The 287,068-nt window shown below is 44.2% G+C and overlaps 8 protein-coding genes, 1 long non-coding RNA gene and 1 pseudogene across 33 annotated transcripts; 5 read left to right on the top strand and 5 right to left on the bottom strand.

Annotated features, from left to right (window-relative positions):
• The first annotated feature begins 2,525 nt into the window (after positions 1–2,525).
• Positions 2,526–16,352, top strand: CHRNB4 (cholinergic receptor nicotinic beta 4 subunit). Its single transcript, XM_081021564.1, has 6 exons — positions 2,526–2,799; positions 5,492–5,637; positions 9,098–9,142; positions 10,124–10,233; positions 11,487–12,462; positions 13,983–16,352. Exons 1-6 carry the CDS (start codon positions 2,745–2,747, stop codon positions 14,121–14,123), a joined length of 1,473 nt encoding a protein of 490 aa, XP_080877690.1. The 5' UTR covers positions 2,526–2,744; the 3' UTR covers positions 14,124–16,352.
• Positions 16,353–25,354: 9,002 nt separating this feature from the next.
• CHRNA3 (cholinergic receptor nicotinic alpha 3 subunit) lies at positions 25,355–41,638 on the top strand. Of its 2 annotated transcripts, none has more exons than XM_081021425.1 (6): positions 25,355–25,665; positions 29,413–29,552; positions 30,721–30,765; positions 33,561–33,670; positions 36,128–37,142; positions 38,324–41,638. In XM_081021425.1, exons 1-6 carry the CDS (start codon positions 25,620–25,622, stop codon positions 38,450–38,452), a joined length of 1,485 nt encoding a protein of 494 aa, XP_080877551.1. In that variant the 5' UTR covers positions 25,355–25,619; the 3' UTR covers positions 38,453–41,638. The 2 variants fall into 2 exon arrangements, with proteins under 2 accessions (XP_080877551.1, XP_080877552.1); XM_081021426.1 differs by having other exon boundaries at positions 29,413–29,549.
• A 3,102-nt stretch (positions 41,639–44,740) lies between these two features.
• On the bottom strand, positions 44,741–63,204 carry CHRNA5 (cholinergic receptor nicotinic alpha 5 subunit). Of its 4 annotated transcripts, none has more exons than XM_081021568.1 (6): positions 63,104–63,204; positions 55,748–55,899; positions 54,399–54,443; positions 54,018–54,127; positions 47,309–48,131; positions 44,741–46,788 (listed from the first exon to the last, which is right to left on the bottom strand). In XM_081021568.1, exons 1-6 carry the CDS (start codon positions 63,174–63,176, stop codon positions 46,627–46,629), a joined length of 1,365 nt encoding a protein of 454 aa, XP_080877694.1. In that variant the 5' UTR covers positions 63,177–63,204; the 3' UTR covers positions 44,741–46,626. The 4 variants fall into 4 exon arrangements, with proteins under 4 accessions (XP_080877694.1, XP_080877693.1, XP_080877696.1 ...); XM_081021567.1 differs by having other exon boundaries at positions 47,300–48,131; XM_081021570.1 differs by lacking the exon at positions 63,104–63,204 and adding an exon at positions 62,656–62,894 and having other exon boundaries at positions 47,300–48,131.
• Positions 63,205–74,802: 11,598 nt separating this feature from the next.
• PSMA4 (proteasome 20S subunit alpha 4) lies at positions 74,803–89,370 on the bottom strand. Of its 6 annotated transcripts, none has more exons than XM_081021606.1 (9): positions 89,227–89,370; positions 85,860–85,884; positions 84,309–84,351; positions 83,036–83,198; positions 81,467–81,544; positions 78,399–78,487; positions 77,117–77,247; positions 76,814–76,937; positions 74,803–75,164 (listed from the first exon to the last, which is right to left on the bottom strand). In XM_081021606.1, the coding sequence occupies exons 1-9, from the start codon at positions 89,367–89,369 to the stop codon at positions 75,010–75,012; spliced, it is 951 nt and encodes a 316-aa protein (XP_080877732.1). In that variant the 5' UTR covers position 89,370; the 3' UTR covers positions 74,803–75,009. The 6 variants fall into 6 exon arrangements, with proteins under 6 accessions (XP_080877732.1, XP_080877731.1, XP_080877730.1 ...); XM_081021605.1 differs by having other exon boundaries at positions 89,224–89,370; XM_081021604.1 differs by having other exon boundaries at positions 89,221–89,370.
• Positions 89,371–93,747: 4,377 nt separating this feature from the next.
• HYKK (hydroxylysine kinase) lies at positions 93,748–102,392 on the bottom strand. 2 transcript variants are annotated; one of them, XM_081021577.1, is made up of 5 exons: positions 101,818–102,392; positions 97,162–97,511; positions 96,377–96,519; positions 95,710–95,893; positions 93,748–94,336 (listed from the first exon to the last, which is right to left on the bottom strand). In XM_081021577.1, the coding sequence occupies exons 1-5, from the start codon at positions 101,838–101,840 to the stop codon at positions 93,876–93,878; spliced, it is 1,161 nt and encodes a 386-aa protein (XP_080877703.1). In that variant the 5' UTR covers positions 101,841–102,392; the 3' UTR covers positions 93,748–93,875. The 2 variants fall into 2 exon arrangements, with proteins under 2 accessions (XP_080877703.1, XP_080877704.1); XM_081021578.1 differs by lacking the exon at positions 101,818–102,392 and adding an exon at positions 99,327–99,619.
• A 4,679-nt stretch (positions 102,393–107,071) lies between these two features.
• On the top strand, positions 107,072–108,658 carry LOC308485582 (repressor of RNA polymerase III transcription MAF1 homolog pseudogene; annotated as a pseudogene). Its single transcript has one exon. The product of its transcript is annotated as a repressor of RNA polymerase III transcription MAF1 homolog pseudogene (transcript).
• Positions 108,659–113,205: 4,547 nt separating this feature from the next.
• Positions 113,206–156,713, bottom strand: SH3TC1 (SH3 domain and tetratricopeptide repeats 1). Of its 7 annotated transcripts, none has more exons than XM_081021515.1 (17): positions 155,726–156,713; positions 144,381–144,633; positions 142,563–142,690; positions 140,168–140,273; positions 138,425–138,565; positions 137,035–137,197; positions 135,911–135,984; positions 132,652–132,856; positions 131,466–131,596; positions 130,709–130,750; positions 128,128–129,819; positions 126,841–127,021; positions 125,334–125,484; positions 124,039–124,161; positions 117,639–117,789; positions 115,007–115,203; positions 113,206–113,802 (listed from the first exon to the last, which is right to left on the bottom strand). In XM_081021515.1, exons 2-17 carry the CDS (start codon positions 144,610–144,612, stop codon positions 113,548–113,550), a joined length of 3,972 nt encoding a protein of 1,323 aa, XP_080877641.1. In that variant the 5' UTR covers positions 144,613–144,633; positions 155,726–156,713; the 3' UTR covers positions 113,206–113,547. The 7 variants fall into 7 exon arrangements, 6 of the variants coding, with proteins under 6 accessions (XP_080877641.1, XP_080877642.1, XP_080877640.1 ...); XM_081021516.1 differs by lacking the exon at positions 155,726–156,713 and adding an exon at positions 153,135–153,155; XM_081021514.1 differs by lacking the exon at positions 155,726–156,713 and adding an exon at positions 153,026–153,116.
• A 5,607-nt stretch (positions 156,714–162,320) lies between these two features.
• Positions 162,321–227,749, top strand: ABLIM2 (actin binding LIM protein family member 2). 8 transcript variants are annotated; one of them, XR_013990660.1, is made up of 21 exons: positions 162,321–162,470; positions 168,694–168,837; positions 173,772–173,955; positions 177,572–177,681; positions 179,575–179,701; positions 182,262–182,355; positions 183,146–183,233; positions 184,096–184,154; positions 186,127–186,210; positions 186,747–186,893; positions 188,002–188,122; positions 189,784–189,882; positions 197,334–197,435; positions 198,908–198,961; positions 204,390–204,442; positions 206,578–206,722; positions 214,890–214,948; positions 217,154–217,208; positions 219,132–219,197; positions 219,339–219,419; positions 220,076–220,710. XR_013990660.1 is itself a non-coding variant. In XM_081021553.1 (21 exons), exons 1-21 carry the CDS (start codon positions 162,455–162,457, stop codon positions 220,187–220,189), a joined length of 1,944 nt encoding a protein of 647 aa, XP_080877679.1. In that variant the 5' UTR covers positions 162,321–162,454; the 3' UTR covers positions 220,190–220,710. The 8 variants fall into 8 exon arrangements, 2 of the variants coding, with proteins under 2 accessions (XP_080877679.1, XP_080877678.1); XM_081021553.1 differs by having other exon boundaries at positions 219,132–219,139; XR_013990661.1 differs by lacking the exon at positions 198,908–198,961.
• Positions 223,236–239,698, bottom strand: LOC308485645 (solute carrier family 2, facilitated glucose transporter member 3-like). Its single transcript, XM_081021534.1, has 10 exons — positions 239,183–239,698; positions 236,278–236,373; positions 233,294–233,454; positions 232,553–232,793; positions 231,481–231,643; positions 229,854–230,041; positions 229,059–229,163; positions 227,807–227,908; positions 226,944–227,147; positions 223,236–226,227 (listed from the first exon to the last, which is right to left on the bottom strand). Exons 1-10 carry the CDS (start codon positions 239,681–239,683, stop codon positions 226,000–226,002), a joined length of 1,989 nt encoding a protein of 662 aa, XP_080877660.1. The 5' UTR covers positions 239,684–239,698; the 3' UTR covers positions 223,236–225,999.
• A 6,992-nt stretch (positions 239,699–246,690) lies between these two features.
• Positions 246,691–249,147, top strand: LOC308485694. Its single transcript, XR_013990680.1, has 3 exons — positions 246,691–246,838; positions 248,276–248,748; positions 248,918–249,147. It is a non-coding gene; the product is annotated as an uncharacterized lncRNA (long non-coding RNA).
• Positions 249,148–287,068: the final 37,921 nt, after the last annotated feature.

Genomic DNA, 287,068 nt, shown 5'->3' on the forward strand with positions numbered 1-287,068 from the left:
TGTTTCGTTTTAATTTTTTTATTAAATTAACTTATAAACAACGCAAACAAAAAAGAATATATATATATCCTTTGTTTCCCACTCTAATATCAGATTATATAATTTAGATTTTTTTTTCTTGTATTAAATATTTATCAATTTTAGATATTTCTTTTTCAAATGCTATATTTTTATCTTTCGCTAATCTATACTTAATTTGAATATATTGGAGCCAATCACTAATATGAGCTTTAATTTCTGTATAATCCTTTAATTCCAATTCTCCATTTTCTTCCTTTAATACAGTTTTATAAGTAGCCCAATTTTTTTTCATATTTTATTTTTTCACTGCGACAATTTCTGCCGGTGATGCCCACCATGGAGTTTTTGGCTCTAGTAGTCTTTTATATTTCTCCCATATTTTATATATAGACTTTCTGACTATATGCCCTAGGAAGCCTTTATGTACTTTGACTTTCTCATCTATTAGATAGGCATGCCATCCAAATCTCGTCTCTACCCCCTTTAAATCCAATACATCCGAATCGTCTAATTTAATCCATTCTTTTAGCCAGGTCAGACCCACCGCATCATGGTATAACTCCATGTCAGGGAGGCCAAATCCTCCTCTTTCCTTCTTTTCATTATTTTATGTTTTATTCTTGGTTTTTCCCCTGACCACACGAATTTGGCCAAATCTCTTTTCCAATTATTAAAACATTTCTCTCCTCCTAGTATTGGGATACTTTGAAGTAAAAACATCATCCTTGGTAGTATGTTCATCTTTATTACCAATATTTTCCCTATCTGCAGATTTTTAACAGTTTTTTTGGGGGGGGAAATTATGGTTCCCTTGAGTATTTTTGCTTTCTAATGGTTTGGTGGGTTTTAGCTGTGTTTTTGTGTGTTTATTTGTATTTTTGTAAATAATTTAGTCCTTGGTTTTCAAATATTTAACAGAGGTAACATATACTTTACCATATGGCTTTAGCTTATTTTATTGATCATTTTGTTATAAACTCTCTACTTAGAAAGCTTATAAATCTGTCTAAATAAATTAATAAAGCCCTCTTAAAAAGCAAAACAAAACGAGGGCTACCAACAGCTGAGCAGCAACAGCACACCCACCCACCCCCAGAGAGAGAGAGAGAGAGAGAGAGAGAGAGAGAGAGAGAGAGAGAGAGAGAGAGATTTCCACCCATCTTGCAAATTGCCCAGATTTGCTGTGAGATAATACTGGATGGTGGTGATGACTCTTGCCAGGGAAAATGCCCCCCCCCCCCCCGCCGCTTTGGATGGCGCCTGGCTCTCCAAAGCATTTGCAGTCTGCTGCTGACAGAGGGAAGAATAAGATCCTGTCCCAGGGACACAAGGCTGAGTTAGCTCCTCCTGCCACCAGAAACTTTGATTTGTAAGCCAGAAGCTTGCAGGAAGCCTGAGTCAGACAATGCACAAAGGAACTTAACAAAGACACACCGCGAGAGAAAGTGCAAAGTAGCGTAAGATGCAGAGAGAAGGAAGGGGAAGCAGGAGGAAATATGGACCATAGAAAGGGTCAAGGGGGTAGCAGAGCAAGGGATGGAGAAGACATTCAATTCATTTAAAGATTTGGCATTTAAAGCCAAATCTACCAAATTCACACTTTCCAAAACAATATGCAAACCAGAACCCTGCTCTTCTTTGAAATCTGCCCCCTCTGATATTTCTCTGACTGCTCCTCTATGAACCTCATTTCTTGGTAGTGGCTCAGCTGTTCCCCTGGCAAACAGAGAGGCCACATGATGGCAATATGAGAAGGGGAGAAGCACTTTGCACATGGTCAAAGGCACCCTTCTGTCCAGCTTACATGTAGGAGACTGAAGTTGGTGGAGCACAGGAAGCCTCCTGGATCAAACCATTGGCCATGTGCCCCAGCCCTCCCTGCACCAAGGGTGGGGAATCTGTGGCCCTCCAGGTGTTGCTGGATGAGAACTCTACTGGCCCCAGTTGATGGCAGTCAGGCGTCCAAGGGCATCTGCAGGGGCACAGGGGTCCCATTCCTGGTCTGCACTGATGGGCAGCAAACTAGCCAGGGTTTCAGGCAGGGGGTTCTAACAGAAACATAAGAAAAGGCTGCTGGATCAGCCAATGACCTGGCTAGTCAGACATCCTGCACAAAAGCAGCGCTCCGGTATTCCGCTGTAGAGGCACAGCCTAGCCATCATGGCCAGGAGCCATCCCTACCCAGAGGGGCCAGGGATTGAACCCAGGACCTTCTGGATGCCAAGCATGTGCCCCACCCCTGAACCATGAGGCCGCTCTCTCTGCTTTCCTTTCAGCTGAGAGGGTGTGGGTGAGCTGGGGGGGAGGACTGATGCCCACATTTATCCTGCAGTGGTGCTGGGGGCAAGTGCTGCCTGGACACGCACTGCTTTGGCCCACAGTTCTGTCTCCCTCCCCCCCGCTCTATTGCATCTAGCTAATGAACCACCCCTGTAAAGCAAGCTGGTCACATGGCCCATTTGCTCGTCCAGGGCAAGGGCCCGTCGACGTGGCTTCCCCCTTCTTCTCCCCACAAGCGCACATCATGATGCCTCCTGCACATCTCCTGCTCTGGAAGCAGCTGCGGAGAGGGAGGGATCTCGGCTCCCCTGCTGGGTCCTACAGCCTCCCTGCTCGGGGCGCCTCGGGAGCTCCGCGGTGCTTTGCTTTCCCCCCCTGCCTGTCCTGCCCTGACGGCTGAGCCCCCCCTCAGAACAGGGCTCCCCTCCTTTCTTACAACTGCCATGAGGAAGATCAACTGGCTCTCTCTCTTTGCTGGGCTTTCTTTTTATGTCAACGGTGAGTTGCCTTTTCTTTCCAATGCAGCTCCTGCAAAGGGACGGGAGCTTTGGAGCTATTCTTGAAGGCGGGGAGGGGGAGGGAAGCCATTCTTTGGGAAACGAAGGTTCTTCTCTAACTTTCAAGCAGGATTGCTTCTTTGAGGGGGGGGGGCACGAAAGTTGAAGCACAATTTACGCGGAACAGGATTTCGATGGGATCAGGAAGACCGGCATGTAGTACAAACCTGCTTAACTGAGCCGGTGCCAAAGCAGAACGACAAACAAATGTGCCTCGGCTGGGCATTGAGTCGAGGGGAGATGTCAGGAGGGAGTTTCCTGTCACTTTATGGAATTACAGAAGCAAGACGCTCGAGGTCTTGCAACCCTTTTATTTGAGCAAGCGAGAAGCAATTGATCGTTGCGAAAGTGGTAAAAACAAGCCCCCGGCTGAAAATCCGAGCATAGGTGTTTTCCTCCCGCATTGAGATGTCTCCGTAGCATCTCAGTGCAGAGCGGCGTTTAATAGGGTATTACTTTAGCCATGTTGTTCGATAACCCCATCCCAGCCTCCCTCTTTGTTCTACCAGATTCCAAGGGAGCAAACTGCCTCGAATTCACATGCTCTGACTTAACTAGGCGATGGATCTTGCTGTCCTTCCAAAAAAGGAAGGCGTTGTTTCGTTACCCAAGTTGTGCTTCGTTTACTGAATTTATGCACAGGGACTTTTTGTCGATAAAACATCGCATGTGTCTGGAGGGGAGAGTTAAGGCTGAAACAAAAAGAGAAAAAGAACGCTGACTTTTGACCTAAACAAATATCTCTCTGTGTGTTCTGTTTTCGTTTTTTAAAAAATGACTTAGGTTTTTAAAGTGAGGATCCATTAGATCTTACTTGCCTCGGACACGATGCTGACATGATTTTGCTAGAGTGCAGTAGGCAACATTTAGGCAACATGAATAAATCATGTTCTAATAGAGCATCCTGAGAAGCAATAACAATGGCATTCAATAAAGACCTTGAGGCATCTTAAAATTTACATTTCCTCCCTGTTCTTTCCTGACATAGAGAAGGAGAAAGAAAATCTGGAATTACGTAAAGTCTAGCAAAGGATCCTTGCTTGTTGCAAATAGGAATCCTGATCATATAAACATTTGGATTAAGTGAGGGAGAGTGGCATTAGCCAGTCTAAAGTAGAAGACAGAGAAAAGAAGTTGCATGTAGTTTTTGCAATGTTGCAGAGCCTGTAAATGCATTTGCCAACTTCACAAGAAAGAAATTGATTCTGTTTCCAAGGTGGGCATGTGGTTGCTGTATTGACTGAGGTCTAGTGACTCACTTTGAATCCTTAGATAAGTGTATTCTGTGGAACAGAAACTGCTGCATAATTAAACCAGCTGTAGGGGAAACGTATCAGTTAGTTAAGTATCAGTTAGTGATTTTAATTCAGATTTTTAAATGACTGAATTGCTGTGTTTTTAAAATAATTTTTATAGGCCGCTTGAACAGGGTTGGCCCCCCTGGTGACAATGTTAATTGGTTGAATGAAAAGTTGCTAGCCTGTTGTGGTGCAAGGAAACCACCAATCACACATATTGGTTGGTGGTGGTGGGAATAACCAGAGGTTTAGCCATAATTTGTAATCTGACACAGTGATGGCGATAATTTGGGTTATTTTGCTTTCAGAATATAATGTGCCCAGGACTTAATTTATGTCATAGTAGTAGTAGTAGTAGTAATAAGGGGAAGGACCTTAACACTGATTGAAGGAACAACATGAATTTTGGGCACCATTGAGGCGCCAACATAAAAATATATATTCCAAAGCAACCTGCTGCTGACATCTAGTGGCATCTCCCTATTTGCCACAAAATGAGGAGAAAATAGCATTTGGCGGTGGAATAGGATCGGTAGTTTATAAAGAGTCTGGCTCTTAGATTATATTCTCACATGGACCTTGCCTGGATTAGTGCAGTTGGAGTGGGGAAGAGGGCTGAGCAGGTGCTGGTACATTTGAAAGAGAAGAAATTGGCAGGGAAAGGGTAAAGCAGCTGGGGGGGGCAGGCAGGGAGAGGCTTCAGTGGTTGGGGGTATTTTAACAGCAAAGAAGTAGACAGGAAGAGGGCTAAGCAAGTGGGGAAGGATTTGGAATGGAAGACATGAGCGCCCCTTCCCTGGCTGCTTCCAGACTCTAAAGCTCTCTCCCAAGCCTGCGATTCCCATCAAGCTTTCGTTACACGAATTTTCATACAAAATGTTGTTCCACTACCTCAAGGTTATGTTGCTGGGTGTGTGTGTGTGTGTGTGTGTGTGTGTGTGTGTGTGTATCTGTGATGGGGGCGTGTTTTATAGTTTCTTCCCCCATGGTTAAATTTTCTACTCAAAGGCTGTGAAGGAATGAAACTGCCCACCCATTTGATGTGCTTGCTCTTAATTTTAAAATGGTTGCTTTCTGCTTAGAGTCATTCTGCTTTTGAGGCTGTTCTTCCTAGAGGGTTCAAAAAGTCATAGAATAGACCTATAATGAGTCCACCGAGAAACTGAATCCTATTTAGCATGTGGGGGAAGAAACCTAGTTACTATGGGATCTAGAAACGTCACGTAAATCTCCTACCCAATGTGTTTCCAGTCCAATCCTCTCTGAAGTCAAGCAAGAGGAATGGCGGCACAGTGCTGCCATTTTGTGACCTGGTTGCCATTTCCTCTTTTATAGGAAGTGACACAGCTGATGCTGAGGAGAGGCTGATGAACCACCTCCTGAACACATCTCGCTACAACAACTTAATCCGCCCTGCCTTCAACTCCTCACAGCTGGTCGTTATAGAATTGCAGGTTATCCTGGCCCAGCTCATCAATGTGGTGAGTCTGAGCATCCCTTCCATTGCTACTTCCTAGCAAAATCTATGACTGTGTGGGTAACATCATGAGCTTTGGGACTGGACCAGTGCGTGGGAACTCTTCCATGAAGGCCGGCCATGCAGGGTTTGCACACACTGACACTGTTGCCTCCACAACCCTGGAGACGGAGGGTGGGATGGGGTAGGGGGTTCAGTGAAGTCTGGCCACGGTTGGGCTTATTCTCAGAGACCTGTCTGAAGAAGAGAGTTCTTCGCTGACAGTGACGTAGCACCTGAGGTGTCTGCTATTACAGAGATGGGTCTTTCCTTTAACAGACCACTAGGCCCATTCCCATAATCCAGACCCCCTTTTCCTAAACCACTGGGACCCTCCTCCAGATAAGACTCCACTTGGGTCTCATTCCCCGTCCCACTAGCACCATCCCTTGGGTCAGCCTCTTCTGTGAGCACCTCTCACTCGTCTTCCACACTGGACTATCCTCTCCATGGCGTATCCATGGGATTCATGACACCAGTGACCCCAAAAGGTTGGGGACAACATCAGGAGAGCCTGCTGGATCCGGCCCATGGCCCATCTAGCCCAGCATCCTGTTCTCATAGTGTCTGAACAGTTGCCTTTGGGAAACCAGCCAGCAGGATCCGAGCACAAGAGCCTTCTCCCTTCCTGTGGCTTCCAGCAACATGGCTGCCTCCAGCTGTGGACACCTAGGCAGAGGCATCCTGATTGGCAGCTATCAATAACCCCCTCCACCATGAATTCATCTAATTATTATTATTATTTATTGAATTTATATACCACCCTATAGAAGGGAGTCTCAGGGAGGTTCACAGAATAAAATCAAGTTATAAAAACAAACAAAAAATACATAATAAAATTAAAAACAACAACCCAATAGCGCCCCCCCCCCAAGTTTTAAAAGGGCGTAGGATCTGAACCAAAGGCCTGGTTAAAAAGGAACATTTTTATTCCACTTTTAAAGCCATCTAAGATGGTGGCCATCCTCGTTCTGTAGTTTAACTATGTGCTGTGTAAAGAAGAACATCCTTTGATGTGTCCTGACTTAAGCCTTCTTGTGGTTGAGTAGCCGTGTGATAAGAAGCTTGAGTCCCTGGAGATCTGCTGTGAACCAGAGGAGACAATGCCATCCTGAACACAGTAACCTGGGAGTCACTAGCACAGCTGGGGGGGGGGGCGAACTGGGCAACCACTTACCACAGGGGCAGCACTTACCCCGGGGGGTCTGCCGCGTGCCCAAGCCACATGTCTCTCCTGCTGCGCCGCTGCCGGGAATGAGTCTCATTGAATTCTCAGGAAGCTTCCTGCAGCCCTCTGGTATTGTCTGCATATGAAGGCAGGCTGTGCCTGCTAACTTTGCAGCTGATCTCTCCTTTTCTTGGTACAATGACTTGGACTGACAAGAGCACATCCTACTTTGCGGAGTAAAGGCGGCAGCTATGCAGTTTTCCTACCCCCCCCCTTTAGTCACCCACTTTAGTGCTGGATCCCACCCCCAAGAACCCCCCTTTGTCTCTGTGCTCTATGGCTGCCTGGGCTCATGTTGCAAATTGGGGTTCTAGGGGGGCCCCAGCTCTTGACCAGTTGAATGGCAGTGCTGCGTGGAAAGAGATCAGTTCCTCGGTGTGTTAAATGTATAAATTCATCTTGAAAACATTTTATTGGAAGTGAGTGACAGAAAGGAGAGAGACTTTAATCAACTTTAGTGAAATGGCCCATCTGCTTGAACGTCAAGTCCTGCAGCATCTAGGACCCTGAATACTCCCTAAATAAATATTAGAAGGTTCAGGACAGACAAACATCTTCCTGCAGCATGTAGGAAAACTATGGCTTTTGCTCCCACAAGATGCAGTGGTGGACACCAAGTTGTATGGCTTTAAAAGATGGATTGGACAAATTCATGGCAGACTGGGCTATTAATGGCTGCTAACCCATGGCTGGGACGCGGGTGGCGCTGTGGGTTAAACCACAGAGCCTAGGACTTGCCGATCAGAAGGTCGGCGGTTCGAATCCCCGTGACAAGGTGAGCTCCCATTGCTCGGTCCCAGCTCCTGCCAACCTAGCAGTTCGAAAGCACGTCAAAGTGCAAGTAGATCAATACTTCCAGTGGGAAGGTAAACGGCGTTTCCGTGCGCTGCTCTGGTTCGCCAGAAGCGGCTTAGTCATGCTGGCCACATGACCCAGAAGCTGTACGCCGGCTCCCTCGGCCAGTAAAGCGAGATGAGCGCCACAACCCCAGAGTCGGCCACAACTGGACCTAATGGTCAGGGGTCCCTTTACCTAACCCCATGGCTATGTTTTCCTTCTGTTGCTAGTGTGCCTCCTCTGAATACAGGTTGCTGCAGATCACAAGTGGGGAGAGCTCTGCTGCGTTCAGGTCCTGCTTGGATTTCCCTTGGGGGCATCTGACTGGCAAGAAAGAGGATGCTGAACTAGATGGGCTTTGGCGCTTGAGGGTTTTCTTTTCTTCAGAAGAGCCTCAGCTCAGCTGTAGAGCAGAAGGCTCAACCTCCAATGGCATCTCCAGTATTCTGAAACCCTGGAGAGGCCCTGCCCTCAGCAGAGGCAATACTGAGCTCGATGGAGCCCTGAGTCTGATTCAGAATAAAGCAGCTTCATGTGTTCCTGTTCTGTAGGACTCTTCTTGTGCTCCTAGGTTCCCACCCTAGCAGACTCCATCCAGTCCTCCTTCCTTTCCTCCTGGATTTCCCTTCCCCTCTTGTCCCAGGAGAGGTACAAGAGTAGCACAGCAGCACAGCAACTGCCAAAGCCATTCCCTTTTAGGTTGCAACTTGTCCATTAATTTTCCAATTTCTGTGTTGCCATGGGCCTTGTTCTCATTTAAGAAATCTGCCTAGCAAAAGAGCCTGGAGCCTGGTTCATCAGAAAGCTCTCTAATCCAATTTCTCCTCTGTGGTTTATTTCCACCTCCAGCCACTTAGCCTCTTCCAGATGTGCCAAGGCTTACTGCCACATTTATTTTGTAATAATCTGAATAAACTCCACATAGAATCATGTCTGCTTCTAGAAGATTTAATGTCGCCTGGGCCACCCTGGTGCCTTACAGATGTTTTGGACTATGATGCCCATCAATCCCAGAGGTTTAGTTCACAACATCTGGGCCAACATGACAGGCTATGAAGGCCTGCCTTAAAAGGAAACCTTTATTTTAGCATTAACTTTCATGGACGGGATGCAAAAATGCAATTCTGCCTCAGATGAAGTGGCCAGAGTGGTCCATCAAAGCTTGTGCTACAATGCAGGCTGGCCTTCTGAAGTCCCCAAGGGAACTGGAAGACTGACTGCCTTGCTGCTTTCTACCTGAGTGCCCTTCTAGGTTCAGGAGAGAGGATGGAGGGAAGGGTATTCAAGCCTAATGAATGGATCCAATTAAGATACTGTTCGTTACCACATAGATTTTCTGTGTCTTTCTCTTTCTCTTCAGAATGAGCGTGAACAGATCATGACTACCAACGTCTGGCTCAATCAAGTAAGCATCCCGTGGATACATAATTTCTGCTCTATTAATTTACAACCCCATCCTCTCATTATATTGGTATCTGAGAATTTGGAAGGTTGCTATGACGTCCAGCTTGGTTTATTTTTGAAGGCTGCAGTCCTATAACCATTTACCTATAGCCATTTATCATACACACTGTAATTACTCCAGCTCAACTGAGTGCACTTTGAATAGTTGTGAATGGGACGGTGCTCTGAGGAATCACAGTGAATCCTGCAATTATAGATTTACAGGGCTGGGAAGCTGTTTATCTGTCACATTTTGGCACAGATTTCAAGGGTCACAGCATCTGTTCAGCTCCCATCGCATTGTTGTAGATAACTGTTTTTTCTCTCTATTTAAACTAGATAAATGTACAGAGCACTTTTTCCTTCACAGCATATTTGTACGTTTTGGAGGAGAGTGAGTGACTTACTGGTATGTTCTTATAAGTCTTATGTACTGGTACTTATATGCCTACGCAGCCACTTACACCTGTGGAACTGGCCCCACATTTGTAAGAAATCAGTATTTTCGTGTGGCAGCACTGAAAACTCCCTGCATCTTGACATTAGGCAGGTGCCTCCCCCGTACGCCTTCTAAAAATGGGTGGGGGGAGCCTATTGAGACATGTTGAACACTGGCAGGCTTTTTACTTATGTGTTGAATATTTTAAAAAGTTGTAAACAGATTTTAATAAAAATGGTATTTTATTGTTTTATTCTTTTGTAAACTGGTTTTATTACAATCCAGTGCTATATAAATCTTGTAAAATTAACTAAATAAATGATGTTGTTGCAGTAGCAGCTGGAGTGTGTGTGTGTGTGTGTGTGTGTGTGTGCGTGTGTGCGTGCGTGTGTGTGATTCTAATTGTATTTTGTACAAAAAGGCTGCCAAACAATTAACCGTGCAAGTCTGTTGTGCAATGGGAACAGCGACTCAAAGTGTGGGTTGTGTCCTTCTGGCTTCTAGGAATGGACGGACTACCGCTTAGCTTGGGAGCCCTCGGAGTACGAAGGCATCAATAAGCTGAGAATACCAGCTAAGAAAGTCTGGCTCCCCGACATTGTTCTATACAACAAGTAAGTTTGTACGACTCGGCGCTATGAAGGAAATGTCTGACTTAGGACCAGATTCCATCCCTTTTTTAAAAAGAAGCTTTCCTGCCATGGTGGATAGAAAGCCTGAGCCTCCTCTGACACCCCCCCCCCCCCGCAATTCAGGTGGGACCGTGGCGGCCTGGGGGAGGGCCAGGCTCTGCCTCCACTGGCATCTCCCCTGCCTGGAATCCCGGAGAGCCTTTGCTGCCAGTCAGTGTCAACAGTACTGAACTAGATGGACCAATGGTCTGACTCAGTAGAAGTTGCATGTTCAGCTAAGTCGGGTGGGGGGGAGGCTCCTGCCTGCAGGCCGGAGAGCCAGTGTGGTGTAGTGGTGGGAGTGCCACTTCAGGTGCCCTGGAACTACTCTTGAAGGAAGCTTGTTGAGTTGGTCGTCCCACCCACTGGCTGCTGGGCCTAAAATATGTCCCACCCCTGAGCTAAGCCCAATACCTCAAGGACTGCCCCCCCCAGCCCAGCCCTGACCCTCCAGTTGCCACCAGAGGCCCTTCTCCATGCTCCCCCTCCCAGGAGGTCCTGAGGCAACAGCATGAGAACAAGGCCCTTTATGGTGGCTCCCCACTTACAGAATGCTCTCCCCAGGGAAACTTGCCTGGCACCATTGTTACATACCTTTAGGTGCCAGGCAAGACATCTATCCATGGATTTATTTATTTTTTGCATGACAGGTGGAATGTTTTAATCTAGTTTTGAAAAGAAGAAAAAATTGTCTTTTAAATTTTTCCTTTAATGTTGGTTTTAATCTACGTTCGTGTTTGTTTTCTACTTAAAATATTGTAAGTCACTTTGCATTGATAGCTAATTATTATTATTAGTGGCTTTCTTCCTTGACTGTAGAAGCATTGGGATAGCATTGTAATATATTGGTACTGAATCTGGATAAGCAGAAACACCAACTATTTATGGGCACTTTCATGGTCTTTCATTGTCAAAAAGCCCCAATATTTTATTATCAGAATTAGTTTTGAATCATAGACTCATAGAATTGTAGAGTTGGAAGGTACCCTGAGGATCATCTAGTCCAACCCCCGAGATACAGGAATATGCAGCTGGCCCTTACTGGGATCGAACCTTCAACCTTGGGGTTATCAGCACCATGCTCTAACCAACTGAGCTGTCCAGGCTGGTTCAGGTCACAAAAACTGGCTGGCCTTTGCAGCGCTTTGAAACCCACAAGTCCTTTTCTATTGTTACATTTTTCTTGACTCCTTTAGTGCTGATGGAACATATGAAGTCTCTGTTTACACCAACGTAATCGTGAAGAATAACGGGAGCATGTTGTGGCTGCCTCCAGCCATCTACAAGAGCGCCTGCAAAATCGAAGTGAAGCATTTCCCCTTTGACCAACAAAACTGCACCTTGAAGTTCCGGTCATGGACTTACGATCACACCGAAATCGACATGATCCTTAAAACCGGCTCGGCCAGCATGGATGACTTCACACCCAGTGGTGAATGGGACATTGTGGCGCTCCCGGGGCGGCGAACTGAGAACCCCTTGGACCCAAACTACGTGGATGTGACATACGACTTCATCATTAAACGGAAGCCTCTTTTTTACACCATCAACCTCATCATCCCTTGTGTGCTCATAACATCCTTGGCCATCCTCGTCTTCTACCTGCCGTCAGACTGCGGAGAAAAGATGACGCTGTGCATCTCTGTCTTGCTCGCTTTGACTGTGTTCTTGCTCCTGATCTCCAAAATCGTCCCCCCAACATCGCTGGACGTCCCGTTGATTGGGAAGTACCTGATGTTCACAATGGTCCTGGTGACGTTCTCCATTGTGACCAGTGTCTGCGTGCTGAATGTGCACCACAGGTCTCCCAGCACCCATGCGATGCCTCCATGGGTGAAGGTGGTCTTCCTCAAGAGGCTGCCCAACTTCCTGTTCATGAAGCGCCCAGAGAATAACTCCATGAGGCAAAGGCTGTCCGGCAGCAAGAGGAGCAAAGCAGACACGTTTGGCAGCAACCCGTCGGACCTGTATAAGGGCTCCTCCACTTACTTTGTGAACACAGCCTCTGCCAAAAAATACGACCTGAAACTGACGGAAAACCCTGATCACATTGGCAGCCATCAGGATGTCAGGCTACGGTCATCGGCAAAGTTTTCTCCTGAGGTCCAGGAAGCTATTGAGGGAGTCAGTTTCATAGCAGACCACATGAGAAGTGAGGACAACAATGAGACTGTAAGTAGCACAAGGAACCTTCCATTTCCCCACCGCACTTGATCCCACAGTCTCTAGAAATCTCAGGCAATTTGAGGGCCTCTGTCTTATTGGGTGTTCATGATGGTTTGTGTTCATGGCGGTCCTCTTGCCTCTTGGTGCCCCCATAGGTAATCCCACTCCCCTTTGACAGATTCAGGACACACAGCACAGAGTTAAACTATGGAACTCCCTCCTTCAGGAGGGCACCAATTTAGATGGCTTTAAAAGGGGATTAGACCAATTCATGGGGCAGAGGGCTGTAGATGGTTACTGGCCACAAAGCCTATGCTCTGCTTCCACAGTTGGAGACACTAAATGCTTCTGAGTGCCAGACGCTGGAAAGCACAGGACGGGAGAGGACTCTTGTGCTTGGATCCTGCTTGCAGGCTTCCCACTGGAGCATCTGATTGGCTACTGTGAGAACAGGATGCTGGATTAGATGGGCCATGGGCCTGATCCTGCAGGCTTTTCTTATGTTCTCCTAGCAAGGAGCGGCTCTTGCTTTCTCCAGCAGGGGGGCCTCCAGGCTCTTCTTTGGGACCCAGTGGGCTAGAGCTAGAATTAAAAACTTTCATTTTGTTAAGTAAAAAAACATACCTCATCTAGCATGCTGCATTGCAATGGCTACAACAGGCAGAAAAAAATATGTTGGAAGTCATAGATGGACTCACAAGCAATTTGCAAGTGGTCCATGATGGGGTAAAAGTTTGGCCCCAATGGCTTTATTGACCAAATTCAACAAAGCTTTTTTATTGGTTTTGTGGAACTGCCCATTTTAAACAAAGATGGTTGTAGCCATAGGAGCCAACTCCTAGGGGCCATGGGGGCTTCAGCCCCCAAAATGAAATATTTGCCCCCCCCCAAGTTATAGGGTATTCCCATTCGAATGGTGTGGGTGCACTGTGTCATGTGATCGATTATGTGGGGCAGGGCTTACCTGGGCCCCCACAATATTTTATTCAAGTTGGCACCCCTGGTTGTAGCATAAGGATTAGGCCAGCATTCTTCACTGTTGCATCCCCAGATGTTCTTGGATTACAACTCCCATCACCGCCCCTCTTAGCCAAAGGCCAGGAATGATGGGGCCTGTCATCCAACAATGGAGGGTAAAAACAGCCTCCCACCGGAGGGGGCACCTGGAGGAGGAGGAACCACCAGCCATTGAAGCCGTGCAGCGGCCGTATTCAGTCCCACCCCCAGCTCCTCCCAATGTCCTGATGTCACACACATGACATTGCCCCCCCCCCATCACCCTTGTAAGGTGGTCTTCTGGGCTTGAGGCTGAATTAAGCAGTGTGCCTTTCTGAACCTCATATCTTCTGAAGCCTCAGACTGATTCCCAGATTACTTCTTAGCTGGTATTTAAAATTCATCAGTATGAAATGATTGAATGTAAGTTCCATAAACACCATGCAGGGGAGGCACAGTGGGACAGGCACTTGGGCAGTTTATGCAATGGATAAGTCATTAAATTATTTAATTGAGTTTTTCTCTTCTAGGTCATTGAAGACTGGAAATATGTTGCCATGGTAGTGGACAGACTGTTTCTCTGGATATTTGTCTTTGTTTGCGTGGTGGGGACTGTTGGATTATTCCTGCAGCCGCTGTTTCAAAACCACTCTATTGGCGTGAGCCCTTAAACTGGGTAAATCCGAGACCTAGGATTGCTTATTCACTGACCGGGCTGGACTCTCTTTTGAGTTCCACAAGTGTAATGTCAAAGTCCAGTCATTTGAGCAGGATTTATTTATTTATTTTTACTAGGGTGGGGATAACATAAAATCATTATTTGATTTAATCAACTTCTTTAAGGTGGGCTTATATCCCACGTGACACTTTAGCCTGGGTGTTGGCGCTGAGTGAGGTGTTGACGAAAACTGGCAAAAACAATTAGGAAACCATTGTACATTTAACCCCAGTCCCCAAATGCCTGCCCTTACATGGCTTCCAAAATACAATCCAGCCAGGGCTCTGGTAGGCCTCCAGGTCATGAGAGTCCCATGTGTGCTCAGCAGGTAGGGAGAGATCACCCCTCTAGGCATCCTTTAAAGTTGGAACAGTTTCATTTCTTCGGACTTTTCACCAAAATACCCCATCTTCAGTGTTACCTCTTTATTAACTTCATTTAAACAGAGGTTGGGTGCCCATCTGTTAAGGACTCTTTAGCTGTGATTCCTGCATTGTTGAGGGTTGAACTAGATGACCATTGGGATCCCTTTCAACACTATAATTCTGTAAAAACACTTGTTTTCAGCTCACATACATTTATATCTTTTTTCAGCACAATTTCTCTCCCCCACAGTAGGAGCCTAGGAACATGCACAGCCTGTCAAGAACAGGCTTGGTCTGTGTCGTTTGGCAACCTTCTTCAGTAGGAAGTTTGCACTGGGGGCACACACAATGCTAAAGCAAAGCTTATTGTTGCAAAAATGAGTCTAGGCAAGTCTTAGCCTCGTGTGATGCCCTTCCTCTCAGGGTTGAGAGGAGACGATTGGAAGCGCTGGCTTCCGTTTCAGATTCACTACAGCTTGCCATGTTGTCTGAACCTGGCAGAATGCCGCTGGTGCTTTGCAGAAGCAAGCTGGCTTCAAACCATAGTTTAAGAAGCTATCTTGTTTGCACGAATTGAAATTAAGCTCAGTTTAGAGATCAGATGTCCCATTGTGGCTGGGCTGGAGGAGTGGGGAATGGGGAGCACGAGAACTGAAGGCTCACTGCACATCATGGGTCAGCAAACTAAGGCCGATGGGCCGGATCAGGTCCAATTGCCTTCTAAATCCAGCCCTCAGACAGTCCGGGAATCACTGCATGGATTGCTAGCATGCATGTTCTTTCCATCTCCCTCCATCTCCCTCACACGGTGGCGGCGGTGCCTCCTCCCTCCCTCCTCCTGGCTTCTCCCTGCCCTGCCTAGAGGAAGAAGAGGGCTGGGCTTTGCTGGTGCCAGCCCCCCTCTGGAGCCCTTTCGTGCACCACTCACCATCCCTTGCTCACCCCCCCCCAAATATAGTCCGGTCCCCCGCAAGGTCTGAGGGACAGTGGACCAGCCCCCTGCTGAAAAAGTTTGGGGACCCCTGCTGCAGATCATCCTTGTTCTCACCCATACCATTAGGCTGAGTGGGGGGTTTGCCACAGGCAGCAGATGAGATACTGAGGGTAAGAGGTTGGAGGGGGGCTGTATGCAGCCTGCCCTGCGACCCTCATGCTGCCCGCTCACCTGTGCAGAAGCAAGATTCAACTGCTGGTCCAGCTGACTTCAGATGGCAGAATGTGCTCTTGTCCTTCACGTCAGGCAGCAAAATGCCAGGCTGGCACTGACCACAGTTAGCACAGGGCTGGCTAACTGGCACCCCCCGAGATGTCATTGGATTCTAACGCCCATCAGTCTACGCCAGCATAGCCAATGGCCAGAGATGATGGGAGTTGCAGTCCATCAGCTCCTGCAGGCCCAGATTTCCAGATTTCCCTGGTTTACGTCATGTGCAGGTTGAACCAAAGTCTCTTTCAGACCCCAGGGGACGTGGGTGTGTGAATAAATGCCTGAATGCTCCTAGGCTAAAGTCTTAAGGCACTGGGGGTGTCAGCGTAGTCCATAGCATGGAGGGAAATGAGGAAAAAGTGGAAGGCAGGGACAGAAAGTCAGACAGGTGCAGGCATATGTAGTCAAAATAATAAAATAAATAAATCAAGTGGCCGCCATGCAACAGGCTGCAGTTAAAGGTGGGATCCAGGTCTGGAAAAACTGAATTGAATGCAAAATACTTTATTTTGGTCTTTTACAGAAATGGGAGGAGGTATGTTTGGAACTTGCAGATTTTTCTCTGAAGGCACAAAGACAGTCTATTAAAATAGTATTTTACTTAAAACGCTTTCAGAGTGGGAGTCCTCTTTATTTCACAGGGTGCTCTGTTGCTCTGGTGCTTGTTTCCACAAAATGCACCACACCTGACTTATAGTCCTTTCCGGTTTCAGCCAAAACACTGATTGTTCGAAGGCAACAGACTAACACAAAGGAATACCCAAACATGTTGTTATGGGTTTCCTAACTGATTTCTACAGGTGTGGGCTGCCCGAGGCAATACCTGTCCCAGTAATATGTCTCCACCCTTTATGAGAGCTAAGAGCTAGTTGATGGTCTGAGGAGATGACCCATCAGGATTGGTTGGGGGAAACACAAGAAGAACAATAGATTGCAGTAGCAGTGAAACTGATACCGGGCACTTCCAGATGGTGACTGTTTTGCAGGAGTGAAAATTTTAGGCTTGGATTAGGATTGAAGAGTTCTGTTGTCCATGTGTAACAAATTCACTTAAAAAACAGCTGGCATTTTGCAGTTTGGAAAGTGACAGGGGAAATGCATAGAAAAGGATGGGATGAACAAGTGTTTAAGGGGAACATGTGTAAACACCCCAAGAGCAAATGAGGATGAATGCAAGATGAGTGCACATTATTGTATAACCAACCTGCAAACAAACTGGAATGACTGTTCAAAGCTCAGAAGCACAGCAGCCTACTTTCCATGTCATGGTAAAGTACACAAACACACCTTTCTGAGTTGCTGTGGGCAAAGGAAACAAGCCACAGTTCCTGGCTTAGCCAACGAGGGATCCTGGTTTGTTTCACACCAACAAACCATACAAAGCCTTGGCTACAGAACATGGTTCATTGGGAGCAAAGCAAACTGAAAGCCTTGGCTTATGGTTTGTTTCCTCCCAGTAAGAGTGGGAAGAATCAAAGCCGCCAGAGTTGGCACCTTCACCGTAACTGTTAGCTATGTAACCTGCTGTGCCAATGAGGCCAGAGGAACAGAGATCCGAGTTTGGCTTCCGTGAGCATCTTAGGCGCTGGCTTTCTCCACAGATCTGAAGTGAGAGCAATGAGCTTTGGGTGCCGGCTATTTAAGCTATGTGCCTCCATTTACATTCGGACATTACAAAACACCAAATCAGCCTCTGAGCAGTCAGAAAAGTAGGGTGAGCTACTCTGGATAGAAAAGTATTATGTTTGGTTTAATTGATTATTTGGTGAAGGACATATGCCTAAGATCTTGTTTCATTATATCCTTTATTTGTTACGGTGTTTTACGTTTACATTTACATTCCCCACCCATGTATACTGGATACAGCAATATGAGAAAAATGAATGAGATGTTTATGAAATGAGAAGTGGGGTGAAAGTAACAATATTCATAGATATCACACAGACATCATCCTGGTACTGCTCCTGACTTATCGAAGTGGAGAAACATTTCAGAGGCAGCACTACTAGCCACATCACAAAGCTGCATCCTGTTGAGCACAACGGGAGAGAAAGGGGCCCGGGAGGAGCTCCTCAGATGATCTCAGATGATGTGCAGAAGAGGGACTGGTCAGGGTCCTGAAAGCAGCACCAGTTCCTCCATAATCAACACCATCTCATTGGAGCCTCACAAGGCTGTTTCTTGCCAGCAAATTCAGACATCTGTCTCTTTTGCTGACTACATTCCAACTCTCAAATTGTTTCTCAGCATCCCACCGGAGCAGCTAGCTAGTAGCCACCAACCATCAGTGTTCCCTTGAAACATCCTCTAGACAACCCCCATTAAAGAGACATCTCTGGCTATTAGACAAAATGTAACCATCTACAATAGGGATGAGGAATCTGAGGCCTTCCATATGCTGTTAGACTGTAACTCCCACCATCTCTAACCATTGGAACCATCCTTCCAGTAGCACCTTTAAGACCAACTAAGTTAGTTCTTGGTATGAGCTTTCGTGTGCAAGCACACTTCTTCAGTGTATCTGAAGAAGTGTGCTTGCACACGAAAGCTCATACCAAGAACTAACTTAGTTGGTCTTAAAGGTGCTACTGGAAGGATTTTTTTTATTTTGACTATGGCAGACCAACACGGCTACCTATCTGTAACTGGAACCATTGGAACCATCTCCACAAACTCGTGGCAGTGCTGAATGGCACTGAGGGGAGTTTGAATCCAAAAGCCTTGATAGAACAAGAAGTCTTGCTCAGTAAGAATCAGCCTGGGTTCTACAAGTTCTGTCTCACTAAGGTTTTAGACCTTTTTGAAAGTGGCAACAAGCATGTAGACAAGGGCGAACTGGTAGACATTGTGCATTTGGATTAAACAAACAAATGAACACAAAATGTGTATACCAGTCAAACTCATATACCTAATCATAAAAAAACCTCTAAGTGGTTTACATAAAGTGTTTTTCAAAAAGCTTTTGATAAAATCTCACCAAAGGTGTCTGAGCAAGCTTAGCACTAATGGGTTGAAAGTCCTATTATGGACCTTGAGCTTGTCTGGAGGTTCTAGCAGGGGAGTGCAGCTATCGTATACCCTTGACCGAAGAACGGTACACTCCTTCTATCTGGGATGGTTGTCCTCTTCCACCGAGCGTGCAGCTTCGGGAGGGATGCACATGGAGCGGTGAGGGAGGAAGGGGACACCCGCCTAGCCAGCCAGATCAGCCGAATCAACCCTGGCGATCAGTGGGGTGACAGATGTCACAGCGAGATCGCCCTCACATCCCTACTAGCAAAAATAGCAGCGGTAAAAATGAATGTTTTGCCAAAAATGCTCTTCCTTTTTCAGACAGTCCCAGTAATGGTGAAAGATGATTGCCTCAAAAGATGGCAGAAGGAAATTTCCAAGTTTATTGGGGGGGGGGGAGGACAAGAATTAAACATAAGAGAGCCAGCGTGGTGTAGTGATTAAGAGCGGTAGACTCGTTATCTGGGCAACCAGGTTTGCGTCTCCACTCCGCCACATGCAGCTGCTGGGTGACCTTGGGCCAGTCACACTTCTTTGAAGTCTCTCAGCCCCACTCACCTCACAGAGTGTTTGTTGTGGGGGAGGAAGGGAAAGGAGAATGTTAGCCGCTCTGAGACTCCTTCGGGTAGTGATAAAGCAGGATATCAAATCCAAACTCCTCCTCCTCCTCCTCCTCCTCTTCTTCTTCTTCTTCATAAGATACTTACAGATACAAAAGAAAGAGACGGTTTTGCCCTCCCAGACCTTAAATTGTATTATGAGGCTGCATGTTTGGTATGGATCAGGGACTGGATAAAACTGGAAAAGGAAGAAGCATTGGACTTAGAAGGCCACGATAACAGATTTGGATGGCATGCATATTTATGGTATAGGAAAGGAAAAGTACATAAAGGATTTTACAATCATATAATTAGGAAATCATTAATGAGGGTCTGGGAGAGATATAAAGATTTAATAGAACAAAAGACACCTTGGTGGCGCTCACCAATTGAAGCTTTGCTGCTCAAACCACTTGGGGGAAAAGGGAAGTGGCTTACATACAGTGATTTATTAAAAGATGAAGAAGGAAAATGGAAATTAAAAGAGTATGAGGAAATAAAAGATCATTTTCAGAGTTGGTTACATTACAGGCAATTACATGAGATATACAAATAAGATAGCAAGAAAGGATTTAGTTATACCACTTCTAGATTTCAAAAGGAAGTTATAGAAGGAAAAGTGAAGTTGCTGAAGGGTGCATATAGTAAGTATCCTGTCAGAATGGGAAACAAAAGACAAGGAAGTAAAACCGGTCATGATCAAATGGGCACAAGATATAGGACACAACATACAATTTGAGGATTGGGAAAAACTGTGGAAAACAGATTTAAAATTTACAGACTGTTCTCTTCTGAAAGAAAACTATATGAAAATGATGTATATAATACCAGTACAGATAGCAAAAATGTACTAAACCCTGGTGAAACATATGCTGGAAATGTAAAGAAAAGGAAGGGACCTTCTATCATATGTGGTGGGAATGTAGAGAAGTTTAAAATTTTTGGGAAATGATATATAATGAATTGAAGAAAATGTTTAGAATGACATTTGCAAAAAACCAGAAGCATTTTTATTAGGGATTGTAGGACAAGACCTGCCAAAGAAAACAAAGAATCTATTTATGTATGCCACAACAGCGGCAAGAGTCTTGATAGCACAAGGATGGAAGAATGAGGAAACCCTGACAAAAGAACAGTGGCAAGAGAAATTGATGAACTATGCAGAACTGGCTAAATTGACATACAAACTGCGAAATAAGGACAACTGTGACTTCAAAGAAGAATGGGAACTTTTTACAAATTACTTAAAAAAACAACAAAATGAATTGGACTCCATGGCAGGTTTTGAATAAACATGCACAAATGTATTGATGGTTAACATAGTAGACAGATAATGTAAGCATTTATACAATTTTACAGTATGCAGAGAACAATATGTGTTGAGAAATCAGAGAGAGGAGCTGAGAGAAGTCATGGGGGAAGGGAGGGTTTGATGGGGAGGTGGGGGGAAAGGAGGGAAAATAATGAATATGATATGTTTTGATATTTTTATATATTGAAATTGTTAATTATTTTTTTTAAAAAAGGTCCTATTTTGGATCCAAAACAGGAAGCAGAGAGTAGGGAAAATGGAGAGTTCTCAAGATTGGGGATGTATGGTGAAGCACTGGCACCCAAAAGCCAGTGCTTTTTAATTTGTTCAAGAATGAGCAGTGAATTGGCCAATCTTGTTGACAACAATTATTCAAATGTAAAAAAGGATATCGTCAAACAGGCTAACTGGACATTGAAATGGCAGGTGCCGTTCACTGTAAGGAAGTGTAAGTTGATGCAAATTGGGGCAAAAAGGTCTTAACTTCCCATGTATGAGCTGATGGGGTCTGAGCTGGCAGCAACCGACCAGAAATGAGACCCAGGACACAGCAGCTTTGAAAGAGGCAAATTTCGTGCTAGGAATCATTTAGGGAAGGGATTGAGAATAAAACTGCCAGTATCATAACGCCATAGTTCAACTGGGAGGAAAGCACCTTTGTTCATGGAGTGGATTGATAGCAGCAGGTGACAGGCCTTCTAACTGCTGTTCTGCTTCTGAAAGAAGCAAACTTCCATAGCTGGGCTGGTGATGTTGATCACCATGATATGATTGCCCCGTCCTCCCTCCAAGGTCAGCGAAGACTGTGGTGCCTCGAAGATGCATGGTCTTCTTGCTGCAACCTAAGCAGAGGATGGAGGTGCTCACAGCATTAACACCCCAAAATTGTTGCACACCATTCCAATCTTCCAGGGGTTCCAGGCATTTACCCATGGCTTGGGTTCCTTGGAATGAGGGTCAGTAGAGACGGTGGTGAGGGGACGCGGGTGGCGCTGTGGGTAAAACCTCAGTGCCTAGGACTTGCCGATTGCATGGTCGGCGGTTCAAATCCCCGCGGCGGGGTGAGCTCCCGTCGTTCGGTCCCAGCTCCTGCCCACCTAGCAGTTCGAAAGCACCCCTAAGTGCAAGTAGATAAATAGGTACCGCTTTCTAGCGGGAAGGTAAACGGCGTTTCCGTGTGCTGCGCTGGTGCTGGCTCACCAGAGCAGCTTCGTCACGCTGGCCACGTGACCCGGAAGTGTCTGCGGACAGCGCTGGCTCCCGGCCTCTTAAGTGAGATGGGCGCACAACCCTAGAGTCGAACACAACTGGCCCGTACGGGCAGGGGTACCTTTACCTTTACCTTTTTAGAGACGGTGGTGTCCTTAGGATATGTGATTTATTTAAATACTTCTCCCATGGTCCCAGCTTTGTCATCCAGCATGGCTCTGTCTCTCTGGCTTTGTGTGCTCACCCCCCCCCCCCATTCTAAGTACCAGCCAGGGGAAGGGGAGGAGACACACCAGCGCCACGCATTGACCCTCTGGCAAGGAATCTTTAATTAGGCTAAGCATGGTGCTCTGCTATTCTATTCACAACCATTGCCTAGACCAGGCTTCCTCAGCCTCGGCCCTCCAGATGTTTGGAGACTACAATTCCCATCATCCCTGACCACTGGTCCTGCTAGCTAGGGATCATGGGAGTTGTAGGCCAAAAACATCTGGAGGGCCGAGGTTGAGGAAGCCTGGCCTAAACAAAGGGGTGTTGATGGAGTCATTTCAGTTGCAAGCTACAGCCTTTATCTTACAATCGTCCAGCCAGTCCTTTATCAGTACCCTCTGCTCAATAGCTTTTTGCTTTATATTTCTATTTTTATTCTGTATAATTTTCAGAAGTTGTTCTACAACATGGTGTTTTGATACTGTCTTTTTTATTCGTAATAATAATAATAATAATAATAATAATAATAATAATAAATTATTTACAAAAAACCTCCAGTTGCTCAGTTAGCAATGTAATCTTCCACCAGCTTTTAACTCTTACTGGATAGAGGACCCCGAGAACCAGAAAGAGGCTCAGGGATCACACAGGGTTTCCCCACCCGCAAACCTACATCATTATCTTGCCTTGACAGCTTTGGATCCAGCACAGAACAAGTCAAGCCTCTGTCCCCAGCTCTCCCAGCCTCTCTGCCCTTCCAGCTCCCTGAAAAGCCCACCCCAGGCTTTGGTCTTGTTGCTGCTGCTTCACTTTCCTGCGGTTAACTGCAACCCAGCACATCCCTTTGAAGCAAATCAGAGCCCTGAAGTGGTCCCTTGGCCTTTGTCTCCCAAGAACTCGCATGAGTGAGTCTCCTACCTCCCCCAAACTCATAATAGTACTATGGTCACACACACATCTAATGCAGCAGACTCACTCCATTTAATGGAAACGGCCATCAAGTGGGGGGCCCAGACCCTTCGAATATTTTATGGGGAGGGCGAAGGGACCTCAGACCCTAGAAGCCATGACTCCCACCCTACCAAGAATCTTGGGAACCATAGTTTGCCCCTCACAGAGCTACATTTCCCAGCACCATTATTCTTGGGGGAAGCCATGTGCTTTAAATGTATAGTAGGGCCTTAATTGCCCTAATACGTAAGTGGATGAATGAGCCAGTTGTAAATTCTGCTTAAATTCTGCTATGGGTTTTTGTCGACCAGACATTTGCTTTGTAATAAGTGGTTGGCTGGAGATCAGCTGCATGAACTGCATGGCTGGTGTGAGACTGTGTGAGAGTGACACGGGTGTAGCCAAGGGGAGGGGGGGTGTCTGTCCCCCAGTCAAGTAAATAAATATACAGTGGTGCCTCGCAAGACGAAATTAATCCGTTCCGCGAGTCTCTTCGTCTTGCGGTTTTTTCGTCTTGCGGTTTAGCGGCTTAGCGGCTATTAACGGCTTAGCGGCTTTAAGAAAAAGGAAACAAACTCACAAGAACTCGCAAGACGTTTCGTCTTGCGAAGCAAGCCCATAGGGAAATTCGTCTTGCGGAACGACTCAAAAAACGCAAAACCCTTTCATGTAGCGAGTTTTTCGTCTTGCGAGGCATTCGTCTTGCGGGGCACCACTGTACTTAACTAAAAATAGACACTGCAGAAAGATTTTGACAGATTTTTCTGAGCTCTTGGGGTCAAAAGAAACTAATTTAAAACAACTGTTGTTGAGACATTTCATTCCAAATCTGCTAGACAGAGCCAGACAGAGGACGGCGAGAGGTGGGTGTCCTGCCCCCCCCATAGATCCTGGCTGCACCCCTGGAAAATGAGACTTATATCCTGAAGATGTACTTGGGAGAGGGTATGAGGGGAGATGGATATCAGTGCAGCTTCTTTTTTGTTTTTGTTTTTTTGGGTCAGTTGTAAATTATGCTGTTTTGTGGGGTTTTGTTGTATTTTTGCACCTGATTTTTTCTATAATGTATTTGTATGTTTAAGAGAATATTTGTTTTCCTATTCATCATGTTTATTTAAATGCACTTTGTATTTGACCTTCCTCTGTAATGTTTCATTTTGATATTTTGTGATTTTTTTTATTTGATGCTTTAAATTTATCTGTAAACCGATTTGAGGTTATTATTTTCTAAAATATTAAGCATTATGGAAACAATTTAAATAAATTAGTTACATAGTCCATGGAGTTTTCTTGGCAAAGCCATGGTTTTCCCAGTAGTGGTGTATGGAAGTGAGACCTGGACCATAAAGAAGGCTGATCGCCAAAGAATTGATTCTTTTGAATTCTGGTGCTGGAGGAGACTCTTGAGAGTCCCATGGACTGCAAGAAGATCAAATGTATCCATTCTTCAGGAAATCAGCCCTGAGTGCTCACTGGAAGGACAGATCCTGAAGCTGAGGCTCCAATACTTTGGCCACCTCATGAGAAGAGAAGACTCCCTGGAAAAGACCCTGATGTTGGGAAAGATGGAGGGCACAAGAAGAAGGGGACGACGGAGGACGAAATGGTTGGACAGTGTTCTCGAAGCTACCAGCATGACTCTGACCAAACTGCGGGAGGCAGTGGAAGACAGGAGTGCCTCTGGTCCAGGGGGTCACAAAGAGTCGGACACGACTAAACGACTAAACAACAACAGTTACATAGTAACAAAATGGGTCCTGCAGCACATCTAGGAATAACTGTGACTCCTGAGGAGTGTACGGACCATAATTTTAAAGAACATTCAAAGCACTTTCTTCCCCTCAGAGAATTCTGGGCACTGTAGTTTACCCCTTACAGAGTTCAAATTCGCAGCCATCCTTAACAAACTACAGTGCCCAGAATTCTTTGCAGGAAAAAAGTGCTTTGAATGTACATTAAAGCCATAGCGTACAAGCACAGAGCCTAAATTCCTCTCTCTCATACACCTCCTCCGTTTCTGTCGCGGTCATTAAGAAAAATCCATAAACATCTAAGAACTGTGTTAGCTAATTCATTAATGGTGCCTGACTACCAGCTCAGCTCCAAAGTGCTGCTTTTAATGACATGCAAACTCAAGACTTGTCAATATCCGTTCCATGCACAAATTCAATTATCCCATTTTCATTAACTTGGACTTGTCTGAAATAGCGTGGCATGAAATTTGGAGTAAGGTTCCGATCTTCCCTGCATGGCCAAGTGCAAAAGCTCTTAACTATGGTTATCAGGTTATCAGCTTTGCTTATGCATGAGCACATCAGCGGATGAGGAGGTTTTCATGCTTGCTGTAGCTGCACCTATTTGACTTGACAATTCCCCTATCTTGGTGTGGGCAGCCAGGAAAGGGGCAGGGCTGTGGTTATAGAGCGAGCTTCCAAGCACGGAACGGTAGGTTCAGGGCCCTGCTGGCAACCCACTGCTCCTGGCTGCATCTGTCAGAATCCAGGCTGTCTTATTTTGCAAGGCGTCTGTGCAAAGCTGCCCAGCTGCTTCTGTCTCCGGCAGGCTCTGTTGCCGAGTGGAGAGGATGCTGGAGCTGCTCCTGCCGGTGGCTCTTTTCCCTTTCCTTAAAGGTGAGTGACTGTGGACGGCTAGGGGAACGGATTGAGGGTGGGGTAATTGCAAAGGGTAGAATACACTTATGGATTTCAATAGAACCTGAAGTTGGGTTTGGGAATCCGTAATGTAAGATTCTTTTTCATTCTGGAGGGTTGTGCAGCTGGATTATTCTTTTTTTATCTCTCCTTTGAAGAAGCAAAATGGTTGATTGGGAAGGCCATACATTTCTTGTAATTTCCCAGGGGAATGCGTTGTGTGTGTTCCAGTTTGACAATGTGGTAAGGCCAGAAATGGTGACATCCTCACCCTGCAGAATATATGGGAGAGAAGTGACTTAACCTCTGACAAACTCAGCCTTTAAGCTTGTTTTGGTAGCAGGGAGGGTGGGGTCATCTTTATCAGAGTGGTGGGTGCTGGAAAGAGGGAAAACTCAAGAGGAGAACAAGCCAACTAGGAGAGGCGGGAGGCGAGAGAACAAAAGAAGCCATATGAAAACTTCATATTTATGCCAATGAAATCGTACATGAAAATAAGGGCTGGGGTTTTTTTTAATAAACAATCTAAAATGCTAATGTTCCAGGTTGTCTCACTTAAGAGGTTATCTCTGAAGGACTTAAAGTTATATATAAATTAACTCAGAATTAGTAATTTCCCTCTTTTTGTAAGGAAATATCACTTTCCCAAGCAAACCAATGAAATATTTTAAACCTTGTACAGCCTGAACGTTTGGAGCACTGAATGTTACATGTCTGCAATATGTAAAATGTACCTGAGGATAAAAATTCATGCTGTTTTTATTGACCAGTTGGGAGCATGTCTGTTTTCCTTTCTCCTGGAATATATACAAGGAGTGAAACTCTCCAAACAAATGTAGTATGAGCTTTCAAATTTCTGTTCTGCTGTTGAGTAGCTGTTGATTGAGGGGATATGTGGCAGATTTTCACAAAGGCGAGATTTTGAAGCAAAACATTAGATGTGCAAAAATAGATGGCTTTCAAAGTAGATTATAGGCAACCCACCCATTCCTAGGATGGCCTGTTAAATCCACAGGTCTGTCCAACCATAAATAAATTGTGCTTTGTTACTTGGTTGACTGAACATAGAATCACAACCAAACTGCACGTGCTCAGAGGAGCACAACCACCTTTGCAAATGGGAGTCCAGAGTCTGCATTGCATTTTGAGCAGCCCCTAAATTGTGTTGGTTTGAAGAGAGAGCAAAACAAAGCGTGCCCCTGTTTTTCTCTAATCCAAGATGGTAGCAAACATTGTTGTACCTCTGTAAGTCTGCTTTGATCTACCGTCTTTGCACAGCATATTATGTTCCTCTGCATTTCTGCTCATGTTTCAAATGTGGGGAATTTGTTTTAAGAGGTTCTGTTGCCATGTCTATCAATGGTGCGCCCTTGGCTAGAAACGTTTCAAAATATTTTTAACAAATCATAGCAAGCAATACGAAATGGTTAGAACACATCGCAGAAATTTTAACAGTGGTGTGAAGATAATACAAAATCCATGACCCCCCCATGCACTTTGGAACAGCAGTTCATGGGGCAAAGGGGCTGTCGCAGAGGAAAACCAGCCACATCCCTGTGCTCAGAAGAATCTGTGCATGCTCACGCACAGCCCCCGGCCACAAAACAGTGTTGATCAGTTCTACCATCAGAACATGATTTACACATGCCACGAGCATTTTGATCAATCTTTTGTTTTAGCCTTAATAGAAAATATTCAGTATAGAGCGTTTGAACTCCGGGGGGGGGGGGGAGTATATATATATTTCTTTTGAGGGGGTGATGCTGCAGATATTTCTTTAGCTTCCTCCATGAATTGCTTTCATTTATGACTGTAAACCCCAGGATACTAACATGATCTTAGCTCACTCACACTTTTTTTTTGTAGGAAGGAGTCTCCTCTACTAAAATAAATAAGCCAGTGCCCATATGCACAGGTGCATGGTTTTAACTGCAGAGATTTTAGAAAAAAAATTAAAACAGTAGCAGTAGTTCTGAGTTTTTAAATAGTTAGTGGCTGAGAATATGTATCTAGAATTAATTTTGGTAGTAGAGCATCTTCAGTATTGACAAGCAACCACTGTATTTTTATAATCTTAGAATTGTAGTTGGAAGAGACCCTGCAGGAATACGCAGATGCACTTTGTTCATGCTGTATGAATTAATGCAGTTCGTTGTGGTTAATTATAATGGATTTCTGTGAATTGTGTCAAATGTTAATTTGATATGGCATACTCTAACATGCTTTAATCACTTTATAAAATAAAAATACCCCCCCCCCAAGAAACATCAAGTCTTGGACAAACACGGGCTGTGTCCAATGATTCTCATTACATCCCCACTAAAAGGCACATTTTAGCTTACAGAATGCAATTCAGCAAAGTTGCTTTTGTGAGGTCAGTAGCTGTTGACAATATTCGGAACAAGTAAATCAACAGCACTTTCCATGATTTAATTTAGGAAAGGAAAGGAAAGGAAAGGAAAGGAAAGGAAAGGGGAAACTCTACAAACTCAGCTTTAATGTTTCCAAACTCATTGCATCCCCACTGCTGGCTAGATATACGCATTATACTGCTTAAACCCACCACATCCAATGCCATTCTTCTGTAACTGCATGGGACCAAGTAAATTAAATTGGGTATCTCTCCATCTAAATAATAAATCCCAGGCTACTTTCTCTGGTTAGCTGCCTGTCTTCTGTGTCCATGGAGTTTGTTGGTGGAGGAGGAGGCACACTAATGAGGGCAGTTGCAGAAGGGTCATGGCTTGTTATTTAATTTTTCACCGGAAATCATAGAATTGTGGAGTTGGAAGGTGACGCCAAGGGTCATCTAGTCCAACCCCCTGCAATGCAGAAATTCGAGCTAGAGAATCCCTGGCAGACAGACACCCAACCTCTGTTTAAAAACCTTCAATGCAAGAGAGCTCAGCACCTTCAGAGGTAGACTGTTCCACCACGGACCATTTCCTCCACAACCAAGCCTTTGGGCTTTCACTATCTGGGACCTTTGAGAAGTGGGTCGGAAGTTTTCAATGTATTTCTTTTTCCCCTTGGTTTTATATCTATGGAGGTTGCCTGTGTGGTTAGTCGCTTGCAATTTGCCCCGGGCAAGATACAGAGACTAGCAAATTCAATGAATAATGATGGTGATGATGTCAGTTCTGTCCCTTTGTTCTGTCCCCTTCTTGGACAGAGGAAGGGACAGGGGTAAAGGAAGCCCTTTGCATCCAGAATGTTCCAGCTCCAATCCCCAGCACTTTCAGTTGCAAGGATGCTCTGTCCTGCCACCAAATGCGTTTCTGGAAGCTGCAGGAGAGTGAGGGCTCTTGCTCCTGATTTCTGCTTGGAATCTGGCTGGCCACCATGAGGACAGGGTGCTGGACTGGAGAGGGTCCCATGGCTCTTCACAGGTTCTTATATTCTTAAGGTTCTGTAGTAGATTATGGGAAGGACTCTGCTAGGGTTGCCATATTTCAAAAATTGAAAAGTTTTGAAGCTATTTTTTTAGGAAATTTGCCCCAAAATCAACACTTCCAATATGGGCTGCCATATACCTGGGTTTCCCTGGACATTTTTAACCGACTTTTGAAAATTCCGCCCAGATGCCATTTTCGATGGGTGAATCCCAGCTCTGTCCCAGCAATTCCAGACGTATGGCAGCCCTACTCTGACCAAGCCAAGAATGTTTCAGAAATCCAGGCCAAATGTCATGAGGTTTGTATGTGCTCCAACCCTGCCCTCTTTTAGGTTGCCATTGTTTTGAAGCTGAACACCGACTCTACAATGAGCTATTTGCCAATTACAACAACATCATCAGGCCTGTGGAGAATGTGTCTGACCCGGTCATGATTTCGTTCGAGGTGTCCCTATCGCAACTCGTAAAGGTGGTGAGTAGGCTGCGAGAGAAGCCTTGATGCCTTCCGGTTGTTTTCAGACTTTTACAGCTGACGGGCAGACTGGGAGCCAGTGTGGTATAGTGGTTAGAGTCCTGGAACCTGGAAGACCCGGGTCCAAATCCCATCTTGGCCATGAAGCTCACCGGGTGACTTTGGGCCAGTCACCGTATCTCAGTCTCACCTACTTCACAGGGATGTTGTGGGGTGAAATGGGAAGAGGCAGTAACCAATTAAATAAATAAACCACCCAGAGGGCGCTGGGTTGGCAAAAGCTGGACCAGAGACTGTATTTTTTGTCCCAGTTCAGTTGCTGAAATAATCCGTTTGTGTCAGGTTGCCATTCAACACTGGAAGTCGAAAATTCTGGTGAATGGATGGGATGTGAACTGCAAACGGGTTCAGGGGAGAGCCCAGCCACTTTCCACTGGCCCAGCATTCTTTTTTTTTGGGGGGGGGGTAGTACAGAAGCTGTGAACAGGGGCAGGAGGGGGAAGACTTGGCTGGGGTTCTACTCAGATCATATGATATAACCTATTTTGAAACAACTGCACTGGATGCCAGTTCATTTTCGAGCCCTTTTCAAGGTACTCACTCTGGTGCTCAAACCCCTAAGCAACTCAGGCCCCAAATACCTGGAAGCCTCTTCCTTCCCTTTAAACCCTCAGGTACTGGGGTCAGCAGAGGGGGCCCTCCTGGTAGTTCCTTCCCCCTCAGGGTTATTTTGGGGAGTGGAGGGTCTTCTCCGTGGTGGCCCCTAAGCTGTGTATGCCCCACAGAGGGTCGTCTGGTGCCTTCCCTTGCTTTTGACACTTGAGGTCTGTGTTTTTAGGATCCACCTTATTTTTATGGCTGTAAGTTTTTTTAAAAAAAAATGTTTTTAATGTTGCGTTTTAATGTTTCAACCTGCCTTGGAGTGAAGAGCGGATTATTATTAATAATGGTCATAGTAATAACTGACCTGAAAGTGAAGGAACCCATCTGTGCCATTCCCCCCCGAGTTGCAGAGCAACCCTCCAGCCAGCTCAAGAAAAACGGCTGAGCCCCTCTCCATCCCCAGAGACTTCCAGGCGGACGACAAAACCAAAGCATTGTTGAATTACACCGGGAATGTAACTTGGATGAGGGGTTTCAAACGCAGCTATGACTTTTCTTTTCCCAGGACGAAGTGAACCAGATTATGGAGACTAATTTATGGCTGAGACATGTAAGTAACACCTCCCCCCCCCCAAAAAAAACCCCCGCCCCTACCACAGAAGGAACGCTTTAGGATTTTTGTAAAAAAAAAACCAAAAAGCATTGGAAGTATTTTCAGTTATATATGTAGATTGCACACATACCATTGAAAGCACATAGCTTCCCCCAAAGAAACCTGGGAACTGTAGTGTTAAGGGTGCGGAAAATTGTAGTTTAGTGTCCTATATTGGGGGGATAGCTGGGGAAGGGGAAGAGATAGGAAGTGCAGTACATACAGACATACATACATACATACATACATACATACATACATGATGATGATACACCTGTGTGTTCAAGGAACCCATTGAAGAAGGAAACCCCGAAGGCTACAGCCAGAGTCAGAAACAGGAAACACCTTTTATGCTCTGCTGCCACCTAGTGGTTGTCTGTCTTGTTGGCATTAAATAAATCATAACAGCATCCTGGGGAATGAAGAAATCCCACAGAAATGGTGTGAGGAATTCAGAGATCTATCTCATTGGGTGCCCTCCCCTTTGAGAAAACAGAAAATGGAGAGCAAATCCTAAACTATAGACCCCCCCCCCGTTTTATAACATCATCTAGGGGTGCCATATTTCAAAAAGTGAAAATCCAGACACAAGACATTGAGCTTTTTCCCCCATCCCAAGATCTACTTTTAAGGAAATTCACCAAAATCTACACTTCTGACATGGGTTGCATCCAGATTTTCCCAGACATTTAAGCGATTTCCGTTTCTGACAGCCAAATCCTGGCAATGTCCAGGAAATTCCGGACATATGGCAACCCTACATTATGAGGCAGATTTAGCCAGCCACTGGAAAATGTGGGGCTTTTGATCGCTCAAGGTGACCCATCATTCCTTGCATTTCTGATGTTTACCCTGCAAACGCTTTTCTTAGGCAGCCAAAACAGCATCACCCTTGCAGAAGGGGGAATTAAGAGGGGAATGAGGGGGGGGGCGTGTTGTGAGGTTTGCAGATGTACAAAAAGACAATTCCCACAGCTTATCAGGGATAGAATGTGGGGTGTGTTTGTGCAGAAGGAAGAGAAAGCTCACATTGGAAAGCATTGTTTAATGTTTGGATAAGATATAAGGATTTATTGGAAAACAAAACCCCAAGGTGGCTGTCACCGATGGAAGCGAAAGCACTGAAAAAGCTCAATATGGAGGTCAAATGGCCGAAATATTGGGAAATTCTGGAACAAGAGGGAGATAGACTGAAACTGCAGAGTTTTGAGAAATTAAAAAACAAAGTGCAAGACTGGCTTCATTATTATCAGATAATGGAGGCATATAATTTGGATAAGAAAATTGGCTTCCAGGTGGAAAAATCAAAATTAGAAACAGAACTATTAGAACCCAAAAGTAAGATTTTGTCTAAGATGTATAACTTGCTGTTGAAATGGAATACTCAGGATGAAACGGTGAAATCTGCTATGATTAAATGGGCACAAGATGTTGGACATAACATAATGATGGCTGACTGGGAACAGCTATGGACCACAGGTATGAAGTTCACGGCATGCAATGCCTTAAGAGAGAATATTATGAAAATGATATACAGGTGGTACATGACACCAGTCAAGCTTGCAAAAATCTATCATTTGCCCGATAACAAATGTTGGAAATGTAAAGAAACTGAAGGTACATTCTTTCACCACTGGTGGACATGCCCAAGGATTAAGGCTTTCTGGGAGATGATATATAATGAATTGAAAAAGGTATTTAAATATATCTTCTTGAAGAAACCAGAGGCCTTTCTCCTGGGCATAGTCGGCCAACTGGTGTTAAAGAAGGATAGAACTTTCTTTATGTATGCTACAACAGCAGCAAGAATACTTATTGCAAAGTATTGGAAGACACAAGACCTACCCACTCTGGAAGAATGGCAGATGAAGGTGATGGATTACATGGAATTGACGGAAATGACTGGCAGAATCCGAGACCAGGGAGAAGAGTCGGTGGAAGAAGATTGGAAGAAATTTAAAGACTATTTACAGAAATATTGCAAAATTAATGAATGTTAGAATGATGTTGGAATGAAGCTAGGTGGTTTAAGCAGTAATGCCATAAAGGTGTATGTGAAAAAGGATTGATAACAGATGAAAATTTAAAGTTACAGTATATTAAATTAAAGGATTATGAGGAAACAAAGAGGGAAAGAAATTGCTGACTTAACTAATTGAACTGGAATACAAAAAAGGGAGGTATGAGGAGGTCAGGGAAACAAGGATATGAATCTAAGCTAAGGAAAGATTGATCTATTTTTCTTTTTTTTTCCTTTTTAAGTGTCTTTTATTCTTTTATTCTGTATTTTGTACTTTTTTTGTATTTTTACTTCTTGTTTTTGTGTAATTCTTTTTTCTGAAATTTCAATAAATATCATATAAAAAAAAGAGAGAGAGAAAGCTCACATCCACACCACATTTAAAGAACATGGCTTCCCCCAAAGCATCCTGAGAACTGTAGTTTGATAAGGGTGTTGGGAATCATAGCTCTGCAAGGAATAAACTATGGTTCCCAGCATCGTAGACAGACAGACAGACAGACAGACAGATAGATGGATGAGCACTTTGGGTCTAATTTTAGTGTTGTTTTTACATTTGATTTTCCCATTTCTTTCTTTTCCTTCTGGTTTTATTTTGTAAGTTGTACTGAGACACATAAACACACTAAATGAATGAATGAATAAAATGAATGAATGAATGAATAAGCTATAATAGGAAGTTGTGGGAAAATTCTAAAATACCACTTGATTTCTCTTCTTCTTCATTGATTAGATGTGGAACGATTACAAGCTGAAATGGAATCCAGAGAAGTATGGAGGTGTTCAGTTTATTCGAGTGCCATCGCAGAAGATCTGGAAGCCAGATATTGTGCTATATAACAAGTAAGATTATACAGTCTGGTCTATTCTTAAAAGATTACTTTATGTTTTAGCATCTTTCCCTTTCCAAAGGTGTAGTAAAATCCATGGTATGGAAGCTGTGTCCCACCAGCATGGCCACTGGGTGGATGAAGTTGTAGTCCATCATCATCTAGAGCAGGCATAGGCAAACTCCAGCCCTCCAGATATTTTTTGAGACTACAATTCCCATCATCCCTGACCACTGGTCCTGTTAGCTAGGATCATGGGAGTTGTAGTTCCAAAACATCTGAAGGGCCAGAGTTTGCCGATGCCTGATCTAGAGAACCACAGATTCCCAGTCTCTGGTTTACACTGAACATCTGGCACTGGTTTAGACTGAGTAACATCATTGGTCTCTTGTCCAGCCCAGTACTCTGACTAGGAGTGGCTCGTTACCTAAGACCCACATAACTAGAGACCCAAGAGCATCCACAAGCAAAACACGGGTTCTTATCCCAAGGCACAGCACTCTCCCTGTTAAATGCCCATTTGGACAGGAAGGAATCCCCATATAACCTGCTCATGCTATTTCTCAAAAGAGTAAATGCATCCTTAAACATAGAACCATAGAGTTGGAAGGGACCCCAAGAGTCATTTAGTTCAACCGCTTGCAGTACAGGAATCTCAACTCAAGCATCCAGGACAGATGGCCATGTGACCTCTGCTTATACACCTCCAAGGAAGGAGAGCCCACCACCTTCCAAGGGAATTTGCTCCACTGTGGAACAGCCCTCAACCTCCCAAAGTTCTTCCTAATGTTTAGCTGGAGTCTCTTGTCAGTTGAATCAATTGGTCTGGTTCCTAACCTCCAGAGCAGCAGAAAACAAGCTTGCTCCCTCTTCTATGCAACAGCCTTTTAGATGTTTGAAGATGGCTATCATATCCCTCTCATTCTCATCTTCTCCAGGCTAAACGTTCCCAACTCTCTCAACCATTCCTCATCAGGCAAGGTTTCCAGACCAAGCCTTGGTATTACCTTTTCTCCTTCATGAAGTAATTTTGTGCACCACCACCCCTTTTGCAATTTCTTGCCATTTCACAAATCTCAGGGATCATCAGACTTTCCAGGGACCATAGCACAGGATATCTGACTCAACTAAGTCGCAATCACACAAGGGCCACTAGAAGGGCTTCACTACAAGCTGCTTGCAAAAGTCAAAATCAGAAGCAGCAAAGTGATCATCTGAATCCACTCCCTTGCTAGCCTTTTCTTCTTATATTGGACAAATCCAACCCACATCAGACTTTCTTGTCTCAGTAGTGTGTCTGTGTTATGGACTGGCACAACCTAAGCAGTCCAGACATAGAGAGGTTGGATGGTCGTCTGTCATGGTTGCTTTAGTTTGTAACTCCAGCATTGCAGGGGGCTTGACTGCATGACTATTGGGATCCCTTCCAACTCTAGGATTCCTGTAGATGAATCTCAATGCCCCCCTTTCCCTTCCATTGTTTCTCTAACATGGTGTCTTCTACTGAACTGAAGAAATGAAATGTGTAATGAACTTGGAACAGAGTATGGCAGAGGTAGCATTACATTTCTAATCTGGTAGCTTCCAATAACAGTAAAGAACAATACAGCCGACGCTCAGGTTGCGAACGTGATCCATGTGGGATGCACGTTTACAACCCGCAGTGGCGCGTCTGCGCACATGCAGGTTGCAATTCTGCGCATGCGCAAAGCGCGATTTAGCGCTTCTGCGCATGCGCAACCACCGAAACCCGGAAGTAACCCATTCCGGTACTTCCGGGTTTCGGCGGTCCGCAACCTGAAACATCTGTAACCCGAGGTATGACTGTAATTGCTACATTGGGGCACTAATTGAATCCCATCAATATACATTAGGAGGCATCAAGAAAGAGGCTGTGCGTACCCTGAGCAGAACAGCCATCCCTCCAGGGCAGCGTTTCCCAAACATCTGATACATCTGATGCTAATTATGTTCAAGCGATTCACTGTATTGTGTTTTTAAAAGGTAAATTGCTGCAGGATCAAGGATGCTGCCTGCAGGGAGGCAGCCTTTGGCCCCCTGCTTCAGTTCCAACAGGAGTCTGAAGACACTGCATGCAACGGGAGGAACACAGTTCCAGAGGGTGGGGGATAAATGCAATGCAGTTTAATAATTTCTGAAACAAGGTGAGAGCTGAAACACAGCCAACCTTCAGCATTAAAAATTATCCAAATTTTGCAATATAGTTCTCCAGCCAAATGAGAGGTGCAAAAATGCACATGCTGGGGTGAAGTGTGTGTTAAAATGCATTAGTGAATATAACACTCAACAATGCATTATATTAGGGGAAATTTGCTTTGCAAATTAGGAGAAATTCACACTAAAATGCTGCTGAATTTTCTTGAGGGCATTTAAAAAAAAGGAATTCACAAAGTGACGTGACAATGAGGAGAACACAACTTTTGGGTCTGTTGTTTCCCCCACTCCCTAGTGCTGTTGGAGACTTCCAGGTGGACGACAAAACCAAAGCATTGTTGAATTATACCGGGAATGTGACTTGGATGCCACCAGCTATTTTTAAGAGCTCGTGTAAAATAGACGTGACATACTTTCCATTTGACTACCAGAACTGCACCATGAAGTTTGGCTCCTGGTCCTACGACAAAGCCGAGATTGACTTAGTTCTCGTTGGCTCCACTATGAACCTCAAGGACTATTGGGAGAGCGGAGAGTGGGCCATCATTAAGGCACCAGGCTACAAACATGACATCAAGTACAACTGCTGTGAAGCCGTGTACACAGATATCACCTATTCCCTTTATATCAGGCGGCTGCCCTTATTTTACACCATCAATATGATCATCCCATGCCTCTTGATCTCCTTCTTAACCGTGTTGGTGTTTTATCTGCCTTCCGACTGTGGTGAGAAAGTGACGCTGTGCATCTCGGTCCTTTTGTCCTTGACTGTTTTCCTACTGGTGATAACAGAGACCATTCCTTCAACCTCTCTAGTGATTCCACTGATTGGGGAGTACCTCCTCTTCACCATGATATTTGTCACTCTCTCCATAGTCATCACGGTGTTTGTGCTCAATGTACACTACAGGACACCAAGGACGCACACCATGCCTGAGTGGGTGAAAACCATCTTCCTGAACTTTCTCCCCAGGATCATGTTCATGACCAGGCCCACCGGTGAATCAGATGATGGTGGCCAGGACTCAAAGCCGTCTTACAACACGGAGCTCTCTCCCTTGGACTGCTTTGGCGGCACAGAGACCAGGTGCTACAAAGACAGCCTTCCGTGCCAAGAAACAACCTGTGTTTGCTACCAACACCAACATATAAAATATGTCAAGGTGAACAGCAACCTGACCCAGAGCTCCAGTTCTGAATCTGTAGATGCTCTGCTTTCGTCTTTGGTAGTATCGCCAGAAATGAGAGATGCGATCGAGAGCATTAAATACATTGCAGAAAATATGAGAATGCAAAATGAAGCCAAGGAGGTATGGGCAAACTTTATTAATTATTCAAGCTACATGCACCACACTTTAAATCGGGGCTAGGGAACCTTTGACCCTCCATATCAGCCTTTCTCAACCTTGGGTCCTCAGATGTTGTTGGACTACAACCGCCATCATCCCTAGCTAGCAGGACCAGTGGTCAGGGATGATGGGAGTCATAGTCCATTAGCATCTGTCAGGTGAAAGGTTCCCAAGTCATGGTGCAGAGCAGGGCAATAAGCCTGTGTACCCAGGGAACAAAACATCAGACTGCAGGGGTGAGGAACCACAGGAAGCTATCTTGTACCAGGTCAAACTATTCGTTCACCTAGCCCAGTACTATTTCCTCCGTCCTCACCATTTCAGAGTCTGGGCTCCCTTATCACTTGCAACTCAGTCCACCACACACATGGAGTTCACTGTCACAAGATGTACTGACTTGGATGACACACTACTTACTACTTACTCGTTGTAGTAGTAGTAATACTACTTACTGTGTATTACGTACAGTAAGAACATAGGAAGAGCTTGCTGGATCAAGCCCATCAAGCCCACTATCCTGTTCTCACAGTGGCTGACCAGACGCTGCTGGAAACCTGCAAGCAGGACCCAGGCCCAAAAGCCCTCTCCCCTCCTGTGGGTTCCAGCAACTGGGATCCAGAACAGGCAGAGCACAGCCATCCTGGCTAGCAGCCATCCATAGCCCTCTCCCCCATGAATTTGTCCAATCTTCCTTTAAAGCCTTCACTGCCTCTTGTGGGAGCAGAAGTTCATAGTTGAACTTCTTCTCTGTCCTGAATCTTCCAACATTCAGCTTTGTTAGATGTCAGGTTCGAGTGTTGTGAGGGAGAGACATTTCCTGCCCCCTTCCTCCATGTCACACATACTTGAAACACTTCTATCATGTTGCCTCTTGCTCAGCTTTTCCTCCCAGTGCCCCACGCTGCCTTTTCCCATAAGGCGGCTGCTCCAGCCTCTCGATGCTTTTGGCTGCTCTTTTCTGAACCTTTTCAGGCTGATGGTCCTGGTGAGGAAACACTGCAATACCAGTCCAGCCGTGGAGCAAATTCACATGGTGGATTTTGTTATATCAAATCACAAATACTGTATTGAACTTTCATACTACCACAATAGGTTTATAAAAGTTGTACCTGAATTGATAAAAAAATATTTTTATTTTCCAGACTCAAGATGACTGGAAATACGTCGCCATGGTCATTGATCGCATTTTCCTGTGGGTATTTATTCTTGTGTGCATTCTGGGGACAGCAGGACTATTCTTGCAACCGCTAATGGTTGGAGATGAAGTATAGGTGATATTCCCTTGTAAAAAAATCTATTTCCTGTTTGCTGTCCAAACGTCTTACCTGCTCTCTCTTTATGTTAAAGTAATTATTCCTATGTCTTTCAGTAGTGGAGTAAAGATACTTAAACATTAGGCTAGATTCAGCCACCTTCCATTTAAAGTCTGAAAAAGTTTGTTCTACTGCCCTAAGCCAACCAAAGATATTGCAATAGCTTTAACAATGTGGATCACTGCCACAACTCTAGCCATATCACTGATGGTGTGTCAAGAGTGAAGTCCTCCTCTCTAAATACACTAGGACACTGGGTCACTATGAAATCAATTCCTCAACTCAAAAAGGAAGGATTTCTTCACACACACACACACAGCTAATTTATGGAAGTCCTGGCCATAGGATGTGATACATAAATCTATAGGGAAGCCAATAAAAATAGCAAAACACCCGGCAGCTGCCTTTCTTCACTGCATCTCTCGCGGCAGGAGAAACCAGAACTTGAAGCACAGGACATGAGGTCCTACAAGGCTGAAGTTATTCGCTAACTAAGATATAGTCCTCATGGCTTCTGAGCTCGCCAGCAAATGAGGAAAAGCAAGTATCTTGTTTGTTTCTTTTTAAACCTACCGAAACTCCTTTCATTTCCCAAGTCAGGCATTCACAACTTCAGGTCATTTGACCAGTTGGAACATGGCAAGCCATGAATGACACACGACTTAGGCAACCCACTTTCGCTTGGGCCTAGAAACAAGCTCATTAGCCATTGAAGTGTCAAGGAAAGGAAGTTATTCTCTTCCTTAGAGGGACTCATCAGAAAAGAGGTCATTATAAATGAGAAACAGAACCAAACCTATGTGCACTTTCAGTCGGACTTGCTTTTCTTACTCCCACACTGTTGAGTTCAGGCATTGCAAAATGAAAAGAGCCATATCAAGCAAACTGAGGACACTCAGAAGAGCTGTTGGCCATTGATAAAATGAGGGTCTTACTATTCAGGGGCAGCATCCCTTTGCTGACCAGAACGGGGGGCAGCCATCTCCATGATGCCTTGCCTGTGATCTTCGCGGGGAAGCCTAGCTGTACAAGATGGAACAAGGCAATTCACCTCTTCTTGGCTGTTGCTGTTTTTACATTCATCTGGCAAATAACTGCACACGAGTCCTGCTACGTAGCATAAGATGTGCGCAAAGAGGGATTATTGTTTAGGCAAGATGGTGGATGAGTCAGCTAGCACCTGAAAGGCTTTTCCGTTACCAGACCTAAAACATTGCAGACACAGCAAGACCTCTTCCACATCTCTGTTTGCCTTGCTTTTCCCTGGGAAAACATTTATGCTTTACTGCTGAACTGGAAAAAAAGAAGATACAGTGGTACCTCGGTTTAAGAACAGCCCTGTTTATGAACTATTCGGTTTACGAACTCCGCAAAACCAGAAGTAGTGTCCCGGTTTGCGAACTTTACCTCAGTCTAAGAATGGAAGCCGAACGGTGGTAGGGCACCGGTGGCGGGAGGCCTCATTAGGGAAAGTGCACCTCGGTTTAAGAACGGTTTCGGTTTAAGAACGGACTTCCGGAACAGATGAAGTTCATAAACCGAGGTACCACTGTAGTTTGGTTTTCCACAAATTTCCGTTTGTCCCAATTCAGCGGGAAACGGTGGGGTTTCCCAGGGGAAAGCAGCGGGGCAAATGCTAAACTGCTTGAGCGCATGCTTTCTGGACACAAGACAAGTGGAAGTGTGCACAAGTCCCAAGTACAGTAGTGGCTAGTATTAGAGGGAACAGATCTGCAGTTTGCAGGTAGGATTTGGACTATCTGCACAGAGCAGAGAACTGTTTTGATGGATTTTGGCAAAAAGTAACTATAGATGTCATCCCAACTGCAAACGACATTCTGATCCAAGCCACCTTTGGAAATCACCAGTGGAACCAAGACTGGGTCTGTGTCCCCCTGGCTTGCTTTGGAGCGCCTCTAACAAAATGTAATTTGGTTATGTATCTACTGAATAGAGTGCTGTAAAGAGAACAGAAGGAATAGACTCATTGCATGTACATTTTACTTCATATACTATAAAATAAACTTCATTCACCAATAATGAAAGTACTCAGGGTCTTTCAAAGCCATTTTTTTGAAATCCCAGATTTTGGCTTTATGCTGTATTAGCCCCATTTTGTGGGAGTGGCATAGAATGAATGGCGGGGGGGGGCTTTGCCACAGTGGAAGAGTCACGAGCTTATTGGCTCCCTTAAGGAATATGAGGAATTGCATTCATCAGCACTGAAGGAGCGGTCCAGTCTTTACAAATCCACAATAAAGAGCTTAGACTAAGAAGCTGAACAAAATTAAAAATACAACAGTTATTCTTAATTTCTAACTGGCCTCATAATTTTCAATGATTAAAACCAGGAATTTGGGGGGGGGGGATCTTGTTTTAAGAATATTAAAAGGAAGATGATTAGGCATGGGTTAGTGACACTGGGACCCACTGAAGCAAATAAATAAAAATCATACAATTACTGCAATATAAACTGATAATCTAGAGAAGCCCAAAAGGCAAAAGGAAAACAACAGGAGCATATCAAATGGGACCTACTGTTATAATAATGAAAATGCCTTGGGACACAGGTGGTCTTTTCATCACTCCTTCCTGCTGAATGTCGTGGCCCAAGAATGGAGAGGAAAATACTGGCGGTATACCGCTGACTGCACAGGTGGTAGCGTCAAGAAAGGTTTGGCTTCTTAGACCATGGTCTCCATTTCCTTGAGGAGGGACTTGTGGCAAGAGATGGGCTGCACCTCACAGTGGTTGGCAGGAATGTGTCTCACAAACCTCATCGGGGAGACCATACAGGCGCCCCCCAGTTACACACAATCAACCCGTGCACAATTGCGCATGTATGGCACCAGGAAATAAGTAAGTACCGTATTTTTCGCCCTATAGGGCACACGGTCCCATATGGCGCACCTAGTTTGGGGGGGGGGAGTAAAGAAAAAAAAATATTTCCCCCCCAGGTGCGGGGCTGGGGCGGGGGAAGCCCGAGCTACCCCCGACCCCAGCCCCCAGAACAGGCTGCTATCCACAAGCCTTGGGAGCCCGGCGGGAACTCCCGCGGGCTCCCAAGGCTTGCGGATAGCTGCCCGAAGCCCAGGGTGCGCCCCGCTGCGCTCCCCAGGTTTCGGGCTGCAGGCTGCTGTCCGCAAGCCTTGGGAGCCTGGCGGGAACTCCCGCGGGCTCCCAAGGCTTGCAGATAGCTTCCTGAAGCATGGAGAGCAAGAGGGGTCAGAGGGGAGACCTCTCTCGCACTCCAGGCTTCAGCGAAAGCCTGCATTCGCCCCATAGGGCACACACACATTTCCCCTTCATTTTTTGGAGGGGAAAAAGTGCGTCCTAAAGGGCGAAAAATACGGTAATTTGATTCAAACCCAGAAATGGTGGGAATGAGCTGGCGAATCCTCATGACTCTCAAAGAGACACTTCCTGGTGCCCGAAGAGGACATCAGTGAGGGAGGAGGAAGCCCCAAAGAGACAGGAGGCACAGCAGGGCTTTGTTTATGCTGCTCAGCCTCCCCACCTAACAGCTGGTGTGTGGGGTAGCACAGCAGCAGCAGCCTCTTTCTCTCCAGTCCTCCAGCCTCCTACCAGCCCAAGAGCTTCAATTCTAGTTGTGAATATGTTTGGATACAGTGTTTTTGATATGGATTGGAGATAGAGCGGCAGAGAGGGCATTTAAAGGGTGCTCCCCACTTGAGTGATTTTTGTTTATGTGCACGGGGGCCAGGAACACCCCTGCGTAAGGGGGGGACGACGACGCCTGTATTACAGATGACGGGGGTATACCTGGTACTGGGGATAATGGCATCATTGATGCAAAGGGAACTTGGTGATGCTCCAGAAACCTGCTAAGGGGCAGGAAACTACAAGATGGAAGCAGCTGGAGGGAATGACTCATGGTTTCAGTTGACTCTATATTAATGAACAGAGTATGAGAAACAAGACAAATCTGAGTTCTTAATGAAGGATGGCAAATATGACCTAATAGGCTTTACTGAAACCTGGTGGGATGAGATTCATGACTGGAATGTAGAAGTTGAGGGATATAACCTGTTCAAAAGGAATAGACCAAACAGGAAGGGAGGAGTAGCATTATATGTAAAGGATGTGTGCACTTGTGAAGAAATTCATGCCCTGGGGCATGGAAGGCAGATTGAGAGTATACGGGTAAAAATCATAGGAGAGAAACTACAGTGATGTTACTGTGGATGTCTGTGACAGATCTCTAAGACTTGGGTGCCTTCTGGAACAGATTACCAAACATTCAAAATGAGAGATAGAGTTGTCAACTTCCCCAATATCTGTTGAAACTCAAACTCTGCCCAGAATGTAAGATCCCACAAATTCCTCCTTTGCCTCACTGACAATTTCATTTCTCAGAAGGTTGAAAAAGCAACAAGGGGATCATCTGTCTTGGACCAACAGGGAGGAACTGATTGAAGAAATGGAAGTACTGGGAATCTTGGAAGGAAGTGATCATGTCCTCTTGGGTGTCATGATACAGAGGCAGGGAAAGCTGAGTGTAGTCAGACATGTACTCTAGACTTTAAGAAGGTCCATTTCAAAAAGCTCAAGGAGATACTGGGTGTGATCCCATGGTCAGAAATACTCAAGGAGAAGGGAGTCCAAGATGGACGGGAGTTTCTGAAAGGTGAAATACTGAAGGCCAAAAGGCAGACAATTCCAACAAGAAAGAAAAGTGGGAGGCATCTAATGAAACCAGTGTGGCTCAGCTTACAGATGAGATGAGAAGGGGAAGTATAAGAAATGGAAGAAAGGGGAAATTGTGAAGGAAGATCTTGCAGCGAGAAGGTCAGGTGGACTAAAGCTTAGAACAGGCATCCCCAAACTCAGTCCTCCAGATGTTTTGGGACTACAATTCCCATCATCCCTGACCACTGGTCCTGTTAGCTAGGGATGATGGGAGTTGTAGCTCCAAAACATCTGCAGGGCCAAGTTTGGGGATGCCTGGCTTAGAATGAGCTCAGGCTTGCAAGTTAAAAATAATTTGGAAAGGTTTCTTCGGCTACATTCAAAGCAAGAGGAACAAGCAAGCGGTAGGCCCTCTGCATGGAGAAGATGGATAAATGCTACTGGGTCATAGAGAGAAGGTGGAACTGCTCAATATCCACTTTGTCTCTGTCTTCACCCAAAAGGAAATCAGTGCCCAACCTGTTGATAACAGAATAAACAATATGAAAGCTGGGTGCAGCTTTGAACTTCCTGACTCAAAGAGGCTGAGCATGAAATGAAAAGGAATATGAAATGGTAAAATAGGTAAAAGATAAGGACCCCTGGACAGTTAAGTCCAGTCAAAGGTGACAATGGGGTGCGGCGCTCATCTCGCTTCAGGCAGAGGGAGATGGTGTCATGTGGCCAGCATGACTAAACCACTTTTGGCGCAATGGGACACCGTGACTGAAGCCAGAGCGCACGGAAACGCTGTTTATCTTCCCACCACAGCAGCTCCCATTTATCTACTTGCACTGGTATGCTTTTGAACCGCTAGGTTGGCAGGAGCTGGGACAGAGCAATGGGAGCTCACCCCGTCGCAGGGATTCAAACCGCTGACCTTCCGATTAGCAAGCCCAAGAGGCTCAGCGGTTTAGACCACAGCACCACCTGTGTCCCTCTGCAACATGAAATGAACTCCCTGCTAAGAACAAATAATATCAACTGTTTACATAAAAAGCAAACAAATTACTATGAGAGAAGCAAAGGGTGACAAAGGAATGAGTGTGTATAAAAGCATACGCTGTGTAGGGTTCTTAATAAATTAAGAATGCTTAATTAACCCTTCATTGCATAGTAAAAATGCATTATACAACAGAGATTTTAAGTCAGATATAAACATGTTTCAGATGTTACTAAAGGTAAAGGACCCCTGGCCGTTGAAGTCCAGTTGCGAACGACTCTGGGGTTGCAACGCTCATCTCGCTTTACTGACCAAGGGAGCCAGTGTTTGTCCGCAGACAGTTTTTCCAGGTCACGTGGCCAGCATGACTATGCAGCTTTTGGAAAAACCAGAGCAGAGCACAGAAACGCCGTTTACCTTCACACCAGAGCACTACATATTTATCTACTTGCAGTTTTACGTGCTTTCAAACTGCTAGGTTGGCAGGAGCAGGGACCGAACAACTGGAGCTCACCCCGTTGCAGGGATTCGAACTGCCAACCTTCTGATCAGCAAGCCCAAGATGCTCAGTGGTTTGGACCACAGCGTCACCCATGTCCTCCGATGTCAATGAGTACCAAATGCAATATTTAGTTTATTATCATTAGTATAAGATTTCTCCCAAAATGCATTAGCGAAGCTGGCAAACTTGGAAATTCTCTTTAAAAACACTTTAAAAACTGGACTCATCCAGATACTTTAATAACCCTCCTCTGCTCAGAAGACAAAACCATCAAGGACCACTATCTTATGCCAAACACAAATATGAATTTTTAACAGACTGCAGCCCATGGTTGATATGGTTTTCCTACTTTATACTGTATCTCTAAAGTGATTTTAAACAGCATTACAGTCTTCTTTTTTTGACATAACATGCAAATGTTCAGAGACTTTTTAATTTCAGTATTTGATATTTGTTAGTATGTTAAATTTAAGACCCATTTACACAACATGTTTTTCTCCATAAGAACAGTGGAGTGAACCCGTGCATGTAGGAAAATAACTTGTTAGCCACCATATCACAGTTATGTCTTTAGCTAAGATTCCTGCATTGCAGGGGTTGGACTAGATGACCCATGGGGTCCCTTCCAACTTTACAACTTATGATTCTAAGTCACCTTCTGTAATAAAAAACACCTCATGATTGCAGAAATAGCTGCTGATCCATTAGCTCTTATATTCATTTTCCACATCCAAGTCTACAGCCGCCGCCCCCCCCCCCCAAAGTATTAAAAATTGAGACCAAGGGGAGAAATGCATTTTGTTAGGTAGCCCAACATTTCCCAGTCTTCTAAGGCAATCTACCGATGAAACATTAACTTGTTTATACTTGAACATTTCCATGTGTGTTGTAGAACTGAAAATAACAGAAGCCTCACGCTAAATCAGACTGAGACCTTGTGGCTCTCAGGCGCTTCATTCTCTTTTCCACCCATCCCGTCCCAAATACTTACACAAAAGTAAATATATGCTAGCATCCCCCCCACCCAATTTCATATTCAGAATCTGTTGCAAAATAAATTCCTTTGGCTCTTCAGGGGATGAAGGTTTCCTAGGCCTACATCTTGGGACCCTGCCGTGTTGTGCTATGTGTCCAAACAAGCAGTGGACATTAGAAGAGACTCTAAAGAATATTAGCTGTGGTGGAGACCTGGCAGATAAAGGATCATAGGCCAACAGAAGCACTGCAGAAAGGTATGTTGGAGCTAGGTGAAAGCACGAAACCACAATACAGAGCTACGAACAGGCCAGTTTCAGATCACAAACTCGCTAGATTACTTTAAGCCACCCACTCTCAGCCCCCGTTTGAGGATTATAATAGTGTCCTGTCTTACCGAAGCCTTGTACGGGATTACTAAGGCTTAAAATGTTTTGCATTATTCATATATCCTGCCTCTCTCAATGTGGCTTACAAAACACAATACAGGAGCGGAAGAGAACATGGCACCCATATGGGGTGGGATCAGGATTGTTCAGAGAGAACTTCCTCTCCTTGTCCTTGTTCCTCCCTGGTGATACACCTGGCAGCAGCTCCCTCCCAACTCTTCTCTGGCAAGGGGGAAGGGATGAGCAGTTGGATCTCGTTCCACTTGATGAAGTAGCCTTCCAATGCTGGCAGATGGCAGGTAGCAGGTCTTAAAAGTGATTGTTATTAGTATTTACATTTGGAGTGTCCTTTACTCTACATTGCCCCTCACTTATTCCACAGGTGGTTTTAGGGCACATCAAGGCAGCAATGGCATACCAGTGAGCTCTAATAGGAAAGCAATGAACTAACACTTAAGGGGGAAAAATGCATATGTCCTAAGAGGTCTATGCTTAAACATAAGCATGAACTCCAACCCACACCTTCCAAGATTTCAGAACTGTAGATTAAAATGTGCCAGATAATTTCACTACTATTTACCTCTAAGATTAATATTTCTAGAAAGACTGGTACAATTTTGTCCTCATCACACACTTATTTGTTGGTGCTTCCAATATGGACTGGGACTATTATGTTTGCCCACTTGTGGATTACAGGAATAAATAGAGCCAGCGATCCAATAATTGAAACCAGAAGGAACGTCCATAAGAACACACGATCAAGCACCTGAGCTATAAATTTCCAGTCTTCAACAACCTAGAGAGAGAAGAAAGAAAATCAGTACCTTTTCTGAAATACACTCCAGAATATTTGTATACACACTACAACTAAAGAGTAATAATAATGGCACAAACCCTACTGTCTCTCTTATCGGGCTAGGTGCAAAATTAAATTGCCCCAAACATAACTTATTGTGGCTCCCTTTATATCATAATGAAATGGTTGTTCCTAAGGAGTAGCCCATATGATTTAAAATGGGGCAGGGAGCCTATTTGTTGCACCACAAAGGCATAACATTTTAAATAAGGATTTCTGCATTATCTCTGAAAGTGTCCATTTTCACCTTTGAAATTATTCTCATGCAAAAGTTGCCTAGTTACTTCTATTAGAGATCATGCTGTCTGAAAATATGAGATATCTACAGTGCAGGATATATTTGACATGAGCAGGCAAGGATTTTACTTATGATTAACTCCACAACTGCACATGCTGCTGTTCCAGACTGCCAGCCTCAAGAGTTGACTGCAACGTTAACTAATACACACACCTCACGTACTTCGTTCTCCTTGACAATGTGCCTTGTAATATATCGGATAGAATTTAGGGCGGCTTCCAGGGTAATCCGAGATGCCTCAGCACCATCCGCATTGTTGGCATCCCCCTCCTGAGTGAAATACCTGTCGACGTGGCTTCTCATACAAAGCAGTTTTGGAAGTTTGTGAAGGAATATCCTGCGGACCCAAGGTGCCATTGCATCGTGCGTAGACGAGGACCGATGGTGAACGTTAATAGCAAAGACAGTTATTACAATGGATAATGTAACAAATATCATCGTGAATACCAAGTACTCGCCGATAAGAGGTATAACTTTGGAAGATGACGGTATGATCTCTTCAATGACAAGCAGAAAGACCGTTAAGGAAACCAGAACTGATGTGCACAAAGAAATTTTCTCACCTTCATAAGACGGAAGGTAAAAGACAAGGACGGTTAAGAAGGACAACCCTATGCAGGGAATAATAAGGAACAGTGTGTAAAAGAGAGGCAAGCGTCTAATTATAAATGAGTAGGTAATAAATGGATACCAGCAACACCCATCAGTTCTGTTCCCTCTGATTCCTGTTGCCATTACTATTTCCCATTCTCCATTATCAAAGAAATCTCTCTTGTCTACTTCATCATCCACTAGAATTATGTCAACTTGTGAGCCATCATACGTCCAGGATCCAAACTTCATGGAGCAGTTCTGGCGGTCAAATGGAAAGTAAGTGACATCTATGGTACAGGAACTTTTGTAATTTGCTGGAGGAGTCCAAGCAATTGTGCCATCATGTTTCACTACTGTTTTTGTAGATGTTCCTTCAAAACGACCATCTGCACTGAAAAAATGTTCAATGAAAAGTTATTTAAAAATGTAACATGCTGAAGTTATTTTCCTCAAACATTTTACTTGGTTATTTTCAGATGTTTATGTGACGCTCTTAACAGTGGCACCCAGTACAGAATGAGGTCAAAATAAATGGTTTTTTGTATTTTGTTTGAAAACAACAAACAATGCACACTAACAATCCAGCAAGACTATCGTTACCTTGAAGCCGGGAAGACAACTGTGCTGGGAAGAGAACTGACGGGAAAGGCAGGAGAAATACCCTTTGATGTGGGCAAACGGGGAATGGAGACAGGGAGTCACTCAAAACTCTAGCTCAAGAACCCATACACATTCAGAGACTGCAAAGAAGGAATGGTTCTTATATTTGGTTTGAAATCAACAAGCAAGGCATTTGCTGTATTAAAAGTGGTCTGCTAAATGGGCTTTCTGCAAGCTAGAGATTTGTTTGAAGAACGATTTCACCCATTCTTTGTTTGTAATATATTTAATTGATTTATACCAAGTTATGCTGAAGGTTATGGATGTCAAGATCCATAATAAAGGTCTTTTATTCTTTCCTGCAAATTCATGTAAGAGTTAGTTCTAGGACTCTAAGCGGCCTGATCAGTCCTGAGACTACTTTGGAGGGCCCCATATGCTATGGCTGCTAAGGTCGCACGCAAAGCTCTGCACTTTATATGTGGCAGCATTTCCAGCACACAGAGGAAAGCTGAGCTCCAAAACTTTCTGAAGACACCTATTTCAAGGAGTGACTCCTCCTTCAGCTTAAACCTGTAGTAAGTGCCTGAGGGCCCTGCTCCTGCCATTCACCACCTGGCCCAGGGCGGGGCCTGACAGGCCTCACAAGGACCCTTGCTGCTACTGCTGCTGCTGTCCAGGAGGACTCGGAGGGGTGCAGAGTTCTTTTTTAAATGTTTTAAAATTTTCTTTTTCCTTTTTGAATTTTTTGTATGTGGGGGTGGGGGGGATGGATGTTTGGTTGGGCTTGGGAATTTGTTTGATTTTGATGTATTTGTAATTTTTACAGTTTTTTGTTTGTATTGTTTTATTGTGGTTTGTTTGGGGTTTTTTAAGGTTTTTTTTTTGTTCTTAAGGGGAGGGGTCAGGGCTGCCAGGGAGTGGGTCCCATGGGGGGGGGTGCACTGGGACAACCGATCTGCACTGGGTTGAGGCAGGTGATTAGCTGTGGGAGGAGCTTATCAGAGCTTGCAGGGCAGCAGTTGAAGAAGGAGCAAAAAGGGTTTTCTTGTGTGTGTGTGTGTGTTTCTTTGTGGCTGATTGGCTGCTCTCCCTGTGCAAAGGTCAGACGGGGCAGGGTTTCTGTTGAGGAAGGTGATTAGCTGTGGGAGGAGCTTCTCAGAGCTTGCAGGGCAGTGGCGCGTGCCTAGCAGCGCTCGCAGTTTGATCCATCTTTTAGATTTAGGGGAGCTAGTCTCAAACGTTTGTTGGGGGAGACCTAGGTTTTTTTTTGGCGGGGGAGTTATTTGTCCTGTCTTCACGCTTTTTATGATGGAGGACCGCTGTAGCCACCCCCAACGACACGTTCTCAAGATGGAGGGGGAGGGAACAGCTGCAGTCGCCTGCGGTTCCTGCGCAATGTTTGCCATCTTGCCAAAGGTTGCAGGCAGCTTTACCTGCAGCAATTGCATGTTGATTGCCCTCTTAAAAGACAAAGTCCAGCAACTGGAGGAACGTGTAGCTACGCTCCAAAGAATTAGAGACCTGGAGCTCTTCTTGGAAGCAACAGAGCACACCGTCTCCACCAAGGAGGAGACAGGGGACTCCCCTGAGAAGGACGCTAGTTCACCAACACAGGAGCCAGATATATGGAGAAATGTGACTCAAAGAAGTAGGAGGCCCAGGGTTCGCTCTGATTGTTTAGAAATACACAATCGCTTTGAGGTCCTCTCCCCTAGCATGGAAGACGAAGAGCAGACTCCATTTGAGGATCTCTCCCTCATTACAGTCGATACAGGTATATGAAGACGAGCAGCAAAGTCAGTCCTCAGGGAATGTGCAGGCGACCTTGGAACGGACAGCTCACGGAAGAACCCCGACCAAACCTAAGAGGAGGCGTGTAGTGGTGATAGGGGATTCCCTACTGAGGGGAACAGAAGCAGTGATCTGTGGGCCTGACAAGATGTCTCGGGAAGTGTGCTGTCTCCCCGGGGCTAAGATCCAAGATGTAACTGAATGACTGCAAGGAATCATAAAACCCACTGACAAATACCCCTTCCTCTTGGTTCATGTGGGAACCAGTGACACTGCAAGCAATAGCCTCCAGAAGATCAAAAGAGACTACGAGGCTCTGGGCAGGAAATTGAAGCAATTAAATGCACAAATTGGTTAGGCATTGGAATGTGTTGTTGGTGTATGGAAGGGCAAGGTGTGGCCATCGCCTACCCCTTCACTTATGGGTATTCCATTAAAGGAATCTGGCAGTCGTGGATCCTGTCTGATGCCCTGTGTGGCGGGGGGCCATGGCACGACCCCCAGTGACATCAGGGGAGAGCTTATAGTTGTATTTGCATCAACAGGCTCCCCCTACTGGTGGTTAACCCCTCATCAGACTCACCCCTCTCCAAGTGGGTGGAGTCAAATTTGGTGTTGTCCAATGCCTAAGCCAATACCTTCTCACATGCTGTAATCAATAAAGTTGTGGCCTTTTCTAGCCCATTAACCTAATATACTGTGTCCACGTGTCTTTATTATTCCCAAGCGGGGGACAGGTTCTCGAATCACAAAGTAACAGATTAAGCTTTGAATACCTTCATTTGAGTCACTTTCTGAAAGCCAACCTTTAATTGTAATTTTGTGTGAAGGACTCCTTTAAAAAGAGTCTTCAATTTCAGAAGGACCAAGATATAAGCTTGAAATGTAAAACATGACCTAGATTGATCTATTTCTCATACCCACTTCTCTAGCTAATGTGTCCTGACCGGCAGAGTCCCCCTCTCATAGCCTTCATCTGAAGCTGGTAAGCCACTGTGTGTTTCTCAGGTTTCCAGAATATGTGCTGCCAGAATGTGATCTACCACTGAGCCACACCCCTTCTCCAAGAAGCAAATGGGCAGCTCCCAGTCACTGCAGAAAGTGGCAGACAACAGAAGTCAGGCATAATTTCTCAGAAACTTTCAGGGGGCAGGCATGGCCTTCCCAGAGCTGTAATACTTGGCTGCAACTGGACTTCTCCGCAACCCTTCCCCTCTGCAGGGAGGTGGGACAGATTCGGATTGTCTGCCCCCGCCACTTAATGGATCCAAATGGTTTCCAGGGAGTGGTAGGGGATGTTTTATCCCATGTTGATGGCCTTTCAGCTGATTCCCTGGTGGCCCGCTGGAATGTGGAGTTAACCAGGGCTATTGATTGTTTGGTCTGAAGTGCCCTCTCCAATTGCATGGCGTCCGGACAGCCCCGTGGTTTTCCACAGATCTGAGCGCAATGAAACAATCGTTGAGATGGCTAGAGTGCCGGTGGCAGATAACTGATTCTGAAGCTGACCAGACACGGGTTAGAGCTCAATGTCGAGCCTACCAAGTGGCGATAGCGACGGCGAAGAAGACTTTCTTCACCGCCTCTATTGCATCTGCAGAAAACAGCAGCAGGAGACTTTTTCAGGTGGTTTGCAATTTAGCGGAACCACCTGCTACATCAGGGCCCAGTACGGGCCACATGATCTCCTGCAAGTTTTTTGCAGATAAAGTCGCTCAGATTCGGGAAGAGGTAGACTCCACCGTGGGAGCAGGGCCGGGGCGGGAGAGTGCTAGAGTCCTGTCTAGTCAAGTTGTGTTGGATCAATTCCAATCTGTTACCTCCAAGGATGTAGACAGGCTGCTTGGACGAGCGAAACCAACCACCTGTCTCCTTGATCCTTGCCCATCCTGGCTTATAAAAGCTAGCCGAGAAGGGCTGGGTGATGGGCTTCGCGGGGTGGTGAATGCTTCTCTCTGTAAGGGAGCCTTCCTAGACCTGCTGAAAGAGGCGGTTATCAAACCGCTTTTTAAAAAACCATCTTTAGATGCTGCCAATATGGCCAACTATTGCCCAGTCTCAAATCTTCCATTCTTGGGCAAGGTGATTGAGCGAGTGGTTGCTGAACAACTCCAGGCACGCCTGGAAGAAGCGGACCATTTGGATCCCTTCCAGTCGGGGTTCAGGCCTCATCATGGGACTGAAACTGCCTTGGTTGCACTGGTCGATGATCTCCGGCGGGCTAGGGACAAAGGTGAGAGCTGTTTCCTAGTTCGGCTGGATCTCTCAGCAGCTTTTGACACCATTAACCATAACATCCTTCTGGACTGGGAGCTGGGGGCACTGTTATACGGTGGTTCCGCTCCTTCCTCTTGGGCTGTGTTCAGAAAGTGGTGGGGGGGATGAGTGTTCAGACCCCTGGGCTCTCACTTGTGGGGTGCCTCAGGGTTCTGTCCTCTCCCCCATATTTTTCAACATCTACATGCAGCCGCTGGGAGAGATCATCAGGGGGTTTGGGCTGGGTATTCATCAGTATATGCGGATGATACCCAGCTCTACCTCTCTTTCAAATCGGAACCAGTGAAGGAGGTGAAGGTCCTGTGTGAGTGTCTGGAGGCAGTTGAAGGATGGATGGCGGCTAACAGATTGAGGTTGAATCCTGACAAGACAGAAGTACTGTTTTTGGGGGAAGGAGGCGGGCAGGTGTGGAAGACTCCCTGGTCCTGAATGGGGTAACTGTGTCCCTGAAGGACCAGGTGAGCAGCCTGGGAGTCACTCTAGACTCACAGCTGTCCATGGAGGCACAGGTCAATTCTGTGTCCAGGGCGGCTGCCTACCAGCTCCACCTGGTACGCAGGCTGAGACCCTACCTGCCCGTGGACTGTCTCGCCAGAGTGGTGCATGCTCTGGTTATCTCTCGCTTGGACTACTGCAATGTGCTCTATGTGGGGCTACCTTTGAAGGTGACCCGGAAAGTACAACTAATCCAGAATGCGGCAGCTAGACTGGTGACTGGGAGCAGCCGCCGAGACCATATAACACCAGTCTTGAAAGACCTACACTGGCTCGCAGTACACATCCAAGCACAATTCAAAGTGTTGGTGCTGACCTTGAAAGCCCTCGGTCCTCGGTCCAGTATACCTGAAGGAGCATCTCCACCTCCATCGTTCTGCCCGGACACTGAGGTCCAGCGCCGAGGGCCTTCTGGCGGTTCCCTCACTGCAAGAAGCCAAGTTACAGGGAACCAGGCAGAGGGCCTTCTTGGCAGTGGCACCCGCCCTGTGGAACGCCCTCCCACCAGTTGTCAAAGAGAAAAATAACTATCAAACTTTTAGAAGACATCTAAAGGCAGCCCTCTTTAGGGAAGCTTTTAATGTTTAATAGGTTATATTGTATTTTAGTGTTTTGTTGGAAGCCGCCCAAAGTGGCTGGGGGACCCAGCCAGATGGGTGGGGTATAAATAATAAATTATTATTATTATTATAACTACTGTTCTGCTTGCATTTCACTATCTCTTATAACACTCCGCTTTTGCTCTTACAAAATGAATGGCTAAAGGGTCCCTTTTACTTTTTACTTCTTTTATCTAACAAAGACCATGAGGCTGCCATTTAGTGAGATGCAAATCACTCAGGTAGTGTTCTGTGGAATGTCTCTTTCACCACACAGCACACATAACTGAAGAAAATACATCTCTCCAGCAAACATAATATATTTCATGGTTTGAAACTATTACTCTCATTTGAAAATTCTGCATGAATGCCATGCTATCGTGCCAAATATATCATTTCAGAAAAAAAGATGCTCTCAACTCTAGCAATTTCAAAATACAACTTATTCAAATTATTTCTCTCTTTAATTTTTGCAACGGTAATAATTGTGTTAAAAAACATTAAATACTTACTTGTCATACAAAACAATATCTGGGATCCATATAGAATCTGAAGGGACACGGATAGATGTTATTCCAGCATAATCTTTAGGGTCCCACTTCAGTTTTACATCAATCCATTCCTACAAAGAGAGTAAAGATAGTATTAATTGATAAACTAATTTATTTACTTTACAGTGCAATTATATACAGGTCTATTCAGAAATAAGCACCACTGAATTCAACGGGATTTATTCCCAGAATAGTGTGCATAGGATTTCATCACCGCTGTAGCAACCTGGTTATTTGAGTTTTCACTGAATAATACACCTCAGTTGCAACCAAACGGTATAAATCAACATCCCTCCCAACATCATGGTTACAGTCCAAACTTTTTCCTAATATACTACTCACCTGCTTCAACCAAACATTTGTTGTCATCAGTTGATTTTTCTCATCCTATTGAAAGAAAAAAGCATTTTATATGAATGACAGTACACTTCTCTCACTTCCAGACAGCGGTCAATTAATATATGGCATATATTCTACAGGTCTCACCAGGGCAGGCTCCAGGCTGACACCTGAATTTCCCAAAATGCCCCAGACTAACGCTGTGTTGTGGTTGCTCTGGGGCATTGGAGGAACTTTAATCTATTTATTATTGGCTGGAAAGTTTTTCTTTCCTTTTCAAAAACTTTTTTAAATTTTTCAACACAAGAGTGTGGAAAGTCATCAGAGAAATACTTACATAATAATTACAATTCTACATAGGTTCATTAAACTAACATATTATTTAGGACAGGAATTTTTTTTTAGGTGCAGGTAAGAAGTCGTGCAGGTCAAACATAAGATAAAAGTCCCAATTGTTCTACTGGTTCTTACCCTTGCATCACATGAATCTCGTGGGCTATCTTTTCAGCAGTTGTGAGGTTCAGTAAGTTTTTATACCACAACTCGAGAGACATATCATTTAAGTTATTCCATTTTTGTGCAAAAGAAAGTCTGGCAGCTACAAGAAATCAAGTTAGCAGTTCCTTTGAAGATAATTGTTTGAGAATCATCTCATACAGTGCTATTTTTCTTTTTAAAAAAGAGGTGCCGGAACTCTCCCACTTCTGTCTACACACAGAGGCCTCAGATACATGACAGAAGAAGCAAGCTCCTCTTCAACCAGGGCTGGATTGTGACCATGCCTCTCACTTGCAGACAGGCTCCTGCACAGCTTCTCCTCTCCTGCGCAGCTCAAAGAAGCCATGCTATTGCTTGACATGTCTTCCAAGCCCAGGCTTACCAAGCGGTAAGTCAGAAATAACCTGAGAATGAATGCTGGTTTATTTGTAGCTTACAGCTCATTGTTTATTTGAAACAAATAAACAATTGACTGGATTTAGACAACACAACAAGGCATAGTATGGCTTGTATGAGCTACAAGAGGACACAATAAGCAAAAGGCATATTCATGATTAAACTATGCTTTAAAGCAAACTCTGGCTTTTTATAACATGCAAACCAGGCCTGTGTGAACAGATAGCATATGAATGCATGGTTCCTTCCTCCTATCCTCTCAACAGCAAGTGACCAATAACACACGTACAACTTTTGCAACCCCAACACCCTGTGTGGAGTTATGGCATCCTCTTTATGAGGAGAAGAGGCTGTGTGAAAAAGCCAGGGATGCTGTTCAGACGATGCGCTTCTGACAAGCAACTACTTTACGCTGCTATGCCTATTTAAAGAGCAAACAGTAGAAGTTTCCAACGTACCACATCCACTAACTGGGAAATTGCAAGGCCAAACTTCACTTTGATTGTGTCGTTCAGACGCTCTACTGGGCGAACCCATCTTTCATAATCTTCAAATAAGTATTTAAACAGACGGTCTTCACTTTTAGCAATAAAGGAAGGTTCAGACATACCTGTACAGATGGAAAAGAGGTAACACAAACATTACAATTCTCCTACTTTGTATACAGATGGCAACCATTTTGCACGTGCTCGATTGGCACGTGACCACGGACGTGCACGCCGTTTTTGGCCCTGGAAAGGGGTGGAACGGGGTAGGCTTACACCCGCTCCACTGACACACACGATGACATGGAACACAACCCGTGTAAACGGGGAATTGCCTGTATAGGAGGAAAGAAGAAGCAACAATTTATGCTTTTTCAAATTTGACTTATGACTTAATACAAGTAAGGTAAAAATCTGCATGATAGTCATGTCGGTTTGCATTTCTTGGTGCAGAAAGTATTGATCTAATGTGTAGAGATCTTTCCTACTCAAATTCATTCAACAGGTTTCTGGAAGCTTCTCTGTGTGAAAGTAGTTTCATGATGTTTGGGTTATACCTTCAGAGAAGCTAAGTACAGCTGACTTAAACTGGTTCTCTTATCTCTTTCTGTTAAGGTCTTTCTTACTTTCTATCTCTCTTCCTTCTGGTGTGGTGCTCTGTACATAGCATGCTTAGCGTTATGGTTTAGTCTTGTTAGTTTTTGTAAGGGCTGCAACTGGATTGTTTATGGAATGTGCCAATCCTGAATGTATTGGATTTGTGACCATTATGCTCATCTGCCTTCAGTAGCAGTAAAGATCTGCTGGGTGAAATACAATTGCCTCTGGTCTATTTTTTGGGAACTCTGCATCGTGTTTAAGTTTTTCCTTCTCCAGAGAAGGCGCAACAATTCAGTGGATGAGAAGGGCAAGTACAGGCAATCTCCCATTTACGTGGGAGTTCCGTAATAAGGGTATTTACAGCTTGGGAAGTGTATTGCATTTGTGGCCACAGATTATGACCCCACATACCCTGTTAACCATCCTGTGGGCTGTTTCATTCTCCTCCATGTAAATCACACTGCAAGGAAAAGTAACACTTTGCTAACTATAGTTTGGAGGTGTGGGTTGACACCTCCCAGTTTGCATGGACATTCGCTCTCTCTTTCGGTTTTGGATGTAGCTATGGTCTGCCTTATGGAGGCAGTAGTGTTTTTGCTAACCACAGTTAGCGCCAAAGAAAAATTCGCAACCATAGTTAGAAGTGGACTTGATACAGCTGACTTTGATTAATGCTAACATTGGTTCAAGTGTAATGCGGACCAGTTACCCCTGTAAATAACAGCTGTTCTGTCATGAAAATATTTTACTCTCACTTCAACCATTTGAATTTCACACATTATCAATTTTTGTCTATGATACTCCATAGTCTGTACTACACACCATTTATTGAAATACACCTGGAAAAACTGAGAGAAAACAGAGAAATCCACACTATTGTTTGTATAGTCGTACCTTGGATCCCAAACGCCTTGGTACTCAGACGTATTATCTCCCGAAAGCTGCAAACCCAGAAGTGAGTGTTCTGGTTTGCGAACATTCTTTGGAACCCGAACGTCTGACGTGGCTTCCGCTCGGCTGCAGGAGCTTTGGTTTTTGAACGTTTTCGAAGTCGAATGGACTTCCGGAACGGATTCCGTTCAACTTTCAAGGTAACACTGTATATAAATCTGATAGTTTCCATGAAATATTAGCTTCTTCACCACTGCCACCACCCCGGCTGAAAAATCACGTTATGCAACCTGGAGCAATTTGAGAAAGCCAACAGCAGTAGTAGATGCAGAAAATGTGAGTGCTGACACCACAATATTCTGCTAAATTTGGCTCAAATCCTAAATTTACCACAGTGTTCAAAAAGCTATAAAACTTTGATGCTGAAAACAGAATTTATAGGTAAACATCAGCAGAGGCTACCTCAGATGCCAAGGAGATAAAGAATTACACAACTTTTAGAAGACATCTGAATGCAGCCCTAGATTGGGAATTTTTTTATGCTGATGTTTTATTGTGTTTCTATATGCATTAGAAGCCTTCCAGAGTAGCTGGGGTGGCCCAACCAGATGGGCAGGGTATAAATGATAAAATAACAACATCATCATCTTGCAAGCTTAGCAATGAACCAGTGGGAAATATAAATTGTACCTGGTTGTTACAAGGAATGCAACTGGGTTGTATATTTATGCCTTTTTTTAAATTAAAAAATCTTATTAATTTCTCTCTCTCTCTCTCCCTCTCTCTCTCTCTCTCTCTCTCACACACACACACACACACAAAATCTTAACATGTTTTAACTTAAAATGTAAATTGTTTCTCTGGTGACTTCCCCTCCTCCCTTTCCATGGTTTCCATATTTACCCTGACACGCTGCATCTTTCATCCATAGTCCTCCTATATTATTCAATACGCTTTCCTTCCCCTCTGTGCAGTGGCAATCTCAGATTAAGAGCTTAACAGAGCAGAGAAATGTTCCCTTCTGAATTATTTGGAAAGCAGTTGGCATTTTGTAGACATTAATGTAAGGACAATTATTCAAGTTGTGGCCTTGCAAGCTGTCTGGCAATAGCAATAATGCTGCGGTCGGCTGTCATACAGGCAAGCTTTCACCAGCCATCTGTTAAGAGGTGCTGAAATCATGCCTAAATTTTAGTAAACACACTGATCCAGTGCATGCTGACTCAGATGTATTCATAGGGAATTCATAGGGAATTCAGTGCATGGGATTAAACCCCAAAATGACATACATACATACATATGAACATTTTTATACCAAGCTGTTTTAATCAGTGCGCCCAGAAGGCAATTGTTATGGGGGGAAAGGGGTCAAAGGACACAATATGAAAAAAGAAAGAAGGATGCAAAGGAAGATGGCTGTAAGGTATTCCTATTATAGCCACACATAGTTTGTCTATTTTGTGAAGTTTATGAATGCAAATTGACATTTTATGTAAATGCATATGCAAATTAGGGACAGCCTTGAGGCTCCTAGAGAGTTGCAAAATCAAGTCTCCAATGCAGCAAGGCCTGCGTGCAGGTACATAATCTGTTATAGCCACACTGTACTGTAAACTACTATTTTCCAGGCCAGTTACACAGAATTGTATTGCCAGCTCCACTGGCTTTCACAGTGATCATTGCCAACATATCCATATTAGCATTCTCATTTGGGGAGTTACATAAGCACTCCTATTGCTCTAATTTCTCTGTAGCCTACTGGAAAATTTGCATTATTAGAAGTAGAGCGTAAGACAATCAAAGGAAAACCACAGGAGAAAAGCTTTCATATTTGAAACTAGCAGCTGCATCTCCTTTCTCAAAAACATTTAATACTCTTGCTTGAGGATAAACATCTGTAGAGAACCATAATCACTTATGGTTTAATCAAAGACTTTGTAAACCGCATTTCAGAGCCAGTTATATAGGAAGCAGTTCTGCAGTCTTGTAACAAGGATTATGTGCACATTACTTTTTAATCTTAACTGGCACACACACCAATCCGATGCCAGTTTAAAGCAATTCCTTACAAATGGAATTTCCAGCAGAGTTCTCTGTGATGTTCTAGTACAGTGGTACCTTGGTTCTCAAACACCTTGGTACTCAAACAACTTGGAACCCAAACACTGCAAACCCAGAAGTTAGTGTTTTGCGGACTTTTTTTGGAAGCCAAAGGTGCTCCGTTTTGAGTGTCGGGCTTCCGATTTGAGTGCCACACTGAGGTCTGTTTTTGCTATTTTGTATTTTTGCGGCTTTTTTGTTTTGTTTTTGTGACTGTGTGAACCCAGTTCAGCTACTGATTGATTGTGTGACTACAGTACATTGTTTATTGCTTTTATTTTATGGATCAATGGTCTCGTAAAAGACCATGTTAAATTCATGCTAAATTGCTGTTTTAGGGGTTGTTTTTAAAAGTCTGGAACAGATTAATCCATTTTGCATTACTTTCTATGGGAAAGCACGCCTTGGTTTTGGAACGGACTTCCGGAATGGATTAAGTTTGAGAACCAATGTACAACTGTATGTTCTACTGAGTTCATCTGGGCTTATGCTGAGATTGCAACCTCATTTTAACAGCCTTCCTGTCCCCAAATGTGATAAATCACTTTTATCGAGTGGAAAACACCATGCAAACTAGTTCATTATCCAATGCACTGTGGGACTGAGTTTGACAATACCTATGGCTGAGGTTGTACTCATGGTTAACAGGGATTGGGGCCTAAATCCAGTATTCAGGCCATAGGAGCTCAGCACCTCTCAGCTCAGCAAGAAGCAGAAAACTCCCACCTGTTGCCTCATAGCTACAGAATTAGGTTGAAATCCTATACACAGGTATTGCTGAGAAAGTCCCATCTGCTGGTCTTAACACCCAAGAGGGTCACGTCTCTATGGAAAGGCGTGTTTTTTCAAATATTAAGTCATTTAGGGCGGCTTCATTTTGGGCCAACGGAAGTTTCTAGGTTCTCTTCAAGAGCAGCCCATATACAGCACACTAGTAAATTTCAGATTGGATTACTGCAGAGTATGAATATAGTGGCCAGGTCATCTCTATCAAAAGGGGGGGGCATTACTGGCAAGCCAGACAAAGCTTGAAATGGGCCCGCCCAGCCTCTAACAATGATGAATCCAGAAGCAACCCCAGTCCATGGACCTGCTCCTTCCAGGGGAGCAAAACCAGCCAGAACAGGCAGTCTCCCCACTTCCTAGACTCAAGAGTCTTTTCAGGATTCAGCTTCCGTTACTGGTGCACATCCAGCCCATCTGCATCTCCCAGCACCAGTCTAGCTCAACTGTCTCTCGCGATTCATATGGAACAGAAGGACAAAGGCAAACAACCAGATTTATACTATTGTTGTAACTGATGTCATGAAACAGAAGTTTGACTAGAAGCATCACTGCATTTCTTCCATTGCAATATTCAGTCTCCCATCTTTGCATTTTTTAAATTAAAATGTTAAAATGCTCAACTTGATGTTCTCAATATTTTTCTTCTTCACATCACACCAAGCATTAAAACTGAACAAAAGTTTTGAGACAGTATTTTCATACCACCTCACACAGAAAGGAAGCTTAAATACTGCATTTCCGCAAATTAGCTATTATGACTCAAAATGCATACTTCATTTTTCTTTTTATTTATTAAATGCCTTTCCCATCTACTTGGCAAGAATACAAGGCAGTTCAAATACATTCAATAAAAAGAAAATTTTTACCAAGCTGGAGTCTACAGGATTCTGTAGCCAGTCTTTCCACTGTAATCCTAATGCTCTCAGTTTTTGGATACATTTTTGTTTTGCTTTATTGTGCATTTCTAAACTAACTTCTGTTCTACTTATCTCTGGAAGAGTAGTTATTTAGAGATCCATTCTGTGTACCTCCTGAAGAAGATTCCCACGCCCCACATAAATGTATAGGAAGCAGCAAAATGTGTATAAGGAAGCAAGAAAATATGGCAACTCTACCATTATGATTGTGTAAGATGGGCAAAAAGCAATATGCTTATAAGAACAAATTTGCTTGATTGTGTTTAACAAGGTAAAGGAAGGGACACAAATATGTACCAGAGCAGAGAATGTTCAATATATAAACATACATTAATAAAATAGGTAAGAGGGATTATGTATGAATAAAAACCAGAATGAAGTGTAGTCACAGCATCATCAGTTTTTTCTGCAGAACAGAATTGCAAATCTGCTTCCACATTGTCTCCCTAGGATTACAATGCCAATGTTCAAAGCCCTCAATTGTCCTTCAAATAAGCCTTAAATCATCAGAAATCTCTCCAAAGCTAGGAAACATTCAGCATATAACATGTCACAAGCCTGTATCCACTTAAATGCCTGCAGGATTCTCATCCCCAACCAAAACAACCACCTTCAACTATTAGTTTTAAATTCCAGTATCCAACATCATCCCTTTGTAAAGACAAAAAACAGACTTCTGCATCTTTTCTGGACAGCCCACTGTAAAAGTTAGCCTAGAAAAGTCAGATTGACAAGTCTTTGCAGGGCAACTGCCCTGCCCAAAATGGGGGTGGGGTAGTTATGGATAGGGAAAAGTCAAATGTTGTTGTTGTTTAGTCGTGTCCGACTCTTTGTGACCCCATGGACCAGAGCACGCCAGGCACTCCTGCCTTCCACTGCTTCCCGCAGTTTGGTCAAACTCATGTTGGTAGCTTCGAGAACACTGTCCAACCATCTCGTCCTCTGTCGTCCCCTTCTCCTTGTGCCCTCCATCTTTCCCAACATCAGGGTCTTTTCCAGGGAGTCTTCTCTTCTCATGAGGTGGCCAAAGTCCTGGAGTCTCAGCTTCAGGATCTGTCCTTCCAGTGAGCACTCAGGGCTGATTTCCTGAAGAATGGATACATTTGATCTTCTTGCAGTCCATGGGACTCTCAAGAGTCTCCTCCAGCACCAGAATTCAAAAGCATCAATTCTTCGGCGATCAGCCTTCTTTATGATCCAGCTCTCACTTCCATACATCACTACTGGGAAAACCACGGCTTTAACTATACGGACCTTTGTCAAATACTCCCCTGCTAAAATCCTACTTTATCATAATTCAGAGCAAAATGACCCATGAGGATTGCTTGAATTATATGAAACTGTACAAAATGCTCTTCCTTCCCTCTCACAAGTTAGCAACCAATTTACGGCAGTTATGTGCATATTGACCCAGAAGCCTTTTAAAAATATAATTGGACCAACAAAGATCTCTGCATTTTTGTCCTAATTCCAAGGGATATGAATGTTGCCAATCCATTGCTTACTCTAGCCACTTACTTGGGAGCAAGGAGCATTTGATCTCAACGCGGTTTTCTTCTGAGTAGACATAAAGAGAAATACCCTTACCTGGGATTCAATCCTTTGGAAAGCCAGGATGGCTTCCTTCCCAGCGGACAAATATAGGATGAGGCTATTCAGCCCCGATTACGGTGCCCACTTATTCCAGTACCATCCCGCAAAACAGAAACACGCATTTACATAAAAGTTACTTTATCCGTTTTTATCATTACCACGGGCTCTGAACTCACCCCCCCCCGCGAGGGCACGACTGGGCACCACTATATCCCGGGGGGGGGGCGCGGAAAGCGGTCTGCACCCGAAAGAGCCCCGGGTCCGGCGGCACCTGGGAGGCGGCAGGGATTCCCCGGTCCCGCCCGTCCGGTGGATGGATCGCTCTGCGAGGAAGATGGCCAAGCCGAGGTCCGGCGGACTGAGCCCAGCCCCGGCCGGCCCCCGGCCCCCCGCCTCCCCGCCCGCCAGCCTCCCTCCGCCGGCCCGCCGGGGCCCCGCTTACCCGCGCCGCCCGGCCCCGCCAGCAGCTGCAGGAGCAGCAGCAGCAGGAGGCTTCTCCGCCCGGAGCCCGCCATGCCTCGCCCAGGACGGAGCGGCGGCGGCCGAGGAAGAGGAGGAGGAGGAGCAGGAGGAGGAGGCGCCGCCCCGAGTGGCCGCGGCGCGCTGCGCAAAGATCTGCGGGCGAAAAGACCTCCTGCAAGAAGCGCCAGACGCCCCCCAAACAAGCACACTTAGCACACGCACCCCCTATCAATAATGACTTGCGCTTTTCTTTCTTTCTATCTTAGGTATTTTTATTGGGTTTGACACCCCGAAAGTTCTTGAGCTTTTTAAAGGAACACCCCTCCCCCCAAAAAACCCGATTCTTACATTGACTTCTCCAAAGCGCTCCCCAGAAATCCCGGTAATGACCTGGAAAATCCGGGCATATGGCAGCCCTGAATATACATGAACGAAGAGAAGGCAAGGGAGCCCCAAGGGTCATCTAGTCCCACCCGCTATAATGGAGGGAATACCAATAAAACAGTGAACAGAGGGGTGGTGATACAATGACTACTGCAATCTACACAAGATAATATCACCAAGGCAACTGCCTGTAAACAAAATAAACATCCATAAAAATGGAAAAAGTTTCTTTCCCAAATCAATTTTATCTTAACAGCAAACACAGTAAATAAAGAGTTCACTTGCAATATGTTGGTGGTTCAGTGCTCATTTCTTCTCTTTCCCAAATTAGATTTTATCTTAAACAATTGCAAGCGCAGTAATAAATAGTCCACTTTTGATATTGAGGCTTGTATTTTAAAATGAGCTTAAAAGATATATTTGCAGATGCTTGTGTGTTTCACGCCAGGCAGAAACCAGCTGGCTAAGTACTTTGGCAGATGTTTATCTTCCTAAACAGGGCCCCTCTGATTTATAGCAGTACAGTGGTGCCTCGCAAGACGAAAACAATTCGTTCTGCGAGTCTTTTCGTCTTGCGATGTTTTTCATCTTGCGAAGCACGGTCCGTCGCAACTTCGCCTCTTCAAGCGGCTTTAAGAAAAAAGCGCAAGACGTTTTCGTCTTGCGAAGTAAGCCCATAGGGAAATTCGTCTAGCGAAGGAACGCAAAACCGAAAAACCCTTTCGTCTAGCGAGTTTTTCGTCTTGCGAGGCATTCATCTTGCGGGGCACCACTTGTCGGAGCCATTCGTTACAAATGGCGCAGTTTAGCATAAAATAAAGACACAGAGAGCCAGCAATATTTTCAGGATGGTATGAGCAGCTCCTTTCGAACTTCCCTCTCCTCCAGTAACTTTTTTATTATCCTTTGTCTCTCTCCAGCCGCATGGCTGTTTGCCAATGTCTCACGTTACCTCATCCGGTCAAGGCTTTAACCCACCCACAAACCATATAAGGTCATCACTGCCCAGAGGAAATACAACTCAATTTAAGGTCAATACAGTCCAATACATTGTAAAGCTCAGAGTGCTGGTCAGCCGAGGTCAGGGGGCACCCTGCAATATTACAAGCCTTTGCCGTGGCTTTATGACTCCCACAGCCTTATGCACTCCACGTACCAAAAACCTCAGACCCGATGGTTGTGGTGGATATGTGGAGAATGGGCATACAAGCAACTCCCTTCCAAATGGAGTGGGACTTGTTTCCTGGGATGGGTATTACCACCAATGTGGATTATGCCCACTAGTTCGGCCAAGCGTACACGAAGAAACGCTGATATTTCTCATATAGCAGGAGGAAGTACCCAAAGTTGGAGCAATACTGATGATTGGCCACCAGAGCGCATTACTGCCTATTATGATCCTGCCTCCTGGAATCCTGATGAGCTCATACAAGGGGCACGGGATCCTGTTTATAATCTAAACAGAATAATTCGATTGCAAGCAGTAGTGGAACTTGTAACCAATGCAACGGCCCAGAGTTTGAGACTTATTGCACAACAGTTGGATGAAAGTAGAGCCGCCATTTTGCAGCTGAAAATGGGAATGGATTATGTACTTGCCAGGCAGGGAGGCCTATGTGGAGTCTTGAACTTGACAGGGAATGCCTGTTGCTTTAACATTTCTGATAATGGTGAGGCAATCCGTGTGTTGGCCACAAAGATGGAGAGTATAGCACATGTCCCAGTACAAATATGGGAAGGATGGAATATGGGATGGCTCACCAATTGGTTACCTAATGTTGCGGGACTCAAAGGGATACTATTGTCTTGCTTGTTTTTCTTGACGGTAGTAGTAATGGTTTTATGTATGGTGCCATGTATCATTTCATGTTTTAGAAGTACAATTAGCAAGATGATTTCAAATGAAACTCTACCTCATATCATGGCCCTATACAGAGCTTTACCTCAGGAATATGATGAAGGTCAAGCTATCAAGGACACTTGGGATGAAGGTCCTTGAGCTTGAAAGGGGGGAATGAGGCATCTGATCAAGGCTTGTATTTTAAAATGAGCTTAAAAGATATATTTGCAGATGCTTGTGTGTTTCATGCCAGGCAGAAACCAGCTGGCTAAGTACTTTGGCAGATGTTTATCTTCCTAAACAGGGCCCCTCTGATTTATAGCAGTACCTCAAAGTTGTAAAAGGAAATTACAGGCTGGGAGCAAAGGTTACAGTGACCCTACATATTACAGAATACAATCAAGCTGCAAAAACACTAATTAAGAGTTGGTAAATAGTGAGATTTATTGTTTAACAGAAAATAATACTAGTGCCTCCCATTAGACTTGAGCCATATTTTCATAAGGTTAAAGGGCAAGAGCTAATAGGAACAGCAGCTGGCTGGGGAAAGGGGGGTTGTAAACCGAAGAGGCTTCTCTCTGAAGCTGTTTCCTTTTTACTAAGTTCCTTTTCTTCTAAAAAGCTATGTTAATGTATGAAATTTATTGGCTAAATGTAATTATGCAAAGGATTTCGAAAGTAAGAAATGTTAGATTCTTATGTTAGATTCTTATTTCATTGATGGTGTGTGAGAAGGTGAACCCAAGATCTCTGTTACCATGAGCCATCTGTTTTAGCCATCTGTTTTGGAGTGAATAGGGCAATAGGGCAATAGGGCAAAGATGATCTGGTAATTAAGGTGCCTTGTCGAGGCAAATGTAAGATATATGGCTACTTGTCTGCCATTTATGGATAGAAGGAAATATAGCTCTTTGTCTCCCATAAAAGGTAATAGGAAATGGGTGTATCTTTTATGATTGGTTCTAGCAAACAGCCAATAGGATTTTCAACCAGGCTGATTGGACAGAGGCAACCAAAGGAGGAGCAAAGGGGCTGGGCTGAGGAAATATAAGTGCTGGCCATCAGGGCTGGAGTGGGCAGAGCTTTGGTATCCATATACCACTGTGTCTCTCATTTATTTGTCTGACAAATTATTATTTTAATTTCTCTATTGCTGCGTTGAATATTTCATTCCAGCTAAGCGTTAACCACAAGCAGGGTGCTACAATATAGCAGTGGTTGGGTGCTCAGACGTTGTTCCAGTAATCCAACGTTTCGGTGCTAAAGAGCTGAGTCATCAAGCTGCCAAAATCTATTGTAACAGAATGGCAATTAATTAACAAGTAGAATAAGGAGAATTAAAATTAAAAATACGTTGAGAATATGTAATTAAGGTATACCTTTGTAGTAAATGATACACAAGAGAAGACAGTGTGTAAACAGCTTAAAGCAGGGGCATATCTACAAGAAATAAGTGAGACAATAACTCATCTATTTGCACATACAGTGGTACCTCAGGTTACATATGCTTCAGGTTACAGACTCCGCTAACCCAGAAATAGTGCTTCAGGTTAAGAACTTTGCTTCAGGATAAGAACAGAAATCGTGCTCTGGCAGTGCGGCAGTAGCAGGAGGCCCCATTGGCTAAAGTGGTGCTTCAGGTTAAGAACAGTTTCAGGTTAAGAACGGACCTCAGGAACGAATTAAGTACTTAACCTGAGGTACCACTGTACAGTCATACCTTGGGTTAAATATGCTTCAGGTTTAGTGTTTTCAGGTTATGCTCCGCGGTGACCCAGAAGTAACGGAATGCGTTACTGCCGGGTTTCGCTGCTCGCGCATGTGCAAACACTCAAAATGACGTCGCGCACATGCGCGGAAGCGTCAAATCGCGACCCGCACAGACGCACAGTCGCAGGTTGCGCTCTACTCAGGATACGAATGGGGCTCTGGAATGGATCCCGTTTGCATCCAGAGGTATCACTGTACCTAGTTAATACCCCCAGTCACTAAAGAGAACAATGTCCTTCCGTTTGTCAAACCTCCTTAGGAAACGTGGGCAGAGCTCACAAATTTAAAGACATAACGGCAGAAAGTCCACAAACAGCTGCATGTAATTACTTGAATCCTGTGAACTAATGTTGAATTTAGTCCACATGGAACTAGTGTGTTGAGTTTATAGCAGTCTTAACAGGGCGGGTGGTGGCACTAATGTATATCAACTGACAAGGGCAATCAATTAATTAAATCACGTTTCTGGTGCCACAGCTAGTGAATCCATTCGATTTCAGAATCATGGAGCTGTTAGGGACATGGTAAGAGACACTTTCAATAGCCTGGTTGCAACAGTCTCCACACTTAAAGTGTTCCAGTGGTAGACGAGAAGTTTTCTGTGGTCTTTTAAAAGACCACCTGCCCTGTTAAGACTCATATTTCAGAACACCGATCCCACATTAGAGGCAACATCAGAAAGGCTCCGCTGGTTGAACAGTTCATTGAACAAAACCACACTTGTGATGACTGTCGCTTATTTGTTGTAAAGCACCTATCTTCAACTCTCTCCGCTGGTTTTAATGTGTCCAGATTACATTCCCAGATGGAGTCCTAATATATTTATAAACCCAATAAAAATACCTAAGAAGGAAACAAACAAACAAACAAACAAACAAACGCATAAGTAATTACTTTGAGGGCATGCTATGGTTTAAGATAAAACTGATTTGGGAAAGAAACTACTTTTGCCACTTTTTATGGAAGTTTATTGTTTATAGACAGTTGCCTCGGTAATGGAGGGACGGCAGCTACAGAATCCGTGGCAGGTGGCAGATGCCTGGACACCATTCTGCCCCTTCCGAGACAAATAAACATCCCCTGAATACAGCGCAAAGATAAATAGGGTGGGAGAGATTCAAATGCATTATTTGGGTTGTGTGAAAACGTGCATTTGTAGGTGGTCAAAGCGCTGAGCTCACTGCAAATGATTGAGGTGTAACTTCTCCAGATCCTCTCGTGGGAAGGAGAGAAAGAAGCCATGACGCAACAGCAATTCCGCACATGTTGACCAATAAGTGTATGAATAATAGTATGTAAATACAGATAGATATTATGCACCAAGGACCACTGTGCCAGGCTGTTCCACAGTAGTTCAGCCTCACCTTGGGACATTGACAGCTTCCTTTTTCCCTTGGATGTAAACTCTGCTTCCCATAAAATAGATGCAAGTCCAGAGCCTCTGACTACCAGAACAGGATGCAAATATCTGGCTTGTATGCGACGCGAATCATGAATCCTGTTGAGAGTCAAGTCACCAAAATATGGGCAGGACTTAAGTAGATTTGAATAGTAAAAGAAGAATCAACAGCACAAGGCCTATTTGCTTCTTCTCAGGTAACTGCAATAGGACTGTAGTGAAATCTTCTGCCTTATAGAAGTATTTAACAATATAATGGTTTCATATACATAAATATGGCTTTTATATGTAATTAGTGTTATTCATAATTAGACCAACAGTTTTCAAACACATCATTCCATAAAATTAATAACCTTTGATCTTTTTTAAAAAAATGGCATTCAGGTTGTGTGAGTGAGTGGATATAATGCAGGAATCTGCTTATATAGTACTTTCCTCTCCATCTATCATGCACTGGCTTGAGATATTGATTAGAAAGCTCTGCAATAAACCCCTGGCACTTGATTTATTTGACGGTTTTCTTCATTGCAGGGTCCCTGCTTCATATACACCAAAATCCTATATTGCACACAGGCAATTTGCAAAGAATATTACATGCCTTTGTCTTTCGTTTTACAATGTGTGCTCAACACAAAGAATTAGATGAAGCAATGTATTTTCTTCCAACAGCAAAAAAATGTGTTATAGTGCTGCCCATCAAATTGCATTCAGCAATCAAGCTTTATTTGTGGAGCCAACCATTTCCTGAATCGGCTGTGTTGTTCCAGATTTATGGCACTATTTTTTTATCACCAAGTGGATCTAATGGCCTGCTGCAATCTTAATTGGCATAAATTAGCATATCCATTGAAAGTTTTTTCAGCTCTATTCTTTACCATTACTGTAATTTATTAGGTCAAACGCCTAGAACTTTCCCTTTGTGCACAACTTGGAGATTCTTGACCCTTGGTTTCCTTTTTCTAGGTGTTATGACAAATGATTATATATTTTCATGAAACCAGCTGCATTATACTAGGCCACACTATTGGTCTGCCTAGAGGATCACATGATTAGCACCCCCATCTCTTGCAGGTCAAGAGGGGCTGGTGTGCGTCTTGGGGGCAGGGCACCCAGCGTGGGCGGGGAGGCAGCTGTGATGGCACCCTACTGGGATCGCGCTGCCGGGGGCGGTGCGCTCCCCCCACACTCCTCTTCCTCCACCAGTGGGTGAAGCCACCCACCTGCCAATCATATAACATTGGGGTGGGGCTTGGGAGCACGATTTAGCCCATTATTCTGAATAAAGTATTAATCTCCTGCCCAGTGGCGGACTTTGGTAATATGGTGTCCTGAATGAGGGCAAAATCTGGAACCCCCAAGCTTTGAGTAGACACCTCCATAAATATACCCTTTAGGTAGTATTATGTTGTTGTTGTTGTTATGAGTCCCCTTGGCTCGGAAGTCCTGCACCACCTTAAATCTGACCCTGCCCTGCCATGTACCTTCAGTGGATTTGTGCTGATGTGGGTTGCTCTGAAACAAGTGTCCTTACCCACTCTTCACGTCTGTGGCTTTCCCGCCTAGGGAAACACACCTTGCCTTACTCCCTTAGTGAATTATTAACAGCTTTATGCCTTTAGTTGGAAGCATTTTGTCCTGTCTCCCATGTCCTTCTAATTCCACAAAGATGCCGCTGCCCTAAATAGCAGTACATCACAGCAACACGTAGCTGGATCCTTCTGAAAATCAATAATCACAGCCAATGTTTTTTTCTGGGGGGATGCATACCCCTCAACACTTTGTGACGCTTTGTACTTTTGTTCATTTACTATATTTATTTCCCCTCGATTTGAACTATAAACTGGTGATTTTCTTGAGTAAAAAGGAGAGTACCCCTCAACATTTTTTAAGAAAAAAAGCACTGATCATAGCTAAACATCTTTTTGTCAGGTCACCTTTTGTACCCAAGAACCTCAAACACGGCCTCCATTTTGCTGCAGTTTCCTTTGGTACGTACTGGACAGTGAAATTGACTTAATTTTTTGAGGTTTGTTTTGTTTTTTGGTCTGTCTTTTCTACATATACCGTAGATGAATTTTAATTACAGCAAAGATGGTGCAAAACATTTAAACTACTTCACACTGTGAAGAATTTATTTTCTGTCACTCCAAAGGGTAGGACCCAAATCAGTAGGCTCAAATTACAATAAAAAGGATTTAAACTGAATATTAGGAAGAATTTCCAGATGGTCCACTTGGTTGACAGTAGAACAGACCCCCTGGAAGGTGGGGGCTTTCCTTCATTATAGGTTTTAAGCAGAGGCTGGGGGGCCACCCGTGAGGGATATTGTAGTGTGGATTCCCTGCACTGACAGGGGCTGCACACTTGAGGTCCCTCCCTCCCAAATCTATGATTCTCAGTTTATAAATACTCAAGCCAAAAAATGTGATCCAGTGATATCATATTCATGCCTACTAAAAAATAAATCCCACCAAGTTCAGTGGGGCTCATTCCCAGGGAACTGAGGATAGGATTATTATAGAGTTGGAAGAGGCCCCCAGGGCCATATAGTCCAACCCCCTGCAATGCAGCAATCTCAGCTGAAGAAGAATCCCTGAGAGGTGGCCATGCAATCTCTACTTAGAAACCTCCAAGGAAGGAAAGTCCACCACCTTCCATGGGAGTCCATTCCACCTTTGAACAACTCTTACCATGTTTAGTCAGAATCTCCTTTCTTGTCATTTGAATCCGTTGAATCCCACCCTCTGAGCAACAGAAAGCAAGCTTGGACATTTTTGAGGTGACAGCCCTTCAAGTATTTGAAGATGACCATCATATCACTGCTCATCCTTCTCTTCTCCAAGCAAAGCATATCCAACACCCTCAACCATTCCTCACACGGCTGAGAGCCAGTGTGGTGTAGTGGTTAAGAGCGGTAGACTCGTAATCTGGGGAACCGGGTTCGCGTCTCCGCTCCTCCACATGCAGCTGCTGGGTGACCTTGGGTCAGTCACACTTCTCTGAAGTCTCTCAGCCCCACTGTTTGTTGTGGGGGAGGAAGGGAAAGGAGAATGTTAGCCGCTTTGAGACTCCTGAAGGGGAGTGATAAAGCGGGATATCAAATCCAAACTCCTCCTCCTCTTCTTCTTCTTCTTCTTCTTCTTCTTCTTCTTCTTGCAACTTTCAATATTACTAAAAAACAAAATATAAAAATATCCCTGATCAATGAAGCCAGGGTCCATCTAGAACACAAAAGTATGCACAGCTATCTTGATGTTGGGCTCCCACAGCTCCAGCCAGCATGATAAGTAAGGGTGATGGAAACTGTAGTCTAACAAGAGTGGGAGGGCCACTTTTTCCCTATCCTTGCATTGCAGTCTCCAGTGTCCCACTGTAGATCGCCAAACTGTTCTGGGAACTGCAGAAGCGGGGTGTGAAGGTAGCAGCTCAGGCTGTTGTCTTTACTTTTTAAACAAAGTGATGTTTTACTGATTAAAAAACCCCAGGATGATTGTTCTTTTGATCTAGCAAAAGTCTCCCCCCCCCCCCGCAAACTCTTGTGAAGTTGGTTTAACCTTTTTAACAGATTAAATGCAAGGAACTTGAAATTACCATTTAGTCATAAGACTCCAGTTAATTCTTTTCCAGGAAGGACAAACTATTTAAGGGCACTAAAGCAATTAAAACTTGAAAGAATAACCACTGAAAAGTTTTAATGGATATTTATGGCTGAAATCCTGTACAGTTATCTGGGAGTCTGATAGAACTTACTTCTGAGGGGTCATGCATAGGACGGTTTTGTGCCTGATCAAAAAAATTGATTCAGCTCAGTTGATTAGGGAATTGGCCTGAATGGACAAAAAAGAATTTATGCTATTTAGATTCATGTGCTTTCAGGTTACAAGGGTACATTTCCAGGAGTGCTCCAGATGTCACCCCACGACTAAAAATAGGAACATGGCAAGATACTTGTCAATAACCCGGAAAGACTTTCAATGCCAATCTTTCTTTAAACTTCTGCAAATAGAAAAATAAAATATTTAAAATATTGAACTGGAAAATAGACTCTACATTAGGGAAGGGGAATTTACCAGAAGTTAACTTTTGCCCTTGGCCCTGCCTCCCCCTGGCAAGTTTGTGATCAACTATCCTGAAGAGTTATTAACTTGGTCAGAGAAAGGGCACATTCACTCTGCGATCGTGCCCTTCCCCTGACCAAGTTAATAACTCTTCAGGATGGTTCACCTGATGTAACCAGCAATGCGATTACCTGGGGAGCGGAGCTGCAACTGAGATACAATTGGTTCGGGCGGAAGTGCATTTTGTGTGCATTAGTGCTTCCATGTGCAGATGCTTCCCACACTGGTAGCGGGTGCAACTATGGCATGCACCCACATGCTAAGCTAGTGAGATCTATTAACATGGAGGTGCAAAGAAAGTTAAGGTTCTTCAAACTAACTTTTTCTATATATACATGGAGATTCTTAGCCGAATGAAAAATTCTATAGACAGTTCTGTACTTGCAGCCACTATTCACACAACCCTTATAGGAATGGCAGAAGTGAAATTGTATCATTACGTTTTGTAGCAGTATTCAAATATGCTGCATGTACTTTCAGGAACTTGGACCACTCATTTAGAAGTATAGCTAATCTTAATCACCAGAATAGGCTTTGTTTATGTTCTCAGGACGCCGATTGCATGAAGCATATCCTACTGCATTGTGGGCAGTATGAGCAAGCAAGGGATCAACTGATCAAACCCTTACTAGCAAATTTGCCGGGAAAATCTGAAGCCTCCCATATTAGACCTTCTGGAGGATAGGTCAAATGACATTACACTGGCCGTGGCGAAGTTTCTTTCGGAGGTCACAAGAAACAAAGACCATCATGTTCTAGACATAACAAAATGACCACCTCGGTCTCTTTCACCTGTTTGGCTGTTTTAACTGTATCTTATTTTGAAACTGTTTTGTGGGTCTATGGACCGCAATAAAGATATTTGATTTGAATCTTAATCATAGGATCTCATGGACTGGCTGGACGAAGAGGAGTGATGGGAAGCACCAGTCGGGGAACCAGCTAGGGAGGCGCCCTGGGGAAGGCGACTCAGAGCCAGGGACTGGTGGTGGGAAGACGAGAGTGGTCAGAGGGAGCAGCAGACTGGGAGGGGGTGCCAGAAGCAGAAGAGGTGAAAGGGTTTAGTGAGCCGCAAGAGGCCAGGGAGTCTCCCCCTCCTGCTGCAACCAGCTCCTCTCCCTCCCAGAGAAATGAAACAGGCAGAGCAGAGGGAGGTTGTGTGCAGACTGCATGGGAAAGACCCTGGAGAGGAGTCCTAGTGGGCACTGGGGAAGCAGGGACCTTCAGGCCTCACAACTGCTTCATCTGAGCAGGACCTCCTGGAAATTGCTGCTGAGACTACCAGGCCGAAGCTGTGGTTTGTTTCCTTGAATGAAGAGGTAACTTCACTGGCCTCAACTGATTTGATTGTTTGCCTTTACGATCTATTGTTCATGTCTAAAAGCGATCCAGGGAAAGCTTACATCACAATTCCTCACAAGGGGAGGCAAAAATGTTATTTGCAAGAATCTTTGGACAAATCACCAATTTGCTGGACAGAGTACTGTGGACAACATGAGCCAACATCTGTAGTAGTAAGCAATTACCATTTCAAATGCATTTTGCTTCTAGTTAAGTGCTAAAGAGGTTGAGGTGGCAACCCTATATACACTTACCTGGGAGTAACTCCATTCAACTCAATGGGACTTAATTCTGAGTAAATATGTAAAAGGATTGCACTCTTAGCCATTTTTGACCAAATGTCATTTTACCTGCTGACAAACTCAGAACCAAACCATGCATCCAGGAGACACATTTCTAAAATATTTAAGCATCCATTATTTATTGTTTTGTTTTTCCTAGTTAGCAGACTCATCCTAAAAATAACCAGGAGCTATGCATTATACAAAACATCATTCATTGCTCATTTATTGCGTTCTGGGATTTCTAAATCACTTCATAGAGTAATTTAAGAGAATACAAAAGATTATTGCCTTGGCAAGACGTGCATTAAATGTGATTTTGGGTAGTAAGGAGCTTATTTTTCTTCTGTGCTTTAGCCATCTGTGAAGGATAAGAGATCTAACAAATGTATTTCAGAGACCTCATTTTTCTTCCTCCCCATCATGACTACAAATAAGAGGCAAAATATCTTATGGGTCCTATTGACTTCAATTCCAAGCTGCCATATTTTTCAAACCAAGATGTTTGCTTCAACGAGTGGTATATTAGACGTAACAGAGATGCAATCAAACTTTAACAGTATTGTTTTATTAAGTAATAAAAAACAAAGATGAGTAGAACCAAGAAATTATAATTCTCTGAAGAAGTGGGCAACGCGTTTTACTGGTACAAAAGGACCCGATTCAATAAACAGCATTACTAGCTTCTTCACTCCACCAGTAAGACCTGTATTTGTGTATCGAAAAACGCCCATTTTCCCCACTTCAAAGTGCTTATTTATCTTTTTCTTTCTGCTCTTTGTCTTTCTTTTCACGCTCTGCTTTGGCTTCTTCCTCTTCATGCTTCTTTATTAACACTTCCACTTCTTTTTGCTTTAAAACTCTTATTACTGTCTTTCCATTCTCTCTTGTCAGGGTTGCAATCTCAACTGAAACATGAAAAATATAAATGATACATTTGAATATCCAAGGCTTCTTTTGAATTGAGTCAGCCAAAGGAAGAAGGTACAAGTCGCCCCTACAAAAAATATTGTCAATTTGTATGACTGACATATGAAAGGGACTGCCTTAAATTATTAAACTGGCAATTAGTCAACATCCGTTCTCTGCTTTAAAAATTCACCAAACTAGAGCAAATGTCTTAACTGTGGCTTCTCTCCAGTGCCAACAGAAAACACTGAAGTACAAGATAAAGATAGAAGGTTTTATGACACTTCAGCAGATAATGGAAGTTCCTCGTCTTTATTTTTATGAAATTTGTATACCGCCATTCATCCAAACATCACAGGGCTGTTCACAACATAAAATTTCCGCTAACAAAATACTGAGCATGTCAGAATCCTTGCAATCCTGAATTTTCTTTAAAGATCTGTTTTCCCCATAGGAAAACTGCGGAGTGTTTTGGGGAAGGCTCAGGCTCATGGCTCCGGGGCAGAGCATCTGCTTGGCATGCAGAAGGTCGCAGACTCCATCCCCAGCATCTCCAGGTTGGGCTGGGAAACTCCTGCCTGCAACCCAGTCAATGCAGAGAGGGCTGAGTTAGATGAACCAGCAGCTCGACTCTGTGTAAGGAAGCTTTCTACGTCTCCTATGTAACTATTTAAGCAGGCTTTATTATATTTTGTACATCATCTTGGGACATACCGTATTTTTCGCTCTATAGGACGCACCGGACCATAGGAGGGGGAGAACAGGGAAATTTTTTTTCCCTTGTTCTCACCCTCTAAAACAAGGTGCGTTCAAGGTGCATTCACCCGAGCTTGTGGGGCTAGCGGTGGGGGGAAGCGCTGCTTTCCCCCACCGCCAGCCTCAAAGATCCCTGAAGCCTTTGGAGCGCAGTGCCCCGCTGCCCTGCAGAGGCTTTGCGCGCAGCCATCCCCAAGCTAGAAGAGCAGGACGGATGGCTCCATCTCGGTGTTCTGGCTTGGGAACAGCTTTCCTTTGCGCGCAGCCACCCCCAAGCTAGAAGAGCGAGACGGAGCCCTCTGTCTCGCTGTTCTGGCTTGGGAACAGCCTTCCTTTGCGCACAGCCACCCCCAAGTTAGAAGAGCAGGACGGATGGCTCCGTCTTGCTGTTCTGGCTTGGGAACAGCCTTGCTAGCCTCCGCAGGACAGCGGGGTGAAGGCACCCCGCTGCCCTGCAGAGGCTTTGCGCGCAGCCACCCCCAAGCTAGAATAGCGAGACGGAGCGCTCCGCAGCTCTCCGTTTCCCTGTTCTGGCTTTGGGCTTAGCCACGCAGCCTGCATTCGCTCTATAGGACGCACACACATTTCCCTTTAATTTTTGGAGGGGGAAAAGTGTGTCCTATAGAGTGAAAAATACGGTATGTGGAAGGAAATACAACCACCGCCACCACCAGCTATTAGGCACTGTCATGCTACTCATATTAAGACAGGGAAAAATCATTATGGATGATGCTGACAGATTAAATTATTTAATATGTCAAACATACAGAGCATTAGAAAACACTGCCAACTGTAGCATTTATTAAACAGATACACACTTCCCAGAGGGAAGGCCAAAACCTCTTGTGATGGCATCTTAATGCCTCACAAGAAAAGACGCATTACGGCTCACCTTTCTCTGCAGAGAGTTTACTGACATCCATGGTTTTGTTCAGGACTTTGACAGCCAAGGCAAGGGCGGATTTCAAGGTCATTTCTCCCTCTTTGTAGTCTTGCTTTAACATTGACACAGCTGCCTGTTAAAGAACATAAAAGATGACACTGCAGTTCTGCTGTGCCTTTATGTAAGACGGGAAGCGTCAAAGCCTGCTAGCGGATACTCAGCATAGACCTTACTGCTGGATGCTCTATTTGCAAAAAAGTTATGTTCAAGATTACGAAAGAAGGAATTTAGCATGAAAGATGACAAACTTACAGCACTGTTGTTTCCAATGCAGGTGGCTTTCCATCCCCCGTAGTTCCCACTAGGATCACTCTGATAGAGCTGGAATCCATAATGCTTATCCCAGCCAATGTACAGCAGTGAAACTCCAAAAGGACGCTTTCCTGTTAAAACACAAGGTTATGAGTGATTTAAATTAAGAAGCACAATTTGCCAAGAGTCCCACTTCAAAAGGGGAAAAGCCAAGACGAATGCAAAATCCTTTTTCTATGAACTAGGATTTAGTAGCTTGTTCAGAACTTCTGCTGCTTAAGATAAGCTCCAATACTGCCTCAGCCCCACAGTTTCTTTCCAAGATGTGTGTAAGAACAAGGATGCCAGAGACCTATTTTTGTCAGCCTGCCCTCATGCAGTTTCCCCCTTATGTTTCTTTGAAAGAGTCAACACACAAGCATAAGTAACTGCAAAACATATACAGAGTGATTAAGGACTGATTCCCCCACCCCACCCCAAAAAAACTTGTTTTATTTTGAAGTAAATATTTATTTAAGACAAAAACCTGAAATGCATTTTGGAAAATCAGACACAACAAACAACTCCGTTCAAGCCTTGCAATAGTCAATAGGCAGATTTCTTAATTAAAAAGCAGAGGCAAATTAATAATAAAAGATCCATGTCATCTATACCCCCAAAGAGAGAATTCAGAGGACCAAAATACAATTTGTTCTGCTGGTTAATTAACTACCCCAGACTGACCTGCCATCTCAAGTGATTCAAGCACCACTGGAGCGATTCACCACTTAAAGAAGCCTCCCACCAAACACAGGGATGGTGAGTGCACCTTTCCAAGGAGCTCTGCCTCAAAGTCAATTTTTCAGTCTGACTCTGGGCTCAATCTATGCCAGCAGAATTAGAGCCAGCTGCTTACAGCCCAGCAGCAATAATTAAATCAGCAAACTTTTTCAGCAGGGGGCCGGTCCACTGTCCCTCAGACCTTGTGGGGGGGCCGGACTATATTTTGAAGAAGAAAAAAGAACAAATTCCTATGCCCCACAAATAACCCAGAGATGCACTTTAAATAAAAGGACACATTCTACTCATGTAAAAACACACTGATTCCCGGACCGTCCACGGGCTGGATTGAGAAGGTGATTGGGCTGGAACCGGCCCCTGGGCCTTAGTTTGCCTACCCATGAATTAAATTATTGGTGTTGGAAGTGGTGATTTCCTGTACTTGACTAGGAATCTAACTTTTAGGGCAGAGCTCTGTATTCCTAGTTACTTTTATTTGCCACTTTAAAGGTAAAAATGTTACCTCCAAATTGTGTATAAGCTTGCTTGATATCACACAGGGCTGTTACCAACTGCTCACAAGGAATTGGTTCTTGATACTGCAACAGATACCTAGAACAATTGGCACAATATTTACAAGCATGTTATTAAATTCCTAAACCACACTACATCTGAGGATCATAGAGCAGTTTACAATAGAAAAACACAAAAATACATAACATAGTAACAAACCAAAACAATCCCACACCCCACCTTAAAAGGCCACATATTATTTAATTAGCCAAAGGCCAGGGAGAAGAGGAATGTTTTTACCTGGTGCCTAAAGATACGTAACAAAGGCACCAGCAAGTCTCCCTGGGGAGAGCATTCCACAAACAGGGAGTCACCATGATAAGGACCTCTTGAATGTGCTAATGCACCAGGTGCAATGATTAATGGTTTCCCGTCTACTTCTGAAGCTACCTGGAACAACTCTTACAGCATCAGGGTAAAATATTATCAAATATATATATATATTTTTAAAAATCCCTATAGAAATTGCACAAATCAGCTACAAATAAGCACCATGTTTATGTTTTACTTTCAGACCCCAACAGATTGACATGCTTGAAAACAAAAATTCCAACACCCCCCGCCCCCCCGATGACTGGAGAGACTGGTCTTCTCTGTCTTGTTTTGATCCCTTTCCCCTTTCCTTCAAGCATCTGCCATAGGGACTGCTTCACTACAGCCTGGAGGAGCTACATCAAGCTGCACTGGGACTGTTAAACAGTACGGGGGGGGGGGGGACTGCGGCACACAAAAACCCGGCTTAGGAAAGACACAGTGCTAAATCTACAATTTCAAAGCTCCTATAAGACTCATTAGAATAGGGGTGAGGAGCCTCAGGGGCCAAAAGCAGTCCTCTGGGGCTCTCTATCTGGCCCCCAGAACTCTTCTTGGTTTTGTACTATGAATGGCTTTGCCTGGCTGGATTGCATCCTCAATCTGTTGTACATTCATTCCCCTGCCCACCACTGGCCCGTGGCCCTCAAAAGGTTGCCCAGAAAATGAAAAAATGCCTTTATATCATTACTTTTAATGATATAAATTAAAAGGATTGAAGAAAATCCAAATATTTGTAGGCAGGCAGGATTGTTATGCTACTTAAAATAACTTAATTCAAAAGCCAAGTCAGCATTCTGTAGCTGATCCACTGGGACCCTAAACTGGGTCACTGAGCAGTTGAAGTAGGGTTGCAAATAAGAGTACGGCCACTCTTATCTTTTGTCTTTTTTATTTAATGGAAGCTGAAACAAAGAAAAATTGGGGAGCACAGAAAGAAGGAAAAAAAGGGAATCAAGCCACTTTCATTGTCCAATTTCAAAGTGGATACATATCTTGCTGTCTTAGCAAAAAAAAAAAAGTCACTGAGAGGACAAGATTGTTCTGCTCTGTCTGAGGTGTGACTAGATACTCTTTGACTATTCTATTTTTAAAGATTTCTAACAAGGCATGCAATTGACCCTTGCTTTAAGGGCAGCTCAGTCCCTCCCAAAATCAAGCAGCTTTTCCTGGGATTTTGGTCAATGGTCATGATCAAGTCAAAGCAAAAAACTCATCCCACTGGTTTTACGAAGCAATTTAAACATGTTTAAGTGTCTGGAATACAACTGAATCTCACCTGCAATACCCATCTGCAAGCAGAACAGACTTCTGATGGCACAAGGGGACTTTCCCCTTCCTCTCCTCCCTCCTGCATGTCTCTCAAATCTGCTCTAGAGCGCAGCGGTACACCCTAGAGCAGATCTGCAAGGTGGTACCTCCTAGGGTGGGACGCGGGTGGCACTGTGGTCTAAACCACTGAGCCTCCTGGGCTTGCCAATCTGAAGGTTGGCGGTTTGAATCCCTGCAATGGGGTGAGCTCCCGTTGCTCGGTCCCTGCTCCTGCCAACCTAGTTCAAAAGAATGCCAAAAATGCAAGTAGATGAATAGGTAGCGCTCTGGCGGGAAGGCAAACGGTGTTTCTGTGTGCTGCTCTGGTTTCGCCAGAAGCTGCTTAGTCATGCTGGCCACATGACCTGGAAAAACTGTCTGCGGACAAACGTTGGCTCCCTTGGCCAGTAAAGTGAGATGAGCGCCGCGACCCCAGAGTCATTCGCAACTGGACTTAACTGTCAGGGGTCCTTTACCTTTACATTATTACATCCTAGAGCAGGCAAAAGGAGAGGAAGGGGGAAGTCCCTGTGAACAACACTGGATATCACCTCATATGCTTTAAACTTTAAAGTAAGGCACCATCAACAGATTGCTTAATCTCTGCAGACTACGGCTAAAGATGAAAGACTAACAGGAAGGAAATCTCACTAAATACAGTAAGATTTACTTATGATAGGTTTGATTAGGATCTAACTACAGAACATTGGGGGTTTTTTTGTACATTCTGAACTAGCCTTTCTCAATCTTGGGTTCCTAGAGGCTGTTGGACTACAACTCCCATCCGTCCCATCCAGCATAGCCAGTGATCAGGGATGAAGGGAGTTGTAGTCCAACGACATCTAGGAACCCAAGATCGAAAAAGGCTGGTCTAAACAATTGGCTCCTTTGAACATGGAAATATTTCCATTTAATTTTAGACAGCAAGTCTGAAATCTAAAGTCACACATTGTCTTTATTTCAGAATTTACATATTAGTAACATCTTTTGATACAAGAAGAAAACAAGTATGTCTGGTGACTTTGTCATACTGCTGGACTTTAGGTTCCAAGCCTAACATCAGTTGTCATGAATTTGTCTCTTAAAGATTCCAACCATTCTTGTGATTTTACTATTCTCTCCTGCCTGCACTGTCATTTAAAGGTAAAGGTACCCCTGCCCGTACGGGCCAGTCTTGACAGACTCTAGGGTTGTGCGCCCATCTCACTTAAGAGCCCGGGGGCCAGCGCTGTCCGGAGACACTTCCAGGTCACGTGGCCAGCGTGACAAAGCCGCATCTGGCGAGCCAGCGCAGCACACGGAAACGCCGTTTACCTTCCCGCTGGCAGCCCTGGGCAGGTGGAAGGGCAGGGCAGAAGAATGCAAACACACAAACAAACAAACAAACAAACATACCTTTGTGCAATCAGCCTCAGTTCATTCGTTAGCACATTGGCATCTGAAGTTATGCCAGCCACACTGCAAGCCATATCCCTGGAATATAGAAGATCACTGTGTTTGACTGTGAGCTTCACGTACCATTTTATAAAGCAGAGGCACTATTTCATAACACCATAGCACACTTAGCTCCAACCGAGCCTATATCTTCACTGCACATAGTCATTACTTGAAACAGTTTGCTGATTATATGGGTTTATCAAACGACTTGTATTAACACAGTGCGTGTGCTTCTATGTCATCAAAACTAATCCACAAATTATCATAATGAAACACACAGCTGGACTTTTGAAAACAAGTAGATAAACAATTTTCTCTCCTCTGGTCACATCAAATATTTTTCAACAATACTGACACCGCTCACAAACGTTTGTAAGAAGATAACAAAAAATCGTACACTTGGGAAGTCCAGATATGGATCATCCCAAAGTAAGGGCACCTGCCCAGCCAGAGATGCATGAAACAATGGATGGGGAGGCATAGGAATTGGGTGGGTGCTCTTACTGGATAACAACAAAAATAGGTGGATGTATAGATACGAAAGATTCAGCATCCGATAGGGTGCACAGGAGGGTACACTTGAGAAGATGCACTGCAAACAAGCCAGAAGTACCAGACAGAAACGCTTCACCTGCCAAAATTTCAACACAGAAACAAAGGCAGAAAGGGTAAACTGGAAGGTAGGAAAGGAGAGCACTGTCCTAGAAAATTAACTGTAAACAGCTGCTAGAGGTATTAAAAAAAGTTTTGCTGTATCTGCTTTCTTGACAAAAAGTACTTTGTGTCTCAATAGTTCTAACCTGTTTTTACTAAATGCTTTTCTTGCTGAATTTAAGAGGGTTACATGATAGCTATTGTTTCAGCAGAAGGAAAACAAAGTAAGTAATTTAAGGATTGGATTTAGGAAAAGAAAGGGTAGCCTAAATTGGTATGGAGCCTAAACCAAATAAACATTAAGTTAATTTGTTGATATGGTAAAATATTCCTTAACAGTCCAGGGGAGAGTTATGGCTCCTACTACTGCTGCCTAGAAGAGGAATGGCAAGAACTATAGAGAAATCAAATACAGAATATTTTGTTGCTGAAATATAGGAATGCTATTGAATGTTTCTGAATGCATAGAAATTGATGGCAAAGTTATACATCAACTCACTACAGAAAAGGAATGTTAGCACAGTATTATTTCTGCTAGGAGAAAAATGTTGCTATGGCAGCAGCCCTGAAAGAGACACCTGTAAATGGAAGTTGAAAAAGGCAGGGATCAAAGACGTCAATACCTCATAACCTGAACTTGCAGAAAAATAGGGAGCTGCCTTATATGGAGTCACATCACTGGTCCATCTAGCTCAGTATTTTCTACATTAACTGACAGTAGCCTCCAAATTTCAGACGGGTCTCTTCTTAGCCCTACTTGAAGATGTGAGAGATTGAATTTGGGGCACTGAGCTGAGACTTTTCCTCAAAACATTTATAATCGTACCACCTTTAAACAAAAAAATATATAAAACATAGGGGCATACAACTTACTCATTGAGTTTGTATATTTTCTCTGAAAAAAATACTTCATCCAGAAGTTTGTGGATGTTGCGCCTTTCTGCTGCCAGCAAGACTCCATCATTTGCTAAAATCCCCAGGCAGGTGCCTGCGTGTCCAATGGCCTCCATGGCATATTCAACCTGATACAGGCGACCTGAGGAGGTAATAGTGGCAGCTGAGTCACTGATTTAAACTCTAGGCCAGAGTCACACAAGCATCAAATTTCCTTCATTTGTGTCCTAGCCAGGGATTCTTTTGGTCCAGAACAAAATATATAGCATGCAACCCAGACTTCCCACAAGGAGAGTTCTACTCGGACGCTCTGCTGGGCAAAAGAGTGATTCAGCAATTTCTGCCCCTTCCTCCTCCACTCTGCAGACCCCAGTGCCACCTCTCACGAGGATACCCGGACCCTGCAGGGCAGCTTTCTGGAAAATGTGGGAGATGCAGGGGAATGGGCAGAAATCACTGACTTACCCTTTCTCCTGTGGGAGCCTGGGCTGGACTGGGGTCTCCTCTGCAAACAGAAGGAATCCTTCCATTTGCAGAAAGCTATTTCTGGTTCCAATCCACTTTGACCAAGTCCACATAGAATAATAAATAAAGACTGCCACTTTTAGAAATAATGTTAGTGTAAAATAACAGCATATGGTTGTAACTAAGGGTGCCCTTCATTCTGATGGAAGACTCTTTAATTCCGTGCAGAATTTTGCCAGTGGAATGAGGGTGTTTTTGTTGTAGTTCTTTTACCAACTTCCTATCCCCTCTGCAACTATAACATTCAAAACCTGCTCCAGAGAACTGGGAGGTGGCCTGGAAGAATGGGTAAATATAGCTTCATTCCACTAATGGAAGGGTCCACTGGATGAAAGAGCTTTCTGTCAGTACATCTGGTTACAACCCATAAAACTGATAGTTAAGATAATTAATATTCACATGCATTATGCTCACAGTGCTACCCTACGCATGTTTATCGGGAAACAAGTTCCACTGTTTTCAATGAGATGTACTTCAAGGTAAGTGTGCACAGGAGTTTATCCTCAGGTGAACTTCAGTTGCTGCTTATGGCAACCCAGGAGATCAAATCCTTATGCTCCAGTACACAGCCAACCTCTCAAGGCAGATTACAGCAATGTAAAAATGAAATATTACAACCAATGAACCATTCACAAAGCTCCGTAACTGCCACCTTGGAAACAGCATCATTTCATTTTTATCAGAGCAGCTGATGAAGACAGAAATTGAAATGTTGCAATGCAATTACCTTCTGGGGAAAATATTGTCGTTCGTGAATCATATCTTCGAGACTGCAAAGATGATTATTTAATTTACAAACCATTCAAATGATAAACTGCAACATCCATAGTACTTGGAAAAATAAGAACTTGGGGAAAAACATCTGGGTAGGTAGCTGCTAAACTTATCCACTGCTAGTTTTATCCTTCTGAACTGTGTCACAAAAGACAGTCTATTTGAAACCCAACGGGGGTCCTTAACTCTACTTTGGGTTCCATGTCAATGCATGTCAGAGGCACAAATTTCTGTTTCTGATCTATATACTGTCCTATACCCCAAGATCACAGGATGGCTTACAATAAAAAACACAAAAATATATAGCATAACAGCAACAACAACAACAAAACCCTCAAGTTTTAAGGACCATAGATTGTTTAATAAGCCAAAGGCCTGGGAGAAGAGGGATGTTTTTGCCTGATACCAAAGATAAGTAGCAAAGGAGCCAGGCAAGCCTTCCTGGGGAGAGCATTCCAAAAGTGGGGAACCACTGCAGAGAAGGCCCATTTTTGTGTTGCTACCCTCCAGACCTCTCATGAAGAATGGCCTTTGATGATGATGGCAGGGTCCAGGTACTCCTTGAGGTATGGGAGTCCAGAGCTGTTTAAGGTTTTATAGGTCAAAACCAGCACTTTGAATTAGGTCCTGAAACTAACTGGCAACCAGTGCAGTCAGGCCAGGATCGGTGCAATATGCTCAAACCGTCTTGCCTCAGTGATCAACCTGACTGCCAAATTCTACACCAGCTGAAGTTTCTGAACAGTCTTCAGAGGCAGCCCTATGTATGGCAGTAATCTAGCCTAGAGGTTATCAGAGCATAGAGAGCAGTAGTTAAGACTGTCCCTGCCTAGATAGGGGTGTAGTCAGGCCACCAACCAAAACTGATGGAAGACACACTGCGCCACCAAGGCCACCTAAGCCTCAAGCGACAGAAGTGCCCACAAGCTGTGTACCTGCTCCTTCAGAGGAAATGCAACCTCATCAAGAGCAGGCAACCACCCATCCATCGAGTGCTGGGAGATAAGCAGTTGTCAAAAAGGAAGGGGCAGTCACTCTTGGCACATAGGTCTATTGTTTTTCATGTTCTAAGTGCATGGAAATCCCATAAATGAGCCCACACTTCTGATTTTCATAAAAACCTCATTTTTTATATTCTGAACAGTGAAAAAAATTTTTTTCTGCATATATCTGTGGACCTGTCAACATAGCCCCTCCCCCCATTTCATTAACCTTGTTTTCATACAGCTTGAGCCTCAATCTACTACTGGCTATCTTCTACGGCCAAAGTGCTTCTCAACACGAGTTGTTGAAAACTGCAGGAGTGGAAAGTGCTGTTGCACTCACGCCCTACTGGCAGGCTTTGCATAGTCATCTGGTTGGCTACTGTCAAAACAGGATACTAGACTAGGTAGGCCACGGGTGTGATTCCGCAGCCTGTTCTTACATTATGTAATCTGAAAACTGCTCCCACCCTCATTGCTAAAATATACCCATCTTCCACAGAAACAGGACAGAAACTCACCATGGTGCTTGTAGACTGTAGTATGCTGCAAAAGAAAACAAATGGGTGTTAGATGGATCACACACAGGATTGCCAACGTTTTCCTGAATGTTCTGCAAAGCCCTTAACAGCAAGCCTGTCTCATGGAAATTCCTACCATTCATCCATGGCAAGAAAAGCTTCATCTGCTACTTTTCTGAGAGAAAGACTGCCAGGACCAGTAAGAAAACTGGCAGCTTTAATTGCATATACCAGTGACATCCCACGCTTACCAAACACTGTTTTAGAAACAGATGAATCATAGAATCAAAGAATTGTAGAGTTGGAAGGGACCACAAGGATCATCTAGTCCAACCCCCTGCCATGCAGGAATCTACTTACTTCGCCAAACCTTTAATAGACATTACAAATACCGGTATAAGGGACCCCTGACCGTTAAGTCCAGTTGCGGACGACTTTGGGATTGCTGTGCTCATCTCGCTTTACTGGCAGATAGAGCCGGCGTTTGTCCACGGACAGCTTCCAGGTCATGTGGCCAGCATGACTAAGCCACTTCTGGCGAACCAGAGCAACGCACAGAAATGCTATTTACTTTTCCGCCGGAGCGGTACCTATTTATCTACTTGCACTTGACATGCTTTCGAACTGCAGGAGCTGGGACTGCAGGTGGGCAGGAGCTGGGACTGAGCAACGGGATCTCACCCTGTTGCGGGGATTCAAACCGCCGACCTTCTGATCAGCAAGTCCTAGGCTCTGTGGTTTAACCCACAGCACCACCCGCGTCCCTTATTACAAGTATAGGCCATCATAAAACTTCCATATATACAATTTTACCTAACGTGGGGCTTGAACCCACAATCCTGAGATTAAGAGTCTCATTCTCTACCAACTGAGCTATCCTGACTACAGTAAACCAAGTTAAAAGTCCTTGCACAAGCTGGTATTTAGATTTTGTAGCATCAAAGGTATTTGTGACATCTTAAATATTAACAGATTTATAATGGCACAAGCTTTTATATATGAGTAGAGAAGGGAATATTGTCCAGCTACATTCAGTAATTATTTTCTAGGGGAAGAAATGCTCAGCCTACCATGACCTGGAAACTCTTCCCTTAATCCCTGGTATACGGAAGTTCTGCTTTTACAGTGGTACCTTGGTACTCAAAAGGCTTGGCTCCCGAATGCCGCAAACCCAAAAGTAAGTGTTCCAGTTTGTGAACATTTTTTGGAAGCCCAACATCAGCTTCCACTTGAGTGCAGGAAGCTCCTGCAGCCAATCGGAAACCGCACCTTGGTTTTCGAATGGTCTCCCGGAACGGACTAAGTTCAAGAACCAAGCTACCACTGTACTATGAATTACCCGCCCCCGCCCCCAAGCAGCTACAGAATTAGAGAGTATCTTCTTCTTTCTTCTCTGGTGATCGCGTAAGATTGTTTTTCATGAACACCGTTTTAACATTGAGTCGGTGACTGAGGAGGCCAATTCTGGATCCACGCTCCTTCCACAGTGGGGACATAGGTTTCTGGGCGGGAGCTGATCACGGTGAGGGTTTGCCAAGCGTGCCTTCCTCTTAGTACGTTTCTCCCTTTCGTCCCGAGTTCGAGCATCTTCAAAGTCCACAACACCTTTGGTAAAGGCTTTGCAGCGCTCGCAGGCCAATGTTTCCCAGTTGTCAGTTTAATACTACATTGTTTTAGATTTGCCTTGAGGGAGTCTTTAAACCTCTTTTATTGACTACCAGCATTACGCTTTTCATTTTTAAGTTCGGAATAGAGTAGTTGCTTTGGAAGACGATAATCAGGCATCCACACAACATGACCAGTTGAACAAAGCTGCTGTTGAAGAATCATTGCTTTGACACTGGTGATATTTGCTTCTTCCAGTACACTGGCATTAGTTTGCCTGTCTTCCCAAGTGTGTAAAAATGTTCGGAGACACCGCTGATGGAATCTTTTGAGGAGTTGGAGATGGTGTTTATAAGTGGCCCATGTTTCACAAGCATACAGTAAGGCTGGTAGTACAATAGCTTCGTAAACAAGCATTATGATTTACAGTGTTGAAGGCCTTAGTCAGGTCAATAAACGCTATATACAGGAGTTGGTTTCCTCTCCGCATTTTCCTTGAAGCTGTCAAGTGGTGAAAATCATGTCCACTGTCCCCTAGAACAGGTACCCCCAAACTCGGCCCTCCAGATGTTTTAGGACTACAATTCCCATCATCCCTCCTGTTAGCTAGGGATGATGGCAGTTGTAGTCCCAAAAACATCTGGAGGGCCGAGTTTGGGGATGCCTGCCCTAGAATGCCTAAAACCATTTTGGGATTCAGGAAGGGTAGCCTCAGATATTGTTAAGAGATGGTTTGCTAATATCCTTGCAAAAAATTTTGCCGGCTGCAGTTAATAAAGAGATGCCTCGATAGTTTCCACGATCCATTCTATCACCTTTTTTTAAAGAGATTGATAATTTTGGCATTCCTGTCGTCTGCTGGGATCTTCTCTCCCAGATTTCTTCGATGAGCTTGTGAAGTTGTTGTATAAGTTCAATTCAAGCGTTAATATGTCAATTAAAAAAAAAAAAACCCTAAGCATTTTCCTAAGCAACATCCCTTTCTTCCCACACTTTTAAAACATTTTCTTAACATTGGCACAAGACCACTTCAAGCTTTAGGTGTATGAAATGTTATTCTCGGCAAAGTTAACGTCCAAATGTGTGTACATAATCATAAACGATCTCACAGAGAAACACAGGGGGTTACAAAGGAAAAGGATGGTGTTCTAAACTGAAACACCCCTAGAAGAGAAACAGGATAGAGATCCTTCTCCCCTTCAAAAACAAACATTAAGGAAAACTGGCAAAATGCTCCTACTAATTTTTTTTTTTGGGGGGGAGCGGGTGTTATTCCCCGACCTCCACAAAACTGCACTGTTTCAAATAACAACAAATGGATCTAGAGAACAGACAAAGAAACAGCAGCAGCACTGCCTCTCCACCCGGCTCCCTCGCAGGGCAGGCCGCCCAAACGTGAGGAGGAATGGCGGGGTCGCTCGCTGCGCGGCAGCTCCATCTGCTGAGCTCCAGTCTGCCAGAAAGCTACTCCTGGCATGAGAGGCGAGCTGGAAGGGACCCCGGGGGGTCATCTAGCCCAACCCATCCCTGCCTGCCCGCCCCCGAGCTGCCCCGGTCGGGCTGCGGCCCAGCCAGAGGAACCTGCCGAGTCATCCCGGGAAGGAGCGGCGGCCTCTCTCTTTGAGGAGCCTGCGGCCCAAGGCCCCTCGCCCCCCCGGACCCCCGCCCCGCCACCAGGGGCCGCGAGGACCCGCCGCCGCCGCCCGGAGCCGCCCGAGGCCCCTCGGCCCCCGCCAGCCTCACTCACCGCCGCCGCCGCCGCCGCCGCCGCTGCTTCTTTCCGAAAGCGAGAAAGATGGCGGGCGCCGCGCGCCTGCGCACTGCTGAGCAAGAGGGGCGGGCATAGAGACGAAGGGCCAGACCGCCCGCCTGGGTCTTCTCCGCGCTTCGCGACTCGGATCCCATTGTCCCCGTGGGTGGACTACAACTCCCATCATGCCCGAAGCGTCGCCTGCGTGAGGGGACGCTCGGGGGCCAGGAGGCGGGTCGGAGGGGAGCGAAGGGCCAGATGATTCCTAGGATGGGAGGGGCCGCTGCCCCCCCCTTTGGATTTTGTCAATTAATACGAAATGCGAAACATTTTATATTGCTTTTAATTCTACATTTAAGGGTGTATTTAAGAGTGTTTTTAATGTACTATATTGTATCTTATAGGCCCTGTTATTGACCCAAATGGTGATGATGATGATGATATTGAAGGAAGGTGAGGACAGGTGACCTCACCGAGGCCCGAAGTCACCCCCCCCCCCCAAGCAGGCTCAAAGCTTCTCTTTTTTTTTTTAAATGATATTTATTGAAAAAAGAATTTTTTAAAATTACAAAGAAAAAAGACAAAAACAGAAAAAGAAAAAGAAAAAATACAACCATCATTCTCAAATTCTCCACTTTCATTACCTTCTTTCCATGACCTCCTCCTCCTCCCATCTCTTGTATCTTGATTAATAATTGTCACAGCAAATCCTTTCCATGATTCATAATATTCTGTCTTTACATTACCTTACTCTATTTTCATCTTATCTTTAAAAAACCTTAACGCTTAAGACTTAAATCTTATTTTTACCAACTTCTCATAACCATTACCTTTTTACTTAATTCTTTAAACATTTTTACAAGAGCCAAGTAATTTCATTTCAACATTTTTCCAACGTTCATCAATTTTATAAAATATTCCTAATGATAGAAAAAAGAAATAAAAACAATCCAATCTTCTTCCAGCGTCCCCTCCCCCCGGTCCCGGGATTGTCAGTCCTTTTTATCCCAATAGTCTGGCACATTAACCTGGTGATCTTATATCCGAGGCCTTCAAATCTCTTCCATGCCCCTTCCGCAGCTCTTCTTCATATTTTCCTTTCACTCGTGGGAACTCCAGCTTGGTAGTGTTTTTGACCCTTTTCAACAAATCAGCCCCTTTCCCATAGTCCAGACTAGACTCCATGTGGTATTTTAAGACATGTTTCAAATTCCCTCCAAAATTGGAAGCCCCAACAGCTCCAAACCTCTGACGGCCCATTGCCAGACTCGGAAAGTCCAAACATCCCTGCATAGGGGGGTCAGTCCAACCCACCATTTCCAAATCAGTCCAAACTTTGTCTTTCCAAATCTGGTTTTTTCCAAGTTCATTTGTCAGATCCAAAGGCTCATTTTCCTGCTGGACCAGAAGACCCTCCCTTTCTGGCGCCCAAGATTCAACAACATCCTCTTCTCTCAACTGTTCTGTCATGGCACACTCCTGTTTAAGTTCCTGGGTGGGCTCCGTATAGTTTCCCACTATCTGTTCAAATGTTCTGGCCGCATTAGTCATCAAATCCGTCTTCTGACTTAACTGATCCAATAGGGCATTTATTTTACAGAAAGCACCCAACAGTGCTTCTGAAAACATTGTCCTGCAAGGTCACAAGTCCTTTCCCACGGTTGTAATCTGTGGCAGCTGCAAGCTCCCTAGAATTGGTTACAGTTTCACAGTCCCCCTCTAGGGGGAAAACTTCTGGTTGTTCTTTCTTTTAAAAACAATAGCAACCAAGTTTCTTTTTTAAGATATTTTGTCAATATTTGTTCCTTTAAAATGCGAAAGGAAACAGTGGAATCACAATGTTACTCTTCTTTTAACTATCTGTCAAAAACATTTGTCTCTGGTCAATGAGCTTCAAAACGTCAATTCTGACACCCCGCTCCAGGGTCAGGACGGTGGAAAGTTACTTTACTTTAAACTCACTTCTGCAGGTTTAAACAGTCCAAAAAAGATCCCCCTTCTTCTCCTGCTACCGAAGGGGGGTTCAACGATCTTAAATGGTGAAAACCGATCCTTTAAAAGTGATTTTCTAAGCTCTAGTGTACGTTATCTTTGCTTTCTTCTGGCTACAAAGAAACAGAAGGCTGACTTCCTGTTTAGACCTTCCCGTTTCAGTACCAAATTAGGATAAATTCTTAAGTCCAATTCCTTTCTAATCACCAGTTCTTATTTGAAGTCCAATTGTTCGATGTTTGAGTACTTACGGGTGATTATTTTAGATGCCAAATTGTCCCAGGAAAAAGGCAGCGCTCTCCGGCAATGGCTATGCGGCTTCGCTCCACGGAAAAAGTGGTTGACTCACAGCACCGCGCCACTTCCCCCTCTTCGCCTCGGAGCCCGTTAGTGGGTTCCTTTGCGGGTTGGGAGGGGCACTAAGGGTGCCCGCCGAGTCCCACGGTCACAGGCTTCATCCGCCTGTGATTTCTGAAAGGGTCCCCGCTTCGCCACAGCGGAAAGGACCCGTTTCACGCGGAGCTGGTCCCTCCGGTTCAGAGGGAGTCCGCCATTGCCGATGGCGCCACCCCGGAAGTCCCCAAGCAGGCTCAAAGCTTCTCAAAATCATTTTCTCAGCAGCTAAGCATCAGAAACATTCCGCTTGCTGTAACTAAAAAGATTGCAACAAGGTAGAGAACAGAGCCCATTGTCTTCTCAGGCCTTTCTCAGAACCACATTGCAACTTGCTTTCTCTCCGGGAACCATGCCAAAGCACAAGAATGAAACAACGGGAACACTCTGAAAACCCCCTCACCCCCTTTCCTGCCAAGATTCCAATAGTCCCAAGACAGCTTTCTGTTCATGCTCAGAGGACTCCTGAGGGAGGAGAAAGGAGGAGGGAACTGGAAGGGGTATATAGGCTTGTGCACATGATTGTGAACTCGTGCATGCTTTTTGTGACTTATCACACTTGCTCCTTCTACCAGTTCATGGATGGTAGAAATAAAAGCCTTTTCTCCGAAACTATTCCTTGAGTGTCTGTTGACTCCCACTTCCCTTTCCCAGGCGCAATATTTTCCCCACCCGAGGGCAAAGCCTCATAAGGCTACAATATAACTTTATTATTTATACCCCACCCACGTGACTGTGTTTCCCCAGCCACTCTGGATGGCTTCCAGCACATATAAAAGCATAATAAAACACCAAACATTAAAAACTTCCCTTCTGATGTCTTCGAAAATACAAATTCCTTTTCCTTGGTTGTCCCAGTGTGTCCCATCTGCAGTGTGGCTCATATTTGGACTTTTTGGGGGGAAGCAGCAGAGTCTGGGGTAAGAGTTGGGCTGCTTCCTTGTCCCAGCCCCCAAAGGAAAGGTATCTTGGAAAACAAAAAAACTCAAATGTGCACAAAATGTGCATATGTTAATTTCTGCATATAGATGCAACCTTTGGTGAAAATCCCTCTCCTTGAAGGCTGAGATGCGGGGAAGCCTGAGAGCAGACAGCGCTCTGCCCTCCGTCCGTCTGCAGCGCCAGAACTCCTGGGCGCCCTTCCTGGAAGCAGGGCAGGGAGGGCAGGGGGGCTGCCCAGCCCTTGGGGCAGACTGCCAGGCAAGGACCTGCACCCACCGGGCAGCCTTGGGCCAGTCACTGCCTCGCAGCCTAACCTCCCTCACAGGGTCATTGTGAGAATAAAACAGAGCAGCAGAGAAGTATGTGCACCACTTGGAGCTATTTGGCAAAAAAATGGGAAATGAATGTAACACTGTAATAATAATAATGCCACCATGTTTCAAACAACCCTTCACTGTACTCTAATCATATTAATAAATTGTTTTATCTTGTTTTAAATTGTTGTACTTGAGCTTTTTAATGGGAAGGCTGGTATAAATATTGTTATAACTTATTTTTCTTATTATTATTGACACATGGAGGATAAATAATAAATAATAATAATAATATATTCATTATATGCCACCCATCTGACTGGGTTGCCCCAGCTACTCTGGGCAGCTATACCGGGAAGGGAATTCGGGTGGGGACCACTACTCAGCTTCAATATTAATAATAACAATAATAATTTATTATTTCTACCCCACTGATCTGGTTGTGTTTCCCCAGCTGCTCTGCCCAGCAAACGGAAGCAAAGACCTTGGGTTAGTCAGGAGTTCTCGGGGCTACAAAGTACCTTCAGATATTTGAAGGAAAGGTCCAGCAATAGAATAATAAGCTTTCCCAAAAATATTTATTTAAAGTGATTTTCATCCCACTCTTCAGATGAAAATAGGCTTCCAAAGCAGCTTACAGCAATCAGTAAAAATCTGGTCCCTGCCTACAGGTTTACAATCAAGGGCACAAAAGGCAAGGGGGTTGTGGGGGGAGGAGGAAAAAAGCAAACACAGGCATTAGTTTTTGTCAGACGTTCCAGAGGCCTCTGTGTGTGGGCTCTGCCCAATGGAATAAATCTGAAATTCTTTGAAAAACTAGATTTTGGAAGCAGGATGAAATTATGCAAAGGATAAATACCAGACACCCTGTACTGTGAGCGTTTAGGGGAAGTATTGGCATAATTCATTCAGGTAGCAGTATTCTAGATTCCCTGATCATAACATCTGGAACTTTAATCTGGGCAGAGCCCCATTTTAAAACTGTAAATCTGAGCGGCCCATAACCATGTAACCCAACATTTAGGAAGGCCCCTTTTTGGCATACGCTTCTGCTGTGTTAAACCAGATCATCTCCACAGCCTTTTGGCCCATCTCAAAGAGCAGCAGCAAGCGCTTCCATCCTGTCTTGGATGTGGTCATCAAGTACTCTTCATTCTCGGGCTGCAGGAGGGTGGTGTGGGCAGCCATCACGAGAGACTGAGCAAACCTCCCACTCACTAGGAGAAACAGGGCATCTCGCTCCTCCTCCGTCAGCGGGACGATGCTTTCATATCCCGCGAGAATGTGGCCTCCCACGCTGAGGGGTTCCTTGCTTTCAATCATCATGTACATGATGAGTATCGCTACTTCAAACACGTAGCAGCCATAGCTCATGTCGCTAAAGTCCAAAATACCAGACACCCTGTACTGTGAGCGTTTAGGGGAAGTAAAATCGGTATCTACTAGAATATTGTGGTCATTGAGATCTCCATGAATGATACCTGAAAGTGGAGAACGAAGAAAAACTGATATAATTCAAGTGGGACCTGTAACAGAATGTTGCAGTGCTGAATGCTTCTGTTCAGGATTCCAGCCACTCCATGTCGTTATCCTGTTTCCCCTCCCCAACTGTCAGGCCAATGAGGATACTCAGTCCTCACTGGGGTGTCTTTTGGGGCTGAGCTCCCCTTCCCCTTAGAACTTCCCCTCTAGATTACTTTTTGCACTTCTGTAACCCTTGGAGTTTCCCCCAAGCCTGCCAATGCCTCCCACTTGGGCATGGAATTATGGAACCCCCTCCCACAGGAGGCAGGGGCGACCACCAATCTGGATGGCTTCCAAAGAGGATTACACACATTCATGGACAAGAGGGCTGTGGGCAGCTGCCAGCCAGGATGCCCTGTGCTCTGCCTCCACAGCTACCTGCAAGTGCAGGAGGGGAGGCGACTGCTGTTGTGTTCAAATTCTGCTTGCAGACTTCCCACAATGGGCATCTGGTTGGCCACTGTGAGAATAGGATGTTGGCCTAGATGGGCCACTGGCCTGATCCAGCAGGGTCTTCTTATTGTGATGTTGTTTTGACTGGGAAAGTATTGGCCTGAACATTGGAAAGGGAGGCAACAATCTGTTTAGAATAATATACAGTAGGCCCTGCCTTACAATGCAATTTGATACATGTCTCTGCAGAAATCAGTTATCCAGAGTTCAGTGGTACTTTAAGGCTCACTATTTTAATCTAATTTGGGGCCTAATATACAACTGAGCACTACCGCGTCACAGGGAAGTTAGAGCTCCCACATGCATGAAGCATCTCTCTCCCCACCCCACCTCCCTCAGGCACATAAAAAACACTTAGCAAAATTAAAATCAAATAGTCAGAGGCACACCTAGGGACGGTGAAACCAGCCCCCCCCCCGGACACAAGCCATGCCCCCCCCCGCATAAATTACCTATCAGACTATGGAATGCATGACCAATATATGTGTGTGCAGACAATGCCGGTGTCGCAGCGAGATCAACTGCAAGAGGAGCTTCCCATCCTTCTCGCACCTTCTCGTAAAGTGGGCTTTTTCTGGGGGGGGGGGGCGGTGCTGGTACCGCTCCTTGCCAAGGTATGCCTCTGCAAATAACAACAACTACAGTGGAACCTCGGGTTACAAACGTGATCTGTGCGGGAAGTACGTTCACAACCCACAGCACTGCGACTGTGCATGACGCAATTCAGCGCTTCTGCGCATGCGCCGAAACCCGGAAGTAACCTGTTCCGGTACTTCTGGGTTCAGTGTTTCCATAACCCAAAAACGTGCAACTTGCAGTGATCGCAACCTGAAGTATGACTGTGTATTACTGTGCATTTCTTTAAAAAGATACTTACAGGGCCGAAAGGAGTGTAGGTTTGGGACTATTTTACGCCTGAACTGATCAATGGCCCATTTCACTGCGTCCAGATATTCGCTCCGGCCCAGCGCATGAATGTATTGCTCCAGGAGAGGGACATTAGCCAGATTCCAGATGAAGCCACCTCGGTGGAGACTTCTCGCCAATGGATGCTGGAATTTCTTTTGGGTGGCGGAGGGGGGGGGGACAGGAATACATTGTTTCAATTAAAAACAAAACAAAATTGCTGAGTGCATATATGGGCAGTGTTGCTGTGATGGCTTCTATCTTCCCAGATCAGTGGCTGTCCAGAGTTTCAGGCAGAGGCCTTACCCCTTCCAACCTGGAAATACTGGGGGGCACTGAACCCCAGACCTTCTGCATCTTCCCCTCCCCCCACCCCCATGTGAGCATATTCAGCTTTCTCCATTACCCAAACATTGGAGCCAAATATCTCACATTGCCTAATGGTTACAGATTGGCACCAGCAGACGCACATAAAAGCGATATAAAGTCAACAAAAAATGTTTAGCCCACCCAAATCCCAGGTTGACCCCCCGGCACCCAAACTGCTGGCTTACTCCATGGCGTTGCTGGAAATTAAAATAGCAGCTAGTCTTAGTTACGGGGCTCACCTAAAACTAAGGCATATTCCAAAATCTCACCTCTGTGAGTGTTTTGTCCATCCTGGCTGCCATCCGCCCAAGTTCATACAGAAGAGGAGGACTCGTGTGGATCGTGGCCACCGTTTTGCCTGGGAGGTAGCTCAACAGCCGCACTATATATGCTCTTTTGGCAGAGCTAGTATCTAAGAAGCAAAGAGATTCAATTTTATTCAGCAACATTCACATACAGAAGAGCTCTAAGTTGTTTACACAAAAGGATATCACAGCAATAAAAAAACTGACTTTAAAAACAGTAATAATAAAATTATCAAAATAGAAATAAGAGTTTCAAAAAATAAATGCAATACAATCACACTCCTATTTTCCAGGGACAGTTCTGGGTTTACAGAACCCACCCAGTTTCTGATTTGATCCTGGAATGTCCTGCTTTTTGTTACAACGTCCCTATTTTAATTGGAGAAATGTTGGCATCAAGAAAATAAGTAACTGTACAACCTTTAGAAGACATCTGAAGGCAGCCCTCTATAGGGAGATTTTATAACGTTTAATGTTTTATAATGTTTTCATACATGTTGGAAGCTTCTCAGAGTGGCTGGAGCAACCCAGCCAGATGGGCAAGGTATAAATATTAAAATTCTTGTTGTATAGGACACCCCTATTTTCATCAGAGAAATGTTGGAGGGTATGGGATCACAAGCAGGGAGACTGCAGCTGCCCTCCTGTTCTGCTTGTGAGCTGCTCAAAGGCAGCTGGTCTCCTGCTGGACTAGATGGGATCTGGCACCAGCAGAATAGCAATGTTGGATGCATGTTCCACCCCCTCACCTACGGATTCCAGAAACATTATTCCACCCTCTTTCGTGGAATGAGGAGTTTGCACGGGAAAGCCCTCGCCATTCAGGAATATCATGACCTGGGTCTGCACCTCAATGAGTTCAGTGTTCTGGCTGTCTTCACAATTGATTATTTTGAGGACAAAATTCTGGGCGCTCTCTGCTTTCCCTTCAAGTGCAGCCGAAGCACACACATAGAAATTCTGATCATCATAGCTCGGCAACGGTTTGAGCTCCAAGACCGTTAATCCGAATATCTTTTGGACCAATTCAGTGGCTTGCTTTTTGCTGAATGCTGGCTTCTTAAGAGGCTGTTGCTTATTTTCAGCCGACATTGTGCATCTGTAAGAGGATAGTAATAACAAGAATCAACAATGACAAAGAACAGAACATTTAGATTGAGTTTTGCAGGTAAGCTACTGTGCATGCATCGCCTTAAATCAGAATTCTGGATGTAGTCCTCTAGGAGTTTGTCAGCTGAATGATAAAAGTTGGCAGCAAACAAGAGTTTTATTATTTTCTTCTCAGGGAGATCCTATTTTGATAACAGGTCCCACTTGAAAATTCTACTGCAAAACTCTCCAACAGAGACCCTTGGACTCTGTTAAACAAAGTGAGAAGCTTCCTAACCTTTGTACATTAAAAAAAACCCTTACATGTAGCAACAGCGAGGTACAACAATCCTTCTTCACATTGCACATAACTTATGGAATTTGCAGCAATGGTGACTGGGGGTGGTCGAACAGACAAATTTATTTTAGGGCTTTAAAAGGTGGCTGGCGCTGTGGGTTAAACCACAGAGCCTAGGGCTTGTTGATCAGAAGGTCGGCAGTTCGAATCCCCGTGACGGGGTGAGCTCCCGTTGCTCGGTCCCTGCCCCTGCCAACCTAGCAGTTCGAAAGCACGTCCAAGTGCAAGTAGATAAATAGGTACTACTCTGGCGGGAAGGTAAACGGCGTTTCCGTGCGCTGCTCTGGTTCGCCAGAAGCGGCTTAGTCTTGCTGGCCACATGACCCGGAAGCTGTACGCCGGCTCCCTCGGCCAATAAAGCGAGATGAGCGCCGCAACCCCAGAGTCGGCCATGACTGGACCTAACGGTCAGGGGTCCCTTTACCTTTAAAGTCCCACCACCAGATCAGGGATTCTCACCTCGGGGTGTGAAGTCATAGCGCTGTGTGAGTGGTGCCAAAATGACCTCTCCCCCGGGGCACAAGCCTGGGCCGTGTGCATGGAGGTCCTGGGCTGCCCAGATGAGAAGACCCCCCTCTTGGCCTCACGGATGGGGTCCAAAGGAAAGCAGAGCACCAGCTTGGCTGCAGGTGTTGCTGGAAGGAGGCATATAGGAGACATCCAACCCTCTTAGGGACTTGACTCCAGATTTGTGTAGGCTTTACTCCTTACTCTATCTCCTGAAGATGTCCCACAAGGCACCAGAGTTTGCCTTCTCCTAGGTGGACTCCCTTGAGCCCCATCTGCCCCTCGCTTTCCTCTACAGAAATTGCCTTCTTGATTGTTGGACCCACTCTGGGTCTCGTCTGCTCAGTCTGCCCGACTCTGTCTCTGCATGCAGAGGAAGTCCCTGACTCACTGAGGATTTGAGACCAGTTGGAGGCCTTGATCAGATAGCCAGTCAAAGTCATTCCTGGGAATGTGGCCGCTGTCACCTGCCAACAGCTTCTAGGAACCACAGGGGAGAGTTGAGTGCAGGGTGGGGTCCAAAAGGTGGACAAACTACCCCAGAAGGAGCACAATGTGTCCCCCACCAGAGGTGCTACCCCATACACCACAGAGATCATTCACATGCACAAATGAGTAAGTACAGTGGTAACTCGGGTTAAGTACTTAATTCGTTCCGGAGGTCCATTCTTAACCTGAAACTGTTCTTAACCTGAAGCACTACTTTAACTAATGAGGCCTCCTGCTGCCGCCACGCAGCCAGAGCATGATTTCTGTTCTCATCCTGAAGAAGGTTCTTAACCCGATGTAATATTTCTGGGTTAGCGGAGTCTGTAACCTGAAGCATATGTAACCCGAGGTACCACTGTACTTGCTAGCACAAACAATCTGGCATGGGTAACCCAATTCACACACGAAGCATGATCAAATTCACTGTGCTATTTCAATCCACAAGTATTTTCCCAATGAAAGTTCTCTTACCAGGACAACCAGGAATGCTTTCCTTCTTTCCTGCTTCTTTTTTTAGTAAGTGGGCTGCACGCTGAGCTGCCAGCTGAGAAAAGATGTCTCTCACCTAAGTTTTTGAGCGTGGCGCACAAGCAGGCCAGGCCCAGCAGGAGGCGCTGGAGCTCCTCCCGGGAAAGGCTCTGCCGGCCGGAAGCTGCGCCTTGAAAGGAGAAGATCTGCTGCGAACGGGGCCGAGGTTTCGCTCCTGCGGAAGAGCTCTGCCCGGGGCTCCTTCCTGCGCTTCTCGGAGCACCAAATGCAAAGCTCTTTTTTTAACTGGCTGGGAAAGCTTAGAAGGAAGCTTCTGATTGGCTGCAAACAAGCAGCCCCCCCTCCCCCCCATTCATTTCCCCTCTGCGTGTGTCCGCCCACTCCGAAAGGGAAAGTAGGACCATGTTTTCATTAGGCCAACTCACAAAGACACGAAGATTGCAACTTGCCAAATTCAGTATTTTTCTCCCTTTTTTTTTGGCAGGGGGTGGTGATTGTTGCTTAACAACCTGCGTGAGGAGGCACCAGCAGTTGAACAGGAAAGATTTGCCAGCTAATTAGCTAATAAGCTAATTATTTGCTATCCAGTGGACAAGCAACCGTGTGTACTTATCAAGGGAGGAGCAGCAGACTTGTCCTTCTGAGTTGGGAGGGACCCCCAGGGTCCTCTAGTCCAACCCCTTGCAGTGCAGGGATCCTGCCCACAGCTGTCCCTGGGGGGGCTCAAACCCCCAGCCTTCAGCTTAACAGACACACTGAACTATTGCACCACAGAGATTTAAAGGTGTATTCTGCCCTTGGTCAGAAGATCTCTGGACAGTTCACAGCATAAAAAGACAAGTCATAGAGTCATAGAGTTGGAAGAGACCACAAGGGCCATCGAGTCCAACCCCCTGCCAAGTTATACTCGCAATCCCATCAGAGAGCTGCAGGGGGCGAGGCTTTTTGCTGCCCATCAGCCGTAATCCTATTACAAAAGTCTGCAATTTCTCAAGTACTTGAGGAAACTGGGTGGACACACCTGGCTGGCAGCAGGGTAGCATGAGAACATAAGAATCATAGAAGTGTAGAGTTGGAAGGGACCCTGAGGATCATATAGTCCAACCCCTGCAATGCAGGAATATACGGCCGTCCCATACGGGGACCGAACCTGCCACCTTGGCGTTATCAGCACTGTGCTCTAACCAACTGGGTTAAGCTGTTGAAGAGCTTCTTGGATCAGAGCAATGGACCAAGTACTCCAGCATCCTGGAGCGGTTAGAGCACAGTGCTGATAACGCCAAGGTTCTCACAGCGGCCAACCAAATGCCTGAGGGAAAACCACAAGCAGGATTCGAACGCAGGAGCCCTAAGGCATTTTTCAGAAGTCTGTAACTGTTATAACAAAACAGATCGCCCATAGAAATGGCAGTAAGCATCTCTTTTTATTTACAGCCATAAGTTTCACACAACTTCCTCTTGATAGTCGCAGACTTAAAATGTCCTATTAATGTTTGTTTTAATTTTATGGGAATACAAGATATATGGAAGCATGGATACGACAAGTTTACTGTGCAGCATTTGCAGATGATTAATGAAAGTGAATCACATATGGAAAGTGGGAATGGGAAAGATGTTTATCAGCAGCCTTCACTTCTAGAAAAGAATTATAAAACTTTATATTTATATAACTGGGTTATATAACAGAAGGAGGAACTGCTAATTCTCAGATCTAAGGAATAAAGGGTGGTCTAAAAATTTAAAAGGAAGAAAATGGTTTTTAACAGGGCAGTCTGTTAACCTGCTGTGAAAAGGTAAATACAATCAATTTATTTGTTAAGGGGAAAGGGTACATACAGATATGCTTTCTTTATTACAGTTATACCTTGGTTGTTGAATTTAATCTGTCCTGGGAGTCTGTTTGACTCCTGGAACCGTTCAAAAACCAAGGCGCAGCTTCTGATTGGCTGCAGGAGCTTCCAGCCCTCAAGCGGAAGCTGCGTCGGATGTTTGGCTTCCCAAAAACGTTCGAAAACTGAAACACTCATTTCTGGGTTTTTGACGTTTGGGAGCTGAAACATCCGGCAACTAAGCCATTCAACATCCAAGGTACAACTGCATATGTAATTTTTCATGTGTTTTTATCCTTGTTGTAAGTGGTCCAAGAACCTGGTTATATAAATATTTAAAATACAGTAATGAAAAGGAAAGGTCAGTAGGAAAGCATCTGCTTGCATACGGAAACTCCCAGGTTCAGCCCCTGACCTCTCCAGGTGGGAGAGAATCCTGCCTAGAACCATGGAAAGGGGCTGCCGACCAGTGCAGACAATACTGACCTGGATGGACCAATGGTCTGACTCGGTACAAGGCAGCTCCTCGTGTTCCTATCGTGAGAACAGCTGCTTCCTTTTCTCGCAATGTCTCGCCATGTGCTTCTGTTCTGCATTTAAAAACTGCATGACACAACTGCTCAAGGGGGGCATTGTCACTTTACCCTCCGTGCTTGTGGCAAACCATTCATGTGTCTGAGCTGCAGTCCTGTTAGGCTCACTGAAGTTAGCCTGGTGTGCTGTGTTGGTTGCCCAGAGTGCAGCATGCTGAGCAAACTGCAGAAAAAGATGGGTTCCGGCTTTGGCTTGAGTTGGTCACTCTTCTGTACTCAGTGTGCAGGAAGTCTTGTACGCCCTGATCTAAGAACAAAGTAATTTATTGGGGTTATCAATCTCTTAGACAAATTACCCACACTTTCATAAATCAATGGGACTTAGCTTCCGGTCTCTGGAAGGTTCTCGGAGCATGCCAATGCCTGACCTCCAGGCCTGAGGGGCCAGAGGCCGCTTGGGGGTGAATTCGTGGCCTCCAGGCTGCAGCAGCTGAAGGCCCCATACCCGTCACCCCACCCACTTGACACTTGCTCCCCGAAAGCCGCCTGAGGTGGTGGAGAAGCCCCCTGGCTGCCCTCTGGGGCTCTTTCATGTCTCCCTTGAGGTGCCCAAATGGGAGGCTTCTGAGGGGATGAGTTTGCTTCTAGATTCCGTTGTCAGGGATTATTTCACACACCTTTGATGCAACTGGGTACTACTGTTTAAACTTTCCCTTTTTCCTTTGTATTGTAGAAACAGACTTGTTTTATTCCCCCCCCCCCAAAGTGCTATTATTAAAACAAGATGTCTGAGTCCCTATTGGTTTTGGCTGTTTTTTTGTTAAATTTCTTTTTCTTTTCTTTTTTAAAAAAACATTTATTTCCATACATACAAACAAAAACACACTAAATCTACATACCAAGAAAAAATAATAGACACATTGAAGAACAACCTACTTAAACATACAAAACATTAAAATTTCCTACACCCATGTGACTTCCTCTGGGTTTTTTCCTATAGAGATTTTGAGCATCTTTTAAAATTCCTCATGAATGCAACCCCCCCAAATTTTTAACTCTTCCGCAGCCCCACCATGAGTGCATCACAGTACCCTCCACCTCCTTACATTTCCAACAAAGATTGAATTTTGACTTGTATATTTTGGCAAGCTTTGTGAAATTTATTTCCTTCACCACACGGTCTGAGGGGAGGTTACAACAATATAAAAATGCAACCTTGAAATAAGTTAGAACAATTTACAGTCAGAAGAACAGGGCAGGTCTTAAAATAGGTAGCATCCGGTTCCTCCAGCCTATCAGGAGAGGGACGTTCACCTGCAAAGAGGGACACCTGCTCTTGAAGGCAGAGGGCCTCTTGTTCTGGCTGCCCTGCTGGCATCAAGGAGCCATTCTGGGGGGTTGCCAGGGTTGGAAGGCAAAAGGCTTTGGTTCCACCAGTAGGCACAGAAAGCCTTGGAGCTGGTGGGCTGGTTTTGCTTCCCTTTGGAAGGAATGGGGCTTCTTGCTGAGATAGCTGCCCCCCCCCCTTACTGTACTTTCACATCCAGGGAAGAAAGGATTTAAAAGGGGTGGAGCAAATTGACATTTCAGCCAATGAACCAGTGAAGGCCGAGGAAGAGAAAGCAGTGGAGTGCTGTCCCCAAATGCCCCCAAATCTATGAGGGAATCAGTGGAGTTGGAGAAAGCACACAGTGACCGAATCCTGAGTCTATGCAGCTAACGGAAGATGGATCCCAAACTCCTGCCCAATTCATCATCTCCCATGGACCAGGTGAGTGTCACGCTGGGGAAATGGCCTTGTGGGCCAAAGTTAAACAGACCGCCTGGGAGGTTGACTTTGACCCACAAATTGGAGGGTCCCCGTTTGGTTGCCTGGGATTTGCAGCCATGTGTGTCACAATGGCCGGGTTCCAGTGTCCCTGGAGACGCCAGAGAACTCCAAGGCAGTTGCAGACTCTCCTCTGCGGGCACCAGTGCTCCTTCCCAGGACCCCGCCCATCCCTCCCTGCCCCCCTCAGATCTTCCCTGAAGACATCCCCCTCCCTCCTCCCCCGTGTCCCCCCCAGACCTTGTCCCCCTCCTTTGCCCCCTCCCCCCCATCCCTCCCGCAAAAGATCCTTCCCTATGTCCCCTCCCCCCCAAGAGACCCTTTATTGCCCCCTCCCAGCTCCGCCCTGGCCCTGGTACCCTCCTATTCACCCCCGTCCTTTAATCTGCCCCCTCCCCCCCTCCATCCCTCGCTGAAGGGGCTGCCTCCTTTCTCTGGTCGTGCTTCCTGCTTGCTCCCTCCCTCCTCAGCCCAGTCTCACCCATCCTTCTTTCAGACATTGTGATATATTGCTATATTGCGATGGTTAGCTGGTGATAGTAAGAAAAGATGGTAAGAAAAGGTTGGAAAATCTTTTTTCCAAAAAGGTAGGAAAGATCTTGTCTCTGTTATACTCAACTCAGGTCTGGTCAGTCTTACTCATTGAAACATTTTTCATATCCTAGACTGCGCATTTTCACCCCAGACTAGCTTTCATTTTCTGATTGAAGGTAGTGCTGAATAATAATAATAATAATAATAATAATAATAATTCTGCAGAGTAGAGTCCTGCAGGAAAATATCTGGGTTGCCAAAACAAGTAGCAGCAGTGCTTTGATGAGCTTTCTTGAAAATAGCAGCATTTATTTCCAATTACATCTTTTATTTTGTGGTATAGAGATTAATAAGGAACACCTGCAGGATGGTAATAAAAGGTTGGTAAATATTCTAAAATGGGCTTCCCAAAGAACGTTCACAAACCAGAACAGTCACTTCAGGTTTGCAGCATTCGGGAGCCAAAACATTTAGGAACTAAGCTATTCCAAAACTAGGTACGACTAGATTTTATTTTGAACAACTGCAATTGCAGTAATAAAGAGTCCACTCGTGATTAAAATTAAAGAAAAATTAATTTTAATTTTCCTTATTCCACTTGTTAATTCAGTGCAATTCTATTACAACTGATTTTGACACCTCAATGACTAAGCTGTAGCAATAAACATCTGATTACGAGAACGTAATCAGTCTATCTCATATATTAGTTTCACCTTTTAAGTTGAATTACTGAAATAAATGAACTTTTCCATGATATTCTAATTAGCTCAGCAGGCTTCCTTTCATGCACTTTACTTACAGTCCGCATCTTGGGTTCACAGTTCCCTTCTGAAGGCAGTACTGCAGCGGCAGTCGGAGAGCCCGGTCATTGCGCCCACGCTTTGCTAGACTTACCCAGAGCTACAAGATGTCTCTCAAGGAAAAGCTGATTGAAAATGTTCACAAAGTATGTCCCCTACCCCCCTTGAAGAGACCCTTTTTGCCCCCACCCCACCCCAGCTCTGCCCTTGCCCTCTCCCTCCTACACCCCTGAACACTGGCATGAGTACGACTAATCAAAATTTCCTGGATGGTCCTCTGCTCGAAGCCCGGAGAGCCAAGTTGGTCGCTGTGGCGTTCGTATGGAGCCCCCGGTCGCCTCATGGACTATTGACCCGTACACCACTAATCCGCTGCCACCAACCAGGTCCTGCCTGGTAAAATCACTTCAGTCTCAGTCAGATTCTCAATTAATAAAGAAGAGTGTATTTTATTTCAGACACAAACAAAACTTTTATAGCATTCCAAACGTTGTTGCTCTTTACTTTCTTAGTCTTATTTTCCTCTCTCTGTCTCTTCTACCTCCCCACACTCAAGAACCCACTGCCCTAACTGTCTCTCTATTACCAACTGCCTTTCCCAGGGGCCCTTCTACCGTATTTTTCGCCCTATAGGATGCACTTTTTCCCCTCCAAAAATGAAGGGGAAATGTGTGTGCGTCCTATGGGGCGAATGCAGGCTTTCGCTGAAGCCTGGAGAGCGAGAGTGCGCACCGACCCCTCTCGCTCTCCAGGCTTCAGAAAGCTATCCGCAAGCCGTGGGAGAGCTGCGCGACTTCATGCAGCTCTCCCACGGCTTGCAGACAGCTGCCTGCACCCCGACGCCTGGGCGCGCTGAGCTCAGCACGCCCCAGGCTTTGGGCTTCGCGCAGCTCACCCACGGCTTGCGGATAGCAGCCTGTTCTGGGGGCTGGGGTCGGGGGAAGCTCGGGCTTCCCCCGCCCCAGCCCCGCACCTGGGGGGAAAAAATTTCTTTATTTCCCCCCCAAAAAACTAGGTGTGTCCTATGGGCCGGTGCGCCCTATGGGGCGAAAAATACGGTACTTTACATCTCAGCAATAATTCAAATGGGCTAAACCCGGTACTTTCTTGGGGTACATCCCTATAGGCATAAAGTAGTGGTTGTATCGTGTCATCCCAATCATTGGGATTTTCTGCAGTATAGGCTTTAATCATTCTCTCTCTCTCTTTTTTTTTTATAAGATATTTATTAAAATTTTCAAAGTGTTACCAAATAAAATAAAAGCAGTAGAAAATACAAAATAAAAATAGTTAACAAAGTAGAAAAAGAAAAAAAACAACAAACCCCTTCCAACCACATGAATACAAATTCAAAAATAAGAAAAGGTGACAGAAAAAAAAAATACAAAAATACATCACAAACAATTAAAAACATTTAAAAACAAATTCATTATTCTCAAATCCTCAACTGTCATTACCTTCTTTCTTTGACCTCCTCCTCCCTTTCTTTGTATCCTAGTTATTAATTATCCCAGCAAATCCTTTCCATATTTCATAATATTCTGTCATTACATTACCCTAAACTGTTTTAATCTTATCTTTCTATAATAAAATAAATCTTAAAGCTTAAAACTTAAATCTTATCCTTACCAACTTCTCATAACCATAGTATTCTTTCATAATTCTTTAAACATCTTTACTAAAGCCAAGTAATTTCATTCCAACATTTTTCTAATATTCATCAATTTTATAAAACAGTTCTAATGGTAAAAAAAAGAGATGCAAACAGATCCAATCTTCATCCAACGTCCCTTCCTCCTGGTTCCGGGTTTTGTCAGTCCTTATTATCCCGTCGATCTAGCCCATTAACCTGGCAGCCTTATATCCGAGGCCCTCAAGTCTCTTCCATGTCCCTTCCGCAGCTCTTTTTCATATTTGTAACAGTATTTTCCCTTGTCTCCTGCTCGTGGTAACTCCAGCTTGGCAATATTTTTAACCCTTCTCGACAGATCAGCCCCTTTTCCATATTCAACACTGAATTCCATATGGTATTTGAAAGCATGTTTCAAGGACCCTCCAAAATTAAGAGCCCCCACAATCCCAAACATTTCACGGCCCATTGCCAGATTTGAAAAGTCCAAACATCCCAGCATAGGGGGGTCAATCCAGCCCCCCATTTCCAAACCAAACCAAACTTTTTCTTTCCAAACTTTTTCTTTCCAAAATGAAGCTGTTGGAAAACTCAAGTCTGGAAGCCCTAAACTCCCAGTTGAGGGTGGAAACAAACGGGAGATGCACCCATCCTTGGCAGGATTGAGAGCTCCTCTTGCAAGATGGCCGCTGACGACAAGCACCTCTTCAAGCCATTCTGCCAGGAAGGGCAGCCCCACGTGCTTGAGGCCCTGTCCCCACCTCAAAGCCCAGCAGGCTCAGCAAGAGCCACAGTGGCGAGGAGGAGGGCCCCCTTAGCGACAAAGGCAGTCACAAGACCCTCTTCTACCTGAGAGCCACCCTCAAGGAGTCCTTCCGTCAAGAGCCACGAATTCAGCCGAAGGATTTCCGTGCCCTGAAGCCCCACCTGTGGGACGCTGTGGAGCAGGAGATCTGCCCCTCGGAGTATGACATTGACAGCTACAACCCAGACCTGGACTCGGACCCCTTCGGAGAAGAGGGCAGCCTGTGGTCCTTCAACTCCTCCTTCTACAACAAGTGGTTGAAGCGGATCATCTTTTTCACCTGCCGTTCCATCCGTGGCTCCACATACCCTCACCCTGAAGCGGGAGATGAGCTGCACATGGATCTGAGCGAAGAGGAGGAGGAGGCAGCAGCAGGCCCCTGCGACGAGGACGGGGCCACCATTGAGGAGGAGAGGAGACAAGTGACTTCTGCATGTGTCTTCTGGGGCTCTTTTGCACCCCCTCTGAAGAAAGCTCCTCCAGCGTTCTCCCCCAGACTAGCGTCGTCGTGTTGCTCTGCCTCTTGGCCCTGTGGATGCTGCCTGACCAGCTGGTGCCTCCAGACTCCCAAGGATGCTGCCAGCCAGTCCCTTGGCCTACCTGCAGGCTTGGGCACCCCTGCAGCACTGGAAACTTGGTCCGGCCCCTGAGATGCACTTGCCTGTTCCAAGTGGCATCAGGGGAAATGCCCTCCATTCATCTGCAGCAGCAGCAGCCATGGTGGGGAGGCTGCCCCTGTCTGGGTTTGGGGCTGTGCCTCTCTTTCCTCAGGACACTGAACCCTCTCAGACTGACCCTCCCTGGAGATTTGTCCGCCAGTTTCCAGCATCTGGGGGCCCCTTTTTGCCCCAGAGTTGGCCTCTACTGACTTCCAGATGCTACAACCTGCTAAAGACTGCAGAAGCTGGATTTCCTGAGGGTGGCATCTCCCCCTCCCTTGTTTTAGACCGCAAAAGACATTGGTGCCAAGTGTCCTGGACTGGCAGAAGTCAGGGTTTGGGCACCTTGGTGGTTTGGCTGCTTTGCAAACAAACACACTTCTCTTTTGCCCGGCAAAAACCCACTATTGACAGCTGAATCAGGGCAAACAGCATTCCAGGGAAAACCCAAATTGCTATTTGCTCTGATTGAGTGGTAAAGATCAGGTTTTCCTGGGGGAAGCGCCAGGGAAGAAAAAATGCGCTCAGAAACAGACCAGAAAAGCGCAGGGCAAACGGTAAGAGCTACACTTGCAAAACATTTCTGAGCATTGCATGCAGAGCTCTCCAAAGCTCTCTAAATGAAATATTACTGAAACAGTACAATATTATCTTGTATGAAAAATCTCAAATTATTAAACTGAGACACTGTTGCTATCTTTTTTTTATATGATATTTATTAAAGTTTCAAAGAAAAGATTACATAAATAAAAAGAGAAAAAGAAAAAAGAAAAAAATAAGAAAGGGAAAAAAATACAAAATACAGAAAAAAGATAATAAACATTTAAAAAACACATCAATCTTTCCGTACCTTACATTTCATTTCCTTGCTTCCCTGACCTCCTCACACCTCCCTTTTTTGTATTCCAGTTCTATTAATTAATTCAGCAATTCCTTTCCCTCTTTGTTTTTATCTTAATCTTTTAACTTAATAAATCATAACTTTGAATTTTCACCAGTTAACAATCCATTTTTACATACACCTTAATAACATTGCTGCTAAAACCACTTAACTTCATTCAGACATCATTCTAACATTCATTAATTTTGCAATATTTCTGTAAATAGTCTTTAAATTTCTTCCAATCTTCTTCCACCGACTCTTCTCCCTGGTCTCGGATTCTGCCAGTCATTTCCGCCAATTCCATATAGTCCATCACCTTCATCTGCCATTCTTCCAGAGTGGGTAAATCTTGTGTCTTCCAATACTTTGCAATAAGTATTCTTGCTGCTGTTGTGGCATACATAAAGAAAGTTCTGTCCTTCTTTGGCACCAATTGGCCGACCATACCCAGGAGAAAGGCCTCTGGTTTCTTCAGAAAGGTATATTTAAATACCTTTTTCCTTTCCTTATAGATCATCTCCCAGAAAGCCTTAATCCATGGGCATGTCCACCAAAGGTGAAAGAACGTACCTTCAGTTTCTTTACATTTCCAACATTTATTATCGGGCAAATGATAGATTTTTGCAAGCTTGACTGGTGTCATGTACCACCTGTATATCATTTTCATAATATTCTCTCTTAAGGCATTACATGCCGTAAACTTCATACCTGTGGTCCATAACTGTTCCCAGTCAGCCATCATTATGTTATGTCCAACATCTTGTGCCCATTTAATCATAGCAGATTTCACCATTTCATCCTGAGTATTCCATTTCAACAGCAAGTTATACATTTTTGACAAAATCTTAGTTTTGGGTTCTAGCAGTTCTGTTTCTAATTTTGATTTTTCCACCTGGAAGCCAATTTTCTTGTCCAAATTATATGCCTCCATTGTCTGATAATAATGAAGCCAGTCTTGCACTTTATTTTTTAGTTTCTCAAAACTCTGCAGTTTCAGTCTATCTCCCTCTTGTTCCAGAATTTCCCAATATTTCGGCCATTTGACCTCCATATTGAGCTTTTTCTGAGCTTTCGCTTCCATCGGTGACAGCCACCTTGGGGTTTTGTTTTCCAATAAATCCTTATATCTTATCCAGACATTAAACAATGCTTTCCTGACAATATGATTTTTAAATGCTTTATGTGCTTTGACCTTATCATACCACAAATATGCATGCCATCCAAATACATTATTAAAACCTTCTAAATCCAGAATGTCTGTGTTTTCAAGAAGCAGCCATTCTTTCAGCCAGCAAAAAGCTGCTGATTCATAATAAAGTTTAAGGTCTGGCAGGGCAAATCCACCTCTTTCCTTTGCGTCCGTTAGTATTTTAAATTTTATTCTAGGCTTCTTGCCCTGCCAGACAAATCTAGAGATATCTCTCTGCCACTTCTTGAAGCAATCCATTTTGTCCAAAATTTGCAATGTTTGAAACAGAAACAGCATTCTAGGCAATACATTCATTTTTACTGACACTGTTGCTATCTGCTCCTTTCTCTTTCAACTATTGCCCTCTAGCTGTCTCTTTCTTTCTCTTTTTCAGCTGTCCCTTTCTTTCTCTTTTTTTCCTCACTCTCATAATTTTCCTTCATTCCTCTTCTTCTTCATTCTCGGTAGTTGCGCCCACCCTGTGAAACACCCTCCTGTCAAATGTCAAGGAAATAAACAACTATCTGACTTTTAGACGACATCTGAAGGGAGCTTTTTAATGTTTGATGTTGCCCAGAGTGGCTGGGAGAACCCAGTCAGATGAGCGATATATTAATAATAATAGAAGGGGAAGAAATGGAGGCAGTGAGAGATTTTACTTTCCTGGGCTCCATGATCACTGCAGATGGTAACAACAGTCACGAAATTAAAAAACTCCTGCTTCTTGGGAGAAAAGCAATGACAAACCTAGACAGCATGTTAAAAAGCGGAGACATCACCTTGCCAACAAAGGTCCGTATAGTTAAAGCTATGGTTTTCCCAGTAGTGATGTATGGAAGTGAGAGCTGGACTATAAAGAAGGCTGATCGCTGAAGAATGGATGCTTTTGAATTCTGGTGCTGGAGGAGACTCTTGAGAGTCCCATGGACTGCAAGAAGATCAAACGTATCCATTCTTCAGGAAATCAGCCCTGAGTGCTCCCTGGAAGGACAGATCGTGAAGCTGAGGCTCCAATACTTTGGCCACCTCACGAGAAGAGAAGACTCCCTGGAAAAGACCCTGATGTTGGGAAAGATGGAGGGCGCAAGAAGGGGACAACAGAGGACGAGATGGTGGGACAGTGTTCTCGAAGCTACCAGCATGAGTTTGACCAAACTGCGGGAGGCAGTGGAAGACAGGAGTGCCTGGCGTGCTCTGGTCCATGGGGTCACGAAGAGTCAGACACGACTAAACAACAACAATTAATAACAATTTAACAGCATTACATTATTGCTCTTGTCCACTCCATCCACTGGAGCCTGTCTTCACATGCAGGGGAAGTCCATAACTAACCAAGAATTTGAGACGCATCAGCTACCCTCTCTTGGTTTAGCCAGCTAGTCGAAGCTGTTCCCAGGGTGTGGCTGCTGTCGCATGATGACAGCCTCTAGGAGCCAAAGGGTTAGGGCTAGGGGTAGGGTTTGTGTCAGGGTTAGGGCCGAAGGTGGACAAACTACCCGAAAAAGAACCACTTGTTGCCCCACTAGAGGTCCTACCCCTGCCCTAATGCCCTGTGAAGGATGGTCTCTTTCATTTTGTTGACAAACAAATATTTGGGGTGCTTTCTGGGCAGGTCAGAGTCCTGTGTGTGCTTCTTGTGTCTTTTTAAAACATTTTATTTTCGTTTTTTTAACAATGTTTTTATACATTTAAATAATTTTCAATTTTTACACATCTGAGATTAAATCTCCTGTCTTCCCCCAATCTTCCCTTGGTTTCCAATTTTTCTATTCATTCTATTGCATCTAATTACATTTTTCTAATTCATTTTATATCCTTTTTAAACTGTGTTAAACCACAGAGCCTAGGACTTGCCGATCAGAAGGTCGGCGGTTCGAATCCCCACGACGGGGTGAGCTCCCGTTGCTTGGTCCCTGCTCCTGCCAACCTAGTAGTTCGAAAGCACATCAAAGTGCAAGTAGATAAATAGGTACCACTCTGGCGGGAAGGTAAACGGCGTTTCCGTGCGCTGCTCTGGTTCGCCAGAAGCAGCTTAATCATGCTGGCCACATGACCCGGAAGCTGTACGCCGGCTCCCTTGGCCAATAAAGCGAGATGAGCGCCGCAACCCCAGAGTCGGTCACGACTGGACCTAATGGTCAGGGGTCCCTTTACCTTTAAACTTAAATCATATTACATTATAAGTGTTATAATCCCGCTAGCATTTTTAGATGTCTACAGTGGTCTTTAAGATACTCTATAATTTTTCCCACTCTTGTGAGTGCTTCTTTGTCATCTATCATGTAGAGTGTGAAGCTTGATTGTCTTCCTTGTGCAATTTAATCTGCCCAAATCTTTGTGCCACAGCTCTCCTTGTTCTGTGTACTCAGGCTTCCTAGCCACATGGAACCTTGTTCTTGCACTGGCACCTACGATAGGTTATTTTGTGCTCCTACTCCTACAAAACACACACACACACACACACACACACACACACACACACTATTGCCCTGATTTTTCTTTCTTCTTTATGACACACAGCTGCATTTCGTGGAAGATAGACTGGTTATTTGAAGCGGCTCTTCCTAAGCCCAGTTTTATCAAGCGTATTTAACACATTTAATGTTATGCGCAAACTTTCTTTTTGCTCTTGCATTCAGCAGCCTGTCTTAAAGACACAGAGTGCCCTCTCGCGGGCAGAGAAGTTATAAACCTTTTTAGCTAAATGTGTACAACTCTGTGTATGTACTTGGGCTGGCTTGGGGAGAGCGGGGCTCTGCGTTGCACACTGCAGCTGCCTCCCAACTGGTATTCTTTGGTAAGTGAAGTTTTGCCGCAGACTGGAAAATGTAGGTTGTGCAATTAAAGTAGATTTGGTGCTGCTGTGCAACAAACCCACTTCCAGTAAACAAACAAACAAACAAACAAACAAACGGTGGTGGCACCTCCTCTCTGGGCAGTGGAGAGAGCCACTGCACCAGCTCAAAATTTGCCTTGCTCCTTCACTTACTCCTTCATTATTCTGTCATTTTACATTTGTCTCATGTCAACTTGTCTTCAGCTCACTCAGACACTAGCTCAGGTATAGGTGGGAATGGGATATATTACAACTTTTTATTCCTGAGCCCCATTTGGAAACAAATAGTTCACAATCACATCCCAGAACATTCATAGTAATTAATTACAGATGGAGTCAGCCAGTATATTTATTATTTCAGTTAATCGTATTTTAAGATTCTTCTGTTTCCAACAGTGAGTATGTGAACAATTCGGTCCAAAATCTGCTTGTAAGCTGGATTGTTGCCAAAGCTCTCCAGTAACCTTTTGCTCTCGTTTCACTGGAGCCCATACAGCTGCTCATTTGGGGACAGAAGACACATTTGCAAACACATTTCTGTATGCAAGAGCAGGAGCTCAAGTACCGGCATTCAGGTCAGGAGCCCTATGCACCGTGTACCATTTCACAAGGAATGTTACAATTTGCTAAGAGAGAATCAAAATCTCCTCAGCACAAAGTCCCCTCATGCCCCGTCCTCACTTGGCATTTTTCAACGGTTCCCTTGATGCCCTCAGACGTTGATCGGGGGCTAGATTTATTCTGCGAATATTAAGCTCTGTGGCGAAGGCTCTTGCCTTTTGGTAGAAGTAGAGAGACTTCTCTCGGTCCACCAGGAAGTTGTGGTAAATTATCGCAAGTCTTGTGTAAATCTTCAGTTGAGCCTTTTTGTTGCCCAAGTCCATGGCAGCTGCAAGGGCCAAGTTATAGTATCCAGCAGCATCAAAAGGGTCCTGAAACAGGGCAGCAAGATATGAGCCTCATACAAACAACCATTTACAAATATTCTATATAATACCTAAGAATAACCATCACACCTTGCAGGCAGCAAAATTGCTACTTGTTGTGAAGTGTGACAATTATTTTTGCCATTTATAACTCTAGTCACTCCAATTCATAGAGGGTGAGTTGTTGTGCCTATTTTTGTTTTGCTTTATGGCCTCGTCATCCAAGTAGCAGCCTGTAATTTATCTCACTAAATTTGGATTTTCTCCAATAAAGGAAGCAATATAGTATTTTTCTAAAGGTTCTCCAGAACAGGTAAACAAATACCCAGGTTCATGCCCACAATGGACCTCAGAATCAAAATAGATTTTGGAGCCATAAAAATGACTACATTCATGTGGTCATAAAGGCACATGAACGTGCACACAGAAACTGCAACCCATGCACACACTGATGCCCTAGTGGACACAAAGACTTCCAGACACTTTAAACTTCATGCCTCTCCCTGTTATATTTCCTGCTGTATTTAGTGACAGGGCGGTATCTGACTAAGTCATACTTGGTGTTGAATCTGATCTGCTCCATAAAATTATGGAACAGCTCAGAAACTCAACATTATGAAAACATTGTCTTTTATCTTAAGCAAAACCCAGCAATATGACTAAAACCAAGGCCACCCCACTCTCCTCTCTCATCCCGATTCATCATCTTTGAGAGCAAGACAGCACCCCAATCCTCAACAACCAAAACAAAGTGGCTACAAACAAAATCCCCAAACTGCTTGTTTCCCTTTTTAAAATGTGTTTCTACAAATTTGAACTTGGGGCAGAACATCATTGGACTGAAAGGTACAACTTGCCCACTTTGTTCCAGAAGCTTCCTCGTGGGACTCAATCAATATGCCCAAGGTCTTGGAAAAAAGTGACAAATGTTTGGAAGACAGAAACAGAAGCCAGCGGTGGGAGCGTACACTAACCTTTCACCCACCAATCATCTGAACAGGGAATTAAATAGTCCAATTCATTTCACACCAGCAAGCAAACTGACAAACCATTACTAAGGCAGCACCTCGTAAGACATTTTTGACTTGGAATACTGGAATCCAACCCACCTAGTCATGGCAAGGCTGTATAATCTCGGTCCTGTTACTTAATCCAGAGCATGCAAAAATATTTTCCATATTCATATATCAATTCCATCCAAGTGTCTCACCTTTAAGTCATAGAATGTAATGTCTCCAAGAACAAGGTACACTTTTACATAGTATAGGGCTTCCTCATCAAACTCAAGAGGTGAGGAGCAGAGAGACAAGGCTTTTAAGAAGAAGTGCTCAGTGAGTTCAACTTGCCCTAGATGATGGTAGATAACAGCCAGCCGGTGATAGGCTATCCTTTCATTTAACAGATTCCCTAATGAGGTAAGCAAAAGAATCAGTACAGTGTGGAAATCGAAAGAGGAGTTAAAACAAACAAGCACAGCACTGTATGCATCGATGAATGACTTGGGTCAGATTCACACATACATGCTCCACATGTGCATGTGTGAAGGGGCCATTACAGGTAGAACTTAAATATCGTATTAACACACAAGTTTTTCAGTGGACTGGCATTCAAACATCCAAGGTCAAACTGTGGCCTGTTGATCCCTTCTCTGTCATCTTCATAAAAGAGTGTTTTGAGTCTTAGATGAGAAGAGGCTGGTTAACTATTTTCCTGCTAACCATTTTCAGCTTTCCCCAGCCACCAGTACATACATCTTTTTCCCCTTGCAGGGTTCAAAGTCTGCATTTGTGAAGTAAACCTGCACCATCTGTTTGCCCCCTTTTGGGTGCATTTAGGACAGAAGAAGGGAATCTTTTTAATCTGTCCAGCTGTGCACACTAAGAGAGAGATGCACCAATATCACATATAGGCATGTGTTCCTTGTACACCTATAAGTTCCCCTTTCACTACTAGTTTGATTAAAAGACACACGTAATCCCAAGATGGAAACTGCTACTGGGAATCAAAAGAGAAGGTCATTCTTGCTTCCTGGGCTAATTCCACTTGCTACATGAAGCCCCTTTGAAATGAGGCAAGCAATATCTTTCTCCTTTATAAATACAATAACAGCCTGAGACGGCCCCAAAACAAGGATTGGGAACCTGAAGTTTGGGGGCCAAATGATGCCTCCCAACTCCCCCCAGGCCAGACCCCTCACTGGCCCTGCCTATGGGCGTTCCCATTCCTGTCTGCAACGTGTCCTTGGATTCTGTTAATGTGTCTTGCTTGGCTAGATGGAGACATGCATGTGTGTACAGACAGCTCTGAATGTGCAGCCAGCTCCATTCCAGCCATTAAAAGGGCAAGAGTCATATCCATAGGAACCAACGGGGCCGGGGTCCCTTGGGCCCCTCCAATTATTTTATTCTGGGGGAACAGGCCCCTCAATATTCTCTCCCCCACCCACTTTCCTGCTCCCTTGCTCCTTGCACGGAGCAGCCCAGCTGAGGTGCATATTCTGTTATAGGGTAGTCCACAAACATTGTAGCTAAAGATTAATATCCAACTATGCAAAACTGGGTAAACACTAAATTAAAAGCACAAGGTCACTTGAGGATTGCTCAGTTTTCCTTGTAGACCTCAAGTTCTTTAACCCTGTTGTAGCAAGAGGAGGAACATCTGTTCTAGTGTAAAGGAATAAAGATAGCACACAGATTGTGTTCACATCATGGGACATAGAAACCTTTCAGAGAAATATAAGGGCTGGTTTACACATGCAGTCACAAAGTGATGAATATGCAACCTCGTTTATTGATTTGCATGTTTTGAATTTAATATATTCCAACTTTCATATGCTGAGTCCCATAGACTGCAAGAAGATCAAACCTCTCCATCCTTAAGGAAATCAGCCCTGAGTGCTCACTGGAAGGACAGATCCTGAAGCTGAGGCTCCAGGACTCTGGCCACCTCATAAGAGAAAACTCCCTGGAAAAGACCCTGATGTTGGGAAAGATGGAGATGTTGGGAAAGATGGACAGTGTTCTCGAAGCTATCAGCATGAGTTTGACCAAACTGCGGGAGGCAGTGGAAGACAGGAGTGCCTGGCGTGCTCTGGTCCATGGGGTCACGACTAAACGACTAAACAACAACAAATATTCCAACTGACCTATTGTAATTGGGTGGTAAACCAACCAAGTAGATCCATTAGCGCAATGACTTCTGGTGGCACAACACAGCTTCCCCTCCCTGTCTCTCACATGCCTCCAAATCTTTTCTGGATTTTCCCTCAACCCTCTAGAGCAGATCTGGGGAGATGAAGTTTTGTTGCATGCACAGAAATCCTTGCATGAAACTACTTTGCTGGATAATGCCCATTAACTTCAAGGTAGCATACAACAAATTTAGAAGCACAATTAGTTGAAAGCCTATCACAGAAACAACAACCAGCAGTGGTATAACAGCCGGACCACCACAAAAATGTCTGACTCCTAGAGTTCAGGAGGAAGAAGTGCACACTTTCCTTCTGGAAATCCTTCCATGACATCATGGCAGCTGCAGAGAAGGCCTTACTGCTTGCTGCAAATGCTCCAATGTCATGAGCTTACAGAACATGAATTACAGTCCTCAAAGATGAGCTCAGCTGATGGGTGGACTCATATGGGGGAGAGGCAGTCTCTAAATGGGTCATCATCCACAAATAGAAGATTAGTACCCCTTCAACATGCTTTTCAACAGCTAGTTCATACATTGTTGAATTGTCAATTTTTAAGCAATGCGGAAGGCAGCGGTGTATATGTATGTCTGAATAGGCCCCAAGTGACTTTTAAAAGACTTCTATAGAGTTTTCCATATATTCTCCTTACCTAAATTGACACTGAGCATTAATGCTGTTTGTGCATACCCCAGACATTCATCGTACACCTTTAGAGTTAACAGCAATCCCACCAGTTTGTTGAAGAGTCGGAGCTCAGCGTTGCTGTTCTTCATCTTAATAGCAAGTGGTAGAGCCTTGTCCTAAAAGGAGTACAAAAAAACACACCAAAAACTGTTTAAAGAGTTACTGGAAAATGTGTTTTCACAAAGCATTATCACATATCACACAGCATTATCTCATATGGGTCACAACCGCAGCCTCGTCCCTCTGACCAGGAGCAGAGTTAGAAAGATTGAGAACAGAAGACTTCCGGAGGCGGCGCCATCGGCAATGGCAGATTCCCTCTAGTCTCGAGAGAATAGCTCCGCGGAAATCGGGTCTTGCCGCTACGGCGAAGCGGGGACCCCTTCGAAAATCACAGGCGGGTGAAGCCTGTGACCGTGGGACTCAGCGGGCACCCTTAGCGCCCCCCCCCAATTTGCGAGGGAACCCTGGAAAGAGTTCCGGAGCGGAGCGGGGAGTCTGGCGCGGTGCTGAGAGTCAACTGCTTCTTCCGTGGAGTGAAGCCGCACAGCTGTTGCCGGAGAGCGCCGACCTTTTTCCTGTGACAATTCGGCTAAGAAACAACTACCCGTGAGTAGGTTAAGTCCGAAGATCGGGGAACTTAGGGGAAAAAGGGCTAATTTGGCACCGAAGCGGGAAGGTGTAAACAGGAAGTCCGCCTTCCTTTTATGTAAATAGATCAAAGCAAAGACTGTCAAAGCAAAGAGCTTGAAACTGCGTTGAAAAAGACTTAAATCCCGCATCAATAAAAAGAGAACTCCCTCCCTGCGGTGCGGGGAGAGGGGAGGGAGAAGGGGAAGTATTTGTTGCCCGCAAAAGAAGAGAGACAGTGAACTAAGACCATCACTTAATGCCCAGGAACGGACTGTCAAGGGACATTGAAATTGCCGTATTGGGAAACGCGCTGTCAAAAGATAATGCAACTTTTTGACAGTTAGCTCTGCAAGAGGGATAATTTGATTCTGAAAAGCTTCACTGGATTTGAAACTGTTGCCTTTTTCGACTAAAGGGGGGGATCTTTGAGAGTTGGAATAGCTATTTTATTGCTATAATTTGGAACTGCTACTGTGTCCCCCTAGAGGAATTTGAAATTGCTACAACTGGCCAGGGAATTTTCCACTTTAAATTGGCTATACTAAAGGGGAATTTTCCACCATAAACAAGCTCGTGGGACCGACCTTGATTCTTAGATAAAGTGTTATGGCAGACTCGACTCAGGAAAAAACAACAAGATCTGGTAAAATTAGACAGCAGCAGTGTAGACCGTCAGCACCCAGCCTTCCTGCCCCACCAGGGGAAGACTCAGCCCAGGTGGCCCCTAAAGGAATGGCAGCTGAAGGGGGCTTATCTTCAGCCTTAGATAAAATTTTTGAATCTTTGGAAAAGTTGAGTAAACAAGTGGCTGAAGCGACAACTAAAATTGATCAAAATACAACAAGCATCAACAACTTGGGGCAGAAGGTGAACTCAAATACAGAATCTATTGAGAAACTGCTGCAGGAATCGAAAAACAGCTGAAGAGGCCAAGCAAAAAGCATTGGCTGTAGAGGAAAAGATAGAGGAAAAGATTCCACCGATATGTAGGCAGCTGGAGGATCATAAGTCATCGCTGTCTATGATCGAATTGAAAGAAAAACAGACAAATCTAAGGATCAGGGCTGTACCTGAACTTGAGAAAGATAACCTGAGTGACTTTCTTACGCAGGAATTTGCTGACTTTTGGGACCTAGAGCCAGACAAGTTAGACTTCAAGATACTAAGTGCCTTTAGACTTGGAAGAGGGGGGAGAAAGAACAGGGTGAGAGACTGTTTGATTACCCTCCGATCAAGAGAGAAGAGAGACAGAATATTGAGCTTGCACTTCCAGAAGACCTTGGAAATAAAGGAATCAAAAGTGGAGATATTTAAGGACATCCCTAAACATCTTTTGGATCTCAGGTCTAACTACGGAGACTTGGTGGCCCTGCTAAGAGCAAACAGAATCATCTTCAGGTGGGAATTCCCTCAAGGCCTATCTTTTACTTTTAAAGGGAAAAAGTTTAAAATAAGATCAGTGGAACATAAAGAAACATTTCTGAAAGATTACAAAGAAGATCTGCAAAAAGAAACTGAAAAAGAGCCAAGAGCTTTAAAACCAGGAATACAGGACATAGTATCACTGCCTTTGGGACTGGACAAGTTAGAGAAGGTGATACCACCAACAGAACAAGAACAATTACTTGGTGCAGTTGGAGGAAAAGTAAAATAAATAACACCATGTCCCTGCAACTATTAAGTTGGCATATTCATGGACTTAACTCCCCGGAGAAAAGGAAAAAAATCTTTCATTTATTGAAAAAGGAACAATTGGACTTGATTTGTTTGCAGGAAACACATGTGATACGGCTCCATAGGAAAGTATTGATTAATAAAAGATTGGGCCAGGAGTTTATTTCATCGGATAAAGAGAGGAGTTGTAATTTACGTGAAAGAGAGCCTATCACCCAAATTTATTTTTAAAGATGATCAAGGAAGATATGTGGCAATTGAAATTCAAACACAAGGAGAAAAATTTCTGATAATAGGAGTATATGCTCCAAATGAGGGGAAATCTGAATTTTTTAAGAAGTTGCATGAGACATTGCTGGACTATATGGATTACAACATTATAATGATGGGAGACATGAATAGAGTGGTATCCACAAACATGGACAAGTCGCAGAGATAGCAGACTACCAAAAACCTTTTTAGAGATGACTGACAATATGGACTTGATTGACATTTGGAGAATAAAGAACCCCCTGGCTAGGGAGGGAACCTTTTTCTCTGAAGCCAAAATGACATGGACAAGAATTGACCAAATTTGGATTGCTAGAGGACTGGCACCTAAAACTCGAAAAGTGGAAATTTGCCCTAAAACCTGCTCCGACCATAATGCTGTGAAAATGGAGATGAAATTAACACCTATCGGCTCCTTCAGATGGAGGATGAATGACACCCTGTTTAGAGATCAAGAAGTTACCAAGAAGGCCCAAAAAACCTTGAGAGACTATTTTGAGATAAATATGAACACTACCATTGAAAAAAGAGTAATCTGGGACGCAAGTAAGGCAGTTATGAGAGGGTTTCTAATTCAACAGAATGCAATAAAGAAGAGAATCCAAAATGAGAAAAAAGACAAAATTTTGGAAAAAAATAAAAGAGGGGGAGAAGAAACTGAGAGTGAAACCAAAATCACAAGAGATTCTGAGAGAAATAAAGTTATACCAAGTTCAATATATGAAGATGATGAATCAGGAAATAGAATGGAAAATTAAACAGATGAAACAAAGGACATTTGAATCGGCTAATAAATGTGGAAAACTGCTAGCTTGGCAAATGAAAAAAAGGCAAAAACTTAACACCATTACCAACTTGGAAGTGGAAGCAAAGAACATCCAGAATCCAGTGGAAATTAGAAAATGCTTCCAGAGGTACTTTAAACAGCTATACACACAAGGGCCACAGAAAGAGTGCGATTTAGACAAATTTTTAAAAACAAATGGACTTCAAAAAATCTCCCAAGAAAATAAGTTAATGTTGAACTATAAAATAACAGAACAGGAGGTGGAAGGTGCCATCCAGAACATGCAGTTGGGCAAATCTCCAGGGCCAGATGGTTTAACCTCCAAATACTATAGATCTTTGAAGGACTGGATAATTCAACCACTAAAGGAGGTTTGTAATGAAATCCTGGAGGGGAAAAAAGCGCCAGAGTCGTGGAAAGAAGCTTATATTACACTAATACCGAAAAATGAGACTGAAAAGACGCAACTTAAGAACTACCGCCCCATATCCCTGCTCAATGTGGATTATAAAATTTTTGCAGATATTTTGGCTAAAAGGTTAAAAAAAGTATTAGTAGAAGAGATCCATAAAGACCAAGCTGGCTTTCTCCCAGGTAGACACTTGTCTGACAACACGAGGAATATAATTGACATCTTGGAGATGTTGCAAGTGAATATCAATACCAAAGCCGTTTTAATTTTTGTTGATGCGGAGAAAGCCTTTGATAATATTTCTTGGAGTTTCATGAAGAAAAATCTTCAGGGGATGGGGGTCGGTCAAGGGTTTGAAAATGGTATAAGTGCAATATATTCAGAACAAAAAGCTAAGCTAATAGTTAATAATGTGGTAACAGAGGAATTTAAGATAGAGAAAGGGACACGACAAGGCTGCCCAATTTCCCCATTGCTTTTCATTTCGGTCCTGGAGGTTTTGCTAAATATGATTAGAAGGGACCGCTTGATTACAGCTATACAGGTCGGAGCTAAACAGTACAAACTGAAAGCTTTTGCAGATGATTTAGTATTGACGTTACAGGAGCCAGAATCTAGTACTAAAAGAGTTTTAGAATTTATTCAGGAATTTGGTCATGTGGCAGGATTTAAGCTGAACAAGTTAAAAACTAAGGTGCTTGAGAAAAATTTAACACCGATTGAGAAAGAGAGGTTTCAGAAGGAGACAGGTTTAACATTGGTTAAGAAAGTAAAATACTTGGGGGTTAACATGACTGCTAAGAACTTAAACCTATTTAAAGACAATTATGAGAAATGTTGGTCAGAAGTGAAAAAGGATTTAGAGATACGGTCAAACTTGAAGCTTTCCTTGCTAGGTCGAATTGCTGTTATAAAGATGAATGTATTGCCAAGAATGTTATTTTTGTTTCAATCATTGCAAATTGTGGACAAAATGGACTGTTTCAAGAAGTGGCAGAGAGACATTTCTAAATTTGTCTGGCAGGGCAAAAAGCCCAGAATAAAATTTAAAATATTAACCGATGCAAAGGATAGAGGTGGATTTGCCCTGCCAGACCTCAAACTTTATTATGAATCAGCAGCATTCTGCTGGTTGAAAGAATGGCTGCTTCTTGAGAACACAGACATTTTGGATTTAGAAGGTTTCAACAATGTTTTTGGGTGGCACGCATATTTGTGGTATGACAAGGTCAAAGCACATAAAGCATTTAAAAACCATATTGTCAGGAAAGCATTGTTAAATGTCTGGATAAGATATAAGGACTTATTGGAAAATAAAACCCCTAGGTGGCTGTCACCGATGGAAGCAAAGGCTCAGAAAAGGCTCAATATGGAGGCCAAATGGCCAAAATATTGGGAAATTTTGGAACAAGAAGGAGACAAATTGAAATTGCAGAGTTTTGAAAAATTAAAAGATAAAGTGCGAGACTGGCTTCATTATTATCAGATAATGGAGGCATATAATTTGGATAAGAAAATTGGCTTCCAGGTGGAAAAATCAAAATTGGAAATAGAATTGTTAGAACCCAATACTAAGATTTTGTCAAAAATGTATAACTTGTTGTTGAAATGGAATACTCAGGATGAAACCGTGAAATCTGCTATGATTAAATGGGCACAAGATCTAGGATATAACATTATGTTTGCTGACTGGGAACAGTTGTGGACCACAGGCATGAAATTTACGGCATGTAATGCCCTAAGAGAGAATATTATGAAAATGATATACAGGTGGTACATGACACCAGTCAAGCTTGCAAAAATTTACTATGCGCCCGATAATAAATGTTGGAAATGTAAAGAAAATGAAGGTACTTTCTTTCACCTTTGGTGGACGTGCCCAAAGATTAAGGCTTTCTGGGAGATGATATATAATGAATTGAAAAAGGTATTTAAATATACCTTCTTGAAGAAACCAGAGGCCTTTCTCTTGGGCATAGTAGGCCAAGTGGTGCCAAAGAAGGACAGAACTTTCTTTATGTATGCCACAACAGCAGCAAGAATACTCATTGCAAAGTATTGGAAGACACAAGATCTACCCACCTTGGAAGAATGGCAGATGAAGGTGATGGACTATATGGAATTGGCGGAAATGACTGGCAGAATCCAAGACCAGGGAGAAGAGTCGATGGAGGAAGATTGGAAAAAGTTTAAAGACTATCTACAGAAATATTGTAAAATTAATGAATGCTAGAATGATGTTGGATAGAAACTAAGTGAAGTTTAGCTGAAAGGTTACAAGGAATATGAAAAAATGGATTATTAATATGTAAAAATCCAAAATTACAATACTTTATGATTAATGATTAGGATACATAAAGAGGGGATGGATTTGCTGAACGAAATAATTGAACTGAAATACAAAAAAGGGAGGTGTGAGGAGGTCCTGGAACTAAGCAAATGAAGGTTAAGTAATGGAAGGAAGGAATTGTTTTTAAATATTTTTACTTTGTATTTTCTTTTTTTGTGTGTGTGTTTTGTAATACCTTGAAAACTTCAATAAATATCTTATAAAAAAAAATAAAGAAAGATTGAGAACAGAAAACCAACCCTGTAGAAAGGCACTGCTTTTTCCTTTTCCCATTCTCCATTAAAAAATATGTCTCCTGAAGCTTCAAACAATTCCATTTGCAAATTAGGATCACGAGTACACACAGCAGCATTTTGGGCAACCTAGAGAGAGGAGGGAGGAGAGAGAGATTTCATAATTTTGGACCTCTAAAGCAACAATAGTGACTGTTTCAAACAGAAGCACTACATTGGGTAGAGAGTATCAGCCCAGCCAGAATGGCCTGTAGCCAGGACCGATGCATCCGGAGGGTGTCACACTGGCTACTCCTGTGGTACATAATTCCACAAGTATTTCAATACAGCCTTTCTTTTGTGACGTATCATGAACAGGCTATAAAGCAGGAGCAGTCGCTGTGGTGGGACAGTGCCCAACAGCGGCATCATTGCTGTTTGCCTGGGCAGAGCAGTATGAGCACCGGATTGGGTCTGGTGCGCCCATGCAGGCCTAACCTTGCTGCCATCCTGCCCTGGCCTGCCCAAGTAAGTGGCAGCAATGCCAGTATCCAAGGCACCACCTGGCCACACCAGCTGCTCCTGCTCTAGCAAATCGGAGGTGATGCCAGTAACTCTTGTCTTGTCCACAGTTCTGTTCATCGCATGCCTAGGAAACAAGGGCCCAAGCACTTCTGCCTTTGTCCTGCCATTTTACTCCAGGAAACACACTCTTTGGCACTCAATTGGAACAAGCGTCAATCTGGATAAAACCCAAGTGACATTTGCTCCATTTCAGTGGCAAACATCAGGTTTCCCCGAGGGAAAGTGGCAGGGCAAGAGAAAGTGTGGATGAGCCCCTTGTCACTGAGGCCCACCTGAACACCAGAGTCCCCTTCCAAAACTTCAATTTCCTCTGTTCTGTTATCCAATACTTTTACAGGTGATCTCACAGAACTTGCCTCTTGTTTATGGGAGGATGCGAAGATACCTTTTAAAACAGCTGCACATCCACCCACTTGGACTAAGGCTCAAACATACATAGCATTTCAAAAGCTTGCAAATATCTCAGTATGACGACGTCTCTTTGCAGATCACTCATGCCCCATGTATGTGGCATCACTTGTTCTCTCCCTTTGCTTTCTAATCAGATTAACATGTTCCTAATTTATATGCTCCAGATTGAGTTAGACAGTTGTTCTATCACTGAGGTAAAATAAGAGAAGACAAAGATGACATTAAACTGTATTTTTAACCTATGCAATCTCTTCTTAACCCAGCTATCCTTGCATCCTCCTTGCATCCCATCACAGCTTCAATTCCCAAGGCATCATTCATCTTACCTGGATATAAAGATCTACAAGCTCGTTCTGCCTCAATTTGTAATATATCTTTCCTGCCTGAAGCCAAGCCTGTGCCTCTCTCTCTTTTGCTTGAAGATCAATGAATATCCCAAGGCTTCTTTTAGTGTACTCCAGGGCAGATCTGTATGCCCTAAAAGAAATCACTCAGAGTAAGGAAAGGAAACACCTGCCCCCACTAACACGGTTTGCCACTTTGTTTTCAAGGAAGCTTCTTCCAGCTGCCACATACTATTATTGTCAAAGTCACCGCGGACCATCATAATATAGCCATTGGTTGCTTTAATTCTGTCGGTTCATGGTGCAAATAAAACAAAAACACATTTCAACTAATAATTTACTTGAAGCTTAAGATGAAATATCAGGTGGCTATTTATCAATCATTAGACTAGGACAGTGGCGGCTGTGTGTGTGTGTGTGTGCCATTTTCTCTTCCAAAACATCCTGGGCCAGCCCTGAGGATGGCTGTGTGCATGGAGGGAAGGCTAAGCAATTGCGCAAGTTTCCCTTATGACTTCCTGTCGGTAGTGGTCAAGCCATCCACCAGGAGCAGTGATGAATGGGGCTTGTCCTTGTGGCAATGTTGTGTCTGAGTGCATGTGGTCCCCCACGTGGCAGCCATTCACTTATTTAAGAGACAGACTGCAGACCTAAACATGCTCTCTACCCTGATTATTCCATTTTCTGGCATGAGAAACAGGATTTGCTTCTTATCAATGGCATACCATTTCCCAAAACAGAATAACAGAAAGAAATGGTGCTTGCTACACAAGTCATGGAAGCTGCAGTTCAGCAACGCCTGGCATACTGGGAGTCAGGAACTGTTTTCTGACTCCAGTTTCTATCCAAGCTAGATTCAGGCCCCTGTAGCGCTTGCCTCTCCTTTGAGACTGACTTAACAGGGCACTGAAGTTCTTTTCCAAATGTGGCCCAGTGGCAGGGCTGCACTGGCATCTTTAGTTGCTGCCTCTCTGCACCTCAGTGCTGCTGCAGCTAAGAGCATCAAAATAATATGAAATAAAATGGGTAAGCTACAAAAAACTAAGAGACAAAAAATAAAACATCCAAGCACTCTGTGCAACAGCTTTACAGGGCTAACAGATAGTCTGTTGCAGCTGTTACATATCCACTTGAGAAAGAGGCTGCAGAAGCTCTAGGGCAGATCCACCTGCTGACCTCCAGAGGTTTGGAATTGCAACTCCTTTTAGCCCCTGCTAATTGTAGTCCAAAAACTGTTGTAGTCCAAAAGCTCTGGACAGTGCCAGGCTGGTGAAGGCTGTTCTAGGCCAAACAGAAGCTCTTTGCATTAGTTTCCGTTTTCTTGCATAAAGCTCTAGCACGAGGTGCAAAGCAGCTTTCCCACGAGCGGAAGGTGGCTTTTGCATGCGGAAGGGCACCTTTGGGTCTGGCTCATTGGCATAAAACTAGCAATGTAACTAAAAAGCTTTCAGTTTGAGACAAATCAGCTTCCCCAACTGCCTCTTCTTACCTTTCTGTGCCTAAAGATAGATACAGCTGACTGATTGTTTCCAATATCTGTCCCTCCATGACTTTGTCAGATATTTTCCTAACTAAGGAGAGTAGATACTCATTGTAGACGACACACAGAGCTTCATCTGGAAGAACCGTACTGTAGAACTGACACAGATGCTGAACGGCCTGGAGCTGCCCTATAAAGAAAAGGGAGCAAATGATTTAATGGAACATGCTGGTTCCAAGGGACCACGCTGCTATTGTAAGGTCACTGCAATAGGGCTTGGATTGCCCATGACTTCCTGAAGGCTCGGAGTAATTTCTAATAGGCTGAACTCATGCTTCATACAAAAGAACTCCCTGGCTTATTGAGACTGATGAATTAGACAAATAAAAAAATGCTGCATTTTTTATCCACTGATCTATAATTACTTTCATTCCAAGAATCTTGGTCATCCAGCTGAAGTGGCCAACACATACATGGGCAAGCTGTCATTCTGTCACTCCCAAAGGGAATTGTACAGAAAAAAATGGCCGCTTCCAGTGTTTATGGCAACAAACAAACAAAACACACACACACACACACCTGCCCCACTCAAGGCTGTGGGTGGCTAGATAACCAAATTGTTAAAAAGGAAATACATTTTTTTACCAGATGGAGGCAGCGCTGCAGCCCTCACATACCTTGTGAAGCAGTGATGGCCAAACTAGTCCCTCCAGCTGTTTTGGGACTACAACTCCCATCATCCCTAGCTAACAGGACCAGTGGTCAGGGATGATGGGAACTGTAGTTCCAAAACAGCTGGAGGGCCAAGTTTGGCCGTCTCTGTCGTAAAGAGATCAACAGGACTGCAGATTCTGAAAAGGACATGATCTGATCCAGGTCACAATGCACCTTGATTGGACCAGGTGTTGGCTTAGGAATCCCAACTTCTGAAGGTTCTTTCCCCATCCCTAATTAGGGGTTTGATAGAAAGTGGCGGTTTTTATCACCTCACCCTAGTATTTACATCCATTGCTGGTTCCAGCTCATTATAACAAATGAAGAATTTGGAGGTAGCAATCTCTGTCCTGAGAAGCTTTTTCTAGTAGGATGAGGGAAGGGACACAGGGAAATCCATTGATAATTATGACAAAGAATGAACAAGCTAATTCAAGAGTAGCAAATGAGTTTACAAAGGAAATAAGGGAACCAACTTTTATCATATTTCCCTGTGCAGAGATAACTTCTCATCTTAGCATCTGCAACGGTGGCCCTGAAATACAAGTTACCCCAGTTTTGAAAGCAAGATAATATACGTACCTTCCAAATGGTTTGCTTCCATTGCTACCAAAAATGCCCATTCAAAACAACATCTCCCTTTATCTTTATAAATTCCACTGACATAGTAGCTTCCCAGCCTGAGAAGGATGTATATAAAATCTCTGCCACACTCAACACTTGACAGTTCAGAAAACAGTGTTACTGCTTTAATTAAGAAACGCTCTCCAAGACTTCTGGCAGCTGAATGCAGACAAAGAATCCCAAGGTTGGCCAAAGCCACAGCCTGATTATGTACTATTCCCATCTCTCTTGAAATGCTCAGGGCTTTATAGTAGCTTTCAGCTGCCTGCTTTGTATCATTCATTCTCTTTAAAACAATGGCAATCATGTTATAAACAATACCTAACTGCTGGTGACCGCTCTGTGTAGACTCTACTACAGCATTTAAAATGTCCAGAGCCACCGTGTTTTGTTGGTGGAGAATATACAGCCAACTGAGGAAGACTAAATGACCAATAAGTTCTTCACTGCTTGAATGTGAATTTGTATCTAGTGCCTTCTCCATGTAGTCGATTGCTTTTCCGTACTGTTTGTGGTGGCTATATAGTAGAGATAGATAGCAACAAACCATGCTGCACAACTTTGGGTGTTCTTTGCTGGTCTCTAGCAAGTGGAGTACTTGTCTGAGATAATATGCAGTCTGGGAGGGATGTCTTTGTCCCACAGTTTTCAAACAATGGACTTTGGGAGCATTTTTAAATACTAAGTCAATGCTTCTGAATAACTCCAACAAAGTACATGAGCTGCAAGAAGAGGCGACCTTAACACAGCTTAGCACAAGGTGGGGCAAACACTTCTCACTGTAGAGTGGACCTAGCTTAAAATAGCAATCAACTGACAATGAGCCATTTTGTAAACCCAAGGCATTACTCAGAAGCTGCAGCCTTTCTAGGAATGGCAGGGCTTCTTCACCCTGGCGAAAGTTCAGATAGTGCTTTGCTAGCAGGAAGCATGCTCTAGCTTCTGCATACTTGCTTTGACTCAGCACTGCCCTTTTTAAAGCATACTTCAGAATATCTGATTCCATTCTGGTGCTGCTGATATAGCTGGGAATTCCCATAAGCAAAGAAGCAACCTTTTCAAAAAAGCAAGCACACTTTTCCTTGTTCTTTTGTTTCAGGTAGATACCAGTTAGATTTGTATAAAGAGAAGCTATAAGGAAGAGGTCACTAAAATCTCCCTGTGTTGTTGCCAAAGCTTCTTCAAAATAAACCCGAGCTTGAGAAAGCTTGAACTTCCGGACACTCATTCTTCCCAGGAGATAGCAGAGTCGCGCCAAAGCCCTTGGCAGACTTGCTCGTTTGGCTGCTTCCCTTGCCAGTACAAAATAATCAACCAGATCTTCCTCGCTTGCATAGCCATGGAATAGGATGCTAAGAAAGGAAAATGAGAGGTCATATATGCTTTTGAAACTGCTCTCATATCCTTTGCAGTTCAGAAACAACAGTAAGGAATCAAGGATTTCTGGCCCACAAACTCCATCAGCTGGGCATATGCAGAAGTGTGGATCCTGGGATTTAGAAGGCATCTCCTCGTCTGAAGCAGAGAATGGCCTTTTCTGATCCTTGACCTCTTCCCTGTGCAACTGTAAGCTTCTCGCTTTCATCAGGGAATGCACCATATTGTCTTTCATTGTGCCAGAATGCTTGTTAAGGAAGGAATGTGACATCTCTGAAATACAAAAGACAGAGAATCGCAGGAAGTAAGGGAAACATAAGTCATAATAATTCATTGTGATAAATGCCCAGGTCTAATTACCAGGTGAGAAGTCAGTTTATGAACCATGTATGAGAGAGAGGGGCTTCCATAGGCAAAGCAGAGCAAGGGTACATGTGGGCCTGAGGTACTTCATATATAATATATATATATATATATATATATATATATAATCACAAGCAACATCCAATAACATTCTCAGAGCACTTACAGCAGAAGACCTGCTTATGGGACATTTATCCTGATTTGTCTGCAGAGAGATTAGACAATGTTTGCTCTTTAATGAGCATTCATTCTGATTGGTTTGTGGGGAGACTAGAGGGTGTTGCATACAAGCAAGTGCTATCTCAAACGTCACATTGCATTTCTCTGTCACTTTCTTTTTTGCAAGAAGTCTGATATTTTGGGGAAGTGGCTTGTTGTGTAAGACATTGCAATCAACTGCAATGGCACAACCTGGAATTTGCCAGTATGGAACTGAATCCCACCTGAAAATAGCAACAGAAATAATAAGATCAGGTCTGGTCCAAAGCAGCCAGCACCTGCTCAACGAACGGCAAAATCTGCTTTTCAGAGGAAAAAGTAAACTGAATAACATTGTTGATATACATTTATCTCATTGCACGAGAAGAAATATCAAGAACTACAAGAAAAACATTGGACCAAACTAGGGAAGACAGAGGAAAGAGCGGACAGGATTCCAGTCAGGGAAAGGGCACCAGGAAAGGCTTGAACTGCTTCCTGCAGGGCCTTTTCCACAGTCCAATGCAGCTGTTTGCACTTTGAAAAGGTCGGGGTGTGGGGAGATGCACATATTGATAATCCCTCTGCTTTGCCCTTTTACCTCGCTCGGTAGATTTCTCCAATTCAAAATCTTCCTGGCCATCTGATAATAGAAGGAAAAACATTTAAGCCACCCCATCGCTGTAGTTATTGCAGAGGATGGAACTACACAAAATATGCAATGTGAACACAATCCTTTTCATTAAATCCACCTGGTCATTTTCTGGTGTATTCAGCACAACCCTGGATCACAATAGCCCTATTGCATATATTTTGTAAATAAGAATCTGAAATTTCACAGAATGAAGCCAGCAGAAATTGTAATTCATTTGTGGTGTGCTGAAGGAACAGGAGCAAGGCAGAATATGAATTCTGAACAACTTGCTCATGATTTTAAGTCTTAACAGCTGCTGTAATGAAAATGAAATCATTGGATTCTGCATGTTGTTTGATGTGATATTTTTGCAAAAAGAAGCCACTAGGAAGGCTGAAAGGTCAAAGCCAGGAGACAGCAGTTTTTATATTTAATGAGGATTTTATCCTTATTGTATATTAATTGGAATATGGATGGTTTTTGTCTTTATACTTGGATGTTTTGCGAAAAATAATTTTTTGGGGTTAGCTGTAATAGACTTTAGCTTTCTCCAGAATAACTCAAGTTATTGAATCTGAAAGTTGTTACAGTTAAGTTGTTCTGAGCTCAGTGAGACTTAAACAATATTACTGGATATTCCACATTGGCATTTTATTGGATATTCCACAGCACAAAATGAAAGGTGTGGACATGCAGATAAGAACACAACACTGGAGTTGCTTACCTAATTGATATAAATTGCAAATGTTATAATGTGATGTTTGTCCCAAGAGATTCACCACATTTTCTTCCAAAAGGGCAGTTTCTTCTGCAGAAATAGAATGCTCCTCTTCAAAGAAAGCCAGGCATGGTGGTCTGAAGGAAGCACACGACACAGAGGAGTTAGGACAGAGGTAGGCAACCTGAGGCCCACGGGGGTCGTTTAAGCCGCCCCTGAGCCGCCCCCAAACCGAAAGGCAGGAAGTGAGCAAACACAATGATGAATTTAGGGTGTTTAAAACGTGAAATTGCACATGCTCAGAGTGTCTTATTTTTGCATGTCAAGGTTGGCAAAAAATAAAAATAAATGGGGGAGGGTTTGCTGGGACTTGTGAAACTGTGAAAGATACTACAATACTTATTTTGTGGTTGCTTGTTTCATGTGTTCCTGGGGGAGGCTATTTTGGGAAGGGTGCCTGAGCCCTCAACTACCTTAATCTGTCCTTGGCTATGAACAAGAGGAGCAGTCAAACAAGGGGGAAAAACTTATACATTTGGCCTTCAGAAAGTAGAGGCTGTCAGAAAGGAAGAAAGTGAATGGGGCAGAGTGTTGCGCTGGGTCTTGAAGATGCTGTTTTGGCTGTGGAAGCCCTAAGCATGCAACAAGAGCACCAAAACCAAAGCCAGGGATAATGATCCTGCATCTCGCATACTGCACTGCTTTGAGCTAACCTGTCAGTTCTGTGCTTGAAGGCTTCCAGTCTCAACTGCCACTTGGAAATAGCTATTATTCCAAAATTCTCTCTAGTTTTCCTCAAGTAAACATACCTAGTGGGCATAGCCGGGGGGGGGCAGAGGGGCAGCTGCTCCCCCCAAATCAAGTAAATCAATAAACATACTTAACTAACTGAGGTTCTGCCCCCCCAACATGAAGCCTGCTCCCCACTAACATAAATCCTGGCTACGCCCACGAATGGAAGTCACTTCTAGCCTTTGAGAGCAGTAAGTATAACTGGAGAACAGAATATCCCTGTGTCTACTGCAATATAGTTAGCTAGAAAGCTTTTGAGTTCTATGTTCTAATGCCCAAATTTGGAGTAAAAGATGTGCATTCATGACCTCCAATGCACAGCAGTAGAAACATTCCTAAAAGTGGAATTTGTTGGTGGATAGAGTAACTGCCTGGCTTTATGGTCATCCATAGTACTTACTCTGCTGCAGTCGTTTCGAAGTCATCAGGTTTGACATGGCTACTCTGCACAAAACCAACTTGGCCAGTAGGGGCATGTCTTCCCACAAACCACTTCATGCATTTCATAAAGTAGCCAATAATTTCAATTCTGTCTCCTTTCTGGAAGCCAATTTCCTCAGGCACAGCACTTTCGTGGCTAACAATTGCTACAGAAAATCCTGTGGCTGAATAACAAAGAATTGGGAAATACAGTAACTTATTTAAAATAAGGTATCAAGGCAATATGTTGTCAATATCATTACTTTTAGTATTACAAGTCACATGAGAAATAAGAGTAAATAGATTTTGATGTAACAAAGAGGAAAGAGGTGATTCAGTTGGGTTGAGTGGGACTTGCTGCATGCCATAATTGGATGCTACGGGTGACTAATAATAATAATAATAATAATAATAATTTATTTATACCCTGCCCACCTGCCTGGGTTTCCCCAGCCACTCTAGTATCAGCACAGCCATTCTCAGTTACAGCAAATAGCAGCATTTGCAGGTGGTGAGAAGGGACTCACAGTAATGATAAGTAGGGATCCCCCTGCCCCAATGTGGACTAAAGTAGTTACTCACACCAGCAACAACAGGCCATATATCAGAGATAAAAACACAGAGACCAGACCCTCCAACAAACCCAGAAGTCAACTTTGTTCCCGTATCTACTTAGGCAACACTATTAAAAGACCCCAAAATGTCAGCTAACACACCCAGGATTCATTCACCTGCTCATCTTCCTATATGATCTAAGTGATTTGATTCCCCTCCCCATTCTCAGCAGCACAATGTTCCTGAGCTGTTCTAAGTTAGGTGTTGTTTGGAGATGGCTGGGAGAGAGGAATTGTCTGATTTTACAGGACATTTGGCACATGCACGCACCCTATTCAGAGAACTAAGAAGCCTCAAATTGTTTTAATTCTTACAAATCCTGCAGAATTCTCTTAAATCAGAATTGTGCAAATATATTGTTTAAAAGCCAAGCAAGCTGCGGTTTAATGCTAGAAACTTAGAGCTTGTCCAGACTTCCTTTCATGCCATGTTTCTCGCTTTAAAGCTCCTTGTCTGAGCACTCGTGCCCCCCCCCCCGTGCTTTCCCCGCGAAAACCCAAATGGCAACCTCCAGAAAATGTCAAATGGCAAACTGCAGAAAACCCAAATTGCCATTTGTTCTGATTCAGCATTAAAGAACAGGTTTTCCTGAGGAGAGTGAGGGACGGGGAGGGACAAAACATAAATAAAACAAAAGACAGAGGATATTTTCTCTAGTGATGTGGATAGCAAGCAGGGGAATAACAATTAATATGGAGAGTGAAAAATGGGAGCGTGTGGACCCTCATGTATTAATCAGGCCCCAATAATATTGGATCTGAATGACCCATTTGTGAGATCCATGTCCCTATCTTTTTTTAAAAAAAAATATTTTATTAAGGATTTTCTTGTTTTACAGAAGTGTAGTGCCTCGTATTTTTTTTTAATGTAACATTTTTACAAATCCGTTTCAATTGTTGAGGCATTAGGGGGAGAAGAAGAAAAAAAGAAAAAAGAAAGGGGGGTGGAGAGAGGGAAGATGGATGGGGGTGGGGTCGGGTGGCGGTGTTTCTATTATGCTTAATGTATGTAGAGTTTGGTGTCAGCGTTGCTTGTGTTGTTCACTTGTGTTCCTTTGGTGGTGAGAGAGGTTGGGGTTGGCCCAGGGTGTGGTTGTTTGCTTGTGATTGGCTGTGGTGATCTTTGTTTTCGTGTGTGAGTGAGGTGGGTGGGTGTTTTGGATCAGGTTAGCCATATTGATTTGTATGCTGTTGGTGGATTCTTGTCATTGTCCTGTTGGGCTGTGTATGTGATAAAGGGGAGCCATACCGGGGTGAAGGCGTCTTCTTCTGTTTGTCCCCGTGTCAGTTTCAGTTTATTAGTTAATTTTTCTAGTAGGGCTGTTTCCCATACTATTTGGTACCATTGGTCCATGCTTACTCCTGACAGGTCTCTCCAGTGTCTGGTTATGGTGTTTCTGGCTGCTGAGAGCAGGTGGATCATGTCCCTATCTGAATCACGACACAGCCTAGGACTGGTTAGGGCCAGTTCAGCCTTGAAGCTCACTGTGTGACTTGGACAATAGTACCTCAAAACCTGAGGGTTGCTATGAGAAGAAGTGGAAGGGGGAGAACCAAGCAATGATAGAGGACAGACAGACAACAAAACTATATAAATCAGTAGTGTAAATAACAGAAGTAAAAAAACGTTGGGAATAAGGTAAATTTATTCCTGTATTGAGACTTCCCTCCTTCCCAACCTGGGCTCTCTACATTTCTATATCAACTACATATTAAACAGCATCTATTTTGCAGTTATCCAATACGTCCAAGAATTATATCACATTGCAGGAGTCATTCAAAGCCTGCCAAAGATTTTACATGTTTACAGTGATCTTTTAAATATCGTCTGTATTTATCCCATTCTCTGTTAAATTGTTGATCTTCTTGATTCCTAGCTTTCCCTGTCAATCTTGCCATCTCAACATACTCAGATAATTTTGTCTGCCATTCCGTTTTTGTCAGTATAAATTCCCAACTTACCAGCGAGTCCAGTTTGCAGCAGCACACAGTGCTAGGAGGGACCACAGTCTTTCCCCATATGGTTTGCCTGGCTGTGGGGAAGGGGCTTCCCAAACCAGGGAACCAATCAGAGACAGGGCTCTGGCTTCTCTGGGCAGCGCCTGGGAGTGGAGCTGATTGAGACTTCCTGGGTCAGTCTGCTCTCCCCACCCACCGCTTTCTTCTGTAGTATAGTCTCCTTTTACAGGGGAATCCCACCTCCAGCATTGCTATGGGCACAGCTGGTTGCTGATTCTCAAGGCCTGAGAGAATTTTTTTTTACCAGCAGATGGATTGGCTATGGTTCTGTGGGGTTTTTCCCTACCTCATAAAGGTAAAGGGACCCCTGACCATTAGGTCCAGTCGTGGCCGACTCTGGGGTTGTGGCGCTCATCTCGCTTTATTGGCCGAGGGAGCCGGCGTGCAGCTTCTGGGTCATGTGCCCAGCATGACTAAGCCACTTCTGGTAAACCAGAGCAGCGCACAGAAACGCCGTTTACCTTCCCGCCAGAGCGGGACCTATTTATCTATTTGCACTTTAAGGTGCTTTCGAACTGCAAGGCACAAAATGGAGTTTTCTCATTTCCGTTCTTGTCACAACTCATCAGAACTATTACAACTTCTGTCTTAACAGCAGTTACTTACCTATTTGATCTGTGGCTGCAGATTCATTTCTTACAGCAAAATCAGCAGAGTCTGTGTTTTCTTTCAGAAACCATCTAGCATGGGAAAGGTTCAAGGAAATTAGCTTGGCCTGCCGTAACAGTAATAGCAATTTTAACATCAGGTCAATTTCAGTGCTCATTTGGTTATAAGAAAGGGAAACTGCACCAAAGGCAGAAATGTAGAGAAATGATGGAGCATATTAATACAGTTTCCTGGTGATGCAAAACACCACTGTTCAAGGCACACTTAACTCTGCTGGATTGTGGCTGCTTATATATATTATCTAACTGCTGTTGCTAAATTTAGATTTGCAAGAGAGCTATGTTAAAATATTCACTGTGAAATGTTACACTTAGTTTTTAGCATATAAAGCTGATAACCTAAAGCCCTACGCACTATTCTATATAGCAATGTTTATTCCAAATGGAAAATGGCAGAGCTTTCAAGACCGCTCATTTCATCATCGGAAGCCATCAATTAAAAAAGCAAAGCAACATCAGGGCTATGCAAAACAATTCCCTGTTGCATTCAGTGAATTCTTGAGATGGCATTTGGAACATGCCTGCAAGCCATGCTTGTCTGCAGTGAGTGACCACACATGGAAGGCTGTGCATTCAGAAGGAAGGTGGAATTCTGCCCTCTTCATGCTGGTGCTGCATGCATGGCCAAGAGTCATGTGTCAACGTGGAAGGGCCCACGTGATCTTACTGCTGCCCTCAAACATTCATTGAACAAATCCAGGGCGTCTGTGTCTTCTGAACACCTCTGCCGTTGCACACTCTTTTCATATGTTTGTTTTGTATGGTAAGCTGGCCAATTTTTTCTTTTTCTTTTTCTTTTTTGACAAATGGCTATATTTTGTGTGCAGGTTGGATATGGCATACGTTCAAGGAGATAACAATTCTTGCCATGCATAGAAAATGCTGTCACTTTCACTAGACATCAAAACATTTAAATATTAATCCTTCTCCATCTGCTGTAAAACTGGGAGGAAATTATGAAGAAATGAGCATGTACTTTTATTACAGAACAGTCATTTGGTGTATATTTGCAAATACACGTGCACACACAGGTGGAACTGAAAGTTAAGTTCAGAGACCTACTGATGGAACGGGATCAGGGGCTCTGGCAAGCCCTTAGCGAGGTCTCCCCCCGTTTCTTCAGGAGCTTTCTCAGTAGCGGACCAATTCAGCTGGTGAATTCCGACTCCAGCGTCTGCAGCTCTTCTCTCACTTACGTTTTCATTATGATATACAAAGAAGGTACCTTAAGAAAAAAGCTGTATTTGAAAACATATCAAGTATTTTTGCAGTCATTTTAACATGAGCCACATAAAATGAACCCCAAATGAGCCAACCCAGACCCTGTGGGAGGGGCGTTTCTCTCTCTGAAACATGAAGTACACTCTGACCATTGTCTTTTCTTTTATGTTTGATGCTGTTAAATCAAATAAGGGGTGGTGATGAAGGTTTTATGGTCGTATTTGCAGGGGGTTGGACTAGATGACCTTTGGTGGACTCCTTCCAACTCTAAAATTCTATGATTCTGTGGTTCTATGGGTTGTTGGGTTTTTGGTGTGTGGGGTGTGTGATCCTGATGTATATTGTGCTCTAGAAGGCTTAGTTTGGTCAGAATCAAGTATATGCTTCCAGGTAAAGGTAAAGGTACCCCTGACCATTAGGTCCAGTCGTGACCGACTCTGGGGTTGCGGCGCTCATCTTGCTTTATTGGCCGAGGGAGCCGGCGTACAGCTTCTAGGTCATGTGGCCAGCATGATTAAGCTGCTTCTGGCGAACCAGAGCAGCGCACGGAAACGCTGTTTACCTTCCCGCCGGAGCGGGACCTATTTATCTACTTGCACTTTGACGTGCTTTCGAACTGCTAGGTTGGCAGGAACAGGGACCGAGCAACAGGAGCTCACCCCGTCACGGGGATTCGAACCGCCAACCTTCTGATCGGCAAGTTCTAGGCTCTGTGGTTTAACCCACAGCGCCACCTGCGTAAATACATTACTTCTGGGTAAATGAGCCACCATAGCCACTAGAGGGCCGTGAAAATTTGTATCCCAGGCTCTTTAGACTCATCTGTTGTTGTTAGTCGTGTCCGACTCTTCGTGACCCCATGGAGCAGAGCACGCCAGGCACTCCTGTCTTCCACTACTCATGTACTATCTGAAACCAATGGGGTGCACTGGTTGCTGGATGTGAAATATATTGGCATTGTTTTTAGCTCTCCCACCCCACTATCAAGTCCTGGGCAAACAGGGGTTTCAGGAAAACCAGGCAGCGAAATGTTTTCCCCCTTTTTCCACTAACCCCCTTGCCCTGAAGAGTTGGACCCCTGGCTGGAAGCTCCTCCTTCTACCGAGAGGGGCCCCCACACCGCGGCATTTTGTAATATGGAATATTCAACATTTGTTCCCAAAGATCATCATGTAATCTAACTCCATGAATATTTAGTATTTCCGGACAATTACTAATACAAACTCAGTACCTTCTTGAATTAATAGGCCTCTGTATATCATACCAAGACATTCCTCATCAAGACTAACATCAATTCCAACTGATTCCTCTGATGAAGAGAGCCAGAAATAATCATCTAGCAACAGATTCTCCATACAATGATTTAAAAAACCTGCCGAAGAAATTTTTTCAGTGTAAGTGGGGTTTTTTTAAAAGTCCCTTTTTCATAAAGCCGGTAATAGCAGAAACAAGGGCAGGTAACAAGGTGTAGCTGACCTGTGAGTAGTTCCAAGATCACTGTTTTAGATTGCTGTTTTTTTTTATTGAAATGCATCTTATCATTTTGTAACAGTTTTATGTGAACTGTCTTGCGAGATCTTTGCCTTAAAAGGTGGCCTAGAAATAAAATATCCTGGCCAGGGCATGTTTTCGCTGGGAATAAGATTGATAATGTTTTTTTCTAATCTGCATAGTGTTTGTGTCTGCTATAACCTTTTGGAAGCAAAGACAGCAAAGGTTATTTGAACCCCTTTCATCCATAAACTAATTCTGCCCACCCTCAATGATATGAACCCTTTAGGGGCTGATTTTGAAAACTAGGGCAAGAGGGCTGTGCATGTAACCTACTTTTTATGCATTTCTGAATTCAGTTCATTTGTCGTAACAGAGATGAAACAAACTTTTTAAAACTAAAGAAAAAGGACTTGAAAGCAAGCATGGAGAATAAAAACTATTTGCTCTATGCTCCGGTAACCTCAAAGTTAGATTACTGCAGCATGTTATACGTAGGGCTGCCTCTGAAGATGGTTCAGAAACTTCAGCTGGTGCAGAATTTGGCAGCCAGATTGATTACTAGAGGAAAATGGTTCAGGCACATTACACCGATCCTGGCTGGACTACAGTAGCTGACAATTAGTTTTTGGGCCCAATTCAAAGTGCTGGTTCTGACCTATAAAGGCTTAAAATGGCTCAGGACCACAATACCTCAAGGACTGCCTCTTTCCATATGAATCTACCTGGACCCTGAGATCATCATCTGGGACCCTCCTTCATGTGCTTCCTCCACGATAGGTCCAGAGGGTGGCAACGTGAGAACGGGGCCTTCCCTGCAGTGGCTCCCTGTCTGTGGAATGCTCTCCCCAGTGAAGTTCGCCTGGCGCCTTCATTATACACCTTTAGGCGCCAGGCAATAATGTTCCTCTTCAATCAGGCCTTTGGCTTATTAACACCCGGTGCCCTATTAAATGTGTTGTTGGATGGGGGACTGTTAGTTTGTTTTTTGTTCTTACTTTTATTATGTACTTTGTGCTTTTTATTTTGTAATTTTATGTTGTGAACCACCCTGAGATCTACAGATGAAGGGCAGGGTATAATAAAATAAAATAAAATAAATAAAATATCATTGTCATCGTCATCATAGTGCTCAATTATGTACTTTTAGTTTATGACACCCATCTTCAGCCAAACAGAAATGGAGAGTTTACAGCCCTCAGTTTTATCTAGTGGAAGCTATGCTGATAAATATTTCATCCTTACAAGTGTTTTCACTTTGAGTAATGAGTAAAGATGTTGAAAACCCTTCCATTTTCAAGCCCTTTGGTACCTGTAAAAATCAAACAGCATGTTTCCAAAAAAGAAAGCAGAAAAAACAGCAAGCATTGAAAAAAGCTGGTTTATATTTCTTACTATGAAGAAATGTACTGTGAGGACTTATATTTACAATAGCAACAATCACAAAAAAATCTTAACTTTCCTATAGGCAGAAGTGCTTTACCAAGGGAATAATAAGTTACAAACTTCCAGATTTCTTCAAAGGTCCAAAATGTCACCACTATTAGTTGGTCTTCACTGTGAATGGACAGCAGCCTGGCAGACAACTCCTAAGAAAGGCAAAAACACCCATGTGTTGCTGATTGTTGCTTTTGATTAAATTTATATCCTGTCCTTCCTCCCAAGGGAGCCTAGGGCAGTGAACAAGTGATGAAACAATACAAATTCGTTGCAACATCTTTAAAATATATATATATTTAAAAACAGTTCCAATACAGATGAAGACAATACATATATGTGAGTCCTATGGAAGGAACCAGTTAAATCATATTTGAGCTAAAAGAGAAAAAACCATGGTGGAAATAATTAAACCACAAGTTTGCCCCAAGAGAAACAGACCTACGGAAGCTACATTAGTGATTGGAGTGAGAAAGAGCAACCCAGCTGGACCGAGTAAAGCAAAAAAGCATACATGTATTTTGCAACTAGGGCTTTTTTCCTAGAAAAAGAGGTGCCAGAACTCGGTTCTGGTGAGTTCCAGCTGGAAAGAAAAGCCCTGCATGTGTTAATAGGAATGTAAGTTGAGTGGTCAATGTACACAACTGGCCATTGTGCAGAGTCACCAGGTTTCAGAGAATGTGCACATAATCCTGCGAGTTTATCTTTGAGATCACCTTATGCCATATCTGCCACCAGACCATTTCGATTTGCGGAACTGGCACTGCTACAGGTGCCACATAATAATTGTTCAGTGTTCGAAAGAAATCAATCTTTTAGCGTACCAGCACTCACAATTTGAGATGCCCTGCCTACTGACATCAGGCAAGCACCTTCATTGTACTTTTCTCAGTGCCTACTAAAAACATTTTTGTTTAGACAAAGACTAACCAGATATGCAGAATGTTCACATATGTTCTAATCCATTTTTAGCTTATTGCTGTTTTAATTAATTTGAACATTTTAAATAATTTTTAACTGTTTTTTTACTGATCATTGTATTGTTTTGTAAATTGCTTTGAGATTTTTTTTATTTTTTATTTTATAATCAAGTGGTATATAAATTGTATGAAACAAACAAACCTTTCGTGAAGAGAGAATTCCATATTCCCAGTCAATATACGTAATTTCCAACAGGTCTTGGGAAATGAGCATATATTTACTGAGTTTTATACATTCTCCAGATATGATGCATAATATCCAAAGGGAATAAAAATAAAAATAAATAAAATATTGTCCAGTGGCACCTTATAAACTGCCATTTTCTATTTCTTGTTCAGAAGTGTGCAATCTGCACTCCCTGCGCTGCTTCAGTGCCAATCTATGATCTTACATGGGCCACAACATACCCAGCCAAGCTGCAGGAAAAAGAAGTGGGGGCCCTCTAGATAAATCCTAAATTTTGTCTGCTGTCCAGGTCCCTTCCCACCAACCTGACCTGGATGCTCCACTCAGCTGAGCAGCACAAGGGGCAGTGAAGAGGAAGGAAAGTTTTAACCAGCAGAGGCAAAGAAGGCTGGACTTGGACTTGGACTAATCTTTCAGCAGTGGACTGAGCCAGAAATGGCAGTGGGAAGGATTAGCGGTACTTTACACCCTTTCTCTCCCAGACCTCTTGCCTGGTTAAATATCCCTTCCCCTGCGTTTCCCCATGATAATTGGGTCCCTTGCTACTATTAAACTTCATAGCAGCGGTGGTGGGGATGCATCAGAATGATGGCAGGGGGAGGGAAGGTTTAAACTTTCCTTTCCCTGCAATTCCCCTTGTGTGGCTCAGCTGACGGGGGAGCAGCTGAGAGTGGGGGGGGGGGGAGAGAGCAGGACTGCGGGGGTGGGGTGGGGTGGAGCTAATCTTCATCCAGAGACGACCTTCCTGTCGCTAGTCTGATCAGATGGCACATCGCAATAATCCTTCTTGGGTTGAATTGTGAGGAAAGTGGGGAGGGGGTGGAAACGCCTCCTGGGAAGCAAAGTGGGCGGAAAGAGATTCCTATCTGTGCCAGGCGCCTGAAAGCAGCAAGTGGTCCTGTGAATATCCCTCCTCTCAGGCCATTTAGGGCTTTCAAAGATGAATACTATAACTGGCCTGAGAATACAGCAGGTGCTGTTATTTCAGCTTTATAGCATTCTAAGCGTTGGCAGCCAAGTTGACAGCTTTGCTTTATCATAAAGCATCAAGAAATAAGGTTGACTTCAGCTACAGAGCTAAAATTATTGCCCCCTTAAGTTGTGACCATTTTGTGCTTTGCAGGTAACAGAGACAGGGATGCCCAGCCATATTTTCTACACGAAGGATAGCAGGCTGTGCAAAAACAATTCCCATGGCTTATTATAGATCCTGGAAGCTTAATTTTGTGGCACTGAAGGCAATTGTGGATAATAACTGGTTGTAAATGACTTACACAGAAAACTGCCCTGGCTTTTTTGTCATCGTTTTCCAGAAGACGAAGTCGTCCTCTCAGATAACCCTGCAGCTGAGAGTCAGGAAGCCCAGTCTTACATCTTACCATGGTTATCTTCAGGGGTAAGTCTGAAAATATGTGTTTGGTAGACTGTGAATATGAACATATGATTAACCTACCTTATACTGAAGTCAGATTACTTCATCTAGCTTAGAACTGTCTACTTTGATTGGCAGTGGCTTGCAGATGCCTCTTCCTTTTGCAAAAGGATATGTGAATATTTGCAGTATTTCACTTTTTTATTATGAAAGACAAGGAATAAAGACTATACTATATATACTAAATATAAATAAATAAATGTGGTAAAAATTAGAATACCAACAGTAGTACAGTTCTATGCATATTAACTCAGAAGTAAGTACCGCTATGGAACTTAAAAAGGTAAAGGTACCCCTGCCCGTACGGGCCAGTCGTGTCCGACTCTAGGGTTGTGCGCCCATCTCACTTAAGAGGCCGGGGGCCAGCGCTGTCCGGAGACACTTCCGGGTCACGTGGCCAGTGTGACGAAGCTGCTCTGGCGAGCCAGCACCAGCGCAGCTCACGGAAACGCCATTTACCTTCCCACTATAAAGCGGTACCTATTTATCTACTTGCACTTAAGGGTGCTTTCGAACTGCTAGGTGGGCAGGAGCAGGGACCAAGCAACAGGAGCTCACCCCGCCGCGGGGATTCGAACCGCCGACCATGCGATCGGCAAGCCCTAGGCACTGAGGTTTTACCCACAGCGCCACCCTTACTATGGAACTTACTTCCAAGTAATTGTACCTATCTAAAACATCAGAAATGTCAAAAAGATATTTTCATCATGTATAGCAGAAATATTCCATTGTTAAAAATGTGTTGAATAATATTATGAGCAGAAACACTGGGAATTTAAGTAATGAAGCATGCAGAGTAATCTCCTGAACCACAGCCAGTTGAATGCAAGCTGAATGCATTCATGAATGCAAATTATCCCCTTACTTAACAGAACTTCAATTGAGACACTCCTTTTTCTAAGAACAAAACCAAATAAGTAATACAACGTTACCCCTGTGATTTTCCCTTTTAGACTGCAATGCTACCATAATTGACATAGTTTCACTGGCAACATATGAGTATTGAAGCAGATTGAACTTTTCTTCTTCTTCTTCTTCAGGTATCTGAAGAAGTGTGCATGCACACAAAAGCTCATACCAATAACAAACTTAGTTGGTCTCTAAGGTGCTAATAATAATAATAATAATAAATTTTATTTATATCCCGCCCTCCCCAGCCGAAGCCGGGCTCAGGGCGGCTAACAACAATCAAATAATCAAAAAATCAAATAATCACACAATCTAAAAATATTTCATTATAAAAATTAATTAAATCAAATTGATGGCAACCAATTAAGCAAAGTTCTGTGCAGGTTGCCAGAGGAGGGAGTCAGGCTGCGCCCTGATCAAAGGCCTGGCGGAACAACTCTGTCTTGCAGGCCCTGCGGAAAGATGTCAAGTCCCGCAGGGCCCTAGTCTCTTGTGACAGAGCATTCCACCAGATTGGAGCCGCAGCCGAGAAGGCCCTGGCTCTAGTTGAGGCCAGCCTAACCTCTCTGAGGCCTGGGACCTTGAGGATGTTATTATTTGCAGACCGTAGGTTTCTCTGTGGGGCATACCAGGAGAGGCGGTCCCGTAGGTACTGGGGGAAAAAAATTAATTTTATTATTATTATTGTTATTATTATATGTTTGAGGGTTGAGGAGAGGCGAAACAACTGGAGGACGTTAACAGGCCTTACCTTTTTGCTGCTGCTGCTGCAATGCAATTCTCTCATTCACATTGGACAAAGGCACAAGCTTGCAAAGAGAGGTGCTCTCTCCCAGTAGCTCGGCGTTCTCTTCCCAGCTGGTTTTCTGCTTGGGTTGCAGGTGTGAGGGAGAGATGCAAGGATTCTTTCCCTCTGTGACAGCATCATACTCAGAAACAGATGTGCCAAATTGTTCTTCTCCTGTTGCTACTGAGGACTCCATCTTTTTCAGGTACTACCAGCTCTATAAAAAGCAAATTACCACACAAACTCTGTTGGTGTCGCTGACGTGATATAGTATTGTGGCTATGAGACTGAGCTACCACTTCCACTAAAGAACTCAAGAAAATGTCTCTCATGAGAAAAAGAATTTGTTTCTAGATAATAGTCACAGCTGCAGAAGTCCAAGACTATAGTTTTTAAGCAGGCTATATTAAGGTGGATTGAGTGGCTAATAATAACAAGAACATTAAAAGCATCTAATATGGTGAAGGTACCTTTGGATCAATCAGTGACTGTTGGTATTGTTCAGCAATTGATGGCTGAACAATTAAAAATGATCTGATCAATGTTTGATGAAAATGAAGAAAATGAACCAGATGATAATGGAAAAAAGGAGTCAGAGGAATATGAGGCAGAAAATGGAAATGGGGAATACACAGAGGCCCCAGACCAAACTGATGAAAAGTTGGCAGGACTAGATCAAGAAATGATCAAATGGAAGGAACCTGGTGGTCATGTGGAAAGGGAAAGGGAAATGGAGATGACCTCCATACAAGGATTTAGAGGAGAAGTAGAAGATAAAGTCACAAATGATTTGGATATCTATCTGGATATAGTGTTGATGAAGTGAAGAGCAGAAAAAAAGCTTTCAGTCTTCATTCCTGGCCTTTTTTTAGTTTTAGCAGAGAGAAAGTACTTTGCATACAATCTGGAGTGAATTAAGAGAATGTTGCTATTAAAACCATGGCGCTATCTCTGGAGAAAGACTGGGGAAAATAAAAATGGAAGGTCTAAGAGGTGGAGATTGGGATACCATCGTAAACACAACAGGACACGGAGCTGAACATATGGATCTGGATATGAACAAGCAGATATATAATGAGAAACAAAAATAGAATACTGGTCCAATGTGTGATCTTAGCAGAGGGACTATGGACATGGATGGAATAATTTAGTATTATTCAGTATGAAGTAATGATGTGGGGAATTAATAAATGTAAAATTAAAATGGTTAAAATTCATTAATAATAATAATAATGGGTGGTGGTTCTTCTTAATCTTCTTTGGATCAAAGCTGGCTTGGAGGAAACACATAAAAATGCAGCATTTCATATGATACAGGATAGGGGTTGTTGCTAACATTGTGGGTGCACATCTTCCCAAAGTAGTGCTGGGATCACACTGGACCGGATGGGAGTATGGACACAGTCCTAGTTACAGTTGCCACCTGACCACCCAGGACCAAGGCAGGATCCAGGAGACCCTTAAGCCGCTGATCTTTCAAGAAGCCCCGTATATTTTAAAGTAAGCAGCCCCCATCCAGAACAGGCTGCGCAGCTGATCCTAGATTAGTTCTCCTGTTGCACCTCTCTGTCTTTACATGATTAAACCTCAGCTTGTTAATCCAGATCCAATTAATCATTGCTCCCAGATAAAAAAAATTAGACTTCTGCTGTCTCTCTGGAATCAAAGGAAAAGGAGAGATACAGCCAAGGCTCATAACCATATTCCTATTTATGGCACCCCATCCTGCCCCCAGAAGAGAACTGCTTTTCAGCAGCAAACACCAGAAACCCAACTAAATGGATGCCATCAATTGCCAAGGATTTGCTGGGGTGCATTTGGAGGGAAGAAGCAGGAGATGGGGGGGAGGGGCTGTTTCATCCTTTCCTGGCTGCCGTATTCCCTTTTTTCCCTTATTAACCTACAGCTGGGAGAAAGTGGCCAGGGAAATAAACTTTCAATAGTAAATTGCCCCCTCCCGCTGCTTCTCCTTAATTATAAAATGGCCCCCACTTTGCACACCCATGGTAGACACCAGCTGGGAAGCTCTTGTTTACAGTTGTCATTCAGCTTTCATTCTGTTAACCCCCAAACTACACCAGCTGTCATTTTGACCTACATGGATAGGGGGAAAGACAGTGTAAAGTGTGCATATGGAAGTGGGGGGGAATGACTTAGGACTTAGGACTTAAGGGTTCATTGGATTTCATATTCTAGGAAGAGAAAATAATCTATCCTGTGCAAATTCCTGAAAAGCTGAGTTTTACATCAGTTTGCCATTCCACACACACACACACCCGGCACCGCAACTATTTTATTTTACAGACTAATCCCCTTCTTTTCTCTTCTCTTCTCTTCTCTTCTCTTCTCATGCATTCAGTCTTCCTGCAAAAAGCTGCGTTAGTTGCCCAGTATCTGAAATAGCCACAGAGAGGGCCAGCCCAAGACATTTTGCTAGTTGAAGCAGAACGCCAAATGGTGCCTCACCCCAAACCCACGTTAAGGTCAAAGGACCATAGTAGGGAAAGTTATGTTGGCACTTGAGGCAGAAAAATCTCACAAGTGCCTCTTCCCGACAGTCAAAATACAACAACAACAAAATTAGAATAGCTAACAATTTGTTGCCCTTGTTCTGAAGTAAACACCTCACTCTGCCTAATGATAGGGTCAGCCCCATGAGAGCCACAGAACTGAATCAAAACACACAAACAAAAAGTCTGAGAGAGAGTACACCTACCTCCCAGCCTTGCTGGTTCCTAATTTTCACTTCAGCAACATAAGGCACATTTTACCAGTTTTGTTCCAACTAATTCCCGATACATCCTTTCCTGTTTGAACCTCCCCCCACTTCTCTTTTCCTGTTGGCTCACATCTGATCTGGACAGTTTAGCTAACTCTGCAAGTTAGTTGACCATTAACAGACACTGTTAATCTTAGAGTCTCTTCTTTAAAACTGACTTGTTGCTCTTTGCCTGTTGAAATCCTGAACTCCAAGTTAGCAGATTATATCCTTTTTATTGCTTTCAGCTTTTAGAACCAGCGCATCACTCAAGGGGCAGACTTCAGCTTTGCTTTTGCCTCCTGCAATCAACAGCAGAATAAATAGTGGGGCTCAAGTCTTCCTGACCAACAGCTCAGGCTGGAAGCCCTTCCCCAGGCCCTGTCAAGGGGGGACTCCCATGTTTACTCATTGGTGAAAAAATGCCAGTGTTCAGGGACCTGTCTTCTCACTTCATATATCCTGGGCTGGAAGCCTTTGCACAGAAAACAGGCACTGTGCTGAGCCCTGGATCAAATTAAGCCCTAATAGGATCAATGATGGAACCACAATGGTTAAAAACATTTAACATATTGACTATAATCCAGCCAAATCACAACATAGTAAAGTAAAGGTGCAAGTCAGAGTGACACACAAGCAGCTCAGCAATGTTAGCACAGTTCCACTGGGTGTGCCAAAGGAACAATCACTGCATAAAAGGTCCTCTCTGACACATGGTCACCAACTTCATAGACCTAGGCAGCGGACACACCAAGATGGCCTCTGACTGAGACCTCAGTGTGCAGTCTGGATGGTATGGGTGCACATGGTCCATCACATAGCTCAGGCCCGTTTAGGGTTTTATAGCTTAAGCACTTTAAAATGGGCCAAGAAACATAGCAGAAGTCAGTGCGTAGCTGGTATAATACAGGAACTGGTGAGGCTGACTGTTGTGCACCCATTAGGACTGTGGCAGCCACAATCTGAACCAGGTGAAGTTTCCAGACTGTCTCTAAAAGCAGCCGCACATAAAATGCATTACAGGAGTACAGTATGAACATGACCAGAGCATGGATCCCTGTGGCTAGGTCTACCTTCTCTAGAAACGTCTGCAGTTGGGTGAAGCTAATAAAACAATCCTGGCTACCAGATTTAAATGTTTTTATGTTTAATGTTTAATTATGCTTTTATGTATGTTAGAAGGCACCCAGAGGGGCTGGGGAAACCCAGTCAGATGGGTGGAGTGCAAATAAATAAATAAATAAATAAATAAATACCAACATTACCTGGGCTTCCCCAGTCAGGAGCACACAAACTTGTGACCCAGGGCTCTTACAATCAGTCTTCCTGACCAATGTAGTTTTTCTCAGTCTGGAACCATTCATGCTCATCTAGATTGAGTCCACACGGGTAGGTGTGGTTACTTACTATGCATTTGAAAACCCTCCCCTTGATTAGGTTAAATCATTACTAACACAACAATGTAAGGTGATGCCTATACATCAGGCGACCAACTCCTTGATGACCACGATAAAATTAATGCTGAACACCAGATTCAATTCAACTCAGGGCTTATCAACTCAGGGCTTATCTTTTCCTGCTACTTTCTTCTGGGGAAAACTGCTCTTTAGTGCTCAATTGGAGCAAACAGCAATTCGGGTTTTCTCCAGGTTGATGTTAGCTCTGGCTGAGCACAAAAGAGCAAGTTTTCCCTGGGAAAGGAGTGGGGCAAGGGGGAAACCGCTCAGAGTTGTGCTTTCTAGACACGGAACAAGCAGAAATGTGGATGAGCCCTCACAGGGGGTCTTCTTTAGCGGTCAATGAATATACAAGTCATAATGTTGTCACTGGAAGTAATTAATTTTACAGATCTATATAGATATGGTGACCTGACCCACAATAGAATGTATAATAGTTAATTGCAGCCCTATAACTTTCTCACTCATAGGTCATATTTGGCCCAGCAGGGGTCCCAATTTCACCCACAAGGCCATTTTCCAAAAACTATTTGATTTTAAGTGAATTGCCATCTCATCCAAATTCCAGATTTTGGTCAGGTGGTCATCCAGTCAAGTTATGCTGTTACTGAGAAGGGGGCAGAGGTCAAGAAAATTTAAATTAGACACGTTTTTGCCACATGTATGATTGATTTTGGCCTTTTCTAGCAACTATCACATCTTCTGCTTTCATAAATACTACTAGAAGGAATACAATTTTAAAAATCATAATTTGACTCCAGACTTAGGGCTTGTCTACATTCAAGCATTATTTAGCTGTTGGTTGACTTTCCCCTTATCTGAGTTAGACAAGAGTGATCTACACTCACATGTATTTCCGTTCATAACAGTAGCCTTCCCCTTATAATGTGTTGGTTCTATTATGCAAAATATATATATCAAGAGGTCATGCAAAGAGGGCTTTTTGGTGTGTGTGTTAAACCCACTCAAAAGTGTGCAGAAGCACATAGGCAATTGTAAATTTTCTTGTGTGGTTTTCTGAGAGATGAAATGAAAGGGGGAGTGAACTAGGACGAGTTACAAGCACCCCCAGAAAAGAAATAATTGAGCAAGTAGTGGGCATGGAAAGAGTGGCAGAAAGTGACGATTGATCCCCACCCCCCGCCACCAAAAAAACCCTCACCAAAACAAATAGTATGAAGCCCCATTTCCCTCAACTTATTGGATTAACCCTGCATTAGGTAAACCTAAATTTTCAGGAGGAAAGCATAAAGATTTGCGTTTAAGGGGAACATAAAATGGACTATGCAAATTAAATGCGAATACAAACCGTAAACTCCAGTGCAGCCAAACCCTAACAGTGCAAGTCAGCCCCATTGAGTTCAACTGTATTCAATTACAGGCATTTGTTTACAGGACTGCAGTCTGTTTGTTGCCCTTAGGCCCAATGAAATCAATGTGAAAAGAATGTCAGGTCTATCTTTTTTCGTTGATTTCAGTGGGCATTGTGTGCAAAAAAGCATACACACACTATACCTTGAAATCACATTTGTGTTACCCTTTTCCTCCTCAAAGAATTCTGGGCACTATCATTGACCCCTCACAGAGATATAATTCCCATAAATCCTTTACAAACTAAAGCACCCAGAATTCTTTGAGGAAAATATGCTTCACATGTATAATAATAATAATAATAATAATAATAATAATAATAAGTCACCCATCTGATTGGATTGCCCCAGCTATTCTGGGCATCTCCCAACAAAATATTAAAACACACACAAAAGACCTCAACAGAAATCATAGTGTCTGCATAGTTTCTGATGACCTGGAAGCTGTCTGCGGACAAATGCCGTCTCCCTCGGCCAGTAAAGCGAGATGAGCGCCGCAACCCCAGAGTCGTCCGTGACTGGACCTAACAGTCAGGGGTCCCATTACCATTACAAACCAGGGGTCAGCAACCTTTTCCAGCAGGGGGCCGGTCCACTGTGCCCCAGACCTTGTGGGGGGCTGGACTATATATTAAGGGGGGGGGGAATGAAAGAATTTCTATGCCCCACAAATAACCCCGAGATGCATTTTAAATAAAAGGACACATTCTACTCATGTAAAGACACAGATTCCTGGACCGTCCGCAGGCCGGATTTAGAAGGCAACTGAGCCGGATCCGGCCCCTGGGCCTTAGTTTGCCTACCCATGCTCTAAACCCATATTAGGAAGATGTAGATCCCCTTTATGTTTAAGATCACAAGCTGTATGTGATATTCCGTTCTCATTCTACTCAGGATCCAGGTCCAGCTATCACTTGGCTCTTTCTACATAAAAACAAATACTCAAAACATGTCCACCGACAATCCCTTCTGGATAGTTTGATGCATTTAGGTTTCTTTTGAAAGGAAGCTGAGATATGCATGACATATGAGTGGGGGAAAGAGAACATTTCCTTTTATTGTTTTCTTCAGGGCCAGCACAGCTTCCTGCTTCACTGTGTCTGCATGGTCAGCTGAATATGCCGCGGATTTTCAGATGCAGCCATCTGAAACACCCTCGTGCCGTGCAGTGGTCAGAGCAGGGGCAGGCAGCCTAGGGCCCGGGGGCTGGATGTGGCCCAGTCGCCTTCTCAATCCAGCCCGTGGGCGGTCCGGGAATCAGTGTGTTTTTACATGAGTAGAATGTGTCCTTTTATTTAAAATGCATCTCTGGGTTATTTGTGGGGCATAGGAATTCGTTCATATTTCCCCCCCCCCCAAATATCCTCACAGAACTCTAGCCCAATGGGTGCCATTAATTTGATTTTGAATTTATTTTAGAATTATTTTAGATTGCTGTGTTACTTTGATTGTTGTTAGCCGCTCTTAGCCTGGCTTTGGCTGGGGAGGGCAGGATATAAACAAATTATTATTATTATTATTATTATTATTATTATCCTCTGTTCATCTATTTACTGGTTGTCCTTTTAGTGAGAGTCATTATTTATGTATTTAATTTAATTGTTTTATTATGATATAACCCATCCTGGGACCTTGAGTGAAGAACAGGTAATAAACATTTCTTTTTTTTTTTAATCTGCAAAGGTTCGAGATTCTGAATCTGCAAGGTGGGGACTGGGGGAGAATTAAGTGTGCCTGGAACCAATGACCCTCTGGCAGCCTCCAACACCTCACTTCCTGTACCACCAGCCCTCCGGTTCCTTCAGCAAACCTACTGGACCAAGATTGATGGGTCAAGGCTGCCCGCTATGCTTCAGCCTCAATCTGAATGCTATCTGCTAAGCACAAAGGCTGATTCCGATTCACCATGCTCTATAACGGGGTGCCAGATTTGATGAAGTGAACATGCTTGAGGGCCGACCAAAGTTGTTGAGCTTTTTTTTTTGGATTGAAGTTGCTGAGCTTTTTTATGCTGCCATAGGGGCTGGATTTAATCGAACGGCGGGCCGGATTAGGCCCCCTAAACAGGCTTTGGACATGCCTGCTCTATAAACGTCTGAGGAAGCCACTGTGAAAACTGAAGTAGGGCAGTCTTCCTTCTGGGTTAGTAAATGAGGAACACTTTTGTTTCTGACTCTGCCAACTGCTAGCATGCAACCCAAAAGATTTCCCCCCCAAGGAAAATGCACCTTAAAAATGTTTGCCCACCCCTGCCTTACTGTGTTCTGAAAAAAGAAAAATAGGTCTGACATAAGATGACACGTCTATATGTTACAAGAAAAAACTCTCACTCAATATAGTGTAATTTAATTACTGGTGGGTAGGGAAATAATGTATGGCATAAAACATTTATTTCCCCTCTGTCTGAATCCATTTTTTTAAATGAAAAGGGGAAGATGTGCACCTTTCAGTACTGAAGCTGAAGGATGTGCAGTCAGATACAATAATGTTTATTGTGATGTTCCACAACAATGTCCATTCAAAGCATGTTAATAGAATGCGTATTAAATCAGTACCAAACTGTTTCTCACCAATCTAGATCTCCCTTCATACAAGCTGCATTTATAATAATAATAATAATTTTTTATTTATACCCCACCCTCCCCAGCCAAGACCGGGCTCAGGGCAGCTAACAACCGATAATAAAAACAAGTTGATTAAAATACAATTTAAAATATTAAGAGACAACATTAAAACATTAGGGTGCAGCCTCTTCACAGGAGGAGAAAGGAAAAAGAAAGAGAGGGAGGGAGGGAATCAAACTGATTTTAAGCCAAAGGCTAGGCGGAACAACTCTGTCTTACAGGCCCTGTGGAAAGAAATCAGATCCCGCAGGGCCCTGGTCTCCTGAGACAGAGCGTTCCACCAGGCCGGAGCCATCACTGAAAAGGCCCTGGCTCTGGTTGAGGCAAATCTGACTTCCTTAGGGCCCGGACCTCTAGGGCGTTGCTATTTATGGACCTTAAGGTCCTCTGTGGGGCATACCAGGAGAGGCGGTCCCCTAGGTACGCGGGTCCTAGGCCGTGAAGGAAGATTTGCTCCATCTGGAAGGCCATGCAAGTATCTATATGAAAAATAGAGATCATAGACACACCAACATCTTGTCTAGTTGTCCCTTAAAACTGTGGGATTCATCCAGCCTCATATACGGTAACCAACATGTTTAACTCTACTTGATGCATGAAGGGGTTAAGACCATAGAGTAAGCTGTCCTGTCAGGCTTAGCTAGGTCACACCCCCTCACCGTGGGAAGACAGGTAACTTAACTCTTTGTTCTCTTCCATTTTCTCTCTTCAGCCATGTCACCCTACCCTGCTCTAAGATCAGACCACATGGCTTTAGCAAGTCATCTTAGTGTTTCTATACAAAAATTTTAGAAACTCTTACAACTTTTTAAAACGATGTTGTACTGCCTGCTTTTTTCTTGCTGCTGCATGGAAAAGCACATCAATCTGACCTCTGAAAAAATTTTCAGTAAACCATTTTTAACTTACCGAACCCATGGTCTCTTTTTATATTAAGGGAAGTGAGAAACTTAGGAGAGGAAATTTTAAAGGTCTAACAGCATATATTTCCAGGATTTTACTTTACTGCATGTTTTGTGATTTTAAATATCTGCTACGGCTCTCTCACCACAGAAATCTTGCAGGCAATAACTCTGGCGTCATCTAGCAACTCAGCTCTTTATGGTAGTTTTAAGGAACTGCTCCAAGTGGCTACCATTGCACCATAGATTCTTAAAGACTTCCCCATGTAGCAGTTACAAACCAAGCAGCACACTGGAAGCAAAATAATCTGACTCCATCTGCAATGCTCCCTACCACAAACCCTAAAAGCAGTGAATGACATCAGCCCTTATATTGATCCATACTATATTAATCCGTATTATATTAATCCAGTCATGCTGGTTCAAGCATATATCTGGAAATAAGTCCCATTCCAATCTTAAATTCAGATGCACTTTCATAATTCACATCCAAAATAAGATTGAAAAATTGGACCCATTTAAGCCATATGCTTTGACGAAACTCACAAGTAGGACATGTAAACAATAGCTCCCCTGCTTCTTGTTCCCAGGTGCTAGTCAGAGAGAGGCAGCCATCTCAGGTGAGAGGTACTACAGAGCGGCAGCTAAAGAGTATTGGAGGAGGGAGCGCTATATGACATGGGGCCTCCCTGCTATGCTAGTTTGCTGCCCTCAAGCGCTGTGAAAGATGCTGTCCTATTTCCACTGTCAAAGAAAGGCTGTGTACACACTATACTTTTAAAGCACAATATCCCCCCCCAAAAACCCCACATCCTGGGCACTGTGAGGTAAACTCTAAGCCAGGGGTCCCCAAAGGAAGGCCCGTGGGCCAGGTAAGGCCCGAGGGACTCATTTATCCGGCCTGCAGTGACCCCTGCTGCCTGCTCGGTTTTCCCAGTGCTGCACTCTGCGGCTTCCCACTTCTGGGTCGGAGGAGCACCGGAAATAGCTTATGCGCAAGCGTTATTTGCGCACGCGCGTTATTTCCGGTGCACATCCGAGTCGGAGGAGGCCCATGCACATGTGCACAAGCTATTTCTGGTGCTCCTCCAACCCGGAGGTGTGGCAGAAATAGGGTGTGCGCACGCATGTGGGCACACGCTCCCACACCCTCCGGCCCACTGCGCAATTGGAGCTGGAGACACCGGCCCGAGGTGCAGTAAGTTTGCTGACCCCTGCTCTAAGCAGCCCTTAACAAACTGGCTGGCATCTTGCCTGTTGTCTCAGCCAGCAAGATGTCTTGAGGCAGTTGTCCTCATTGCTTCCGAACTACTCGCCTCCAGCTGATTATTTGCAAGAGAATAAATGGCGTTCAAATCCAGAAAAAGCCAGCCAATGCTGGAGCAGCCCAACAGGAAGAAGCACCAAACACATCATATATTGTTTCCTTGCCAGCTTTCTATCTTCACATCTTGTGTTAAGGGGTTTTTTGTTTGTTTGTTTATTTGTGGAAGGAGGAACACTTTAATCTAAAGGCTAAAAAGCAGTTGATGTGCAATTACCATATTTTACTCACTTGGCTTTTCCCTGCGGCTGAAGCCTTAGAGCAATTATAACATCTTATAAAGAATATGAAATCAAACATTAATTATCAGCTGAAAGACAGTTAATTATCTCAGAAGAGAACCCAATGACCCTGACACAGACTGAACTTACTCCTCCAAAAAAATCTAAAAGTACAAAATAAAATTATTTAAAATAAAAACATGAATATTTCCCTAGCAGAGAAAGAGTAAATAACGTGCACCTCAGTTTAAAACCAAACCACAAGAGTAACAGCATGAAGTTAAATTATCAAACAATTACCAAACATACATACATACACACACACACATAATAAGAAAACATTGCCTCTTGACTTCATAAATGTAGGGATAATTAAAAATAGCTAAATCATAGTCATAGAAATATTAGTTTAACTCCCACCCCAATAATACCGTTTTATTTCTTCATTTTTAGGGCCTTACAGGACAATCCTTGCTCAGAAGTAAACCCTAGTGAATTCGGTGGGGCTTATTCCCAGGTAAATGGGGTTAGGATTAAAGCCTTAGTTCCAAAGTAAAATATTAACTAAATGCTTTGTCCTCGTATATCTGGCACCTAATGCAGAGAACAGAATCATGAAAGCTTGAGTCACAGAGAGAGATGGAGACACTCACCTGACAGGGGAGGCAAAGCAAAGCAGTCCAGCTGTGAGAAGGCCAATAATGGGAGGCTTCAGCCAGTAAATTGGGCAGGTGGATGAATTTAAAGGGTAATGCGGGCTCCATACGACAGTATTCCCTGTTCTGGCACCTTCAGTCTTTCCCTTGGCCCATCACTCATGTTCTTTATATGCAGATAAGATTGTACAGTATTCATCTCTGCTAACCATTGCTACGTTGAAAGGGAATCTATTGATTTCAAGCAAAGCTCTGAGGTACAAATCTTCATGTGGGAACATGAGGGTGCTTTGTGGCCACTGTGTCTGGGGTGTTAAAGAAGCCCAGGAGAGGAAGCAAGACACAGAGCCCGTTTCACTTGGGAAATTCCAGATAACTAAATCAAGACAGGGGCCCCAAATGGAGTGGAGTTGCAGAAGGAAGTGGGAAACAGAGTAAGCAGTGGGTTGGAAAGCAGATATGTGAGAGGATCAAGGCAAAAACAGGCTAAACAGCTGGAGAAGGCCTCTAAGCATGTCAGTGGATGGTCACAGGAGCCGGGCATCTGGGGGTGTGGGGGGCAGAAGGCAGAGGACCAAGAGCCAGAAGCGGACTGAATTCCAGTTATTGGCCTGAACTAATTAGCTAAATTTTAACTGCAGATGTCTGGCAAAATGTTATTAGATGGAACATATATGTGCCATTGTTGGTGTCCTATTTGCATTGTAGCTTTGGAGTGTACGAAGGCAGTCAAAGTAAATGTCCTTAAAACAAAGCAAACAAAAAACCTGCAGTGGGTGCGGGACTGGAATACAGCTACCAGCTTTTTGTTTTACTGGCCTGAACCGTATGTGTTTAATCACAATCTGAACAGTAACTGAGCTGGTGAAAATGTGGCAACCTTAGGTTCACTTACTGCTTATGACCATAATCCAAGATGGGAAGAGAAAGACAGCCATCTGCAGAAGTCAAGTGTCTCCACAAAGCTGTAGTCCAAACTGTATTTTACAGTGTTACGGTAAAATCTGGGTGCGGGGTTACTCTGCCACCCAGCTCGTCGGACTAAGTCCGCGGGTCCCTGCGGAAGAAAATGAGCTCAACCGGAGACAGGAGCAAGTTGCTGGAGATCCGAGTTTATTGCGCAACAGGTTCAAGGCGAGATTGAACAGCGAGAAAGGGGTGACATGAACTTTTGAAATTTCCCTCCATGTCCCAGAATACAGTGCAAAATACATCCCAGTTACATCATGAATACATTAAGAAGAGGTTGGGTTACACAGATTACATCACGAATATATTAGGAAGAGGTTGGGTTACACCGGATTAACATATGGAGGAGGGAGGGGGGAATATGCAGAGCTGGAGATATGCGCAGATAAGCACATCCTGAGAAGACAATGGTCCATGTATGCATAGTCTGTCACCTGGCATCGCCCGGAGGAAGGGCTTGGCAGAGCGATTTGACAGGATTAGGGTCTTGACACCTTGCTTGAGGGATTATGGAGGACAGGGGAGGTGTCATGGAGTCCTAGAGAAATTGAGCAAATTGGCACGTTGATTTTCTATGAATTTTATAGATTTTAGTCCCTTTTGACATTGACAACTGGAAATAAATGGATATATTGTAGCGAAGAAGAAGGTGAAGAAGACATGCCCCCCCCTTCCGTATCAACAGTCATCAAAATTAAGACGTCGTGGTGAGAACTTGGTCGGAGAATTTGAGGGAGGTAATAGCATGTCCACTGGATACACTTTCCCTTTAAGCAGCTGCTGTGGGCTGTTTGAAAGCTCCAGAAATATTTCTAAGCCATCTTTCAAGGCAAAAAGCTCTCCTAAGGCAGCTCACATAAAAATATAGACTTGCAATGCAAAACTTCAATAGAATACCATAATTTAAAACAGTAGTTAGAACCAACCATTTAAAACACTATTTAAACCCAGCAGTAAGACAGCTACTAATAATCGAGAACTTGCGAGAATGAAACTAAAAAAAGGATGACCTCATACCTCTCTGAATTGTTATCGCTGAATGCCTTAAAGCTGTCACTGGATGTCTCTTGGTGTTTTCCAGAACAAATAAATGTTATGGTGTTAATAGTCCCTCAGAGGATCATTATGAATAGCTCGTGACAGTTATTTTCCAGATCTGGGAGGAGGAATGTTTTTTCATTGTCTTCAAAGACAGCTGGCTATTTCTGCCACATGGCATTCTTCAGGACCATAAATCAAAGTATAGCCACTCCTGTACACGGTTCGGAACAAATTTCTGATCACTAAGGATTTTAAAGTAATGGGATTATTATAAACTGGTTGACAAACGTGGCCATAATAAAGCAATGTCTACAAAGGTCAAAGGAATATCTCAAGACTGCTCATTGCCAGCCCAATATTTGGTCCGTGTTCATAATTCCAGCAAGGAAATAGAATCTAACTAATGCAGCTTGTGATGCAGATTTACACATTCACTCGTTTACTCTATCACCAGCTTGACAGAAAGTGCAACAGTCACATTTTAGTTTCTGATCCCAACGCAAAGCAACAAGCATTCAAACTAGATATAGGTATGTCTATCCAAGAGAACTCTATAGGATAATCCACATGGTCATTTCCCATGCATTTAATTAATTGATTGACTAAAATCCCACTTTTTCCCCTCAGGGAGCTCCCGGTGGTGTAGACGGTTCTGCCCCTCCCCATTTCATCCCCACAACAGCCCTGTGAGGTAGGCTAGGTTTAGAGGCGATGTCTGGCCCATGGTCACCCAGTGAGCTTCATGGGCGAGTACGGGGACTAGAACCCTGGTCTCCCAAGCCCTAGTCCAACATTCTGCCAACTGCACCACACTACTACAATGTGCAGAGCAGGGGGAGAAAACTTCAGGCTAGAGGAATCTGATTTGGCTTTCATGTCCATCAGCTAGAACCAGGTGCAAAATAGTCGTCGTAACAGGTAGACGGATGCAAGGACAGGGTCCCGCTGAGCCCAGGAATTAGCGATCAGCCCAGAACCAAGTTCACAGGTCCTTTCACACAAAAGGCCACTATTATCTCCCCACCCCAGCGACTTAGCGTAGGGAACAACAGAAAAGGTTTTGTTCCTCCTGAGTGAGATGATTCAGATACCAAGTTCTTAATAAAGCACCCAGAAACTTGCTTAAAATAGCCTTTCAGCATAGTCATTGTACAAATTTAGGAATATATATTACGCCGAAGAGCTCAAAATCTTTTTCGAAATGGATTGGGTGGGTGAACATACTGAAACTTACTTCCGATAAGGCAGAGATACTATCTTTTAGTGCCAGGTGTGCATCTACAGGTATGGCACTGGAGGGTCTTCCCTGGATGTGCTGGTGGAATTGGCAGAAACACAGAGTGCCTTTTAGAGGCTGTGGCCGGTTGCTGGTGGAAACCACAGGAGGGGGGCGAGTGTCCTCGTGGTCGAATCCTGCTTGGTTTGCCACAGGCAACTGTTCAGTCACTGTGAGAACAGGGTGCTTGGGCCATGGGCCTGATCCAGCAGGCTCTCCTTATGTTCTTATGCAGCTTTTCCTATAGAAGTTGGGCCTCCACCCTCCTCTAGACTAGATTCCCACAACACTCTCTACATGGGAACACTTTTTGAAACAGTCTGGAAACTTCAACATGTGCAAAATGGGGCTGCTAGTCTGTTATCTGGCCCTGGAATATAACAGCATATATAACATGGATCCTGTTCCATATGCACAGGATGTACAGAAGCAAAGTTTGATAATTTTAGACTCTGGAGGTGTTAGAGGGTAATATGCAGGGCCTCTTCTAGGGTTTTGTATGTCCTTGAACCCCCTTCTACTTGTGGTCATGGGCCTATAAAGGTTCAAATATGTGAGGTATGGAGAATGCTGACCATATTTGAGAGAATAACAGCTGAACAGTGCTCAACTTGGAAAAGCCATTGTCCACCACAACAGGTATCAAGTCATCAAGATGTTAAATAGATAATATTCCCAGTGTTCTGCTCCACTCTGTCCCTACTGTCACACTTAAATGTAACCAAAAGAAGCCAGGATGTGAGGGATATGAGGGACAGAGGATTCAGCTACACTGGCAAAGAAAAGGCGCTTTATGCGTTCTTTATGCATTCTAACACTGTGACGCCAGATGGCACTGTGGAATTCCATTTTTGCTAACCCGATTTCTCACACAAAGTTTGCAACGCGTTTAACCGAAACGCTTCTTTAATCCAGCCGGAGACTTGCTTTTGTCAACTGCCTCGTTCTGCAGATTTTAGTTGCCATGAAAGAGCAGCAAATTGTTAGTTATTTAATGCATCGCTGTTATATTTCTTCTGCCAGAGAGCAAGAGGGATTTTCTGCCTCAGGTACCAAAATGAATCAATCAGCCCTGAGTGAGTAATGTGTACTTCGACCTAAGGATGGAATATCCACTGTTCCAGCTCAGGCAGCACAGCATATTGGACTGAACGTATTGGAGAACGCTTGGTGAGGAATCAGCATTATATCCCCTTGCATGTCCAAAACTACACTTGATTTACCCAGATCATACGTTTCCATGACCTGGAGGCTCTTCCCTTTGAGACGCACAAGCATTCCCAACATCAGAGCTTCCCAAACTGTGTGTCACAACACGTACGTGTGTCGTGCGAACACTCCCTGCTCTCCTCTGGGGTCTGGAAAGTGCTTTGCCAGTAAAACCGAATTAATGTGTCACAAAATGATGCATGTCTAAAAAGTGTGTTGCCAACATGAAAAGTTTGGAAAGCAAAGGTGTTTATCAGTTACCCCAGGTCAACTAAGCTTTGTGCCATCCCAGATAAAGCCAGTGGACAGACTCCCCCCCACCATGGCATTATATCTGGCCTAGTGCTTCCTTTTTGGCAAAGATATTTCACATTTCAGTAACTGTCCATATAAATGGTAGGCTCTTTTTCCTGGGTGTTTTTGAAGCTGAGGTTGGCTGGCCATCTATCATGGCTGCTTAACAGTGGTACCTCAGGTTACATACGCTTCAGGTTACAGACTCCACTAACCCACAAATAGTACTTCAGGTTAAGAACTTTGCTTCAGGATGAGAACAGACCTCTGGCTTGCTGTTGAAATGGAATACTCAGGATGAAACGGTGAAATCTGCTATGATTAAATGGGCACAAGATGTTGGACATAACATAATGATGGCTGACTGGGAACAGTTATGGACCACAGGTATGAAGTTTACGGCATGTAATGCCTTAAGAGAGAATATTATGAAAATGATATACAGGTGGTACATGACACCAGTCAAGCTTGCAAAAATCTATCATTTGCTCGATAATAAATGTTGGAAATGTAAAGAAACTGAAGGTACATTCTTTCACCTTTGGTGGACATGCCCAAGGATTAAGGCTTTCTGGGAGATGATCTATAACGAAATGAAAAAGGTATTTAAATATACCTTTCTGAAGAAACCAGAGGCCTTTCTCCTGGGCATGGTCGGCCAATTGGTGCCAAAGAAGGACAGAACTTTCTTTATGTATGCAACAACAGCAGCGAGAATACTTATTGCAAAGTATTGGAAGACACAAGACCTACCCACTCTGGAAGAATGGCAGATGAAGGTGATGGACTATATGGAACTGGCGGAAATGACTGGCAGAATCCGAGACCAGGGAGAAGAGTCGGTGGAAGAAGATTGGAAGAAATTTAAAGACTATTTACAGAAATACTGCAAAATTAATGAATGTTAGAATGATGTCAGAATGAAGTTAAGTGGTTTTAGCAGCAATGTTATTAAGGTGTATGTAAAAATGGATTGTTAACAGGTGAAAATCTAAAGCTATAATATATTAAGTTAAAGGATTAAGATAAAAACAAACGGAAAGGAATTGCTGAATTAACTAACTGAACTGGAATACAAAAAAGGGAGGCGTGAGGAGGTCAGGGAAACAAGTAAATGAAAGACAAGGCATGGAAAGATTGATTTGTTTTTAAGTGTTTTTTATTTTTTCTGTATTTTGTATTTTTTCTTTTTTTCTTATTTCTGTAACCTTTTTTGAAACTTTAATAAATATCACTTATTTTTTTTAAAAAAAGAACGGACCTCTGGAACGAATTAAGTTCTTAACCCGAGGCACCACTGTAGTTGAGATTCCTGCCTTGGAGGGGGTTTGGCTAGATGATCCTGGGGGTCCCTTTCACCTCTACAATGTGGGAGTGAAGAAGGCTTCGCGCCCCAAAGCAAACGTCCAGGAAAGAGCGCCCGGCCCAAGGAAACTGTTCCGCGCTCCGACACACGAGGAAGGAACGGGCGGCGGGCGGGCGCCCCAAATGCAGCAGCTTCAGCAATTCTTCGGCTGTCACGTTCTTCTCCGCGCGGCCAGAAGTGGGCGCCGGATCGACGACTGCCGCTTTCCCGGCGACATGTCGCAGCAGCCCCGGGCGCTTGGCTCCTCCGGCCCCGGCGGGCTGTAGGCGCTCCGGAGGGCGGCGGCGGCGGCGGCGGCGTCAAAGCGGGGGCGGCCGAGAGCGGCGCGCCCGTCCCGGAGCCTCCGCCCCGCACGCCCCGCCTTCCGCGCCCCAGCGCCGGGCCTGCCCAGCCGCGGGGAGGCGGAGGCGCAGGAGGACGCAGGAGGCCGGCGCCTCGCCGCCGCCGCCGCCGCCGCAGGAGAGCCTCGGCCGGAGCCTGGCCAGCCGCGCCACAGGTGCCTGCCTGCCGGGGATGCCCGCGTCGCCAGCGCGGCGGCTACGGCAGCAACCCCGCGGGGAAGAGGCGCGCCATGAGCACCGGCACAGGTAGGCGCAGGGCTCTGGAAGGAGGACGGGTTGCCTCGGCCGCCCGAGTCACGTCAGAATGCGGCGGCGGCTCCTCGGCAGGCGGGCAGCCGGGCTGGAGGGGCGGCGGGGGCGCTTGGGGAGCGAGGCGGCGGAGCATCCTCCGCGGCGCCGGGCATGGGCGAGGCGGGGCGGCGGGCAGGGCGCTCCGGGGCTGCAGGCTGGGCGCGCCCGCTTGGCGCCTTCGCTGGGCTCCGCGGCTCTCCGCCCGGCCCCCCCCCCCCCGCAGCCCCGGCGAGGCTCCCCGGCTTCAGGGCGGGGCCGCCGCGGCGGCTTTGCTGCAGAGCGAGCCGCTGGTGTGGCGCGGGGAAGGCGGAGGATGCGCCTGCTCTGCCCTGCCGCTCGGCTCTCAACATTTGCTGCATTTGCCTGGCTGCTTCGGGGCGCCTCGGGGAGGAAAAGCGGATTCTCGATTTTCGTGGCAATGAGGGTGTCTGCTCGCGGGCGTGAGCGGCGGAAGGCAGTGCTGGCGAAGATGATCGAGGCTGCTACCTGGAGCCGCCCCAAAAAGGAGTACAGTGGTACCTCGGGTTAAGTACTTAATTCGTTCCGGCGGTCCGTTCTTAACCTGAAGCACCACTTTAGCTAATGGGGCCTCCTGCTATCACTGCGCCGCTGGAGCACGATTTCTGTTCTCATCCTGAAGCAAAGTTCTTAACCCGAGGTACTATTTATGGGTTAGCGGAGTCTGTAACCTGAAGCGTCTGTAACCCGAGGTACCACTGTAATTGCACTCTTAACTGCTTCCACCCTGGTCCATTTCTCTGGAATTGAGGTCATGTGTTCACTCAAATTCTTACAAATGACATTGCTGATAAAACATGGCATTTTGTGTCCTCCCATTTTTGGGGATTTCCCCGCTCCTGACTTTTGAGTCCAATTTTTAAAAATACTGATAAAATATTTACATGTCACACGTCTGACTGGGTTGCCCCAAACAGACTTCCAACAAATTATAAGACCAGAGTAAAACATAAAACATTAAAAACTTCGCTATACAGGGCTGCTTTCAGATGTCTTTGGAAAGTCATATAAAGGTAAAGGTAAAGGCACCCCTGACCATTAGGTCCAGTCGTGACCGACTCTGGGGTTGCGGCACTCATCTCGCTTAATTGGCCGAGGGAGCCGGCGTTTGTCCGCAGACAACTTCCGGGTCATGTAGCCAGCATGACTAAGCTGCTTCTGGCGAACCAGAGCAGCGCACGGAAACACCGTTTACCTTCTCGCTGGTGCGGTACCTATTTATCTACTTGCACTTTGACGTTCTTTCGAACTGCTAGGTTGGCAGGAGCAGGGACCGAGCAACGGGAGCAAACCCTGACCTTCTGATTGGCAAGCCCTAGGCTCTGTGGTTTAACCCACAGTGCCACCTGCATCCCTGTCATATACAGTACAGTAATTGTTGATCTCCTTGATGGGAGGGTGTCCACAGGGTGGGCGCCACCACCGAGAAGGCCCTCAGCCTGGTTCCTTTTGACCTCATTTCTTGCAGTGAGGGAACTGCCAGAAGGCCCTTAGAGATGGAGCTCAGTATCAGGGCTAAACAATGGGGGTGGAGATGCTCCTTCAGGTATACAGTACAGGGCCAAGGCCATTTAGGGCTTTAAAGGTCAGCCTTGTGTACAATGGCACAGTGTGGATTGACAGCACCTGGGCCGGGGCAAGTTTTGTGCACAGCCAGGGCGAGGGCACATGCCGGTGGGGTGCGCAAATGGTGAACAGAACCCTCTCCCAACCGGCTCCTTGCCCGCTGCCTCCACCCACCTCCAACCCACCTGCCGCCACATCTCAGCTGCCAGGGCTGCATGGTTGTCATGGGGGTGCCTGATTGCGCCCCCTCGAAAATGTGCGCTTAGGGCCGTGGGTCCCCCTTGCCTCCCCCACGCTACGCCTCTGCTTGTGTGAACTTGCCGTTGCTTTACCTGGCAGAGAAGTGAAGCATGCGGCAAAATCCCACCTTTCTGAATGGTTTTGCCTGTCTTTCCTGGTTGTATTGTTGTGATTTCCTGATCTGCACCCATGGCGCCATTTCAAAAAGCTTTAAATTATGCAGATCAGATATTTGGGAGAAGAAGCAGTATAGTCTGCAGCCTTTCTCAACCTGTGGGTCCCCAGATGTTGTTGAATTACAACTCCCATCACCCTTAGCTAGCAAGGCCAGAGCTCAGGGATGATGGAAGTTGTAGTCCAACAACATCTGGGGACCCACAGGTTGAGAACCGCTGGTAGCAGGTAGAGTGTTGGACTAGGACCAGGGAGACGTCGGCTCAGATCCTTGTCACCGAGTTTACTGGATAACTTCTGGCCAGTTTCTGGTTCTCAGTCTAAACAGCTTGTGAGAGAGCTGCTCCGAGATCCTTAGAGGAAAGGCGGGACAACAATCTGATAGAGGGCTAAATTCAACTCTTAGCTTCCTCCTAGCTTCCATGACTTATCCGCTTGTATCTTGCTCCCGTAGCATCGTTCCTCCTTGCTGTTTCTTAAGTTTATTTAATTTTATGCTTTGTTTTTATGTTAAAGTGCATGTCTGCTAATAAAAAACAAATAAAACAAAAATAATAAGTGAGTATTCACATGTGTTGGCCTACTAGTGTGCCTTTCACTCTTCATTTGCAGTGGGAATGGGCATGGAGAAGCGTAGTGGGGAAAGTAGTGTTTATGTTGCATGCCATGTGTGGAACATTCACTTCTTTCTTGCTGATTGCAGAAGATTCAGCATCACTGAAAGACCCTCATGTGCCAAGAGCAGTACTGACTACTTAAAATTAGGTGCTGCTAGCAGTGATAGCACCAACACAGTTCAGTACGTTCATGGTTTATTTAACAAATGCCGCATTTCACTGCTTGTTCACTTCTAAGGAAACACACTTAAGATCCAGCTGGCAGACTTTAGGTGCTGGTTTTGAACTGGAATGCCACAATTATCTATATCTGGTTTATAATATAGCACTAAAATAAGGGCGGTAAAATAAGAGAAAGTAGAAATTTACACATCAAGGGGTGTATTTGCGTCTCCCAATGCAAGCAGCCACATTTGACATCTGCATTAGCAGGAACAGAAGTTATGTTTATCTAGGAGTTTCCTATTGGCCAAGAGCATAACTTTGCATCACTGACCAAGTGTTTGTGGATGAATGAATTCTCTCAAATAGAGAACAGCCTGTATTTTTGAAATTGGAAACCTTGAATAAAATGTGGAACTATTTTCTAGGTCATTTATATGCTCGTCTCCTATCTTTTACCGTTTGGCTCTCAAGAGTTTGCTATTTGTGTTATACAATACTTGGATTTGAAATCCATTTATAAATAGTAAATACTGGAAATGATGGAGCCAAAATTTGGGCGTTAGATGTAATCCTGCATAGCTTTCATGCCGCGCGAGGCATTGGGGCTTGCTCAGCTGGAGGGGGGGAGCTGTTTAAAGAAGCCAAAGGTGCCACAAGCTGTATCGGCCTGGTGATGTAGCTTGCTGCTCTCTCTGTGATATGAGGGGCAGAGCAGGATGGTGGCTTCACACAGCAGTATATTGGAGGTGAAACTGCTGCTGCTGTCCCTCTGCTTCCAGCAGCCCGATACTGAAAGTGGAGCTGGTAGCAGAGGGAAGCCGCCGGGTGAAGCCGCCATCTTGGTCTGCCCCTCATAGCAGTCCTGGGTGGTGTATCAATACATCCCCCAGGCCTAATCTCAACCAACAAAAAGAGAACCAGAAGGTCAAAGGGAGTAATTTGCACTTCAAGGGCAAAAACATATTTTTCTCAACCACTTAATAGATATTTCTGGGAAAAATGGATAGAGTGTATGAGTTCAGATCTAAAGTGATTGGGTCCAGGTTGCTCAAAGAGATCTTGATGTCTAGTTGTTGATCCTCTACTTCAGTGATTTATTGCTGTGGTCCGTGGTAAAGTGGCTTGCAAGCTTCATTCAGGTGAAAAATACAATTAAAAACCATACAGCATCTAGCAGAGCACATTGCAATTGTTCCAGCAGGCAGAAAAATGCCCTCCATAGCATCTGAAATGTGATTTGTTGCAATGAGAGTGAGGATCCTCTACGTTGCAGCACTTTGTGGAATTCCCTTCGCAAGAGGGCTTGCTTAGTTCAGCCAAAGTGTTCACTTCTCTTGGAGACAGGGGTGATGCCACTCCATTTATTTTTCATTCTGCCTGTTTCATTTTCTCACTGCTTGGAATGTTCAGGAGTGTTTTGTTACCTTGAGTTTTGATGTGAAAAAAGTTTTCAAAAAGCATGCAATCATTGTCCACAGAGTTAAGGCACTGCAAATTGTTCACTGGACCAAACTGCAGTGATTCCAGGGGTCTTCCAGGGCACCAAGATGCAGGACACAGCCCACGTGTGAAGAACACTCTGGATGATATTCTTTGCCCTTGTAGCTAGCATGGGTTGATCCAAAATTCTTATCCCATGGTTATATCAAATGATTGATTTACTGCGCAACCACATTTAGATTTGCTCTCCTTCAAGCATAAACCAGAAGGGAAGTTTCACCCAGGGGTGTGTGATCACCCTCCAGCATATCCCCAGAGTTCAGCCACACTGGTCCCTGGTCAGCCAACCAGACACAAAAGGAGCCAGTCTCCTTAGGCAGATGGGGAGACCCACTCACGACATCTTTCCCCTTGACACACTGCACATGCTGTCATTGGTGGAAAGAGCTAGGAATACTTGCAAACAAAGTACTGTCCGTCAACACCAGGGGTCAGCAAACTTTTTCAGCAGGGGGCCGGTCCACTTGTGGGGGCTGGACCATATTTTGAAAAAAGAAAATGATGCGAGAGCACCACGAGCCCCGGTGGCTGCTTACCTGTGTCTTGCAAGCAGCAGGGGCTGGCGGCGGTGGCAGTGAGATGATGAGCGGCGCGCGAAAGGTCTCCGGAGAGGGGCTGCTTAAAATGGTGCCCGCTCGAGTGCTGCTGCTGCTGCTGGCACCAACAAAGCCCAGCCCCCTTCCTCCTCTAGGCAGGGCGAGGAGAAGCCAGGAGGAGGGAGGGAGGAGGTGCTGCCGCTGCCGTGTAAGGGAGAGGGAAAGAACCCACACACTGGTGATCCACATGGCGATTCCTGGACCGTCCGTGGGCTGGATCCAGAAGGCAATTGGACCTGATCCGGCCCATGGGCCTTAGTTTGCCTACCCATGATCGACACCATAAGCATCCTTTTGGCTGTGCAACACAATAGGAAGGCATGATAAGCGACACAATGCAGCTCTGTTTCAGTGGCGGCATCAGAATTTTTTTTTGGGGTGGGGTGCAGAAGTGCCAAAGCATATTTCTAGGTGGGGGTGTTGTGTGCCACATATTAAGATCTCTGAAAGGAAAATAACTATGTGTTAATGACAGGAGTCCAGCAAATGAGGGGGTAAGTGGGGAGCAAGCTCCTTTTGGGGGGGGAGCACTTGCCTCCCCTGGCACCATCCATGCTCGGTTTGTGTTCATAAAGGTGGTGAAATCAACCAAGTACATAATCACTTCTAAATGAATAATATGGGACAGACTTAAATTAAGGTCAGAATTAATATCATTTAATTAATATCATTTAATAATGAAAAATAGTTTAGGAAATTGTCTGAATGTGGCCTGCAGTTCTGATAATCCTATTTTAGAAAAGAATAAAGGTCAGGGTAAAGTCTTTCCTTCTCACTTTCAAAATAAACTTCCTTAAATAAAACAAGGTATCTATCATTACAAACAGCTAGAAAAAAATCAAGAACCACTTTCCATAATACTTCCACTGATCATAACTACACATATTAATAAGTTAATTAAAACAAAATTTAAAAATAGAATAAACATGAGATCATTTGATCTGTTGCTTCACACAAATGTCTAATAAATAGCAATTCATTGTACTCATCAAATGGATCTGTACTCTGATGAGTGTTGATCCCATATAAATGCAGACAATACTGGTATGTTGTTGGGATCTGATTTTGCTATATAAGCACTGAAGTCGCACCAAATGGTGTAAAATTGATCTTTTTTTATTTGCTTCCTAAATACTCGCACTTGAAGTCATTAATTTCTCTGGTATTGTACTTGATTGTATGTGCTGATATTTAATCTAGGATCATGTTTGCATTCCGCAGTTACGTCACACCACTTTCACATTGGGGCGTGCTCGTTAAAGTTTGCATTGTCCTAACGGGCATACCCTTTCTTTCTTGCAGCTTCTCAACCACAGGCTGTGCACAGCCACTTGGAAAAGCCTTCTGGTGCTGCAATCCTCTGCAATAATTGTGGAAATCCATGCAAAGGAGAGGTGCTAAGAGTACAAAAGAAGTATTTCCATATTAAATGTTTTGTTTGCAAAGGTAGGAATTTACTTTTCATATTGTCTGCTGTGTATGGGCATGGAAACTTAAAGAGGTGTAAAAATCATTGAGATAGGCAGAGAAATGCACATGCAGTTCTCTTCTGGTATGCTGTAATCCTAGAATAACTTTGCCTGTCTAAAAAGGCACTTTCAGATATTAGGCAAAACGCAGTGCTTTTTCTGTGATGAGAGACATCAGTATGCAATACCAGCACCTCTTTTTGTTGTTGTCCATGGCAGCCATTTTGTGCTGGCACCCATGGCACTTTTATCAAGATTAGAGAACTGGCACTTCATTTTGTTTTATTTACAACGATGACAACAAACTGCACACTGGACAAATGCATACACCAGAGCAAACAAAACAAGATAAAAAGAAGTGGAGCAGATTGAGAAGATCTGTGATGAAGGTCTACCACTTTTGTAAAAAAATCTAATTAACATCTCAAGCTTTGAAGAGTAGGAAAGTGGTCCTCTAAGATAAATGTTTAACCTTTTCCTTACTTGTGCTTCCCCCTGTCTAACCTCCCTGCCCCTGCAGAGTGGTACTTCTGCCTGATTGCCTGCTGGGTCACAACTTAATGGTTCCAGCTATGGAATCTTTGCAGTCAAGGCCTTGATTCACTCACAGCCCCAGCTTGGCCTTGATACATGGTCCAGCTTATTTGTTGTAGCAAACAGCCATTTTCCTGTGCAGTTCCACGGCTGGTGTCCCTCCCAGACGGAGGTTTTCAGCTCCTGAATATCGCCACGTAGGGCCTCCTCTCATCATTGGCACCATTCCCTTACAACCCTTTTATCCAGTAGCCAGCAGCAGTAGGCACTGGTCATAGCACCACATCTTCCAGGTTGGAATGATATTACTACTGGCCCCTGCGCCCAACTTGGTAAGAGTGGGAGTTGGCCTTCCGTATACAGAAGGACAAATCACAGTTGGCACATGGTAATAACAGCAGGGTTGGGCAACTTAGAACACTCCAGATATTGCTGGAGTTTCAACTCCTGTCTGCTCCGGCCAGCTTGGCCAATGGTCAGGATTGATGGGAGTTGTAGTCCAACAGTATGTGGAGGGTCACAGGCTTCTGTCTGAACTTCTAATAAGTTAGTCTCCATGGAATTTGTATGCCAGCTCAATTTGTATTTTCATGTGGAATGGGAAAGATGCTAATTTTAAGTAGTTTGTTTTTAAAAATGTCTATGGTACTTAGTAATATTTTAAAATCCATATTGTTGCTCTGTTAGGTGTAATGTTCTGTTGAGACTGTGGCAGCTGAGGAGAGGGGAAGAATTTAATTCATGCCAACAGTTGCCATAAAGATACGCCCCCCATTTTACAGTGGTGCCCATATTTCTTGCCAGTGGTGAACACCCCTGCTTCTGTTGCCAACAACCAGCACAAAAATCTCCCTTATTGGTGCTGTCGTACCAAAACTCCAAGTGAGGGAAAGAGGCCATTCTCCTCTCCTCCATTGAAACGAGGGAGGGGGCAGCTTTTCTCCTGTAAGATGGGGCAAGGATGGCCAGACACTGTTATGCACTTGCATGCTCTTGTCTTTCATCCTCCTCCATGTGACATGGGTGCCAAGTCACATGGATTTGCACAGTTCTCTCACTCCTGCTGCCTGCAAAACAAAGGCGCCATTGGAGAGACCACTAGTGAATACTCTCTTCATTTCCAGGAAATGGGCATCTTCACGTAAACGGAAGATGAAGGTGAATGAGGGCTGGCAGGAATTTATCCACTCAATGCTTGTTGTTATTCTCTCTCCCCACCCTGGCATTCCTAAGCTCCCCATGGCCCAATTGGGGGTAGAACCCCCCCCACCAAAGTTGGAGTGCAGTAACAAGCTTTGGAAGCAGCAGTATTTTCCTTGTTGGTTGGGTTGCTTGGGGTTTGCTTGTCTAGTTCAGGTGGCTGCAAAACTTGAGCAGTTCAGAGCTGCTGGTGATCTGCTGAGTGAAGGTGGACATTATTTTCTCTCTCTCACCTGTTCATGAATTAGGAAAGAGGGATGGTGTGAACTTTCTGCAGCATTGCTCTATGAGAAATCAGGCTTCGAGCATTAAGCAATATTTCATTTTATTTCATTCAAGATATTTAGCATGGAATCACTGTACACCATTCCCTCATGTTTCATGGAGATAGACATTGTAATCCTTCTGCATTTTCCCAGTGCTGCTTCTTTCTTCCCACAGAAAGCCCAACATTTGGGGTTTTCCCCCTTCTTTTCGAAGGACTGAAGAATAGAGTCACTCCACAGGTTAGGAGTAGACCATTAGGTCTACCCTTCCATCTTTTGTTTTGATAATGGGCAGGTGAACCTATCGCAGATCTCCCCACATTTGCAGCAAGCAACATTTTATAACATTTTATATGAGTTGTTTAGATGATCATAGTCATGAGAAGTACTAAATGGGGGAAAACACTAATGTAAACAATTATTTGCCCTGATCATGATTTTGAAATCATTCCTTTCTACAGAGCACATACAGAGTGCTTTCATCACTGCCAAGTAATTGCAAGAGATGGTAGCTCTGCATTCCCTCCCTTCTTCTCTAACACTGCAATCCTATGCATGTTTATTCAGAAGAACATCCTATTGTTTGCAATCAGACTCACATTTTCCATAGGTCAGCAGCTGTTCTTGAGTATTTTGTGGTAGTATTGGACTTCACTGCTGCTACGCTAATATGGTTAGCTACCAAAACCAGGTGCAGTTTGTTCATCGGCAGGGTGACTTCAAACTTTTGCAGACTTTTTTGCTTTGTTTTTCTCAGCTTCAAATTAGTTGATGTGTTCCTTCTCATACAATACACATTGATTATTTCAGGAGCTAGCAGGGCACTAAAGTTTTCATATTCCTTATGCTTCTAGACAACTATTAGTCAACTCATGGCAAACAGGAGAATGTTGATGTGCAGCCTGATGACAATCTGCAATCAATTCTTATTATTGACTTTTATAGTAGGTTATTATAATAAATAGTAATTGAGAGGAAGAAGTAAATGGTGATTAACAGAGATTGCAGGGCAGGCACTTTGGTGTCTCAGGGATTTGGTTTGGCATTTCGCTCACAGCAATCATAGCTTTGAATGGTACATCATGCTTACTGTTGTACACACTGAATCCAGGCTGAGCAGGCCTTATCTTAGAGCAAAATAGATACTCTGTCATCTCTTCAATGACAGGGATATGATAGAGTGAATTTCCTAGATTTCACTCATCTCTTCATGTGCCTGAATGAATTTGCCTTGCCTGAATCCCCCAAATGAATATTTTTCCATTAGTTTTGATATTCTTTATTGCTGGTATGTGCCAGGGTCTTTTTTTTTTTAAAAGGACACCTCCAACCCCCTAAAACAGTCACTGGGTGGGTATGGAAAGAATGAAAAAAGAAAGCAATCTCAAAGGCCTCTGTAACTGGATAGTTAGAGCCACTGTGGTTGCTAGCTCATTGCTTCTGGGAGAATGGAAGCAGTATCTCACACTGGGCGAACCCAAATGTCAGCCTTGGGCCTCAATGTACACATGGCACAGGAGACCTGTGATCTTCTTCAATGCAGTTTTCTTCTTCAATGCAGCAGCGTTTGGCTGCTAATCTGATAATAGAGATGTTTAGCCCTTTTCTCTTGTGCTGTTTCCCCAGTCTAAATTGCTGTATCCTCTGCTGAAGGTCCCATTAGTCTTGCCTGGTTTGGGGAAATGTTGGGTACAGTATTCCCCCACAATGAGAATGCTTATATGTAAAAAGCACACGTACTACTTGTGTGAACACTGTAATGGAGCTGTCAGAAATGCAAGCAAGATCCCCTTCTTGCAGGGAAAGGAGCTGTGATCTTGTGTGAGCTCACAGCTCTCAGGCTATACTGCTCACATGAGTAGACCACATGCATGTGCAGACAAGTTGGCTGACAGCGTTATTATCAGAACCAACTGAGAAAATTCTAAGACTGGAAACAAACTATTCCATAGTTAACGGAAAGAAAGAAGAAGGAATATGCTAAGCCATGTGTGAGTTAATAACAGGAGTTGGTATATACCAGATCAACTCCGCTTGCTAGTCTATAAATAAATTTGCTAAAAGCTACTGTGTGTAATCTGAGAGAGCCTGCATAAGAACATAGCGTAAAGTAAGGGTGTTTCAGATTACACAAGGAGGAGGTGCCATTTGCGGGACACCAGCCAGAGGATGAGTTATTCAGTGATTTATAATATGCTCTTTGTTTAAAACCAGTCTCAGAGTGAGCTACTGCATAAAAATATATAATGCATTCAAAAAAATATTTAAAAAATCCAAACCACAGCAGCAGTAAATCGGATTATATTACAGTGCTGTGGGAGCAATAAAACATCTCCTCCACTCAACTTATCAAATGGCTCAGTAAATAAATAGGCATTTACACCCATCTTGGTTGGCGCCAGCCAAATCTGTGATGCGAGGGCATTCCACAATTGGAGTGCCACCACAGCAAACACCCCCTTGTGAGATGAAGCAAAGATGAAACATTTTCCTGGCAGTTTACCTGCCTGAAAAGGCACAGAAGGAAAAGTCCTTTAAAAAAATTCCAGCAACATGCCATGTGCTAAAATCCATAGCAGGGATTCAGTTCTTTATCATCTGTTTGAGTATATTGAGTCTTCAGTATATCCAAAACAGATAACCAGTATATGCCCTGTCATAGTTTATATTTCATTTATCACTATGTGCCAGAGTTTCTTTATTTTGGGACAAGTCCAGAAAATACGTTATAAAATCAGCATTATTCATTCTACAATGAGTTACGCTGTACCTGTAAAAGGTATAAAGACCTTTAGGCATCTCGTGAGGACAAAAAAGCCACGTACAGCTTAAAATAACTCAATAAGTGATGCTCTGCCTTCTTAGGGATGGAGTTTCTTTTGTCATATATTGTGTCCTGTTTTGCCCACAGCATGCGGATGTGACTTGGCTCAAGGAGGATTTTTTGTAAGACAAGGAGACTATATCTGTACTTTGGACTATCAGCGCCTCTATGGGACACGGTGCTTCAGCTGTGATCAGTTTATTGAGGGAGAAGTGGTTTCAGCACTGGGGAAAACCTACCATCCAAATTGTTTTGTGTGTGTAGCTTGCAGGTGAGTTTACTTCTCTGAAGCTTTAACGTCTACCTTTATTTTTAAAAAATGAGATGGTGAGAATTGACCTAGTTCAATTCCCGGAATGCTTCTGTTCACCAGATTTCCTCTCCTGGCAGTTATTGGACTTTTTACTCCAGGAACTGTTCCAGGTTCCAGGTGCCCTTGGCCCCACTAAGAACCTGCCATTCTCCAGTGGGTCCTAGGATCTCTGGAGGCTTCCTTGACACTGCAGGCCTTGCGGAGTGTGCTTGAAAGTCCTACACTGGCTCCTGGTACGTTTCCAAGCACAATTCAAAGTGTTTGTGCTGACCTTTAAAGCCCTAAACGGCCTCGGTCCAGTATATCTGAAGGAGTGTCTCCACCTCCATCATTTTGCCCGGACAATGAGGTCCAGCGCCGAGGGCCCTCTGGTGGTTCTCTCACTGCGAGAAGCCAAGTTACAGGGAACCAGTCAGAGGGCCTTCTCGGTGGTGGTGCCCGCCCTGTGGAACACCCTCCTATCAGATGTCAAGGAAATAAGCAATTATCTGACTTTTAGAAGACATCTGACAGCAGCCCTGTTTAGGGAGGTTTTTAATGTTAGATGTTTTATTATGTTTTTAATATTCTGTTGGGAAGAAGAAGAAGAAGAAGAAGAAGCAGCAGCAGCAGCAGCAGCAGCAGCAGCAGTGTGGCTTCCCTGCCCAGGAGGCATCTCCATATGTCCATTAAGGTCTCTGGAGATATTGCAGGTGTCATGGGCAATGCTGGAGATACAGTGGTACTTTGGTTTGCAACCGCTTTGGATTACAACCATGTCAAACTTGGAAGTGCGTGTCCCTTTTTTGGATTACAACCCATTGGGGGGGGGAGGCCCCATTGGCGAAAGCGTGCCTTGGGTTACAACCTGTTTTGGTTTACAACCGGACCTCTGGAACAGATTATTGTTGTAAACCAAGGTACCACTGTATGTTGAGTGACGGCCTCAGACGACGCAGGAAGTTTCTGCTCATGCCTGCCTCCATACTGTATCTTCAGGGATCATGACACTCACTCATGCCCTTGTGAAATGTGCATAGGTTTTCACCAGTTTTTATGTATTTACTGTATTTATAGCCCACCTTTTCTTCAAGTAGCTTAAGGTGGAATAAATAGGTCTCACCTTCTCCTTTAATCCCCACAACAGCCCTGTGAGGTAAATGAAGCTGAGAGGCAGTGAGCAGCCCAAGGTCACTCAGTGAGCTTCATAGCCAGGTGGGGATTTAAAGCCTCCTCTCCCAGATTTAAATCCCGGTTTAGTCTTGACACTAACCACAACACCACACTCTTTTAAATGGCTTTATTGGGGTACCAAAGATACTTTGTCTGTTGGCCGTGAGCCTCCTTAAAGAAACATAATTTATCTTTCTGTGCTTCATTGGTCTCAACGCTCGCAATACAATGCTTTCTTGAGGGGAAATCTTGTATGAGCAATCTCCATTCGAAGTTTTCACATTGAGATAATCTGAGACACAAGAGACTATCTAGCTATCTAGCAATTGTATCAAATGGGACTATGATGTTGGAAACATGATTTGTCTGCTTGGTTCATTCAGAGTTGGCTTTGTCATTGGAATCCAAGATGGCTGCCATGAATTAATGTTTTGGTTAATATTCCATCCCCACTGGTTTTAGTCAGATATTGGAATCAGAGTTTCTGTGTGCATTATTTGATTGCCCACATTACTTTTTTGACATGGTTAGGCTCCCTCTAACTAAAACCCACATTTTTTTCTGCCTGTGGCAATGAGATTTCTTTAGGATCCTTTCACCATTCTTGATCACCCTGCTGTTATACTGAGAGGGATAAAACTTGGTTTTTGAGTTCTATGAAGCTGCTGGTCACTTCTAGAAAGTGAATATTGTAGAATACACAATGGATACTTAAGTATGTCGGTGGAAGAACAATTAGATGATGGGCTGAGCCGTGAAAAGAGCAGAGAGAGCCACATTTCCCTTTAAGTCTGTACCTCTTTGCCACATTTTTAGTTTGGTTTGGAGCTGGGTGTTCCCACTTGTGATCTTTGCCTCATATTTTGCTTGGTGAAAGACCCCTTAAACCCTGTGTTTTCCCATTCATTCTTCCTATAATCAGTAGTCAACTTTTCGTATTGTCTCCAGCTCCACCCACCTGTGGAAAAGAGTCAGAGAATTGGAAGACCAGATAATCAGAAAACCACATGATCAAAAAACCATAGAATCCGAAAACAATCATTTTGACGTATAGAAAATGAGTCATTACTTCCCCCAAAACAGTTCCCAGGAAAACACATCAGGAGCTATTTTAGGACCAGTTCAGATGCGGAACAAATTTTCATTGTGGTTTTCCACAGTTAGATGTCTGTTCCAGTTCAGCAATAAGCAGGAGTTTTCCTGGGGAAAGTGGTGGGACCCCAAGGGGGGGGAGGGGAACCCTCTCAGACCTGATGCATAATACTAGAAATCATGTGACAAATGCAGATGTGGATGGGCCCTTAGATGAGGGAGAAGGAACAAACAGAATCCTTCCGTTGCAGGATGGAGAGTGAGGTAGGAGCATCTGTGGAGGGAGTCTTTCCCAGGGTGGAGATGCATTGGCAACAGAGGCTGAACTACAATGTGGCTCTTGTATATTTTGCTGGGATATGGCTCATGCAGCCAGTTCTAAATAGGTTCAACCCAGTATGCCTTGGTTTGTACGTTCTGTTATCAGTCAATTTCTTGTTTCAGAAAAAAGCTCTGCAAAAGGTTGATGTGTATTTTGAGAAGAATATTTTGAGAAGAATATTTTTTAAGCTGCTCTGGTACCTCAGTTCTTTCCCAAGGGGAAGTAAGCATTCTTCTTCAATGGCGCCTCTTAAATGCTGAGCTTTCAAGTCACTGGTCAGATTTGCCAGCTGGAAATGAATGATAAAAGAGCTGAAACTACCGTATTTTTCTTTCTATAGGGCGCACCGGCCCATAGGACGCACCTCGTTTTTTGGGGGGGGAAATGAATAAAAAAAATTATCCCCCCCCGCCGCGACTGCCGCCCCAAGCCTTGTGCCCACCTGCAAGAAGCACGGGGCACCCTCCGGAGGGCTCCGCGTGCTTTGGGCTGCAGGCTACCGCCCCAAGCCTCGCGCGCTCGGCGGGACCTCCCACCGGGCACGCGAGGCTTGCAGACACTCGCCCAAAGCACGGGGAGCCCTCCAGAGGGCTCCCCGTGCTTCGGGCGACAAGCTGCCGCCCCAAGCCTCGCGCGCTCGGCGGGACCTCCTGCCGGGCGCGCAAGGCTTGCGGACACTCGCCGGGGCTGCAGGCTGCTGCCTGCAAGCCTTGTGAGCCTGCAGTAACTCCCACCGGGCTTGCAAGGCTTGTGGATAGCTTCCTGAAGCCTGGAGAGCGAGAGGGGTCGGTGCGCACTGATGCCTCTCGCTCTCCAGGCTTCAGCGAAAGCCTGCATTCGCCCCATAGGACGCACACACATTTCCCCTTCATTTTTGGAGGGGAAAAAGTGCGTCCTATGGAGCGAAAAATACGGTAAGTAAAGGAGTCCCTTTTATAAAAATAGAAATGCAGTTGAAACATTGCAAGGTTCTTCATTTTCTAATGCATTTGATTTCTTTTGCTGCAGGCAACCTTTTCCTCCTGGGGACCGCGTAACTTTCAATGGCAAAGACTGTATCTGTCAGAAATGCTCTCTGCCACATGCTGGAAGCAACAGCAATTTTCCAGTCCTCCGAAGTAAGAGCAGATAAAAAAAATTATATGACTGAGCTTTTGAAAAATGGTTTCCCCCCAAATTTCGCTAACATTCATTTCTTCAGTCTCCAGTTTCATGTTAAATAGTTCCATGAATGTGCTCTGAATATTTTAATATTAACTGACTATTCATCAAATATTTGACTTCTCTATTTCATATCCAGTGCTTTGATTTCAGTAGTTAATATTTGGTAGCTAGTATTTGATAATATGTGACAGCTGGAATATTTAGCTTTTGACAGGATTTAACCATTGACATGCAATGATATCTGATAGCTTTTGATGCCATGCAACACTGTTTTGCAATCTATATGGTTTCATGCATGAGATGCCAAGATCAAAGCAATCAAGAGATGTCTCAAATCTTAACGGATAAAGTTAATAAATCTTCTGTGGCAAAATGTGAATTTCTGTTAAAGTTTGAATATTTGTGAATATTGATGTCAGCGTTATTTGTTTAAACAAAAAATCAATGGTAAAATGAAACTGAGAGTCTCAGAACTTTCATCTTTTATCTAAACTATTCATTTATTTATTACTTTTCTTCCCCTACTTTTCCTCCAAAGAGCTTAGGGGGGCAAATGTGGTTCTCCCCTCAACCCCCGCTCTTTCTCCCTCAACACAGCAACCTTTAGCTGAGAGAGAATGGCAGGGCCCATGTCAAGTTCTGCCACTAAGGAGTGATTTGAGTCTTAAGCCCAACAATCTGCTACACCCCCCCCCCCCAGTTGTGTGTGATTTATATTTCAAAAAAGGCACAACACATCGTATCAAGAATGGCCTTGGATCTGTATTAACACATTAACAAGACTGGCTGCATCAGCATTATAGTATAAGTTTTTGAAATATAGGGGTACCTGGCTTCATCATAGATTTCATTGCATTTATCTGTCTTTCTGGGATATATGCTGGAGATGTTAGTGCATATTTGGTTCTGCCTTGCCATGCAGGATTTTGAAGAGAGCACTTTAGTTTAATTCATGAATGATGGGCATTTTATACCTTTTGAACCTACAAAGGTAACATTACTTTAAATACGATGTTGAAATAGCAGCCGTTTTTTGACAGCTGCAAAAACTTTGCATTGTGTCCCCAATGCACTGGCTGCAGCTTCACTATTCTCTGATTAGTTTGGAATAAATGTAGAAGGTAGGCAAAATAGGCTTTTCTCTTAAAAAAATCTCTTTATGGATACATATGGATAAATTTGTTGAAAAATTAACTTGCTTTTTAATGTGTTTTGGAAATTTCAGGATGTTGCAGTTCTTTGCATAGCTTTTATTTAATCCGGTGTTTTATTATTTGTATTGAAAATTAATTTTAAAATGCCAAACATAAATTAGATAATGCAACCCATATTTGCTCAAGGCAGGCAAGCTGCTGACGCAAGTAAGAAGTGGGTGGCAAAGCAAGTGCAGGCCTCTGTTGGTTTTAGCTGGGCTGAGCACGTGAGTGAATGTGTTAGAAATAAATCTGCAAAAGACACAGCACAAATCCCTGTCTCCCAAATCCAGGCTGTTAAATAGAAGCATTAGAAAGATGGAAAGAATCAATGAAGTCACGTCTTCATTTCTCTCTGGCAAAGAAATGCCCAAATAGTAAAACTAGACAAAATGCTTTCATCCTACGAACAAAATACAACTATCAATTTGAATGGGGGCAGAATTTAGAGATATAACATGCTTGTATATTTTTCCTGAAATTTCCCAAATGCCCTAGTATTTATCATTATTCTGAAACCTGGCCATGGCTGTGTATCCTGAGTACATGCCCAAAACCCAGGGGATGCATTTGTTTTTCTACTGCCTCTTAAATGACTCATAAAATATATTGCTTACATTTCAAAGTCATTTGTGCCTTCTTCTTTTTTTACAGATTGTGGGAATTGTGGCTCTGAAATAAAGAATGGACAGTCTTTGGTTGCTTTGGACAAACACTGGCACTTGTCCTGTTTTAAGTGCAAGATATGTGGCAAACTTCTGAATGCTGAATATATCAGCAAGTATGTTGGATAGAGTGGATCCATCTTCTCTTAAGACACTTTTCAGTGCTATGTTGTCAAAATGTGTTTTGTTGGCATGTTGTGATGTGTGACTCTGTGGAATGTCAAACGCTTTTCACTAGGCCTAGTGAACAAATGACACACTAAATCTCATGGAACGCCTGCCTGATTTCTTCTGTCATTTCTTAACATGCCTTGGACTTCCCATAATTTTGTGACTATTTGAATGTTTTTACCCTATTCCAGAGACTTACGTGGCTTTCACAGTGCACACATCCTTCCTGCTGGCTTGCCTACTCACAACTGAATGGGGAAGCTAGCTCCAGAATCTCTCAATGCCATGTTAACTCCCCACCCACCCTACCTGCAGCTGCTGCTGCTAAATGCCAGGTCAGTTATTAATAAAACAGCTTTAATCCAGGACATGGTCCTGGATGAAGAGGTTGACCTAGTTTGTATCATCAAGACCTGACAGAACGAGGCATCCAATCCTGTCTTAGTACACCTTTTTCTAGCTAAGTGATCAGCACCAACCTGACAATTGCAGAATTGGAAGGGACCTTGTCAGGCATGTACCAACCCCTTAGTCAATGCAGGACGTACAATGCAGGACCCAACTACAGGTTACTTGACCGGTGGCTGACCAGCCTCTGCTTAAGCACCTCCAACAGAGGAGAGGTCACCATCTCCCAAGCAGTTTCTTCCCCACAATTTCCACTCATTAGGTCTAGTCCTGCCATCAGGAACAACAGAACAGACGTACCCTATTTTCTGAATGACAGCCCTTCAGCTATCTGAAGACAGCTCTCATCTTTCTCCTTAATATTTCCTTCTCCAAGCTAAACATATCCAACTCTAATCATTCATCATAGACCCCTCATCTTCCTGGTTACTCTCCCCTAGACATCCTCCCGTTGATCAGTGCCCTTTTACAAGTGTGGCATTTAGAATGGGAGGGTAAAATGGCAGCAATACATAGAATTGCTACCACCTTTGCCATGCATTCCATCCAGCAGCTGGAAAATGAATTCAGACTTGGGATTCCGGTGGAGTCTCACTTGCCCTAGATCAGACATAGGCAAACTCGGCCCTCTAGATGTTTGGGGACTACAACTCCCATCATCCCTGACCACTGGTCCTGTTAGCTAGGGATGCTGGGAATTGTAGTCCCAAAACATCCGGAGGGCCAAGTTTGCCTATACCTGCCCTAGATCATGTATTACTTGCATGTAGGGCATTTATGTATTGACTTCTGTAGGGCTCAACTTTTAGCCCTGTTGCTGACACAGCAGCTTTTTCCTTATTTGGCACTTTCATTACCTGGTGAAGTTGCCATCATCGGTCTTTGTAACTGTGTGAGAAACACATTAAGATGGTCTGGCCCAGGAGGCAGGAGGTAAAATGACTACAGCTTTCTTCAAAAAGACTAGGATGCTATAAGCAGCAGTATCACAAACTAGTGGTTGCATTGCTTACAGTTGTATTCAACTAAGTCTTACTCACCCATTGAACTTAAGGAACCTAAGTTAGGGCTCATCTACACTTCTAGAAATCTAGCAATGGGTCTGAAAGATTTTAGTTTTGTCCCATTGCTTCCCCCGGGAAACCTGCTGTTTACTGCTAAATCACAACTAACAATAATCTGCAAAAAAGTCTGATGGAGCTTTGTCCTGATTCAGTTGTAAACAGCAGGTTTTCCCAGGGGAAGTGACAGGACAAAAGAAGAAGAAGAAAGAAATCATGGGGCAAAGGAAATGTGGGTGATATCTTATACAGTGGTGCCTCGCAAGACGAAAAGAATCCGTTCCACGAGTCTCTTCGTCTTGCGGGTTTTTTCGTCTTGCGAAGCGGTTTAGCGGGCTTATCGGATCAGCTGATAAACGGCTTAGCGATCAGCTGATAAGCGGCTTAGCGACCAGCTGTTAAGCGGCTTAGTGACCAGCTGTTAAGCGGCTTAGCCCATCAGCTGATAAGTGGTTTAGCGGCTTGGGAAAAAGGGGGGGGGAAGGAAAAAAACCCCGCAGGAAGTCGCAAGACATTTTTGTCTTGCGAAGCAAGCACACAGGAAATTCGTTTTGCGAAGCACCTCCAAAACGGAAAACCCTTTCGTCTAGCGGGTTTTCCGTCTTGCGAGGCATTCGTCTTGCGGGGCACCACTTTACTCCTGTCCATTAACTTGAATGGGTCTAATCTGTGAATAATTAGCATTGGATACCACCCAAAGTATTGAGCCAGTGCAGTGCGTTAATGCATTTGAAGTATACTGTAAAAGGTTACTTTACAACCCTCACAGCTGAACAGTTAATCGCCAGTAGATTAATTGATTCATTATGCATAATAATGTGCCGCAGAAAAGTTGGGCAGTTTATTTCATTTGTAGTCTTTGATGGCATGGTGTTATTAAATCAACCTGGGACACATAACTTTGCTTCTTATCAACTGAGCCACACCTAGGGAACTGCTAAGACTCCCTATAAATACAATTATAAAATGTTCCAACTAAATCATCAGTTTTGACATTTGTAGTTGAAATGATCCATGGATATCGTCTTTCTTCTAGAGATGGTGTTCCATATTGTGAAATGGACTATCATGCTAAATTTGGAATAAGATGTGACAATTGTGAAAAGTACATCACAGGAAGAGTTCTGGAGGTAAGGCAACTCTCTGCCCTTAATGTCTGTGTCCTAAGAAGAAACTCCCTGAGAACTAACCTTTGATTCATGAGTTACCACAGGCTTCCTCAACCTCGGCCCTCCAGATGTTTTTGGCCTAAAACTCCCATGATCCCTAGTGGACCAGTGGTCAGGGATGATGGGAATTGTAGTCTCAAAACATCTGGAGGGCCGAGGTTGAGGAAGCTTGAGTTACAAGAACTGAAACACTTATATTTTGTCAGTCTTTGACACTCGCTTTCCGGAAAGTGGTATTTCCTTACCCCTCAAGCATCAACTTACTCAAATGCCTACTTTAAAATGACTTGCCTGAGAGAGCCAGTGTGGTGTAGTGGTTAAGAGCGGTGGACTCGTAATCTGGTGCACCGGGTTCACGTCTCTGCTCCTCCACAGGTAGCTGCTGGGTGATCTTGGGCTAGTCACACTTCTCTGAAGTCTCTCAGCCCCACTCACCTCACAGAGTGTTTGTTGTGGGGGAGGAAGGGAAAGGAGAATGTTAGCTGCTTTGAGACTCCTTCGGGTAGTGATAAAGTGGGATATCAAATCCAAACTCATCTTCTAAAAAAATAAAAGTAAAATAAAATTAAAATAAATGACTTGCATGCTTCACTGGGGATTACACATGACATATTCTTTCAGCTTCATAGGTTGAAGTGGAGGTGACTACTTTAACTAGCACCCCCTCCTTTAGCCTTGTCTCAACTACAGAGTGATCTGGATGTAGTAGTTGCAAACACCTTCATCTTTATTCTCTTTTGTCTCCCAACAGGCTGGAGAAAAACACTATCACCCAACTTGTGCTCTGTGTATCAAGTGCAACCAGATGTTTGCAGAAGGAGAAGAGATGTATCTTCAAGGTAAAGGAAAAGCAGATTGGAATTACTGGCACTGCTGAGGTTATTCATAGAGAAACAGCCAGCATTGTTGTAACTGGTTTTGTTTTTATTGTGGATTTGCTATGATAGGCAGAGCACTATGGTCTTAGTTTAGAGGAGATGTAAATGTCCAGGATGCAGCATTTTTAAAGAAATGTTTGCAGTTGAAAATATGGTTGCTTATCTGTAGCTTTGTGATGTCTGTACACCCGTTTATGTATTGAGCTATGGGTAGTGTAAAATGATAGCTACGTTGTCTACACTTGGAATTGCTTAAAGAATTCAACTAGAGTAGGAGGAGTCACCACTAATTCTGCATCTGATTTAGTATACTGGTTAATCTAATCTTGATTCTAGCCATTTTTAAAGTATTGTGTCTTGAACATACCACATATGTTTTTTACCATACCTCCTCTAAACTAAAGCACTTCACATATAAAGCATGGCTTTGCACAATCTTTTTCTCTCAATCTGGACTCATCTAGACTTGCATTTATCCCGTGGTGTCTAGGCACAGTCCAAGAGGATTTTCTTTTGACCCACTGCTTTCCCTGGAAAAAAACCTTGTTTACTGCTGAATCGGAACAAACATCAATCAGGCTTTCTCTGGGTTGACATTTGTTGCAATTCAGCGGGTTTTCATTGGGAAAGCAAGGGAACAAAAACTCCTGGACTTGTGACTTTAAACCATGGGACAAATGGAAAAAAACCATGGAACAAACGAAATGTGAATGAGCCCTTTCTCTCTCTCTCTCTCTCTCTCTCTCTCCAGTAAATAGAGCATTTCGGGGAAAACTGTTAGAAATATCAGGAATTAACTAGAGTGCTGACTCTTTATTTTCAGGGGCTTCCATCTGGCATCCCGCCTGCAGACAGGCAGCCAAAGCTGAAGAAAAAGCCAAGGTAAAACGCTTCCCAGTTCAAATGTGCTCCATTGATTGTCATAAACAACCAGGCTATTAGAATTCTTTAGCCTCTGCAATTCTGTATGTCAGAAATCAACCTGTGATTTTTAGGGGGAAATGCAGGGGGTACAGTTGAGGGTTTTTTTCTGTTAAGTTTTCCATTAGAAAGAGATCACTTATTAAATATTTCAGAATGGTGAGGGAAATAATTTTTGAAATGTTTTAGAAATAAAATACTTGTATACCTGGAGCAGCGTCTCCACCTCCGTCGCCTGGACACTGAGGTCTAGCTCTGAGGGCCTTCCCGGTGGTGGCACCCACAATGTGGAATGCCCTCCCATTAGATGTCAAGGAGATGAGTAAATAGACATCATTTAGAAGACATCTGAAGGCAGCCCTGTATCATGAAGTTTTTAATGTTGAATGTTTTATTATGCTTCTTTACAGCCATACCTCGGTTTGAAGTAGCTTTGGGTTGAGCATTTTCGGGTTGCGCTCTGCAAGTAATGCATTACTTCCGGGTTTTGCCACTCGCGCATGCGCAGACACTCAAAATGAAGTCATGCGCATGCACGGAAGCCGCGAATCGCGACACGCGCAGGCGCGGGTTGCGTTTGCTTCAGGATGCGAACAGGGCTCCAGAATGGATCCCGTTTGCATCCAGAGGTACCAATGTATTTGTTGAAAGCCGCCCAGAGTGACTAGGGCAGCCCAGTTAGATGGGTGGGATACTATTGTTATTATTATGACAACCATTTACACTGTCAAAAAAACTTACAATTCTGAAGCAATTGAGTATTTACCTAATATTTTCAGGATAAAGCAAGAGGCCAGGTCTAACGCCTGTCAGGCTGCCAGTATTAAATTGGTCTGTTAAGAGTTCTCTTAACAAGTAAGAGGGAAAGCAGTCCTGCATGGACAGTAGGTTACCTCACTTCCAGGCAGACAGAACTGAACACAATACTGGAAATAATTGTTAATTTTCATTTTCCAAAGCTAAGATCACATGTTTTCAGTAATGGATAAATATCCTAAATCAGCAAATGATTTCCCAAATTATCACATGCCCACATGAAGAAAAGGAGGAGGAGAAAACATCTGCACAATTAAGCTGCTAGCACAGAAAGGAGGAGTTTGCAAAATGACCCAGTAACATGTATTACAGCACATGAATAACAAACCAGTAAAAGGGTTCTCCATCTAAATGGAAGGGTGGGTGTGTAGTGGGAGCAGGTGGCGCTGTGGTCTAAACCACTGAGCCTCTTGGGGTTGCCAATTGGAAGGTCAGCGCATCAAATCCCTGCGATGGGGTTGCTCTGTCCCTGCTCCTGCCAACCTAGCAGTTCGAAAGCACGTCAGAGTGCAAGTAGATAAATAGGTACTGTTGCTGCGGGAAGGTAAATGGTGTTTCCATGTACTCTGGCTTCCATCATGGTGTCCCGTTGCACCAGAAGTGGTTTAGTCCTGCTGGCCACATGACCCGGAAAGCTGTCTGTGGACAAACACTGACTCCCTCGGCCTGAAAGCGAGATGAGCGCTGCAACCCCAGAGTTGCCTTTGACTGGACTTAACCGTCCAGGGGTCATTTATACCCTTACCTACAAGTATATACGTAATTGCTTTGAACCAGGGGTGGGAAAGCTGTGGCCCTCTAGATGTTGCTGGACTCAACTGCCCCCATTCCTTGGCAAGGCCAGTGCTGACTGGGGATAATGGGGGTTTGGGCCCACAACAATTGGGGGACCATACATTTCCCACAACAAAATTTCAGTTTAGTATTACATTGCAGTTTCATTGAAACTCAGAACTGGGATGAAATGCTAAACTCAAATTCTAGGCTTGTGCTGATAAATAATTTTCAACAGGGCAGGGGTTTTCAAACTGTTACTTTTTGAATTGAGGTACAAAACATTTTATTTTATGTTTTCCTTTAATAATTACTCAACAATACTCATCTTACATGTTTTCAGTTCCAGGAAACTAGAACATCATCTGAGAGTATAATTTCAGTACCTGCTTCAAATACTTCAGGTTCCCCAAGTCGAGTGATTTATGTAAGTACATTCATTACAGGGGGAAATTGCTAAGAAAATCATTGATAGCCATGAAGAGCAGACAGGAGGGAATTAGTTTTGAAAGCAAATATTAAGAAACAATAATATGCAGATATTATTACTGTGTCTGTCTACAGAAATACAATCAAGCAGGTCTCCAACCATCATAGATTCTGTTTCTGACTGTTATTCCCATCTAGACAACACCAGTTTCTAGGCAATGACTCGGTGTCCCAATAGTTATCCCGGATCAGTAGAAAAGGAAAAACATGAAGTGGGTGCTATCGGTATACTGGGGACACCACACTATGCCTCTCTATGCTGTTCCTCAGTGGCTTTATAGAAACATTTCAAAGACAGAGACCAACAATTCAAGCGTAACTTTTTAGTTGTACCATAGCAACTGAAGAGAAAGTAGATGAAATTGTCCCCTTTGGAGTATTTCAAAAGTTCCCTTACGTTCTCAGTATCAAACGTGTTGTGATACTTGTTTTCTAAGCTGCCTCTTCACAGCTGTTTTCCCCTCTATTTCTTAGGCAAAACTTGGAGTTGAAATCCTTGATTACAGAGATTTGGCTGCTCTTCCTAAGGATAAAGCTATCTATAACATAGACCGTCCAGATATGATCTCCTATTCTCCATATATCAGCTATTTGACAGATGACAGACATAGTTACGGGGAGGTAATGTGTGTGTTGCTATATTTAAGCAAATATTGAGCCATTTTTGTGTGAAAGATTGTATACATGCATGTCATAGTTAAGAAGTATCCCTTGCTAAATTCCACTTCAAAATCTGTTACCAAGCCAAAATAAATTCATGTTTTTGTTACACACGTGATATGATATTGGTGGCTGTATAGAGGCAGCTCTTTTTGCTTTGTAGATTCTCTTCTGTCTTTCAGCATCTTTCATGTCATCCATGTATATTTGTCACCCACATATGAAACAGTTGTCAGTGTGTGAAATAACACTTTTATAAAATACAAAGTTTGTCTTAAAACACTCTTCATTTCATTCCATCATATCTCATTTATTAGGAAAATAGAGTGGGTTGTTTTATAATCGTCACAAATTCCCAACACAAAGCCGCAGCAGACCTAGGATGTATGTTTATTCTGAGATACACACATCCCACATTTCCTCTAAGGAGCTTATGGTGACATGTGAGGTTGCACACCCACATCTCCCATCTAGGAATTTCACCAGCTCCAGGCCAGTTTTATTACATAAGCAACATTGATTTGTGGGGTGATGCCTTTGTTTGAAATTGAAAGGACTTAAAAGATCAATGCAATGCAACGTAACTAATGTTTGGTGCTTCTGTGGGAGATGGGTGAGATTGCTGAACATTGCTTCTTGTATAAATAAGGGAGAACAATAAAATATGGGAGGAGGGACATAGAAAGGGCTTCACAAACTCAGCTGTTAAGTAAGAAAAACACACACAAAATGAGGGGATCATGAGAAAGCATAGAAAACCTCTTGGATGCATCCCACAGGCCATGTGTAGCCATCCCTGTTTATATCAGTGCAGTTAAAATGTTCTGGGAATTTATTTAAACTACTGCATTTTTTTCATCTAGGTACCAGGGTAGTAGAGATAGTGTGACAATAAAGTCTAGGTGGTTTGTTGTTTTTTTAGTGTTGCTTTTGTGTCTTTGGAACTGAATAAGAAACATAATTGTGAAACCTGAAGTTTGGATGGCATGAGTGCAAAATGTGGTTGATTGTAAGCTTCTTGAATGTTCATGTTTTTTCTGCCCTGATGAGTTCCCTCTCTCATCCTTAGGGTGACCAAGATGACCGTTCTTTCAAGCAGTACAGGATATCCAGCCCTAGTTCTACTGGCTCACTTGGCTACGGCCGCAACACCCCAACCTCTCACTCTCCTCAGAATTACAGCCGACCAGGTAACTGACAAGCAGCTGTCCTTTACAGACTCTCATGGCTTTCCTGCTCACCTTTGACCTGTGGAAGAGGAGACAGTCTTCCTTTTTAGATGTACCTTGCACAGAAATAACTGCAATTTCAGGATCACTCTAAAATTTATTACAAGATGTTTATATTTTGTCAAATACTGCCATCCTGAGAGCATTAAGCTCACACACTTCAAAATCCATGGGATGTAACCTTCATGCAGCCGTTGAAGAATGGCATCATTGGGCCTGCACACTCATGTGAGCAATGAGGGATTTATGGAAGTCTTCTAGAAGACTTCTAGAATATTAAGCAGCCCCCCTCCGTTGGTAGCGGCTCTCCCCAAAGAACATGTTCACTCCACATCCTCCTCCTACACAAAGTCAGTCCTCACTGGATTAAACACTCTGATTCCTCTGGTTCCACTGGTTCCTCTGGTTCCACTACGAGAACCTCCACGTGCACTATTATCCTTTCAGGGAGGCGGGAGAAGCGTAATGTTTTCAGTAGGATTTATTTGTCATCCAGAAGATAAATCCATCTCTAGCAATAATAATAAATATATTGATATGTCACTTGAAAGGACCAGGTAAAATATGTTGGGTAAGCACCACCAAGACCCTCCTACAATATACCCAATCCGGAAAAGATAATTTTTGAACTCTGGTCTCCAGAAATGAACCTAATACAGTGGTACCTCGGGTTACATACACTTCAGGTTACATACGCTTCAGGTTACAGATTCCACTAACCCAGAAATAGTGTTTCAGGTTAAGAACTTTGCTTCAGGATGAGAACAGAAATCGTGCTCCGGTGGCGCAGCAGCAGTGGGAGGCCCCATTAGCTAAAGTGGTGCTTCAGGTTAAGAACAGTTTCAGGTTAAGAACGGACCTCTGGAACGAATTAAGTACTTAACCTGAGGTACAACTGTACTCCAAATACAGTTGTGCCATTGCTGTAGGAAAGAGAATGGTATTTTCCCTTCTGAGGCTTGGAAGCAAACTCCTGTTGAGACAAATTAAAGGTGCTTTCAGACATGGGTGATTTAGCAGCCCCCGGTAGTCGCTGTTCTGCTTTTATCTGGAAGTGAAATAACAACTGTGGTTCCAGACTGTAGGCAGGTGGGCAGTCCCCCTTTCCCCAGTCCTAAATAAAAAACTGTGTGTTACAAGCAACACAAATTGTGTCATGTAGAGATAGGTTTCAAAGTTACATCCCTGGGTGTGGATGCTGAGTTGCCCATCTGGGAAATGGGTGATGCCTTGGCAGAGGAAGCCAAGACCATCCAGACCCACCCTCAACACCACTCCCACACGTAGGCAGAACAACGGCTTAGCAGGGTAGGGGTCATTTTCCTCACACAACTCCTGCTGTAACACAGTCTGAACTGTGGTACGCTCTACGTTCATTGAAATGAATTCTCTACTTCCAAGTCTTAGAACAGAGTTTCCTGCTTCTCAAGAGATGTTGCGCTTCTGGCTTCACTGCTATTCCTCCTCAACTCATCCCAATCCATCCTAGTGCAAACAAACTTTTGCATTATTAGTATGACAGTTTTCCTAAATTGAAAAGGTGTCATTGCTGTGAGTGTTTTGTAGCTTTCAGTAAGCAAATGAAGGAGTTTATTTTCATTTAACTTTCTGTTGCCCCCTAGCTGGTACTCAGACTCTTGGTACCAGTAGCTGCATCTCCCTGCCCCAACACACAAGCCTTACATCTACATTCAGACATCATTACATCCCTTTCTTCAAAGGTAAGGCCCAGGAATGCCATTTGTGATGTGGTTACTGTAGACATCTCCAAGTGTGTTTTGCTGTTGTGTTTGCATGTCTCTCTAATAGATAATTTTCTCTCTCTAACTTTTGTTGCTATTTCTTGCTATAAATCTTTTCTTCTGTGGGTACTGATTGATTACTGAAGGCAAAATTATTTAACTTCACAATATTACAGACATTTACAAACATGTTTATTTTTATTTTTTTGTCAGATCACATGTACAAAGCCCATGGAAATATGAATGGCTAAATCAAATATCTACCCAAAATTATTTTTCCCTACCTTTCTTTTGGACAGGTATCCAGTCTCCAACATTGCTGCCCTTCTTTCTAATTTCCAGTTCATTAGTTTATAACCTTAGGCCTTGCATCAGTTGGGTTTGATCTCCTGAGATGTGTACTGTGTATAAAATTGGGAACATCTTGCAATATTTCACAAAAGCTTTGATTGATTCTGTGTGTATGTGAGTGTGTTTGTGTGTGTTTGTGTAGAGAGAGGGCAAGCAGGAAATATGTGCTGAGGAAATCTTTAGAATCCTTTTCTCCTGTGTATTACCTAAATAGTTAAAACATTGGAGGTGTTTAATAAAACATTATTTCTTCCACAAAATTTCTAATTTTATTGATAATATAAAATACAATGGGAAGCTTAAGAAGGCAACAATAAGTGAAATGGCATAAGAAACAGGAAAGAAAATAGCTGTTTTTAGGAAAAAATGCTTAACTCTTATCAATGTATGAAATTTGTACCATATTCCACTAATCAGTAGATAAAAGCTGCTTGTCATACTCTTATATGCTGAATTTTTAAATCTTGAGTGAAGACGAGTTTCTTTGTTGTGCATTAGAGCAGTACTATTATCTTGTGAGATGAACCTAACCCTTCAGCTAAAAGTTGGTGAAGTTTCATTTTAAGGAATGTATTCCGTGGCCTTCTTGGCAACCTACCACAAATATTTGAGCCTCTTTGTTCTAGAAGCACGCTCTTGTCAGTTTGGCACATTTTTCAGCGTAGACGACTTCATGAGACTCGAGGCTTTGTGCTGTTCTGCACATCTGCACACAATGAATTTGTGGACGTTAACCTCTTACTGTCTTCGGGAAGTAGCAGTCCAAGTGGCAGACTCTAATTTCAAAGTAGTAATCCAAGTAAAACGAATAGGTTTGTTCAACCCAAGGATGAGGCGCCTCATGCAGGCCTCGTCTGGAGTGGCTTGAGTGATGCCACGAAGCTGGCTTCCCAGCTGCTGCTTTCCGGAGCATGTGGGTCAGGGTGGTGGCAAGGCCACGATGGCTGCTTCTGGCCACACTCCACATGCCCAGTGCCCTCGTCTGCTGTTGCCTGACTGGAATGTGTCCTTGAACTGTGATGCCTCTTGCTTGCCTGGATGGAGAGATGTGTGTGTTGTGGAGAGATGTGGAAACCTCTGACTTTGCATGGCTGGAATGTAGCCTACTGTACAAAGGTAAGAGTAACATACACTACCCTTCTCCCTTTGCCTCTGGCCCTCACACTGGTTTGAAGGCCTTGCAGCGTTGCCCGCAAAGGGGTACAGTTCTTAGGCCTAGGAGGGTTCCCGGTTCACCTGTTAAGTAACTGAACATGGATGGGGGAGGGGAGAGGGCAATTTTCCTGGGAACAAAATCACAAATACCCTCCAGCACTCAAAAGTTGCTGTATAGCAGGGGTCAGCAACCTAAGGCCCATGGGCCAGAAGCAGCCTGCGGAGGTTGTTTATTAAACCGGCGCAGCGTGGCACAGAGACTTGCTTCTGCGGCGCCGAAAATCGCGTCTACGCAGACGCCAAAAATTGCGGGCACGCGCACAATCCAGCCCACGGAGGGATCTCTGCGAGACCAATCTGGCCCAGGCAAGATAAACCTTGCTGACCCCTGCTGTATAGGAATGGACTAAAGCAGATGCAGGAAGGTTTCAGGCAGGCACGTCCTACTCTGATTTTTAATTAAAGACTTAGGGTCCAACAAATGCCATCAGTCACAATTACCTAGGTTGTAGGTGACTGACAAGTACAAGATCAGATCCATCTCTGAGATGCTGCAGATCAGAGATCCTAAAATCTTCCCTCGAAATGATCCAAGATAGCTTCACAAAGACCTTGTCAAATAGTGCTGCTTTTCTCTAGTTTGCAACTAATTACTGTCCGAGATAAGGTGGCAAAGGCATGCTACCTCCACCCAAAGAGAAATATAGAAGTTTCTTGTTCATGGGCAGAGAATCAGCACTACCATTACACCCAGATAGCAAAAGGAATAAAGACACCTGGTTTTGTGCTGTTAAAAGTATTTCTGGACTGCCCATCAATGTAATTCCCCAGGGCAGTTTCTGAAAACAGTTCTAGGTTTAAATGTGGAGCATTTCTGACACTCCAGCACCCAAAGGAAAGCTCCCCCCCCCTTTAGTTTTTAGCAAATCCCTCTTGTGAGCTTGAGTCCTCACTCAGGAATGCAAAAATAGGGTCACCCTTCCCTCTCATTTGTCTGTGGGGGTACTGTTGTGGAAAGACTAAAGGGCAGTACAAAATACATTTATTCAGGTCTGGCCTTTCATTGGCCTCTTGCTCATTACATTAAGCTGAAGAGGGGGTGGGAATCTAATTTGAATGTAGTATAATTGATGTGATGAATATTCATACTTCATCTCATATACACAAATAGGAAACAAGGGGGAGTCAGTGCTGCGGTTTATGCATGCCAGGGATTTGAGAAGAAGTTTGTGTTCATGCGCACACATGCGGTCATGCTTCAGTATCTCATTGTAGCATCACACCAAGAAACAGAATCAGGATGCAAAGGTGAAGCTGTGCAGCTAAGGCCTGGCCCAACTTTGAGATCTGTGGGTCGCAGTAAATGGATGCCATTACATGCCACAGGAAAAGTGGGGCAATATCCGACTTTCAAATGACACAAGTCACCAGAGGATGAAGGTGCTATATTCTCCTACCCAGAGCCACATCCTTCCCATTCATCACCATGGCAGGTCTTTGAAAGCGAGGCCATGCACATAGGGAACAAAGTGACCAGATTGGGACATTCGTGTGAGAGTGAATGAACATGACCATTCCACCCAAGGGCACGTTTAGTTCCCACCTCACAGGTGCCCCTGCACTGCACTCTCACATAAGACAGTGGCTACCACCCCCTACTGGCTGTAAAATTTCTGCCTTTGAAATTGCGTCCTGGTGGGTAAAGCTAAATCAGTAGAAAAGATAACACACACAAAATTGCAACTGAAACAAGTTTATTGAAGCACAATCCACACAGCAACAGCAGAGAAATAGAAAACAAAGCAAATAGATCCCCAGAAGGTCAATCCAGATGTCCAGTGCTAGGTCTGTGGGTAAAGAAATAATAAAACAAATGAAGGAAAAAAAGAATTGGATGGAAATATTACAGAAAATATGTCCCACAAAGAAATAAACACTAATAAAGCCTAGCCCTTTTGCATCTATCATCCTAAACATCCTGCAGCACTCCCACTTAACTACAGGCCTATTCCCTCTTACCTTTTGCTCTGCTCTTGCCAGGCAGCGGTCTGCCCTTTCAATGTTCCATGCCAAAGTGGTTTTGTTTTTTGTTTTTGCCCTGAGCTTTCCCCACAAAAATCTGCTCTGTAAAGTTGAATCGGAGCAAACACCAATTTGAGTTTGCTGCAGACAGAACTTTAAAGAGCGTTTTTTTGCTGGGAAAACTCTGGAGCAAAAAAGGGACCCTCGGACATGGAGCTTTAAATCGCATACCATGCCTAGAAAGAGTGGAGGAAAGGTAAATGTGAGTAAATGAGTGAGTAAACTCACTCATCCCAATCATCCTGAGTTACATCATATTCAAGCATCCTAAGATGTTTATAGCTATCAGTGTCCATAGCAACCAGAAAAGGGAGTTAGGGAGGGAGGGCAAGGAGAGACATAAAGAAACAGAGAATGAAAGCTAATATAGAAGACTTTATCTCTACTTTCTCCTGGGCTTTTTATACTGATCCGAGGTGGGGCCAGATCTTCCTACATTGCTTAGAGGTGGATGTAGAACTTTTAACTCTCTACATTTTAAGGAGAGTTAGTTAGTTAGTTAGTTAGTTATTCAGTTGCTCCAAAATTAAAGGAACACAGTAGCTACCTAAATTTATATATTTACTTGTGAACTGGTATGCAGAACCCTTTAAGAAACCCTTTGTATATCACCTGCATCTGCCTTGAAATACCTAACTCTTGACACACAATGAATTCCCTATGGGTAGACGCAGAAGGGCTTCAGGAGTTTGTGTGAACTTAGAAAGTTTCCTAATGCATGCTCAACACTCTGCTGCAGCTGCACATTGCACAGGACTGGTGGCAGGTTCTCTGTCTCTCGCTTTTCCTAGTAAAGCATCCATTTATTTATAAAAGTGAGGTATTAGCATATTATTGTATGTTCACTTGTGTTTTAAGTGGCATCAAATTGGCATAAGGAAGAACTTAAACTCCAAAATAAATGAAATGAAATCTCGTCCCTATGCAAAGGATGGAAAAAGCAGAAGCAGATTTTACAAGCTTTCTCCCTAATCTGCCCTTCAGCCATAGAAGTAAAATTGACCCAAGGCTGATTTTCCTATCTTATAGATATAATTCATGTTCATTGGAAGAGTGGCGGGTCCCCTGGCCAAAGCGGAAATTGGATAAATTTGACAGGCTGGATATCTAGAAAGAGGCGCATCTCTTTATAAACTCACTGACCTACACTGCAGCCTTTGCCAACTTGGTGCCCAGATGTTTTGGACCACAGCTCCCATTACCCTCCTCCCACATGGACATGCTGCTTGGGGCTGATGGGAATTGCACTCCGAAACATCTGGAGGGCACCGGGTTGTGGAAGACTGTCACAGTGGCTCTGAGCCAACAGAGAGTACGCACAGAGGCCAGTGCTGTGTGAATGCACTCAATAAGGAACCTGAAAGCAGCTCCTTGATGGAGAATGGGTTGAAATGGGAACCAAATCCAACCCCTCAAAGAGCTGATGGGGGGGGGAATTACAGGTTGAGGGGGGGAGCTATAAATGATTCAGCAACAGCTAGGGTTATGTCATTCCAGACTGCCCAGAAAACTTTGGCCAGTCCCAAGGTGCTATGTCCTCTCCCAAATAATTTTCATTATTAATTATGGACAATTAATTTCCATAATTGTTCTCCCATTCTTTCCATGCTAAAGTGGTTTCTCAAAATTAGCATCAGTTGCGTAGTACAGTGGTGCCCTGCAAGACGAATGCCTCGCAAGACGAAAAACTTGCTAGGTTTTCCGTTTTTGCGTTGCTTCGCTAGACGAATTTCCCTATGGGCTTGCTTCGCAAGACAAAAACGTCTTGCGCTTTTTTTTAAAGCCGCTTGAAGAGGCGCAGTTGCGACGGACCGCGCTTCGCAAGACGAAAAACATCGCAAGACGAAAAGACTCGCGGAACGAATTCTTTTCGTCTTGCGAGGCACCGCTGTATTTAGAATGTCCAATCAGCTTTCGGTTGTTTAATAATAGCTTAGGTTTCTCGCCCCCTTTTTTAAAACTTTTTTGTTTCCTCAGCTATTTTATAATGCCATAAAAAATGCCACTGATAATTGGTTTATGTTACAAGATGATTTGAAGGAAAAGAGGAAATGAATGTATACATACTAAATAATACATTTTACATCATAATACCTGGAATATGGCATTATATATCCATGACTTGATAATACAACACACACGTAAAATAGTATGGAGATCAGAGGGTTGAGAGGGGATTATAGGGGAGACAAAGTAGAATTTATGACCAGTTACATCAGCAAAGCTATATTCCCACACTCTGAAGATTTGCTTTAGCAAATCTAGCCTGTAGCTCTGTGTGTCATGAGACTTTCTGTGAACTGGATTTCCCATACTGAAAGCAGTTCCCGCAAAAGCTGTGACATAAGAAAATTCCAGTTTTGTAAATAAAGTTGTTGGGGTGTAGCTGTTCATTACATTGTTTCCAAAACTGTAATATTGTACTGTTCTATGAAAAAGCAGTTAATTAACTGCAAGAAGATGGAGGGACAATATGTGGAAATGAGACAATTTTTGATATATTCACACGTGTCTGTTTACTTCAGGTTCAAAGAATTCAAAACAAATGTCACAAGAGAGGCCTTTCAATCTGAACCATTAAAAAGAGAAAAATATCATGTCTGGTGCCAGGAATAAAGCAATATCAAAATGCAGAGAAAATATTTTGCAGAGAATAAACCCACTGTTTCAGTTAAGACGGTGTTAATAAAATTTACTTTAAAAATGCATTCCTTTTTTACATAATAAACAGGAAGGAATTTGTAACAAACCTAAGAAGCGTACATGTCACAAATCTAAGGTGACTATGGCTAAAACTGAAAATAAAAAGTAAAGCGAAAACATAGGAGGGAAAGCGAAATCCATATAAAATAATCCTAGGCAAGTAGGAAGCCCCTATAAAACTACCTGTCATACATAAATTTTTAAAGGTGGGTGGGGCCAGGATTTAGGGGTGGGGGCTAGAAAAAAGAGAGGTAAGAGAGAAAAGCTGGGAGCTCATCGAAAAAGATGAAGGCTTAATATAATGGGAGCTAATCATTCAGTCTATAGTACTCTCAGGGTTTTACACAAAGGTTTAATCTTGTCCAGTTATTTCTTAATTTATCTTCCTTCTTATTCTAATAAGCACTGATAGCTTTGCCTCCTGCATGCATTGCCTACCAGCTTCAGTAAATGCTTCATTGATGCTTTGTGAATTTGCTCTGCAGCTCAGTAAGGAGTTTCTTCACCTCAGCAATTATGCTGCATCTTTAACTGGATCAAGTGGGTGGTGGGTTCAGAGCAGGGATAAGAAACTGATCTAGAATCCAGTGAAAACTCAGGTCAGATGAAAGTGTGGACAAGCCCTTACTTCCAAGATGTTTGACCCAGACTAGCTCCTTCTTTGAGAGTTTAGGGAGCCACCACTAGTTTGAATAGTTGTCACTCAGGCAGCTTCATACATTCGTGGGGGCTGATATGGTCCACCCCAGTAGGTTTTGGGAGAGGATGCAACTCTGATGATAAGATCTGTATGTGGTGCAAATGATGTTGGGCTAAACTTTTAGTGAAGCCATTTCCTACCCTTCTGCATAGCACAGTTGTTAACAAGTACAAAATCTTAAATACTTTCCTGTATAGGTTTTAAGATGTGAGCCATAGTGCAGTATTGCAGATACTTACAGAATCAGAAGCTGCTGGGATGTTTGAAATAATCTGGGGCTTCCTAAGCCATTGTTGGTTTTTTGTTATTTTTTAAGAAAATGTTGGATTAAGAAGTCATTTGAAAAAGCTTTTCTTTTATGCTTGAATTTATCTCTATTTTGCTTGCCATTTTTTTGTTTTATATGCTTTTTGTTTTTGTTTTGCTCTTCCTCTTGGAGGCAGTGAAAGTGGTCGAAGCACTCCAAGCTTATCCATGTGCTCAGACAGCAAATCTTCATCATCGCTATATCAGCAAGCACCTAGACATTTCCATGTCCCAGGTAGGCGTTCATTGCTTTGTCTTAATCTTTAATTGCCATCATCTGTAATGCTTGCGTGTATGAACAATAGACAAACAAATTTATTTTTATATAAACCAAAAATATTTTAATGCTACACTTAATTGCATTTTATGCCTAATATACAAATCTTAACTTCCATCTAGTAACAACAATTTTCTAGGCCATCAAATTAAGAGCCAAACTGGAATATTTTCCTTTGCTATCCAAGCCGTCTTTTCCTTTGCTTGCAAGCATCTGGAATTCAGTTTTTATTGGGGCAGCAGCACTGGGATGCCTTTTCTTACCACGCAGTTTCCCTGATTTAAGTCACACTCGCTTTGCTTCCTACAAAGAACAAAGTGAAAAGAATTTTGGGAGATCTTAAAATCACTTCTGGTTGGGAGAGTTCAAGTAACCTCTAGTTTGGCCTTTAATATTTCAAACTGGGCCTGTCATGGCAACTTTTAAACACAGAAAACAATCAGATCTCATGCATCGCATCCAGTTTAGCCCCAAGCCCTATTCAAGCCTTATACTTGTGTGTAAAACCATCACATGAGCAGAGAGGGAGCTGCATTGACTAATCTGTCTCATGATATACGCACAAGAGTAGCTTCTCCCTCTCACATCCTCACATACAGCGTGAACATCAGCTGGGAGGCATCTGGAGCCGAGTCACTTAGGACTCTGGCAAACTTTTTTTTAAGGACTTAAAGCTACTGCAAAAAAAAGTTTGGAAAAAATTGATCAGAGCTGGTAATTAATTAATTAACTGCATTAATGCTGGCTGGCTGAACTGGATACCATAAAGATAGCTAAATCTTTTAAATTCTCTTAAAGGAATAAGTAACTCTTACAAAAGTATATCAGATGACATGTCTCCCAGATATTTACATTGTATTGTGTATACTTTCCATACAATCTGGAAGTCTGAACAATCCAGATAGAAGCTTTCGCGTGATACCTCCCTGCAGATATTCATGTTGTATGCATGGTCTGTATGACGTTGGGGGTGAGTCTGTTCACATCTTGGTTTTACATGTGAGTTTTAACAGCTGAACAAGCCTTTAGGAATATGGGAACATTTCAGCCACATTTTTAAAAAATGCATTTTATCATAAAAAGAAATATGAAAGAATTGAGCATTCCTTGCTCAGCCATCTTAAGTACACTGCAGAAAGGTCGCACGTATAAATAAATCTGTTGCTGAGTTGATTCCTAACTTTTTGCTCCATGGTCAGGAAATCTGTATACACAGGGAGTCCTTAGAGGAGTGCAAATCTCCTTCCATGAACACAGCAACAAGTTAGGAACCAAGCCAATGCTAATGTCTCATTTATTTATATGCTCAAAATTAAGCAATACATTACTCGATATCTGGGGTGGTGGTGGAGGTATTTGATAAAGAGGAAGCATATTTCAACCGCTTGCTTACTGTTTGGGTCTTCTTCTTTTTCTTTCCTTCTTCTCAGACACTGGAATAAAAGATAACATCTATAGGAAACCCCCTATCTACAGACAGCATGGTACAGTCTGCTTTTCTCTGCTGCTGTGTGGTCTAGCCAGGTCCTTTTCCCTCCTTATGCATGTTTACCTCTGAGTGTGTGCCACCACTCTCTGCTCGTTTGTTCCTATCACTATTCCGGTTGCATGAATGTATGTCCAGGCAGACGGGATCTTATTTCTTTGTTACTGGGGAATCTTGGACACTGGTGCTGGTCTCCCAAAGATCCATCACTATTGTGGCCTACGCCTCCAAGGGTGGTTTTGTTTGTTTGTTTGTGCTTTTTGCAAAACAGTACAGTACATTGTTAGTGGGATTCACCTGGATTGTTGGCTTATATTTCCCTCTTTTCGGTTAACAGTGCCTGCTGTAAAATATTTTACAATCATGGCACTGTAAATTGCCTTTTAATTCCTGTATGAGGTATCCTGTTTCTGCTGCCAATTCTTAGCAATTCTCTGCTACAGAATGCAGTTTTGGGTTTGCCTGGAAACATCTTCAAACATCTTCTTGACAGTAAGAGCTGTTCGACAGTGGAATTTGCTGCCAAGGAGTGTGGTGGAGTCTCCTTCTTTGGAGGTCTTTAAGCAGAGGCTTGACAACCATATGTCAGGAGTGCTCTGATGGTGTTTCCGGCTTGGCAGGGGGTTGGACTCGATGGCCCTTGTGGTCTCTTCCAACTCTATGATTCTATGATTCTATGATCTTAATGGGGATTAAAGTGTAAAAAAATTAATAAATCATGTGGCACGCATGAGGAAGTGAAAAGAATTGGGGAAATGACTGTCAACAAATGCTGCTGTTGACAAAACCGTCGAGAGGCTGAAACAAGGTGACAAGGAAAGTGTCAGGGTCAGGCCAGGTCAGATCCACTTCAGTAGCTCTTTTGCAGATGCTAATGCTCAAAGAAATGAATGTGTGCTGGCAGGGAAGGTACATACATAGGTTTATTTCAGTTACTGGGACAAGTGAGCCTAGGCCAAAGGCAGAGCTGGATGCCATGGTGCTCACCACTCCCCCTGCCTTTGCATCTGAAACAGGGTGATGTTGTTCTCCAACTCAGGGTCCTGGAAGTCAGTTGTTAGACGTAAGGCTGTGAGCTGAAATCGTGACAAGGCAGCGTTATGGAGAGGTGCTAGCAAGCAACTTGCTCTGGCCGGGGTTGAAAGTGAATGGAGGCCTCTTAAGCATCTCTCCTGCAGTCTGCCTCTTCTAGGCTTTGCTGCCTTGTGGAGAACTAGGCCAAGCCTCTGGTCTAAAGATGGGCACTTCCCCTGTGCTCCCTGTGCTTCCTTCCTGGTGCATTTCCTGTGCTCTTGGGGTTGGTTCGTAGCGTGGGAGGCACTCGGATCCTCTGGCCCATGAAAGCACCATGAGGGAACCGATGCTGCCTTTGATCACCACTCAGGAACCTGGCATAGCCGGTGAGACCGTAGCCTCCAACTTAAGTATCCTGATCACTGCTGGAAGCTGGGTTCATTATATGGCCAATTCAGAGACAAATGCCACACCACTGGTCCCAGCCATGTGTAGAAGGAGATGGTGCCACGCGGGGTTTTGGATAACTTCCTCAGGCAGGCCTCTCAGTCAGGTCACAAAGTCCTTCTCCAAGCCCTGGAGCCCCTAATAGGAAGGTGATGAAAGGAAGTTTTTGTTGTTCCTGTGCCTCAGGACAACCCGTTGTTTTTGTGGACCTCGTGAAGCTGTAATGGGTCTTGTGGAGCTAATTGGTAACTTTGACCAGGAAAGATGCACATCAGATTATTCCAAAATCAATCATGCACATGAAGGGGGAGCATGTCTCAGGTACATATGAAGATACATATAGTGCAAAAGATAACAATGTATTATCTTTCAATGGATTAGTGGCTTGGAACCATCAGATTTGTAAAGACAGAGATGTCAGCAGCATTTCTAACTAAAGTAGAAAAATATTGGTGGAGCTCCAGTGAATATTTAGACTCTCTACCAAAATGCAAGTTCATTGTAGTCATGAGGCAAACATCAAAATGCATTAATCAGTTGTTGAATTCTGCATTATTCACCACCTTTTCCGCATGCTAGATTTTTGCCTTGTGTGACACAGATAAATCTTGCATATAAGCCACACATCCCAGTGAGGTCACTCACTGTTTGCTTCCTCCCCATTTTCTTCTTAGCCTATCCTTACATAATAATTTGGTATTCTGAAGATTCACATTGGTGACCTATCTGTCAGGATTCGTAGAGATACAAGGCAGGTGTATTGTGCTAAGAGAATAAAAGTCTGTGCTTCTGTTCATTTATCTGAAAACTAATAAATACTAGAAAAAGCTAATTACATGATATTTGCCCTGTGGTTTATGGAGCATTAGGGGATGGTTAGTCCCTCTGGTGTAGGGACATGTCATGCTCCACCTTTGGTCCCCACCCTGCACTCAGCTCTCACCTGAGGCTCCTAGGAGCTGTCAGCATGTGACAGCAGCTGCACCCTGAGAAACGGCTTCAACTGGTCAGCTAAACCAGATGGGGGAGCTGATGGGTCTCAAAGCCTTGGTGAGCTAGGGAGTTCCCCTGCATGTGAAGACAGGCTCTAGCAGATAGAGCAGACAAGACCAAGAGGGGGTCCAGCAGTCAAGAAGGCGGTTTCTGCTCATACTGTAAAAGGAAGTGAGGAGCAGATGGGGCTTGTCAGCCTAGGAAGGTAGCCCATCTAGGAAAAGGAAAACTCTGCAAAAGCTCTGCTGCTTTGTGGGATATCTTCAGGAGGAGAAAAGGCTAAGGAGCAAACCCTACACAAATCTGAGTGGAGTCCCTAGGACAGTTGGATGGCACCTTGCATGCCTCCTTCCGGCAACTCCTGCAGCCAACCTGTTTCCAAACGCATTGCTTTCCTTTCCCCCTGCGAGGCAGAGAGGGGAGTCTTGTAATCTGGGCAGCCCAGGACTTCCATACACACTGCTCAGGCTTGTATGCTGGGGAGCTCACATCAATGGAGTGTTTTGACTTCACCCCCAGAGACGCACTTCATTGTCTCTCAGGACAGACGAATGCCAACAAGGCTTTATTGTTGGAGACATAAAAGTGTTTATATATTTTGCTATAGCACACAATAAATTACTGTAAGGAGGTTAGTGTGATCTAAATATTAATCCCAAGTGTAGGGCACACACATGGCTGAAAGACATAGGGAAGGATATAGGGCGGATTCAAAGCATTTGCTAAACCTCTGGAAAATGAAGACAGCTTTTAAAAATGAGGGAAGTGAAGACACATTATTTATGTTAGAGTTGGTGGCTTGGATGCAGGCTTAATCATGCATCAACAAGTAAACCCCTTGAAATTAATGACTAGCTTAGATCCCATTGATTTCAGTGGGTTTACTCTAAGCATTATTAAGTCTGAAACCAACCCTGCATTTCTGTAACACAGAACAAGAGTGGTTCAGCCCCCAATGCATCAAACGGTGACAGTTACCACAAGAAACAGTTAATCAGTTGTGGGAATTTGTTCTTTACTGTTAGCTGAATGAACTGGATGCACTCAAGATGGCTAAATCATGCATTGTCATAAAAGGATAAGAGTCCATTGCAGTATGTTTATGAAACTGGATTAGATGACATGTTATGAGACATTTCCATTGCATCACATCGCATCTGCTTTTGAGTATTCCAGTTATTGTGAGCATAGTCTTCCAAAGTTGTGGTTATGACATGCTGTCAGTTTTGAATCAACCCAGATCATGTCAACAGAGAAGGGCTGGTGAATTAGAGCTCAGGTAAACATGGCATGATCAGTATCTCCTCCTGTTATTTCAAAGCAGCCATGGTGGAAATCGAGGGGTGGGACCTGCTAATTTACTTGGGAAAGTACAACTGGGGTAGGAACATTTAATCTTCCTATTCTGACTTTTTCCTGTCTAATTCCTTCCCATAGAGGATTTAGTGTCATTTCAGGGAGAGGGGAACACAACAGGTACAGAATCACGTAACAGCCAGAACTGAAGTCTTGAGGTCAGAGATGGAACTAGCAGCATGTTTCAGAGAAATCTCAACTATAGTGCAGCAGTTCTACACAAGCCAATAATTTATTGTAGCCCTGATGGACCTGATAGCAATTTCTAGCTGCCTCAGAATTGTGTTTTATTCCTTGACCATTGACTCTAGAGTAGTCTTTCTCAACCTTGGGTCCCCAGATGTTGTTTGGCTACAAGTCTCATCAGCCCTGACGGCTAGCCTTTCTCACAAGGGGTGAAGGGTCATATATAAATTTAATAAATAATAGCAATAATGTTTCATATTTACATACATGAGTTAACCGCCATATTTACTAGAGAGAGAAAATTCATTCACAGGACCAGATATGCAGACCAGATGGCTGCCTCAAAGCACAAAAGGAACACTGAGTACATGGAGTTATTTGTATGTAAACAGAGAACTGAAAAGCTAGCTCCATTAGACCTAAAATATGTCTTGTTGAAGAAAACAAAGTCCATTTTTCTGTAAAGATCCATGGAAACAGTCATTTGTTCTGAATAAATCCCAAAACAAGTTGCACAAATCTTCTAAGAATTAAAGCTAGCAAATGCAGTGCCAACTTTAAAAACCTTGCAACAGAACTTGGGGGCAGGAGAATAGGACAGCAAAAAAAGATTATTTCACTAACATTGCAGCTACATTTTAAAACCAGAATGAGAAACTTCCAAAAGATTGGGTATTGATGGTCTGCTTTATGTAGCTAAGACTCTCCTTCTTTTATTTTATATTAAGCAAGTTTTAGGATTGTGAAAATTATTTTAAACCTTGACTGCCATTAGATACCACACTTAGGTTTGCCTTCTTCAGCTACGTCCTGGCGTCCTGTTTTTAATGGATAGGATTTGTCTGTTTTCTCTCCTCTTCCCCACCCCACCCTGCACAAACTGTACATTTCTAAATAATAGTTTATTCCAAAAGGTACCACAAGCCTCCAGTAATCAAGAGGGAAGCCACCTTGAGATTCCTGCCACTTGGTGGGAAAAGTGAAACAATCGTTTAATTTATGCTACACATACTTCATTTATTTCTAGATGTCACCCAGTGTAAGCCAACTGTCTAGCTTTGGCTGCAAATGGAAACAGATGGAAGTGCTTGGGGAAGGACTGGGTACATGGAAGAGAATTGGGGGATGTGGTGCTATGAAGGGTGAATTTGGTTATGACTCATGAATAAGCCAAGCTTCTTTCCAATAGGGGGGAAGTAGCTCAGTTTATTTAGCCACGGATGTCTCCCTCATCTCTATAACACAAGGCCTGGATGCTTGCTAGTACACCGGCCCTCATATTAATTTCATAATTACTGACAAATGTAGCATTTCATATCCCTCTTTTTGCAGGTTTGTTTATATAAGCTGTTGTTGTTTGCAGAATACACTTTAAAAAACAAACAAACCAAAATGCTATTTTTACTCTGGAAATTCTTTTTATTGTCTAGCGTCAAGAAAATCAGATGATGACAGCAGTAGTTGTGATCAAGACAGCAGGAAGGTAAATTTTGAAGGCATCAGAATGATAGTTTCCTACTGCATGGGGACAGTTTTTGAAATGGTGCTTAAAAAGCAATATACCCTCCTGATCTTTTTGTTTTATCGTTTGCTTTGAAGTGGCAAGAAATTTAATTAAATATCTGTGATCAATAGAATCGCATCCAGCAGGATGGTCTAACTGAAATCAGCAGAACTCCTCCATTGAAGTGGTTCCAAAGATTTCTGACGACAGCCCAAAATAACACCCAGTGTTAATGAATCTAGGCTATGAAAACTATTAGCAATGGAAAGAAATACAAATTATGATAATTAAGCCCTTGGTGAAGCTCTCCACATTTTTGCACTATAGCTTTTTTCAAGTCCAAATAAATTTTTGAGTGTCTGGTTCAAGAATTAAACAGACTCCTAGAAGTATAGATCACATGGAACTTGTTCCACTTGCGGATCATCCACACAATTGTCCTATCAGCACATCACCCAGCCAAGAGTGTGTTGCATGATCCAGAAGGTGGCATTTTATCCTGGCTGGTGTCAGTATAACAATGTGGCTGATCCAGTATTTCCTTTTGCATTTTGTGTCAGCCAAGGTGTCGGAGTGTAGATTCATATAGGTAGGCAGGCAGGCATAGAAAGTGAAAAACTGGTAAGACACTTTGAGGAAAACTTTCAAAATGTATTAGGGGTATTAGGTGGTAATGTCACCACACCCAGATACCTTATAAGTAGGGCTGCTTCATTAAACAAACCAGTTAATTAAAATTAATGTCCTAAATGAACCAGGCATTATCTTCGATGCAGCAAGTCAAGCTCAGAGGTATTGAAAGCTCCCTTGCTCTCCTCTTCAGGCAGTTGCGCCAGACTTCACAAACCAGGCACATTTATTCATGTCATCAAGTCAAGTTGGTATATGTTGCGGGGGGGGGGGGGAGACTCAAGACAAATGCTGACTGTTTTTGAGTTCTCCCTGGCACAGCACAAGATGAGCAAGCTATGCTGTGCTTCCTCTGAGGGTAAAAGTCGGCCTCACGCTGGGCTGGGCAGCACCCAGAAGCGCCGAGATTTTCTTTTGCCACTTCTGTGCATGTCCCAGCCTGACATGAGGTGAAAGGTTGGCTCCTCACCCCTCTTCAGAGTCGCCAGCACTTGCCAGAAGACAGGAATAGGGAGCAGGGTCTCTTTCTCTTTCCTGGGTGAGCAGAAGGTGAGAAACTCATCCACCAGCTTCGTTATCTCACACAGATTGACATTCAGTTTACGGAAAACACTGCAGTGAGATTTCAGTTTGCTTTATTGCTCCATATTCTTAAGAAGAACCCAGATAGGCACTTTGGCACTAAATGATTCCGCACCACAGTAAGGAGAATCTCCGGCATCTTGCCCTTCATCATTTTCAGGACTTGATTTTTTAGGCCACTGGTGTGGCTAGACCTTTGATCTAGCTACATAGGTACTTTATTAGCCTTCATATAACAGTGTAGTTGCCTGGGGTAAATTACAGGGGGTCAATGCATAATCTTTCATTTCATGCAAATATTAAAGGTGCCTGACCTCACAGTGCGGAGGGTGCCATGATACTAAGAGTGCTTGCTCTGAATAATTCATTTTTCATCACCTGATTTTATGCATGCACAAAATAATTGAATAATCACTGAAACCTCTGATAATTGATTTTTTTAAACTGAATGACAGTGCTGCTTGTAAGACTGGTCAGGTTTTATGAGCACTTGGACTGGGAGGGAGGAAGCATTTTATCTTCGCAAAAAAAATTCAGAGTCGGCTGTGTAAATGGGCCTTGCATGCTGCTGATGTTGGTTTAAGGCATGTTAAACCCTTCTGATGACCTCCCCCCCTGACATGAAGGCAGCTTGTCAGATTTGCTACTCCTTACTTCCTCTTTTGGTAGATTGCTCATATTCATATAGCCTGAAATCTTACTGAAATTGAAAAGCGGTAAGGGAGCAACAGGAAATCCATCCTTCTTAACATTTTAGTGGTGAAATACTTTCTTGCTGATACAAATGGTTTCAAAATAATGATAAAACTTGATTTTACTTTCATCTTTCACACGGTCAATTCCTCCCTACATGAATTTTCGGGAAAGCGTCTCATTTTAATGCTGGGATTTGTTCTTCTCAGCTAAAATCAAGTTGGCTGACTTTGAAAGGGGAGGTGGATGCCAGAACTAACTCTCCAGATCTGGATACTCAGTCACTCCCACAAAGTCCTGGAACCGACAGAGAGCTTCAGCGTTTGCACAGTAACGCAAACAGTACCTACTTACGTAAGTACTGGAAGTTCCCACCCCCTTCGTATCTGGTAAAGTAAATTGACGGAGACCTGATTAACACAATCAAAAGAGTCATGTGGCACATTAACGACTGGCAGATTTATAATTGCTTGTTGCTCAAGCCCACTTCATAAGATCCATGAAGTGAAATCGTAAGAAAATTGTAAGGTGGGAGTTGAATAGCAATGAGATACAAAAATATATGATCAGTGGGCACATCTTTAACCTTTTACTGAAGCAGATTAGTGACAGTTACTGAGATTATTGCATTAACACAGCTGTAGTGGGGCAGGGAGTTTTTCACCAGAAACAGCTGTATTTAACCCACAAGTGATGGCATTGAACTTCAGCTGTTTCACCTGTATTCACAGTCGCTTCAAAAAGTGCAATGGAAAGCACATCGTGGGAGGTTTCAGATCTCCCATCAACATTCAGCCAAAGACTTAGGGCGTGAAACTTAGGAGAGTCTGTATGGCAGCCCTCTGCAACCTGGTGCCTTCCTGCTATTGTTGGAGTACAACTCGCGTAATCACTGAGATTAATGGGGATTGGAGTCCAAAATATCTAGAAGGCACCTGGGTGGTCTGTAAGAAGACAGCTGAAAGCTGTATATTTTATTGAGGCTCAAACTAATGCGTTGGCACTGGGACAGCCACCATATATTGCATTAATACTGGCAGAGAAGGTGCAGTGTTTGCACACCCTTAACCGCCTGTTTATCGATAGAGGGATCCATTTAATATAGAAGAATAATGACTAGTGATCCGTGAAAGCATGTGTCCAAAAACTTCCGGCCACTTAACTAATAGCATTTTCAAGATTTGCCAACATTTCCTAAAATATTTCATTGCAAAGTGTCTTACTGGAAAGTAAAGATAGAATGAACACTTGTCCCTGTTATACATATTTGTAAATCTGTACTATCCATATTGCACCCCCACCCCAATATATAAAGCAGGCATAACTCCTATAGTTTGCCCGACTGATCATTCAAGCCATTGCATTTTCTACTAGGTGCAACTTCTGGGCCAACCTCAGGGGCAGCCCCACATAGAGCATATTGCAGTAGTCCATCTGGGAGGTTACTAGCACATGTGGCAACAGTAGTAAGGCTATCCTGGCCACAGTGTCTTCCCAGCCTAAACTAGGCACTTCTAAGCACAGAAGTCACCAGGGGCTCTAATGACAAAGATGGATCCAAAAGCACCCCAACACTATGAACTGCTCCTTCTGAGTAAAGCTTGCAGAAGACACCAAGGGCGCTGCAGGGTCTGTCCTGGGCCGCCTCTTCTTCATTGTCTTTATAAGTGACATGGATGAAGGAATTGAGGGGATGGTCATCCAATTTGCAGATGGCACCAAACTGGGCAGGGTAGCCAGTGCTGCAGAAAACAGAATCAGGATTCAATATGCCCCTAACAATTTGGAGAATTGGGCCCTTAAATCAAGCCAGAACCATTCCAGCAGGCCTGTGACAAGAGCTATAGCAGGAACCATTCTGAATCCCATAATAGCATTATTTTGCCAATATAGTCTTGTGGTCCAGTTTTTCAAAGTGTTTACCTAAAATGCAACTAAATTCTAGTTCCAATGAAAGTATTTTTCTGGGTGTTTAATTAAATAAATAAATGTTGTGTTTACATATTTTTGCAGCATGCCATCCGGCTCTCATAAAATCCCAAATGATCTGCAGAGAAGCTCTTGCCATCATAACATTCTGGGTACAACCCAGAGAGAATTAGTTAAGTCCCGCTGAAACTAATTTGGCAATCTGATTCTACCCTTGTTTATTCAGAAGTGATTCATACAGAATTAAAATGTGCACAGGATATCACAGCCCAACAAGAGAACAGCAAGAACCCACCAACAGCATACAAATTAATATGGCTAACTTGACCCAACAACCCCCCTCCCCACATGCAAACCAACCATTCCCTGGGCCCCCAGCAACCTCTCTCACTACCTAGGAAATATAATAAAGGAATAGAAAAAGAACCTACCGGTAATGGTTCTAGGGGTTGCTCGTGCGTAAGCTTGTCCCAACCTCTGGCTGGGTTGCCTGAGTGAACCTTTCCTGTCCGGGCAGCCACTCGCCCGTGACTGTTTCAATCGCTGGCAGAATCCGTCAGTGGGCGTTTCTTAAACTTCTTCCAGCAAAGAAGCTCTTTGACGCCAAGTCTCCTCCTACTCTCCCTGCGCGGAAGCCTTCTGCGCAAGGAGGGCGTAGGCAGCGGAGGACCCTTCCTCTCCCCGCTGGTCCCCGGCAAGGAGTCATGGGACCGCCTCGCCGATTCCCCCATCTGCCCCCCTTCTCCACTGGAGCTATGCTGATTCTCTTCCCCAGAAGACGGGCTGCCTCTCCCACTCCCGGGACACTCTCTGGGATCCCTTTGGAGCTTGCTCTCTCCCTCGGACACTGATGGCAGTTCCCTGACATCCACCTCCTCCTCAGGACCCCTCCCACCCCGGGCGCGATTTTTCGGCACAACCTCCTCCCTCTCCTCGGCTGACGATGCGGGGAATCCCCTGAAAGAGCTGGTATCATCTTCTGAGGATTCAAAACCAGCCTCCCATCTGCTTGGATCTCTTCCCGCTGGTTGACTCTCCCAGTCTGATTCTTCTCCCTCGGACACCTCCTCTCCCTCCTCTTCGGAGGTAGGAAAACCCACAAAATCCCCTTCGTCGTCCGTGGGTCCAAATTCTTCCTCCCAGAATCTCACTAATGGTTTGGGCTTATCCGGGAACAAACCGTGGAATTCTTCCACCAGATACCCGTCAGTGATTGATTCAGCAGGGACCCACATGTTTTCCGACCTAGGTTCCCCCTCCCAGGCTACCAAGTACTCTACCTGGCGACCTCGCCACCTTGAATCGAGTTTTTCCGTGGCTTCGTTACAGTGTTCCCTCTCCTCTACCCGCGGGTGGGTGGTAACCCCTCCCTCCCGTCCCGGGAATTCCCGCCCCTCCCTGTAAGGTGAAAGTAGGGACCTATGGAACACTGGATGTATCTTCATGCTGTCAGGCAACTTGAGTTTAAATGCCACTGGGTTCACCTGCTGTATTACCTCAAAAGGCCCCAGCCGCCTCGGCTGCAACTTCTTGCACCCTCCCTTTAGGGGCAACCCTTGGGATGACAACCACACCCGGTCTCCCACCCGTATGGCCTCCCCCTCCCGACGGTGCCTGTCCGCCTGCCTCTTGTACACTTCCTTGGCCCGCTCAGCTTTAGTTGCTGGTGTAAGGCCTCCATTTCCTCCACAAATTGCTCAGCCGCAGGTACACTCCATCCTTCCTCCCCCCTCCCCGGGAATGCCCTGGGGTGACACCCGTAATTGGCCATGAAAGGGCTCATTCCCGTGGACACGTGCTCAGAGTTATTGTACGCAAATTCAGCCAAAGCTAATTTCTCTACCCAATCGTTCTGTCTCTTGCTGACATAGCATCGTAGGTATTGCTGGAGTATGCCGTTCGCTCTTTCGGCTTGTCCGTTGGTTTCCAGGTGCCTCGCCGTCGAGAAGCTCACCTCAACCTGTAGCAAGCTCATGAGTTTCCGCCAGAACTGGAAAGTAAATTGTTTCCCGCGATCCGAGATTACCCTCAAAGGAGCCCCACGCAGTCTGAAAATGTGCTCCACGAACAGCCTGGCGGTCTGCTCTGCCGTTGCTGCATGTGAGCAAGCTACGAAATGGCACATTTTAGTCAGTAGATCGACTACTACCATGACCGCTGTCTTTCTCCTAGACTTGGGCAGATCTGTCATAAAATCAATGGACACCACCTCCCAGGGCCTTCCCGGTGTGGGTAAGGGTTCCAGTAGCCCCGCGGGGGCGGCCCTTTCCCCCTTAGCCCTCTGGCATTGGTCGCACCCTTGTACATACAGTATTCTCGTACGTCTTCCCTCACCTTTGGCCACCAGAACTGCCTGGTGACTAGTAGCATGGTCTTGTGCTGTCCAAAGTGCCCAGCTGTTGGGTTGTCATGGAGTTGCTTAAGTACTTTCCCCCTCAAAGTCTCCCCTGGTACATACAGCGCCCCCTTATAGTACAGTAGCCCTTCCTTTTCCTCAAACCCTCCATGGACTTCCTTTCCGTCCCTGAGCTCCCTGATCTTGGTCTGAGCAAACTCATTGTCTCTGGTGAGCCCTGCCAGTTCTCATTTCCCAACCAACGCCCCCCCACACACACCGGTCCTCGGGGAACACGTGCCTGGTCTCTGGTGGCCCTTCTCCTTCCATGTACTCCAGTTTCCGGGAGAGAGCGTCTGCCCTTACGTTCTCCTCCCCCGGCACGTATCGGATCTCGAAGGAAAACTTGGCGAACTCCTGGGACCACCTGATCTGTCTCTGGTTGAGCACTCGCATGGTCCGCCAGTATTCCAAGTTCTTGTGGTCAGTTCGGACCTGGATCTTGTGCCGCGCCCCTATCAACAGATGTCTCCATCGCTGAAATGCTGCATAGATCGCAAGCAGTTCTCGGTCATACACTGTGTAGTTTTGCTCTGACTTGCTCAGCTTCCTGGAGAAAAAGGCACACGGCCTCCAGCTCTGCTTGGCCCCGGGTTGCAAAAGGACCGCTCCAATGGCACGGTCGGACGCGTCCGTCTCCAGTCTCATGGGCTTCTCCGGATCCACGTGCAGGAGTTGCTCTTCCGAGGCGAACGCCCTCTTCAGTTTTTCAAAGGATTGCTGCGCATCCTCTGTCCACGCGAACTTCTTTTTGCTACTAAGACAATCCGTTATGGGCGCTGTCAGGTGAGCGAAGTTCTTTATGAACTTCCTGTAGAAGTTGCTGAAGCCTAGGAACCTTTGCACATCCTTTCTGTTTTGGGGGGCTTTCCATTCCAGCACTGCCTTCACCTTGCCCGGATCCATGGCTAGTCCTTTGTCTGACAGCCTGTAGCCCAGGAACTCGACCTCCTTGGCGTGGAATTGGCATTTTTCCAGCTTGACCCACAACTGATGCTTCTTCAATCTCTGTAGCACCTCCCTGACGTCTCTGATGTGTTGCTTTTCATTGTCCGAATAGATTAAGATGTCGTCCAGAAAGGCTACGCAATTCTTGTACAGCAGGGGCCCCAACACATGATGCATGAATGCTTGAAAGCAGGCTGAGCCCAATTGTAATCCAAATGGCATGACTAAGTACTCAAAAGCCCCCAGGGGGGGTGAACATAGTCGTTTTCCATTCGTCCCCCTCCCTTATCCTAATCAGATTGTAGGCTCCCCTGAGGTCCAGCTTGGTAAAAATCTTCCCCTGCCTCACACGTGTCAAAATATCATCAATCCTGGGCATTGGGAATGTCACGGGTTCTGATACCCGGTTTAGGGCCCGGTAATCCACGACTAATCTGGGCTGGTTAGTCTCTTTTTTGTCCACAAAGAACAGTGGACTGCCCCCCACCGCCTTAGATTCCCTTATGAAACCTCTCTTCAGGTTCTTGTCAATAAACTGCCGTAGCTCCTGCATCTCCCGGTCGGACATGGCATACAGCTTACCCACTGGTAACTGAGCCCCTGGAAGCAGGTTGATTTGGCAGTCAAAGGGCCTGTGGGGGGGGGCAACTTATCTGCCTCCCTCTCGCTGAAGACCTCCTTCAGATCAGCATATTGTGGTGGCACCTCCCCTTTTTGCTCCAGGGCCAACCCAGCCACCCTGGCCACAGCCATTCTGGGTTCCTTCCCTCCCAGACAGTGCTCTAAGCAGTAAGCTGACCCAAAGGTGACCGACCGCTGATGCCATGACACCACTGGGTCATGCATTGCCAGCCAGCTCATTCCCAGTATTATTGGGGGTCCTGCCAGCGTGGCCACGTGAAAGGCAATGGTTTCCGTGTGCCTGGAGACCCTCATTCGCATTGGCGATGGCTGGTGCGTCACTCCCCCCCCCCCAGGAGTTCCCTGCCATCGATGGTGGTCACCTGCAAGGGAAAGTCTAGTGGTAACAGGTGGAGTTGGTGCTCCAGAGCGAAGTCTCTGCTGAAGAAATTACACGAGCTGCCAGAATCTAGCAGTCCCTTCACCTTGATGGGGTGCCCGTTTGGGAGTTCTAGCACCACCTCTATGGCTATAGCTGCCTTGGGGGGGGGGTCAGGCTGGGGCACTTCTATTGATGGCTGGCCTGGCTGCTGCCCCTGCTGGTTGGCAGCCAGGCATTGTCGTTTCCCTGCACCTGCCCCTCCTCCCCCTTCTCGTCGTGGTCTGCAACCCCCATCATGCCTTGCCAGGCTTTTTGTTGAGGGCAGACCTTTGCAAAATGTCCCGGGCGCTGACAGGGGAAACACTTCTTGGTAGTTTTCCACTACTTTCCCTCCCTTTTCCGACCTTCACCAGCGTTTGAAACGTCGCATGCGTACGCGCCATCAATTTCCATCGGCTCCGCCGCCTGGGAAGGCTCCCTCGGCATCTCGGGAATGCGGTTGTCATGGAAATGCTCCGCCCTTATCTCCCGCTTTTCTTGAGCCCGCACTTCCTGTCGTATACCGATTGCAAGCACAGTCTTTGTGAGTTCATCCATCGACCGCGGGCGGGGCGCTCGGGACAACTCGTCTTTCACTTCGGGGGACAAACCCGCTTCAAACATTTGCATCGGTTCCGAGTCCAGATCCCACCCAAGTCTGTGGACTAACATCGCGAAACGCGACCAGTAGTTTCTGACGGACAGGCTCCCCTGCTTGCACCCCATCAGCTCCCGTCTCGTCACGCTTTGCTCCACCTCGCTGGAGAACATCGCGTCCATCCCTTGGTAGAATTTCTTAAGATCTTTCAAAGCATCATTCTGCGTCGCCATTAGCGGCCTGATCCATTCACGCACCCCATCCTGCAGATGTCCCACAATGTAAGCCACCCTCTCCCCGTCATCAGCAAAGTCATTTTTCTGCACTTCCAGAGCGTACTGAATTTCCGTCCGGAAGGCATTGTAGTCTTGGGGCTTTCCACCAAACTTGTGTACCAGCCCCTGAACCTTCCTCCCTATCGGGGTGGCTCTGACCTATGCATCCTGAGCCCGTCTCTCCAGCCGCGCCGTCAGGGTAGCTACATGCGCCTCCAGGTCTCGGTTCTTCTCTACCAGACCTCGCACCAGGGCTTCTTGCTCTGTCCCTCCAGCCGGCCCTGTTTGGCTCATCGTGCTGCCTCTCCGGGGCTGCGCACAAGCAACGTCAGGGACTGACGGATTGCTGTAATGGTTCTAGGGGTTGCTCGTGCGTAAGCTTGTCCCAACCCCTGGCTGGGTTGCCTGAGTGAACCCTTTCTGTCCGGGCAGCCACTCACCCGTGGCTGTCTCAATCGCTGGCAGAATCCGTCAGTGGGCGTTTCTTAAACTTCTTCCAGCAAAGAAGCTCTTTGACGCCAAGTCTCCTCCTACTCTCCCTGCGCAGAAGCCTTCTGCGCAAGGAGGGCGTAGGCAGCGGAGGACCCTTCCTCTCCCCGCTGCTCCCCGGCAAGGAGTCATGGGACCGCCTCGCCGATTCCCCCATCTGCCCCCCTTCTCCACTGGAGCTACGTTGATTCTCCCCCCCAGAAGACGGGCTGCCTCTCCCACTCCCGGGACGCTCGCTGGGATCCCTTTGGAGCTTGCTCTCTCCCCCGGACACTGATGGCAGTACCCTGACACTACCCAAGTGACGCTGACATAAAAACCCCACATACACACCAAGTATTACTATCCCTCTTCCCCCCTTCTTCTTCCTCAACCTTATTCTGTATACAACACTAATGTTTCACTTCAAATGCAAAAAAGATTCTTAAACCTGAAAAAAGATACAAGGCATGTACTTTGGTAAACCAATAAAATCTTCAATAATTATTATTTTTTAATGTTCACAGGATCCTAGCTGTAATCACATTGTTCAGCACTTAAGGTCTTAGCACTAGGTACTTCTGGACTGAGAGGCCTCAATGCTCGCTGATGGCTGCTTTCTGTTTTCTGTTGCATCGGGAATTGTATCTATACCCACTGAAATTTGGCATTTTCTTTAACACCCACAATGAGTTGCTTTTGATTCTGAACACTTCTCTGTATTGCCTCCATTTTGATACATTTGGCGAGACCTGTCTATTTTCTACAGTACAACTTAAAATTATTGAGGCAACCTCTTGCTTATTGAGCTATGCATATATCAGACAATGCATTTTTAAAAAGTATCTCTTCTGTCTCTTTTGTAGGATTTCCATATTCCAAATCTGCTTCTCTTCCTGACTATGGAAAGAATGGGTTACACCATGTAGGTAGACATAAAAATGTCTTAAGTGCAAATACAATGACATACTTGATTAGGCTGATGAACCATCTAGCTCCCTGTGCTTGTGCCAGGTCAGGCTGTTTGTTAGCCTGATCTGGCATAAGGGGTGAGTAATCTATGGCATGAGGGCAGATTCAGCCTTTTGCTGAATTTCATCTGGCCCCTTGAAGGCGTGGGTTGGGCCAACTGACAGTTGAAGAGGGGCAGGGGCTCTAGACTTCTTTTTTAAATTGTGTATTCAGGATTCTTTGTGTTCCCGACAGTGCTCAAATGTGCTCTAGCATTCAAGTTCATTTATGACTCTAAAACTTTTAGGATGGTCACAAGCCAAAAGTAGCAATGCCTCAAAAGTTCCACACTAGAAATATTCCTGTTGTTGTTTTTCTACTCTCACCTTTGATGCACTTTGCCGCCACGGCAATGTGCCAAATTGAAATCAGTTCTTCAGTGCAGCCACTCACACATACGCTTCCTGATGATGACATTTTTGTGAAACTAAGCACAGCAGTCGCAGCCTGTTAAGAGTGAGAGCATAGTGCTGGCACCGTGGCACAGCGCAAACATTCCGCGCTTAAATAAAAAGTGTGGGGAAGGAGGCAAAATTCCTGTAGGCCTGATCTTTTTTCCAGTTCCAGTGGCTTTGCTTGTGTGAGCAGGGTGAGGGTCCACTGCTGGAAAAGGCAGAGGTGGGAACATGGAGGGAACATAAACAGTGGCCTGGGAGGAGCATAGCTGTCAACGTTTCCCTTTTTAAAGGGAAATTCCCTTATTTCGAATAGGATTCCTCGCAAGAAAAGGGAAAAGTTGACAGCTATGGGGATGAGTCAAAGGAGGACAGCACAGTTCAAAGTTGCAAGAGTATTGAAGAACATTTATTTATCAGGAGGGGAAATCAGTACAAATCTGCATTGAAAATGTTTGTTGTTGCATATGCCTGCCATAAGACATGTGTCTGGAGAGGCCCTGGATCTGCTTTTGCAGAAAGGGCCAGGTGTCAGGTGGCTTGATCACAACTTTCAGAGCTGTCCTCAGGTGGGAAATGTGATTTTTACTTCTGTATGGCACTCAGTTGATTTTTTTCTGTGGGTAAATATCTTTGGCTACCAGCTCCATATACTTCTGTTCCTCTTTAAGGCTATCTCCAAACAGATGTATTCTCCCACTACTCCTTTCTCTGTTTCTCTCTCAACTTGGGGGAAAGGGTTAAAAAGCCCTCCTCATTTGACGTGGTACCACCATGGCTGATTATTTTCTTTTTTAAGAACATAGAGACACTTTAAATCTGATGAATGCGTTTATCATGATGCATAATATGTAAATTTGACATTGTTTCTTTAAAGGAAGGAAAATAATCACCCCAATAAAATTCATAAGCAGAATTACAGGCAGCAACCATTTGACGTTTGACTGCGTGACCGGAAAAGGGGGCGGGAGCATAACGGGGCAGCGCAAGCTTATGTGCGCTCCACCGTCACACACAGTGACCTGGAACGCAACCCCCTCGCAAATCGGAGGTTGCCTGTACTTATGAGGAAACATTAGAACAGGCTCTCCTTCAAGCTAAATGTAAAAATAAAATGAGAAAGTGAAATGAATTGCATTAGCTTAAATGTGAGCTTGACATTAATAAAAGTAAATAATGGAGCATTACTTCAGTAAGATGAATAACAGTGAAATCATATTTATGACTACTCAGAATTAAGCCCTTTTAAGCTCAGTGGGACTTACTCTTAGCTAAGTGTGTATAAGATGCAACCTGATAGCTTTGTTACTTCAGTGAAATAATTAATGACAGGCCCCTTTGGACAGAATTGCTAGAGATATTTCACACAACCGTTGTCAGATACCTCAAGAAAAAACAGCACCTTCAAATACAAGGTTTGAACCACACCTAGTTTCAGTAATAAAGCTACACGATAATTCCTATGCCTAAAGAATTCCAAACTAAAAATTGGCTTTAGTAAAATCGCTATTGTTTTTATGGTGGTTATAGATATTTATTTATAGACCACTTCAAAAAGTTTCATCATATCCATATTCATATGCATGTTGCAGCTGATTTGTCACTTTCCCATCACAGGTAAAGTGTTATATTAAAGAGTGCATGCTATAGATGGCATTTTTCTGCATTATACTTTATTATTTATTGAATTAATTTATAAAACACCGTTTTTCTTTCTGTCCTAGGCTGCAGATATGGCCCAGTATGACACTGACCAGGATTCTACTTGGGGAAAGAGAGGTATACCCCAAAACTGTCCCATTTCTGTCTTTCAAAGGAAGGGGTGGGGTGGGAGGGAGGGATCCCAAACCGCTGTTCTCTGTATGAGTTGTGCTAAGACTGCATAACCTTCAGGCACTCACCAGAACTGAGCAATTGGCAACCTCAGAACTCTCTCTGCATACCACTAATAACAAACAAACTTCAGGCTGCTTTGCACAATGTAGAATGGATTTCATATTTAATGCATTTGCATCAGTGCAGGAGTTGCAAACTTAGCATCAGATTACCAGCATAATTGCTTTTACGACGAATAATCTTAATGTTTGGGTCAGAGAGGTCAGCGGAGTGTGCAGCTATAGTGATTTCACAACCTCAGGGATGGTTGAGATTTCACTGGTTTTCAGCTGGTGGGTTGGGACCTGCTACTGAATTGAAGTCTGACCCAACGTGGGTCACACAGATGAAAGCTAAAAATGAAGAAGTGGGTCTCCAAATTACTTCTTCAACTAAACCCAGTCCCAGGTCTAAAAGGTTGAAAACTACTGGATCAGGCATTAGGGCCATCATGAGAGCATCACACAAACCCCTCTTCGAGGTGGTAATACTGAATGTGTTTTAGCCCAGCCTTTCCCATTTGTACAAAACATGCCAACATAACAGCCATTAAGGATATGTTAGTGTTATTATATGAAGTGCCTGCACTAAATATATATTACTTGTTGAAGCATATGATAAGGAGCGCTATATCATCATCATCTTAATTTATTACTTGCCTTTCACCCTAAGGTCCCAGGGTAGGTTACAACAACTAAAACAGAATTTTAAAATAAAACACAAAAACAGTTTAAAACGTAATCACAAAAGTAAGGTGGGTCCTGAAAATGTACATCTCACGTGTCTTTCGCATTCAATGAGTATTGCATAAAGAAGAGGAGGGAGTTCCACAGTTTAGGGACTGCCGCCACCACCTAAGCTTCTGAGCGTGGCAGATCACCAAAAGGCCCCCCTCTGCCAATCCTAACACCTGAGGGGTCCTTGGGAAGGACACAATGTTTCAGGTATTTGGGGCCTATGACATTCAGGGCCTTAAGCACCAACATGAGTGTCTTGACCAATTCAACTGTTTCAAAACAGGGGTTGGGGTTATTTGTGATCTGAGGGGAACCCCAGCTGGTAACTTGGCCACTGTATTTTGGAGCTTGCAGCTTCTACATGGTCTGACTCCACACAGTAAACTTTTTTGATGGCAGTCGACAGGGAGAAGTTGATGGGTGTAGGGAAGAGGATATATTTAATACTCTGCAGACCCACATGTGTGGGTTAGCTAACAAAGGAAAAACAGCTAGTGCCTGCTTTTAAAAACAACAAGACTAGTACATAAAGAGCCTTGGTAGCAGAGTTTAAATCTTATCGTTAGGCTGATTAATGAAACATAGGAATAGGCTATTCAACCTCTTCTACCCTCCTGCGTGAAACAGACCACACTCTGAAGTAAGTTTAAAAATGCTTTACTTACTTAATCCAAGGTCACAGGCACACACTTTTTCTTTATGCAACAGCAATAAAATACAGGAAAATGTTCTTGGGTAGAAAAATGCAGCAAAGCAGCCGCCGACACATGTCTGAGGCAGAGAGCTAACTTGAGGCGTGTCTGCCTCCATTGCTTGCAGTGTGAGAGGGATGGAGGGAGAGAAATAGGAACAGGAAACAAGCCTTTGCTCTCAGGAGAAGGAGGGGGCGTGACATCATTGAGCCTACTCTAGTGATCTAGAACTCTGTGGTCCTTAACCCCTTCATATACTAACTAGCATATATGCATTGTTAGGTTTGACTGCTAAAATCTCCCACAGAAATAATACTTGAACCAGTTCTCAAAATGTAGTATATAAGCAATAGCCAGTTCTGCTCTAACCTGCCAGTTTTTTTTCCTGTCTCTTGCAGAATACAAGGTAAGGGTTGCTGTTGACAACACTTAGAGAATGTTGAGAATCAGCCCTTCTTAACAAGGTTCAGTATATTCCTTTTTTCTCCTATGGTCCTTTTAAAATCAAATACATCAAATATAGATACAAATATTTTCCATTTGCATTTTTAAAAATTTCCACAAGGGATGCATCTTTCTAGTGTCACACTTTCTCTTTGCATTAGGTCTATCCATATGAAACACTTATTGTAACAAACAGAGTTCGAGTGAAGCTACCAAAGGATGTAGACAGAACTAGGCTGGAGGTAAGGAATGCATTTACTTATTTATTTATTTTTAAATTGTATGTGTTGGAATTTCCTGAGCAGATGTGGCATTTGGAAGGTGAGTGGCACAGAAAGTAGCAAGTTCCAGAGTTGCTAGATCCAGAGTTGAAGGACTCTTCTGGTTCGGTTAGGGAAAGAGGTTCCTCCCCTTCTGGAGCAACCAAAGTTGTCCCTGCCTCTGGATTAAGAGAAGGGGTCTACTCCTAAGGGGTCTAGAACATCCTCCATAAGTCATGTGGAACAGGAACACTTGGTAAGTATTTTCCTTTTCCAAATACCATGGGGTAATGGAGGCCATGGACAGGCTTTGAGCCTCCACACTTGGTGTTTTGTTATTTTATTTTCTGATCCTGATTGATATCTACCTGTCCTTCTGTTTACTTGCTTTGTCTTTTTATGGCTTACTGTATTTTCATTCTGATTCTTGGTTGCTTTGAGTGCTGCGGGCAGAAAGATGCAATACAAATTTAATAGAGAAGTATTTTCTTTGACATTTTAATGTATGATTTTGGGGCAAATGGTTTCCGAAATATGTTGTGAATTTGATTCAAAACTTCACATTTTTATTTCTAGCACAATACATGCATAAAAGTAAGGATTTTTTTTACTGCTTTTTCTTTCTTTTCTTCTTCAAGCGTCACCTGTCCCCTGAACAGTTCCAGGAAGTCTTCGAAATGAGCATTGAACAATTTGAACGACTTGCACTTTGGAAAAGAAATGAGCTAAAGAAAAAAGCTCTGCTTTTCTAGCCTCCCGTAGACAAACTGAAATGTGCTTAATGAAAACAAACTGCACTTTTGCCACAGCTTATCATCTGCGCCTGCTGTTGACCCTTTGTCTAGCTTCATTGTGTTAGGGGTAGGGACAGAAAATTGGAGAGAGAGAAAACATGGCATTTGCATGACCCAGAGGAATATCTCAGTAGCTACTGGGTCTTCAAAAGTATATAACAAGCCTTGCTTTAAATTAATGATTGCTTTAGCTGTTGCCTGTTGCAAAAAAAAAAAAGAAGTAATTTTAAATAAGAAGGAAATGTGTAGTTTTGACAAAAAAATCGGCTACTGTTTTGTTTCTACATTTTGCACTAGTGAGCAAAACCTGTACAAAATCAAAATATGCTGATGAAAAAAATCTTCCCCAAGAGGGTAAAAAATGTGCTACTTTGAAGCAAATGTGATAAAGGCCAAAGAAAAGCATGTCAGAAAGTCACTCTTGCCAATGTTTGTGTGTGACATCTTTTTAGGAATAAAAGCAAACCTATAATAAAGCACTTTAAGTCTCATTCTCTCACTTAAATACAATCTGCTGTTCCACATGTAAAGTAGCAAATGAAAAATAGCTATCCATCTTTTATTTTAGTAAAGATAGATTGTGATGTACGTGTGTTCAGAGTACCATTCAGACAGTTCAACATGCAACCTATTTTAGATGAAGTACTTGATTTAAAATGCCTGAACCATTTATTTCAGTGGGACAAAGTTCTAACTACTTTGGGTTTACCCAGCTGGAGATCATGTAGTAATTCAACTTTCACATCACAGAAATGCGTAAATTCTTGTGTGTCATAAGGCTGTGCAATTCTGACTGTATTTCTATTTTTTCTACATTTCACATACAAAGAATGTGTAACTAATATTGATTCTATGCACACAGTGGTTGTCCATATTAAAAATATTGTTTTGTAACTCACATGTTATATGGTTTGTTACTCCACTGTTCGCCTCTCTTAAGGAGGTGCTGCTATAGAGATAAGTAAACAGAAAATTCAGTTCACGTGTGGCGTCATTAAAAAAAAATCTATCAATAATATGGAACCATTTGTCTGTGTTTGCATGCACCTGTGCAAAGAAACTTCTGCCATGATATCCTGGGTTAGTCAGCTTCCTCTTCTCTGTCTTGAGATTCTCACCAGATGCAGTCACATCTGGCTATACCTACCAGCAAATTCCTCACCTCCAGCTTTGCTTACTGCCCAACCCAGTGGTTTTCAACAGTGTGCCGTGGCACCCTGGGGTGCCTCGAGAAAGAAGGATAGTTGGTCAAGGGAGCCATGGACTCACCTCTGGCCTAACCGAATGAAGCGCTTTGGAGACGTTGGAAGCTTGCACAATATTTTGTGTCATTTTCGTTGGCTTCATAAAGGTTTTGGCCTAATGATTTTTTAATAAATCAACTACAGTGGTACCTCAGGTTAAGTACTTAATTCGTTCCAGAGGTCAGTTCTTAACCTGAAACTGTTCTTAACCTGAAGCACCACTTTAGCTAATGGGGCCTCCTGCTACCACTGCGCCGCTGGAGCACAATTTCTGTTCTCATCCTAAAGCAAAGTTCTTAACCCAAGGTAATATTTCTGGGTTAGCGGAGTCTGTAACCTGAAGTGCATGTAACCTGAAGCGTATGTAACCCAAGGTACCACTGTAATCCTATGGGTCATCGGGTTTTTTTACTATGTTTACAATGGGAGTTTTAGCCCCTTGTTAGCATGTCATTTGTATTTTGTTTCAACAGCGAATTGCCCTCATTCTGCTACAGATTACTTCTGGACCATACCTATTAATATTCAAGCCACTAATTGAAAAAACTTGATAGAAGTTTGCTCATCTCAGAGAGAAAAATAACTCTACATGAAATGGCTGCGATTTTGCTTTTTTAAGTTGGGAGCTTAGGCATCTGCAAGCGGTCAGATGGGCAAACAGCATAGTAAGAAATACACTCCCTTTCCAGATCCTCTCCTACATGTACTGTACGTATATGGTTTCTGACTTGGATGCAGAAGATTGTTACCGGTAGTTTGGTAGTTTAATTTCGTTATATTCATTTTATACACCACAGGGGGGAAATTTGTGGTATCCTCTCTCTTGTCAAGTGGCGTCCCAAAACATATCTAAGCTCTTGCTTTCTATCACTACAAACACACATTGAATAGGTAACATTTATCTCAGCCTTGCCTCCAAGGAATTCAGCAAGGCAGTCTACATCCTCACAGGAACCCTGCGCAGGTTGGAGTCATGGTGACTGGCCCAAGACTTTCCAGTGAGCAACATGCCTCTATCATGCTAGCCAGGACACCAACACTGGCTTTGCTCTGCTGAGGGCCGCACAAGCAGGCTTGATGATGCAGAGACCCAGTCAGAGGCGGGGAAAGGAGGGTGTTCCTGTCCTGCTTGTAGAAATGTAGAGGTCTGTATAAGCTGCCAGGGACAGCAGGAAGGAAAATGCAGTAGGGAGGCAAGGAAGGTCTGCAGAAATGATCAGTGCAAAGGAAGAGCTTTGATGTGGAGTGGAAGATCTGCAGGGTCTAAGTGATTTTGCAGGCTGCTGCATGGGAAGTCCAGGAATGATCTGCAGGGTTTGAATCTGCATGAAAAGGTTAAATGTTAGTAGAACTAACATTCTGTTTGTTGCCTCATGGGGAGAAATTACTCACTCACTTTTTTCCTCCTAGAAAGTAAGGGGAAATGTCTGTGCATGTTATGGAGCGAATGCCTGCAGGTGGCAGGGGGGATCTGCTGCAGTCGTGAGCAGAGGATCCATGGTTCCCCTTCCTTCCCTCCTCCGTGGTTACAAAGCATGGATCCACATGGATCCTCAGGATTTTTGCATTGGGCTACTCCAAACTCACTGTCAGATCACATGTCTGTGGCCACAGCATGAACCACAAAAATCATATATCCACTATTTCGTTTAGAATATTTTTTTCTTGTTTTCCTCCTCTAAAAACTACGTGCGTGTTATGGTCTGGTGCGTGTTATAGAGCGAAAAATATGGTACAAAGCTAGAAATTATACACAGGTATGCAGTATTTCCACCGAAACCTTTTATTTTAAAAACATCCAACACATTCACAATAACAAAAATTATAAAACCCACTGGAAATATTCACAGTACAGAAAACAAAAAGGAACAAGTGAGTTACACAATTTCAACCCAAGGCATTGCACGAAGTGTGGAATGCAAGGTCAGGAATGCTTTTGCCACCCCATTTGGAAGAGATGCTGGGGGGGACGGGACTGAAGGTCAAAAAATAAAAAGAAGTGTGAACTCAAAAAAAGAAAAAGAAAGCAGGATTCAAAAATGGGGAGTGGATGTGAGGGGATAGATATTTGGGTAAAGAAATTATGGATTTTTAAAAGAGTGTGACCACATGCTTGACACTTGAAGCGGCCTCTCCTCTTCTGCTGCACAAAAAGAGGCTTCCATCCATCTTGGAAGCCCAAGGAGATTGTGTCAAAACAGGCTATTCATGCCTTTACTGGATGCCAAATATTTCAAGCCATGAGGGAAAGTTTGGGGACTGCCAGTCTCTCTCTTGCTTCAGGGTGATTGCAGGCATCCTACTGCAACCACCATCTCATTACCCTCAAGAGTTTTATGTAACAGGCTGAGCAGCAAAAAGAAGCAACATGAAGATAATTCGCAATCAATATAAACGGATGGTAACAATTTCCAGTGTTTATGACAATCTCTTTTCAGTTGTTCTGGAAGTGAGGCTCTTCCAAGCTAAGAATGTAACAAGACGGTAGACACTCACTTCCTTCAAAACCTCCCAAAGTTCAATGCCCCAAGGAAGACCACATCATACTAGGGATGATGTCACAAAGCAATAGTTCCCAGGGTTCCCCTGGAGAGGTGAAGGAGACAGTATTATTTTACTACTGGTTTAAGATTATGGGGTAGACATCTTCCCATGCAGTCACTGAGTATGGACATTGTCCCACTGGGTTAATGAGCATGAACAGGGAAGAGATCATGAATACATACTGGCTTCCTCTTCAAGTGGAATGAATTAAAACAAACATAATGCTAGCATATTGCACTACGTCATATATCTGTACCTGTAACAGAACATTCCCCGCAAGACGAGAGTTAGCGAAATCTCAAGTAAAATAAGCCCTGGTTCTGGCTAACAAATATTTGAGATCTCAGGCTCTTCAGATAAATGGGGTTACAACTTTTTAGTATCCAGTTTTAGTAGCTTTAGTCTCTATTCCTACATTCTATCGTCTGCAACCCAAAGCTATTTCTTGTCAATAAATTGCCACATACTTCATTTAATAATAAAATAATTAATTACAAAAATACATTTTGGAAAACTAGTTTCGTTTCAATTTCATAAATACCATCTGTTGTGTTACTCTTTTTAAAAAGAGACAGAGGGAGAGAGAGAGAACAAACCACTAAACTATCATGACTGCCACAAGACACAGTAGGTCAATGTCATCCTACTACTTCACAATGCCTTTAAGAGACACTGTGAATTCCAGGACCCTAATATGCTTGAAAATGTGATACAGAATTGTGTCTACTTCGAAAAGAAGAGGAATGGAGGGGAACCTAAAGAGAGGCCTCCAGAGATGGTTTTTCACTTCTCAATAGTGCAGAGTGTGAGGTGGATGCCCTCACAGAAAGGTTCAATTCTCATATTGCAAATGCAAATTAGGAGACCCTACAAATACTGATGTCCATAAAGACTGGATGGGTCTCGAAATAAGACATTTATGTCCCCCTTCCTGAATAATACGTTCACACATTAGCAGCCACAGGACATTCATTCATGTCTTAAAAAATCACTACAAGAAATGGCCTCCAGCCTATAAGCTGGAAATGGGATGACTGAATCCATCAAGTTGCAATGCCTTCTTTACTTTAGCATTACAATGTTCAAGTAATACTTAACGACAGGTATTCAACACATTCACCAAATAGTCTGGTAAGCACAGAAGCGTCCATAGAACTACAGGCTTGTTCTCTCCACGGCTCAGTTTTCCTAACAGCACAGTAGACCCTTAAAAAGTGATAAGCACAATCTCCGCAGGACCGTACACCACCTACAGAGTGACCTTTTCCTCTTTGGTATTTCACTGCCTACCACCAAAATGCTTTGACAGTCATAGTGATTCCCAGTCCACACTTCCTTCTATTCTACATAAAAATAAATATTTACAAGCAAAATGACACAGGAATAAATAAACTCTAGTAAACAATTTTTCTCGAATAGTACAAAAGGGGGCGGGACTTTTCTCTTTATCCCTATTTCCCGAAGATGAAGCAAACTCCCATTTGATGAAATAAATAGCTCTTTCCCATGCACACCCATGATTTAAATAATTCTGGGCAGCCATTCCCCACATCCACACTGTAGAAAACACTCTGGCAAGAGAAGGACCATAGGAGAAGCCATCAGTTCACTTACAGGAAAATAATTTACTTCAAGGCTGTAAATGACCAGAACCCCCTTATACAGGGTTAGCCCCATGTAATGATGCAAGGAGAAAGTATTAAATAGAGGCGGGGGAGGGAGCCATTTCTTAGGTCTCTATGAATGAGTGACAGGGAAAGGAGCAATGTAGGGATATTGATAAAGCCGTATTGCCTTCCCGCACTGTAAGCAAGGCAAGTTTCCCTGCATTTAACTTGTTTTAGCATGTGGCAAGAGTCTTGGCACACAAGGAAAGGCTGACGGGGAAATGAAGAAATAGCAGCAATTAAAAAAGTATCTCTGCTTCCCCCCTGTGAGGATTATCCTCAGAACCGAGAAAGTGTCAAGAACAGAACATTGTTAAATATTTGGTGCAACATCTTTAGTGGGCTGTATGCTAGTCAGTTCCACCATTGGCCCCTTTTCCATGGTTGCTGGAAAAATACCATCCTCTCTTCTCCTTTCAAAGCCACTGGAGATCTCTTCAAAAGTCCGGCCTTTTGTCTCAGGGACTTTAAAGAAGGTGAAGATGAAGAAGAAGATGAGGAAACCAACAAAGATGAGGAAAACATAATGTTTGAGGACATTCTGCGAGGGAGAAAAGAGAAAGAGTTATACCTCAGTAAGGTCACAGGCCTGAAATGAAAAACATAGCTATGGGGTCCATCATCAGAGTCCTCTGTGTGTAGCACATGCTTCTCACTAGCTCTCCTACATCATGCCCTGAGTTCTGCGGCTGTTACATGCCCTGTGGCAGGAAGCCTTCCCATTGCGGCATTTTTCAGACCAGGAGGACTTGGCCACTTGAGGGTTCACAAGAAAAGCATTGGCCCAAGTTGACCTGTGTGTGTGGCTGCTAACTGAGCAACCAATAGGAGAAGGGATGACAGGTCAGGGCATCCAGAAACCTCTTTCTCCACTCTCCCTCTCATTCCCATTCATGCAGTATGCATAGGCCAAATTCCGGGCTCTGCGTGGGGCTCCTGCACAACCGGACGGACGTGTATCATGCCAATGCAAGCCTATTTTAATCCTTGCAAGTTGCAAAGAAAACACTTTCCCAAATGTTATCACACCAGCAAACCACTCACTAAAGCTCCTCCGAACCACTATTCTCAAGGGTGACAAACTCTTGTTTGCTCATTTTCACCTCTCAGTGCCCTTGCTTGCCCTCTGACCTTTCTCATTCTATTCGATTTTAGACTGAGAACTCCTTGGGACAGGAGCCTGACATTGTGATTTGGCTATGCTGTTAACTACCCAATACACAGCTTGTGATACATTGCTCAAAGCAACTCTCTTACCTTGAGGATCGGAAACAGCATGCCCACTAGAAAATTGGACGTCCAGTTGGAAAGGCCAGCTACAGCCACAGCTGCGGGACGAGGCCCCTGGCTGAATAGTTCAGACACAATGAACCAGGGGATTGGGCCAGGGCCAATTTCGAAGAGAGCCACAAAGGCTAACGTGGCAACAACGCTGACGTAGCCAATCCAGGATACAATGCCCTGTTACAAAGAGAAAGAGAATTAACAGCAGTTAGCAATTTTGAGACAGAAGAGTGCAAACATGCCTGTGTCTTGCAAAGTATTTTAGAGTCTGAATCTGTATCTGCTTCATTTTCATTTATATTTTGCAGAAAGGGGCCTGAAGCTAAGAAAGAAAAACCCAGCCGCCAGATTTCCCGACTCAAGACTAGATCTGAATCCAGGTGCAAGCGACCTGCATTTTTTCCCTGCAAAAAACCTTTGAGCCAAGCCTGTGAGAAGCAATAGCCTGAAGCAAATAAGCAGCTAGCACACCTATGAGAACCAGCAATGGGTAGAGGGTTGGACTAGGACCTGGGATTGAACTCCCACTCAGCCATGAAGCTCACTGGGTGACCTTGGGCCAGTCACTGCCTCTCAGCCTCTGGGTTGTTGTGAGGACAACAAGGGGAGGGGGGAACCATGACCTCCAAAATAAGGGTGATCTGGTTGTGGCTGTCTTGCTTGCTAGTGGACTAGTGTACATCCTGGCCTGTGAGAAATCAGCTGCAATACTATTATAATGATTCCAACCTGCAAGCCATTTCCTTTCTTTTCATTACACTTGCATGTATGCCTGATCCGTTTTGACCCCAAAGACACTGCGGACGCACCAGGAAGCGGGGATGGTGACGGCTTACCTTCAAGGCCAAGGAAATAGTCATGACGACGGCGCAGACGGCCATGCCTCCTAAGCCAATCAAGTGGAGTGTTCTGCGGCCTGCGCGCTCCACAAGGAAGAGCTGGGAAACGGGAAGAAAAATAAAATGTTGCTTTTGGTGGCAAGCGCTCTCTCCAAACTTAAGCACCGCCTCCTCTTCAGAGTTTGTCTAAACTACAGAGCCTTGGGCTTGCCAATCAGAAGGTCAGCGGTTCGAATCCCCGCGATGGGGGGAGCTCCCGTTGCTCGGTCCCTGCTCCTGCCAACATAGCAGTTCAAAAGCACGTCATGTGCAAGTAGATAAATAGGTACCGCTCTGGCGGGAAGGTAAACACCATTTCAGTGTGCTGCTCTGGTTCACCAGAAGTGGCTTAGTCATGCTGGCCACATGACCTGGAAGCTGTCTGCAGACAAACGCCGGCTTCCTCGGCCTACAGAGCGAGATGAGCGCACAACCCCAGAGTTGTCTGCGACTAGACCTACTACCTTTTGTAACTGAATGATGATCATAACAACCATCAGGCTGGTGAAGTGTCCTGTGAATTTGCATCCCAACTTAACTGAAATCTCTTCTCCATCCCCCAACCCTGAAACAGTACCCTAACACTTTAATAAGCAAAGACTACCAGTCATTTTTAATATATATAAAGATAGACCATTCAAATATATAAAAAACAACTACCCTTTTCATTTTCTACTCTGATAACCCATGAGAACAAAGGCCAACTGACGAACTGAATTAAAACTCATAGCTCAAGTAGTACTGCTATAATATCTGAAGTCACTTTGGTTAAGACAAGAAACGCCACCTCCGAGTTTGCTGTTCTATAGCTGGGAAACATTTCCGTGCTTGTGGGGGTGGGGAGGAACGCAAACAGGGGCGACCCTGTTATTCCCCATGTAGCAGCAGCAGCATTCCATCCTCTCTCGTGACAGGGACAAACGAGGAAACTGCCTCCTGCCCACAGGCAGATCTGGCTTCAGGGCAACACAATCGGGAAAGAAGGAAGGAGAAGGAAGCAACGCTCCCTGTTTCGAAAAGAAAATGTTGCCCAGTGGGGAGAACAATTAAGCACAGGGTCACAGGACTGAGTACCCACCCTGAATTCTAGCCATATATTTACCTCCCTCCCTATTGTTCTAGATATAAAGATAAATATAAAGGGAAGGAGAGGGGAGACTTTGACTCAGCTATAAAGTACATGAATGCCATGTTGCCAAAGACTACTTACCGATACAACTGTAAAGATGGTGTTGACCACACCGGCACCAATGGTAGCGTACACCGCCTGTTTCACTCCAGCATCTTCAAAAACCTCAGTAGAATAGTAAAAGACCTACAGGCAGATAAATATTTGTCACTGCTGGTGTCTGGAGCTCACCTTGTTCTTAATGCTAAGCAGGGAAATTCAATGTCTATCTTATTATTATTCATTATTATTTATTCATTTTATATGCCACCCTATACCCAGAGGTCTCAGGGTGGTTCACAGAAAAGGTCAACATAAAAACCACTATATAATCAAAATATAACAACAACCCAATAACACCCCTCCCCAAAGAAACAGCCACATTTTAAAAGGGCATAGGATGTCAACCAAAGGCCTGGTTATAAAGGAACGCTTTTGCCTGGTGCCTATTGACTCAGAAGCAAATCTCACAGAGTATAATGGGAATTCTGACCACGTAAGTGTGCGCAGGATTGACCACTGCATTGCTTAACTGTTGCTAAGATTGAGGGCAGGTAACAAAATCCCCTGCTATCTTTAAGCCTCATAACAGTCCTTTCATGTGGATTGCAGCTGTTCCTACTTTTATATCCAGGGACTGGGGCCTCAGTTACTGTGACTAAGGTTCTCCTACAAGCCCATAATCACTATTCTCTGCTTCAAAGATGAGCTCCAACAGGAACTGGCCCATCCACACAGCCAGCAATTTAGAACATGGCCGCCTCCTTCTGCATGGCAAAAGTATTTGGCTGCAAGAGAAAAGTGCTCAGGGAATGCGCTCAGAAGAAAGCAACATACTGCATTGATGCCGGACAGCTGCTGGGAGAGCTGAAGCACAATGGCAATGATGATGGCCTGGCGGTAGCTGGGGGAACGGAAGAGCTCAGAAATTGTCACTTTCTTCTCTTGAGACATCTTGGCGCTCTCTTCTTTCATCTCCTGAATATCACTCGACACATCTTGGGTGCCACGGAGCTTCTGGAGAACTGGCAGGAGGAATCAAACATTAGAATTATGCACAGCGCGACAGTGATAATGTCCTCCTACCCTGAGAGTTCACTTCTTCGTGACGATGAAGCCAGCTGCCTAGTCTATTCTTCTGCTCAACTCATGAGGTCAACTGGCCTTTGGTCTAACCCATTAATCCTCATCACCAACTTTAACAAAATCAAAGTATTTTTAACTGTATTTGCTCACAAATACAGATCTCTTGCTGCCTCTTGATTCTCTCTCCACTTTTCCTTGCTGATTTCCCCATTGGCTAAATTCAAATTCTCAGTAGGGGACAGTTTCTCTTGCTTATGGCATTGTTCTCTCATGTACATTGAGAGAGAGATATAACACAGGCATGGCCAAACTTGGCCCTCCAGTTGATTTGGGACTACAATTCCCATCATCCCTGACCACCGGTCATGTTAGCTAGGGATGATGGGAGTCCCAAAGCAGCTGGAGAGCAAAGTTTGGCCATGCCTGCTATAATATGTCAATGACTGTAATTAGGCGGAGATCTCCCACACCTGGAGATGCTTCCATTCATAGTTGAGGCAAGTTGATACCCTCACAGATCCAGGAAGGAATTCCCAAAAAAATCCTATGGGTAACACTCAGACTTTCCCCTTTCTACTCATGTTTCTGCATTTTCCCATTGCAGGCAGGTACTGGCACAGAAGCAAACCTTATGGCAAGACCCAGGAATATTCTGGGTTTCTTATGTCCCTCTGTGAAACAGAAACCATTCACACAACCCACAAAACAACTTGACTGAGTCCAGTTCAAGTTTTGGAGAAGACAAGACAAAGAGGAATTGAAAGGGCCAGCCAGGATTTCCATGCTTCTATGTTTTCGTTGTACTGTTTTCTCAATCAGATTTTTCTCAGAAAATATGATAATTAGAGAAAAGAATCTAACAATACAGCAATCACGGCAGGTGTTGGCGGTTCTCGATGCTACCTTCTAGAGGTGTGGTTTTGATGTGGGTAGTGACAGTTTGGCAGGTGAACCTATTATCTTTCCAGTGGCTCCCATTTTAATGTTTTACTAATCTTTTTGGCTAATTCTTTTAAAAATTACAATTATTTATGCAGTAGCGCTCAGATGAAAAAGCATCAGTGCTCATTTTGAAAATCAGTTTTAAAATCATGCTGCCTCAGTAACCAGCATTTAATCAATAAAATGCCATTTTTAAAAAATGGCTGCTCAAGTGGGCAGTACCTTCTTCTATACTTCATAGCTATGCATGGCCAATAGTGCGGACAGAACATCATGGGACGTACACAAGAAAGGTGATGGTAGTGTGTGGTAGTTGCAATTCCCCTTCTAGCTTCTGGAAGGGAGTAGACTGTCCTATGAGCTACCCATAAGGATAATGAAGAGGCTACGCTGCTGCAAGCCAAGGGATTGGATCACTTCATTACTCGGTGGTTACCTGCATGCGCTTTCTCTTCCTCCATCCTGTTGATCAGCAGGAATCGTGGGCTCTCAGGACAGAAGGGCAGTGCTACACACTGCAAGACGGCTGGGACAACGGTGAGTCCGACCAGCAATGGCCAGAGAGTTTTAGTTCCCAGGATGACATCTAGGCCAAAGACCTGATTGTAGACGTTGGTGGAGAGAAAGACAAGACAAAACGCTTATGAGCTATATTCCCAGAAACTGAAAGTTACGTGCAGCATAACTAGACGTTTATAACAATCTATGGCTTCCCATAAAGAAGCATGGATTCTTCCCACGAGGAATGGTAGTTTGTTGATGATCCCTAGCCCACCTCTACAGAACTCCACCCAGGTTCAATGATAGGAAGGAATGATTCTTTGTAATGTAGCATCTCCTTTCCTGAATGAATTCTCATTCATTTACTTTAAGCACATTCAGCTTTAATCTGAAAAAAGCTCCCAGAGTAACTTTTAAAAAGTAAAGGACCCCTGACAGTTAAGTCCAGTCGTGAACGGCTCTGGGGTTGTGACACTCACCTCGCTTTACTGGCCGAGGGAGCGGACATTTGTCTGCAGACAGTTTTTCTGGGTCATGTGGCCAGCATGACCACAGGGCAAAACCAGAGCAGCGCACAAAAACACTGTTTACCTTCCCGCCTATTTATCTACTTGCACTTTTATGTGCTTTCGAACTACTAGGTGGGCAGCAGCAGGGACTGAGCAATGGGAACTCACCCCGTCAAGGGGGTTCAAACCACAGACCTTCCGATCGGCAAGCCCTAGGCTCTGTGGTTTAGACCACAGCACCACCTGAGTCCCCCCAGAGTAACTTACATGAGGTCAATAACAAAACAAGACAGTCCCTGCCAGCAGCCTTATCAACTAGCCATAAACTATTTTCCAAGTAGCCAACTGAACCCATCTTATGCATGTTTAATTTAGAATTAAGTCCATGGTCCTCAACAGGGATTACTCCCAGGTGCACAGAGTTGGGACCTGGTCATTAACTCCCTTCCAGCAATACCAATGAACCACTTAGCTGCATGGCTTTGTAATCATTCTTACCTGTGCCACCAGGATACCCACGACAATACCCAGCTGATTCAGTGTGCCAAAAGCTCCTCGCAAGGCAGTGGGGGAGACCTCACTGATATACATGGGCACAAAGCCAGTGCAGAGGCCGCAGTAGATACCAACAACAAGCCGGCCAGCAATAAACATTTCCAAAGCGTTTGCCATTCGGGAGAAGCCCATCAAAATGCCTCCTGAAATGGGCAAAATATTCACCAGCAACATAGAGTTTCGCCTGCACAGGAGGGGAAAAATCGTATCATTATTTCAATTTATATACCGCTTTTCCATATAAATATGCCCAAAGTGGTGTTACTTATTCAAACAGAAAATCCAAGTGGCACCATGCACCCCTAATTAATATGGGTCATAATCCATCACTGGGACATTCTCATGTGCAAAGAAACCACACTGGAGAACAAAGCAGACTCGTTTCGAGGGGGCCTGTGCCGAAGCTCTTCCTGGTGGATTGGGCTCCATTGTTCCCCTCTGCCTGTGCAATTTGTTGTCCTTAATGGCACCCAAAATATGCTGCCCAAAATATGCTTTCTGGTAGGGCAAGTTGCCTTCTTAGTACTTCCATACTAGACATTCCCCCAAAGTGTGACACAATGATCATTATGGAATTGAATTCTCTGTCCATTCTGTAATGGAGCTAATTTCCTCTTATCCCTTCTTGTTCTTCAAAATGGAGGCGGAAACTGCTCTGTAGTCCAGAATATTCCCCCAACGTACCTGCCAAATCGGTTGACGAAAAGTCCAACAGAGAAAGAGCCAAGCATCCCTCCTACTGAGAAAATTGACACAGAGAGTGCCCATAGTGTGGTTAGCAGTGGTTCGGACATCGGGGCGCCTGACCGCTCTACCCATGATTCATTAAAAAATTCTTTGATAACCTGTGAGAGAAGAAAAAAACACTCCATAGGTATTGAGTTACAACCACATACCAGGGATATTGTGTTAAGAAAACTTTGGAATTGTACTAAAGGAATGAGGTGAGAACAGAAATCAAAAGAAAAGCTTCTTGATATATAGAGTGGTATAAAAGTTAAATACTTTTCTAAAAATGTTTAAGTGAATCTGGTTCAAGACAGGAGAAATACTTTTACGGTTCCAGGGCAGTAGTTTTCCAACAGTAAGGAAGGAAGGAACCTTTGCTTTACTGGAAGTTTAAATCAGGAATTACTCCGCAAGAACATACACAATGGCAGACAAGCTTTCCTGAAAGCCCCATGCTCCTTGCCATAGGTCAGGCCAATACGGAGTGTGCATTCTAATGTCTGCAATGTACAGGAAATCTGTTGCAGGTAATTCTTTTTTTAAAAAAATAATAATATTTATCTGTTGCAGGTAATTCAACATGTAAAATGTCCCCTGGAGGTAGAAAGGGTGAAAACTATTCTAGAAAAGTTAAGAAATTGGGAGTGAAGACACTGCCTCCTTTTGAGGCATGGCAAATCTCAAGCAAGCAGTTCTCAAATGCTTCTCAAAGTTAAGAGTGCATTGGCTTATAGCTTTAAACAGGTATATTTTATCACATAATATTGGACCTTATCTTTCAATCCACTGAATTAAACAGGCATTTAATTAATAGTCATACAAATCTACATTCTGATACATGCACAGCTCCTGTAAAGAGAAGAGGCTTTTGGCTGATACAGTCAGACCTGAAAGGAGGTAATAGCTGTGTCTGCTGAAATTCCATCTTCTGCACTCACAACTACTAAAGCCACAAGAAACCCACCCACCCACCCACCCTTTCACATATTTGAAAAAGCGTTCAGGTGCAAATGGTTCCGGTCAACATGAGGAAAGAGAGCAGCAGGGTCAGTGGACAGGAGGCAGCCATCTTCTGCACTGCCACCAGATGGCAGCAGGACCTTAAGCATGAGCGCAAGAACAGACGCCTGTGGTTTCTGCATTTTCAGATCTCGGGTGCGCATGGTGCAAGTGAGTCATTCATTCTGTAAAAACCCAAACCCACACACTTCCCCGGTTCTCCCTCTTAATCTAATGGTGCAATTCTGAGGTGTCTTACTTGCTCTACTACTGCATGAAGATTGAAAATATGAAGATCGAGAAAAGATGGGTAAGGGGAAGGGGGTGATAGTTACAGGATTGGAGCCAGAGGTGGGGGCTGAAGTAGAAGAGACTCTTATGGGAAACCGGAGCATCTCTCAGCTCTGCACTGTGCGCCAGGCCCTCCCTCCCTCCCTCCCTTTCTTCCTTCAAGCAGATGTGCCCTCACTGTGACTCAGCAGCTGGCGGTCCTCCATTTATTACAGCTACCTTCCTTCCCCCTCCAACCAGTGTCATGCTGAGGGTGTCGGGACTTGGACCTGGGAGACCCAGATTCAAATCGCCACTAGGCCATGACGCTCACTGAGTGACCTTGGATGCCAGCCACTGCCTCTAGCCTACCTCACAGGGTTGCTGTGAGGGTTAAATGAGAGGGAGAGCCATTTCTGCCCCTTGAGCGCCTTGGAAGGAAAGGTGGGATATGAGTGGAATACTGTAAATAAAAATCCCCAAAGATGTGTGTCCCTGGGAGGTTAATCATTTAATCTTACCCCAATTCTAAGCATCAAATCTGCTCTTCTCCCACTGTCCCCACCTCAGTCATCCGACTGCAACAAAACTCTCTTTATAGCACCAACAATCCTGGTATGGCCGTTTTTATGTTTTGGCCATCCTAGAGCAGGGATATTGCAGATTTTGCTGCGTTTAGTATATTGTCTCTGTGTATTTTTGCTAGTTTTGCCAATTTTCTTGGAAGCTGTCCTGGGAATCTGTTTGAAGGGCAGGGCAGAAACACCTAACGTGTGTGTGCGCGCGTGCACATGTGTGCAATATAGATTTGGGAGGGACCATGAGGGTCATCTAGTTCAGCCCCCTGAAATGCAGGAATCTTTTGCCCAACATGGGCCTCGAACCCACAACCCTGAGATTAAGAGTCTCGTGCTCTACCAACTGAGCTTACCCAGCTTTTATATTATGACGCCCCTTGTAAGTTGTGAATTTCCCCCTTCCTCAAGGCCAGGTCAGAAAACAGGCAATGAGTTGTAATCTGTAGTTTTTCCTAGATTTTCTTCATAGTTCTTTCCCTCCTTACAGGATGAGCCGTGCTGATTCCATGGGCACGACCACTTTCAGGCAATGGTCAGCAATAATAGGTTGCTAGGAAAATTGATATCCCCCTAACAGAACTGGGGGAAACCTTTGCATCCCATGCAACCAAGAAGAAGGGCCATTACATTTATCACACAACAAGTCCTTTTTCTGGAAAGGTGTTAACAGCTAAAGAGGAGTTTGAACCGGAAATACCTCGAAATATGGGGTTTGGTTGCAGGTTTAGCGCTACCATCACTGTGACACCCATGCTTTACATTCTTTGTCTGGACTACCAGATATCAAGCCAGGAATCCCTGTGTGGCTGGTGGAATTTAGGCATGAGGATTCGGACCACTCTTCCTTCCCGGAGAGACTGTATCCTATTTTTATTTCTTCCTCATACGCACAATAGTTAAGGATACATCAGGTGTCAATTGTTCTTGAGTTTCATCTCCCCTGTCTCCATGACTACTACATTTCTGTGCCCCATGATTTGATTTATTTCCCCTCTGCTTCTTGTACCCTTCATGGCTTCCTCAACTTCCTGGTCGCCACTAAAGGCAAGGACAGTGATGGAGCCCCTAAAAGCCCACAGCACATAGTCTTACCGTTGCAGGAGCATTGATGACTCCTGTGTTGTACCCAAACTGGAGAGATCCAATGACAGCAACAAACACAGCAGTGACAAGCGGGCACGTTATCTTCTGCAATAGAAGGGAAGGAGAGAAAACAGTTAATTCACATTTTCCCAATTGGCTTCCCATGTGAACAAGCAGCAATCTCAATCCAAGGTTTCTTAGAAATCAATGAGTAAAAATGAGAAATGCTTTCCAAGTTATCCATTCTGCTTGGGAAATAATGCAACTTGTAGACACTACAAAAAAAGTGCAGGGAATACAGAGAACCATTACCCCAACAGAAAAATTCTAATCCAAGAGCATTTATATTTCTCATTCAGCTCTTCATTACACACTGCTAAGTCACCACAATTATTTTTTAAGGAAGAATAATAAAAAGACACTTGTGGGAAATTGTTGAATTGATGGCTGTCTGCAAATGTTAACTCCTCAAAATGGCTGACTCCCTCCCTAGGCAACAGCTGGTGAAGCTTGTGTCTGGGAGAAAACATTCAAGCACTTAAAGGGTAAAAATCAAATCAGACACACAACACACAAGTTCTTCCTTGAGGATTTCCTGAATATGCTTGTGCTGAAGGACAAATAAAAGCAGGCTAATGGAGCCCAACACAGGATTTGTTAACCTTTCTTCCTTACCTTATCCAGGATTGGAAGAAAATTAAAACATTAATCTCCCACAGATCAGACAATTTAGCCCTTCCTCCAGCACATGCACTGGAATTGCCACAGGTAAGGCCCCAGGCAGTTGGGGGGGGGGTAGTTACTGGAAAAGATATAAAAAGATGACCTCCCTGTCCCTCTCTGTTACTGTCAAGCTTCTACAACTTGCACAATCCCTCGGAGGGCTGTTTTAATTTGATGTGTGATTTGATATTTGTGACCGTTTTTTATTAAGGCGCGGATTCTGATCCAGACCACATGACGAGAGCACTGGAGAATTCTCCCAGGCTTTCTGGGGCTGAAATCTGAGACGAAAGATTGGATGCTGTGGAGGGGCAGCGGTGATGCATGTCTGCACATCTGTATATATATGTGGGCACAGGCCTTTAAAGTGTGCCCATCTACTTGCAGGTACTGCATGACTTTTGTGCTGCTAGGTGAGACACAGCACAGCAGAATGTGTGGGCCCAGTCCAGTGGGAGCCCCTGAAACCTGTAGATCCCACCCAAATGTACCTGCATCCCAAATTGTAACAAACCTCAAGCGCACCTCATCACTTCATGTGCTCCCAAAACAGATTTCCTGAATCTGTCATGGGTCAGGCACCCCCATTTTGGAGAGAGGTTTGCTCTGGAGAAAATAGTGAAGGTGGCGAAGCGATTCAACGCCCTTGCCCCACTTCATCCCCCCAGCATCTCCACCAAAAAAACAACAACCAAAAAACCACCCTGGCCCCACCTGTCTACAGCTTCTGTGCTTTAAATCTCCCCACCCTGTTTTCCACAAATTTTGGTAGGGATGGGATCCTGGCACACAGATATCCTGCCTTTATGGCTAGGTAGCCTCTCTCTTTTAATGCAAAGGGAAACATGAGACACAAAAACATGTACAGTACGTAAATACCCCAAAGCTGGCTGTGAAGGGTTAAGATCTCCCAGCAAACAGTCAAATGATTATTGCAACTGATATGGCACTTTTTCCAGTGTTGAAAGCCCTTCCCATCTCTGTAACCATCACCATTAGAAATGTAAGCTGTGTCATTACCACATCTCTCTTGCAGATGGGAAGCCCCAGCTTGCCCAAGGCCAGCTCCCTGGTCTCATGGCTTGATTTGAATCAAGGACTTCCTGTCTACCAGCCCACACTGAATCACAGGACTACATCAGCCTAGACCAGCCACAAGACAAAGTAATTGTAAGGGGCTGAGGCTTCTACTTCCAGTCCTCTGTTCAACCGTGTATAGCATGCATGTACATGTACGTTGAGTGTGTGCACGTGCACCCCCACTCCTCCCCACAGGCCAGGCTCCCTCAGGCAGCCTCACTTTTCTCCTTCTACAACTCTGCTTTCCTGTAGACTCCTCTGAATTGGCTGACATCTCAAGAGTGTCCTGTGGCAGCCCTTAAATGCAACAATCTGGATTACTTCACTGTGGGGTTTCTGCTGCTTCCTTATCTTACTGCAAAGTCATAGGACAGCAGAGGCCTTGGCAATTCCATGAGAAACATTTGTCTTAAAACGTCTCCTCTGCTGTCCATCCAGCATAACTGTGTTGCTACTATCTAACAGTATTTGCCCTCTGCAATGTCTGTCCAGAAGGCAGCCCTGCACTTCAGGGTGGGGGTGGGGAGGCCTGGCAGCCTCACGGTGGAACCCACACCAACTGCAGGCGCGCTCCCTGGCACATGCATGCTCTCTCCCTTCCCCATGCTCTGCTCTTCCGCCTCCACATTTTACTAAGGGCGTTCAAGCTCCCCTCGGGCAATGAGCAGTATTCCAAGGGGCACCACTTGTTGCATCCAAGAGGGGCATGTCTTTGCCATCCTCTAAATGACCTTGGCAGAGACGCTCTCTAAGAGCACCCTCCGGGATCAGGGAGAGCCACCGCCCGCAGCCCAAATGCTCTGTCGAAAGCCCATCTCCGCCAGGTATCTTTACTGAGCGCTAAAGGGAAGCAGCCAGTTGTGCCGCCGGGCGCGCGCCTGGAAGCCCGTCCTCACCCGGCCCGCGCCAGGCGGGAAAGCGGCAAAGCACGGCCGCCGAGCACTCAGCACCGGGAGATAACGGAGCGGGTCTTGGGCGCGTCTTCCCAGGCCGCTCCATCCCCAAGCCGGCCAAGCCCCAGCTCCCATTCGAGGGCCCGGCGGCCCTTTCCCCCGCTCGCCTCCCGCCCGTCTCCGCAGCCCCGAGAGATGCGCCGAGGCATCGCCCTCACCTGCTTGCTCTCCATGCCCGCCACGCGCCTCCGCTCCGCGCCCGCCCGAGAAGAAAGTGCCGGCGCAGCGCCGCTGCTCCCGGGATGCGCAACCGCCACGCGCCTCGCCCGCCGCCGCTCCTGATGCTGCTGCTGCTGCTGCTGCGGCGCCGCCTCCGCTGCACGTCGCTTCCTGCTGCTGCTGCTGCTGCTGCGCGAACCCGCCCGCCCGCCCGCCTCGCTGGCTGCTCGCTCTCCTTCGGGGCCGGCCGGGCGCGGGTCTATTTCAAGCTTCGGCCCCGCCCCGGTCCGGTCCCGCTGGAGCGACGTCGGGGCGCTGCTGACGCCCCTGCATCTCGGTGTGCGCGCCTCGGGCGGGGGACTTTCCTTTCTCTGTTTCAGAGACGCCCCAAAGCCCAGCAATGTCGGCCAGGAGGGAGCATTCCAGGATTTCTCCCCCGCAGCCCGCTTGTCTTTCTCAGGGAATGCGAAAACGCTCAAGAAATAGTTAGGAGTTCTCATTTTGGGCTTTTTTTTTGCCCCTGGAAAACTCAAAAGGTTGCTCCCCGTTTTGTGCAATTTTGGTAGTCCGAATTTTGTCATTCCTTTGGCATTGGGGCCACCATAAAAGAGATAAAGGATGATTAATCAACGATTTTTAAAACTAAGGGGAGATGAAACCGGCCAATTTGCAGCTGCTTTGATTCTGCAGTCTACATCATTCATATATCGTATTCTCCTTTCTGGCACGGAACCCTAGAACTGTAGAGTTGGAAGGAACCCCAGGGATCATCTAGTCCAGCCTTCTTCAATGCAGGAATATTTTGTTTGAGCTTATCTCTAGCAGAGGCAGGCTAAGGCATTTCGGCCTATGCAGCTCAGAATAAAATCCCCAGTCCAGCTATAAAGGCATCATAATACATTCAATAACCAAATTATGGGCTTTAACTGGACCAGAAGCTGCTGCCTGAGGAAGCCTCCTTCATCTCCCTAATAGCTGGACCTGGTTGAGAGAAAGCATTCAATAATGTTCTAGATAAACTATAGAATTATTGTAGACTATGCAGACTGATTGCTTCTGAACACTCCAGAAACATTCAGAAACTCAATTTCAAAAGTAAAAAAAAATGATTCCCCTCCCATTCAACAGCTTTCCAAATCACATTCCTGAGAACAGCTCTGACTTTGCTTCTAAGGCATGCAGTGGGAGGACAAAAAATTTTTTGTTCTGGATTGCGCCACAGTGATCCACTTCAAAGATCCACAAAACCTGAGGTAGTGTCAATTGTCCAATTTAGCATTTTTTAAAGCATTTACAATAGCTTCCTGCCTCAGTATTGATGTTGAGAGAACTGCAACCAATATTCCAGATCCTTTAAAAAAACAACACTCACATATTTTGCAGAACTGGTTGTGTTGACAATTGCATAATTTTATCTTCATAGTTTTGAGTACTTAGGGTTGTATACATTTCTCCACATATGGGCTCTCAGGAAGCCGAAAGGAAACCACAGAGCAAAAGAGAGATTATGTTGTTGCAGCACTTCCTAAATGCGGCCAGAGAGGGGTGCTTACGAGGGAGACGTGACGTTATTGTCTCATTTTCTCAGTCCTTCAGGCCTCCTTGTTCACTCCAACTCAGAAGCTGCTCCAATTCAGCATCTTTGCCACAAGCTCCGTTTTTCCTGATCAGTGTTGTCATGGAAACAGGGACAACTAGGGACAAAGCCAGAAAGGAATACCCTTAAGTCACGCCATAAGCTATACGCTTATCTCTTGTGGTGTATCTGACTTGGTCATCATTTCACACACATACTAAGATGATGAAGAAATCTCTAGTGGCAAGCCATGACCTTTTCTTGATTGTACAGATCACAGTTATCTAATTCTCTCCCTTCTACTTCTCAGATCATAGGGGCATGGGATCACATGACTGAATGCTTCAACTTGCACACAGAAATCCACACACACAGAAAACTAGCATGTCAGGAAGAAGGCTAGACACCTTTCTCTCTGACATCTAGTTTTCTATATGTAGGTACAGTGGTACCTTGGGTTACAGATGTTTCAGGTTACAGACGCTTCAGGTTACAGACTCCACTAACCCAGAAGAAAGAGTGCTTCAGGTTAAGAACTTTGCTTCAGAATGAGAACAGAAATTGTGCAGCAGCGGCGCAGCAGCAGGAGGCCCCATTAGCTAACGTGGTGCTCCAGGTTAAGAACAGTTTCAGGTTAAGAACAGACCTCCAGAACAAATTAAGTTCTTAACCCGAGGTACCACTGTATTTCCTCCCAGCAAACCTACAGAGGAGTATCTAGTCATTTTATCCCTTACTTGTAGTCAGTCTGAAGCTGTGCAAGTCCAGAAAGTGGTTTACTACCTCATCTGCTGGTTGCGTGAACTAGATCCACGTGTAATCCAAAACCTGGCTGGGCCTGTAGCACTGAAACCAGTCTTCTGGGAAATTTGCTGGGGCCAGAAACCAGGGTGTTCCTCAGCTGCGTCTCTTGTTGGGTAGGCCAGGGAAGGAGGACACAGTGAGCTTCAGGGAAATAAGCACCCACAGGACTTTAATCTCTCAGGAATTCCCTAGGCAACCCTTTGAATCCAAACTATTCTGGGTATAGTTTAGTTACAATTTAAAATAGCAAACAACCCTTGGAAACTCAGGGTGGCATTTCTGCCTAAGTTTGCTGGGCCTCTTGACACCAAAAGCCACACCAGCTGAGAGAGAGCAGAAGCAAGGAGGCTGCTGGAAGGGTGCTTAATAATGCAGCAGACAGAGAAAAAGGACAAAATAGTTGAATTTCTTTTACTCAAACTCGTCGAGATGAGAGTACTGGCAGGACATCCCTGTTCAGGGCTGAGGAAGACCGGCAGAGCTGCAGTTTCCAAAAGCAAAAATAGCAGAGAAGTCTGAGGGGAGGCCCAAAATTACAGAAAGCAGTTGAGAGAGGCACTGGCAGAAATCTCAAGGGGGGAGGAGCAGACGCCTGGAGCAAGAGGGCCTACGCTGTAGTGGGATTGACAGGCGCTAGCAGCGTTGTGTACATGGGTAGGCCAGGGCAGGAATGACAGGGTTATTTCGGGACAAGATGGAGAGGCTCATACACAGCTGGAAAGAGAGGGAAAGCCTGGAGAAGGAAGCGATTCCCAAAAGTTTACAAATGACTGGAATTACCCATGTGCGTTTTTGAAGAACTGGAGGGGCCTAGGAGGACGCTGCTGAAAGTGCAAGAGCTTCTGCTGGTGGGAACAGACCATGGAAAGTGGCATTTTGCTTTCTGTTTTTAAATGACTGCAAGAACTGAAAATATAGCTTGAAGGAGGAGGAAACTGTAGTGAATGATTTGGCAGATGTTAACAGGAAGCAAAGTCGTGGTGCAAAAGTGAGGTCTCTGCAAGGCCCACTAGGGTATAGTTCTAAAATAACCCATTGGTTCTTTCTTTCCTATTCTCATGCTCTCAGACTCACTTGGCAACATACAACATTTGTTCTTCACCCCCTCCGCAACCCCTTTCTGCATAATATTCCTTCTTTCGCTAACATCTGCAGCTATTCACAAATGAAGACATAGTGTAGAATCAATGAATACAATGTTTTTTTGTTGGGAAGTATTTGAGACCCCTGATCTTTCCAGCTATGGTGCCTTATGCAGGCCCAACCAGAGAGCAGCATGAAACGCACTCTTTGGTGATTTTAGCAACATTAATATGATGCTTGACATACCTAGATTTCTGGTGCAAGGTGACTTTGTCCTCTCTCACATTTTCCTGATTGCATTCCCCTTAAAATAGGTTACAACTGGGGGGAAATGGGGTGTGATTTCTCTCACTTGCACCAGACTCCATTGTCACAAAGGTCTGGGGTGCGAAAAAGCACATTTCTTGTCACCCCACATCATTTCCCCAACTGTGTCATTTTCCTGAATCAATCACCTACCCGAAACAGGAAAATAATGAGTTTGGGAGACACAATTGCCCCACTGCATGCAATAAGATGCACACGAAAGAGCAAAGCTTTCCTTTATGAACAGGTCCTAGTGGTGCTACATTAGATGCTGCCTTCCATAGCAAAAATTGGCTGTCTGTTCCAACCTGCTACTTGCTAATGTTCAGCAAGGTAACCATTACATGCACATATCACGTGCACAAGGTCTAACACGAGATATAGTAATGACCGAGCGAAAGAGTGCAGAATGTTTGCGTATAGGAGACAGTGCATATGTACATAGACTTAAAGGATATAAAAGACATTCTCACGCAGAGGGAACCCCCAGGACCAGACCTCAGGGCAGTTGCTGGCCTTCCATCCCTGTCCCCACTCCTTTCTGAGCCCTGCTATCATATTATCTCCTGAGAAAATACTTCTTTTCCCTCTTTCTGCTGGAGGCTGTTTGCACACCAAAAGAAAAGGTGCTTGCCAGAGGGCTTTTTATTCTCACAGAGTTGGGCAAAGAGAGCAGATTTCTTTGTTTAAATAAACTATCAAAGCTGGGCGCCTTCCAGAGGCAAGCATAAAATTTACTGTTTAATTGTGTAGAGTTATTTGCAAGTCTGTTGATACATTTTCAAAGCACAATAATGGAGTAAAAGGCTCTCATGTCAGCTGATCTCTCCTAGTTTTTGTTTTAATATTTACAGCACAAACCTCACAATACTTGGCCAGAAAGAGAGATCTGGGCGGGTGGGCGGGCGGGGGGGGGGGAACCCTACAGCTTTTATTCAACAGTAATGGTACCCAGAATGTTCCATGGGCACAAGAATTCCTTGTTGCACAATTTAATGTTCTCTCTCTGGGAGGCCCATGTCTTAAATGCAAAATCTCCTCTTAGAGCCAGTTCCGTGCATCTTTGGGGGTATTTTGCAACTTGACAAGGAGGGGGCACCATTCTGCCTCAGACAGCAACATGCATACATACATGCACACATAAATTTATTTGTATGCTGCCTTTCCACTGTTAAAACCATGCTCAAGGCAAAAAGGTAAAGGACCCCTGACAGGTTTTTGTTTGTTTGTGTGTGTGTGTGTGTGTGTGTGTGTGTGTGTGTGTTTTGAGATGAAGAAAGTTTATTGGGAAAACCAGGAGTGGAGTTTTGTCTGGGACTAGACTGTAAGTTTAGATCTGGTGATAAAAACACAGCCCTGGGCTGAGCAAATGCTAAGAAGCACCTTGTTCCTTAATTCTAGGCACATGTTGCCCTTCCCCTGACACCGTTTCACACTCTGATTGCTGGACTATGACATTCACTGGCATCCTAATAAACCAAGAGCAGGAGCAGGACCCATGAGCCTGAAGTTTGCTGCTCACCCCTGGTGCCTACAAGAATGGGCTGGAGGACCCCTGACAGTTAAGTCCAGTCGAGAACGACTCTGGGGTTACGGTACTCATCTCGCTTTATTGGCTGAGGGAGCCGACGTTTGTCCACAGACAGTTTTTCCGGGTCATGTGGCCAGCATGACAAAACTGCTTCTGGTGAAACCAGAGCAGCGCACAGAAACACATTTACCTTCCCACCAGAGCGGTACCTATTTATCTACTTGCACTTTGACGTGCTTTCAAACTGCTAGGTTGGCAGGAGCAGGGACCAAGCAACAGGAGCTCACCCCGTTGTGGGGATTCGAACCGCTGACCTTCTGATCGGCAAGCCCTAAGCTCAGTGGTTTAGACCACAGCACCACCTGCATCCCTTATAGCAAAAGTAGTCATAAGCAATAAATCAAACATTAACACACAAGCAAACTGAACAATTTGCACATAAATCACAAGAAGACCTAAAATAAATATTTAAAGAAACCAATAGCAACCACTATGATTCTATGATTCCAAACCTTACGCCAAAGAATAAATGGACATAAATCTGACATCAAGAATCACAAAACAGAGAAACCAGTAGGAGAACACTTCAATCTCCCAGGACATTCTATACAAGATCTCAAAGTAGCTGTTTTACTACAAAGGAATTTCAGAAATAGACTGGAAAGAGAAGCTGCTGAATTGCAACTCATTACCAAACTTAAAACCATGGAGAGACCTGGTTTGAACAAAGACATTGGATTCTTATCCCATTATACATGACTAAGCCATTTCTCACCTTCTCACCCCTTGCCTTTTCCTGTAAGACCTATTACAGTCGTTAAGAGTCGTCAGCAGGCTCATCTCAGCTATCTGCCAATCTCCCATTCCCACCACCCTTCTGAGTAATACCCCTCCCCACCTTCTCACTATATAGAAGGATCTGGCAACTTCTGTTTCAGTGTATCTGAAGAAGTGTGCTTGCACACGAAAGCTCATACCAAGAACTAACTTAGTTGGTCTTAAAGGTGCTACTGGAAGAATTTTTTTTATTTTGACTATGGCAGACCAACACGGCTACCTATCTGTAATATGATTCTATGATTCACCCTCCTCCAAAAAGAACCACTCCAATGCAAGAGTCTTGGGCCACCCGTGAAAACCCAGCAACACAGACACCTTCTGTTCCTGGAGGAAAATTCAGTGTGGTTTGCAACAGCTGTGGAGCTGAGATTAAGGGAGGGCCACGCAGGAATTTCCATTAAACTGATGACATCAACGAGAGTCATGGGAAAGAGGTAGTTTCTCCTTTCCCTCTAAATGCCACAGATGGAAATTGGATATGGATAAAGTTAATGACACTTATCTATGCTGGCATTTGGGGGGAAATAACCTATAGATTGGTAAACATCAGGATTTTATATTGCCTGTCCCAAATGGTATGTTTTGATTCAACCTACTCCCACTAGAAAAAAGCTCCAGGAAGATAATCCGGAAGCAATGCAGAGAGAATTAAAACTAGGTCACCCTGAAGGAAATGTCCCAGCATTAATTGCCATCTTGAGAATGGATGAGGGAAAAGGTGGAAGGCTCATTTGCAAGGCCACAAATTTGCATATGTCCAGTTCTTTTTTTTTTTTTTTAATGGGCAGCTTCCATGAATGGAGGTCAAAGGATATTCCATGCCAACTGAAATGAAATGCATTATAAAGGCTTGGTACTTTGCATATGGAGTAATAGTATAGTCCTGCTTTATTCTGCCTTGGCCAGGCCACACTTGATGTTCTGGGCACCACAATTTAAGAAGGAAATTGACACGCCGGAACGTTGACCAGGGGTCTGGAAAGGAAGCCTTATGAGGAACGGTTGAGGGAGCTGGGTATGTTTAGCATGGAGAAGGGGAGACAGAGAGGAGATATGGTAAAGGTAAAGGTAAAGGTACCCCTGCCCGTACGGGCCAGTCTTGACAGACTCTAGGGTTGTGCGCTCATCTCACTCTATAGGCCGGGAGCCAGCGCTGTCCGCAGACACTTCTGGGTCACGTGGCCAGCGTGACACGCTGCATCTGGCGAGCCAGCGCAGCACACGGAACGCCGTTTACCTTCCCGCTGGTAAGCGGTCCCTATTTATCTACTTGCACCCGGGGGTGCTTTCGAACTGCTAGGTTGGCAGGCGCTGGGACCGAACGACGGGAGCGCACCCCGCCACGGGGGATTCGAACCGCCGAGATATGATAGCCATCTTCAAATATATCAAGGACTGTCACATGGAAGATGAAGCAAGCTTGTTTTCTCCTGCTCTGGAAGGTTTGGCCCGAACCCATGGCTTCAAATTACAAGAAGGAAATTCCAACTAAACATCAGGAAGAACTTTCTGATGGTAAGAGCTGTTTAACAGTGGAACAAACTCATTGTGAGGTGGTGGGCTCTCCTTCCTTGGAGGTCTTTAAGCAGAGGTTGGGTGGCCAACTGTCATGGATGCTTTAGCTGCGATTCCTCCATTGCAAGGGGTTGGACTAGATGACCCTCAGGATCCCTTATATATGCATCCTTCTTGTCTCCCTTCCCACGCTTCTTACCCATGTGAAACCAAAACCAGACACCTGGAAAGTCCATTTTCACTTAGGGCACTATTAAATCTTTCTTGCACTACTTCTGCTACCTGTAAATGTTGTCATGAAGACAAACAGCATTGCCATTTGTACTGACCAGTCTTGGCCAACCTCTGGGGATGTGTACATCTGGTAAAGTTGTCTCTCCAAGGGACATGTGCACACTCTGCACATGCTCAGGGGGTACCTGTGACATGGTAAAGGCTGCTTACGAGCCTTGTCAGAACAGGGTTTGGCTCAAAATGATGACCCTCAACTGAATGGACTACTGGCCTGATCTGATTCACTGTAAGGTGGTCTTCTGATACCAGACCATTTCTCATTAGAAAGCAATAGCACATTAACTGATTAGTACAATAACCACATATTGAAAATCAATTTTAATTTGCATTCTCTGCTAGCAGTTGCTCAGTGCTGACTGAGAATTGCAGATGGTCTTCTTCAAGCATCTCTTGATTCAGAAAGTGTGTTATGATTTTGTGAACAATAAATTACACTGTGGGTGACTGCACTGGAGCTGAACCAAGAGTCTGTGTTGTGGAGTTGCCTGGTCCCATGCATGATGGCTCGTTTGGTGTATGTGCACTCATAATACCTGGTCTGAATCTACAGCTGCTTCTTGTCTGGCATTAAGGCTGAGTTTTTCAAAATTGCCAGGAAAAAACTTCAAACAGAAAATATAATCAGAACAAAACATTTTGACATTATCAGGAAGGGTTGTTCCAAGAGATTGTGGAGTCTGATAGGAGGTGAGAAATCCAAACTGCACCCAATGCACTAATTTATATGGGGCCCAATCCTTAGGGAGTCCCCTTGCATGAGGCTCTTTGAAAGGAACAGGAACTGCAGAAGAGCACAATAGGTGACATTTGCACATAAACATTTCCCAGAGAAGTCTGATCACACTTGAGCAGCCTTAATGATGCCCTAAATAGGCTGGCAGAGGCAGCTGGTGGCAGGATTGCCTCTGTTACATGGGAATTTTGCCTGCTGCTGGGTGAGAAGGGAATCTGGCTAGGGCGGGCCCTAGAATCTATTTTTTCTTTCTATCTCTTGGCTGCAGATGACGGCTCCTCCTGTGCCTGTCATCATCCTGAGATGGTTGGAGCGTGTGCATGGCATCAGTTTAGAGGGATACTCACGCTTCTCCCGGCACACCAAACCTGAGGCATGCCCACATTTCAGTTGCCTTTCTTTTCTTGCAGATATAAACCAAACCCTTTAAGATGGCAGTCTTATGCTTTTTCCTGAATATGCATCTTTTCCCCTTACAAAGCCACCATCCACTTCCCCTGCGGTGGCTTCTGCTCTGTTGTTAATCCTTCCCAGATCGCCCGCTTTCCCTTTAAATGTGTGGCTGTGTCATCTGACCCTGCCTGTACCCTTTTGCGGATGCCAGTGCAAAGAGAGGCAGGGCAGGCCAAGTCACATGCATGCCTACGCTGCAAGAGTCACGGCAGAAGGTGCGCAGTTTGTGTCTTCTGACAGGCACACTGCAATCCATAATTTAAATATGCTATTTGCGATTGAGATTCTGTTTTGGAAACCTTGCGTGTGAAAACATATGAGGTGAAGCACACCTCTGGGTCTCTTGAGTCATCTGTCTGTTTTATTTCTGTGGCTCTCTGTCCATAGGAGAACATGCCCATTTATGGACATATCTTTCCATGATTATTAAGTAAAGTATTATTATTATATTCTTATTTATAACTATTTCTCTCTTTATTACTGTACTTTTAATAATATATTTATTATATTATCTGCAAAAAAGGTCAGCAAATTGGCCAGGTAGCAGGGAATGTTGTTCCACAATTTTCCCTTAAAAATGTCTCAATTTCTTTCTGCAGCTTCTCTTCCAACATTCTGGGTCAGCTCATTTACTGAAGCCACGGACTTGAAAACTTCAGAGACCATTCTGACTCTTTGCACCAGACAGTCACCTAAGGCAGTGGTTCCCTTGCCTGCCCCCCCCCACTAATTTTTTATCATTTTTGCATGGTGATATCACAATTTTATGGTCTGTTTTACTTCTGTGCAATTTTTCAATATATTGGCCAAAATCGGTTTTGAATCACAACGTGGTAACGATTTTGACAGGACAACATGCAGCAATACATCGCTGCTTGCGTGAGGAAAAGCTGGGCAGCCGATTGTGAGGTGCTGCCTTCCCCTCACACTGATGGATAAAAGCTGATCACCCTCACTTCAGGGCGGAACAGCTCTTCTTAGTCAGCAGGAAAGCAGCAGCAGACACAGTGGACTGCATCTTCGCTGGCTGCCAGCCCCCAATCCCCCTCCCCTCCCACTCAAACCATGAGGTGGAGGTGACTCCGCTTTCTCTCCCCCCCCCCATCTGATCTCCATGGCTGCTTCTTCCCTCATCTCCATGCCTGATCTCCAATTTCAGACATTGTGATATATCAAAATATCATGCTGTTTAGCTGCTGATTTATCAGGATGTTGAAAACCAGCCCTAGCCTGTTTTTTTAGTATACCTAAAATCCTTTGCTTATTAGGGGCTACCCCAACATTGCTTTGCAGAGGTAACTATCATAGTTATCAAAATTTTCAAAAGTGAGGGTCCATGGCTTGGCCTTTGAAAAACAGGGGGTCCTCAGTAATTAGATAATTAGCTAAGGAACTGCCTCACCCATATATCGCTGCCCAGCAACTGCCTTCCTCCGTTGGGGCACTGCTGACCACATGGCATGACCCAGAGGTGGGCTTAGTTTGGACTAGAAATCAGACATTTAGTGTTGCAGCTCCAACCCTCTGGAATCAGTTGCCAGCTGAAATTAGACAGGCACCCAGCACTGTGATGTTCATGTGCTCACTGAAAATGCTTTTGTTCAAGAAGGCTTTCCCAGAGATGTAATATTTCAGGAATTATGAGCTATTAATTGTACAGCAGTAGAACATGGGGTGAAATAAGAGCCCCTCCTCCTCAGATTATGCCAATTTAATTAAATAAACATTTGGGTTGATTTATAAAACAACAGGAGTACAATCAAGGAATAAACACAGGAAATGCCCGGCAGTAGGATATATCTTACATGGCACCAGCAGAAGTCAAAGGCCCTTCTCCTTCCAGAAGATGCTGTAGGGAATCTACGGTCTGTAAGTCCACTGCTCACTCTCTCTCTAAAAAAATCTAACACAAGACTTGGCTGTATATTTATAGCCCCTTGCCTGTGGAATTGAGGCAGTGGCATATACTGCTTTAGAATATAGGGCAAATATGAAACAAAGGTCAACTAAGAGAAACAACATGTACTTTTGCCCCTTAGGAAGCCAGGTGGGGTCTGAGTGTGGGGTAAAACAGATACAAACAAAAGGTCAGATTACGTTGTCAAGCATGGCCCAGCCTCCTAGGGCCAAGAGGTTTCAGGGTTGGTTTCCTTGGAATCATCACTGGAGACAGGTTTTGTTTATGTCATTTAAGATTTTGCTTCTACATATATACAGGTTCACAGCATTAACTTCAGCAGATACTGCTCCCATCAGATTGCTAAGGGAATCCCCAATGAATTAGCAAGAGCAAGTCAGGCCTCTGGATCTTTTCCAGCACTGCTGTGGGGGGGCGGGGAGGCAAAGCCCCAACTCTCAACTGTCTCTCTCCTTCCAAAATAGCCCATCCATTAAGAAATATCTCCTTAACAAAGGAGGGTACTTGACCACCATCAAGATGCCACAGCCATCAAGATAATCTCCAGATGAACTCCTGGTACCATTAACCTTCTCCTGACCAAACCTGTTTTACAACCAGTAATTATGGGCCTTCCATCCAGATAAACCTCCCAAATTTACAACTACAGTGGTACCTCGGGTTACATACGCTTCACGTTACATACGCTTCAGGTTACAGACTCTGCTAACCCAGAAATAGTGCTTCAGGTTAAGAACTTTGCTTCAGGTTGAGAACAGAAATCGTGCTCTGGCGGCGCGGCAACAGCAGGAGGCCCCATTAGCTAAAGTGGTGCTTCAGGTTAAGTACAGTTTCAGGTTAAGAACGGACCTCCAGAACGAATTAAGTACTTAACCCGAGGTATCACTGTGTATGTAATTTTTACAGCTGCACCTGTTGCACCACTGAATTTCCGTAGTGGGTTCTGAGCACTGTTTATTTGCTGTTGGCATCCATCTGTCTTGAGAGACAATGGAGTGTGCCCATTTAACTTATTAGTTGCTTTTTGCCATGACAACTCAAAGCAACTTAACAATAGTTTAAGCAAAAAACAAATACATACATTAAAACCAGCATTAAAAATATAGAACCATCTAAAAGACAATTCTTTTTTTGTCAAAACTAGATTAAAACATCCCACCCACTCAAAAACACCACAGATATTTAAAAGCGAATGGCCAGGTGAAAAAGGAATGTTTTTGCCTGGCTCCTAGAAATATGTAATGGTGGCGCCAGGTGAGCCTCCATGGGGAAAGCATTCCACAATTGGGGAGCCACCACTGAAAAGGCCAGTTCTCGTGTTGCCACCTGCTAGATCCCCAAAAATCAAAATATCTGGATGTACATTCCATGTATTCTTGGCTGTGTGCTATCACTGTGCAGCTGTCTGCATGACATCTTCATTGTTATGTGGTAAGACATTTTGTGGTGGGGATGGTAGCAGTAAAACATCTGGCAGTGACTGGCCTATCTGAGCTAGCATCACAGGAGGCCTATCTATATGTGATACAGAATAATCTCTGGCTGCCATTGCCTGAACAGGTATCTAGTTGGCACCAACACATTCTGTTGCATTAATATTTTGCTATTTTTACTTGTGGATACACCATATTTACACATTTTATCTGGGCTAAGGATGTTTCCTTTTTCATTCTGTTCAGAATTCAGGTTGTGTTTTTTTAAATGAACAAACAAAATTACCGTATTTTCACCCTAAAGCAAGAGAAAACCAGGATGTTGCTTTAAAAGTTACACACACACACACACACAGAGAGAGAGAGAGAGAGAGAGAGAGAGGTAGGTTCTTTTCTACAGCTGTTGGACAAGCAAAACTTGATATGGAGTGTGAAGAGTGACGGCAGTTTTTCAAAAGCTTGCTGCCTTTCCAGCAACACCTGATGGAAAACTGTAATGCCAACCAGCGGAAAGAAATAGAAACACTATTTTGAGGAAGGTCAGAGCTCACCACCCCGGCAGGCCACATCCCATCATTCATGTGACACGACTGTGTGCCATATCAGGTTGAATATCCAACATGGGGGCTGGCAAAGATTCTAGATACGAGTGTCAGGAGGGGAAGTTGTATTTTTTTTGTCTTCCATCATTCATTACGATATATTTTGAGATGTATTGAGGATTTCTGCCAATTAGCACTTCCATGCCACAGCTCCGTGAAGAGGCTGACATCATGGCCTTGGACCAGGGGTTGGCAACCTAAGGCCCATGGGCCACGAGCGGCCCATGGGGGTCGTTTAACCGGCCCACGAGCTACCCCTGAACTGAGCCGCCCGATGCGCTAAACCGGCACAGCATGGGAACTTGTTTCCACTGCGCCAGAAATTGGGTCTGCGCAGACGCAGGTGCTGGAAATCACGGGCGGGCGCACTCACGCACACACGCCATCCGGCCCACGGAGGGATCTCTGCTGGAGTGAACCGGCCCAGGCGAGGTAAACCTTGCCAACCTCTGCCTTAGACAATGTAGAATGCAGGGGTTCAAGAATTTTAGTTATTATTTTAAAATACCAGTTGTACTTGGACTGGTCATGCCTTGGTTTTGACATCGTAGGTTGTTATTGATAATGTCCCACAATGAAGAGGGCAATATGAAGTTTTGGGGACTCTAACACAGTATGGATTTATTGCACAAGAGGAAAACCCTGCAGACTTGGGGCAGGTCCACTTCATCCTCTCCCTCCAAACTTTGTCTCTCAAGGTACTGAACTGCATCGGAAGACCTTTAGATATTTGAAACTGAATGTGTTGCCATGTGTCCCAGTGGGCTTCCTATTCAGGATGCCAGGGCAGCAGTCAATGCCCCTGCAGTCTCTGCCTCCGTCCTTGAACTGCTGCATCACCCACCATGTCAACCCCCTTCACATGGCCTGGGGCACCTCGCTTTCTCACTCACCTGCTTCCTGTTCTCTTTCAGCTTCTTCCCTCTCCCTTCCACTATGCCCCCTATACCTATCACTGACTGACTCCACTCCTCATTCTGGCTTCTCTCTGCATTCAACACCTTCCTAACTCTTTCAGTAGCCTGTGGTTGGCTGCTGCTGACACAGCAGTTTGATTTCACACCCCCCCCCCCTGCACACTCCATTGTTTCTCAAGACAGACAGATGCCAAAAACAACATTGCTTCTCTTGATCAGGGCACTATGCTTCTGTTGATGCAGCCTAGAGTAGCATTAGCTTTTGTACAGGCAGGCTGGTAAGCAACCATGAAGCGCATCTTAGCAGTCAGCCAGTGAGGCTTTTTGTGTGTGTTTGCTCTGCCTTCCCATCCTCCCCATCCTTTTTCATTCATCTCTACCCATTTGCCCCTTGTTATATCCCACCCACACCACTCCTGTTTCTTTCATCCAGTTTTCCACCCCCTAGGTTCACTCCATTAGTACCTCCTTTTCCATCATTGTCAGAGACCCCCTAGCTCTCCTCTTCCTTTTATAGCCCGGGGAACATGCAAAGATACAAAACAAAGGTCAGAGGTGAGAGGATGAGATGCCAGCCCCTTTCAGCTCCAATGCATAAGAAAAGACTCCAGACTTTGCGTTGCCTCACACCTCCAGAGTAATGTGTGTATGCGCGCGCACACACACACACACACAGTCTGAGTTGGTGCTGCTGTTCAGGACTGCAGCCAGCAGGCAAATTTCTATAGGACAGGAGATATCATTTAGGTGGTGAGAAGAAAGAGAGGTTTTGGGGGGGGGGAATAAGCCTCCAAAATAGGGTAGAAGAAGCTAGTTGTAACATCTTAATAAGAGCATTAGGGTAAACTTACAATAGCAGTGAACAAAAACCTCAATGCCCTCTTCTCAATTTCTCTCAGACCACACGTTCAGCCCCTTTCCCATTCCAGACATGGAGTATGCCCCCCCCCACAATCCAAAAACAAAACTTGGCATCACCTGCTCAGACCTTATCTATAATCCCTGCCCTCCACCTCCTATATCAGAGCCATATCTACATGGTCACCTCTTGCAATGCCATGTGAGAAAACGTAGACCACAAAATCTGTTTCAAAGGGCTTGAGGGAACCTTCTTCAACCTCCTGTTCAGCCTAGGGGACCCCTGTTTTCTCTGCCCTACCCCCATTGATGAAAGCGCTATTTGAGATGTGCAATGAGGACCATAGAAACCCCCTCCCTCCTCCAAAACACGTCGCAAATATTTCCGCCTCAGTCAAGGAGTTTCTGCAGATATGGGACCACTCGCATGGTGAAGAATGGACAGGCGAAGGTAGAGGAAGTGATTCTGTAGCCAACAGATGCTGAGGAGATACACTGAGAAGAGAAAAGGATCTCTTCCTGTTATGTATTGAAGTTCTCACCCTGGACACCAGGAGTATCATGTATGTAGTTTTCACTCAGGTCCACGTCAGTTACTTTAGGCGGGAAACCCTGGGTTGTTGTTGCTACAATGTTGACAGCCGGCTGCCTATAAAATCAGGCCGGCTGAGCTGTTTGCAGTTCAGTTCTGTTCCAGCTTACAAATAAAGAGCTGCTTTGGAGAAATCGCTGCGTCGTCTGCTATGTCTACCCACTATTTAATACTTCCCATTAATGAATGTATGTGTGTGTGTGTTTTCTGGGAACAGATCATTACAAATTCAGTGTTATTTTAGAAAAGGAAAAAAGATACAAAACCCCCTCAAGCTCACAAACTCAAGAGGAGAAAAGGGTCATTTGCGCTGAGAAAGAGTGTGATCCGGGCCGACCAGACGCCCAGTGCATTATGGGACAGGCTGGCTGGGCTGGGCGGGGGGCGAGGAGGTGGGGGGAGGAGAAAAGAGCAGAGAGGTAAACTGAAAAGAAATCAAATGAAGTTGGACGCATGGACACGCTTCCCTTCATCTTTAATCTTAGGAAATAATATCTGGGATGGAACGGGAAGAAAAAGCAAAAGGGTGTTATTGGGCAGGAAGGACAGCTAGTGATGCAGAGGAGCTAACAGCTACAAAGAAAAGTGTGTCTCAAGTGTCTCAAGACAGTTCTGGTAGCCTCACCTCAAAGAGGGTTTTGCAGAGTTGGAAAAGGCTTAGGAAAGGGCCACCAAAATTATCAAGGCGATGGCGCAACTCCCCTATGAAGAAAGGTTGTTATGTCCGGGTGAGAAAAGTGAGCAAGAGGCATGGAGAAAGTGGGTAGAGAAAAGCTTTTTCTCCCTCTCTCATAACACTAGAACTCATGGACATTAATGAATGTTGGAAGATAGGAGGCAGGGATGGATGCCATCTTGGATGCCCTTAAAAGCGGATTAGACAGATTCATGGAAAGGGCTACCAGCCATGATGGCTATGCTCCACCTCCACAGCTTTGAAAAAACAGCTGCTGGAAACCAGGGTTTCCCACAAACATCTGCTCACTGGTTTCCCACAAACATCTGGTTGGCCACTATGAGGACAAGATGCTGGACTAGATGAGCCATTGGCCTGATCCTGCAGGCTATGATATTCTTATGTTCTTAAGAGGAAAATGAGTTGCTCAAGAGTGTTTGCAGAAGTCTCCTCACTTTCAAAAAAGGAAATGTTAACTAACTACCGCAGGAAGCAGAGAGAATAGAGTGAACTTTCCCAGAACAAAAGGGAACAATGTGAACTGGGTTCTATGTGAAGGGGTCAAACTGAACTAATAACCTGCAACACTTTCATTAAGTTCCAGCTCTAGATAACTCTTGGTGCCCACAAACAATTTTGGTTTTTTTTTATTAAAGATATTTATTAGAGTTTAAATATTACAAAAAAAGAAAAAAGAAAAAAAGAAATACAAGCAATAAACAATTACAAAACCTCAAAAACAAAAGGAAATACAATAATACAAAACATCAACAGTACATCAAAACATTAAAAAAGAAAAAAAAACAGAAACATTTAAAAAACACACACCTTAAAAAAAATAGAAGGGGAAAAAAAGAACAAAAAAGAACAAAAAAGAAAAACCCCATATTTTCATATCCTTATCTTTCATTTGCTTATTTCCTCGACTTCCTCACACCTCCTTTTTTGTATTCTAGTTCAATTGATTGTTCCAGCAAGTCCTTTCCCTCTTTCTCAAATTTAGTTCCATAATTTATCTTAACGCAATTTAACCTTAAGTTTAACCTTTACCCATTGTCGGTCTATTCATACTTAATTCTTTATAACATTTCAACTAAAGTCGTATAACTTCTTTCCAGCATCCTTCTAACATTCATTAATTTTACAATGTTTCTGTAAATATACTTTAAATTTTTTTCCAATCTTCTTCCACCGACTCTTCTCCCTGGTCTCGGATTCTGCCAGTCATTTCCGCCAGTTCCATGTAATCCATCAGCTTCATCTGCCATTCTTCCTTGGTAGGTAGATCTTGTGTCTTCCAGTGCTTTGCGATAAGTATTCTTGCTGCTGTTGTGGCGTACATGAAAAAAATTCTGTCCTTCTTTGGCACCAATTGGCCGACCATGCCCAGGAGAAAGGCCTCTGGTTTCTTTAGAAAGGTGTATTTAAATACCTTTTTCATTTCATTATAAATCATCTCCCAGAATGCCTTAATCCTTGGGCATGTCCACCAAAGGTGAAAGAATGTACCTTCAGTTTCATTACATTTCCAACATTTATTATCGGGCAAATGGTAAATTTTTGCAAGCTTGACTGGTGTTATGTACCACCTGTAAATCATTTTCATTAAATTCTCTTTTAAGGCATTACATGCCGTAAACTTCATACCAGTGGTCCATAACTGTTCCCAGTCAGCCATCATAATATTATGTCCAACATCTTGTGCCCATTTAATCATAGCAGATTTCACCATTTCATCTTGAGTATTCCATTTCAACAGCAAGTTATACATTCTTGGCAGATTCTTAACTTTAGGGTCTAACAATTCTGTTTCCAGCTTTGATTTTTCCACCTGGAAACCTAGTTTTTTGTCCGAGTTATATGCCTCCATTATTTGGTAATAATGGAGCCAATCTCGTACTCTGTTTTTTAATTTTTCAAAGCTCTGCAGTTTTAATCTGTCACCCTCTTGTTCCAAAATTTCCCAATACTTCGGCCATTTGGCCTCCATATTGAGTTTTTTCTGAGCCTGTGCCCACAAACAACTTTGAAAGCTGATGTCACACTGCATGTCAGGTATCCTTTGCTCCTGTGCCCTTGAAAAATGAGAAGGTTTTTACTTGTACAGACATAAGGTGAACATGGATATCATACAGCACTGTTAAGGGTATCTCACCTGATGAACAAAGACTTGGCAGGGGTATAAACGGAAAGGCGGTCCTAACTATAACCAAGTCCCAAGCTCTTCCGGGCTTCCTGGACTAAAAGTCAGACTGTCTTACCATACCGTCAGCCAGTGGTTCCTTCAGCAATGAACACTTGGCAGTCCTTGCATCTTCTCAGTTCAAACCCCATCCAGATTCCATGGAAGTCACCCAAGCTCTCTCCAGCTGCCGAGTCTGCATTGTGCCTTAGAAAACAAGACGAGGGGTGTGGACACTATCAACTTAAAAAACAGCTAGGTTGTTCTTTCTCTCAGTTTGAATTAAACCTGGTTAGGGGGGAAATGCATCAAAATGCTCTATTTCATAAATGACAGGACAGACCCATGATTGCGGCTAATGTTGTGGGTGCAAGGCTTCTCAAACCACTGGAAGGGCACTAGATGCAGAAGGGGGGAGGGGGAGGCAGCCAAGGTGACACAAAGCCTCCACTCAGTTCAGCTGGCATTCACAGAGCAGTCACAAGTGCAAAAAGTGAATGATCTTAATATTAATTGTTGTGGAAAGGAAATATCCCCAGTCATAAAAATGATAGAGACTTCAGGACCAGTATCTGCAGCACAACTTCATCTGAGGTGCTCTCAACATGTTGCCTTGCCTGTTTAATGCATCCCTTCTCACTAGTGTGAGAATTTTGCCCCTCTTTCTTAGCTCCCCAGAAACCCCTTTCTAGCATGTTATGACAATCATAGGAGAATGTTGTCTTTCTCTGTGGAATTCTCATTTCATCTCTATTTTAATGCCTTATATTGACATTTATAATGCAGTCTTCATAGATACTATCCTCATTCCTTCTAAATACCCAATGCATCACAAACATCTGGTCCAAATATTTTGGTGAGGGAGTATCCTGAATAACCACATCATCTCTTGAAGGAGTCTGCATTCTGTTTTCTTTACACATTACAAAATTAGTGGGTCCAAGGTGTAGTAAGATAAATGCATTTTTTAACCTTGTGTATCAAAGCGAAGTATATTGTAGCTCAATCATACTGGGATATTCAATGGACACATTATTTTCACTTTCCCCTCTAATTCAGCTTCTTGAATGATTCCTTCTTCCACACGTATTTTCTTCTCTCCAGCTTTTTTCCTCTGGTAGCTCGTAGTGACTCCACAAAGCCTGGCTGAACTTTCCTGGGGCACATGTCCTCAGCTGCCTCCTGCTCAGTGTCTAACCTCGTGCTTCAGCTATCTGCATGCCCTCACCCAGGAAATCTGGAAATAAAACATCAATCATATCAGTAAGTCTATACAAGTGGTGCCAGTTGTAGGACTGCTTGGAGCTTTCCTTTGAATGTGTGTGCACGCACACATGCATGTTTCAGGTCAGTCTCTTAGGCTTTTCTGGTATAACTTTGAAGGCAAAGGCATTCTCCATGAAATATTAGAGATGGAATTAATTGGCTCCTGAAAAGCTGAATCAAAATTCTCTTCTGCAGATATTCACTGATGATTTGACATCCTAATGCATTTGAGTTTACTATCTCATCTTTGACTAGTTGAGGCTATATTTGACAGTATTTCTTAGCGGATACACAATGACATTTTATACTTCATAGTGTTTGAGTGTGTCCATTCCCTCCTGCTGTGGTTCTCCTTGAGATCTTCTCACCACAGCAGGTAAGGGAGAAAGGCAGGTGACAAAAGAACTGTGAAAGGAATGGGGGGGGGGGCGGAGAGAGACAGAGTCCTGTGTTTGCCTTTTCTCTTCTTTCAGATGGAACAGGCAACATGTCACTGTATTTGGCAGCTCACATCGCATTCGCCATTTGAATTTTGAACTCACATTCAAAATTTCACATTAAAAATGTTAATAGTAGAATTGGAAGTTTATGCAAATTCAGAATACTTGAGAAGATTTTGGGCCCCCAACAGGAGGACAGCCTGGCATTTTATATCCAAAGAAGCTTTGAGAGATGCCATTTTGACAGGCTCTGAAGCAGACCCTGAAGTTCAGGGCTGCAGTCGGCAAGGAGCACTGAAATGCCCCCGTCTGCCTTCTTATATTCACTCCTTGCTTGTGTTCCCATAAGGGTGTTCTCAGCTGACGGGTTGTCATGGAGACAGTGCTGTCATAGCAATTGGACTAATGGGGAACACTTAGGAACTTGGGAGACAGAGACAACGTTCTCCTTTGAGACTACGTTGCAGAATTGCCAGATAACCAGCGTGGCGTCCTCAAGCCAGAGCCTCATGACTGAGGAGGGGAGCACTTGAATTGCAGCCTCCTCCTGCACCAGAATGCCAGCACATTCCTCAGGGGTGTCCCCTCTACCTCCTGGCATTCCCACCCACCCACCTACTCAACTCAAAGAGATAAAGGGTCCTCCCCCACTTGTTCTCGCTAAGAAAAGCTATGTCCTCCCCACTGCAGCTACCAAATGGAAGCAGGCTGCAATTTCTCTAGATGCCCTGAGAAGAAAGAGAGATCCCCTCCTTATCCACTCTGCTCTTGCAGGGGGGAGGCAGAAATGGTGGGTATTCCCTGTTTGCACAGCAACACACTCCCTCCATCCAGGAATACAGAAAATCTAGTCTCTTTCCAGCTGTTGAACCTCTCACAATTGGCCTTCCCTCTATAGACCAAGTAGATCCTTGAGAAGATCTTCAGAGGAAGCCTTGCTGTGGAATGGCACCTGGCAGCAAAACCAAACCAGGCCTTCTCCATGGTGGGGCCGACCTTCTGGAACACCCTCCCTCCTGTGATTTGGACATTATTTTTATATCTTTGCAGCGGTAAGTGGTATAAACATGTAATTAAATTGTAAATAAATAAATGAAAATCATCTTAAGATTTTCCAGCCACGGTAGAAATAACTGTGATCGCCTTTCAAAATCAGTTTGCTATCAAAGTCAATGATTGAAGCTGCAATCTCAAATAGTCATTCCCAAGACTACAAATTATTTCTTCCCCTGCCCCAGTTTTTCTCTCTGCCCCTTACACATGCATTTTGGCGGGTGGTATTCAGTACCCATGCTACTCTGAGTAGACCCACTGAAGTTAATATACATGATTCACTTAGGTCCATTAAGTTCAGTGGGTTTTCTCTGGAAATGACTTAGCTGAATACTAAATTACATAATCCAAACATAAATTAAAAATGGCAAAACAAACAGTAAAGGACAGCTTTCAGTTTTAACAGAAGCCTCTAGAATTTTCTGGCCCCCAATGGCCCATCAATGGCCCATGAGTTTGACTAAACTGCAGGAGGCAGTGGAAGACAGGAGGGTCTAGCGTGCTCTGGTCCAGGGGGTCACGAAGAGTCGGACATGACTAAACGACTAAACAACAACAACAATGGCCCATCAGAAAAATAAGTTCCCTATGCAAGTAAATGCCCACTTTTTCTCACAACCATTTTAGCAAAGGAGGAAAGCTGGGTTCTTGCATGAATTTCTTTCACACAAGTTTTACAATAAAAGAAAAAAATGCAGGTACACACAAAGAATAAAACCGCACATACACTCAAAGGAGCATGTGGCTTGAATTGTAGAATGAAGGGAAGGATACTCACAAAAATTCTCACCACATAAAAATAAGAGGCTGGTGAGCTCAACAAAAACCCTTCTCCCTGCCCAAGAGAATTTCACCAACATTTCCCCTGCCTTTGATGATTTTAGAATGCACCGTCTTTTCTCTTTAATTGATAGAGTGGTCGGTGGGGGTTGCACACAGAATAAATTTTCCGCACAGCACTCTTCTGAACCCAATATCTGGGCTTGGGCAGCATCAGACATGTTTCTGTCTCCACACAGATAAAATAATGACATTTTAAACAGTTCCCTTTTGCTTTCTGGGTGAAATCCAGTTACACACCCAGCGTTGCAAACTGCTATGACGTTAGTTGATTCCTTGTTTTGTTACCCAATTTTATTTAGCAACCAGACAGGAAGTGACTCAAATGGTGTCCAGAAACTTTACTGTAACTTTTCCAATTATATTTATTATTATACCCCCACTTCTTTTGAAATTTGAAATGACACCAATCCATAATTACACCAATAGTGGATAAAAACACATATTGACTGACTGACTGACTGATGGATGGATTATGTTTACTGCCCATAGATCTCAGGGTGGTTCACAACATAAAAATACAAAATAAAAAACACAAAATACATGTTGTTGTTCTCCCCATGGACCAGAGCATGCCAGGCACTCCTGTCTTCCACTGCCTCCCACAGTTTGGTCAGAATCATGTTTGTAGCTTTGAGAACACTGTCCAACCATCTCGTCCTCTGTTGTCCCCTTCTTGCGCCCTCCATCTTTCCCCACATCAGGGTCTTTTCCAGGGAGTCTTCTCTTCTCATGAGGTGGCCAAAGTATTGGAGCCTCATCTTCAGGATCTGTCCTTCCAGTGAGCACTCAGGGCTGATTTCCTTCAGAATGGAGAGGTTTGATCTTCTTGCAGTCCATGGGACTCTCAAGAGTCTCCTCCAGCACCAGAATTCAAAAGCATCCAGCTCTCACTTCCATACATCACTACTGGGAAAATACATAATAAAAACAATATCTAATACAACAATATCTCCCCTCCCCATTTAAAATGGTATCAGATACTGATCAGCCAAAGGCCTGGTTGAGGAAGACCATTTTTGCAGCATTTAGTTATCTACCTTGATTGGATTGTACGCACATTAAAAGGAAAGTGAGAAAGGGAGGGGAAGTAAGCAGAAGCCCTGAAGTAAGTGGGACCTAAGTCAGGGATGCGGTAAGTAAGTGGGATGCGGGTGGCGCTGTGGGTAAAACCTCAGTGCCTAGGACTTGCCGATCGTATGGTCGGCGGTTCGAATCCCTGCAGCGGGGTGAGCTCCCGTCTTTCGGTCCCTGCTCCTGCCCACCTAGCAGTTCGAAAGCACTCCTAAGTGCAAGTAGATAAATAGGGACCGCTTTCTAGCGGGAAGGTAAACGGCGTTTCCGTGTGCTGCGCTGGTGCTGGCTCGCCAGAGCAGCTTCGTCACGCTGGCCACGTGACCCGGAAGTGTCTTTGGACAGCGCTGGCTCCCGGCCTCTTAAGTGAGATGGGCGCACAACCCTAGAGTCTGGCAAGACTGGCCCGTACGGGCAGGGGTACCTTTACCTTTACCTTTAAGTCAGGGATGAAGGGCTGTGCCTTTTGTTTGAGAGTTATGCTCTCCTCACCTCTTACCTGCACTAGCAAGGTTGCAGCATCTCTCTCCTCCATTCTTTGACCTGTGGGCCAATGAAGCACGAAGGTGCTCCTTGAGAGGAGGGACAGCCCATCCATGAGGCAACGCAAGGTGACCGCCTCAGGTGGCAGGACTCACCGGGGCAGCAGATCCCAGTGTCGATCTCTCCTCCTTGTTTCTGCTCTAGATCGTCATCAAGTGCCAAAAGGTTGGATTGGCCCTGCTTGAGAGCACAGAGTGAGAAGGGGGTCCTGTGAGAGCTCTGAACTACCCAGCCATAGAAAATGTCAGGTTTAAGTACCTCTTTGACCCAGTGAATCCCTATGAAGGAGGGATGTGTGGGTGCTACAACATCTTTATTTATTGGTTCCACATGTTTCTCTTGTCCAGTTTGCAGTTGAAAGGACGTGACTGTAGTGAGAAATGACTAACTGGTTATGCATATGTCTATAGGGAACTCAGTTCTTTCTACAGGAAGTGATCATTAATTTTTGTTGGTAACAAAGGATTAGTGTGCTGATCTCTACATTAGGTATTACGATGCCAATATATTTACTCATGTCATCCAGGTCATCGTTTAAGATGAAGACTAGTACCAAGGGATAAAATAGGTCAAACTAGGAGCCTCTTTTAATATCAAGTTATGCCAACTTCACTGAGGTCATGATATACATAAATAAACCAGACTGGCACACTCCATAACAATCCTTTGACTGGGCCTGTTTCGCACTATCTATAACACCTTGCCAATTCTTAGGAAATGAACTCAGGATGCTGGCTTTCATGACCTTCGCTTTAAAGTTGGCCTCATTGTAGAAGGTTCCTGAGAGCAAGATGGGCAATTATGCAGCCAGAATGCCAAAGTTCATGTACAAAGCTCCGGTGAGCCTGGCTTGGATGGAGTACATTCCTGTGAGCAGAGCTGAAAATGAACAAGGAGCAGACAGTCTGTTCATTGGTTGAATAATCAAATGACCTGATAAGAAGACTGGCCCCAAGAAAGCAAGCTCTAGACCTTTGGAACACATTCCTGGAGTGCGTTTGTCATGAAAATGGGCGTATGTTAGCAGTTGGGTGTCAGAAGTGGGCAAGGTTGCAGGTGTTTTGTGGGACTCCCTGCATGTTCGTCAATAAGGCAGATATTAGTTACCCCCCCCCAAAAAAGATGCATTTTTTTGTTTTCTGTTTTGTTTACAATAAAGTTGATCATACCGGGCACATACCATGCCTCAGTTACAATGCTTGCAGGTCAGTTTAATGGATTCAGGTCAACTGTCTGGCAGAATACTTCTGAGAGAAAATTATAGTAGGATCCTGCTCCATAGAGATTGTTATTGTCAAATAATGTAACATATTGTTGTGAGTTGGGGGGCGGATTAGGCTGTATGTCTGAGCCCCCTTCTAATTCCTGGACCCAGCAAGGATTCAGTTGCTGGAATAGCCAGGCCAAATCATACCAGAAGGTTGTTAGGAGGTAAAAAGGTAAAGATAAAGGACCCCTGACAGTTAAGTCCAGTCGCGAACGACTCTGGGGTTGCGGCGCTCATCTCGCTTTACTGGCTGAGGGAGCCGGCGTTTGTCCGGCGTTTGTCCACAGACAGTTTTTCTGGGTCATGTGGCCAGCTTCTGGCAAAACCAGAGCAGCACACGGAAATGCCGTTTACCTTCCCACTGGAGAGGTACCTATTTATCTGCTTGAACTTTTTTGGCGAGCTTTCAAACTCATCTCTAATGCACACAGATAAAGAGCAGATGGTTACATGTTGCGAAAAAGGGCTATTGGACAGTAATGATAAGCTCAGGGGACAAAGGATGTATTTTGCCATCAGGTGATTGGCATTCCATTATGTGGCTCAGGGCCATTGTTTCATAAATGTGGTACTAAAGCATGCACAAAGGTTTCTGGCACTGTGGCTACTGTTACACACAAAAAAGCCTGCAGGCTGGCATAGCCCCCAAGCTACAAAAGGGCCTTAAAAATTCTAGGAGCCAACAGAGTGGAACAAAAAGACTTTTCTCTCACTCAGGATAGCCCTGATCCTGTGCAAACAAAGATCACGAACTACTTGCATGTAAAGACTGTTTGAAGAAACATGCCCAGTGGGCCAATTACAAGGTTGCGATAAGGAAAAGTTGACTCAGTTAGGAATGAGGGAAAACAGGACATGGAAATGCTCTTAGCAATATGTTGGACCAAAGGACAGCTGCTGTGCCAGTTTCTTTAGATGTATCCCTCAGGCGTGTCTGTATAATGCTGCCTCCACCATCCTCTACCACCAGCTGCCCTGAGGGGAGAATTCCAGGGAAAAGAGATAGAGGGAGAGGGAGGCAAAGAAGGACTCAAAACTGAGTGGACTGCCCTGTTTCCCTGCATACCATCCACAAGGGCCACCTGCCTTTGGGGAAGGATACCAAACACTTTTTGGTGTAGATTTTTAGAAAACATATTTCTTAAATTTGTATACTGCCCTATGCATTTTTGCCTCAAAACATTTGCAATCGTTATTTGACTAGGTGACCTAAGCCAGACATTGCGCATTCACACACGAGCTCGCATGTGCAGACCACAGCTTCATGAATAGGAATTCAGTGGAAGGGTTGAAAGCAGGGAAACATTTATTTTAATGAGCATCAAATGAAGACATCCCTGCCCCCTCTCTGATGGGAACAACACTGTGCAAATGCAGCTTGAAATGCAGCCAGGATAAACCCACTCTGTTACAAACTGCTCATGTGAACATACCCATAGTGTACTATCAATATGCTTTTTCCTCCTCTGCTGTTCAGTTTAGATTGTAATTTCATTTGCTCATAATAACAGACTAGTCACTGTGGTTCCTTCTTTTTTTAAAAAATAATATTTATTAATTCAGCTGTGTTGGTCTGACGCAGTTGAAATATATATAAAAAATAAAAAAGTTGTCCAGTAGCACCTTAGAGACCACTCAGAGTATGCCCACTAATTAAATCCGAATTTTCATCTTAAAAAATGGGAGTTCATTCTCTCATGGCGGCGACTTTGGAGAGTTGCCAAAGAGACGCACGGTGCTTTCCACCCAGGACCCCCAGCCCCCTCGTTCATTTCTGGATTGGGGGCTGGTGTTGGGCAATCTGTGGGTGAAGCTGCCCCCCTGGCCCTGGGGGGTTGGTTGGGAGAATGATTACTCCCATCTCATCCTCAAAACATTCTGTGCAAAACGGCTCCGATGTTATAATCAGCCCCCGCCATGGCGAGCCAAACTGAAAGTTCCACAGTGGTTATTTCTAATTAATTTTCCTACTCATTCATTTTACAGTGGTACCTCAGGTTAAGTACTTAATTCGTTCCAGAGGTCTGTTCTTAACCTGAAACTGTTCTTAACCTGAAGCACCACTTTAGTTAATGGGGCCTCCTGCTGCCGCTGTGCCGCCGGAGCACAATTTCTGTTCTTATCCTGAAGCAAAGTTCTTAGCCTGAAGCACTATTTCTGGGTTAGCGGAGTCTGTAACCTGAAGCGTATGTAACCTGAGGTACCACTGTATTTCTCCTTTTGTGGAGTATTTTCAGGAACAGTCTTCTGAAAAGTCTAAGTATCTGTTTTGGGGGAGTGCCATATTTTAGTTTTTCATTTTATTTGGCCCATACGACATTTATGTCAAGAGTGGGGATAGGGGACAAATCTGATTCACTTCCTATTTAAAGGCTGAGTATCGGGAGCGGGAGTCAGTCGTAGGTCAGCAATAAAACTGAAGTGGACATTGGTAGATGTCAGTTCCAAACCTGTAAAGGTTATTGAACGCTGTTTGCAACAGCAACGATAATTTTATTATTCATATCCCGCCCATCTGGCTGGGTTTCCCCAACCAGTCTCTGGGCAGCTTCCAGTGGCTTCCAGTGCAGGATTAGGTGAAGAATGACAAACAAAATAAAAACCAAACAACCTTAACCAGCAGCTCTAACTGGGAATTCCTATTTTATACTCAAGTGAGGGAGGAGCTTTTTTACTAGGAAAAAGGAGGGGTTAATAGCACAAGGGAACTTTTGTTTTGTCACCCTGGGTGAGGAGCTGAAAGTTGTGTGGGATGTGAAGGGTTTTTCCTAGCTGGGTGGCAGTAGCTCCCCTTAATGGATGCTGAGTAGTATTCCCGCATGGGGCTTTCCCTCTCCAGAGCTCTGGAATGCTGATCCGTAAGTGTGACGCAAGGCAAAACTGCATGAGGAACTGACATGGGCACATTCTGGAGGCACCAGGCTTGCTGCATAGAGGAGAGAACACACCCCTGGTCTGTCTTCATGGATGCCAACAAGGGCACGCTGGTTTCTTTTCTGCCCTCAGCTAAATATTCCACCACCAGCGGTAAACAGGTGCTCAGAGAAATGCCTAAAGTAGTGATGGGATTCCTTTCTTGGTAATATGCTGGTGGTGGAGGACGCAGAACAGGGGCTGCTCTTGCCCTTGGGCTCTGTGTGTGGCTGGGATGCTGATGCAAATAAAATGCTGGCTGAGCCAGAAGACGACAAAGCAGAGGTCAGCTCCAAGTTCTTCAGTATATTTTCTGGTCCAATCTACTTCTTTTCATATCCTCCCTGCCATTAATTTCTCTCTAGCCTAACTACATTTGTCTCCCTCATTTTCAGTTCCAGTTTATTTCCATCGTTTTTTCCTCTTTCCCGTTCATTTTAATTTCCCCTTGACAAATGTATTTCTTTTGGCATCCAGGACCTTTTCTACATTTTCTTGTAGTTTTTGTTTTTGCCAGTAACACATTATTTAAACGGTAGCTCTGAAATGCTGCTGTTGTGCTGAAATAAATGTATTTCAGTGCTGGTGTCTCAACAACCTTGTGGCCTAGCAGAGATTAATCAGGTGGATTGTTGTTTAAATGTAACTGATGTGTAGGAAAGACTCTATGAATTGAGAACAGAGATGTTGAATGTACCTTTGCTGTCCATGAAAACCTTTCAATAAAAAAATATATAAACATATAAACATAAAAATATAGAAAGACGACGAGAGAAAAAAGATGTTTGCTTTTGACTTACCTCATGATACAGCAAGTGATGACTGAAAGGCTCTCAAGGGACAAACAAATGAGGTGCCACTCACAAGCCACAGAGGTGAACAGGGTGTGTAGACATAAAAAGTATATTCGGCTGCACTTAACCGTCCCGGGGTCCTTTACCTTTACCGCTAAAACAATAAAAATAATAATAAACCCAAGCAGAAACCGAAGCACTGCTTTAAAGTGCCTGCTGGAATAAGAAAGTCTGCCATCTATGCTAGCATTCGATTGATGTTGGAGAGAGATTGATTTGAGAAGTAAGACCAAGGGTACATATTGATATAGGAATGTATTAGATAAAATGTAAAGAAATATACAATAATAAGAGTACATTCATTTGTAAAAAAGGAATATACAACGGGATAGACAGGAAGTCCAAAGTGTTGGTACATATATGATTTTGGAATAGTTTTTTGTCCTTTTTTTCCCTTTGGGTATATAAACTTGGTATATAAACTTTGTATACATGATGAAAATTATATTATAATAAGCCTTGTGATGTAATATAATACATGTTTACTAATGTAACATAAGAATGTTAATAAATAAGTAAAACTCAAAAAAGAAAGAAAGAAGGAAAGTCTGCCATGCCTTTCATGACATTCAGCCAGGAAGGTGCCTCCAGACCCTCCAAATGTTCCTATTTTCCAGGGACAGTCCCGGATTTACAGAAGCCGTCCCAGTTTCTGATTTGGTCCTGGAATGTCCCGCTTTTCCTTAGGGCGTCTCTGTTTTCCCAGGAGAAATGCTGGCAGGTAGGGAGTGATGTGACCCCCAAGCCAAGGAGAGAAGCACAGTTGTACCTCCGTTTACGTAACCCTTCGGGATGCGCGTGCGGCAAACCTAGAAGTATTTTACTGGGTTTCACCCCATGCGCATGCGCAGAAGCAATCCTCAGGTTGCGGAAACCTTGGGATCCGACCGGACCTCCAGAACGGATACAGTCCCAACCGGAGGTACCATTGTACTTATACAACCTTTATTTTTATAAAAAAAAATAATAATAAATTTTATTTATACCCCACCCTCCCCTGCCAGAGTTGGGCTCACGGCGGCTAACACCAATAAAATTACAGTAAAAACATAATAGGAAAAAAACTAATTTAAAATGCAGATTAAAATGCAATTTAAAATGCAGCCTCAACACATTGTAGAAACTACTTATACAACCCTTTAGAATACATCTGAAGGCAGCCCTGTTTGGGAAGTTTGGTTTTTTTAAATGTTTTATTATGTTTTTATATATGTTGGAAATCTCCCAAAGTGGCTGGGGCAACCCAGTCAGATGAGCAGGGTAGAAATATTATTATTATTATTATTATTATTACTATTATTGAATAGGACACCCCTATTTTCATTGGATAAATGTATGTGCCTGTACAAAATCACAGAAGAGTTGGAAAGGACCACGAGGATGTTCTCGTCCCCTCTGCAATGCAGGAATTTCCACCCAAGGTGGAGCTCAAAGCCACAGCCCTGAGATTAAGATTCTCATGTTCTACCAAATGAGCTATCCCTCAGGTTTGAGCCCGCAGCACTAAATGCACAACTTATTTTTGTTTGAATGCTATTTGTTATGTAGTGTAGTTTCACCCTGGGCCAACAGGGGGATACTGTATATAGTTTTCACTCAGGTCTGTAGATAGTTTTCACTCAGGTCCGCGGCAGTTATTTTAGGCGGGAACTCTGGGCTGTTGTGGTTACAATGTTGACAGCCGGCTGCCTATAAATACAGGCCGGCTGAGCTGTTCGCAGTCAGTTCTATTCCAGCTTACCATAATAAAGAGCTACTTGAAGAAATCGCTGTGCCGGCTGCTATGTCAACCCACGACTTAACACTATTTATCAGTAATTCCATAGGCAAAGGCAAAGGTAAAGGGACCCCTGACCATTAGGTCCAGTCGTGGCCGACTCTGGGGTTGTGGCGCTCATCTCGCTTTATTGGCCAAGGGAGCCGGCGTACAGCTTCCAGGTCATGTGGCCAGCATGACTAAGCCGCTTCTGGTGAACCAGAGCAGTGCATGGAAATGCTGTTTACCTTCCCGCAGGAGCGGTACCTATTTATCTACTTGCACTTTGACGTGCTTTTGAACTGCTAGGTGGGCAGGAGCAGGGACCGAGCAATGGGAGCTCACCCCATCAAGGGGATTTGAACCGCCGACCTTCTGATCGGCAAGTCCTAGGCTCTGTGGTTTAACCCACAGCGCCACCCGCGTCCCTAATTCATAAGTAGGCATGTGCAAAATAGCCCAGTCTCCCCCAAGCCTGCTAAAGCCTGTGTATTTTAAAAAATGTTTTGAAATCATTGTAAGAAGTAGGAATGTTGTGAAGCGGTTGAACAATGAGGAGCCCCCCCCCCTTTTCTGGTTGACAGCACACGCAAGCTTTATCCTATGTTGCGGTTTTGCTGTGAGATTAACAGTCAGGCATGAAGCTTCAACTTCACTTTTGGTTGCAAAAGCCAACCCCACATTTTCCTATAACGCAGGATAGAGAAAGGGCCTCTGGAAAACTGTTACAGTCGCAGCAGTGAGTTCGATGGACAGGTGGTCTGTCTCCGTATAGGGCAGTTTGATTTGTCTACCATAGGGAGAGGTTGTTTTAAATTTATTATTTATTTACCATGTTTTTACCGGTCTTTCCTCTAAGAGGCTTGTGGCCATACATTCTTCTCCCCTCCCTTTATCTTCAAAACAATCATGCGAAGTAGCTTAGGCATGTTTAATTAAAAAGGATTAACAGACCTGAGAGTTCCAAGCAACATGCGACTTCCTGGCTGCTTCTGTTCAGAGTAAATACTAGGCTAGATGGATCAGGAATTGAATACAGTCTAAGATAGCATCTCAGGCTGAACCTGGCAGGAGCTTTCAGTAGTTTACAGAGCTTTGCTCACTCTGTCATAGTAAAATTTATTACGAACCCCACAAACTGAGCAACAAACACAGGGTTTGTATTTAATATTAACTACGAACCCCAACATTTGGGATTCCCCTGCGTTGAAGTAGCAATTGCTCAGTTTGTTGGGCGCGGCAAAACGCAGGGTTTCCGCTGCAAAATGCTGCAAAACAACTGCAAAACTTCGGCACCAGTTTGGAGAGGACCCCAAATTTGGGGGTTTGTAGTTAATGGGGCCCTCAGTCACTTGAATTAGGCCTCTGGCACATATGAATGTGCTTTTTACTAAATCTGGCCATTGGCCCAAGTAGCCCAGTGATATCTATTTTTGATCCAGCAGAGGAGGACCCTCTCCAGACCAGATGCCTGAAAGCCTTTTAATGGAGATGGCACTGGGTTCAACTGGGGACCCTCCTGCCACTGAAGGGGTTGGACTAGCTAACCTTTGGATTCCATTAAATAGGCAAAGCATGTACTTTGGAAACGCTATTGCTGAATCGCAGGGATCGTTTGAAGGCCATTTTTCTCCCAAGTATCTCCTCCCCTATTTTTGTGTACACTACATTTAAAGTATGATATAAATAATATACATTATTATTATCATTATTATTATTATTATTATTGTTGTTCTTTTGGCTTCTTTATTATTATTGGAGATCATGTGGCTGGTGCCACATGATCCAGCCATCTCCCACGGTGCCTCCATACCACACTGATTTTGGGATCATCTGAATGTCAGCAAAATTTCCTTCAATTAACCTTGATTCAGATAGCTGTTTCTCTTTTTTCAAAGTAGTGTATGCAACATACTCCAAGTGGGTCAAATGCTGTCAATAAATTCAGCCTGCAGCAATCGGGCCCTTTATATGCCTCACCTTGTAAGAAATAAAAAGAAATAAAAACAAACAAAAATGAAATAATTAAAGAAAGGAAAGAAAAAACCAACAAATGCAACTCCTAAGATGCTAAGTGGGTTCAAGTTCAAAGTTCAAATCATAAAGTAAATATCTATGCATTGTCAATTTCTAATTTTGTTCATGATACTTGTTTTATGTGTATGTGTGCATTAAGGTGGATTACGAATTAAGGAACTAAGCAACTAGTCTTACGTCTGCTGGTTTTGAAAACCTAAAAAAATTGTTTTTTAAACCTATATAAAGTAAAGGTTTTTTGTATGTTAACCTTATTTTTTATTTAACTGATCTCTGATCCTTTTCCTTTGCCTTTCCTTTGACAGCCTTCCTAGAAACTCCATCCTTTGATCCTATCCTATCTATCTATGCCAGTCATAAATGAATAAATGCCAGGGGTGGGAATTTGGCAACTTGTTGATTTGTATGAACCATAAAATCATACCAAATTGGGGTAAAAGTGTCCATTGTCTTTTGATCTGTTTCCAATTTTGCTCCTCCATCAATTTTGACAAGGCCACCTGCCAAATTTGGGTGTACTATATATCTTTACTAAGCCCCTCCATGTTATTCCATATCCAGAGGCATAGCTGGGGGGGTGCACTGGGCATCACACCATGGGGGCAGCATTTACCGTGGGGCATGCAGTGTGCCCGAGCCATGTGTCTCTCCTGGGTGTGACGCAGTGGCTAGGGCGCCTGCAGGCCCTGCGCTGTCTAAAATGGCAGTGTGGGGCTTGCGTCTGCCTGCCACTTCCCCCTCAGCTGCCCTACAAGGCCCGAGCGGCTAGCTACACCGCTGTCCATGTCCACAATATCACTGCCCTTGCAGCAGTTAACAGGTTCTCCAATAAATAAGGAGAGTGAATAAAGGAGAGTGAACTGTAGATTAGGTAGAATTATTTGATATACTATTCATTGTAACTTTTGAACACCATTGTCCAAAATTCCTGTATTTTTGGACATGTCTGCCACATGTGCCACATATACCTGTGACACCACAGCCTCTTCCGCACAAATTAGCGTGAGAAATTGCAGTCGAATATAACTAGCAAGTGTAATGCATGATCATAGAATTGTATTCCTAGGCTCAGCTAGGTCATGCCCCGCATGTGAAAGGAAGTTAAGTTTCCTCCTTTCTTCATTCTCTTTCACCATGTGAACTCACCAAGATAAGGTGTGCCTGAAGTTGTTCGCTACAAGCTTGAACTGCATGCTTAGAGCTATTTCAATCTATTTTGTATCCCAATATTTCTGCCTATGTTTACTTGCTGTTGCATAGATAAATGTATGAACCTGACCTTTAGAACTTTGTAAGTAAAGCATTTTAAAACTTACTACGGTGTGTAGTCTGTTCAGTGCTAAGATGGGTAGAAATGGGGAAGCTCTGGTAGCAGACTAAATGGGATATCAAAAGATTTAAAAGCCTCAACCCCACACTAAACTGCTGCTTGCTTTTGTGACTTTTAAAACTCTGCTTGCTGAGGAGTGTGTTTATCCCTGTGCTTTGGATCTGGGGGTCCATCCAGTTCTTTTATCAATTACTCCACATGGGTAGTTGACACCCCACAATTAGAGCCTTTATTCTTATTATAGGAGAGTTTTTGAGGGGGTCATGTACCAGCTGTGTTTCAGTATTAGATTTTGGAAGATAATCTCTCCAGCTATCTAAAAAGAAGCTGTCCGCCTTAAGTTTGCCCAGCTATCTGAAAAATATAGACTTCCCACTGAGGAAGACATGCTACCTGCAAACCAGCTTACGATTGTGCAATCAGCCTTGTTCTAGGAACTCTTCATCCAGTAGGTTGTATCTACTCTGTGTGAGTAGATCAATATCAGAGCCAAGATTACTCATCCTATGTATCTTCTTTGACATCAAGGTTTATCTGACCTATATTTTATTTTATTTTATTTTATTTTATTTTATTTTATTACCCTAAGGTCAAAGGGTACGTTACAGTATTAAAACACAATATCAAAAACAATAAAAAACAACTTACAATCATAAAAATAAGCTGGGTCTGAAAACATACTGGTATTGTTCATGAATAACAAATAATGAACACTGGGTCTTCCATAAACATCGGTTGGGAACTGCTGTCCACTGTCGTTGACACCAGAATGCTTCTTATGATTATAGACTTCCTAAGTTTTACACAAAATCTAACTGGGCAGGGAGCTGATAATTTTGTTTGTAACATCTGACATCTTACTTTTAGCCTGTGTTTAGTTCTATTCCATGTGATGCTCACACCCACCCACCCCATTCCCATGGGACAAGAAAAAAGAATTATTTCTCTATACACTTTCATGGTAGTCTCCTGGATTTTCAGCCATTTTCTGAACATTTGGGGAACGAAAATTTCTAGTTTGGTTGTATAGTTTCCCCCGAGCTTCTTTCAAGCATGACTGATTTCTGCCATTTCTCCTCCTCCTCCTCTGAACACTGTAAAATTCTGCTGAATTTTAGTAGTACTTTGGCAGGAAGCCTGTTGACTGAACCACAGAGGTCACTTGAAGGCCTTCTTTCCAAGGATCTCCTTCCTTCTGTTTATTTACATATCTGGAATGTATTGATATGCAGACTTAATAATTATTGCTTCTAACATTCTTATGGCTCTGGACATGCTTTTATCATCCCATTAATCCTTACTATAACAATGGCACAATAGTTGTCAGGTGAAACACCAGCTCCATTTGTAGGACATAATGTCCTTTTATTCTTTCCTTGGGGTGTGCGGCAGCTTTGGACAAGTCCCGAATCTGGAGCTGGATCCTTTGGAGATATACTGGATTTCTCCAAGACAAAGCAGGAGTTGAAATGAGAGCCCCTTGAAGTGCCTTGTGGCACCTCAGGTGCTAAAACAACAGCAAAGCTACAGACAAGTGTCTCCAGCAAGGAAAAAATATCTCTCAGCTACCTGGCATTTGGGAAGAAAGATTTGCCTATGTGGAAAATGATGACTCACTAGCATCGGTCATTCACTAGACACCGCTGAAAAGCCATATTGCAGAAAAATCAACCACAGAGCAACCACCTCAGATCAATTATGTTAGATATACCCTTTGGGAAAAGATAGCCACAAATTGAGGCCGGTATTTAATCTTAACAAGGACACCCATCAAATTTAAGCAAATTGATCCACAGCATGCATTTAAAGCATACCCAACAAACATTTAAAGCACCCGACTTTCCCCAAAGCATCCTGGGAACTGTAGTTTCCCCCTCACCAAGCCACAATTGTTAACATCCGTACCAAATTACAGTTCCCAGCATTCTCTGGGGGAAGTCACGTGCTTCAAATGTATGGAGTGCATCTGCCCTTTTGTTTGCCATGTTGTGCTTTGAAAAGAACAAAGTGACTTCAACTGATGTGAGCTCAGATAAGTTATGATTATTAGAGGTAATGTTCTTCTTCCATAACAAAGGTTATTATTAGCTACTGTTTCCTAAGACAAGATTGACCTTCCAGCCCTGTAATTAGATCTTTTATTATTTCCCTCTTCCCCGTTGACACCACGAAATGCTTCATGGAAGCTTATGTATCCTCATTCTATTCCAAAACATTGTTTGCATTACAACTTGTCTTGTTGTAGTCATTTAGTCATTTAGTCGTCTAGTCGTGCCTGACTCTTCGTGACCCCCTGGAGCAGAGCACACCAGGCACTCCTGTCTTCCACTGCCTCCCGCAGTTTAGTCAAACTCATGTTAGTTGCTTTGAGAACACTGTCCAACCATCTCGTCCTCTTCTCCTTGTGCCCTCAATCTATCCCAACATATGTGTTTTACTCCTGCCTGTGATGACACCTGAAACCTATTTTGCATTTACCAGAACTTCCTGGGTAGCAGTTCTCTGAATGGGAAGGCAGAAAGAGGGCAGCCCTTTTATGTGTGAGTCTGCCTTGTGTGTGTGGGTATCCACCCACTCACCTCCTTATGCATAGTTTCATTTACTCCTGTGCCAGTTCCCATCCAGGAATGACTGGCTTTCTTCCAGCCCATACTTCCAAGTCTGGCGGTGTTTCCAGTCTCTTAGGTGTGGTGGCTAGCCTGTTTGAGGCACCTGCCCCTCCGGGAAGCTGGGCCCTTATGCAAATAAGCAGGTGTCCCATTCCCAACTCCCACACCAAGCTCATACCAAGAACTAACTTAGTTGGTCTTAAAGGTGCTACTGGAAGGATTTTTTTTATTTTGACTATGGCAGACCAACACGGCTACCTATCTGTAACCAGAAAAAGAAAAGAGGTGAACCTCACAAGGTCTTGAAGGAAGTAGCACAATTTATTAACAACACAACCCCCAGTGCCCCCACTTCAGACTATTTGCTGCTGTGCCTAACCTGGCGCAGTATAGCAGAGGCCATAGGTACTTCCTGCCACCTGAATGATACATTTGCAGGTGCTCTGAAGAGCTTATCCCCAAAGAGAAAACACTTCATTCAAAAGACAGTAGTGATAATTGCCTCTGATGGAGTTGTCCTACCTGAAGTGTCTTAGGGGCACACACACACACACACACACACACACACACACAAACACACGGAATGCTTTTGTAAACACACCATACTGTTTTCCATCAGCACTTGTGAGAGTCACCTCCTTCCTTTTCCGCCTTTATGCGCATAAGCCCTTCCCCTGCTGAGGCTGCCTAGAGGAGCAGGAGATTGACTTCTGCCACCTCACCCATGGCACAGGATAGTCACTTTGTCTCAGGGGTTCTTTCTCTTAATTCCACCTGATCCCAAAGGCAAACATTTGCTTCTTTCCACTTCTGTGCAGTTCTATTCTGTGCATGATGTGTGTTAAGGCCAGCTTGTTTTTCATTCCCACCAGTTTATCAAGACTACTTCAAAGTCAAAGATAAGCATACAGAAAATGGAAGAACAAGAACCCTTTTACATAAACCCGGATGAGTGTGATCCCTAAATCCGGGAGTAGAATTTTGGCAAATGCCAAGAATAACAGGAAGCAAGAACGTCAGCTGGGGCGAATGCAGAAGGTTCTGGACAGGAGGGTTTTCCTCTATGCTGAATGAAATTGGAAGAGACAAAGCTAGCAAAACAGCTACTAACTTGGGCAAGGGCTGCAGTCACTGGTAGAGAATTGCTAGAATATCCATCTATGTATAGCAGAGGAATGTCCCCACTGCAAAAATCTTGAGAATTGTTTAGACAATACTGAGCTAGATGCATCAATGCCCTGACTCGGTATTTATGTTCCCTAAGGAACCTTTGATCAATACCATGTAATAAAGCATGACGACTTGAGAAACCTACACCAGCACCCCAAAACCACATCATATTGTTGCAGGCCACCTCACTCTCCGATTGGTGCAAGATTTAAGGGGTCCAGGTGCTTACCCAGGGCCCCGCAAAACCCCACCAAAAAACCCCATAACACTATTTTTAAAAAATCTAAGCACACTTACCACCTCAGCAAATATTCATGATGAAAAAAATAAACATTTGTTAGCTCAGGCTTGCACAACTTGTCACCCACCAAGTGATAATATAAGATGGGGGACACCTGGATTGCCAGTAGTACATGTGAAGAGTAGTTAGGGGACCACTATCATGAGTTGTGATGCAGCAGCAAAAAGAGCTAATGCTCTTCTAGGCTGTATCAAGAGAAGTATAGTGTTCAGATCATGGGTAGGCAAACTAAGGCCCGGGGGCTGGATCTGGCCCAATTGCCTTCTCAATCCGGCCCGGGGAATCAGCATGTTTTTACATGAGTAGAATGTGTCCGTTTATTTAAAATGCATCTCTGAGTTATTTGTGGGGCATAGGAATTCGTTCTTTTCCCCCTCCAAAATATAGTCCAGCCTTCTGCAAGGTCTGAGGGCCAGTAGACTGGCCCCCTGCTGAAAAAGTTTGCTGATCCCTGAGACCCCACGTGGAGTCGTCCTGTGTCCAGTTCCGGGCGCCACAATTTAAGGAGAATATTGAGAAGCTGGCATGTGTGCAGAGGAGGACAACCAAGATGATGAAGGGTCTGGAAACCAAGCCTTATGAGGAATGGTTGAGGGAGTTGGGCATGTTTAGTCTGGAAAAGATGACCCTGAGAGGAGATATGAGAGCTGTCTTCAAATATCTAAAGGGCTGTCACATGGAAGATGGAGCATGCTTGTTTTCTCCTGCTCCAGAGGGGAGGACCTCAACCAATAGCTTCAAGTTACAAGAAAAGAGATTCTGACCAAACGTCAGGAAGAATTTTCTGACGGTAAGAGCTGTTTGAAAGAGGAATGGATTCCCTTGTAAGGTGGTGGGTTCTCCTTCATTGGAGGTTGTTAGACAGCCATCTGTCTTGAATGTTGAGGTTCCTGCTTTGCAGGGGGTTGGACTAGATGACCCTTGGGGGTCCCTTCCAATTCAATGAAGTCAAATGTAGCCCACCAGGCATATCCAAAGGGCCCGGTGAACTGCCCATGAGACTACTTGGGAGGATATGAAGTGCACAGAAACATCTGTGTGGATCGGGGCATGGCTGAGATGCTGGAAGGAGTGAGGCCTCCAGTACCTTGCAGAGATTCACTTCCCAGCCCCAAGCCCCTAGCGGGAGCAACATCTCTTCCTATCAAAGACACCCTGAAACAGACAGAAGGGAGACAAATGGGTGGAACTGAGATCACAAATCAAGATAGCGGAGTTCCCACAGGAGATGCTTGGGCTGTGAACGCATTACACCCTTGAAGCAAATTCTTTCCCTAATTTGTTAAGCGTTGCTGGGAATTGTAACTCTGTGAGGCCTTAACTACTTTGCCCAGAACTCTTTGAGGGAAGTAATGTGCTTCAAAGGTATAGTGTGTGTACCCAGTTTCAGGGGAACAACACGGCCCGCTGCTCCCCCTAGTGGTTAAGGAGAGGCTGTGTCATTAAGGAGGCAACCCATCCCAGCCTCTGTGACAATGCTGGACTTTTGGCACCTGATGTTTTAAGCAGGCATTTTAAATAGGCATTTTAAGTAAGCATTCCAATTTTTGTGCTTTAAATGATTTTATCTTTATTTTAACCTTACTGTAACCTCTGGTGTTGTGCCAGAGACATTGTTGAAATAAATTAAATAAATTAATGTTTATTTAACATATGAGTTTATGATCTTTGCACATTGGTACAGTGCTACCTCAGTTCCCGAACATCTCTGTTGACAAATGCTTTGGAACATGAACACTGAAAACCCGGAAGTGAATGCTTCCGTTTTCGGACGCGCCTCAGAAGTCAAACTGTTTCCACTGTGTGTTTTTCAATTTTCTCAGTGGAATTTGCCGATTGCCCTTTGCGCCTCGGTTTTCGAATGTTTTGGAAGGGCAGTGAAAGGGTGGGCAGGCTGCCCACTCCCAACAAGTTGTCATCCCTGCCCTGCTCCAACTCTTGCCTGACGCTCTTGTGACATCCCCTCCAACATTTCTCCACTGAAAATAGGGACGTCCCATTCCATAACGATAATTTTACTATATATACCCCACACATCTTACTGGGTTGCCCCAGCCACTCTGGCCAGCTTCCAACATATATAAAAACATAATAAAACATTGAACATTAAAAAAACCCTTCCCGTTACATGATTGCCTTTGGACGACTCAGAGGTTGGATATCTCCATACCCTCCAACATTTCTCCAGTTAAAATAGGGACACTCTCAGCAGCCAGAAACATCATAACCAGACACTGGAGAGACCTGTCAGGAGTAAGCATGGACCAGTGGTACCAAATAGTACGGGAAACAGCCATACTAGAAAAATTAACCAATAAACTGCAACTGACACAGGGACAAATAGAAGAAGATGCCTTCACCCTGGTATGGCTCCCCTTTATCACATACACAGCCCAACAAGACAACGACAAGAATCCACCAACAGCATATGAATCAATCTGGCTAACCTGATGGAAAAACATCCACCCAGACTAACCTGATCTCGTTTTTTGACAGAATTACAAGCCTGGTAGATGAAGGGAACGCAGTGGATGTAGCCTACCTTGATTTCAGCAAGGCATTTGACATGGTGCCCCATGATATTCTTGTAAAGAAGCTGGTAAAATGCGGTCTTGACTATGCTACCATTCAGTGGATTTGTAACTGGCTGACTGACCGAACCCAAAAGGTGCTCATCAATGGTTCCTCTTCATCCTGGAGAAGAGTGACTAGTGGGGTGCCACAGGGTTCTGTCTTGGGCCCGGTCTTATTCAACATCTTTATCAACGACTTGGATGATGGACTCAAGGGCATCCTGATCAAATTTGCAGATGACACCAAACTGGGAGGGGTGGCTAACACTCCAGAGGACAGGATCACACTTCAAAACGACCTTGACAGATTAGAGAACTGGGCCAAAACAAACAAGATGAATTTTAACAGGGAGAAATGTAAAGTATTGCACTTGGGCAAAAAAAATGAGAGGCACAAATACAAGATGGGTGACACCTGGCTTGAGAGCAGTACATGTGAAAAGGATCTAGGAGTCTTGGTTGACCACAAACTTGACATGAGCCAACAGTGTGACGCGGCAGCTAAAAAAGCCAATGCAATTCTGGGCTGCATCAATAGGAGTATAGCATCTAGATCAAGGGAAGTAATAGTGCCACTGTATTCTGCTCTGGTCAGACCTCACCTGGAGTACTGTGTCCAGTTCTGGGCACCACAGTTCAAGAAGGACACTGACAAACTGGAAGGTGTCCAGAGGAGGGCAACCAAAATGGTCAAAGGCCTGGAAACGATGCCTTATGAGGAACGGCTAAGGGAGCTGGGCATGTTTAGCCTGGAGAAGAGGAGGTTAAGGGGTGATATGATAGCCATGTTCAAATATATAAAAGGATGTCACATAGAGGAGGGCGAAAGGTTGTTTTCTGCTGCTCCCGAGAAGCGGACACGGAGCAATGGATCCAAACTACAAGAAAGAAGATTCCACCTAAACATTAGGAAGAACTTCCTGACAGTAAGAGCTGTTCGACAGTGGAATTTGCTGCCAAGGAGTGTGGTGGAGTCTCCTTCTTTGGAGGTCTTTAAGCAGAGGCTTGACAACCATATGTCAGGAGTGCTCTGATGGTGTTTCCTGCTTGGCAGGGGGTTGGACTCGATGGCCCTTGTGGTCTCTTCCAACTCTATGATTCTATGATTCTATGATCCTACCCACCCCACACGAAAACAAAGTTCACCACAGCCAATCACAAACCATCAAGCACACCCATGACCAACCCCAGTTTCTCTCACTACCAAAGGAACACAAGTGAAAGCAGAAAACCTGCACAAAACCCCACACATACATTAAGGAAAATAGAAACATTGCCATCCGACCCCACCCCCACCCACCATGCCCCCCTCCACCTCTTTCTCCCTTTTCTTCCTAATGTAACACTAATGTCTCAACAAATGAAACTGACCTGTAGAAAATGTAACTTGAAAAAAGAGACATTGCACATACTTTTGTAAAACAAGAAATCTTTAATAAAAAATACATTAAAAGAAAAATTAAAATAGGGGCCTCCTAAGGAAAAGTGGGACATTCCAGGATCAAATCAGAAACTGGGACGGTTTCTCTAAATCAGAGACATCCTTGGGAAATAGGGACACTTGGAGGGTCTGTTGTGATTACCTTCATACTTAAGAGTTAGGGTAGAATTGGGCAGTGGTGGCAAGTGGAGTTGCTGGTGCCCCAACAGGAGCTGGTCTTCTCCACAGTGACTTTTGATCAACAAGGCCCTTTTAGTTCCAGCAACCCCTCTCAGATTTTAATGGTCTGAGTCGCTACAGGCAGAGCTTTGTATCTAAGGGAACCCTGTGTGCTCCTGATGTGCTGGGGCCAGATGCCACTGCAGTGCTGCCCCAACTGGGGTGGGGGAAGGGATAGACACCACAGCCTAGTCAGGGCCAACCTTGACATTTGCCCCCCGCCCCCAAGGAAATAAAGAAAGGGATTCCTGCTCTCTTGCAAACAATTTCTGTGCATCATGCTTCAGACATAATAATAATAATAATAATAATAATAATAATAAATAATAATAATAATAATAATAATAATAATAATAATACTATTATTTATACCCCACCCATCTGGCTGGGTTTCCCCAGCCACTCTGGGCGGCTTCCAATCAAGTGTTAAAAACAATACAGCGTTAAATATTAAAAACTTCCCTAAACAGGGCTGCCTTCAGATGTCTTTTAATGAGAAGCTAGCTGCTTATTTCCTTCACATCTGAAGGGAGGGCGTTCCACAAGGCGGGCGCCACTACCTTCTGGTTCCCTGTAACCTCACTTCTCGCAATGAGGGAACCGCCAGAAGGCCCTCGGTGCTGGATCTCAGTGTCCAGGCTGAACGATGGGAGTGGAGACGCTCCTTCAGGTATACAGGACCGAGGGAGGCCATTTAGGGCTTTAAAGGTCAGCACCAACACTTTGAATTGTGCTAGGAAACGTACTGGGACCCAATGCAGATCTCTCAGGACTGGTGTTATGTGGTCCTGGAGGCCACTCCCAGTCACCAGTCTAGCTGCTGCATTCTGGATTAATTGCAGTTTCTGAGTCACCTTCAAAGGTAGCTCCACGTAGAGCGCATGGCATTAGTCCAAGCTTCAGCTGACCATGCTTTGCAAACCTCTGACTCAAGCTGCTGACTATTCCCTACAAGTAGAGAGGGCCTCTTGGTCACCTCCTGGTACCTCCTTCAAGGAGCAACCATTGATCCTGTGCTTTTGTGGTGAATTTTCTTTCTTTAAAACTACTTTCCTATTTTATTTCCCCTGAGCTCCCTAGAACTTCCTCCTGCCTCTCTCCCAGTCTTCCTGGAGCTTAGCCAGGTATAACAGAATGGGTTTGTTACAGCATTTGGAATACCTCAGGTGTGGGATTGCTTAGAGAGGGGTAACTGAGGAGAGGTGCCCCTCACTCACGAGTCAAAGGATTAAGCTGTGAAGGAAGCTGGATGGTGCGGAAAGTATTTAACTGTAATATATAAATAACAGGAACTGAGTTCTTACCATCTTACCATCTATTCTAGAAACCTGAACGTCTACCACCTGAAGTATAACACCTGATTTTTAGTAACTGAAGTTTAAGAAGAGCTGTGCCTATAGCATTGTGTTTAAACCTGAGACATCTTAGAGTTAGTTAAATTAAACAAGTTAACTTCTACCAGGAAGTTTGTTCAACAAACTTTTCTTGTTTGTTTGTTCAACTCCTGCCTGATATTTTCAATCATTAGGTTTTCCCTCACACAAGACCTGCGCAAGATAATCTGTGGTAAATTGTAGAAATTTGGGTAATTGGTGTACCGTGATTTGGGTGCACTATATTTAATAGGGGGCAGGTAGTGGGAGTCGATCCACTGTGCTATTAATTGGTGGTGTTAATCGGGTGGATCCGCTAAAAGGGGCAACAAAGTTTAGTGAGCAGGAAGAGTCTGCGGCAGAGTGCAGTTCAGACTCTGAGGCTAAAGCAGAGGCTGGGGGGGGGGGGAGAGAATAGGCTGCAGAAGAACCCAGGGAATTTCTACCTCCTGCTGCAACCAACTCCCCTCCCTGCTGGTCTCCAAGAACATGCAGAGAAATGAAAAGAGCAGAGCAGAGGTTAGTTGTGCTCAGACACCGTTTGAGACTGCCTGGGGAAAAGCCTGGAGAGGAGGAGCCTTAGAGAGGGGTGGGGAGGTGGGGACCATCAATTCTCACAACTGTGACATCAGGGCAAGACCTATTAGGAAGGGTTGCTGAGACCACTAAGCCTGAACTGTATTTTGCTTTACTTGAGTCAGCTTCACTGGCATGGGTGACTTTTAATCCTAACCTGTGCTTGACTCCAGTTGCTGGGAACTTAAGCCCTACTGGAGATATGGGATTTATTTCCAAGTAGAAATGCATAGGATTGTGCTTTTAAATGTATCTCAACAAGCTGTTCAGGGTAATTTTTCTCTGTCTCTCTGACCCACCCACCCCAAAGTTCAGCCTCCCACCACCCCCTCAATGTTTGCATTGTAACATAACTTCCTCTGATTTAGGTTTTGATTCCTCCCCCTTCCCTTCTGTCACGACTCAATGCAGCTGCAATTTCTGGCTGCCCCAGTGCCCTTGGCAAGCACATCCATCGCCTACATGCAAACTCACTTCACCTCATGTTGGAGGCTGTCACAGAGCCACCCTTTGACAATATCACATTGTTGCACTGAATTCATCTCAAATGGCCATCAGCAGAGAACAATGTGGAATGGTAAGGGACAACATTTCCTACCTACACTTCCTTTTTTCTCCTTTCTCATGTTATAAGAATTATAAGGTCTCAAATATAGAGTAAATGTTCATAAATGCACAAGGTAAACACACATCTAGAATATATAACCCACATGTCTGAAATAGCACAGGAGAGCAATCCTGAAGCCATCTTGACCCTTAAAAAACCCCAAATATTTCCTCTGCAGAAGGAAATGTCTTGGAGGAACCTTTCCCAGTATATCTTTTCACCCAGAAATCCTGTCTTGAGGGCATATTTGTGTATGAATAGGGTGGGCCTGTGACCTGGATTCAAGAACTAAAGTATTTACCATTTCAAAAGAATGGTCAAACTGCCCAGGTAATGCAATCCATAAAACATTATAAGGTATCCTGGCAGACAGGAGAAAAACCACACACTCAAATTTCTGTGTGACCACCTCTTTCTGTGATGCTTGTATGAAGCTTTTAGGGTGGTCTTTGGCTAAGAGGTTGGGCAATGTCTAAAGTCTTTAAAGGTTCCTGCATAATTTCTTCTTGGTCTCTCACCTCCTTCCAAAGAGTGGAGGGTGGGGGACTGTTGCAACAGAAAAATAAAGATCTGCCTTGCTTTCACTGGAACCTTCATCCATTCTTCTCTGATCGATCATGGACTTAGGGGACTCAGAGCCCCTTGGGGAGTTGGGCAGTGAAAGCCAACCACCAATTTTTCTACAAAACTCACTTCCCACATTTTAAGACTCTCCATATCCTTAAATATTACATAGAATGTTTGGAGATTGGGCACCCCAATAAAAGAGAGTAAGTTCTCTCTGAATTGGGCTGTTTGAAGGTTCACATAGCCCTGCTATAAGAAGCTTGATTCTAAGCAAAGGATAAAGATTCTGCAAAGAGAGTAGGGGAAGCTCACCTGAGTGCTCCTTCAAACAATCCAAAAACACTAGCCACATTAATCCACAAAAGATCTGTGCTTGATTTTGTTGATGAAGAGAACTGCGTTATCATTCTACTCACTGAAAATGCCCCAACAACTCCAGCACTGGTAAATATTTTTGACCCAAATGTTGACTCTCCTGCCTATCTTGCCTAGGACCTCTTGAACAAGGGAGGTGACTTTTGGAAACCTGGTTTTGAAATCAAAGCACAGTGGGTAAGGTGAACCAATAAAAATAACCACAAAAGGCATTCAAAAAAGGTGTTCTAATGACCTGAGGGAGGGAAGTGGACTCACCCTCATTCGCATTACCCCCCCCCAGTGCCCCACAAGGGCAGGGAATAAAGAAATTGTAATGCAAATAAAGACAATACAGAAATGGCCAGAAATATATAATGCAGCAAATAAGGCCCAGGGAAATCAAGGAAATGAAGTCAAGCCTCTCCCTCCATACTATCTTCAACTACAGTGGTACCTCAGGTTACGAACTTAATTCATTCCAGAGGTCCATTCTTAACCCAAAACCGTTCTTAACCTGAGGCGTGCTTTCACTAATGCGGCCTCCCGCTGCCGGCGTGCAATTTGTGTTCTCCTCCTGGGTCAAAGTTCTCAACCCGAGGTACTACTCCCAGGTTAGCAGAGTTTGTAACCCGAGGTACCACTGTATTGTCCTAAACCAGGGGTCAGCAAACTTTTTCAGCAGGGAGCTGGTCCACTGTCCCTCAGACCTTGGGGGGGGGGGCGGACTATATTTTTTTAGGGGGGGAAATGAATTCATTCCTATGCCCCACAACTAACCCAGAGATGCATTTTAAATAAAAGGACGCATTCTACTCATGTAAAAACACACTGATTCCCAGACCGTCCACAGGCCGGATTGAGAAGGTGATTGGGCCAGATCCGACCCCTAGGCCTTAGTTTGCCTACCCATGTCCTAAACTTTCTCCATCACCCACACCTAAGAGCTAAAACATCGATTCTGAGTTACCAAAATACATAGTTAATACCAGAAAAGAGGGAAAGGAAGTAAAGGGGAAGACAGGAGTGAAGTGGAAGAGGCATCCTGGAGGTTTCATATTAGTTACTGGCATACCTCAAAATGAAGGGGGTGGGGTGGGGGCTCTCAGACGCTTCATGGGCACCAAGGGAAGTCCTTAAGGGTGAGTGTGCACCTGCAGACCCCAGGTTGAGGATCTCAGACGTGCTGCCCTCCAAGCTCAACCAGCCCTCTAACTGCAGTCCACGGGAGGCTGGTTTGTGTATCACTTAAGAACTTGCACCATGAAAAAGTGATGTCCTTGAGGTGAATTAACATGGAAGTTCCATTTATGGTCTCTGATGCTTGTTGGCTGATTCACATAATGAGTCTTCACCCGATTCTGCAGCCATCAAGTGATGAATATGAATTAGGGGTGTTAACTTACCAGAAAAAAGGCACCTCTAACAGCTGTTGCACAGAGACTGTTTGAAAAGTCAGCAGCCCTAACCTGAATGTATAATCCAGCCCCAGCTGTCCCTAATTCTGTGCAATCCTAATTATAAATGCATTGTAGTAAGCTGCTCTGAGCGAGGTGAAATCGAGGACTGGGTCCAGTTAAAGAGACATAAAGGAGAAGCAGGGAAGGCCAAACTGGGATGGAGCTTAGACATTCAGCATGACAGTGGGTGGTTAGAGAAGAACATGGCAGGCCACTGAAGATCCAGGAAAAAGGTTGTCTAGTTTCCATAGCAACTGCTGTATCGCATCATTTTATTCAGTTCAAAATAACAAGATGGTTCTAGATGAGACAATAATTAGGAAGGAATTTTAACAAAATACCAACAAAAGAAACAATGCTAACAAAATTCAGCTGAGATTCCATTACTGTGGAGCAATACCATTTATGTTTCTAATACTGTACCTAGACTTCAATTACATTGCTTCTCTCTTACATCATCAGTTTTAAAGCACATCCAGATATTGTGATATTGTTCTTGTACCTTTCTATGTCTCTATGCTCCCCGCCCTTTTTAATACAGCAAAGTTTTAAGCCTAAAGGGGCGGGAGAGTAATAAGTCGTTTTGAGAATTTCATATGGAATTCTGCTGCCACCTGGTGCTTAGCTGAGCCACAGACATTATTTATGCTACTAAGTCTTTTCAAGATGCTGTCTCTTCCAGAAAGACTGCTTAAACCAAGAATCTAGGACCTGAATGTGACTGTACTCCACAGAAGTTATAAATCTGTGACAAAGGCATCACCCTGGTTTGTAAGCAGGTCTAATGCTGTACACGGTTGCTTGTGTGCATGATCTGTTCCTTGTGATGCTTTTCCACATCTGGATCTGCTGCCGTGCAACAATGCAGTTGTTAGGAGTTACTCATTCAGAGCAAGAATAATATTACCTCTTCAAAGTGGTACACTTCAAAGTGTGAGTTAGTTCAGTT

Source organism: Podarcis pityusensis (genome assembly GCF_964106645.2).
Source record: "Podarcis pityusensis genome assembly, chromosome: 9".
Classification (NCBI taxonomy): domain Eukaryota; kingdom Metazoa; phylum Chordata; class Lepidosauria; order Squamata; family Lacertidae; genus Podarcis; species Podarcis pityusensis.

Bases quoted from the DNA above. Each gene is read 5' to 3' on its own strand.
- ABLIM2 (XM_081021553.1), top strand. The intron at 173,956-177,571 runs GTGAGTTTACTT...CTTTTGCTGCAG, and splicing joins TTTGTGTGTGTAGCTTGCAG to GCAACCTTTTCCTCCTGGGG. The intron at 204,443-206,577 runs GTAAATTTTGAA...TGTTCTTCTCAG, and splicing joins GTGATCAAGACAGCAGGAAG to CTAAAATCAAGTTGGCTGAC.
- CHRNA3 (XM_081021425.1), top strand. From the start codon at position 25,620: ATGCTGGAGCTGCTCCTGCCGGTGGCTCTTTTCCCTTTCCTTAAAG. The intron at 25,666-29,412 runs GTGAGTGACTGT...GCCCTCTTTTAG, and splicing joins TCTTTTCCCTTTCCTTAAAG to GTTGCCATTGTTTTGAAGCT. The intron at 30,766-33,560 runs GTAAGTAACACC...TTCATTGATTAG, and splicing joins CTAATTTATGGCTGAGACAT to ATGTGGAACGATTACAAGCT.
- PSMA4 (XM_081021601.1), bottom strand. From the start codon at position 89,369: ATGGGATCCGAGTCGCGAAGCGCGGAGAAGACCCAGGCGGGCGGTCTG. The intron at 81,545-83,035 runs GTAAGTTGTATG...TCTATATTCCAG, and splicing joins AAAATATACAAACTCAATGA to GGATATGGCTTGCAGTGTGG. The intron at 76,938-77,116 runs GTAAGTTTGTCA...GTTCTTTAACAG, and splicing joins GCATTGGAAACAACAGTGCT to GCAGCTGTGTCAATGTTAAA.
- CHRNB4 (XM_081021564.1), top strand. From the start codon at position 2,745: ATGAGGAAGATCAACTGGCTCTCTCTCTTTGCTGGGCTTTCTTTTTAT. The intron at 2,800-5,491 runs GTGAGTTGCCTT...CCTCTTTTATAG, and splicing joins GCTTTCTTTTTATGTCAACG to GAAGTGACACAGCTGATGCT. The intron at 12,463-13,982 runs GTAAGTAGCACA...TTTCTCTTCTAG, and splicing joins GTGAGGACAACAATGAGACT to GTCATTGAAGACTGGAAATA.
- HYKK (XM_081021577.1), bottom strand. From the start codon at position 101,840: ATGGTTTGCCACAAGCACGGAGG. The intron at 95,894-96,376 runs GTGAGATTTTGG...GCCACCCAAAAG, and splicing joins TGGACAAAACACTCACAGAG to AAATTCCAGCATCCATTGGC. The intron at 94,337-95,709 runs GTAAGTATCTTT...CTCCACTTTCAG, and splicing joins CCTACACTCCTTTCGGCCCT to GTATCATTCATGGAGATCTC.
- CHRNA5 (XM_081021567.1), bottom strand. From the start codon at position 63,176: ATGGCGGGCTCCGGGCGGAGAAGCCTCCTGCTGCTGCTGCTCCTGCAG. The intron at 55,900-63,103 runs GTAAGCGGGGCC...CCATCTGTACAG, and splicing joins GGCGGGGCCGGGCGGCGCGG to GTATGTCTGAACCTTCCTTT. The intron at 54,444-55,747 runs GTACGTTGGAAA...TTCTTTCAATAG, and splicing joins TTTCCCAGTTAGTGGATGTG to GATGAGAAAAATCAACTGAT.
- SH3TC1 (XM_081021515.1), bottom strand. From the start codon at position 144,612: ATGGAGTCCTCAGTAGCAACAGGAGAAGAACAATTTGGCACATCTGTT. The intron at 137,198-138,424 runs GTACTGAGTTTG...TTTTTTCTTAAG, and splicing joins AGGCCTATTAATTCAAGAAG to GTACCTTCTTTGTATATCAT. The intron at 130,751-131,465 runs GTAAGCAACTCC...TTCTATTATCAG, and splicing joins TTGCAATTTATATCAATTAG to ATGGCCAGGAAGATTTTGAA.
- LOC308485645 (XM_081021534.1), bottom strand. From the start codon at position 239,683: ATGAGAACTCCTAACTATTTCTTGAGCGTTTTCGCATTCCCTGAGAAA. The intron at 232,794-233,293 runs GTACGTTGGGGG...CCTCCTGTGCAG, and splicing joins TTCGTCAACCGATTTGGCAG to GCGAAACTCTATGTTGCTGG. The intron at 227,909-229,058 runs GTAAGTAGTCTT...CCCGTTTCCCAG, and splicing joins CCATCTTTACAGTTGTATCG to CTCTTCCTTGTGGAGCGCGC.